The sequence below is a fragment of the Callithrix jacchus genome, chromosome 7 (genome assembly GCF_049354715.1).
Source record: "Callithrix jacchus isolate 240 chromosome 7, calJac240_pri, whole genome shotgun sequence".
Taxonomy (NCBI): domain Eukaryota; kingdom Metazoa; phylum Chordata; class Mammalia; order Primates; family Cebidae; genus Callithrix; species Callithrix jacchus.
In genome coordinates this window covers 116,107,676-116,396,033 of record NC_133508.1, presented here as the reverse complement: position 1 = coordinate 116,396,033, position 288,358 = coordinate 116,107,676, and the positions used below count along the sequence as shown (strand labels likewise).

The 288,358-nt window shown below is 35.4% G+C and overlaps 1 protein-coding gene, 1 long non-coding RNA gene and 1 other non-coding gene across 4 annotated transcripts; all 3 read left to right on the top strand.

Moving 5' to 3' along the window:
- Positions 1–23,867: 23,867 nt before the first annotated feature.
- On the top strand, positions 23,868–23,974 carry LOC118143322 (U6 spliceosomal RNA). Its single transcript, XR_004727549.1, has one exon. It is a non-coding gene; the product is annotated as a U6 spliceosomal RNA (small nuclear RNA).
- An 88,915-nt stretch (positions 23,975–112,889) lies between these two features.
- LOC144577165 (uncharacterized) lies at positions 112,890–120,367 on the top strand. The gene is made up of 3 exons (XR_013520533.1): positions 112,890–113,000; positions 116,926–117,040; positions 119,985–120,367. It is a non-coding gene; the product is annotated as an uncharacterized LOC144577165 (long non-coding RNA).
- A 13,087-nt stretch (positions 120,368–133,454) lies between these two features.
- On the top strand, positions 133,455–255,370 carry ADGRL4 (adhesion G protein-coupled receptor L4). 2 transcript variants are annotated; one of them, XR_013520532.1, is made up of 17 exons: positions 133,455–133,553; positions 134,934–135,083; positions 200,219–200,371; positions 207,267–207,416; positions 207,803–207,873; positions 208,771–208,950; positions 209,060–209,243; positions 210,653–210,769; positions 219,607–219,812; positions 222,602–222,775; positions 224,010–224,213; positions 226,292–226,512; positions 226,642–226,708; positions 247,264–247,524; positions 252,421–252,512; positions 254,262–254,430; positions 254,746–255,370. XR_013520532.1 is itself a non-coding variant. In XM_009001541.5 (16 exons), the coding sequence occupies exons 1-16, from the start codon at positions 133,532–133,534 to the stop codon at positions 254,806–254,808; spliced, it is 2,223 nt and encodes a 740-aa protein (XP_008999789.1). In that variant the 5' UTR covers positions 133,455–133,531; the 3' UTR covers positions 254,809–255,370. The 2 variants fall into 2 exon arrangements, 1 of the variants encoding a protein (XP_008999789.1); XM_009001541.5 differs by lacking the exon at positions 247,264–247,524.
- Positions 255,371–288,358: the final 32,988 nt, after the last annotated feature.

The window sequence follows — 288,358 nt, the reverse complement described above, 5'->3', positions numbered from 1 at the left end:
GTCTACAATGTATCACCATGCAGACTCACTGCGGGCCACCGACTGGCCAGTCAATTGAAGAATGCACATATTTTTAATTTAATTCTTAAAATTATCTACTATAGTCTACGTGTTCACATGATGAAAACATTTCTTCCTATATACATACTACACATGTGCCTTAGAATAAAGTTGCTTCTTGATTACAAACATTTGTGAGCTTTCTGCTGGTGACACTGTTTGTGACATTGGCAGGAACAGAGTTCAAATGAAGAGGTGATGAACTTCATATCCCTCGTAGCTAAATTATATAGAAGAAAACAAGAGAGTCCCTGTGTCATTTTTGAGCACAGTACAAATTGTCCTGAGAATAAGTAATGAATGTTGTTTTTGGTGGCATACTCCCAGTGGGGACATAATATATTTGTGGAATTTCCATTTACTGCTGGCATTCCTAGAAATGCCAGAATTTTAAAAATTGTTATTTCTTCCTAGTTCACAATTTGCACAAAACCTGAGAATCTTAATTTTAAAATGCATTTTTAATGTCTTCAAAACCCTTGGCAGTTTGATTTTTAAATGACTTTTGCTTACAAGGCGACTTTAAGAATGCTGAGTTCATCTGTATCTCCCAGACGTATATGGGGAATGATCCGCAGAAACATTTGCCTGGCCTTCTCACAGCCACGCTGATTGTCCCGGGTGTTTTGCTCTGTATGACAAGGAATGTAATGATAGTAATGTAATTAAGATTTACTGAGCATTTACTACTTACAAAACACTGGATTAAATGTTTTACATTCTTTATCTCACTTAATCCTCACTCTAACTCTGGGAGTTAGATAGCATTATTATCCCCTTTACAAAATAGATGATGAAGCTGTAGTTTGAAGAAGTTAATTAATTTGTCTAAGATTACTCATTCTAGTCACTGGTAGAGCCAGACTTGAATTTAGACCCTTCTGACAACAAAACTATATAAGAAACACCTCTTGATGCAAAATTTACTGACTGTTCTCCAAATTGATCCTTTTAATTTTCATAATTGCTGTGCAGAGTATTAGCCTGCAAGAGCTATCTTAAAAAAAAATAGTAGTAAGCCCACATTGTTTGACTTCACATTGACATGCTTTTGTAGATTCTGGTAAATACCTTCCTCTAGCAGCTTCCTTGACTCCCACAGACGATCAGGATGGTCACTTGGTACTAACTCCTCAGCCCCTAGGTGTTTAACTTCCTGTTTCTTCTTATTAGAGCCTCTTCTCTGGGCAGCCCAATCAGACAAGACCCGAGATGGCCTTGTACACATTCTACTCCTGATTGTCCCCATCTTGTAGACAACTGCCCATTCATCCTTGCATCACTAAAGTCTAGGCTGACAAGAATTCTCATAGAGCAGTACTGGATCGGATCAATTAAAAGGGCCTCCCTTTAGTTAGTCAGCCTCCCTTTATTATAGATATGTGTTGGTGGAAGTTAGAACAGAATTTGCATCCCTTCTTATTGCAGAGGGTCACATATAAAATTTCATTGGAACTCTATAGAAGCATTCCAACAATAGGTTTGATGAAATAGGGCAAGAAATTATGTCACTACTGGGATGCAGAAGAGGATAAGACTCAAAACACAGCTTTTGCAAATATTGAATCCTTATAAGAATTCTCTCTCATCCCCACTATCTTGAAGTCTCAAAGTGACTGAGAAAACCCTGAATCCTTAGACCAGATTCTGAAGAATTCATATTGTAAACATGCATATGATGATTTTGCAAACACTCTAGCATGTTTAGTATCAGTGATTGGTAGAGATTTCAATTATTTTATATCCTGCTATGTCTGCATCTATATTATTACATGTACTTATATATCTTTTTAACTTAAATTTGTATCAGTTCCTTCAGTTTATTATCTTTGAAGAAATGTCTTTTAAATATACTCATTTTATTTGTTTATGCATCATAATTAATGTCTTCTCCATTGTTCATAAAAGTTTTTGCAATATCAGAATAATATACATGCAATCTCAATTTATAAACATCTAACTGAATCACTAATTAAAAACATAGGATAGATCCTTGGAAGTGTAATGATTGATTCTGCATGTATGAATTGTAAGGTTGCAAGTACTTAGGTTGGTTCAAAAGTAATTGTGCTTTTTGCCATTACTTTTGCACCAATATAACAATATAATACATCTTATCAAATTTGTCTTCTAATTGGTGTTACAACCATACCTATATTTTTCTGAACTGATAGGAACATTGAGTATTATCTTTTAAAAATATATTTGACGTTTTGCTAGACTAATTAAAAATAAAGAGGCTATGATGTTTATATGAAATTCTTTTGACATTCTTTTTATAATTTAAGGTTTACAAGATTTAAATTTAACATACAAACAACTTCAAAACAAGAAATATGATAGACTGTATAAAGAAAATTTAGTACATATACACCACGGAATACTATGCAGCCATAAAAAGGAATAAGGTCATGTCTGATATGATTTGGCTGTGTCCCCGCCCAAATCTCATCTTGAATTCCCACAGGTTGTGGGAGGGACCTGGTAGGAAGTAATTGAATCATGGGGGGCAAGTCTTTCCCATGCTGTTTTTATGATATTGAATAAGCCTCATGAGATTTAATGGTTTTAAAAAGAGGAGTTTAAAAAGAGGAGTTCCTCATGAAGTTTGATGGTTTTAAAAAGAGGAATTCAATTTAATGAATTGAATTCAATAAACTTAATATTGAATAAGTAAGGAAAAATAAAATGATAGTAAATATTCATCATTAAAATAATGAGCACAAGCTCATTCTCTCTCTTTGCCTGCTGCTATCCACATAAGATATGACTTGCTCCTCCTTACCTTTTGCCATGATTCTAAGGCCTCCCCAGCCAAATAGAACTGAGTCCAATTAAATCTCTTTATTTTTTAAATTGTCCCAGTCTCAGGTATGTCTTTATCAACAGTGTGAAAATGGACTATTGCAGTTCTTTTCAGGAGCATGAATGAAGATGGAAGCCATTATTCTCAGCAAACTAAAGCAGGAACAGAAACTAAACATGGCATGTTCTCACTTATAAGTGGAAGCTGAAATATGAAAACACATGGACATAGGGAGGGGAACAACACTGGAGCCTGTTTGGGGAGGGAGGTGGGGGAAAGCATTTGGAAAAAGAGCTAATGCATGCTGTGTTAATACCTGTATGATGACTTGATAGGCACAGCAAACCATCATGGCTCAGGTTTACCTATGTAACAAACCTGCACATCCTACACGTGTACCCCAGAACTTAAAAAATAAAATAAAAAAGAAGAAATATGTTAAGTGGCATCAAAATATTGCTTACTTGTTTGAACAGCATTCAAATATTAGAATAATATTGAATAAAGAAAATTAAATAATTTCAATTAATGAATTGAATTCAATAAATTTAATATTGAATAAGGAAAAATAAAATGACAGTAAATATTTGTCATTAAAATGATCATCGTTATATCTTACTGAAAAATTATGGAAAGTAAAAATCTTTATGTAAAACCAAGTATCCTCTTATTTTTATTAAGAAACTTCCTTTTCTTTAGATTGTCATTGTCCATTTTATTTCTTTCTGTATTTTTTCTTGAAGTATATAAAACTCACTCTGCTAGAGTTATTAATATGTCAACATTTTCATCCTTTTTGAGAGGTTTATAAATCAGCCATAAAATATGTGATGATGGTGTAAACTTGGCATATATTCCTAGTGAGAAGCTTATTTTTTTCACATTTTAAAAATAAAATCATTTGGCTGCTGTGAACCTACAAAGGGCAAAATCTAAATGCTTTTCAGCTCTATTTGTGTTATACCCTCTTCCTAAAAAGATCTATTCAACCAAAGGAAAAAGGAAAATCAGAGACAGTTCAGAATAATAGCTTCTGGGAAGTCATTACCAGCTTATTCTGTCAAAGATTTTTGTGTTAATAGCTTCATGTGTACATCAACGTGTACATAATAATAACTTTAGATTTATTGGACTGCCACTTGAGGAACAATCTAAAGAAAGCGTGCAAAACACATTCAGTAGACAACAGGCAGCATACAAACTGAGATATTTATTTAAACATTATTATGATGGAAATTCCTTCTCCTTATCGCCTACATTTTTGTTATCAAAGCTCATTGAATATGGCTAATAAACAAGAAGATAATGTAACAGAGGTGGCAACATGTTACCGAAAAGAAACAATATGCATAGCTCACTCACAGATCTGCTCAACATCTACAGAGAGAAGTCTCTACACAATGGCCCAGTTCCTTGAATGAGACAAAAGAGAAAAGGGATGTGATTGTCACATTGTTTTACATATATTAAACCTAAGAAAAGGTTCAAGTTATATTTCATTTTATCATCCTGAAATACAAAGACATTCTGCAAACAATATATACTGAGAACAGCTTTCTTATATCCACCTTTATCATATTTTCACATGAAAAAATTTTCAATGAAATATTATACATGTAAGTATTAAAAGCAATTATGAAGAATTAAGACATACAGTTGCAATTTACTTTTTTCTACCTGTGGAACAAAAAGCGTCCAAATAGTAATAAATAAGAGAAATGTTATGATGTTACCAGATAGCTGATGATCAAACACTAGGAATAAAAGTAAATCTGCAGAATTTGAAGAAATTCAAATTTGCATCCTCTTTACCTTTTACATTTCAAAGAGAACACAAGAGTGAGTGTATTTTATAATAATTTTCTAAGCAAATTTGCTTATTTTTTTTTAATCTATTATTTTAAGTATGGGGTACATGTGCAAGTTTGTTACATAGGTAAACTTGTGTCAAGGAGGTTTGTTGTACAGATTATTTTATAACCTAAGTCTTTGAAGAATCACCACATTGTTTTCCACAATGATTGAACTAATTTACACTCCCACCAACAGTGTATAAGCATTACTTTTTCTTTGCAAACTTGCCAACATTCATTAGTTTTTGACTTTTTAATAATAGCCATTCTGACTGGTATGAGATGGTATCTCATTGTGGTTTTAATTTGCATTTCTCCAATGATCAGTAATGTTGATATTTTTTTCATATGATTATTGGCCACATGTATGTCTTGTTTTGGGAAGTGTCTGTTCATGGCCTTTGCCCACTTTTTTTTTTTTCTTGAAGCTTTGTTTAGGGATCTTATTCAATAAAGTATTTAGTGTCTGACAGGAAAATTGCCAAAAATTTTTCTGAAATATTTTATTAACTTCACAGAGATTATACTTTACTTCCAAGTAATGCCAGTTTAGTTTACCAAAAATATGCTTTATGAAATACTGGATTTTATATTTCTGCTCTAGAAAAAGGCCTCCCTGTTAAAAGCATAGAAAATAAAAAAGAAATCCTTGATGAAGGGTAACATTATCTAAAGGCAAAAGGAAAGAAGTTTCCTAGTATAAGAAAATATTGCCCAGTTTTTTGTATCTCAGAGGACAGATAAGATATTTCACATCATTTTCCAGATGGTTTTTGACTAGTTCTCATTTCATGGTGAATCAACCATTTCAGAATCACAGGATTCTAGTCCCTGACCAAATATCATTCATCAGTGAAATTCCATAGTCAACTTCATAATATCTGGTGTACTACATATAAATCATTTTTGAGGGTTATATAAAAATATTTCTGGGCCAAGGCGGGTGGATCATGAGGTCAAGAGATTGAGACCATCCTGGTCAACATGGTGAAACCCCGTCTCTACTAAAAATACAAAAACTTAGCTGGGCATGGTGGTGCATGCCTGTAATCCCAGCCACTCAGGAGGCTGAGGCAGGAGAATTGCCTGAACCCAGGAGGCGGAGGTTGCAGTGAGCCGAGATTGCGCCATTGCACTCCAGCCCGGGTAACAAGAGCGAAACTCCATCTCAAAAATAATAATAATAATAATAATAATAATTCTGATGTAATATTTAACTTGTTATGATTTATAAAATTTCTCACAAACAAAAAACTTTAATAATGTATTCATCCTATCAGATTTGCTTTTCTCTCATTTTTTCATAGGAAAAACACTCATAGCATAAAAAATAGTCAACTTGTGTTTTATTTTGTTTTTCTATGGAAGATATGCTATCAAGACTCTTTTCAGGTTACAGAGAGTACCTTAACTTTGTGGGCCTCAAATTTTATAAGTGGGCCTCAAAAATTATAAGTGACTTCCAAAGTAATGTGCATCAACTATACTTGCTTTCTGTCATTGGAACTTCTCTTATAAGTTTATGAAAGAAAGAGAATTCATACATATGCCTATAATATAGAAAGCCTTATACATATCATAGTTAATGTAAAGGAGAGACAAACTAGTATGGCAGGAATGGGGACCCTGAGCATTTGAGCCACTTCACTTTACCTACCTGTGACTTCAGTGCCTGCTAAGGCCAAATCACATATATACCATTTTCATTTGATGATGATGGAGCGTTTCTGTGCACAGTACACTTTATGATTTCCTATGTCAGATTAAACCCAATTAATGATGGACAGCTCTGGTCACATGGGAACTTGGTGGGCCTATGGTTAAGTGTTCAGTCTCTAATAAAGCCCAGTGGTAGGGCAAAACTGCTGTTCTAAAGGAGAGCAATTATCTCCAGAGGAGGGCAGAACCTTGCTTCAATATCCCAAGGGCCTACACTGCAATTAACCCATAAAGGGCCAAAGCCTTGAAACAGCATCCATTGACACCTCAAGCACCATGGACCTGCTGGGTCATATGGTCCAAGAGGCAGAGCAGCTTACACAGCAGCCTGGACCTGTTGCTGAGTCTTTTCTTGATCTGAATTCCACTCAGAACAAGCAGCTTTTTGGGTCACTTAGAAAATGGACTGGAGTAACACACCCAGATAAGGAATATGTTGCTCCCCAAATTCAAAAAGGACCACTAAGCATCACCCCCCTCCCTTTTTTTGTACCTACAAGCATACCTCTAGCAAACAGATACATCTTGTTTTCCTTTTCTTGTTGTTTCTTGAGACAGATTCTTGCTCTGTTGCCCAAGCTGTAGTGCAGCATCATTATCTCAGCTCACTTCAACCTCCACCTCTTGGGTCAAAGTGAATCTCCTGTTTCAGCCTCCAAGGCAACTGGGACCAGAGGTGAGAGCCATGACCCCAGCACATTTTTGTATTTTAGTGGAGATGGGATTTTGCCATCTTGGCCAGGCTGATCTCAAATTCCTGGCCTCAAGTGATCTGTTTGCCTCGGCCTCCCAAAATGCTGGGATTACAGGCATGAGTTGCTGTGATCATCCAGATTACATCTTTCTTTAAGTGGAAACTGAATTTTAGAGAGTGTAAGTAGCTTACTCTGGTTCACATAGATATGAAAGAGTAGAACTAATTGTGAACACAAAATACATTTTGTTCTTTTGAAAGGTTGTATTTTTTCAATTACTCTTTTCCCTCGTACCCTTTAACCTCTCTGACTTTAACAGAAACTAGAGAATTATGATAATACTTCAGGAAATAATAAATATCAGCTTAACACCGTGTGTGTGTGTGTGTGTGTGTAAACTACAAGTAAAATAAGTATATGACTTCAGTATTTTCAAATATTTTATTGATAATTTACAATGTGTTAGGCCTACACTTGGTACTGGGAATAGTAATATTATTAAAAGACCATCGTTTCTACCTTCAAGAAGTTAAGTCTAGTGTATGGGAAAATATGCAAACTAAAATTACATCTTAGCTAATTGGTATTGAATTGGCATTAAAACAGTTTTGGTCATATCTTCAATTGTAACAAAAGAAAGAGGGAGGGATTGTGATATTGGTAATGGTGGTGGTGGTGGTGTGCATGTTCCTGGGTTTATTTGAGCAAAGGGTAGGCTGTATTGAAAGAAATAAGTGAGTAAAAGTTGCTAACATTATAAGAATTATAAGAGGCTCAGTATTACTGGGTGTAGGTATATGGAGGAAAGACCAAAACTGAGCTAGACAGACAAGCAGGGGCCAGATCACAAAGGGCTATATATGCAGTACTGATTAGAAGCCTTGAACTATATTGAGCATAGGGGTGGGAAAATAATTATAGAATTAAAACTAAAAGTAATATGGAAATGAGGAGGTTGGCTCTGAAGACATGTTCTCCTTATAGCAGTTAAAAAGACATGACTGGAAAATTCTTTGAGACTCCTCTATTGTCAGGGTGAGGTCTGTATACGCTCCCTGAATCTGAGAAGCAAAAAGGAAATAAAAGTTGGTAGGTTAATGTAAGCACCCAGTCAAGATTACTGTGTGAGCCATACCTAGTACAGTAGACTTAGAAATAGAAAGAAGATTTTAGATATGAGAAATGTTTAAGATACAAAGCTTAAAACATTCGAGAAACATTTATTTTGGTGGCAATAGACTTGTAGATAACAATCTATATTGAAAAGCAGATTTAATGGAATTATAGAATAGTCACAAACACTGTACCTTGGAGCATAGAGCAAACATTGTTGGTGCATTATCTATGTCCCTTATGTGCTTCACTTTCCATTCTTGCAAATGGTGTTCACTCTCAATTCCTAGCCATAGGACTTTCTCAAATCTCTTCTGCAAAGCAAGCTGGAAATACCCCAAAATTAATGCCACTAACAGCAGCCCTTGGAAAATAACACAAGAGTTTCAGGATACATTCTGCAGCAAACTCATGCTTTCGATATAATAATACTTGGACTTTTTCTATTCAGTCTTCCAAAATCTCCTAGAGAAACTGAGCTCTAACGAACTGCAATGATAACCAACTCATTAACATACATTTTCCTCCTTCTGTAGCCTCCACAAGTGATTTCTGGGCTCACCTGCCAAACTTTCTCTCTAGCCTCAGGGTCATCCTCTGAAAAATAAAATGAACCTATAACAGATACAGATATTAAATTAGTAATTTTAAAACTTTCCCACAAATAAGAGTCCAAGTGTGGACAACTTCATTGGTAAAATCTATTAAACATTTAAAGAAGAACCACTACCAACTTTAATAAACTGTTTCAATAAATATAAGATGAGGGAATCTTTTTCAAATCATTCTATGATACCAAAATCAGACAGACATCACAAGGAAACAAAACTGCTCTATCTTATATGATATGAATATCTCATAAGGAAATATAAATATATATCATATCTCATAGGGGGATAAACTTACACCTCTTTATGAATAACATAAAAGCCCTCAACAAAATATTGTAAACCAAATTCAGTGATATGTAAAAAGCAATATAGACCAAACAAATAGGCTTTATGCCAGGAATGTAAGATTGGCTTATCATCTGAAAATCAATTAAGGTTAATATACCAGGTTAGTATAATGAAAGAAAAAAACTGCATAATCATCTCCATAGACACAGAAAAGCATTTGACATACCTAACATCTTTCATGATAAACAGCCTTAGCAACCTTAGGATTGAAAGAAACTATTTCAATTGTTAAGGACACCTACAAAACAACCCACACTAACATAATATTAATGGTGAAAGACTGGATGCTTTCCCTCTGAGTTCAGGAATAAGATAACGATATGTAGTTTCTTCTATTTATGTGGTACTGGAGGTCCTAGCTGGGGCAGTGAATTCTAATCTCAACAAAACTGTTATTAGAAAGAAATACATTCAGTAAAATTTAACATCCTATTTTTAAATTTTAAAAAGCTCTCAGCAAAGTACACACTAACCCTCTATGATAAAGGCACTCTTGTAAAGTTCAGCTGACACCATAATTGAAATAATCTAAGATTAGGTGGGCAAGAATACCCACTCTCACACTGTTATTCAACAATGCACTTGAAATAAACTCAGTTTATTAACAAATAACCTGACACTATTTTACATATAAAATTGTGAGAAACTGCAATGAAGCTGCTACAAATAAAAAGCAAATTTAGCAGGGCAATAGTCCAAAAACAATTATATTTCCATATACTTTGGCATAAGTTTAAAAACTGAAATTTAAGAAATACTATTTTCAGTAGCATCAAAATCATAAAATATGTAGGAATACATTTATCAAAATACAGGGAAGATATCTGAAATTAAAATTACAAAATGCCATTTAGAAAAATTAGAAACTTAAATTAATAGATATTCCATAGTCATGAACTGGAAAATGCACTGATTAATATTTTGATTTTTTCTAATTTAATCCATATTTTAAAGCAATCCCAATCAATATCCATTACTTTGTAGAAATCGACAAGCTGATTTTAAAATTTATAAAAAATTCAAGTGACCTAGAATAGCAAAAAGTTTTGAAAAGAGAAATATATAGTTGAAAGACAAACACTTTCTGATTTCAAGACTTGCTATAATGCTACAGTGATAAGCCAGTGTGGTATGGGTTTGAGGACAGGCAGCTGGGTCAAAGGCACATGCACATTCTAAAAACAGAGCAACGCACTTGATTTTTTGCAAACGTGACAAAGCAAGTTATCAAGGAAAAAGAACTCTTTCCAGCAAATGTTGCTGGAACGACTGGATAAATGTATAGAAAAAACATAGCAAGATGCCTTCTCACATCATAAAAATCAGTTTTAGAGGGTTCATAAACTTAAACATTAAAGACAAAACTATAAAGCTTTTAGAAAAAAATATTTTGCCACTGATGATCAGCAAAAATTTCTTAGAGGATGACAAAGCAATAATCATGAAAGAAAACAAGAATAAAAATATTTTCATCATTTTAAAAAGAAATTTTAACGAATAACATCACTGAAAAATGGGTAAGCAAGCTACTGGAGACAATGCTTAAAATACATATGAATCTGCAAAAGATTTATATGCAAAATATATATAAGTTCTTACAAATCAATAACAAAATACCTATCAGTGCTACAGACAAACAGCTCAATAGATTTCAGAAGATATTTCACAAAAAAAGAAATAATTAGGAGCCATATGAAAAATTTATGGCAAACTAATCACATAATACTACTTTAACCATTCTAAAATAGCTAAACTTTGGACTCGCAAAACCAATTTGATGAAAATACAGTGCAGCTTGGACATTCTCGTATTGTTGATAATAACATAAAATGATACAAGTACTTTGGAAAATGGGCAATTTCTCATGAAAATTAATGTACAACTACCCTATAGCCCAGCATTTCAATTCCTAAAGCAATGGTAATAATACGTCTGTAAGTCTGGATGTGATGGCTCACACCTCTACTCCCAGCACTTTGGGAGGACATTTTGGGAGGATTCCTTGAGGCCAGGAGTTCAAGCTAACCTGGGCAACATAGAGAGACCTCATCTCTACAACAAATAATTTATAAAACATAAATATATAAAAACACATAAACTAGAATGTTTAGAGTAGCTATATTCATAAAGCCAAATATTGCAAATAACTCCGAATTCCAAGAGAATGGAAAGAATGCTGACATATTCTTGCAATTACAATCAATAGTCTCAATAAAATAGAATGAACTACCAAATCATCTTATGTCACAGTTTAAGTCTGCTAGGAAGCAAATACTAAAGAAGTAGGGCTACAAAAATGTATTGCTATGATCTGAATGTGTCCCCTCAAATTAGTGTGTTGAAAACTATATCCTCAGTGCAGCAGCCTAGGGCAGTGGGACTAATAGGAGATGTTTAGGTGGTGAAGGGAATCTGCCTTCATGATGTCATAATGCCACTATAAAATAGGCTTGCATAAGTGGGCTTTCTTTTACCCTGGTACCTTCTGCCATGGAAAGATGAAGTAAGAAGGCTCACACTGATACCAGTAGCTTGATCATAGATTTCCTTAGCCTAGAAACAAAGTTCTGTTCTTTTTAAATTACCCATTCTTCTATAGAACCTCAAAATAAATTAAAACAGAAAGTAATATCTGAAGAAAGAGAAGAGAGAAAATATAACTGATCAGGACACTCTTGCTGTCTTGCAATCCTAAAGGTCTCCGCCAGTCCAGTGAGGAGATTTAGTCAAAGATTACCTATAAGAGGGGCCTTGCATTGGGTATAAATGTTGAGACTCTTACACCAAAATTTTCCTCAGTTGTTGGCTAGAGGCATCCTGAAAAGCTGTGTAACACAGTCACCACTATTCTTGCAGCTTGGCAGTGAGTTCTTTCTCTAAGGGGAATCAGAGAACAAATTTGTGTCTTATACCCAACAACATGGATGAACCTGAAGATCATTATTCCAGTAAAAGAAATTAGATGTAAAAGAGGCTATATTATATGATTCAAATGACATGCACAATCAGGCATATCTGTATATATACGGAAATGAGAATAGTGCTTGCCTTTGGGAAGTTGAGAATTGACTGGAAGAGGGCATGAGAGAACTTTCTGGAGTGATGAATACTTTCCATATCATGATTGGAGAACCAGATACATGAGTATACTTATCAAAAGTCATCTAAACTATACACTAAAGTGCTACAAATTTACTTTAATAGTTATTGAAAATAGTTATTTTTCAAATAGTTACTGAAAAATAACTAACCACTGCTCCTCCCTACTCTACATACAAAATGTACAAGCACCAGAAACCTAAAATAGCCATCAAAATCACCTTGAAGTCTCTACTCACTTACACTTGCCAACTGATAGTTAATTTTTAGGGTAACTGAGATTGAGCAAAGACTGTTGAATTTTACCTAGCAGTTAACTGAGCAGGATGTGTTCTTGTGTGTACGTTTGTGAGTGTGTGTGTGTGTGTCTTCTAGGCATGTACTTTTATACAATTGTATGTATTAGGTTGGTGTAAACTTAATTGCAGTTTTGCCACTAAAAGTAATGGCGAAAATTGCAATTACTCATGCACCGACCTAATACATAGACATGGCTAAGTGTACATTACTAATGAACTACAAACTTTCAATAAGTTCAAGTATATCTACAAGGAAGATATGGAAAACTTATTTTGAGGCCTTAATAAACACACAGTGAGGAGGTCACACACATGTTCCTGACTCAAATAACTCCATATCCAAATTATTTTTATAACACATGCTTAGGGTTCATGTAAAGGAGCAGCTCTGGCTGTATTCCACCCACTCTTCTGGTCTGCTGTCCAAACAAAACTACTCTGTATTCCTACACTATTATGGTAGATACAGATTTAGCTCCCTCTTTTTTTTTTTTTTTTTTTTTTGAGAGGAGTCTCGTTCTGTCTCCCAAGCTGGAGTACAGTGTCATGATCTTGGCTCACTGTAACCTCTTCCTCCCAGTTCAAGCGATTCTCTTGCCTCAGCCTCCTGAGTAGCTAGGACTACAGGTGTGTGCCATCATGCCCGGCTAAATTTTTGTATTTTTAGTTGAGATGGGGTTTCACCATGTTTGCCAGGCTGGTCTCGAACTCCTGACCTCAAGCAATCCACCCTCCTCTGTCTCCTGATTTACTGGGATTATAGACATGAGCCACTGGGCCTGGCCAGTTTTGTTCTCTTATACCAGTACTCCTGTCCTGGATTTTTCTCCACCTATAATTCTAATGTAATTTTTAGATTAAATAGTTATGTAGTGCTTATACTATTTTAAATATATAAAAATATTACAATGCTTAAGCCAAGTGATTTAATAACATTTTTTCATTAGTAGTCTTTTCTATGTTAAAAATTGCCCTATTTTATATATGTTTACCTATTTACTGCTATAATAATCGGTTCTTCCTAATGAACTAGGAGGTGGAACTCAACTCAGGAGGTGATACTTGACACCAAAAGTAGAGCTCTGAGACTGGACCAAATTGAGGACTAGCTAAAGCAGAGTCAGGGCAAAAGCAGCTTTCCATAAGACATAACCACCAGTGTGTGATGTCAGTTTGCAATTGCCAATTCAACACCCAGAAGTTATGCCTCTTTTCATGGAAATTACTGAACAACTCAGAAGTTTCCACCCTTTTCCTAGAAATTTCTGTATGACTGTGCCTAAATTTTCACATAGTTAAAAGTGGGCATTAATATGACTGTAGCACTGCCTCAGAACTGCTGCTCTGGGCACAATGCCCGTGGGGTAGCTCTGCTCTGCAAGGGATAGTAGCTTTGCTGCTGCTCTGACTTCAATAAAAGTTGCTAACATGACCAGCTTGCCCCTGAATTCTTTCCTGGGAGAAGCCAAGAATCTCTCAGGCTAAGCCCAAAATTTGGAGCTTTCCTGCCTTGCATCGCTGTTACTTCTAGTAGCCTAAATATAATTTTTTATATATTCAGATGTCCTATATAATTTATCACTTAAATATATTTGCAGAACTCTTACTCCTAAAATCTCATATTTTGCTGCTACAATATAAATTGGTTACTCTTTTGCTCTACCACGTAGTTCTTGTCCCAGAATTTTTCTTCTCTGTCAACCTTACCTTTCAAATTTTTGTGTTGGATTCCCAGTTTCTTTGATCTCGTGTCTCGTCGTTTCTTGTTTAACTTTTTCTCAGCTTGGTAGATTCCTGTTCAACTCTGCAAAGACAGTAATTCTTTTTGGAAAAATTGCATATATGATAATGTTTTTTTCACATTTTCACTTTGAATTGATATGCTTTCTCAATTAGGAACTATATGATAAAACTAAATTTCCATCAGAATTTTGAAATTATCACTCTGTCTTCGAGCTGCCAATATTTCTGTTAAGAATCTCCTGACTTTGTAAGAAAATTTTATGAGAAACATCTTATTTTTTTTTTCTTCTCTCTAAAGCTTTAAGGCTTTCACCTTTATGCCTTTTGTTGTTGTTGTTGAGATCGAGTCTTGCTCTACTGCCCAGGATGGAGTGCATTGGCATGATCTCAGCTAACTGCAACTTCCACCTCCCGGGTTCAAGCGATTCTCCTGAATAGTTCAGGAGAATCCCAACTATTCAGCCTCCTGAATAGTTGGGATTACAGGTGTGTGACACTATGCCAAGCTAATTTTTGTGTTTTTATTAGAGACAAGGTTTCACCATGTTGGTCTGGCTGGTCTCGAACTCCTGACCTCATGATCTGCCCACCTCAGCCTCTCAAAGTGCTGGTAGAGGTGTGAGTCACCATACCCGGCCACCTTCATGCCTTTAATTATGAAAATTTAATAATTATTCACTTTAATCATCATTATTTTAACTAACTTATTGAAATGCTTCTTTGTTACCTTTCTCACATCTCTTTTCTCTATTTTCTTTCTGGAATTCATTAGTCAGATGTTTGACCTTCTAAGTATTCTCTTATTGTCTGTCTCTTGTGTATTTTTGTATTGCTCTCTGCAAGATTTTCCTAGCTTTTATTTTTCATTTTCCCCCTGAAATTAGTTTTGTATATTTTATTTCACTGATTTAAATAGAAGTAATCTGATAGGAACATCTATGTGTTTTGATTCGCAATTTCAGTAACTTACATAAATCTGTTTTCATATACCTGCCTTCTCTCCTGTTTTAATAAATTTTCTGTGCTCCCATCTAAGACAAACAGAACTACTTCATTTATTTATTCATTTTTTTCATTCATTTATTTATTTTTTGCCTGACAAATATTTATTGTGCATCTATTACATGCCTGTAACCCAATTCTGTTCTTTATAAGACAACAACTACAAAAAACTCTCTACCCTCATGGATCCTTATTTGAGGGCCTGAGGAAATAATAAACACAAAATGATTACATTAGGAATAAATTAAAGCATTATAACACCAGCTCTTTTTACCTTTTGAATAAATTTGCTCCTAAAACCAATTCCTTTGTCTCTTTCATCATCAGCCTCAATATCTACTGAATAATTTCCATGAGCAAATAAACACTCTATATTTCAGCTTAAAAATCTTATGCTTCATTCCCCTTTATTTGTTGCCACATTTCTCTGTTACCTTTTAGAGCAAAACTCCTAGAATTGGTGGTGTCTATTCACTGTTGTCACTTTCTCACTTTCCCACTTCTTTTTACTCTATCACCTCATGAAACTGCTATTATTCAGGTCCCCTTGTTGCCAAAACTAATGGATGATTCTTAATCCTATTTTCACCTCCGGTTAGCATTGGAAATAGTTGATCACCTCTTCTTTTAGAAATACCTTACTGACTGGGCTTTTGGAATACCATTCTTGTTTTCTCCTATCTCACTAACAGTTCCTTCTTAGTCTCACTTGCTGACTAAGTATCCCTAAATACTGGTATGACCAATGGCTGAGTCCTCAGGCCACATCTCTTCTCTAGGTGAACTCATTTAGTTTAGATGGCATCTGAGTGATAATGAATTCCAGTCCCATTTAACCAACTGCCTATCTGTGACATCTTCACTGCAATAATCAATCATAGTAACTACCAGCAACTGTATATTTCTTATGAGTCAGAAACTGTTCTAGGAACATTTGCAACAGAACGCATTTAGTTTCCCAAGAACTCTTTTTACCCATGATGAAACTGAAGCACTGTGTACTTAATTCAGTTTTTAATATTATATAGCTAATAAGTCATTTACCCAAATTTAAACCAGAACCATCTGGCTCTTCCTGCCTGTGTTCTTACTCATTAAACTATGTTCCTTTTGGCTGGTTAAAGCTGGCATTTCTGACTAAATACAGGGAGACATTTAATTTGAATCAGACTTATTTTTAGTAGAAACCTTGCAGTATGTAGGTATGTTTGTGTGTAAATATACCTGTATCATTTGAAAATTATACATATATATACTCAGGGCAACAATGAGGTAACAGTTGATTTCTCTGACGGTCAACAATTGTACACTCTTCTGAAATATATTTTCCCTATTTTTCTGTTTTCTTTCAGTTGAAAAGTGATCATAATGAACATTAATGTTAAGTAATTGGGAGAGAAGAGGGAAAAACTTAGAGCCAGTGGTGGAGGTAGAAGACATGCTTATAACTATAAAGTTTAAAAACCTGTTATATATGTAAATGAAATGACAATCAAACATAGATTAACGATTTCCATTCAGTTTGATGAATGCAATAGCAGACCACAATAGTAAGGTAAAAGTATTTCTACAAAGTAAATGAACATGATTCTTGCTTCACCTGACATTTGCTATTGAGTTCATATAATGTGGAATGGTATCACAACTGAAATAGTAATAAACTATATCAATAACTGAAAGCAGCACAAATTGAGTACAAATAACATGAAAAGAGAGAGTCGACAGTTCCCTTAGTCAATAAAGATCACAGCTTTCCAGATCATGCTTGAATTGCAGTTATTAATCATACTGCCCACTTAGAGCAGACAATATTGTGCCGCTGATGATAGATAATCATCTTGGGCATGATGTCAGCTCTTCTAAGAACCAGGAAGACTTGGGCCATGTATTTGAGATCTCACAGGTTGTTGGAATCTGCACTTCAATACATGCTCAAATCAGTTACTTTTTTATTATTATTGAATATATTGGGAGAAAACAATTGAAGAACAATTCTTTAGGTTTCTTAGGTCATTTTTGTAATTCAGGTGAATTTATGACACATTGATCATGAACATAAAAGTTATTAGAAGCAATTGTTCTATAATAAAAATTGAGTGCACATAATGTGGTTATAGCAGAAACATCTGTCACTCATGCAGACATCATTCTGTGAACTCATCTAACTAACTCTATTTTCCTTTCTGATTGTGTCAGGGTAGCTTGCGGCATGACAGTGATTTGAGTGACAGGCATCCACCGTGGTGCAGGGTGATGCATACTTAAGTTTTGTTTATGGGAATCATCCCTCCTTGAAAAATGTAAATTTTTAAATTGGTTTTTATTGAAAAGAGGTATATAAAGAAGCAAGGTTGTTGCCTTAAATCCTTAAAAAGTCCAAGTTATTATAGTCTCTAGCTTTCATAAAAATTTTACTAACTTTTTAAATTGACTTTTTGGTTTTGTAATGAAAAAGAACATGAATTATTTAAAAGTTTCACAGAGTTTTTATTTAAAAAATATTAGAATACAGTACAATGCAGAAGACAATGTTCGAGAAAAAGCATAATATTCACTACATTTAAAGAGGTTAACATCCTCACATCTACTTCCACAGAAACAAACAGCCAAAGTCATTTTTAAATTCTAAAGTCATATTGATAGCAAGTTTATAGACATATACAAATATATGTATATTATATATGGAACTATAGTAAAATATCTATTGTGGAATCCTTATAAAAATATTAGCATGTTATATTTGGAGGGGACTTTTGAGGACATCCTACGTCGATGCTGGAAGCAACATGGAAATCCCTCAGTGATATTCCTGTGTAAAGGTCCTACAGCATTTGCTCAACCACTTCATAGAAAATTTCTAACTTCATAAGGCAGTATTCTGCATTAAAACATCTCTCGTTATAGAAAGAGTTTCTCATGTTAGGCCAACATTTATCTTGTCTTCACTTTCAAAGAGACACCCTCCTAAGCTACACGGCATGACAAACTACAACACAGAGTCAAAATTTGCATAATATGTGGAATACTATTTTGATGTTGCAGTGTAACCAGTTAATTCATTCTGTTGTTTATATGAATATAATGAAGAACTATATTAACAAATGTGACTCAGTAGCATTTTTGGTAAAATAATTGCAATGTCTTTATGTACTAAAATGACTTTTATCTGAATAAATCAATTCCTAATTTGGTCAGAACTGTGTGAAAGAAACCAAATGCAAGTGGGAAAAAGATACATGAGAATTAGGATTTCTGCACTTTCCTTTTAGTCCTGTTTGTAACTTCATTCCCTCACCATGTAGCAGATGTAATGGGTCATATATCAAACACTGTAAACAGCTTTCCACCACCAGACCTGCCGCGTAGGCGAAATGTGTTCCCTTGCCAATAAACTCATGCTTTCTCTTCAGTTATACCAATCTGTAAGTTGACTTTATACATTATGTGTTTATTTGTCAAGCTGTGTATTGATTTGTGATGAGAAGAGAGAATTTTTAAAAATGAGAAAACAACACATATAGACTCCAATAGGGTTGGGCCACCATGCTGTGCTACAGAAGAAACAGAGATGTCTTTTGCATTTTTAAAAAAATCCAATATCCTCAAAGACAACTTGGCCCTCATAACTACATTTTTGTCTTTGAGTATCTAGCATTCTTGGGTCAAGTTATTTATCAGGAAAATGGTCCAATGGATCACTTAAACTTTTAGCTCAGAGAGGACAGGAATCTACAATCTCGTCTAACCATGTCATTTTAAGTTTTATAAAACTGAGATAGCATGGGTAGATCTCAGTTCTCCTGACACAGAATTCTATTGCTTAAAGAATAGAAGCAAAAATAACCTGGGGTTTAACTAAAAATGCTACTGAGTCATGTATTTTATAGCTTTCATAGATAAACCCTTGTTTAAGTTTTTTTTTTTTTAAGCAAGTGAAATGCTTTCTTTAATTCGAGTTAGGAGGAGTGGGACTGTAAACAGTGAACAGTTAAGGCCTACCTCTTCTGTCAACTTTAGGTAATGAGAAAAAGAGGCATATTACATATTTTAATAAAATTTACATTGTTTTGACTTGCACTGAGTAAAATTAAAAAACAAACTATCTCAAATATTGCTTTTCCACTCACCACCTTAAAATATGTATAATTGTTTAAGCAAATCTTGAGTTGGCAGTTTTAGCATAATGGATGTTAGGCGCATTGGCTCACGCCTGTAATCCTAGCAATTTGGTAGAACAGGGTGGGAGGATCGCTTGAGTTCAGGAGTTCCAGACTAGCCTGGGCAACTAAGGGAGACCCTGTATCAACAAAAAGTACTAAAAAATTTAGCTAGGTGTGGTGGCATGTACCTGTGGTCCCCCTTAGGAGGTAGAGGTAGGAGGATTGCTTGGGCCCAGGAGGTTGAGGTTGCAGTGAGCTGTGATCACACCATTGCACTCCAGCCTGTATGACAGAGGGAAACACTGTCTCTAAAACAAGTTTGAAAAAAAAAATAGAAGTTTTTTTTTTTTTTAAAAAAAAAGGCAGGTGTTTCTTATGGGAGAATGAAGCAGTTTAAAACATGGAAACTTTTGATAGATTCAGAGATAATATAAATAGAACAAAGACAAAGTAAAAGATAATATGTACAGGATGCCGAAGACTTTCACAGAGAAGCTAGTGGATGAGAACCCTGAAGAGAGAATGAGCAAATTTTCCATTCATGTAGTAGGCAAGAGGGATGAGATGTTGTTATTGCTTTTAAATTTCTCACCATGTTTACCATATAGAAACACCAAGGATATAAGCTACGTAACATTTAGTTTTGTTTCATTTTTGTTTTGTTATACTTCTCACATACTATAAAATATTTAGATAAATAAATCACACATCCTGTGGCAGAAATATATTGCACCTGTCTTGATATATCAAAATGAAAATATGTGAAAAAATACCATTAATTTTATTGTATATGAAAATATTTACTAAGAGCTACATCCTCGTAAACGGGAGACAGATCAGCTTATTGCCTAATTGTCACTTTGAAGTCATTGCAAGTAAAAACAACTTCTACCTCTCTGCAATGGATCTATGTACTTTCCAGTGATTCAGAAAAGTCTATATGTAGAATGTCTATCCTGATTTTCCAGGGACCAAGGAGTTTTTTGGGACACAGAATTTGCAGGTTAAAAACTGAAAAAGACAGCTTATAACCCTAATGAATCCACAATTAGAGGGAACTCTAATTATAACCCCTACGCATCAGTGGCAGAAAAGAAATATGCTATTCCCCTACCTGAAAACCCAGATATTGATGATCCTCTTCTATCTCATAGGCAAAATGGAATAGAGATAATTAACTATTAAAATATGGAAGATATCATAGCAAAAAAATATAAATATATCTATATATGTTATAGTGATATAAAGTTACTGAGTAGTTTTCCAGGTAGTACTTCAATTAAAAACATAATTATTATTCTTCATTATCATGGGGTTTTTTGAAGGAAAATAAATACTGCATTCCTCCATGCAGGGAGTTGAGAGAATTATACAACCAAATTTTTCATTATGGTGCAGTTTGTTAGTTCAGAAACAAAAGCTTCTTGGGATAAAGCATAAAAATAGTGGGGAAAAAGAATACACAATTTGAATGCAGTGAGAAACGGCAGTTCCAGAAACATTGTGTATTGTTTAGAGCACTAAAGACATACGCCAACTGAGAGAATCGTCTTTAAACAGAAATAGAGAGGGAGAGAAGGTGAAAAATCTATAAGAAAGGGGAGGAAGGAATATGGTAGCTACCATAAACCTGGAGAATTCAGGTAAGCAAGAGTGTAGGAAGAAAGGCTGTTTGTAATAATTTCAGGAGAGATAGCAGAGTTAATAAAAATATAAATAACTTGGTACTTAGTCACTATAAATAGAGATCTGTAGTTTCTGATGTCCCTGAAATATATGAAACAAAATATATTAAAAATGTCCGTGGACTAAGGAAAGAGATATAGTTTTTAGGGAGATTTATTTTAGGGAATAGATCTCATCATAGGTGATTTTATCCAGTTTTAAGGCCTGAAATATCATTTCATGCTGATAATGCCCAAATTTATATCTATAGCACAGACTTCTTCCCTGAGCTCCATACCTGGTCAAAACTGAATATTGACCTTAACAACATTGCTGCTCAGTGTTCTTTCTCATTAGCCTGACCTCCTCCCACCATTTTCCATCTTCTTTAAATCTTCACCTATGGAGGACAAGAGCAGAAAGAAGAAAGTCAAAGAGTACCAAATGTAACATGCTCAAAATTTGAGTGCCATCAAACTCATCACCAGTGTATTAATCCATTCTCATCCTGCTAATAAAGACATACCTGAGACTGGGTAATTTATAAGGAAAAGATGCTTTATTGACTCACAGCGCAGCATGGCTGGGGAGGTCTCAAGAAACTTATGATCAGTTCATCAGACGCTTTTGAAAGAATGTTTTCTCTATTTTGGGAGAGGATGCATTGACAGAAATGAAGTTCGAAATGAATCGGTTAGTGACCGATCACATTAGAACCTCTACTCACCTGAGAGAGGTGAGGCAAACATGCATGACCAGGCCCTAAATAAAGGTCATCACACAGCTATCAAATAAAATGGATTGTGAAATACTTCAGACTGGCTAACCTTGTTGCATTTTCAAGTAATATGCAATTCTTCTATATTCCTGTAGAATCTGCTAGACCCATTTTTAGCATGTTCTCTTAATGTTTTTTAATTTTCAGGACACCAGAATGTGAATTTCATAAGAACAGAGAATTTTTCATGTTATGCTCATTGTATATCCCCAGTACCTCCATAGGTACTCTAATTTTTTTAACTAATTGAATAAATGAATATAAATTTTATGTTGTTCTTAGAAGCTAATCTTCCCCCCAAATTTACTGTAGTACAACTCAGGTTATAAGATATCTAGCTATATATTGACACTAACATCAGAGAAGCTCATTTTTTAAAAAATAAGGATGATGTAGCCACAAAACCAATGTGCTTCTCAAAACAGAAATAATATTACCTGATTTTTGCTAGTAGCTATATTCAAAATTCATGATTTTTAAAACCTTCAATAACAATGCTTTATCCACATAGAGGTTACAAAGAAATTTTCATAAGCAGTACCACACTGTAACCCCCTACAGCTGTGTGAATTATAAAAGGGAAGAAAGCTTTGGTTAGAATTTTAGGCAAGAAAACTCTAATGCCTTATGTCTGACTCGCGGCATTGCCGGGATCATAAATTAATTTGTGTGTATTCTATCTCGGATCTTTCCTCTCTTGTTTCAGTATTACCTCACTACAAACACTAAATTCAGTAACCTAGATCCCTGGTGATACATAAATAACTCTAAATGAATTCTTACGCAAGTTCTAGATTAGGATTCACTGATATTAATTAATTAGTTAACAATGGCAATTTGTTACATTCAAAAACCATTACACATGTGTCTGTGCTTTTTTTTATAAAGAATACGGTATCTCTGAAAGCTAATATGCATTTTTGTAAACGATCACAACTTAAATGTTGAAATCAACTCAGTGTCTGTTATTTTACACAAAAAACATTTAAAGAATTACACAATTATGTAAAACTAAGATAATTAGCTGTCACCAGAATTTCTGACTGCTGCTATATGGATTCACATATGTTAAATATCAAATATTTTACTTCAATCTAAGTTCTAGTAATAGTGGGATGGGCAGTAGTTTTGAAGAAAGCTTACTCAAAATCCTTTCTATAGCAAGAGTAGCTTGGTCATATAAAATGAGGTAATACCTATTTCTATCTAAAAATGTGTTATAAAGGAAATAAAATGATTAAGATAAATTTGGAGTTTTTCTACCCCCCATTTTAAATTAATGAACACTTAAACATTGGGTACTATTTTAAACTTACTACTTTATTTTTTATTAAATGTCAATAATGCCCTATTTTGGCAAATTTACTAAAAAGTAAACATGTTAGAATATTTCTGAGGGCAACATAATTTAAAAAATTAACTTTGAAAGCTGATTTCGCAATATTTATTGTAGTTTTATGATGTGTCCCTAGGCTTTGGATTCAGGTGTATCATTTCTGGGAATTTATTCTGGAGAAAAAAAATCCTATGTAAAATAACTACATTTAACCTTTTTTGCCCAGTAACAGAAGAATATGTAAATAAAACATGACACATTTACTCAGTGAAATATCTTATAACAAATATAAATTATCATAGACTACATGGCAGCATGGAAAATGGTTCAACAACAACAACAACAAAAACCAGAAATACACACACAATATGAGCGTAATCCTAAGTAACTAAACACACACATGGAGTTCTGATTTTCAGTGATGTACATGTGGATTACTGGAAAATATAGTGCCTTATACTGTTTTTGAAGTAAATGGATACAATGGCCTAGTCTGAAAATTCAAACTCATAATATTCAGAAAGAAGACAGACACTATTTGAGGCTTGAGATTGAATTCTACATAAAAGGGTAAAAAAGAGTGCTCGCTTTGGCAGCACATATACTAAAATTGGAATGATACAGAGAAGATTAGCATGGCCCCTGCGCAAGGATGACACGCAAATTCGTGAAGCGTTCCATATTTTTTAAAACAAAGAAAAAAGGAAAAAAAATGGTAAAAAAGGAAGAAGAGGAAACACCGGTTCTTGACAAATCATTTATGTATTCAAAAAATACATGTATTTATTGGATTCTTTCTCTAAGCCATATTGTATGCTAACTCAAAAACAAGTATACTACAAGTCCTCAGTGAGCTTAAATTCTAGTGCAAGTTTGTCCAGACGTGGCCCAGGACAGTTTTGTAAACTTTCTTAAAACACTGTGAGTTTTTTTTAAGCTCATCAGCTATTGTTTTTGTTAGTGTATTTTATGTGCAGCCCAAGACAATTCATCCTCCAATGTGGCCCAGGGAAGCCAAAAGATTGGACACCCCCGTTCTAGTAGGAAAAAAAAAAGAACTAACTTGGTAAAGATATGGCAATATGACCTACATTAAATGTATTCATGAGAATATTTTTGCTACTTCATTAACTTATTCAGTAATTCATTCTTTGGCAGAATATTGTGGTAGCAAGCCTGAGCTTTGAAGTCAGAAATCTTTGTAACACTGGGCAGCATACTTAAATTTGTTAAACTTTGGTCTCCTCATCTGCTAAATGGGCTCAGTAATATCATCATCAGATTTGATGTGCTAATTAAATATGAAAATATGCATAGAGCACCCAGATCTGTATACTGCTCCCAAAATGTTAATTTTCCTGCAGCTTTTCTTCTTGTTTCTGAGTCATCCTGAAGAGGGATTAAAGTTTATGTAATAATATACACAACTTAATTTATGTATTTTTCTACATGAAGAATGCTCAAATGTTAAAAATTCTAACAAATATTTTCCTCAGATTAATACAGTATCCATTTCTACTAAGCGAAAATTTTGAAAGGTCTCTTCACATGGTTTAAATATCAAAACTTAACAGTTTTAGGAATTCAGTGTAAATGAATTAGGAGTAGGCATATTAAATTTTCTTTGAAATATACCAAATGTTTATAGCTAACATTAAATATTAAAGACAAAGACAGAGATTTCCAAAATGCATACTAAATATCCAACCGGATACCAAAAAATGATGAGAAGTCTTCATAGACTACGTTTTTGAACATTATGTCATAGAATCAATATATTTAGTTTGCAGGGGCAAGGCTAATCCAAGACATCTCCTGACTTTTAGCCCTGGATCTTATGAATGAGCACTGCATTAACTTCCAGTTTTGATAACAAATATGCTTTAGTTGTCTTTTTCGTGCACAAAAAGGAACAAACCCATACTTTTCTCATTGGATGGCTTTCAACAGAGAGAGAGAGAGAAAGAGAGAAAGGACACAAAGATGACATTAGCCATATCACACAGTTTAAGAGATTTCAATATTACTACAAATATTACATTCTTCTTGAATAAAAGCTTTCGAGAGCATGACACATTATTTCTTCAAAGAAGCTTTCCCTTTTGCCATCAATTGACATGGCTGAGATATTACTCTTATAATCCTTCATAAGAGAATATGTATCCGAATCTGAAAATTCATATAAGGTTATATTTCCCAAAGTGTTTATCTATCTATAACCTGTTTTGGGTATCATCTTTTTCATTGCAAAGCTGCTTGATGAGCATGAATCAGTTGTCAGGTTAAATGTACAAGTAATCAGTAATACATTTCTAAGTTTTCCAACCATTGTTTGCATATGTATAACTAAAGGAAAAAATACTGATGGGAGAAAAGGGCTCTTCTTGGTTCTCAGAGAAGCTAGGAGTCATTTACTCTCACTACTTGTAAAGCCTTACTTATTCCTTCAAAGAGAAGAGGTAAATGAATACATGATTCAAAAGCATGAATAGGCTGGGCACGGTGGCTCATGCCTGTAATCCCAGCACTTTGGAAGGCCGAGGTGGGTGGATCACAAGGTCAAGAGATACAGACCATCCTGGCCAACATGGTGAAACCCCATCTCTACTAAAAATACAAAAATTAGCTGGGCTTGGTGGCGTGTGCCTGTAGTCCTAGCTACTGGAGAGACTGAGGCAGGAGAATTGCTTGAACCCAAGAGGCAGAGGTTGCAGTGAGCCAAGATTGCGCCACTACACGCCAGCCTGGCGCCTGGTGCCTAGCGACAGAACGAGACTCTATCTCAAAAAGAAAAAAAAAGCATGAATAAAAACATGCTGTTGTATTTGGCTTTGCTTTCCTGTCATATAAGCTGCAACCCAAATGGTAAGTACAACTTCAACAGGTTAAAGTGGTGGCTCATGATACAATCTGGAAATAAGGTAATTCAATAAGCTTTGTATGACATACAACAGCAACACTATCTGTGACATTGATAGCTAAATAAAACACATTTTATTCCTGCTTTCATGATAAATTAGAATTATAAGCTAGCTGATTTTTTTTTCAGTGGGATATACATAACCCTGAATTAAGATTTGGAAAATTTCAATTTGGTTCTGGCTATCTCATTAACTCATAAGCTTTGTTTTTATGTATTATAACTATTATTATCTTTCCATATCTCAAGTATTTCATGTGTACAATTCTAGAATGCAGTAAGACATCACTAGGGCACTTTCCAGATTTTAAATACCGTTATTTCTGAAACTCTGACCGGAAGGGGATTGCCTCAGTCAAGGGAAGTGCTGCAGAACACTAACTTGTTTCTGACTAGACACACATTAAGCAATTAGATGTTTCCATACTTATTTCTCTGCCCACTCTTTCCCGGACCACCCCACCACTCAAGAAAAACTGCCTGTTTAAGGACATCAATGACTACCATGTTGATAATCCAGTGGTCAGTTCTTTTTCTTCTAGACTTTTACACAGCATTTGACACAACAAATTGCTTGCTTTTTCTTGAAAAATTACTTTATCTGGTTTCTGGAACATTATTAATATAATTGTCTCTTATATCTCTTCCTACCTCAATACACTGCTACTCCAACACTTTTTCTGAATCCTGTTTTTCTTCACCTTCAATGATTGAAACGTCCGAGGCATCATTTCTCAGATCTCACCACTTTTTCATCTACATTCACTACCTAAGTGATCTTTATCTTTCTTTCTAGTCTTCCCCATCTAAGTAAAGTACAATCACATTTTACCAGTAGTCAAGCCAAATATTTTAGTATCATCCTTAACTCATCTCTGGGACAGAATTCCTGCTCTATAATTTAAAAATCTTATTTAAAAACTGTTATAGAGAATTTCTTAATTCTACTTATTTGTTCATTACATACTCATTTATCCACATAGAAACTTCTTTTTATGTATTTAATCTTCAATTCATTTTTAAAAATAATGTCACAAGCACTCATGAACTTACCATTCAATATAAAAGCTGGTACTCAATGGGTAATCTATATATGCATCCCCCAGCCTTCTACAACAACCCTCTGCCACTCCTAACCAAAGTAATAACCATCAGGATGCTTCATTCACGATTTCCTTTCTATATAGGTTTATATATTTTTAACTCATCTTTATGTATTCCTCTACATTTTATTAAGTTCTTAAAAACACTTTCATGGTGTATGTACGTTTATTTTGTACTTGATATTATATTGCTGAAATTCATCCATGTTGTTGCATGTGGATTAAGTTAATTCATTGTGATTGTTTTACTATTATTTATTAATATTAATATATTAACATTAACAGGAGATATATTCACTTTTGTGTCAATGGACTAAAATTATTGTCTTTAGGTTTTGGTTACTGTGATCAGTGCATCTGTAAACAATCTTGTACATGTAAAAATTTTCCCCCAGATGGTAGCATATGCTTTTAGTGTCTTGCCTAGATTCTCAGTGACTCCTTTACTGGTTTCTCTTGGTGCTGCTACTAAATGCTTTCACATGCAGCTTTCCCTGTGGATAGTAGTTACGAAATTGATCCAATCTTATCCTAGGTTGCTAGGATTGTGCTCTTCCCACCCATTCTTCTGATCTGAGGCAGTTGGGAGTCAATGAAAGTATACAAAAGCCCTATTACCTTGTTTAGCTTTGCTGCTTTCTCTATCCTGCTTCCTAACTCCCTGATAAGTATCTCCTGAGTGCATTGCCTTAACAAATCATTGTCCAAGAATCCCTGTCTCAGGGTCTGCTTCCAGAAAATTTGAGCCAAGACACATGTATCTGTCTAGGGTTGTAGAGTGTGAGAAAAGCACTATTTTACAAGACTTGTCTGTTTTTTAAAGTAATTGTATTACTTTACATTCCCACCAGTAATACATAAATATGTCTATGGATTCATATCTTCTCCATCACTTGACATTTTCAGATAAAAAAATTTTTTTCCAATAGAAGAGGTATGAAATAGGGCCTCATTGTGGTATTATTTATTTATACATGCTAATAAAGCTAAGTATTCATTTGTATGTATTGACCATATATATATTTTTTATGACACGCTGGTTCATGGTTTTTTCTCTCATTTTTAATTAGTTCTTCGAGTTTTTCTAAACAAATTATGAGGTTATTAATACATTATTGATATCATTTGTTATTTTGTAGGCATTGCAAATGCTTCCTAAATTTAATTTGTTAGTTATATTTTCACTAGTGTTTTTAGACCAAAAAAAGAAAAAAAAATTAAGAGTAAAATGTAACATCTTTTACACAGCTAGATATTTTTGTTGATTTAAGAGAGTTTTGCCTACCTCAAGGTCTAAATGTTGATATGAACTGTATTCTTTGTTATTCAGTTCTGGGTAGTTTTTAATCTCATTAGAATTTCCTTTCTACTTATCAGAGTGTGATTATTTGATTTCTAATTATTCATAAAAAAATTTACATATTTTTTGTTATTTTCTTCTAATTATTTTATTATCAGTGAATATGATCTGCATATAGTCTTTGAAATTTTCAGGCTTCGTTTTTGTTTTTTACCTTTTAACATTATCAATATTTATAAATATTCCATGTAGGCCTGAACAATAGAATTTTCTAATTGTTGCATGCAGAAATGGTTTTATATCTCTCTCAGATCAAGCTTATTAATTTTGCTATATTGATTTTATTACCTGCTTTTCTTTGAATTATTTTTGTGTTGAAATTTCATATTATGATGATAATTTTCTAATTTTTTTTGCAGTTCTAATTTTTGCATCATCTAATCCAAGACCATTTCATTAATTACATATGGTTTAGAATTTCTATATCTTCTTACATAATTTGACATTCTATTCTTGTGTTTTGAGCCTTCTTGATGCTTATGATGTTCTATCCCTAATAATATCTCTTACCATCTATTCCCCACATACTGTGGCTAGAGTGATCTTTTAAAAGCTAAGTTAGAGCATGTTACTCATCTGTTGAAATACTGTAATGTTTTTTTCCCTTTTACTCAAGATAAAATTCCGTATTACAATAGGCCCTCCATGCTCATTCTGACAAATGACTGCCTCTTCTAACTCATCGCTCACTGTATATCCTTCCTCCTTTAGTGCAGCTAAAGTAGTTTCTTTGCATTTATCTGACCAGGCCAAAAATGTGCTTAGCTTAGGGCCTTTTGTTTCCTATTGTCTATACCCAGATAGATCCTCCCCCAACACAAGTGTGTGACGTACTTGCTTCCTTCACTCAAATTTCCGTATTGGAATATTCCATATAAAAATGTCACTCCCCAACAAACACATCATCTCTCTCCTGTCTTCACCCTGGACATTTTAAAAGAACTTTTTACCATCATTTGTTTTTCTATTCTTTCCATAAAAGTAGCACTTGTTATTTCACTTACTGACATGTGTGGCAGACTAAATCAATCATTTATTTCCCTAGAGAGCATCCACCCCTCCCATTCTTTTGCTTACTTTGCTGAGAGTTGTAACTCTTCAGCCACTTGTTACAACTTACAACTGGTATATTCCAAGGGTCACAGAATTAAGAGTGTGTGATTGAGTGTTAGCCCTGTGGAGGGAAAAGGATATAAACAGAAAGTATAACAGATACCAAAGGACGGATACATGTATTTTTCAAGACCTCAGAAAACAAAATGGACATATATTCAGAAATCTGAACAGATTAACAACCCTACATTGACTAATTAGATACTTTGACGGACAGACTTCGACAGTCATAGAAGTGTGTCTCTTAAACCTTCTTTCAAGAGAAAACCCATCATGAGGAGTGTACTCAGCTGACAGCACCCACTTGTCACTTCTTTGGAATCTACCACCCTATTTATTTGTAAATTGGTGGCCAATTTACATTCCCCACCATTCCAGGACAGCTCCTATACAATGCCTGACCATGGTGGAGGTAGGTCAGGACTACCTGAATGACTAGCTGTCATTCCTGTCCAGTGCAACTAACTTTCATGAGAAATCATTGTTTTGGGGGTCACCAACAGGCTGGTCAAGGTTTTCTCAGAGCTCTGTGTAGCTCTAGGCTCCTCTTACCGAATCCTTCTTTCTTCCTTCACTCTCTTCATAGGTGTCAGGCCCATATCAACAGTCTGAAGTCTCTCTCGACCTACTCCTGTGTCATCTCCCCTGTATCTTTACAGACATCCTCTAACCCCATTCCACCAAAAAAGTCTCTTTCACTTCTAATTTAAACTGAGTGTCTGCTCCTAGACAACTGAAACTGACAACAACCAGAGACCCTTATTTGAAGGGGGATATTAAAATGTAAAGTGACAATAATTTAACTGGGATAGATTTGAAATGTGTTGACCAATTATCTATTTACTCAGCAAATATTTGTGAATCCGTTATGCGTCAATGTGGTTGTCTTCACAAACTTGATGTTACATTTTTAAGAGGAAACCAAAATATTTTTCTTTCTTGTTCACATTATAGCCTTAGGAATTCAGAGAAAATAATTCTCTGTTCTTCCGTTGTTTGGGTCATGATTGCAGTGTTTCAGAATGTACCTTATCACTTGTGAAATGAAGTAACTTTTATTTAAAATCACTAGGCTTCTTCAACTAGCCACATTTGCCAGATGATAGCAGGCCATAAAAAATAAAGAGAATCAGGTACCTAACTGTCCAATTAAAGAGCAAAACAATGACAAAATCAAAGTAGAAGACTATATTTTTGGAATGCTTGAATTCCCCTAATAATTGGACTGGGAATAAAAACAAAAATCATATATCACACTATTATCAAGGGTTTAGAATAGATTCATTAATAAAATAAAGTTTGCCTTCCTTTTATTCGATAGATATGTCCTGAAAAGATGTATGAAAATTGAATTTGTCTAATCAAATCATATACCAATGCTTTTTACTAAGGAAAATTATGAATCTCTTACCAAAGAATTGTCCAGAGTTTTATATCAGTTTTGCTTAAATCAAGGTGAATTCTCAAGATGGCATATTTCAATATACTAAATATAACAAATAATTGAAGAGGAAATATTAAATAATTAAATTCAAAAGCTATATCTTGGAAGTTGGATTCCTACAAATTGAAATGGGAAATGTCTCTAGTTCAATTCGATTTCTCTAAATTTGTAAAATAATGTTATTTTTTAAATCAATATTTTACTTTTTAAGATATCTTTGCCTCTTTTAAATATATCTTTCCTTTCATGTACTCAGAAAGAAGAAATAAGGGCAATTTTTTTCTACCATACATATTAATAGTCTCCTCTTTCCTTGAGAATACTTTTATTGCAAATATGTAGCTAGATATATGTAAGAATAAAGATATTTGAAATGCTACTTTAAATATTATTAATATAATGTTTTGGCTTATATGAATTCTAAATCAGAGTTCATCTATAATTGATCCCTAAAGACCAAAAGATGGTAAAGGGAAGACAATAAAATTAGCTAGGTTCTATAGAAGAAACATGATGGGCTGAGTTAACTACAAATTCCAAATGTCAAAATATATTCTTACATAAAATAATTTCAAAAGCTTCCATCACCAGGATCAATTTCCATGTTAAACTACCAAATTCCATCAAATAATTTGTTTTCCATGGAATTTTTGTAACAGAAACAGAACATGTTACCATGACAATTTGATGTATTCAATCAATAAAAACCATTACGTGCTAATTTCATGAAAACAAGTTTAATATCTGGATGAAGATGACGATTAGGAAAAAATAGCTCTTGCTCAGAATTTCAGAGCACCAAATGCCAGACAAATGATGTCCAGATAGTAGTTTTTGAAATTTCAGTGTTATAGAGGGTTTCTCAAATGGCTCTTTTTGATTCTGCAAGCAGATTGTTTCAAAGGGACAGCTGTTTCCCCGGAGTTGACTTAAGTATCTGCAAGCATGATCTTGATGGGTCATATATTAGATATCTACTGATTATTCAGTTAGCTTCCCCAGGACACTATAGTTAAGAGGTTACACTGTCGGTCCAGTCAAAAGCAGAGCTAAAGCAGAACACAGAGCAGAGCTACCTTTGAATTTATAGTCACTGTTAGCCTATTTCACATAAAATATCATGTTCTGCAGACTTTGAAGATACAGTAGCTGAATCCACATGCCTACAAGTTTTAAACAACATAAAAATGTAAAATTGTAAAATATCACATTGCTCTCAGTGAGTTGAGATCATGCCACTGCACTCCAGCCTGGGTGACAGAGCGAGATGCTGTCTCAAAAACAAACAAACAAAAAAAGGATACTACCCTAAGATTTTTTTTTTTAATATTGGGAAGATAAAAATATGTTACCAGATTACCTTATATAAATGACCTTTTCTTTCAAGCACTGGCACATGTACTCTTGAAACATGAACTTTAGGAAGAACATAGAAGCCAGTTATTATGATGCTGTGTAACAAGCTCAATAATGGTAAAGTTTTGAAATGTTGGTATCTCTAGGGGAGCACAGAAAAGGAAGCAAGTAACTCCTCCTGGAGAAATATACAAGTAATATTATCCTGGCTGCAGTTAATAGTCCTGTCTCCTCATTTGTATGGGATTCTGTAACCTGTAAACTACAGAAGTAACAGAGTGAGAAATCCAAAAAACCCCAAATCATTTGAAGTATGGTATTAATTTTAGAAGCAGTTAAAGAGTTTAAGTCTAAAGAACTTGAATGTTCTTGCTTTTGGTTATATTGGACATGAATATTTAATGTAATAGAATGTGAATTCAAGTTATGAATATACTCATTTTTTAAATTCAGAGCACCTGAAGAGAATCTACACCTAATGAATTAAGTTCAACTGATTTATGTTAAAGAAAATTGTAGACTTGAGAGCCTCAGGCCAAAATACAATGAAAGGTTAGCTTTTTGTGTACGTGTTTTTTTAAGTGGGGGAAATTTTTTCTCTCTAGGATATGACTCTGTGTTCCTCTATTCTTTCTGTAACATGCAGATGCCCACAATAATATGTTGAGGAATTTTATAATTTCCTTGAGACTTAGTTTTCTTTCCTTATTTAATATTTTAAATATATGTATTTGTTTGAATTGATTGACTTTATCATTTACATTTGGCAGCAGTTACCAATTACTTGCCTCAAAAATTACTTCCAAGTAACTCTAGGTACTCCCAAGTTCCTCTAAGTAACTCTAAACAATTATGTTTTTGATGGATCAGCAATTTAGACAGGGTTCAACTGTGTGATTCTTCTGTTCTTTGTGGTGTCAAATGAAGTTATCTGCTCATGTTCAGCTGGTAGATGGACTTGTCCTTGGGTCCAAAATGGCTTCATTCATATGTCTAGAGCATTTACAAGGATGGCTAAAAGGCCAGGCTTAACAAGATCTGGCCACCAAAACACCTACACATGGCCTCACCTTCATACTCTCTGGGTAGCCCAACTTACATGACTCTAGGCAATTAAGGAACCTATGAGACATAGGCACAGGCTAAAGTGTTTCTATTACCTGGTCTTGAAAGTCCCAGATTGTCACTCCTGTTACATTCTGTTGGGTTGGGAAACTTCACCTCTCATTAGGAGAAATAGCAAAGAATTTGCAGCCATTTTGAGTCTACTACAGTCTGACCTCTGGTCACCAATTACTTATGTTTCCCCCATTTGCAAAATACACTTGATGCCCTCTCAAAGCTCCCCAAAATATCATTCTATTACAACACAGGGCTCAAGTTCAAATACCAGGATTTTGACAGGTAAATTAGTTCCAGATTAAAAATATATATACCTATATTCCGCTCCAATGATACATTTCTGCATCAAATATATCCAAAATCATAATGGCTTAGAATATATTTATTATTTCTCATGATTCTGTGTATTTAGTGGGCTTGCTCATTCCATATCTCTCAGGCTGTTACAATCAGGCAGCACCTGGGACTGCGGATATCAAAAGGCTTCTTTACTCTTCATTTGGTGTCTGGGCTGGAAGACTGAAAACCTGGGATATGCTCACGCATATCTCTTCACACAACCTCTCCAAGTAGCTAACTTGTGTTTCCTCATGGCAGGATAGTTATACTTCTTACATAACGGCTGATATCTCTTACAGACAGGGTCTGAAGATGCTAGCTTTTTAAGACTCAGAAGCAAAAACTACCACAATGTCACATCTACCATATTTTATTGGCCAAAATCTTCCAAAATTCAATGGGAAAATACAAACATCCCACATCCACAGAAGTGTCAAATAATTTGTGGCCACCTCTCATCTGCCACAGTTCCATCTCTGGCCACATTTCTCCAAAAACCAAAATATACTCACACCCTGTGAAGACTTCCCAAAGTCTTATCCAATTATAGTGTCAGCTCACCCCCAAGGTTTAAAATCTTGTCACCTAAATCAGCTCCAGGTATGGGGATCTCTGGGTATAGTTTCTCTGGTACATCTCCTCAAGTAGAGTTCTAGTCTATCTGAGGCATTGTGAACTAATGAGACAAGTTTTATGAACCTCTTTACCACACATGTAACAAACATTGATGAGATAGGCATAGGCTGACTGCAATAGACCTTCCCTTCCATGGAGGGTAGGGGAGAAGAGAAACTGCAAAACAATCACTGTAATTCATGGAAATTCTGAAATACAGCTGGGTACTTGTTAACAATCATTGGTTAGGGACCCTCCATCCTCCTTGGAAGTAATTCCTTGATTCCACTCTCTGTGTTCATTGTTATGATAAACTTATATTCACTGCTTCATTTATAAAAGAAATGGCCAGCATTTGACACTACATAGCCTTTTTTACTACTTCCTATTTGTAGATATTTGGCGTCCTAAAGCTCCTTTTGTTGTTGTACTACCCCTAAATCATTTAGTCTAAGCTGGTGGAGTAATTCTCTTAAAAACTTTGTGGATTTTCTACAAGCCTTTTTGGAATTCTCAAACAAACAACAAAAAAAACCACACCCACCAATTGTGTCAAGACAAGCTCCTTTGGCCACGTGGGAGACTTTTCAGTATAATAACATCATCAAGGTTGTTCTATCATCCATACTCTTGGTTTCTTTACCCAGTGACTTCAGTTTCCTGCCTTGGAATTAGTCTTTTGATTGAGACCATGCCTTACTTTGAGAATATTTTACTAGAAGAGATGGGGAATGAGAGACAGTTTTAATTTCAATTCTAACATGTCCTAACTTTATGCTTCCTCTCAATTCTGCTGGAAGACAAAATTTCCTCTCAATTTTGTTTTATGTTTAAGTTATCTCTCTTTTTGGTATTTTATCCTAAGGACCTATAAGAAGTCAGTTGGCACTTTCTACGTTCTGCCTGGAACTCTCCCCAGTGAGATTGTGAGTTCATTTCTTGTCCTTTCTATTCTCCGTACATCTACAGATAACAGAGCTGCCGAACTTTTTTTCACTATATAAAAAGACTCTTCTTTGCTCTAAACTCTAAATGTTTTACTTAGTGTCCTTCAACTCCTAATAGCTTTTTCAAGGCCCTTCCAGCATTAAAAAAAAAATTCACTCACATTTTTTCCAGATTCTACCTGCCACCTATGTTCAAAGCCAGTGTCATGTGTTCTGGTTTTGAGTGACAGCAGGTCCCCACTTCTTGCCACCAAATTCTGCTCTGATTATCTACTACTGTAAGAAAAATAATATCAGAATTAGCAAATAAAAACAATAATTACCTTATTCTGTCTGATGACTTTCTGGGTCAGAAATTTGATCAGTACTGAGGCATTTCTTTGTTATATTGCTGAGGTTCCCTGGTGGTGCTCATCTGGCAGAAGCTGGTTTGATGGTCAAATGTGGCTACTACCAGAGCTGAAGATTTCACAGGAATGTCTAGAAGTCTGGCTTCTTCTGGGACTATCCACTGAAGTGCTTACATGTGGCCTATTTAGCTTAGCAGTCTCAGCATAAAGGTCTTCTTGCATGTGTCTTAGGGCTCCAAAGCATGTGTTATACCATATCTGGGTGAAAATTGAAGGCTTCTAATAACATAGCCTTTGAAATTTCAGAATGTCACTTCCACTGCTTTCAGTTCATCCAGCAAGTCACTCCAACCTAGATTCAAGGTGAAGAAAATTATACTCTTCCTCTCACTGGGAGAAATAGCAAATAATTTGCAGCCAGTTTTAATGTACCACACATTTCTACTACACATAATCATTTTCATAAAAAAGTGTAATGTGATATGGGATTTGGGGCATCTTCTATATGAAGGCTGTTTTGAAACTAGTGGTTAATTCTACAACAAATAATTTTGTTGTGTTTAGTTTAAGATTCGTATTATTAGTTTTCAGGAAAAAAATTCCTTGAGTCTTAAAATAACAAGTCTGCAAATGCATGCTTCAAAATAGCTTTCTAAATATTTTGTGTGTGCAGTTATGATTCTGTTCTGAAGTGTGGATACATCTTTGGGAAAATAAAGTGTTCTTGAGAAGTAGATAAAATGGTTTTGTTTACAATTAAATTTGGGAAAATGTTTCACATTATGAAAGTATTTTACATAAGGACCTCGTCAGGTCTGTGAAGGTAAATCTATGAACTACTTTGGGTGGTAAGAGTGTCATCTGTGGTAGAAGGCAAAAATGGCCCAAATTTTTAACCTTCTAAATTCTATGCCCTTGCCATGTAACTTCACAGTTACTTCATAATTATTTTTAAATTTCCTCTACTCTGACTCTGGTTCTGGCAAACACAAATAGAAACAGTTTGTCAGTTTTGAAACTGAGTCTCATGAGTCTTTGCATACTGGCACTTCTGTTCCCATAAGAACATGCTCAGCCTAGCTTGCTGGAGAAAAAGTGAAATGTGGAGCCTAGCTGCCTTGCCCAAGTCACTCAGCTACAGTCAGCCTAGCTTAGCCAACAGTCATCAATTCTCAGACATGTGGGTGAGTCTGACACCTAAAGAACTTCAAGCAAGGCCAAGCCTAAACCACCAGCACACAGGATCATCAGCTAAATGAGTACTATTATTTAAAACACTTACTTTTAAGATAATTTCTCACGAAGCATTATTGTAGAAAGATGTAACTGATTCAGAAGTCGGTATGATGAGTAGGGTGATGCCATAAAACATCACTAAAACATGCACCACTGGTTTGGTGACCAAATGGCAGGCAGAGGACTGAGGAGACTTTAAAAGGGAGTTGGACAAATGACAAGGAAGCCACCATAGAGATCTAAGATATGGTAACCATGTTATGGAGTTAAACTTTTGGTAAAACTCTTAACGGCTTTAACTAAAATAAAGCAACTAATGAATGTTTTATTTTGGCACAGAAATTTATAGTAAGAATTGGAAATAGCAGTTGTTTCTTATTAACTATATGTGAAAATGCCACAGTAAAACAATGAGCTCAGAATAGTGCTGAGAGTTTGCAAATACAATTTAGAGGAAAGATAGTGGGACAGGAACCTACTAAATTGGAAGGTAAAACTATTTCTCATTTCTAGTCTCTCATGCTAGATATGGCCTCAGGTATAAGGTCAAATAAAGGGTGTGGCTATGGGACACTTTATGATGACCTCTGAGAGGATTAAGTAATTAACAATGGATTCCCTCACCTGGACAAAAAGTAACCTCTAGGAACTGATTGGAATGGCTCCCTAGCAGCCTGTATAAACTCAAGCACCAGAATCAAGTTGGAGAGAGATAAAATAAGTAAATAAATAAATAGTGTGTCTTTGGAGCTTAATGTGGACTAGATCAAATTTTAAAATAAACTCAACAGGTCAGACATGGTGGCTCTTACCTGTAATCCCTGCTCTTTGGGAGGCTGAGGAAGGCACATGGCTTGAACTCAGGAGTTGGAGACCAGCCTGGGCAACATGGCAAAACCCTGTCTCTACAAAAAATATGTCAGCCAGGCATGGTTGCACATATATGTAGTCCCAGCTACTCAGGAGGCTAAGGTGGGAGGATCACTAGAGCCTGGGGAGGTGGAGGTTGCAGTGAGTTATCATTGGACCACTGCACTCCAGACAGGGTGACACAGCAAGACACTGTCTCAAAAAAAGTAAATAAAATAAAATAAATACATTCATCACTGTGTGTGTGTGTGTGTGTGTGTGTGTGTGTGAATATTTTTGCTCTGTAGCCCAGGCAAAAGTTCAGTGACATGAACACGGTTCACTGCAGCCTCAACCCCCTAGGCTCAAGCAACCCTCCTGCCTCAGCCTCCTGAGTAGCTAGGACCACAGACACATGCCACCATGCCTGGACACACCTATATTTTTGAGCTTTGCATTGGCAAAAGAACCAACAGGCTGGTCTACATGGCTTGAGACTTCAAAATATAGAGTGCCTTCTAGGACCCCATACTTATATGATCAGAAACATACTTTGATCTTTATTGAGCATATTTGCTAATGCTGCCTTTAAAAGTGGCAAAAGAGTTCATGAAAAAGGAAAGATACTCCAGAGGGAGAGCTAAGATGTATAGAGAATAACAGAAGGGGAAACCATTCCTAGCTGTGAGAATTGGAACTAAGAGCATTCTCTATATCCAGAATACTGATTGTAATTTCCCAGTGTAATTTTAGAACACTTAGATGAGTGACTGCCATAGAGCTTCTCATTCTTTGCTTTTTCCAATGATAGTACATTATTGCTTTTAACTTACCACATCCTTCTCAAGTAGACTTCAGAAGGTGGATGATAAGAAACTTCTAGGAGTTAAAAGAACTTGTTCTAACCCAAGGTAAAGAAACTAAGAACTTTGAAAAAAGGTTTGACGAAATGCTAAAAAGAATAGACAATATAGAGAGGAATATAAATGAATTAATGGAGTTGAAAAACACAACACGATAACTTAGCAAAATATGCACAAGTTTTAATAACCGAATTAATCAAGCAGAAGAAAGGATATCAGAGGTCGAAGACCAGCTTAATGAAATAAAACGAGAAGACAAGAATAGAGAATAAAGGATAAAAAGGAATGAGCAAAGTCTCCAAGAAATATGGGACTATGTGAAAAGACCCAATTTATGTTTGATAGGTGTACCTGAATATGATGAAAAGAATGAATCCAAGCTGAAAAATACTCTTCAGGATATTATTCAGGAAAACTTTCCCAACTTAGCAAAGCAGGACAATATTCAACCCCAGGTAATACAGAGAACACCACAAAGATATTCCTCAAGAAGAGCAACCCCAAGGCACATAATCATTAGATTCACCAGCGTTGAAATGAAGGAGAAAATACTAAGGGCAGCCAGAGAGAAAGGTCAGGTTACCCACAAAGGGAAGCCTATCAGACTAACAGCAGAGCTCTCAGCAGAAACCCTACAAGCCAGAAGAGACTGGGGGCCAATATTCAACATCCTTAAAGAACAGAACTTTCAGCCCAGAATTTCATATCCAGCCAAACTAAGCTTCACGACTGAAAGAAAAATAAAATCTTTTATGAACAAGCAAGTACTCAGAGATTTTATTACCACCAGGCCTGCTTTACAAGAGCTTCTGAAAGAAGCATTACACATAGAAAGCAACAACCAGTACTAGCCTTTCTAAAAACACACCAAAAAGTAAAGAGCATCAACATAAAGAAGAATTTACATCAATGAATGGACAAAACAGCCAGTTAACATCAAATGGCAGTAATCCTAAATTTAAATCGACTAAATCCCCCAATCAAAAGATACAGCTAAAACCCAACGGTATGCTACATCCAGACCCATTTCACATGCAAGGATACACAAAGACTCAAAACAAAGGGATAGAGAAACATTTACCAACCAAATGGAGAGCAAAAGTAAATAAAGAAATAAAAAGCAGGAGTTGCAATTCTCGCATCTGATAAAATAGATTTTAAAGCAACAAAGATATAGTGGTAAAAGGATCAATGCAACAATAAGAGCTAACGATCCTAACACCCAGATACATAAGACCTATAAAGAGACTTAGACTCCCTAGACTCCCACACCATAATAGTGGGAGACTTCAACATCAATATTAGGTGGATCAACAAGACAGAAAATTAATAACAATATCCAGGACTTGAACTCAGATCTGGAACAAGTAAACTAATAAACATTTATAGAGCTCCCCACTTTAAATACAAAATATATATTCTTGTCAGTACCACATCACACCTACTCATAGGTTTAAATGAAATATTGATCAGCCATTATTAAGCGCAATTATTGGCAGAAAAGAGGTTTTCAATACCCATTTTTAGAATAAAGCAACATTCCCGTTCTCTCTCCCTCTTTTTTTCTCTTTTTTCCTCTCCTTCACTCCTTTTTTTTTTTCTTTCCTCCTCTCCTTTCTTAAAAAAATAAATCAAAAAGTAAAACATGTTGGTGAGGCTGCAGACAGAAGAAACCCTTTACACTGTTGGTGGGAATGTAAATTAGTTCAGTCACTGTGGAAAATGGTTTGGAGATGTCTCAGATTAGAACTACCATTCAATCCAGTAATTACTGGGCACATACCCAGAGGAATATAAATCATTCTGCCATAAAGACACATGCACATATATGTTCATCACAGCACTATTCCCAATAGTAAAGACATGGAATCAACCTAGATGCCCATCAACAGTGGAAAAACAACAACAACAACAACAACAACAACTTACCACTATTTCACTACTGTAAGTTGGATGTGAATGAGATAGAAAACTTGTCTCCTTTTGGTTTGTAGGTTGCCAGGTCAGGAATAGCTACATTCAAATTGATATAAATCACAAGATCCTAGAGTTGGAGCTTATGTGTGATTGAATGAGAAGGTGAGTGTATTTTATATAAGGGAGATAGATGAATAACTGTTTCCATCAGAACAGACTAGGGTCTTGGAAAGTGTCTTAGATTCTTCATTTCTCTGGATTCAAATTCTTTAACATATAAATTGTTGATGACCGTTCTCTCTGACGTTTAGCTAGGATTGTGAGCCCAGAATTCAAGAAGCCTTTTGAGTTTATGTTTTCTCTCTCTTAATCCTTTGCTATCACCTTGACAACATACCCAGTAAAATGGGATGTATATGAAGGATAGTCAGTGTGCCAAGCCAAGTTAAATCTGTATCAGCTAAAACCCAGCTCATCGCCATATACCTGAATGAGTCTAGCCAAGACCTAAAAATTGCCTACACAAACTTAGTGAAAAGGATCTCCTGCACTAGTCTATTGGGTAGAAACTAATTTTTTTAAGATATTGATATTTAAGCTTATTTAATACTTAGCACTTTTGTGGAAATATATATTTGATAGATTGTCTTAAAAATTTTATATGACATATTTCAGTTAAACATAAAAGTCTTGGTAATCATAAAAGCAGAAACTGGATATCCAGTCAAGTTAAGAAATAAACATTCCAAGTACATTGGAAGTTTCTGCTCTGCACCTTCCATTTCCTCTTCTTTTCTATACTCCAGAGATAATCACAATCTTACAGTTTTTATTAACCTCAAGAATTTTAATATTCTACTATGTAGGTATTTTTCTATAAATGAATATAGTATTGTTTCATATTTAAAAATGTATATAATGATGACATTCATTATAACCTGTGATGGCTTTTCATACTCAACATTAGATATTTTAGCTTTTATAATTTTAAAAACCATTGTTCTGGTTCTACCATTTTCACTATTGCATTGCATTACTTTATATATGTATGCCACAATATGTTAAAACATTTCCTTTATATGAACATTATGTTCTCATTTTAGGTCAGTGAACATCTTTTTTACACTGGTTGGATGTAGAAATTTGTTTTAAATTTTACATCCCACAGGTCTGAGGAACTGAAACAATGAAGAGTCCTTACTCCAGCATATATTTTATTCATGCTTCAGGGTTTGTCTCATATATTCATCTAAAAAACACTAAATGTAATAGTATTCATGTTGGCATATTTCATACCTCATGCAAAACTGATAAAGTTCACATAAACATGGATTGGCTTCAAGCACCAGGAGCATTCAGAAAAATTTTTAAATGATGTATATTTAAACATTTTGTATACACTGAGTCAATGCACTATCACTCCTGGAAAATACAGTAATTTACATTAATTCTTCACAGCTTAAAAGAGACAAAATATTCTTCTTAGTAATTCACTTTTTAGCCTTGGCTGGTGTATTAGCCCATTTTCATATTGCTACAAAGAAACACCCAAGAGTGGGTAATTTGTAAAGAAAAAGAATTTTAATGGACTCACAGTTCCTCGTGGCTGGAGAGGCCTCACAATGATGGTGGAGGGCAAAAGAGAAGGAAAGGCATGTCTTATATCACAGCAGGCAAGAGAGCATGTGCAGGGGAACTGCCCTTTATAAAACCATCAGATCTCCTGAGTCTTATTCACTATCATGAGAACAGCACAGGAAAACCCACCCCCATAACAACATGTGGGGATTATTCGAGCTACAATTCAAGATGAGATTGGGTGGGGACACAGCCAAACCATATTAGGTGGGATCATTGTTCTAGGTGTGAATGAGAATACAGACTATTTTATGTGAGACTGGGTAACACACTGTACTAAGAAGTTGGATTATGATGTAAAGTGTGCAACAAAGGTCTCTTAAATTGATAGTTGTGGAGAACTGTAATAAAAATCACAAACTAAATTTATTACTCAGAATATCTTTTAGTGATTGAATAGGAGGCTTGATTTTCTTAAATAGATACAACTATGTTTTTCTTTCACAGAGCAATTCATGGGTACTAAGTGAGATAAGTCATGATTTCAATAAGCTCAGAAACATGAAAGGCACTGTATTCAAACAAAATTTGTTGACTTCTACTGTCCACGATGGCTGTGCTCGAAAATGTCAGCCTTATCTTTAATACCAAAATACTTAATGTTGAAAATATTTGCACATCACATCGTTCACTATTAAGGGGAGTTTAATTTTTAAGCACATGCAAATCTAAACAGCTAAACAGACTCATATTAAAGAATCATATGGATTATATTTCGTGTCTCAAGATAATGCCCTTAGAAAGGATTGAGACTTGTAATTATTTTTTAACAGACCAAAGATTGACCTAAATGTCCGTATTTTTAATTGTCACATAGTTCCTATTTCCATTGTTATATAATTTATAGGACTTAAGGGTTTATAAGAACTAAAGAAATAGTTCACATTAAGCAATTATCAATTATTTCCTTAGAAATTTTTTTTTTTGAGACAGAGTTTCGCTCTTGTTACCCAGGCTGGAGTGCAATGGCGCGATCTCGGCTCACCGCAACCTCTACCTCCTGGGTTCAGGCAATTCTCCTGCCTCAGCCTCCTGAGTAGCTGGGATTACAGGCACGCGCCACCATGCCCAGATAATTTTTTGTATTTTTAGTAGAGACGGGGTTTCATCATGTTGACCAGGATGGTCTTGATCTCTCGACCTCGTGATCCACCCATCTCGGCCTCCCAAACTGCTGGGATTACATGCTTGGGCCACCGCACCTGGCCAGAAAATATTTTTATAATAAGAATGATTTATTCTTTTTTTGATGAAAATGGTGTATAAACATTTATATTTTACACTATTTGAATGTTGTTTAATTGTTACAACTAGCTACAGTCTCTCTTGACTCAATTTTAGAGCTGTTTGTGTTTTTATATTTAGATTTTGCCTTTACTTCATCTACAAATTTCAATATAATGTGTCAGAATAATTATTGCAAATAATTGAGCATTAAGTAAGTCTGGAAGTTTGCAGGCTTTGCATATTTCTAAGTAATATTTCCCATTTAAAAGCTAAACTTAATGCAACTGTGTATGTTTGTTTTACATCCATAATTAATGATATTAATAAGCAAAACAGATTCTAAAGGTTTAATGTGGTGAACTAGCCTCTCATATTTTTCATGTAAACCTGTGTTTCCTAAGTTACAGATAATCCTACTGTATTTGAAGTTCTTATAATTATTGTTATACAACAAACAACTCCAATATTTAGTAGCTTACCACAATCGTAATTTATTATTTCCCACAATTGTGTGGGTGTCCTGAGTCATTTTTCTGCCAGTTTCAACTAGGCTCACTCATGCAGCTGCATTCAACTTCAGGGTCAACAAGTGCTAAGCTCAGCTGGAATGATTGAGAGAGCTGAATCTATCTCCCGTTTTTCACACTAAAAGAGGCTCTACTGTTTTAAGATCATGATGTCCTCAGGATTTCAGAAGGTCCAAGCCAGCCACGGAATTTGTGGGGGTTCAATTAAAACAAAATGTGAGTCCCCTTGTTTAAAATTATAAGAGTTTAAAGATGGTGATAGCAGAGCATTAAACCAAGTGCAGGTCCTATTCAGTACAGATCACATGTCCAAAAGCCAGCCCTGGAAAAGGGCAACAGTTGAAGTTGTAAAATATCTTAGTGCCTTGGGTCTTAGATCACACTACTTCACATCTGCCACATTTTATGGCTCAATGCAAATCCCAAGAGCAGCACAGAGTTAAAGGGGTAGACCAGGATGGCAAGAATCTGTGATCATATTTTGCATTCTACCACAAAAGATGTTTTAATTCTGCCCCTTCTTACATCATCTAGTAACTCTCAGCATTTTCTCTCTTCCAAAAGAAATCATAAATCAACTTTTAAACTTTAATTAAATTATTTAATAAAATCAAATGCATTCTATCATCTTTAAGCCTGTTTACTTAATTTCCAAATCTTGATTAACAGGGAAGATTAAAAATTAGGAAATAAATAAAATTATAAACACATCTGTAGATTGAAAAGAAAAATGTATTTGGAAGGAAAAGGGAGTCTTAAGGGATCATCAGGTTGTATTATGAGACTATATAGAGAAGGCTATCATATAATTTACTATGAACAAATGCATCTGGGTGAATATGTACGAAGCATTTCCATTTCAATAAAACAGAACAACGTAATCCCCAGATCAAGTATAAGCCTCCGTAAAGCACAGGTATACAGTAGAACTCAAATAAGAATTATACTCTAAGGGTGCAAAATAGACCAGATTGTCAACATGCAGTTTTGGCTTGGTGTTAAAAAGAACCAGTTTGCTTTAAAGAGAACAGAGAGGAAAGGCTTTGTAAACCAGAAATCTAGTCTGAGAAACAGAGACAAGTCCGGGGTGCTGTTATTTTCACTGAGATCAGCCTATATCTTTTTTTTTTTTGAGGCAGGATAGATTGCAGTGGTACTGTCTCAATCTAGCCTATTGTCACCCAGGCTAGACTGTAGTGGTACAATCATGTTACACTGCAGTCTCGAGGTCCTGGGCTCAAGCATCAACCCACCTCAGCCTCCTGATTAGCTAAAAATACAGGCACACACCACAACCTTTGGCTGTATTTAAAAAAAAATTTTTTTGTAGAGACATGGTCTTTCTCTGTTGCTCAGGGTGGTCTTAGACTCCTGGCTTCAAGTAATCCTTCATCCTCAGTCTCCCAAAGTGCTGGGATTATAGATGTGAGCCACTGCCTGGTCTCCCTCATGTCTTTAGAGCAGCTGTGTTGAGGTCACATTGCTATTAGCAATGAAATTCTGTTTTACGATTTTGAAGGCTTTCATACATTTTACTACCCATATTTAGATGTTTTCAGTTTAATTTTAATATTGTCTTTCTGATTTATTAACTTCTTTTTCAAAGTCTCCTTCTAAAAGAAACAGGCCCTAATTCTCTCCAACAATTATAATCTTCCAGTAACATTCTATCACAGCTTCTCTAGGTTCTCATTCTAAATGCCCATTGTCTTCCTTCTCTAATGCCTAAAAACATGTAGGAAGATAATTGTTTTCAACTCTTATAATTGTTACCTGCATCTAATTTGTACAAGATCAAATCAGTTGTTTAATAGAAAAGACATGAGTATAATATATTTTGTTGTAAACTATGAGAATTGTAGAGAACTGTGTATTAATCTGTTTGCTGCTATCAAAGACATATCTGAGACTGAGTAATTTATAAAGGAAAGAGGTTTGATTAACTCACAGTTCAGCATGGCTGGAGAGGCCTCAGGAAACTTACAATCATGGTTGAAGAGCAAGCAAACATGTCCTTCTTCACATGGTGACAGCAAGGAGAAGTGATGAGCAAAAGGGGGAAAAGCCCCTAATAAAACCATCAGATCTCATGAGAACTCACTATCAGGAGAGCAGCACGGGAAAGACCCACCCCTATGATTCAGTTACCTCCCACCAGGTTCCTCCCATAACGCGTAGGAATTATGGAAGTAACAATTCAAGACGAGATTTAGATGGGCACAGAGCCAAACCATGTCACATTGGTTGGACCTGTTACTAGAGGGAGTAAAACAGTGTAGTAACAGAACTGTAAAAGGTTTCCTGATGTCTTCCAATAGGGGCTACTGGTTTTTGTTGTTGTTGCAGTTTTTCCACTTGAGAAAGATGCAATGAAAAAGAGCAAAGGCGAGCAGGGCTGTCTGTTTCCAACTTCAGGGTAATTGAGGGATTGGCTCATTCTGCTGAGAGTGCAACAAAGAAAAGAAAACTCATTACTGGATGGGGGCAAAGAATCCTGGGAGAGGTCGGATTAGCAGAAGTGTGTATCTCACAGCACTGAAGGCAGGCATGAGACAGGGCCCCCCACAGCTTAGGACAGAAGGACTTCTTACTTGCCCTGCATTGATCCTAGGTGAGACTGAGGACATTTAACAGGCTGGGCTTTGTGGGAATTTTCAGCTTTCCAGATGCTGCTTAATACTGCCAGACTGCACTATGTTAATTAAACTCTTCCTACAATGTGGTTATTATGGAAGAGGTCTGCCAATGTCCTGCAAAGTGTGCATTCCCAGGAAGAAAGGACAGGGACTCTGCCAAATGATGAGGGGAAACCCAAACACCAGGACCCAGGTTTTCTAGAAACGTGTTCTCAAAACAGAATTAATGGCATCTTGTGCTTTCAAATAAAACAGCGAATTCAGTTTCTAAAAAGCGCTATCTGTTGTAGATATATTGGAGCCAAATTTATTAATTAGCATTGTTTTAAATAACTCTGAATCTCCTTCCACAAATACCTGTAAAGAGAAGAGTAAATGAATGTGTTCCTCTGTAGGAATATACTGCCTCTACACTGCCCTGCCTTAGATGGTGGTGTTTGGCATGGGAAGTTTCATGCTAGCAAGGGAAGAATACAACTCAGAAGAATTTGTGTAAGACGATCCCATTTTTGTGAAGTAATACCAAAAGTGACTTCTCTAGATGTGTACTACATGTCTGCAGATAGATGATGACAATGATAGATTAGAGACAGATGATTGATAGATGTTTGATATATAGATGGGCAGAGAGATGATAGATAGGTTTGTTTTGTAATTAAATAATGGTATAAGAAAATGAACTACTGAATATGACTTATGACAGTGGATTGGAGGTAATATAGAAAAAGGCAGGAGGCCAGGAACAGTGACTCGTTCCTGTAATCCCAGCTTACTGTGAGGCTGAGAGGAGGATCACTTGAAGCCAGAAATGCAAGCCCAGCCTGAGTAACATAGCAATACCCTGTCTCCACAAAAATATTTAAATACTAAGCAGGGGTGGTGGTATGTGACTGTAGGCCACCACTCGGGAGGCTGAGGTGGGAGAATTGCTTGAGCCCAGGAGTTCAAGGCTGCAGTGAATTTGGATTGTGCCACTGCACTCCAGCCTCAGCGGTAGAGAGATACCTTGGAAAGAAAGAAAGAAGGAAAGAAAAGGAAGGAAGGAAGGAAGGAAGGAAGGAAGGAAGGAAGGAAGGAAGGAAGGAAGGAAGGAAGAGAGAGAGAAAGACAGAAAAAGAAAGAGAAAAATGAGAAAGAGAGACAGAAAAAGAAAGAAAAAAGGAGGGAGGGAGGGAAAGACAAAAAAATTCTTTTCAAAAGTTATCGGCAGATATATTATTCAATTTAAATTCTCTATTTATATAAGATTATGTGTGCATATATATTTGATTACAAAATTTAAATTACCTCTATAGTTTGACACATTTATTGTTAAGGAAATAAAAAGTTACTTCTTCGCTCCTTTCATGTTAATTCCTGAGCAGGATATATCTGGACAGTCATTAATAGTTTGGATACATGTGGACCGGCCCAGTGGCTCAAGCCTATAATCCTAGCACTTTGGTAGGCCAAGACGGGTGAATCACCTGAGGTCAGGAGTTCTAGACCAGCCTGGGCAACATGGTGAAATCCCGTTTCTATTAAAAATACAAAAATTAGCTGGGCATGGGGGTGTATGCCTGTAATCCAGCTACTCGGGAAGATGAGGCAGGAGAATGGCACAAACCCAGGAGGCAGAGGTTGCAGTGAGCTGAGACCACACCACTGCACTCCACCCTAGGCAGCAGAGCAAGACTCTGTCTCAAAAAAAAGATACATGTATTCGGGCCAACTAAATGCCAGGCATTATTCAAAGTGTGTGGCCTAACAGCCTCCTTCCTCATTACTCCTCCAAATGCATCCTAAGAGCAGAGAAATAGTGCTATGCATTGTAGGCTATGAACAAAAGGCTTCTCCTGGTGAAACCAACTCTACCAAATAGTAAACAACAGTAGTGGGGCTGGGGAACACATTCCTGGTAGGGCAGGACAAAGGAGGTATTTATATATCCATGATGTAAATGTGAAAGATGTAAAGTGTCTAACAATGTTCTGTATACAACACAATCTTTTTTTTTAATTAATTAATTATTTTTTTAATTTTTATTGCATTTTAGGTTTTGGGGTACATGTGCAGAACATGCAAGACAGTTGCATAGGTACACACATGGCAGTGTGTTTTGCTTCCTTTCTCCCCTTCACCCACATTTGGCATTTCTCCCCAGGCTGTCCCTCCCCAGCTCCCCCCGCACTGGCCCTCCCCTTTTCCCCCAATAGACCCCAGTGTTTAGTACTCCCCTCCCTGTGTCCATGTGTTCATTTTTCATCACCCGCCTATGAGTGAGAATATGCGGTATTTCATTTTCTGTTCCTGTGTCAGTTTGCTGAGAATGATGTTCTCCAGATTCATCCATGTCCCTACAACGACACGAACTCATCATTTCTGATTGCTGCATAATACAACACAATCTTTATAGACAAATTTGTCTCAAGACACATAATGTTTTCACATATAAAATTTTCAGAGGTGTTTCTTGGTTTCTATAATTTTTCTTTTCTTAATACATTTACTTCTGAGTAAAGTAAAGCAGGATCAATTCTTTGCACAAATAATTACAAAGAAAATCGTTCTTTTCAAATGTGTATACACCTTGTTTCATTCTCTTCTTATTCTCTGCTTTGCAGTGGAAGATGCCATGTGACCTTTGGCCATCTTGTAAGAAATTAGTTTGATGTCAGGAGCCCAATACTACTGCCTTTTCACTGGCAAAGCTCCCAATGAGATCAATCAGAGCTTTCCTCCTAATCTAGGAGACTGCAATTTTGTCCCAGTGCAGGAGAAAACGTGGGCAAACATAGTAACTGTTTGGTCATCATTGAGGGCTCAAACACAGTTAGGAGCATGTGAGTCTGTTTAACTCCCCCACTGGGATGGTGGCCTTAAATTCAGGCAGCAGAGCCTCACAGAGAAAGGCTCATTTTAAAAAATGCCGGGTCCTTTTTCCATCAGCATTTTCACCGATACATTCTGAGTTTTCATGAATTCTGCTAATCCTGGTTTGAAGATTAAATCAGATACTTGGCCGAGTGCAGGAAGGTGAGGACAAGGGCGGCTGGGATTGAGGGAAGACACAGACTGGAGGGGGACACTAAGCATTTGACCAAATGAAAAATTACAAGGGGACATCGCAAATAATTTTCCTGCAAATATTTTTCCATATGATCTATGATTACTATAATGAATAAAATAAACTACAACCTAACCTAGTAAATTATATTTTTATTCCCTAAAGCATTTTTAATATTCTCAAGCATAATTTAGGGAATATGTTATTAAAAACAGATATATTTACTAGAAAACAAACTACTTCAAATGCAGTATCTTATTTATTGCTTGAATCATTTCGCTTTAGTCATATAAAAGCACAAACAGTGACGATCATATTACAAAGTATTCCAGAACGCAAGCTTTGCTTTCTAATTATTATTCTTTTAAACTAATTATCAATAGCTGTTTGTTGTTTTGTTGTTGATGATACTTTATTCAATATGCATAACAGAAATAATTACTTATTGAAAGGATTTTCTGTTTATATTTTCCTCTAAGAATTTGTCTTTGGCCTAAAAAGAATGATTGCACTGGCATTCTTTAGTTTCTATTGAAGTTTGGAGTAGTTAATGGAATCTTTTTGTGTGTGTGTGGTAAAGTCACCTAACATGAGCTCTACCCTCTTAACAGATTTTTGAGTGTATAATAGAGTGTCCTTGTTTATAGACTCAATGTTGTACAGCAGATCTCCATAGCTTTTTAAACAAACCACTGATAAATGGCAACATAAATTAAACTTAAAGGATATGTTCAACAAAAAACTTAGGCAAAGATTGCATATGATGTGATATAATTTATAGGAAATTCAAAAACAGGGCAAAACTAATTTGTGATGATAGAAAACAGCAGAGTAGTTTCTGGAGGGGAGAGTTTGGAGGCTGGCAAAAAGGTGAGGACTAACAGGAAAGGAAATGAAGTTTGGTTATGGATATGTTTCATATCTTGATCTAGGGATGTTCCCATGGATGTATATGTTAAATATCATCATGCAGTACTTAAGCTCTGTGCATCTTACTTTACATTTATTATGTCTCAATAAGCTACCATAAACAAAACACAGGAAGGGGAGGGAGAAAATGAAAATAAAGACTGGGAATAAATTGAAGGAAGGCTCACATCCCCAAGAAGGTAAGAGAGGACAAGGCATCAGAAATGCACTTCCAGGTCTTTACATAGCTCAGCTTGTGAAAAATGTAGAACTACAAACCAGACCTAAGAGGTCCAAGAGGTAAAGTATCCCATTGCAATAGGATTCCTTTCTTGACAATTGTGGGTCAAGTCCTTCTCCATCATTTCCATGATTCCCAATGTCAAAATCCCAAATGTGTTTGCAAGAAATCCTAAAAGGTCATTGAATAAACAAACAAAATCTCTCTTTTTAAAAATCACTATCTGAATCTATAAGAGCATAATGTACAAAAATATCAGAATTTCAAATTCTATTTTAAATCTTTAAAATAGACTGTCTGTATTTTCTATAGAATATACTGACTGGCGTTCTATATTATTTTGTATTTCTAAGTTAAAAAGCCTCAGTCCCCACCCCAACACACACACACACACACACACACACACACACACACACACAAATACAGTGTTGCTGGAAAATACCTTACTGGAGAAAAGACACACCAAATGCAAATACTTGGGAAGATGCAGTTCTGAGATTGAATATAATTATTCATTAATAATAAAAGAAAATTAATCATAGGCATCTAGTTCATCTCCATGCCATTTCAAGATTTTTCTCTCCATTAAGAGACCCACATAGAATTATAAACAAGCAATATTGTATTTTATTAGCTCACATTTTAATATGACATTTGTATTCCATTTTCTATTTCACTAGTTGTCATGTATATTCTTATTGTTTTCATATTTGTCCTTTTACCAATAGTGTTTTTCTTAATAAGGTTTTTCTTATAAAGTAATTCTAAAATGTTTGGATGTTCCATATAATCAATTTTCCACAGTTCTGTAATGATTGCTTCATAACATTCTACGGTTGGTTTTATTGCTTTTGTTTTCACTTGTAAAACTATTATCAGAACTGAAAATATAAATGCAAGTGTAGAGTTTTCTGTATCACTGCAAAGATTGAAATTCAGAAATTTTGAAGAGCAGATTGTGAAAACATGATAATACAATCAGAGTTAAAGGATGATGACTTTTTGATGAAATATTGTTTCTATAAGGCAAACATAAATGCTTTACTGAATGACCTCATATTCATGTTTCCAGTTAATAAGCAGGTTGCTAACTCTCAGCATATCATTGTCCACTGTAATTACTCAATAAACCTAAGTGTCTAGTGGTATACATAAATTATCTAAAAAAATAAAGACAAGTCAATAAATTACCATAATATTTGGTATTTTTAATAGTTTAATTTTTACTAAAGATGACAAATACAAAACAAGTCACGTATGCATTCAATTAAATCATTGAAATTCTGAACTAATTATGTCACTGATAGATCATTATTTGACACTCTCACACACAAACACACACAAATGATAATAATTAAAGATAAGAAAAGCTAGAACCTATTATATTCTGGAAAAAGTACAGGCAGAACTCTCCACAGAAACTGCTAGTATCAAAAACGAATCATCTTCATACAAGGCTCTAAGCCTTGGGTTTTCAGCTTTATCAGACTTACTACATCATCAATCAATCAATCAATCATGTCTTAACAATGATATGAAGGAGAAAAGGAAGAAATTACTTTATCAAAAATTCTATGCATTTAATAAGTAAATGCTTAGACATGACTATGCTAGTAACCATAATGAAATAGGTAGATGCTTGTTCCTTTAGGTGTCATCCTTCCTTGAGAATGCTAAAGGTACAAATGTAAATTGATTCATTTTATTGTATTGATATCTCAAAACTAGAGAAACAGTGCCACTGGTGATGTGATTTTGAGAAATGGTGAACATCTCTTGGTAAAGTTCTTAACAAGACAAAGTAGAATCTTTCCTCAATTTGCACGGTGAGTTGCATTACTGGAAAAATATGTGTATAGTGAAGCAACACAAAAGTGCTTGACTTTGCTAGACTCTTTTATTTATGAACAGGTCTTAAACCTGCATGTATGTTCAGTGGAGCAGTAGAAATTCAGGCCAAACAATATAATTATTCATTGTACAGGAATTTCCCATACAAACACAGAGCTTCTAGCATCTGCAGTTGCTTACTAAATAACAGCAGGGCTTCCCACTTGTCATGACAACCAAATGCCCCAACACCTTTCCCAAAGGACTTCTAGGGGATTGTACATCTAGTTGAAAACCATTGCTCTAAATGAATTACACCACATCTATTTGCTACTATGTCCAAATCATTGATCTAATCAACTACAACAACAAAGTTAAATTAATGTGAAAGAGAATTCCTAGAATTTCTGCACCTGCATGTTTTCCTCTTGATTTCAGCCTAAAAGCCTTTACTGTAATGGGGAGAAGAAGCTTCCACACTCACATTTGACTTCCTTTGACCTCATCAAGTTTAATGCTTGCTATTACTAGGCACACATGCCTTGCCTAGGAAAATCATCATTTACGTTTGCCTTTTCATTTTTTTTCAGAGGTAAACAAATCATGTAAGGGGTTTATGAGTTTATGTGTAATTATAAAATGTGAGCCTAGAGACACTTTTCCTCCCTTAAATGTGATTTTAATAACAAGAGCTAAAATTTAAAAGGGCTGCAGACTATTGTACCAATACAATAGTTACTCTATGCAATGTTACAGATATTAATACGTTTCATTCTCATGACCTTCTGAGGAAGTTATTATTATCATTTCCATTTTATAGGTGAGGAAACTGAGGAATAGCCTAACGTCACACAGCTGGAAAGCAGTAGAGTAAGACTGAAAACCGAACAGTCTGGTGTCAGAGTCCATGTGCTTAACTAATTATGTTGCACTCTTCCTGTATACGTGGGGGAACTGAAATGAAAGGGATAGTTATGAACTGGTTGTTTATCTAAAAGCTTTAGGGTTTTGTTTTGTTTTCATTTTTAAACATCAGATGATGTAATTGCTGCTTTCTTCTCTATCAGATTTCTCCTCAAATTATTGCTTTTGTTTTAAAATAACATCCAGAGCTCCTAACACGTAGAACACATGGAAATTAGCCTCTGCTTGCTGTACTGGGTACGGCTCTGACTTAGACTTATGGAGCCTGACAGCGTATGCTTTGGCACATTGCGTTTCTACTCATAAATCTTGGCCCTCCACTTTCCTGGCCTGAATTAAATTATTCAATGAACATTTTTATTCTCCTGATGCACTCCAGGAAGTGAATTTATAGGTACTTAGGAAATCCAGAATTATTATGAATCAGAGGCTACAGTACTCTAGGTTGTAAGTTCTGTGAGGGTAGATCATGTGTTTGTCTCAGCACTTTGCTACTGCAGTGCCTGAGACCCAATAGATGTTCAATAATATTGTTACTATTATTAAATACATGAATTAATAAATGATATGTAAGATTTGATAAAGTCTACTTGATTTGAGTTTACTCATTCTAACATTATTGCTCTGAATACTCTCTGTTCTAGGTCAAATTCTTTTTACCTTCTATCACTGTTAAGTTTCTAAGCTGATCAACATTCTGCAGTTCTCTGCCAGACATGATCCAACTTACCATGCCTCACACCTTCTTGAATTAATCATAGAATCAACTTTCTGTTGTATTCACCTTTTTATAATTTCAAAGTTTTTTCATTATATTGAATCACTGTTTACTATCTACTTTAAATAGAAACAAAATTATTTAGGAATTGTGCAACTATTTTTAAATGGAGGGGGGATTAAAACTTTGATCACAGATCTGCAAACTGTATTTAACCAGGAAAGTTATAATTATATACTTTTTCAAATTATCTCAAAATTATATTTCTCTGATCTTTCAACAATGCAAACAGTATGAATACAGAAGGCACCTCCTGGGTACAACATTCTGTCCTAAGAAATTAGAAACAAGTGTGTTCTTATATTTTTTGGTTTTCAACTTTATAACCAAGAAACTGTATGAGAAGATAGTCTAAAGTGATACAATGACTGAAAATATGGAGCAGGAGTGACACCAGTTCCATAAGCTTGGAAGAGCCACTGAACTTCTCTTATGACTCTTTATTTTAATATGATGAAACTGATAATACCTAGTTTATAAGCTCAGAGAGAGAACTTAATGAATTTATATGTGTAAAGTGCTTTTTATATTCCATTTCTGGCATACACTAATTGCTATATAAATATTTACTATCCTGAAGATTCCAATAATAATTCTCCAACCCAGAAATATGTGCTGCAATTTCAGAAACTGCTTTAATATGACAAATGTAAATATATATGAACTGCATGCACTTATATAATATATACACATATGTATATAAAATGAACCCTTTTCTAAAGATTTCCTATGAAGACTACAGAACATGTGGCAAATATATGTACCTTTTTTCAGTATAGCAAATATCTCATACTATTTTCTACCTTTACTCCCTATGCTGGATAATCTAAGGACACATCTCTTCAACTTTATCAAGTAGGGTCACCACTGGGAGAGCATTGATAGAGTATATCTGTAAAGATGGCCCCATCTAGCTGAGGGCAGAGTTTCAATGTCTGAACTCATTTCCCCAGGGAGGACTTAGTGGATATGAAGTTTCACTGAAATTCACACCCAATAGCAGAGGGCAGGGAGGGTCACAATTAACCACAATGTGTTCAGTTCTTCAGATGAGCTTTTTATAGAGACAACTATATTTAACCTGTGTGTTCCTTCTATTTACACCAGGGATTCACGTTAGTTAAAAATAGAATCTAGGTAACTTGAATATAGCCTAATAACTGAAGGAATTTCATATTTCTTTGTGTTATTTGAGTATATAGACACAGTTGGAAAAAGATTGCTCACAGGAGTCAAGCCACAAGACACAGTTCCTGGTCACCAGGATACATTTAAAGGTGTGCTTATTCCAGTGGGGGAAAATTTGAGTAAATACCATGTGACTGCTCAGAAGTCCAATCTTGAACAGAGTTAGAAATGATTAAGAAAAATCTATTTTTCCTCATTTAACTATTTGGTGGAATGTTTAAGGATATTTTTCTAAAAACAATAATGTTATTTATGTCAATTTAAAAAGTATTATATTTGTAAATAATCTTCTATACTTTGTTTATGAGTTTTTTTCATTTATTGGAAGGTGAGAACTACATTTTTTGATCAAGTGCATCTGGTGCTATGACAAGTATATTACACACATATTCTTCATTAATGCTTATAACAAATAAGTACTGTTGTATTTTCCAACTTTATAGATGAGGAAACCGAAGGTCTTTAAGTAATGTCCAGTCTAAGTAGTTTCCAGAGCGAGGCAGGATTTTTTACCAATTATGTTCTAGTCTAAAATCTATGTCCTTTACACTACACTATGCAGTTGTTCTACCTGACATGAACATTTTGAGTGAATTATGTTTTTGTTTTTCCCAACTGGTTGTTTTGAAGAAGTGCTAAGTAAGGAGTAGTGCTTTTTCAGCTTCCCTTTAAATGGCTCAGTCACTATATTTTTTTTATTATTCTGCTTCCATTATGTGTCAGCTTTCCTTTAAGTGGCTCAGCCACTATATTTTTTATTTTCTGCTTCTATTATTTCTCTATTTCATCTTTTGGATTCAGGGATGTTATTGCTTAATCAAAGATGCCAACAGAATCGTAAGTACAAGAGATGTGTATGGCCAGATCCCGATCCTTGGTAACTAAGTGCCAATTATTGCATCAAGATATCCTACCATGGTGCTTTTAGGAAATCTAGTTCAAAATGTTTTTTTCCATCCCTATTCAAGAACGCTGTGTTTCTATAGCTGGAAATTTTAGTGAAATAACCAGGAGGCTACGAGGAGCCACTTCAAGAATAATAAGTTCCTCTACCTAAACAGCTATCTCCTGTCAATGGAGGAGTTCCTCCATGAAGTTGAGATAAAACATGCTACTTTCAAAACTCCACAATATAAGCACCAAGAAGACCTCATTCCCACAGGTAAATCTTGAAATACTTAGTATTCAAATAAGAAAAATATAATAATCAGTTCTCATTAGTAAATTGAGTTTTTTAAAGATATAAAAATGCTAAAGCCAATCTTATGGGTTTTCAAAGCCATTAGGTTTAAACACTATCAATGGAAAATAATATAACGTAAGATATTCTTCAGAATCTAAGACTCTGTGGGCAATATTTGTGAACTCTGGAGTTAAGGGTCAAAACAGCACCTATAGAACCATGAAGCTCACTCGATAATCACTCATAATCAGTTTTCAAGTTTCTAGATGAATTGAAACTATAATTACTTTGGAAATAGGAGGGAGACTATTTCAGAGTATTAAAATTAATCTTGTCTTTAATTAATTAATTAAAATTAATCCTGTCTCTGAGTCTATGAAAGCAGGAAACTTGTCTCATTAATCACTCTACCCCTTGTACCTTTTGTTATCTATGACTGATGTGGGTGCTTAAAATATATTGGGAAAAGGAATCAGTGAAATAATAAATGAGTAACTTGATAGTAGCCACAGGCAGAAAACACCACATGATTCTAACACAGGATAAAAGACTGAGAAGAAAGCTGAGTGGAATACAAAATAAATAGCTCTTTTCCCAATTTCTCTTCCACTGTTTCCAATGATCTACAAACCTAAATGAAAGCTTGGGTGTTGATGAAAGTTGTGTTAGTACTTATACCCTATGTTCAAACCCCGGAAAATTTTTATCTCTTTCAAATTGTGGTTTTTCTCTTCTGTCTTTCCCCCATTGGCCATTTTCCCATTCTTCCTAATGTCATACCAAATGCAAAGTATATGTTACAGTATTCCTAAATCTCTGACCTAACAATCTTGTACTAACTTAAAAAAATGGAACATTATAAAAGGTCACACCAAGGCAAAGAACATCATCCATCTTAGGATTTCTCTCCTAAATATGCACTTAAATTTTTTAATCAATAAATTCAAGTCACCAGTTGTCATCAAGTCATCTTATTCTTGAGGGAAAAAGGCTGTAAATTGATCAATTAAATAGTTAATCATCTCCTCCACATGAAGGCCCTAGAACCTTACCTCAATAATTTATTATGTTCTCAGATAAGTTGTGTTCCTGCCAAATCGCATAAACCCCAAATAGTTTTTCTTTATACAAATTATGTAGAAAACTAAATGAATTAGGACACTAAACCTACACATTGTTAACAAAACTTAGTGATGTGATTAGACCAGGGTGTTCTTTTCACTAGTAACCTACAGGGAAACAGAAACTTTAAAACTAGAAGGACAGCTTCAATAAAACCTAGAAATGTGATTAGTACTTTATACAAAACTAACGTTTTCTAGAGTAATATTTAGAATTCAACTCAAAGTAGCTTTACAATTAAGTCCTTGCAATGAATAAGCTTTTGTTTTGAGAATTCAAAAATGTGTAAGAAATCCTTTCCTGATTCTAGAGCTGACTACTTACTTTTGGAAGAAGAATAACATACAAATAGTATTAATATCAAGTGGAAAGCACATTTCAGAAAGGAAGTGTTATAGGAGTAAGAGAAGAAAAGCTTCTATCTAGTTGGGAAGATTATTAGATGTTTTCGGATTATTATTCTATTTTGAACAGACAGGTAGAGATACAGGGTACAAGAGAGTCTAATTCAATCCTGGTGCAAATACTTAGTATGTACTTATAAAATGACAGATAAGCATATTTGGTGCAGTGTATGCTACTTTCTACAGTGATTACTTTGTAATAGGCAGTCTTCTAAGTACTGCACATGCATAGTTTAATCCATACAACAGCAATATGAAGTTAAGTTTTGAGATATTCTATTATTTCAATGACAAAAATGGTTTAGACCCAGGCAGCCTTACTCCATAAAACTTGTTCTTAGATACTTCATCGCCCCAGCATAATGCAATATACCCATGTAAAAAACCTGCACACATATCCCCTAAATCTAAAATTAAAAAAAAAAATACTGCATCACATTCCTCTCACTTGTAAGTGTCTAATAGGGAGAATAGTGTGAAAGCTATGGCCATTAACAAAACATAGATGTCAAGAGGAACTACTCTGGGTAGAGAAAACGAGGAGTTCATATTTCTGTATTTCAGATTACAAGATCTGATATGATACTCATGGAGTTGATTTAAAGAGTTGGAGAAAAATTTCACCTTGATTTGAAAATTAACTTCATAGAGCTGAGTTTGGGATAAATAAGGTCAAAGTAGGGACAAAGTTAGAGAGAGGAGAGGGTAAAGAACACATCGTTCTCTTCACTTAGAAAACAACGAGGAGGCAAAGTTACTACCGTGTCATAACAGCATTCAACTTCTCACATGTCCATCACGCACTGCCAGACTTTGTATCTGGCATGCAGAAAACTTGAAAATATTTGCATTTTAGGTTGGAAATAAAACTAACATAGAACATTTTCTGTATGCATTTAATTCATGCCATGGTTTCACCAACTCTACCTCCTTGACTACTCATAGTTTTATTTTCTCCTTCTTAGAAATGAAGAACCTCACACATCCCAACATCCCATAGATGGGAAAACCAGGAGTCAACTTCAGATTTGTGTAATTACAAATTGGTTTAAATTTTTCAAACTGTGTTAGAGACATCTGCTTTAAAGTAGTTTAGTTTTTATTATTGTGATTGAAATGACTTTGTTTAAAGGAGTGAGAAGACTTTTTAACACGTAGTGGTCTGTCATTCTTACAGTCATACTCATCCTATCATGAAACAGTTTACACAGGGAAAAGTAAAACCCAGCATGATAACTGGAGTTTTGCTTAAACTAATGATTACCCCATTTGAATAAAATGAACCAAGTTGTTGGCAACATATGTAGTTATTGAGGAGATATTTTTGAAATACCAGCATGAGTACTTGTCCTAGGCAATTATCATCTAGCCATCAAAAGATAAAAAGGAGCCAAGTCTAACACACACACATGCACACACATATTCACACAATTTCTGTCTTAGTAATTGGACAAGAGTTTGTTCTGTTTCTTAAGATTTTTGTTTTTATTTTTATTTTTATTGTGTATGAAGAATTTCCTTTTTGTCATATGGGGCTTTGGGATTTATTCTAGGCAAAACTCACCTGATTTGAACCCCGAGGAAACAGATTTAAATATTCCCTTAAGGATAATCAGTGAGGTCAAGAAACATGTTAATTTAGGTACATAAGAAACCATGGTCTAATAGCTGAGCTGTGTATTCCACCCTCCAACTTTCTAAATTCCAGGACATCAGAAGCAGGTCATGTATTTTCAGAGGAAGGGGTGGGGAAGTGGTATTTCCTCTTTTGTAAGAGAAAAAGGATATCTATTCATTTAGGGTGTATGGGTTTGATCTAGATCCTTCTGATGTAGAGTTGTTGTTTGTTTGTTAGATAGGAAAGAAAGGTGTGCACTGACCCAAAGGAAAGCATAACGTCTGAATTACGACCCTGCTCCTCCTACCAGCAGCTGCATCAAAGCACCTTCTGCATTAGTAACTATTCAAGTTGACAGGGAAACTCTGAAGAGGAATGTGATAGAATGCCATAATATCAAAGACGGAAGAAAGAGAAAAAACAGATAGCACTTGATTCTCTATTAAGAGTTCTCACACAGAGGAGGAGAGGTTGAAGAAAGAATCACAATGTAAAAGGTGGTATCAAAGGTGTACTCAGTTCTGACTTTTACTCTAGCCATTCACCCTTTTGGACTGCATTTCATCTCTGAAGCTTTTTTTCTGTAGTTTTCATAATAAATCTGATACATTTTAGAAATCCAGTTTAAAAGGGAAAGAGAGAGTAGAATTGAAGCTTTCTCTTTCCTAACAGTTTTTTGGATGTTAATGCCTCATTATAAATACTACTATTTCCTGTTCAAGTTCAAATGGATTTTGATATTTCATTCTGATGTCTTCAATATTACTGAATCATTATAATGTACAGATAATGTTGATGTGGTATGATTGTAAAACACCAATAGGCAAAGGGCATTAAATAATTTATTTTTAAAATAAAAATGTCATTTTCTATAGTGTGACCTCTGTCTATATGAACTAACCTATCTCCAGTCATGCAACATAGTGAAAATCAATAGAATATGAAAGTACTAGTTATGATACGTAGTATGTTTACAACAAATGTGACATCCCATGTGCTTGAGTGAATTGAGCTGTGATACTTTATTCAAGCTTGGCTAACATGGTAGATTATATATTAGGAGATAAAATACTTTTTAAAAAGCATCCAGCGCTCCAGCCACATTACTCAAATATTTTTTGACAACTCGGCATTTCAATTTTAAAACACTTTTTGCCTTTGTTAAAATTTCAAATCTTTGAAAATATCATGTGACATTACTATTGTTGCAAGGGAATAGGAGGAAACATTAATCTGCATGTCATTATTGCTTGCAGATGTTCATTTTTGTGCTACTTAAATGAATGCAAATGTCATTTTTTCTGAAAAGGCACTTCATTTTATACGTTATATCATAGATGATATGAAAATTTACATTGGATATGCATATATAATAGAAAAATATTCTATCAGATTCTATTAAAATATAACTGAGTGATAAGTCTGAAGCTCAAATTAGGTGTTCGAAAATGTGTTAGAGTAAATAAAAGTTCTTATTTCTATTAGTTAGGAATTTTAGATTTGCAGGTTATAGACATACAATAATATTGATTCAAAGCCCCCAGAAAGGAAGTGGGATTTTTTGACTTCACAAGTCTCTGAAGTCCCAAAATTTACCTTCATGTATGATTGTACCCACTGGTTTAAAAATGTCATGAAAACTCTGTTTTTTTGTTTGTTTGTTTTTGGTTTTGTGTCTACCACCCCCCAACCCTACCTCCATCTCTTTCCCTTGTTTTTCTCCAGGTTAACCTTATTTTCAGGTAGGTCCTTTCCTTCTAGTGATCCTAATAGTGCCCAGCTTTCACCTTTCTATCTAATTCATCAAGGCAGAGAAAAATCTCTCTTTTATAATAGTTACCAAAAATTTCACTAGTTAAATTTGATTATCAGGGCATGGGTCCTGTGGTTACTCTTAGATCTCAAAAGTGAGGTCATCCTACATAAAGCTGTGAATTAAAAGTGAGGAAGAGGTGGTTTCCCAAAGCAAATTACAAGCATTATTTATACAACATGTATACACTATATAAGTTCACCTGAGATAAATATAAGTTTTTAGTATATTTCAGTAATGGACCTTCACTAGTATTAGAATTCTGCAAGGACTGTCTAAACTATTTCTAATGATTACCTATAATTTTGAAGGCTAATATTTTGTCATTTTTATACTTTGACTTTATTTAACTTAACGTAGTAGTCTATGTGAATAAAGTATTATTGACAACATGATTTGAAGAATATTTATTTCATTGCATACCAAAAATCCATCGCAAAAATCAATTTAATTTGCTAACAATCCAGTTCACCTAATAAATGAAGCTGGCGCTAGTAAGTGGTGACAATATGCTGGACCTGTTTTTCTAGGAGAAGAAATTTGTTTGATGTTAGTACCTACATAGAAACTTGTCCATTCTCTCATGAGTAGCTCATATGTGCAAGACACCTGGCTGGTCAAAGTGAGATATGTAGTCTGTGATCACTGTGTCACAAAAAGCCAACCGACCAATATAGAGATCAAACCCCTGACCTCAGCTTCATTATGTGTAGATTCAAATCAACTGTGCCTACTAGCTGCAGACATGCATGAATGTCAGTAAATATCCCAGATTTCCTGACATAGGATCCTTCCCTACCAGGTCACAGCAGAGCTCAGTGAGCCCAAATTGATGACTCATCCAGAAGTAGCCATGCAAATCTTGGCTTCCTGAGGAAGGAACCAGAACAGCAGGCCAAACAATCCTTAGAAACTGATAAGGCTTAAATCAGCACCTTCTCCATTTTCTAGCACTCTCCTCTGACTTCTTTGCCTAGGCATACTGATGTATTATACAACAGTTAAATAATTTCTCCGGAAATAGAACCCAGAGCCAGATACTCTCTGAAGAATTTGCATTATTATCATTTTTGTTGTTATAAACTTGAGTTGTTCTTTAAAAAAAAAACTCTTAGAGAATGATATATTCAACCAAATACATATCTGGTTTCAGTCATAACAGGATTTAAATCTTGACTTTCAGATTCCAAGTTGACATAACTTAAACAAATTTTTATTTTTTTACTGTTTCACACTCTGCAAATCAGGTTCCGAAAGTATATCCGGTACTTCCCTTCAACATCTAATAAACATGTTCTCCTCTCCCTGTTACCTCCATTATCTCAGCTCTTGGTTTCTCCCTAAATGGAGATTCTTTCTAGCCCTTGATGTATGTGATTAAAAAGATAAGTTTTATGCTATATTTCCTACATATTTCATATTTTATACAATTTCATAATGTAGTTGGCAAAGTGTGCTTAGACCATTTACTTATATATAGTTAAAATACTTGAAAAGATTTTTGTGCTAGAGCTTTTCCAGTGTACAGTGCCCATCACTGTATTTGCTTCAGATCATCACTTACTAAATGTCTTTGATGACGAAAATCCTGATTAGAATTTATTGATTGAGCCTATCTTTTTAAAATATACATTTTATTTTACAGCCCTTGACATTAATACTCTATTTTTCTATCTATTATTATATGGTGATAGTAAGGTTCAAATTTTCTGAAGATTTAATCAGAGATTCTGCCATTAAGTAGCTTGATTTAACCTCTAGGTATGTAGATAAATAAACAAAATCTAAAGTTAAGAAGACCCTTAAGCTTAGAAGGAAAGAAAAGGAATGGAGCCTGGACAGAAGAAAAGAAGAAAGGGAGTAATAAAGGCAAAGAGGAAAGGAGGGAGGAAGAAATGCAACAAAGTATTGCTTGTAAATTTTCCATACACTTTTGTATTAGTTTGTTCTCAAACTATTATAAAGAAATACCTGTGACTGGGTAATTTATAAAGAAAAGAGCTTTAATTGGCTCATGGTTCCATAGGCTGTACAAGAAGCATGACTGGGAGGCCTCAAGAAACTCACAATTATGATGGAAAGCAAAGGGGAAACAGGCATGTCTTACATGGCCAGAGAAAGAGGAATAAAAAGAAGAGGGAAGTGCTACACACTTTTAAACAACCAGCTCTCATGAGAACTGACTCATTATCATGAGACTAGCAACGGGGAAATCTGCCCCTGTGATCCAATCACCTTTCACCAGGCCCCTCCTCCAACATTGAGGATTACAATTAAACATGAGATTGGGTGGGGACACAAATCCAAACCATATCAACTTTTAATAATGTATTTTCTGTTTAAAACTCTGTAACAATATAAAATTCAAAAACATATAGCCTGTCAATCCATAATATCAAACAACTTTTAAAGTTAGAGTCAATAAGATATGCATAACCCTATAATCAGTCAATACTGAATGAATATTTTTGTTAAGAAACCCAGATAAGATGGCCAAGACATCTTTAAAATTTATTTTTTGTGTGTTTTTAAAAAATTTCTTTCAAGCCAAAATACACCCGAAAGAAAGCAAAAGTTCATAAAGGATAGAAATGAAATGATCATCTTATTTGAAAAGATTTGGCAAGTTACTTTTTTCACAGTGCATGAGGGCTCTTTCTGTGGCGTCGAAACCTGTGAAAACACTGTATATTGTACAACTGAAAACATTAGAGACATCCTGAAAAATAACAAAAGTGAAATACAATGCTATTTCAGTCACAGAAAGTTAAATATAAAAATTTACAATAACGTAACTTATATGGTTGGTTATAAACATATAATTCTAGACACATATAGAAACAGGTATAAAATACTGTAATTAAAACATTCATTAAAACACATATGGACTTTAGAGTCTCATTGAAATTCCACCATTAACTTTTAAAGGGTCTTAAAGCTGCCAGTTCAGCTGTTTAAGTAATAGGAAGACTTGTAACAGGAGCATACTAGGTCATTGTACTAGAAAAGCCTATATTTTAAACCTCTTTAATGTTAATCTTTCTGGGATAATTTTTTCATATTTTATTAATAGTAGAACGCTTGTGTAGGTGTTATTTCAGCTACAGAAACACTTTCTAGAATGCATATAAATGTACTTGGATGGGTAGACAGTATCAAGGGAAGCATTAAATATCCTTAAGTCTGATTAGTATGAAGTGTTCTTATGAAGGCCATTTTATCTCTCAACCAGAATTCCACAAATGGTCATCATCCCACGATGTCAGCATTAAGAAACTCTATCCAAAGCAATAAGGTTGGGTTGTAGTGAATTTACAGAAAAAGTGAATCCTCAAGGACTCATGACCTACTCAGGATCACTGAAGAGTAGAAAACTAGAAAATCGAGTTAGGCCATTTTACAGTCAGATCCTCTTGGATGGTCCCTTCTCAAAACTATCTCAGAAATTTCAACATTGATCTATGGAGTTATATGGAGGAAAAAAAAAGATATTGTATATGGCACAGAGTACAAGGTAAATGCAAATCCAAACATTTATTTAACATTTCTTTTATACTGACTCCATTTGGCCTCCTGAGTATCCATGTTAATTCCAGTATTCATGACTCCACCCTTATTATTCTTCTGGTCTAAAATATCAGTGTTTTCTCGTTGTCCATTGTCTATCAATTTCTATCCATTATTCAAAGATTCAATTGAAAGATCACTGCCCCCTCAGCTACTCAGTTCAGAACATTTTCCTAACCACTTCTTGCTCCCTACCTTCTTTCGCCGTTTTTTTTCTTCCCTCTTCCTTCTTGTGTTGGGTTGCTAGATTCAGGAGAGGTACTGTAAACTTGTTTTGTTCTTAGGAGTTATACTCTTAGGTTACAGACTTTCCCTTTGGCAATCCTTTAAAAAATGTAAGATGTTGAGTCCGTCCTTAATCTATTGTTTAGCAGCAGTTTGCTCATAGCTCCATGTGAACACTCGGCACAGCATTAACTCTACTCTTTAAAAAAGGAGCCACTCTGAAACTGGAACCAAAAGCTCATCTGTTAAACTCTTTCTAAAGTAAAGATGATGTCAAGCACTTTTACAAGTTATCTCCTCGAAAAATGGCGACAATCTACGTCCCTCCATTCCCACTGGGCCCACATTATGTGGAAGAACGATCATCATGCCAGAAGCCAGATTTTTCTCCTGTTCCTCTTCTCTACCCCCTTTAAACCTTAATATTAAAATGAACTGAAGAAAATAATGACCGAAATTCACACATAGAAAAAGATGTGAACATTTTCTCTACAATTCAAAGTGGTATTTAAGTATCAGGCATTAGAATCTCTCACAAATGTGCACAGAGCACTCTCTTTAATTTTCCACATCATTAACTTTTTAAAACATAAACTAGAGCTACTTGAAACGTGTCCCTTAAACAAGGTCATTATCACGTTTTCAATATACTCTTACATGGGAGAAAAAGGGTTGAGATAGAGATAGAATGATTGGAATTATGCATAGCCTCCATCATCACATACATACTCTGACCATATTCTGTGAGTATCCCCTTCACCTAAATCTGGTCAATATCCTCAAGTTTGCTTCCCTGAAGTTTTTAAAGCCACTGAGAATGAGGCCCTTACTCTGTGTCAGGGACTTGATTAAATGCTTTATATATATATTTCAAAGAGGAAAAGACAAATTTTTGTTGTGAACAAAACTTTAAAACATTGTGGAAATGGTTTCAATATTCCGGGGAAAAGAAAGAAAAACTAAGGGTGAATCCTCCTGTGTCAGAAGGATTTAGGAAACGGGCATTAGGGCAGGTACTAGAAGGTGAGAATGAGAAAGAAGAGCGAAGAGCTCAATTCTATTTTGGGTCAATTTGAATAGCAACTTGGTGACAAGTTCCTGGTTGAGGAATGGCTGAGGAACTTTTGAAAGTGGTATAACTCTAATATATTTATTGAAACAACTGCAAATCTGAAAGTTAGCAAAATCTATTCACCTCTGATACAAACCCTCTTATGATAGTGATACCATAAAGAAGAATATGGATATCAAGATAGCATTATGTTTCTGATAACGTATTATGGAAAAGGAACCAAGAGAGGATGGGGACCAGTGAAAATCAGAAACAAAAGGGGCTTGGAATATGTGCGCATCACTAGGAGGCTTTAGAAACTGGATTGCAACCTGTTATCTTGTGATTACAAGTGGTAAGATATTGGGGAAGTCATTTATTCTTCTAAGACTCATTCGTCAGGTGTAGTTAGGAAAGATGATAATTTCACGTTTAGAGATTCTTGTATAAATTAATGAGAAATACATATATGGCCACTGATGAGTTTTATTGATACACTTAATGTATTCCCTTTCTTAAGACTTTATCTTCCCTGTGAATTAAAGTGAAACTCCACCCCTACCTTTTATATATCTCCCAGTAATAATAAGGAGTATTTTCAGTAATAAATATTAAGGGCACTGCTGTAGAGAGCCAGGTGTCCCTGTGAAGTGAATAACCTTGTCTCCATACTATACTCCTTCCCTGAGTAAGCTCTCCTTGACCTATCTTTGGCAGTGGATTTCACCTAAACATTGAGCTGTGTATGATTACACATGCCAAGCCTTGTGACAGCACAAGAAGAAAATGATGAACATCTCCTCATATTCTTAGCAATACCTACAATTCTGCTTCCTAGCTTCTTTCAAGTTAAGAAGTGGTATGATAAAATAGTTTACATTAAGGCAATATGAAATGACAATGGTCTAATGTGTAAACATCTATGAGGGTTAAAGGTATATTAATAGTAAACATAGGTAACATTTACTGAGCACTTTCTGTGTGACGGTCACTATTGTAAACACCCTTTATTAAACATTTAACTTCATAGCAACTATATATTAACAGTAAAGTTACTGTTAATATCTTCACTTTGAAAATAAAAATAACCACCCAACTTCAATAGGTGAAAGAATTTAGACAATTAACTTGTCAGAGTTAACTAGTAGGATTAAGATTTAAAAACAATTTGCAATATTTAATAAATACTGTCGTTACTATTAATATCTGCTATTATTAATATTCTTCTTTAAAGATTTTACTAATTCATAGCATTACATAACAGGACAAATTAGATAATCATATTACTTTCTGACATAAGAAAGAGAATCTTGCCTTAATCTTTTGGAAATATTTTCTAAAAATTGAATCTTTTCAATATCACCACGACTTACTGTTTCTGAACTCTAGTTCTCTGTATCATGTCACTCTCTATTTAAAAATCTCTCAAAGCTTATAGCTCTTATAGCTCAGAGAATGTAGCCCACTTTTCTCCAAGGCCAGACTGATTAGCGTCTCCAGCTTTATTCTGTAAATATGTTAAAGGTTCTTCCACTTTTCTGCTACCCCTGCTGCATATAATCACCTTGCCAATTTCCACTCAACTCCAGGGCCAAATTAAGTAACACTTTCAGAACAAAGAGACCCTGTGCCCCAAACGAGGTTAAATCTACCTGTTAGAAGCTATCATTACAAGGCCAGGCGCGGTAGCTCACGCCTGTAATCCCAGCACTTTGGGAGGCCGAGGCGGGTGGATCACGAGGTCAAGAGATCAAGACAATCTTGGTCAACATGGTGAAACCCCGTCTCTACTAAAAATACAGAAAAAATTAGCTAGGCATGGTGGCGCGTGCCTGTAATCCCAGCTACTCAGGAGACTGAGGCAGGAGATTGCCTGAACCCAAGAGGTGTAGGTTGCGGTGAGCCAAGATCGCGCCCTTGCACTCCAGCCTGGGTAACGAGCGAAACTCCGTCTCAAAAAAAAAAAAAAAGAAGCTATCATTACATATTATTCCAGCCTCTTCCATGCAATAATAGCACTAATTTAAACCAATTCCTACAACTGTTACTCTTTTCCCATAGATGGAAAAATCCATATGGGCATGAGTATCTCTGTTCTATTTTACTTTTCTTATTTTCACCACTTTACTCCATTTCCTATTATACCATGCCCTGTATTCAGTACTGTGATGGTCAATTTTGGGTTCAACTTGACTGGATTAAGGAATGCCTAGATAGCTAGTGAAGCAAATAGATATCTATTTTCAGAGGAGATTGGTGTATGAGTCAAGGACTGAGTGGGGAAGATTTACCCTCAATGTTGGGGAGGACTATCCAACCAGCTGGGGTCCAGGATAGAACAAAAAGGCAGAAGAAAGGTGAATTTCTTCCCTTTCTCTCCTGGAGCTGGGATACCCTCCTTTTCCTGACCTTGGACATCACAACTTTAGGCTTTCAGGCCTCTGGACTTCAGGACTCACACCAGCCATCCCCCACGGTTTCTCGGGCCTGCTGCCTTAGACTGAATTACAGCATCCACTTCCCCGGTGGTGAGGCTCTTGGATTTGGAATAAACCACACTATCGTATCCCCAACTCTGTTATGGGACTTCTCAGCCTCCATAATCACATAGGCCAATTCTTCTAATACATACTCTGTCATCTATCTGTTTCTCTATACATTCTTTTGGTTTTGTTTCTCTGGAGAACTCTGACTGATACAGGTACCAGCCAGACATGTTCTTTTGTGCACACAAACCTCATACCCAAAATGTCCACAAATTGGCTCCTTATTCTCTCCCCAAATCTTCTTCAGAATTTGTCTTCATCTACACCATGATTGCCTGTCTCCTTATTTATTCAGTCACCTGGGAAATCCTTCTACACTGCTGCTTTCTCTGCCCCTGTTTATCCAGGTAGCAAACATTCTGCTCCTTAAACTCTTCCTCCTCCCTATCTGCATGATTTTAGTTAAAACACTCACCCTATCTTAAAATATTTTCAGAATTTGTCTGTCTGGTCTCTTTGCCTCCAATGTGCCCCTCAAAAAGATCCCGCCCTTTTTTTTCCCTAAAAACACAGCTGGTCAAGTTAACTTTCTGCTGAAAATCCTTCAATGAACTATTAATAATTCAGTGTCTTCAAAATATTGTCTCATACTTTTGCTGATATCCTCCCCCAGAACTCACATTCACTCCAATGTCTAATTCTGCTGCATGTCTCCAATATCTTACCAACGTCTTGAATTTCATGGGCCTTTTTAAATTCTTTTGTTTGGGTTACATTTCCCTCTGTTGGGAATGTAGGTAACACCTATTAATTCTTAAGAATCACCTATCAATTCCTTTAGGAAACTTTTTTTTACTCACTCTTGGCTCTTGTTTCATTCTTCAGGCTTAACCTTCCCACAGTGCCCCATAGTCAGATATATAATTTTCATATTGTATTTGTATTGTCAACTAATACCAAGGTGGAGACATCAGACTTGGTTAGAAAAATTTCAGAATACAAATTGGTTAGAAAGAATCCAATTTTCCATTGTTTGCCATTTTGTATGGCATTCGATATTTCATTCTCGTTCCAATTTCAGTTTCAGAGAAAATCCAGACACCACAAGAACCAACTGAGAGTTGTGGTTTTGTTTTGGTTCCGTAATAAAACATCTGTAATAAAACCTTCCTAATGGTGTGATGAAGCCTACGGGAACTGCAAAAATACACAGCTCCCCAAGGTTTTTAATTTCTTTCTTTTTTTTTTTATTCTGTAGCTTTAAATTGTGGAGTTTTGGGATAAAAGCTTTAAAAGCTTCAAAAATGACTTGAGGTACTTCCTGCTATTTAGAAGTACAAAGACAATATTCCAACCTGAGTAGCATTTTCCTGCATTAAAGGAACCTCAAAGGAATCTCCACAGAAGTAAGCTGTGGCCTGTGAGAGACAACAAACCTGACCTCTCGCTCTTTCACAGAAATCATGTGACAATTTCAAGGAATTGGTCTCCTCTTATTTTCTGTCCTACTCCCCTTGTTAGAGATGGCATTAGAGAGAAAGAGATGCTTTCAACAACCTACATGGTTTTCTGTGTGTCTCTATCATTTTATGATTTATAAAGTTAAATGTTTGAAATATGTAAGGAAGACATCTGACTTTTTTTAGCTTAAGCTCTGTCATTCCAATGTCTTTATAAGCACTGTAATTAAACTTACTATTAAACCTATTATTTTATTTTCTACTTTAGAAGTAATTAAATAGGTTTGAATATATTAAATGTTTTTAAATGAAGAAAATTCATAATCATTATAAAAATTACACAGATACCATTTAAATTGGCTGTATAATGTGTATATTATGCCATAGACTATCTATGTACATGAAGAATTCACAGGAAACTATTGACAAGACAGAAATCTATTGACAGAATAGATAAATTCTGATTTTAAGAGCTCCTTTGAAAATAAAAAAATACTCCGTCTATCCTTATTAACTTGACTGAATTTCCTAACCTATGTTTTTCCAGATTTCATAGTAAATAACAGTATCTACTTCAGATTTCTGTTGATCAAATGAAATAAAATATATAAAGTTCCCAGCATAAACCTAGCATGTGAAAGACCCTCAGTAAATTAAGTATTTTCTCTCAAAATGTTTGAAACTATAATAGATCTAAATATTTAACAATTCTTTTATATGTTCAGCCATTGTAACATAATATTGTAAATTATCAGAAAAGAAAATGTAGCTCTTAAACTGAGGCCATATGCTTATTTTAATACAATATTTTAAATGTCCAGAGCATGTTTTTAAATGTATTCTACCCAGTACTTAGCATGGCAAATGGTAACAGTGAAAAATTGATGTCTTTTAAAAAAATGTAATAGATATTATTGACTTGCGCACAGAGTATGAAAGTTGTGGACAGGAGAGAAAGAAGAGGAGTTCCAGTTTCCTAAATGGGGATTGCCCTTTGTGGACTTTGAAATGTTGATGTGTAATTTTACCTTGAATAACACAGTAATCCAATTTCCTAATCTGTACAATGAAGATAATAGCATGTCATCTATTTGCCTTTTATAAATAACCAAAAATAAAGTGTTTACAGGCATATTTTTGCTCTAAATGGTCTTGAGGTAAATTTGAAACAAATATTAAACTGAATATGCTTCAAGTTATAATCTAACACATTACTACATAAGTGTATTCCTGAGAAACCATCACCATAATCAAGATGGTGAACACATCCACCAATATCATCACTCCCAGGGATTCTTAGTGGCCCTGGATAATCCCTCCTTCTTATCTTCTTTCCCCACCCCATAGTCTCCTGAGCAACCACAGAGCTGCCTTGGTCACTAGAGATTATGTTGCATTTTCTGAAATTTTGTATAAATGGAATCACACAATATGCACTCTTTGTTATCTGTATTCATTCACTCAGTTTAATCATTTTGAGACCAATTTATGTAATTGTGTTAATCTATAGTTGATTATCGTTTAGTGCTGAGCAGTATTCTATTGCATGAGTAGTGGATAATTTGTTTTTATCATTTCACCTACTGAAAAATATCTAGATCGTATTGAGTTTCTGGATGTTACAAATAAAGATTCTATGAACATTCTTGAACAAATGTTCATATGGATATGTGCTTTGACATCTTGACAAAAATCTAGGTATGGAATAGCTACATCATGTGGCAGATGTATGGGTAAATATTTTTAGAAAATGAACATACTGCTTCCAAAATGGTGCATATTTTACCTTCTCATCAGCAGTGTAAGAATTCCAGTTACTCCAAATCATTTCCAGCAGTTGGTATGATCAGTCTTTTTCATTTTAAACAATCTAATAGGGATGTAGTAGAATCTCACTGTAGTTGTGTATATTTAATTTAACTTTTCACTTTGAAATAACTACAAATTCAGAATTCATGATGCAGCTATAATAAATAATAAAGATCCCATTTGCCCTTTGCCCATTTTTCCTCAATGGTAACATCTTGAAAAATGATAGAATAATATCACAATCAGAATAGTGACACTGATACAGTCAAGATGAAAAACAATTCCGTTACCACAGGATCTCTTCTGTTGGCTTTTTAAAATCACATCTACCAAGAGTCTATTGTTTTCTGTGTCCTTTTATTTCTTGTTCTTCTGTTTCTTTTTTCTTAGACTGCTGTGGGCAGTTTGAACATTTTCTAGGATTATATCTTGTTTTACTTATAGTGCATTGGAGTATGTCATTTTATTGGTGGTTTCCTTAGTGGTTTCATTAGGTATTACAATATGAAAACATAATTTGTTGTACTCTATTATTTATCAATGTTTAGGAATTTTGAGTGAGTGAGGTATGAAATCTTAGATCCATTTGGGTTTCTTTACCCTCTCACTTTTGAAATAAAAAGTTGTCTTAAGTATTTCTTCTACATACATAGGGCATCACATCAAAAGGTATTGTAATTTTTGCTTCAGCCATCAATTATGTTTCAAGAAACTTATGAAAAGGAAGATCATCTATTATTTACCTTATTTTTATGAATTCTGATATTCTTTTTCCCTTTTAGAAGTTTCTTCTATTTCTGTTTCTTTTCTGCTTAGAGAACTTCCTTTAGCCATTTGTTAAGGATAAGTTTGCTAGCAACGGATTCTGGTAATTTTTCTTTATCTGAGAATGTATTTATTTCCCATTAATTCCGAAGTATATTTTTGCTGGATATAAAATCTGTGGTTGTTCACTTCTCTCAGTGTTTAAAAAAATGTGTTACTTCCTTTTGGTCTTCATGATTTCAGAGAAGAAATCTGCTGTAATTCAAATCGATGTTAGTACATAATTACTGTGCTGTTTCCCTATGGCTGCTTTCAATATACAGTTTGTTTGTTTGTTTGTTTTTTGCTCCTGGTTTTCAGGAGTTTAATTATGATGTGTACTTACATGGATGTGTCTGTTTATCTTATTTGCAATTGGCTCAGCTTTCTGAAACTGCAAGTTTATGCCTCTCTGCAAACTTGGGAAGTTTTCAGCCATTATTGCTTCAAATACTTTTCAAATGCTTTGAGCACTCTTCTCTCCTTTTGTGACTGCAGTGATATGAATTTAGCCATATGGGACTGTCCGACAGATCATTTTAAGTACTTTTTTTGTTTTTCACATTGTGTAAATTCTCTTGATCTGTCCTCAAGTTCATTGATTTTATCTCCTTTTATCTCCATCTTAATATTGAGTCCATTCTGTAATATTTTTTCAGTTATAAGATCTTTTAGTTCTATAATTTACATCTAGTTCTCTCTAACTCTTATCTATTTGCAGATTTTTATTTTTTCACTTGTTTTAAAAAGAATTTGTAATTTCTTATTGAAGCTGTTTCAAAATTCTTGTCAGATAATATCGACATATGATTCACCTAGATGTTTGCATCTGTTGATTACATTTTCTCACATTGTCATTTTTCTGATTCCTAGAATGAGAAGTGACTTTCAAATGGCACTCTTAACCTATATGTTATTATAAAATGTCACACTCAATTCTACTTAACCATTTTATAGAAAGTCTTCTGTTTAGCTGTAACTCTAAGGACATTTAGCTGTGTATATTCAGCTTCCTACTATACCCTATAGACGCTTTCCTGCAAGGTACTGACTCACCACTTAATAGCCATTTAACTCTTCTGGACCACAATATCCTCAAATGTAAAATGGAAATAATGGAAAGTGAACCATTTACTTCGCAGATTGGAAGTGAGATACAAATTTTTGTGTGCATATGTGTGTGCATGTGCATATGTAGGTATATATTTACACATACATATACATACATATATATATGTATATATGCACATGCACACACACATATTTTGGAGTCTGCAAAGCACTTGCATTTTAAAATGACAGTGCATCATTATTTTCTAGACATAGGCAATCATAAACAATTGCTTCCAGGAAGATTATTTTACTCATCTGTTTGGGATTTACAGACTTCCTGTAATCCGTTTACATAAAAATAGCCTCCAGTGGTAACAATAACACCTAAAGCACAATGACACTCCTCGAGCCAAGTCAATCTTAGGGATTGCAGTGGCCTTTTATTTGTACTTTGTACAATTTCTGCCATGTAATATAGCCATACAGGGTGAAAGCTGTTAATTTTCATTTTGTTGCCTTCACTAACTTCTTAAAGCCCCAGAGCTCTAGAGCTGCCTACAAATTAACCCCAAGTAAAATAAGTCACCCTTAAATGATTAAATTGCCTTTCTGGATACAAGTAATATCATCCATTGATTAATGCACCTGTGAGTACATGGGTAAAGCTAAAGTAATAAATGTTTCAAAAAGAAATAAATTTTCTGTATTTGAATTGTAGAAAACAATAGAATATGATCTTAAAATTATTTATTACCTTTAAAAACTATCATCACATATAATTTTGTCACATTTTGATATTGTTTATGAGAATGAACACAAACATTGGCGTGGTTTACAAGGCTTCTAAAATTAACAGTATTTTTGCGGATGACTTTTGCTTTACAAGTCACCGACTCTACTCAAACTGCCCAAATCCCCAACTCCTCCCTTTTTATGGCTTTATATGGAATAAATCATTCAAAATTTCTTAATGATAAATAAAAATAAAATACCTTTAAATTTTATATTATCCACTAAGCATTTTTTAATTTAGCATATATATGGGGAAAGGATTTTTTTTAAAAGCAAAACTTGTATTTTAGAACAGTTTTCCAGTTTGCAATAAAAGTAACACAGACAGCACCACACATCAGCTGGGTAAAAGGGTGAAGGTTAATGAATAATTCAGAATTGCCATCAGATCCTTAACAGTGTAATGGCTTTCGTACTGTTTGGTTATATCTTGCTGGACTCACTTAACTGGCATAGTACACATTTCCACACAGCTTTATTCAGTGAAGAAAATCTATACTGAGACCCTAAGCCTTAACAAATTGCCAAGGGATGAGTCTCAAGATTAGTGGGGATCTATGCATATGTAAATATTCAGAGCCAAACCTGATAACTAAGGAAGGTAAGGTAGACATGTAAGTGTAATGAAGGGTTCCTGTTTGCATCTCATGTACTTTGCCTGTTCACTGTGATGTTAAGTAAAAACCTTGACTTTAAATATTGACAGATGAAGAATTATTAACCAGTTAATAATCAGGGCTTTGTGTTATACAAGCAATTTTGCTTTAGTTCTGGGGGCATTTGGCATAAGGATCCTTTACTATTATCTGCAGCTTGGGGATGCACAGCTGGAATGGCAATGAATTTGTTATTTGTAAAACATCCATGAATTTCACCACAGGCCTTCTAACAACATGGAAGCATCTGTGAATCAAACTGTTCCCCAGCTGTTCATCCACTCCTTGCAAGTTATCGCAGTATAAAACCCCTATTAATACTGCTGGTTATACTACACCCCTGATGGGTCCATTCAAAATCTTTCCTCTTATGCTACATTTTAGTGCAGAAATCCCCCAAAGATAATCTCTTATGATTCTTAAAAAAAAAATCATATTTTTGGAGGGTTTTGGGGGCAACTCTCCACATTTTTATTTGACCGCTTTTTAGTCTCCTTGGTTTTGCAAAAGGTCCTCCCTTCCAGGTAGATATACCCATGGTGCTTTCCCACACAAAGAATAGAGAAAATTTCCGTGAACGCAGGACTTAAATGCTAAGCAGAGTAAAAACAAATGCCAGAACGAAGTTGTTTCAGCCCTTATCTTCAAAAGCACAATTGCTTCGGGGACCCCTTAACAAATAGTTTTTCTTATTAAGGCTCTGGAAATTTTAATTTATTTAACAGTGACATACATATTTTAGGTTTTAATTAAAAGCTTTGAGTTATAAGAATTTCTATCATTGTACCACTGTACTTTTATTTAAAAACAAATTGCATTTATAAATCACTTGGTAAAGGGTATAAATCATGTGGTAAAGCTTTACTTCAGGAAATGGAAAAAGAGTAGCTTTCATATTAAAAGTAAAACAATAATGTAACATTTAAATTTGCAAGAACATTTATTTTAACTTAAACATCAACTAATAGTTATGGCAAAGGAATAATTTTAAGACTAGGTATTCAACAATTGGAAGTTTTGCAGATGTTAATGGAAAATATACAATGATTTGTTGTTTTAAAATGCATATATCATCAATGATTATATTTTGTTTTATTGCTCCAAAATTTCATTAAGATCATGCTAACTGTGGAAATTCGTGAACTATCTCAGCGGTAACATGCTATTTCTTCCACATCAGCAGGTATAGAATTTCTTAACATCAAATTTGTATTGTTTTCAGTATGCAGCTTGTTTTTCTCTGGATTTATGTTTTTTTGAATCTAAAGAATACAGAGTCAGTTCAATAAGAGTATAGTCACATGAGTATGATGTGTAATAGCTTAAATATAATATTCCATCAATCATTAACAAAGCAGTATCAACAGAGTTTCACTTATGTGTGGATTTTTCATTTTCATTTAGATTTTCATGTTTTTTTGAAATTTCAGGTATCTAATTTTCAGATTGTAGATATTAGTTTTGTTTGTATTCATAAATGAATATAAATATAATGTCCTTTTGAAAATAAAATTTCTGGTATATAGGCCACTTTCAAATAGAGAATAATATATTTGACTCTGTATTTTAAGAAAGAGAATATGTCAAATACCTTCTGCCTGTTCACATTAAAAGAAAGACATTACTAATTCATTAGTAGTAGAGTAATTGGTTATAGGTATTATACATGCAGGTGGTAAGGGCTAGCAAACTAAGTTGTTCTGCAGGCTAAGTTCATCTGGTCTGTGGTCTTGTTACCCACACTAAGCAATATTTCTCCAAAGAAATAACCATTTATTTTTCTCATTTATTATTCCTCTCCATATTTTTGCTTTACCTACCTCCTTCAAAAGTCCAGTCTCCAGTGATACACTTACTGGACAATGTCTTCTATCCACCTATTTATAATCACAGGTAACTTCTCCATAATTCATGACAATTTGGCCACATTGGTCAAGCACATGTCTGATGCATGGTCTCATATTAGGTCTTCTGTCTGTCTAGAATGGTTTTTTCCATATAGTATTTTTTTTATGGTCATGATCACTTCTCGTCATGTTAAAGTATCAGTAAAGCCTTTATTAACTGTCCAGTATATTTGCCATCTACCATCATTTTCTGTAGAAAGTAGGATTCCTATGTGTCTGAAATGTTCATGAAAGAGTAGCTTAAATGAGTTATAACTTTATTTTTCTAATACCTAAGATGTATGCAGGCAATTGGTAAAGTTAACTCAAGGCCTTTGTCCTGTCTTTTTCACATAATCACAGTGTGGCTACCCAGCATCAGACATCATTTCCACATTCCAGCCAGGAGGAAGTAAACAGCAAAGAAGGTGATATACCTGTGAGAGGAATGAAATGGTCCCAGAAATTTCAAGTCTTCTCACATTTTATTATTCAGAACTGCATCATATTTCACAAGAAACACTTAAAAATAGATTTTTGCCACATCAACAGCGATATTCTAGTAGCAATAAAGAATGGATAATGAATAGGCATGTAGCAGCATTTGTCAAATTTTCATACATATCATTTGTTTTATTTCTTTGCAGCCCTTACCTTGTTAATTATTTTATTGTTTATATGTCAATGTATTTAATGTCATCTTACTAAAAGGTGAGCTCTAGAGGATAAGAAGCCCTATCTCTCTTGTGTGTTTCTGAATCTCTAGAATCTAGAAAACTCTCTCTGGTGCATAGTATTTGCTTTATAGATAATTTCACAGTAAAGGAATATTGGGTTAATCGAAGTTCTTAGGTCTAGTAGTATTTGTTTTATAAATCTAGCTGCTCCAGTGTTGGGTAGGTATACAATGTATAGTTAGGTTAGTTTAATCTTCCTGTTGAAGTGAACCCTTTATATAACACCCTTCTGTGTGTGGGTATGTGTGTCTGTGTGTGTGCACATTTTGTTTTTTTTATTGTTGCGAGTTTATAGTCTGTTTTATCTATTACAAGAATTGCAACCTCTGCTCTTTTTTGTTTTTCATTTATATGATGTATACTTCTACACCCCTTTACTTTGAACCTCTGGCTGTCAGTACATGTTAGGTTGCATCTCCTAAAGGCAGCAGATGGTTCAGTCTCATTTTCTCAATCCAATTTGCCAATCTATACCTTTTAAGTAGATAATTTAGGTCATGTATGCTCAAAATTAATATTTACATGTTGTATATAAGGTTTTGTTTGTGTCATGTTTTTAGACAGTTACTTTGTAGTATAACTTATTTAATTGCTTTACGGGATCCGTAAATTTGCACTTACATGTTCTTTTATGGTGGCAAGTATTATCCTTTTGTTTTCATGTTTAGAACTCCTTTAAGCATTTTTTGTAGGTTCAGTCTAGTGGACAAACTTTTCTAGCATCTATCCTCTAGCTTGTCTGGGAAAGGCTGTTTCTTCTTTATTTACAAAGCTCATTTTAGCAACGTATACACTGGCATGTAAAGATTCTGCTGAGAATTCTGCTGTTAGTCTGATAGAATTTCCTTTACAGGAGATTTGGCCTTCTCTAGCTGTCTTTAAGATCTTTTCCTTAACATTGACCTTGGGTAGCTTGATGACTATGAATATGCCTTGGTGATATTCATCTTATGTAGTATCTAGCAGGTGTTCTCTAAATTTCCTGTATCTGGATTTTTACCTCTGTAGCCAGGTTTAAAAAAAATTCAAAATTATTCTCTCAAATATGTCTTGCTTTTATTTTTTTGCTTATCTTAACTCTCAGGAATGCCTATAATTCATAGATTTGGTTGCTTTACATAATCCCATATTTCTTGAAGGCTTTGTTCTTACAAAAAACCTTTTTTGTCTGACCGAGTTAATTTAAAAGACCAATTTTCAAGCTCTGAATTTTTTTCTTCTAGTTGCTCTTGTCTATTTTTAAAACTTTCTATTGTGTTTTGCAATTCTTTCAGTAAATTTTTAATTTCCAGAGTTATGTTAGGTAGATAGTCATCTCATCTCTCATATCCTGAATCATTTTTCTAGTTTTGGTGTGTTGGTTTTCAACTTTCTCTTCTTTCTCATTGAGTTTCCTGGAAACCCATATTTTGAATTCTTTGTCTATTATTTTAGAATTTTCATTCTGGTTAGAATCTATTACTAGAGAGTTATTGTGGTCCTTTAAAGATAGCAAAACACTTACAGCCAGAGATCTTGCACTTCTTGTGTGAAAGAGCTGTTGCTTCTTTTTTTGAATTTGTTATCATTTGTATGAGACTGTTAAATTTTTCATTCTTTTTCCCTTGAGGGTATGACTGTGGTGTATGTTGTATATGATTGTTTGGCTTCATTTCTGGTTGCTTTCAGAGGGCCAAGACTGTGTATGAGTTCCTTCACTGTGGATAGAATTTCAGTGCTGGCTTTCTCAAATATTGCTTATTGTTCAAATACTTTCAGAAAGATGCTATGTTATACAAGTATAACTGGGGATGTTAGCAGCACTTTTAGAATAAATCACATTAGGTAGAATGAGAAAGTTTCTGTATTTCTAACACCTGACATTAAATTTCATCCTTTCTGAGAGTAGGCTGTCTAGAAAATGGTTAATTTTGAATTATCTAACCTTTTTTTATTTTTGAACGCAAAGGAAATCTCTTAGTTGTTTGACTGTTTTTCAGTTTGCCTGAGGCTTGGATCGAGCACCCAATGCCATTTACTGATTCTCATTACTTGGAAAGAAAATTTCAACAGAATAAAGAGCAATTTCCATTGGTTCACAGGGAATTCTCTGGTAGTTTCTTTGAAGAAAAATCATAAAAAAATGGATTCAATTATTATTATATTCCCATTATTACATAATAATTATTGACACATTTTATTTTAAGTTATCCAGCAATTTCTTTCCCAGTGAGAGAATTGAGGAACTGAAAAATATCACTTGGCTGCATTACTCAGAATACCAAAATTGGCTTTAAAAGGTGTTAAAATTACACTCCAATTTACAATTCCAGTTGCCTGACTCCTAAGCTTGTGTTTAGACCACCATTTATTTTACTAAGATGCCTAATAGATGAGCAACTGAATAGGTTCATTAATTTTTTCAGGACAATAGGGCGTCATTTAAATACCCAGAATGAAACAACTTGCCCACTATTAAACTGATTCCCTGGAAGACATAAAAGGTTGAAGAGTTTACAGCTACAAAGTATTCAATAGACTTTGGGTCAGTGCAAATCAGAGTTACCTTTATGTTTTAAAATAAATTTTATTTTACTTAAATATATATATTTGCTCGTTTGTTGTGTGCTTGGAAGACCAGGGCCAGGTGCAGTGGCTCAGTCTTGCAAGCCCCAGCACTTTGGGAGGCCCAGACAGGCGGATCACGGGTTGGGAGATCAACACCATCCTAGCCAACATGGTGAAACCCCATCTCTACTAAAATACAAAAAATTAGCTGGATGTGGTGGTGTGTGCCTAAAGCAGTGAGCCTAGATCCAGCCACTGCACTCCAGCCTAGTGACAGAGTGAGACTCCATCTCAAAAAAAAAAGAAAAAAGACCAGATAAATCATTGTAACTTTGTGTGCTCCACTCACTTACCCACTTAACTGTAAGAATTACCAAGGGTGGAATAAGATGGAAATGATTGCAATCAAAACTAAAGCTGCAGTTGCAGAGATTTGAGTTTTTTCCTTTAGATTACATTGTGTACCTATTAATGAATACCAAGAAGTTTATTTCAGTATTGAAACCGTCTCTATAAATAATAAAATAAGAATGCCTGACAGGATAGCTATCAGGTAGGTAAGTTAGTAGGTAAGGATATTATTATGTCTTTACTTTTAAAAGTCAAAATGAATATCTCAACTCAAGTTTGGTATCAAATGGCTCATTGCAGCCATTTAGATACTTGAAGATAAATTTTACTTGGTGGTGACAAAAATTTTATTCATATTTTGCTGATAGTTAGAAAAAGCAGATTTTTTCTTGCAAATGACAAAAGCAAAAATACAATAAAATATCTTTGCATTTGTTAAAAGGCTGAGAAGAATTTATAATGACAATATTATTAAGAAAAAGAGTCTACAATTACCACTTGCTAGCTCCAAAAATACAAATTTTTCTAGAGTTTTATTTGCAAATTATATTTCTCAGGATTCAACGAATATGCAAGAGAATAGAAAAGGAGAATAAGGGAGAGAAAAGAGAGGGAGGGGGAGAGATTGAAAGAAAAAGAGTGAGGAGGAAGGGGAGTAGGAGGAGTAGGGTGGAGGTAGAGGAGATGATAACCAGGGAGAGCACAATGTCCCCTAATGCTGCATTCTGCTCTGCCTAAAAGATAAGAAAGAATAACCAAAGAATTATTATGTAGTCTTAGAGAATTCATTTCCAATGTGCTTTGCATGTAACACATAACATCTAACTACTGTTAGTTGGAGGCTCCTGTCCCTTCCTCTTCCCCTCCCTCTCTGATATCACTTTCTCTCTTTCTCTTGGTTTTTCTTTTCTGTTCTTAGAATATTTTCATTTCCTTTCTTCTAATAGAATGCAGTCTATTCACCTGAATTACAATGCCATGCTGACTTAAGTCTTTTTGCTTCTTTATCGTTCAGAAAAAAATTCACTGTACTATAGAAAACCCAAATTAGAGTAAGAAATTCATGAGGCATTAGTGATTCTGATTCTTATCACCAATATATAGTGTGCTCTTTTTATGCTGTAGAGGATCTGTTGAAGAACAGTGGGATATTTATCTTGCAGATAGATTGATAGTAGAACTGAAATAGTAATGAGGACAGTTTGTATCAGAACAGATACAATTAAATTTGGTTCTAAAATTTGTAGGTTACATGGGAAATATTTCTTTCTTGTTTAAAGGTATATAGTATTTAAAGAACATTAAAAGTTTCTTATTATGGCATTTCAGATTTGGGAGAAGATTAAAGAATATTGACACATCTAACTTTGAGAATCTAACTTTCATTTTCTTTTCAAATTCTTTCAGTATTGGACCACCCCTATGAAACATTTCTGAAATATCTACTGAGTTTTAAATATTAAGAGATTTTAATATTACAAGAAATGTATGGTATATTCTTACGGTAACTTTAAGAGCTGCTTCTTTTACTAATTATTTGTTACTGTTATTAGTTGTAGATGTTAATCCAAATATTCAAAACCTATATCTTTATGAATAAAATTAATACTTTCTATGTATTTGAAAATTACATTTTAAATTATTCTTATATCGCACATTTACCAAATGTATTTCACTTATTATGTACAGAGTACAATTGAAAGACATTTGGTGTTGTTTTTATTTAGACATGGTAAGTACAGAAAATAAATACCATTCAAACTGGTTCTTCCATTTTAAATTTGGTAAGAAACTGAAGTTGCTTAAAAAATTTTTTTTGACATATTGCAGCTAAAGTTCTTCAACGTATGCCTTTAGTTTGCAAACATTAAAGGAAATTGCCCATAAGTATTCAGGTACCTGAATAAATTAAGACCTAATATACTTGAAGAAAGATGTTTTGAGAGTATACTTTTGGGGTGATATTCTTACCAATTTACTTGCAAGAGTAAATTTATGTAATTTAAACAAAGTTTCAAAATGTTTAACAAAGGCCAGCATTATATTCTGCTCAGAAGCCTTCTCTAAAAGCATTTACATTGTTCATGGAAATCAAGCTGCTGAGTTTTCTTTTGCTCCTTTTAAGGGCTTTTGATCCTTATATGGATATAAGAATCTGTTTTGCATATACCGTTAGACAAAAAACATGAATATTAAGCCATTATTTTTACATTAGCTAGTTTTCCCAAGGTGGGTTTTTAACATTTTAAAGACATTTGTTTTGTGTGTTACTCTCTTTTTGTCTAATCACCTCCAAAATTATGAACACTATAAGAATAATACATACTGAATAACAAAACAGCGTGAAATATTTATAACTAAGAAAGCAACTGTTAAATGTTCATAAACAAAGTTGTTTGGAGACTTCTTTATTAATTTTTAATTTATCTTCAGTCAATTTCTTATTATTTCCAAATTCCTGTAGGGGATTCTGTTAATTAGTCATGTGTAAAATATTCATTAAAACCAGCTTTCTATTTTCTTCTTTTATTGCAAATTTACATTTCTAATCTTATAACCAAAATAAATGCCATTGGGTAGAGGAACCACATTAATTTTGATCAGCCACCTAAAATAGAAGCTCATACAACTAAAGATATGGTAATATAAAATAGACTAATATTAAGTACTGTATTGGTAGATCATCATTTTGCAATAGCAGATGGATATCTAGTTCATGTTTGAAAAAATATCAACACTACATAAAATAGAGCATATTTGAAATCTAGTAAAGTAATCTAAGATGAAGTAATAATGAATTTTTACCTGTAAACTTTTGCACATTAAAAACATTTCAGAAACAACATGTAGTTTAGTAGGGATTCAAAGTTAATCAACAGTAACAATGTTGACATTAAATTTCAATCATCGTGTAGCAAAAGTTTTGCAGAGTTTCTTCAGTCGTTATTTGTAAATATTGTACTTGTCTTTCCTTACTATGCATAATGTAATTTTAATTCTGTGCTACAAATAGCAAAGTACTATACGAAATGGAACATCTATGTGAGTATAGTATTACTAATATAGCTGTCGACTTTTCCCCTAACATGGTGTATGTTAGTAAAACGTTCACCAACATCTCTAAAAGAAATATATGTTGGCATTGCAAGAAAAGTTTGCAATGCCAGGTATAGTATTTTCAGAGTGAAATCCTTCGTTTGGTTGAAACCTCTTAGACTTATAAGAGTTTGGAAACATCTTGGAAGTCTAAGAGTTTGGATATATCTTAGAATTATCTTAACACATCTCTTCTTAAAGACTATGTCCAAATTTAAGTCTTCAGTCATTAATTAAAATATGTAAAATGTCACTATCTGATTAGAAAATTTACTAAGATAAAATAGCATTATTTAATGGGAAAAAGTGGGAAAAATATATTTTATAGGAAGGAAATGTGATTACACTCAAACAAATAGAGCACTTCTTTTGCTTTCTTTTTTTAAATTGTACTTTAAGTTCTGGGGTGCATGTGCAGATCATGCAGGATTGTTGCATAGGTACATACATGGCAAGGTGGTTTGCTGTCTTTATCCCCCAATCACCTATATGTGGCATTTCTCCCCATGTTATCCCTCCCCAACCTCTGCACCCCCGGCTGTCCCTCCCCTAATACCCCCAACAGAACCCAGTGTGTGATGCTCCCCTCCCTGTGTCCATGTGTTCTCACTGTTCAACACTTGCCTATGAATGAGAACATGCAGTGTTTGATTTTCTGTTCTTGTGTCAGTTTGCTGAGAATGATGGTTTCCAGATTCATCCATGTCCCCTACAAAGGACACGAACTCACCGTATTTTATCGTTGCATAGTATTCCATGGTGTATATGTACCACATTTGCCATGTCCAGTCTATCATCGATGGGCATTTGGGTTGGTTCCAGGTCTATGCTATTGTAAACAGTGACGCAATGAAGATTTGTGTGCATGTGTCTTTATAATAGAACAATTTATAATTCTTTGGGTATATACCCAGTAATGGGATTGCTGAGTCAAATGGTTATTTCTAGGTCCTTGAGGAATCGCCACAATGGTCACACTAATTTACACTCACACCAACAGTGTAAAAGTGTTCCTATTTCTCCACATCCTCTCCAGCAACTGTTGTCTCCAGATTTTTAAAGATTGCCATTCTAACTGGTTTGAGATAGTATCTCAATGTGATTTTGATTTGCATTTCCCTAATGACCAGTGACGATGAGCATTTTTTCATGTTTGTTAGCCTCATAGATGTCTTCTTTCACAAAGTGTCTGTTCATATCCTATGCCCGCTTTTGAATGTGGTTTTGTTTTTTCTTGTAAATCTGTTTTAGTTCTTTCTAGATTCTGGAGATTAGCCCTTTGTCAGATGGGCAGATTGCAAAAACTTTTTCCCATTCTGTTAGTTGCCAATTTGCTCTAGTGATTGCTTCCTTTGCTGTACAGAAGCTCTGGAGTTTCATTAGATCCCAATTTGCCCATTTTTGGCTTTTGTTGCCATTGCTTTTGGTGTTTTAGCCATGAAGTCCTTGCCTATGCCTATGTCCTGAATGGTTTTGCCCAGGCTTTCTTCTAGGGTTTTTATGGTGTTAGATCTTATGTTTAGATCTTTAATCCATCTGGAGTTAATTTTAGTGTAACATGTCAGGAAGGGGTCCAGTTCCTGCTTTCTGCACATTGCTGGCCAGTTTTCCCAACTATTTCGCAAACAGGGAATCCTTTCTCCATTGCTTTTTTTTCTCAGGTTTGTCAAAGATCAGATGATTGTAAATGTGTGGTGTTGCTTCTGAGGCCTATGTTCTGTTCCATTGGTCTATGTCTCTATTTTGGTACCAGGACCATGCTGCTGTTTGATTACTGTGGCCTTGTAGTATAGTTAGAAGTCAGGCAGCATGATGCCTCCAGCTTTGTTCTTTTTGCTTGGAATTGTCTTGGCTCTGCAGGCTCTCCTTTGGTTCCATATCAAGTTTGAGGTGTTTTTTTCCAGTTCTGTGAACAAGGTCATTGGTAGCTTGATGGGAATAGCATTAAATCTATAAATTACTTTGGGTAGTATGGCCATTTTCACGATGTTGATTCTTCCCAAGCATGAGCATGGAATATTTTTCCATCCATTTGGACCTCTTTTATTTCACTGAGCAGTGGTTTGTAGTTCTCCTTGAAGAGGTCCTTTATATCCTTTGTTAGTTGTATTTCTAGGTATTTTATTCTCTCTGTAGCAACTGTAAATGAGAGTTCACTTTTGATTTGGCTCTCTGTCTATTATTGGTGTATAGAAATACTTGTGATCTCTGCACATTGGTTTTGTATCCTGACTTTGCTGAAGTTGCATATCAGTTTCAGGAGATTTTGGGCTGAGAGGATAGGGTCTTCTAAATATACAATCATGTCATCTGCAAATAGAGACAATTTGACTTCCTCCTTTCCTAATTGAATACTCTTTATTTCTTTTTCTTGCCTGATTGCTCTGGCTAGAACTTCCAATACTATATTAAGTAGGAGTGATGATAGAGGGCACCCTTGTCTTCTGCCAGATTTCAAAAGGAATGCTTCCAGTTTTTGCCTGTTCAATATGATATTGGCTGTGGGTTTGTCATAAAAAGCTTTTATTATTTTATGATATGTTCCATCGATACCTAGTTTATTCATGGTTTTTCGCATAAAGGGCTGTTGAATTTTGTCAAAGGCCTCTGCATCTATTGAGATAATCATGTGGTTTTTGTCTTTGGTTCTGTTTATGTGATGGTTTATATTTATAGACTTGCATATGTTTCACCAGCCTTGCATCCCCAGGATGAAGCCTACTTGATCATGATTCTGTTTGCCAGTATTTTATTGAAAATTTTTGCATCAATGTTCATCATGGATATTGGTCTGAAGTTTTCTTTTTTAGTTGGGTCTCTGCTGGGTTTTGGTATAAGGATGGTGTTGGTCTCATAAAATCAGTTGGGGAGGATTCCCTCTTTTTGTATTATTTGGTATAGTTTCAGAAGGAACGGTACCAGCTCCTCTTTGTACATCTGGTAGAATTTGGCTGTAAACCCTTCTGGACCTGGTTTTTTTTAGTTAGTAGGCTATTAATTGCTGCCTCAACTTTAGCCCTTGTTATTGGTCTATTCAGTGTTTCAACTTCTTCCTGGTTTAGTCTTGGGAAAGGAATTTATCCATTTCTTCCAGATTTACTGGTTTGTGTGCATAGAGTTGTTTGTAGTAATCTCTGATGATAGTTTGTATTCCTGTGGAATCAGTGGTAATGTCCCCTTTATCATTTTTATTGCATCTATTTGATTATTCTCTCTTTTCTTTTTTATTACTTTGGCTAGTGGTCTACTTTGTTGATCTTTCCAAAAAACCAGCTCCTGGATTTGTTGAGTTTTTGAAGGGTTTTTTGTGTCTCTATCTCCTTCAGTTCTTCTCTGATCTTAGTTATTTCTTGTCTTCTGCTAGCTATTGAGTTTTTTTTTTTTTTTTGATCTTGCTCCTCTAATTCTTTCAAATTTGATGATAGGATGTCAATTTTAGACCTTTCCTTGCTCCTCATGTGGCCATTTATTGCTATGAATTTCCCTCTAGACACTGCTTTAAATGTGTCCCAGAGATTCTGGTATGTTGTGTCTTCGTTCTCATGGGTTTTGAAGAACATCTTTATTTCTGCCTTCATTTCATTGTTAATCCAGTGACATTCAGGAGCCAGTTGTTCATTTTCCATAAAGTTGTGTGTGGTTTTGAGTTAGTTTCTTAATCCTGAGTTCTAATTTGATTGCACAGTGGTCTGAGAGACTGTTTGTTATGATTTCCATTCTTTTGCATTTGCTGAGGAGTGATTTCTTTCCAATTATGTGGTTGATTTTAGAGTAAGTGTGATGTGGTGCTGAGAAGAATGGATATTCTGTGGATTTAGGGCTGAGAGTTCTGTAAATGCCTATCAAGTTCCCTTGTCCAGAGCTGTGTTCAAGTTCTGGATTTCCTTGTTGATTTTCTGTCTCATTGATTTGTCTAATATTGACAGTGGATTGTTAAAGTCTCCCACTATTATTGTGCAGGAGTCTAAGTCTCTTTGTAGGTTGCTAAGGATTTGCTTTATGTATCTGAGTGCTCCTGCATTGGGTGCATATATATTTAGAATAGTTAGCTCTTCTTGTTATATTGATCCTTTTACCTTTATGTAATGCCCTTCTTTGTCTCCTTTGATTTTTGTTGGTTTAAAGTCCATTTTATCAGAGACTAGGATTGCCACCTCTGCTTTTTTTTTGCTCTCCATTTGCTTGGTAAATCTTCTTCCATCCCTTTATTTTGAGACTTTGTGTGTTTGCGCATGAGAAGGGTCTCCTGAATACAGCAGCACACCAATGGTTCTTGGCTTTTTATCCAATTTGCCAGCCTGTGTCTTTTGATTGGAGCATTTAGCTTTTTCACATTTAAGGTTAATATTGGTTACATGTGAATTTGATCCTGTCATTTTATTACTGGTTGGATGTTTTGCCCTTTGGTTGGTGTAATGTCTTCATTGCCTCATTGGTCTTTATCATTTGGTTCTTTTTTGCAGTGGATGGTACTGGTTTTTCCTTTCTGTGTTTAGTGCTTCCTTCAGGAGCTCTTGTAGGGCAGGTCTGGTAATGACAAAATATCTCAGCAATTGCTTGTCTGTAAAAAGATTTTATTTTTCCATTGCTTACGAAGCTTAGTTTGGCTGGATATGAGATTCTGGGTTGAAAGTTCTTTTGTTTAAGGATGTTGCATGTTGGCCCCCACTCTCTTCTGGCTTGTAGTATTTCTGCTGAGAGATCTGCTGTGATTTTGATGTGCTTCCCTTTGTGGGTGACCCAGCCTTTCTCTCTGGCTGCCCTTAGCATTTTTTCCTTTGTTTCAATCCTGGTGAATCTGACAATTATGTGTCTTTGGGTTGCTCTTCTAGAGGAGTATTGTTGTGGTGTTCTCTGTATTTCCTGTATTTCAGTGTTGGCCTGGCTTGCTAGGTTGGGGAAGTTCTCCTGGATAATATCCTGAAGCATGTTTTCCAACTTGGATTCATTTACCCTGTCATCTTCCGGTACACCAAACAAGCATAGATTAGGTCTTTTCACATAATCCCATATTTCTTGAAGTCTTTGTTCCTTTATTTTCACTCTTTGTTCTCTTTTCTTGCCTTCTCATTTTATTTCATTGAGTTGATCTTCAATCTCTGATATCCTTTCTTCTGCTTGATCTATTTGGCTATTGATAATTGTGTATGCTTCACAAAGTTCTTGTGCTGTGTTTTTCAGCTCCAACAAGTCGTTTATGTTTTTCTCTAAGCTGGTTATTCTAGTTTGCATTTTGTCTAACCTTTTTTCAAGGTTTTAGTTTCTTTGCATTGGGATAGAACATGTTCTTTTAACTCAGAGAAGTTTGTTATTACCCACCTTCTGAAGCCTGCTTCTGTCAATTTGTCAAATTCGTTCTCCGGCCAGCTTTGTTTCCTTGCTGGTGAGGAGTTGTGATCTCATGGTAGGGGAGAGGTGTTCTGGTTTTTGATGGTTTCATTCTTCTTGCACTGGTTTCTTCCCATCTTGTTGGATTTATATAGTTTTGATCTCAGGTAGCTGGTTGGGGATGTGGCATTTCCTTTGTCTGCCTGCAGAGGCGCTGCTGGTCTGCCACGGATTCAGTGAAGCTGCTGCAACTTTTATTTACTCAGGAAAATTAGTTACTCAGGAAAATTAGGCTGGCTTCTGCAATGGCGGCTGCCCTCCCCCCTGCAGAGCTGGATCATTCCTGGTTGCTCTCTAATTGATGTGCTGGGTGCGTAACTCTGGAGTGAGAGTTTTTTAGCCTGCTGGGCTTTGTGCAGGGTGGGGCGGGGGGGAACCCATCGTACCCTTTGGGCTGTTTTCCTGTTTTCAGGTCCTCTTCTTTCTGGGGTGCGGGTGGCTCCATCCAGCAGGCTTTCTGGCTTTCACATCAGCCAGTGCTTCCACCTAGATCTATGCTGACAGTGCCGGTGCTGGCTGAAGTTGCTGTTCTGCACTGTTCAGGCAGCTAACTGAGGCTTTTCAGCACAGCAAAGATCTTCTGTTCTGTGGGTTGTAGAGGGCTTGGTTGGAGCGCTGTATCTGACCTGACGTCCCAGAGGGGGAGATCCGGTCTGTTGCATGCACCTTCTGGGTAGGGCAGTGCCCCACCTTGCCTTAACTTGCCCTATTTGATTTATACTCGCTATCCAACCAGACCCACAAAATGAACCTGGTATCTCATTTGGAATTGTGGAGACCACTCGGCTTCTGCATCTCTCTCGCTGGGAGCTGCTTTCCTGAGTTGCCTCTTATTCGGCCATCTTGGGATCCTCTCCATTAATGTCTTTGGGCATTTTGTTTGCTTTTATGCATAGTGGTACATTTATTGCCAAATTAAAGGCATCATGAATGACAACACGTTTACGACATAGAAACATTTAGCAACATTAAGCACGGGTCTCAGAGTTCTAACTCTGTCTTCTGAGATTAAGTCAAAAAGGAGGCAAAGATTTAGGTAACACATACTTCTTCAATAACAAAAACAACTGAACAGGATGTTTAGAATTATACATATCAACATTAAAATTCTTTAATGAACAGATGCCCTAAATGAAGACTGAATTTTGGGAAGATACAATGGCAATATTGAACCAGATCTCTAAGTAATAGAAGGAAATATATTCCAAGAAATATTTACTTGTAGTACCCAATGGCCAATCATTACAGTCCGCATGCCAGGTTAATTTTACCTATCAGTCAACACTCTTTTGAAATAGTTATTCTCTTAAAAACCCACCCAACCTGATTATCTAGTCTGCATTGATTTCTACATCTTGAACACAAAAATATTGTCATTCCACAGTAAAATACACATCTGGACTAATCTACCAGTCTAATATTGTAATAATTTTTTAAATGTTGACTTACCGTGCCTTGCTGGTGAAGAATTTATGCTTGCTCTCTAAGTGTTAGCAGTCATGAGACTGCACAGCTTCATGATTTTTGAGTCTTGGAGCAGCCCAAATACCAAGTATTCCTTGATTTATACAAAGCCCCTTAACATATCCTAGAGTTTCTTCTTTATTTGAGTCTATAATTTCTCTTAATCATGCATGCACTCTGTTTCTAGCTTGAAAATCATCCCCATGTCTTACATGGTCGAATGGGCAGAACGAAAGAAGAATATGGAATTCAATCTTCCCTTTTAAAAGTGAGGACTTTGAGGTCAAGCACAGACATACTTAGTGAGCAGAGGGTCAGCTGGACCTGGTGCCACTTCACATGCTTTCTCTCCATTTAAAAAAAAATTGAATGGGCCGGGCGCGGTGGCTCAAGCCTGTAATCCCAGCACTTTGGGAGGCCGAGGCGGGTGGATCACAAGGTCAACAGATCGAGACCATCTTGGTCAACATGGTGAAACCCCATCTCTACTAAAATTACAAAAAATTAGCTGGGCACGGTGGTGCGTGCCTGTAATCCCAGCTGCTCGGGAGGCTGAGGAAGGAGAATTGCCTGAACCCAGGAGGTGGAGATTGCGGTGAGCCGAAATCGCGCCATTGCACTCCAGCCTGGGTAACAAGAGCGAAACTCCGTCTCAAAAAAAAAAAAAAAAAATTGAATGTAAAAAGGAAACTGGATAGTGTATATGACTGCGTGTACTATGAGAAGAAAAATAAAAACACCTGAGTGTTTCAGTTCTACCCTGACCCTAACCCAGAGTCAAATTATTAAAGGTTCCTCATCTGAAAAAAGCAAAGGAATTTACTGCTTTGTTTCCATAGTGCTGTGAAGACCCAATAATACATACATAAGCATACTCTAGTATATAAGAAGTTATAATAATAGAGTAAATTATACCATCTGCCCCCATTCTATGAGTTTTTCAAAATACTCTCAACTGTTGCTGAAAGTTACTGAAACTCCTCAGATAATTATCTTTCTAAACTCTATTCCAGAAAAAATATAATGAGTTTTTATATAACTACTAATGTTTTGTCCCTAACATGTCTCTGTTTTATGCTCAGTATTTAAAAAGAGCTTTTAAAAAACATGTGTATTTGTGTGTGTGCACAAACACACACATGTGGTTTTGTTTGTTTGTTTTTGTTTTTCTGAGATGGAGTCTTGCTCTGTAGCCCAGGCTGGAGTGCAGTGGCATGATCTTGGCTCACTACAACCCTGCAACCTCTACCTCCCAGGTCCTAGTTCAAGCAATTCCCCAACCTCAGCCTCCCAAGTAGCTGGGATTGTAGGCACAAGCCACCACGCCCAGCTAATTTTTGTACATTTTTAGTAGAGACAGGGTTTCACCAAGTTGGCCAGTCCGGTCTTGAACTTCTGACATCATGATCCACCCAAAGTACTGGGATTACAGGCATGAGCCTCCGCACCCGGCCACACATGTGTGTTTTAAGGAATACTTTGACCAGTTTAGTTTCATGTAGAATTGGGATGGTATGTTTTCCAAAGAACAAGTAACAACACTGTCTCAGAAATGTAATATTTTTTTTTTTTCTGAAAATATCCTCATCTGTATCTGAAAGACGCTTTCAAATTCAAGCTGTGGTTCCTTTGTGGATACATCTTCCCACAACCAGAGAGTTTCCCATTTAAAATACTGCCATATGCAGCAGGCTCTTGCTCACGAAAAGACTGTATCATCATTACAAAAATATACTCTTCATTTCTTTTGAAACAAAGAAACTGTCAGTAAAGGCAGTGTCTTTAATAAAGAACACCTAAATTTTACACTATTCTAAGAACGTTTTCTGTCTCACCTTTCGGTAGCTAATAGAAAGGTGAGCATTTTGAAAACAAAATGAAACAAAACAAAATGGCACAATATAACCTGGGCAAATCATAAAATATATTTTGTTTTACTGCATGCACTGTGAAAATCAAAGCAAACTAGAGTTGTTATTACTATGAACATACTTATTTTTTCCAACAGATTTACTTGGAATAATTACTCATAAAATTATGTCTCAACAGTTTTAAAAGTATCTGCTATTTCAAATATTTTTAAGGAAACAATTAGTGATCAAATGCATGTAAAAATTATTAAAAGGCTGTTATTATTAAGAATACAGTTGATGCCGGGCACTTTGGGATGCCGAGGCGGGTGGATACCAAGGTCAAGAGATTGAGACCATCCTGGCCAACATGCTGAAACCCCGTCTCTACTAAAAACACAAAAATTAGCTGGGTATGATGGCACGCGCCTGTAGTCCCAGCTACTCGGGAGGCTGAGGCAGAAGAATTGCTTGAACCCGGGAGGTGGAGGTTGCAGTGAGCCAAGATTGCACCACTGCACTACAGCCTGGCACCTGGCAATGGAATGAGACTCTGTCTCAAAAAAAAAAAAAAAAAATACAATCGATTTGTTTCTGTTTTTATATTTGTAAATAGTTAAATAAGCAATTATATACATTTCACCAAAACATTCATAAGAGAGAAAAACAATTAAATATTATAACATATCATTTTGTTACATGGCTAGGATTTTATCATAGCAAATGATCTTATCTTTACTTCACTATGCAACAAAAATAAAAAGTTGTTATCCACCACCATTTTAAACACTAACAACAACTTATACACGAAAAATTCACACCTGTAAAAAGTAGTGTAAAACATTTAGAGATATTTTTATTTACATTCAAAAATCTTTGGAAGTTAGGATTCAGGTTGAAAAGGGTGGGATTTAGAACAGAATTAAAGATTAAGAATGCATCATTGCAAAATGACATTTCTTTTGACAGCATAACTCAATTGCTACTCAAAAATAAATCATTTATGATTCAAATGCTGTGAATATTTATTTAGTGTCATACCTGTCATTTCTTTGACTTATTTCCCCAAGGATAGAGAAGAACAACTTTATATCTCTTATTACAGAGCCAAAATTATTTCTGGTAGCAAAACAAAAAAAAAATCACAATGCTATGTACCTTAAAATGGGCAGCAGATTTTTTTGTTGTGCTAATAAATCACAAAAAGAGCCAATAGAATTCTCCTAACACCACTCAATTTGCTCTGAAGCCATCACTTTATAAAATATCATTCAAATGCAACATTAGAAAAATCTATCCAGGCTATTTTACAGGATTATATTTTTATTACATTTAATAAAAAAAAGCAAGAGTCAAATCCCCCAGCTATTTCCAAAATTTAAATCACAGTGGGGTCTTAAATTATATTTTTGTGCCTATGTTGTCATGCCTGTGCCATTATTTTCCTTAGCATCCACTCATAAGGCTGACTTAAGGGTCTAACATGACACGCTGGAACTGATAATAGATAGAAATTGAGAAAAATTCTAGAAAATTAGGTTAAATAGTTAAGATAGCCACTGAAATTAATTGAGTTAGACATCTAAATTAATACAGTACCAATTTTGAGTAGAAATGAGTCATATTTTAATTAGATTACAATGTACCTGTAAGTTAATATGCCAGTATTTTAAAACAGTATTTAAATGAACTTAACTCTGAACAGCTTCAATTTCATTCATGTTGTTGGGGATTAGTAGATTCAATATAAAAAGAATTTTGCCTGCTGAATGATTTTGGGCAAAGCATTAACACTCTCTAAAATCCAATGATAATTTCTATCTTGTACTATTGTTGCCGAGATTGACTAACGCTTTATTTGAAAGTTGCACTGCCACACAAAGCTTTATACTAATGTAATGGATTACTGTGCTAATGGTAGTGATTAATATTTTGGGCCAATTTAACCAGATTACATTTTCATTCAACTTTAATGCAGTCTTTGGTAGTTAATCCACCCTGCATAAACCAAGTAAAATATGTAGATTTATCAGATAATTTAATTTCGTATTGATACATAATAGATGTACATATTTTTGAAGTACATGTGATAATTAGATATATTCATATAATGTATAAAGATCCAATCAGGGTAATTGGGATATTCATCACCATAAATATTTAATTTTTTCTTTATGCTAAGAACATTCAAATTGATAGATTTGAATGTTATTGGAAATCTGCTGGCAAAAATAATGAATTGGCATACAAATCAATGCATCATGGTAAGTGGAGTGTGTACTGCATTTAGGGGTTCTAATCACTTTACACATCCTTCATCTGGTTTTTCTTAATCTGTGAAATATATGGATTGGATTATAGATCCCACAATTTTCTGTTTAGCAATAAATTTTCATACTTATTTCCAAGATAAAAAATCAATGTTGTTTTATAGATCACAAATAACATAACACTGATATTAAATTCTACTTTAAGGAGTCAAACATTATTTCATTGCCATTAACTCAAATGGTCTTCAACATCTTCACCTTCCCCCAAAAAAGCTGTTATGTGAGAAGGGTAAACAGATGTTACTATCCCATTTTACAGAAAAAAAAATATCCCACGAATGCCGATTAAGGTTATAAGGGTCCAGAATAAAACCATAAGATGTTCATCTGAGACTGGAGTCTAGATTATGTTTTAATCTCAAGATAAAATAAAGACTTTCAGAAAACCTTATAATATGAGAGGGCAAAAAAGGGAAGAGCGTGGCCGCTGTAAATGATACAGAAGAAGGGAAGGGAAGTGCCGGGTGGGGAAGGGCATGGTCCCTGGCTCAGGCTGCACCCCCACGGACCTAGGTTAGGACAGGCACTCCAACCATTTTGCCCAAATGTTGCATTTCCCTAGGCCACCGAGGCACACCACATCCCCATCCTGGGCTTATAAAAACCCAAGATCCTAGTAAGGAAGAGAGAGACGCAACTGGACTTCTAGAGAAACCAACTAGGCAGAAGGAGACACAAGCGGCTGGACGTCGAGAGGACGTCAAGGGGATCACACTGGCAGAAGAACACAGGACAAACGAGGGCACACTGGCAGGCCACCAAAGGGTGGAACGTGGTGGAGTTTGGCTGGGGCAGTCAGAGGACAGGAAGGGCTGCCAAGAGGGAAGACCCCATCTTTCTTCTGGTTCCCCTATCTGTGGAGAGCTACTTCCACTCAATAAAACTTTGCACTCTTTCATAAGTAGCTGATAGATGTCAAACTGAGAGAGTGCCCTGTAACACCTGCCCACTGGGGCTTCAGGAGATGTAAACATTCACCCCTAGACAGTGTCATGGGATTGGAGCCCCACAGCCTGCCTGTCTGTATGTTCCCCTAGACGTTTCAGCAGCAGGGCACTGAAGAAGCAACCCACCCGTGTCGCACACCCTGCAGGAGGACAAGCAAACTTTCCCATTTTGTTTCACTTATAAAACATTGTTCTGATAAATGAAAAAAGTCACTGATCATAGAGCATTGTTTATTTCTATTAAAATAAATTTTTTATGAGTTAAAAGATGTATTAGGCCAGGCGTGGTGGCTCATGTCTGTAATCCCAGCACTTTGGGAGGCCGAGGCTGGGAGGTCACGAGATAAGGAGTTCAAGACCAGCCTGGCCAACATGGTGAAACCCCATCTCTACTAAAAATACAAAAATTAGCCAGGCATGGTGGTGGACGCCTGTAATCCCAGCTACTCAGGAGGCTGAGCAGGAGAATTGCTTGACCAGGGGGTGGAGGTTGCAGTGAGCCAAGACCAAGTCATTGCACTCCAGCCTGAGGGACTGAGCAAGACTCCATCTCAAAATACAAAAAATAAAAAAATAAAAAGATAGATTAAAATATACAGGGATTAAAGTGCTTTACTCTACATATTAATATATAAAAGCACGAAAATAGGTGGCTCACACCTGTAATCCCAGCACTTTGGGAGGCCAAGGCAGGTGGATTATAAGGTTGGGAGTTCAAGATTAGCCTGGCCAAGATAGTGATACTCTGTCTCTGCTAAAAATACAAAAATTAGCCAGGCATAGTGGCACGCAGCTGTAATCTCAGCTACTTAAACTCAAAAGGCGGAGGTTGCAGTGAACCAAGATTGTGCCACTGCACTCCAGCCTGGGTGACAGAGTAAGACCCCATCATAAAAATATAATAAAAGCAAGAAAATTAAACGTTTATTTTTCATTAAATACTTTTAACAAATGGTGTTAAAATAAGTATTAGGCACTTCTTCTTAGCAAGTTCTACTTATATTTCAAATAGCACATCAGAACTAAAACTACATGTAATTATTATGATATTTAAAAGTAGTAGTTTTTTTCTTTGCATTTAAACATGAGCAAATAAATCATATATTCATGAAACCTCTCGAGTTGAGAAGAATAAAGTTTAATCACATTCATATTTGAAAGTTGTGAATTCACTTAATAAAAATGTACTCATACCATTAATAGCAATAGCTTTTAGATATAATAATGTCTTTGATTCAAAGTAAACATTCATGAGCCGCATTAAGATATGTAAATAAACATTTTAGGAAAATAATCTGTAGCTATATTTCTGAATGTTCATGTCATATGTTATCAGCTTTGATACAGTTCATGAAATTTGAAATACATTTATATGTCAAAGACTTTTTAATGCTACCTCTTGAAAATGTTCTACTACTGATTTCCTGCTGAAAAATAATACATTTAAATAAATTGCAGGAAGCTGAAAGACTATCACAAATTAGCACACAATAAAACTTATGTACCTCTTTCAATAAGTGATAGAAAGTTCATAAGGAGTTGTAAATTTTCCTTTTTTCATTGAGTGACATCAAATAACTTTGTATCACTGCCACAACATTATTAACACACAGACTGAGGAAAGCCTTTAGATTTGCTAACAAATAAATACACTTTCTAGTACAACTTTAAAACTTAGTCTATAATGCAGTAAAGCTAAGCTGGAGGGAGAAAAAAAAGGGAAAAAAACTTAGTCTAGACTCTATTCCTTATTTTAGGAAATTAAATTCAGATCAGAGTGACCACAGGTACTGCATTTTAACACCTATGTTTGACAAGATTGGTGAAATTAAAATGTCAGAATAATAGTTTTTGAGGGCACTCTAACTTTTAAAACCATGAAGTGACCTAAAAAGAAGAAAGGGAGGGAGAGAAGGAGGGAGAAGGAGAAAGGGAAATGAGAGGGATGCAGAGCAGAGAGCAAGGCAAAAAATTCCTGATGCCTTAATCAACAAACTTGCCTCCCTTTGCCTTGTGTTCAGTCACATGGAGCAATGTGTCAGTTGGCAGAATGAAGAAGTAATTCACAGATTCTGCACATTCCAGTCGTAATCGCAGGAATGGATTCTGGACTTCCTAAGATCCTAAGATCTCACTGAAAAGATGAAACTTGGTATAACCCGTGTGGAAATTCATTTCATCTGTTTTCATTTTATTCTATCTGTCATGTATTTTTGATGACTAAATGGGAAAGAAAAAATGAAATTCTACCATATGAATTTCTATTAAATATCATTTTAGCTATCAGTTGTCACACCTGCTATTTGATGCATTTCAGTCAATTGACACAATTATATATTTTTGCAACCTATATCATTCTCCAAAGCCTTATTTATTTTACGGTAAATCCAATTTATTTTATTCAAACATCTTAACAGATACTAAATATTTGTTTCTCATATATTTAAATATTCTTCAGTATAAATCTGTAAAGTATTGAATAATATGCCTGTTTTTAAGCTAAAATGAGTCACTATTTTTCATAATGCTGTGACAGCTCTGAAGGCTATTTTTAGAAACATCCAGGTCAGCACATGCACTCAGGTTTGCACATGATTTCAGAAAAGTTTTCTAATTTTTATTTTTATTATATGCAAATTATAATTATATATATTTATAGAAGTTGTATTCTGCTTTTTTAATAAAACATGGAAAGTTACTCTTTAATTAAGCGAATTAACATATTCATCACTTCAAATATTTAACATTTGTTGAGGAGCACATTAGAAATTTACTCTCAGCAACATTGAAACATACAAGACTCAATTACTAGCTGTATTCACCATGCTGTGCAATTGATCTAAACATAAAACATACCCCCCTAACTGAGACTTTGTGCCCTTTCACTATAATCCTCCTATTTCCCCACCTCCCAGTTGCTGGTAACCACCATCCTACTTTTTGTTTCTATGAGTTCTATTGTTTCAGATTCCACATAAAAGTGAAAATACGTGGTATTTGTCTTTCTGTATTTGGCTTATTTCACTTAGCACAGTGTTTGCCCATTCCATCCGCATGAAATTCGAGATGTTTTGAGGCTTCTTGTTATGTCTTCACAAGTTTCTCTCAAGTTCTGAAGCTCTATCAATCTTCTATAGTTAGTTCTATATCAGCTACCTCCAAAATTCTATTATTAAACTCATATATATATTTTCATTTTTAGTACCAAATATATGTATATTTATATAATTCATACAGGATTAATCTATCTTAAATACAATATAAACATAAACAAAAGCACATTTTAAAAGATGAAATAAAGATACAATGAACAATATTTTACTGCTTCATTATTGAGATGATTTTTGAGCATCATTATTCATACTTGAGTGTGAGTAATAAATAATGATAGTATATTATGTCAAAATCTTGTTTGCAAAAAGAGATCTTGAAAGTTTAGGTTTTGGGCTAAATTTTTGTTAAATCTGATGAGTCACTGTTTTTACCTCTAAAATGACTCATACTGGAAATAGCTGAAGTATCAGAATCCCAATTTCAAAACTAGCTGTCTACCCCCCCACACACACACAAATACGAAGTTATTAATGTGTACTTTATGAAAATGATTTTTCAATCACACTTCTGACAATTGTACCTAAACAGGAATTTCTCATTTGGATGCTGAAAACAAGAAAACTTCTATGCGTAAATTTCCATTCACATATATTTTAATTTATTTATGATTGGCCTTAAGTAATTAAAAAATATTTTTCTCTCAATTTATTTAAATATTTCCTAAGTTAAATAGTTTAAATGTACAATTTATTAAAAACATTTAAAATGGCCAGGTGTGGTGACTCATCTCCCTAATCCAAGCACTCTGGGAGGAAAAGGTCGGAGAATTGCTTTGAGTTTGAGACCAGCCTAGGGAACAAAGCAAGACCCCATCTCTACAAAAAGTAAAATTACAAAATTATCTGGGCATGGTGGCATGCACTTGTAGTTCTAGCTGCTCAGGCATCTGTTGGGGGATGATCCCTTAAGCCCAGGAGTTCGAGGCTGCAGTGATCTTTGACCACACCACTGCACTTCAGCCTTGGTGACAGCACAAGATTGTACAAATAAATACATATAATGAAGATGGTTTTCTGGACTTCTGTTTCTACACTTGCATTACATCTCATTCAGATCTCTCTCTTTGGCTGCATCATTTGATAAAAGAGCAGAAAGAATAAAAGAGAATGCAATCCCTTAACAGAGATATTCCCTTTTGGATTTTTCCTGCCAAATTTTTTTAATACTATGTCAAAGTTTTATTTAGTAAAAAAAATTTTATGCCATCCATTACTCAACATTCACTTATCAAAAATATATTTGAATGCATAATATTTATGAGCACTATTCTGGATAATGTAGATGTCCTTTCTAAGAGCTGATATCTGCTTCCTTCCTTTACATAATAACTCTCAGTCTTAAATTAACTGAATTGACAGGGTTCCACCCAAATTTCCTCTGCAGCTTTAAAAAAAAAAAATCTGCAAATACAATTTCCCCAAGTCAATAGAAAATAGGTATTCTTATTAACCACAAATAATCACTTAACTGTGATGAATGGGCTCATAAGGGTCAGTCCCCACCCTCAAAATTTTGAGTTTAGAATAAATCCTGGAAATAGTGCTCAGTTTATCAGGAATATGAAAGTTGACATGTCAATAGTTAGCATGCTTTGTCTCTGGTACTGATAGAAAAAAAGAAAAGACTAATTTAGTCATTCCAGTGTTCCAAATTACATCACGGATAGTGACTCTTAAAATAAAAACATACTTCATAGACCTCCTCTGTAAGGTTTATATTTCATGCAGTGACAAGGTATTTAGGGAGTGTAAATGACAGACGTGAAGTACATTAGCAAAATGAATAGTTACTTCTTCCCACCAGATGAAGCACTTTTTTTTTATCACATCAATTTATCATGAATGAGGTGGTGATTTAAGAGGAGACATTGAAACTGTAGTATGTATTGCAAAGGAAGTTAGCAAATTTGAAATTATGACTAAAACACTAGTAAACAGAAGCTTTTTAAAATGCTTTGAAACAGCATTTTCATGACTGATTTTAATATGTTGAAATTAAACTGTATTACTTAAAAGGTGAAGAAGTGAAAAAATGTACAAGTCTCAGAGTACCTCATGTCAAAGGGAAGAAGGAAGCTTAACCCCAACTTAGAAATTACTTGTCTATTTCACTCACTGGCTTTAGTGTATCATTATCTGTATTCTTGAGTGAAATTTGTAATGAATGAAAGTGTATTATTTAAAGCCTTGTTTTACAAAGAGATCTTTAAATTTTTTTTTGGCTAAATTTTTGTTAGATTTGATTAAATTGTCACTATATTTACCTCCTAAGATATACTTGAAATAGAACTATCAGCATTTCACTTTCAAATCCAACAGTCTCTCTCTCTCTCTCTCTCTCTACACACACACACACACACACACACACACACACAAAAACAAAAAAAAACCACTGCATTATTATTGTGTATTCCATGAAGATAGCTTATCAACCAAACTTCTGACTGGACAGAAGTTGCCTAAACAGGAATTTCTCAGTTGGATGGTAAAAGTAAAATACCCATACTTGTATATTTTGGTGTGCATATATTTTTATTTATTTAGTCATAGTTGGCCCTAAATATTTTTTAAATTTAAGTAAATTAAGAATCATTTAACTTTTTTGGGTTATTTGACTGATATTGTGGGAAATACTGATTTTCTACTTTCTAAGTATCTGGTAAATATTTCCCTTCTTTCCATTCAAACATTTTAGAAATAAATACAAGTGTAGTTCAAAATCTAAATACTTAAAAAGCAGATAAATTTGATTAATTCTATTTTTATTTTCTTTGTTTATTAAAAGCTATTAGTGTTTAGAAAATTATTATTTCAAAGCCATGTGTGTTCAAGAAGACCCCTAAAGATACATGTGTGTAATAAATTATTATAAACACCAAAATTACAAAAGGTAAACCTGATTTTGAGTCAGGAGAATAGGATGTGGAGGCAGGGAACCAAAGGCTGTTTCACATGTACTTCACAGAACTAAATCGAAAGGAAAACCCTCACTTTCCACACCTAAGTAACAAAAGAACCAGAGGCTACTTCTTTTATAAACCCCCATTTTTTCTGCATGACAGATGGGAAGTTGTCTGCAACAAATCAGACTGATTGAGGGTCAAGTCTTCATTTGCAACTTTGTAACTTCACTCCAGCCTCTGAATGGTTGCTGACCACAACCAATCAGATTGATAGTGTTGAGTCTGTATTTGCATACAAAGTATAACTTTGTAACTTCACCCTAGCTCCTGATTGGTTGCTTCTTGCAACTAGTCAGATGTTTGCATGAAGTGTGACCTTTGTAACTTCATTTCAGCCACTAGTTGGCTGTTTTCTGCACTCAATCAGACTGATTGTGGGCTACCACTTCATTTACATGAGGTTTGCATGAAGTGACCAATGGGAAACGTCTAGGGGGTGTTTGCGCCCAATAAGATTCTGTGTTTAGATCCTTGAGCTGCTACTCGGTCCTGCTCCAACACTGTGGAGTGTACTTTCATTTTCAAAAAACATCCCTGCTTTTGTTCTTTTGTTGCTTCATTGTCTCTTTGCTTTGCAGGGTGTTATGTCCAATTTTTTGTTCAAAACACCAATAAACTGGACAGAATGCAGTCATGACCCACTACTGGTGACACTTTGGACAGAGGTGTCCAAAGTCAATTTCTCAATCTTTCATCGGCATTACTGCATGTGAAGAACCTCCTCTACAAGGCTCTTAAGACATGGATTGGAAAAAGTACAGCTCAGAAACTTGGGATGTCACTTTAAAAAAAAGTGAGGTAATCAATGCAGAATTTGAATACAACATAGATATGCTGTACTAAAAGTATTTTAAGTATTCTGTGAAAGAAGAAAAAAGTGCCTCAATCTGTGAGAAATTTGTAAGGAAATCAGCTCAGAGAAGGATATCTATAGGCGAGATGTTGGGAGGACATAGAAGTTTCCTAAAGCAGAAACCAACCTTATCCCACCTGAGTTGGAAGGGTGAATACAGCCAGTCAGGATACTTCTATTTTTCTGTTCAGTCGTTGTATTAGGAACAGCTGCATGAAATGATACTGGACAACATTAGAGGAAGTATGTAGACAGAAGAGTCCTGGGAAAATTTAGGAGAAACCTAAAAATGTGCAAAACTTGGGGAGGTGCTCTAATCGAACACAGTGCAAACTTTACTCAGTGTGTGTGTGTGTGTGTGTGTGTGTGTGTTAGTCCGTTCTCACATTGCTATAAAGACTTACCTACTTGAGACTGGTTAAAAAAAAAACTTGTTAAAAAAAATAGAGAGAGATTTAATTGACTCAGTTCCACAGGCTGTACAGGAAGTATGGCTGGGAGTCCTCAGGAAACTTACAATCATGACAGAAGGTGAAAGGGAAACAGTCAAGTCTTACATGGCAGGAGAAGGAGAAAGAGACAGAAAAAGGAGGTGCTACATCTTTAAACAACCAGATCTCATGAGAACTCATTCATTAGCACAAGAATAGCAAAGGGGAAGTCTGCCTCCATGGTCCAATCACCTCTCACCAGGCCCTTCCTCCAACATTGAGAATTATGATTTGACATGAGGTTTGTTCAGGGACACAAATACGAACCATATGATTTTGTCCTTGGCACTTCCCAAATATCATGTCTTTCTCACATTGCAAAATACAGTTATAACTTTTCAATAGTCCCCAATTCTTACCTTATTCCACCATTAACTCTGAAGTCTACAATCCAAAGTCTCATCTGAGACAAGCTAAGTCCCTTCCACCTAGGACCCTGTTAAACCAAAGAGTTAGTGACTTTCAAGATACAATGAGGGTATAGCCATTGGGTACATATTCCCTTTCTAAAAAGGAGAAATCAACCAGAACAAGTGTTATAGGCCCCATGAAAGTTCAAAACCTAGCAAGGCAGTCATTAAATCTTAAAGCTCCAAAACAATCTCCTTTGACTCCATGTTTCAGATCCAGGTCACACTGATGCAGGAGGTGGGAACCCAAGGTCTTGGGCAGCTTTTCTCCTGTGGCTCTGCATGGCTCAGATCCCAAGCTTGCTCTCAAAGCCTGGCGTTGAGTGTTGATAGCTTTTTCAGGCACACAGTGCAAACTCTCAGAGGATCTACCATTCTGGGGTCTGGAAGATGCTGACCCTCTTCTCAAAGTTCCACTAGACAGTGCCCCAGTGGGTACTCTGTGTGTGGGCTCCAATCCCACATTCCCCCTCTTCACTGCCTTTGCAGAGGTTCTCTATGAGGGTTCCATCCCTGTAGCAGATGTATGCCTAGACATCCAAGCATTTTCATACATCCTTTGAACTCTAGGCAGAGGCTCCCAAGCCTAACTCTTGCCCTTTTCACACCTGTAGGTTTAACACCATATGGAAGCCGTGAAGGCTTACGGCTTACACCCTCTGTGGCAGTGGTGTGCCATGTATCCAGGGCCTTTTTAGCCACTGCAGGAGCTGGAACAGCTGGGATGCAGAGAGCAGTGTCCCAAGGTTGTGCAGGGCAGCAGGAGCCTCGGCAGAGTGCATGAAACCACAATTTTTTTCCCAGGCCTCTGGGACTGTGACTGGAGAGGCTGATATAAAGGTCTCTGAAGTGCATTTAAGGCTTTTTCCTCATTGTCTTGGCTATTAGCACTTGGCTTCTCTGCCCTTTGGCAAATTCCTGTGGCCTACTGGAATTCCTCCCCTTGAAAAAGGGTTTTTCTTTTCTACCACATGGCCAGCCTGCAAATTTTCCAAACATTTATCCTCTGCTTCACTTTTAACTATGTTTCGGTTTCAGATCATCTCTTTGCTCACACATAGAAGCTTATTCTGTTAGAAGCAGCCTTACTACATATTGGACACTTTGCTGCTTAAAAACTTTTTCCACTAGATACCCTAAATCATCTCTCTCAAATTCAAAGTTTCACATATCTCTAGGGCAGAAGAACAACGCCTCCAATCTCTTCGCTAATGCATAATAAAAGTGACCTTTGCTTCAGTTTCCAATAAGTTCCTCATCTCTTTCTGAGACCTTCTCAGCCTGGACTTCATTGTCTATATCACTATCAGCATATTGGTCACATCAGCTTAACCAGTCTAGGAAGTTCCAAACTTTCCCTCATCTTCTTATCTTCTTCTGAGCTGTCTACAATCTTCCAATCTCTGCTCGTTACCCAGTTTCAAAGTTGCTTCCACATTTATAGTTACCTTTAGTAATACCTCACTCCTATTGTCTGTATTAGTTTATTCTCACTTTACTATAAAGAACAAGCTGAGACTGGAGAATTTGTAAAGAAAAGAGATTTCATTGGCTCACAATTCCACAGCTGTACAGAAAGCATGACTGGGGAGGCCTCAGGAAACTGACAATCATGTCAGAAGGCAAAGAGGAAGCAGACATGTCTTACATGGATGGAGAAGAAGAAAAAAGGAGGAGTTGCTACATAATTTTAAACAACCAGATCTCATGAAAACACACTTCATATCATGAGAACAGCAATGGGCGGGGCAGGTGGGGTACACGTCCATGATCCAATCACCTCTTACCAGGCCCCTCCTCCAATATTGGATATTTAATTCAACATGCAATTCAGACAGGGACACAAATCCAAACCATATCAATATGTATGTATAACTGTCCTAGTCACCTCACTGTCAACACTATTAAAGTAAGCCAAAAAGGCAAGAGAAAGATTGAACAGGCAGCTCATAGTGATGACATGTCATCTAATGATCTGTTTAGTCATAAAATTTCAACCTAAGTGAGTCACTCTCTTCTGTGTTGATATCAAACTTCAGATATTGTCCAGGTGCGGTGGCTTACACCTCTAAGGCCAGGACTTTGGGAGGCCAAAGCAAGTGGATCACCTGAGTTCAGGAGTTCGAGACCAGCCTGACCAACATGGTGAAACCCCATCTCTACTAAAAATACAAAATTTAGCTGGCATTGTGGCACACACCTGTAATCCCAGCTACCAGGGAGGCTGAGACACAAGAATTACCTGAACCTGAAAGGCAGAGGTTTCGGTGAGCTGAGATTGTGCCACTGCATTCCAGCCTGGGTGACAGAGTGAGACTCCATTTCAAAAAACAAACAAAACAGCAACAATGACAAAAAAACCGAAAGTGTAGATATTTTTGCAAGGGCTTAGTCTTTATTAGCTAATGTAATAATGTACAACGTGAGGCATTAGATGTAAAGAAGACAATTGTGTTTGGGAGACTGCTGGAAACAGGAGACCTAGCAAAAGGTTCAAATCGAATGAAAGAAAGGGTAAAAGTAGAAGTGAAATTAGGATAGGTACTGAATTACTATTTCCTAATTTTGTCTAGCATTAGGCTCAAACACAATCTGTCAGTTAAAGTCTGTTACTTTTCAGAAAGGTAAATTTTTTTATTTAAATTTTCATATTTTAAAATCAAGTCCATCGTAAACATGGGTCTAGGTGGACATATTTCCACATTAGCATTTGTAGGTTTATTATGAAACAATGACTGAAAATTGCTACCATTATTGAAAATTACTACATGCAGGAATTGTGCTTGATATGCATCATCTCATTTAATGCTTATAGCAAAACTATGAGGCAGATAGTCTTTATATTCCCTGATAAAAGCAAAACTCAGTTGCCCAGAATCACAGAACTTGCAAGCAGCAAAAGCAAGATTCAAAACCAAGCTTTCTGAATGCAAAGCCTGTGCTTTAGACGTGGACTATGGCTCCGAGGAAGAAATATGTCAGTAATTAGTCACAGGGTGTGGCATCTCTATACCCTAGAGATAATTATTTTAATGTTTAAGTTTTGAGGGTTGAGATAATCTATTGAGGTGTTTATAATTTTTTATACATTATTAAATTTCCTTGTCAAGAAATGTTGACACTGCTTTTTAACAGACTGAGTGCAGACTAAGTATTTGCAAGGATTAATAATTCATTTACCAAATACTTGAAACCACTCCTATAACAACTTATGCCTAATTTACTTCCAATTAAACACCTGTATAAAAATTAAGATTTTTAGATTTATATTAGGATAGTAATATTAACAACCTCTCTTGAAATTTTATGGGACCCAATGAGTTAATATTCATAAAGTACCTTGTAATTTCTCGTTTAAAGGTGTTTAATTTAAAGAATATATAGATTCTAATAAAAAGGTCAGGTGCGAAATTTATTGAACTGAAAGCAAGTTGTTCTTTATGTGTAATTAATCATGGGACTTACACTGACGTGAACCAAAAAACTCTGGCTTATTACAATTCAGCCTCAGTAGAATAGCTAACTGAGAGAACAAATTGTCCAAGTAACATCAACCTAAAAAACACAGCAGAAATTAACATAAGCATAAATGTCATAATTGCTATCATTTAATATTCATTGGCTGCCTGTTGAGTGGATTTAAATATGATAAATGCTGTAAGAACTTTAAAAAGAAGGAGAGTACCCTGAGTCAACAGTATAGGAAAAATAAGTTATATAGTATAATTTTTTAATAATTCCAGAGTACAGAGCCCCTATAGCAAGAATCATTTACTCACAACTGCATTGTTTATAAAATTTGATAAATTATTTGTATTATAAAACATTTGATACAGATGAAAGATTATGTATAAACACACATTTCAAAGCATAATAATAAACCAGATACCACTATACGTACTATCTAGTCCTCCTGTATGTCTTACTATTAATCTTTCACCCAGAAGTACCAGTACCATAAATTTTCTTGTGTATAATTCCCTTGTTTTTTCTAGATCAAGTGAAAGTTTATATTTTGCTATATTCACTTAGCAAAAAAATAATACCTAACAATCAGCAATTATATTTCTAGATGTATAAGCCAAGAGACAATACAAGAGGTTTATAGCAGCTTTGTTTGTACCATTATAAACAAACAAAAAACAAGAAATTGAAAACAACCTCCCTGAATACATAGAGAACTAAAAAGTAAACTGAAGTCTATTCATATAATGTAATATTTTTTAAATAATGAAAAGATATAAAGGGATAAGTCTTAAAAACAATGAAGAAAGAAAAAGAAATTACAGAAGATAACCTGAAGTATAATAACATTTTTATAAATCTCAAAAGCAAGTAAATTAATTTATTGTTCAGGGAGAGATACATCCACACCACTGCTTGGTCTTGTCAGGCATCTTACTTGTTACCAGCTTCAGGGACATTTTTGTTGTTGCTTTTTCAACTCTATGGAGATTTTGTTTGGAACTTTATTGAATCTAAGGATCAGTTTGTGGAGAAATGGCAGGCTCAAACTAGGTATATCTCACCATTCATTTAAGTTTTATTTAATGACTTCTATTATCTTTCATAATATTTTCTATGCAAGTCTTTCAATTTTTATTATATATTCTAAGTTACTTATAGTTTTTGCTAATGGTACAAGTGGTATTTTTTAACATAGCAAAATGCATTTGATTTTTATATATTGAGGCTGTATCTATCTGCTTTGTCAATCTTATTATTTCAAATAATTCATACGTTGTATACATATAATAATATATACATAATAGCAGCTTTGTTTATTCTTTTCAATCCTAATATGTTGTACTTCTTTTTCTTTCTTTCTTTCTTTTTTTTTTTGAGAAGGAATCTCATCCAGTCACCCAGGCTAGAGTGCAGTGGTGCAATCTCAGTTCATTGCAACATCAACCTCCCATGATCAAGCAGTTCTCCTGTCTCCGCCTCCCTAGTAGCTGGGGTTAAGGGGTGCACCATCACACCCAGCTAATTTTTGTTTTTTGTTTTTACTTGGTGTTCGTTGTTATTGTTGTTTGGCTTTTTTGAGATGGAGTCTCGCTGTTGCCGCCAGGGCTGGAGTACAATGGCATGATTTTGGCTTGCTGCAACCTCTGCCTCATGGGTTCTAGCAATTCTCCTGCCTCAGCTTCCCAAGTAGCTGAGATTACAAGGATATGCAACCATGCTCAGCTAATTTTTGTATTTTTAGTAGAGACGGAGTTTCACCATGTTGGTTACGCTGGTCTCAAACTCCTGACCTCAGGAAATCTACCCGCCTCGGCCTCCCAAAGTGCTGGGATTACAAGTGTGAGCCACCGGGCCTGGCCTAATTATTGTATTTTTAGTAGAGATGGGGTTTCACTATATTGGCCAGGCTGGTCTGGAACTCCCAACCTCAAGTGATCTACCCACCTTGGCCTCCCAAAGTGCTGGGATTACAGGTGTGTGCCACCATGCCCAGCCATACTTCTTTTTCTTACTCTGTTGGCCAGGCTTTCAGTACAATGTTTCAAAGAAGTGAAAGCAAAAGCCATTTTGTCTTTTTCCTGTTTTTATTTATTTATTTATTTATTTGTGGATCGATCAAGACGGAGTCTCCCTCTTTTGCTCAGGTTGGAGTGCAGTGGCACAATCTTGGCTCATTGCAACCTCTGCCTCCTAGATTCAAGCTATTCTTGTGTCTCAGCCTCCCAAATAGCTATGCACCACCACACCTGGCTAATTTTTGTGTTTTCAATAGAGATGAGATTTCACCATGTTGGCCAGTCTGATCTCTAAGTCCTAACCTCAGCCGATCCACCTGCCTCAGCCTCCCAAAGTGCTGGGATTACTGGCATGAGCCACTTCTCCTAGTCTTGTCTTTTTCCTGATTTTAAGGTGCTATGACAGATGTTTTCAGTTAAGGCTGATGGTTTCCATAGATGCTTAAATTTAACACTTCATGATTCTAAAGATGTTTTAAAACATCATACTTTTTTAGAAATTAGAAATGAACATTGAGTTTCATCAAATAATTCTTTTCTGTATCTATTAAGGCAATTGGATTATTTTTTCCTTTTAGCCACTTAGAGTAATAATTTCACTTGAAAGTTTTCTAAAGTTCATAGTTGTCTAAAGTTGAATTATTGAGATAAATTCAAACTTTTTTCTATACATTTATGCATTTTTGTTTTCTTATACACCCGTGAATTTGACATTTATCTTTTTTCCTTAGTTTTGGTTTCTATGTTGTACAAATCTTACAGACTAGGTTGCTTTGCTTCTCCTTATTCTCAATATTCATATACAGTGGATTTAAATGATATGTTCTTTGAAAATTTGATTAAACTCACATGTAAAATTATCTGGGTTTGAAGTTTTGTCCATGGGAAGACTTTTAAGTACTTAAAAATTGTTATAGACCTACTCTAACATAATTTTTTAATCAGTCAAGACAAATTATTTTTGTCTTAAAATGTATCCTTTGGGTAAATATTACAAATTACTTTGAATAGAATGATTTTTAATTCTCTCTTTATTACTTTCTACTGAAAACCCACCTTTCTTGGCAAAAACAAAAAGAATTAACACAAAATGCTTATTGAAAGTTCTAAATGCCCAACGTATCACTCACAATTTTGTAACCATCTTAGGGCAATAAATTATTATTATTCATTTTAAAGACGAAGAAACTGAGACAGAAAAAAGATTGCTCAGCTTATAAGTGACATAGTTGGCCAGACGTGGTGGCTCATGCCTGTAATGCCAACACTTTGTTAGGCCAAGGAGGGTGGATCTCTTGAAGTCAGTAGTTCAAGACCAGCCTGGCCAACATGCCAAAACCCCCATCTCTACTAAAAATACAAAAAATTAGCCAGACATCGTGATACAAGCCTATAATCCCAGCTACTAGGGAGGCTTGAACCCTGGAGGTTTGACGTTGCTTGACCCAAGGGGAATCACTTAAATCCAGGAGGTGGAGGTTGCAGTGAAACAGGATCACATCACTGGACTCCTGCCTGGGAAACAGAGTGAGACTCTGTCTCAAAAAAAAGGAAGAAGAAGAAGAAGAGGAAGAAGAAGAAGAAGAAGGAGAAGAAGAAAGGAGGAGGAGGAGGAGGAGGAGGAGAAGAAGAAGAAGAAGAAGAAGAAGGAGAAGGAGAAGAAGGAGGAGGAGGAGGAGGAAAGAGAGAGAGAAAGAAAACAAAGAGAGATAGAGAAAGAGGGAGAGATAGAAAAAAGAAAGAAGAAAGAGAAAGAAGGAAAGATAAAGAATGGCATAGTCAAAATTTACATCCAGGGTGTTTTGCTTCAGAGCCTGTGTTCACTAGACTTGTCTGTCCACTCAAAGTCCTGTGGTTTCATGTCAGGATGGCAGGATCTATAGAAACATTTCTCCTATTCTCACCATCTGGTTGAAGTGAAATTAGAAGTTCCAAGCATGAAGAGTTTGTATTTATAGAAGATGAACAAGGTTTCAAGCAGACACAGGCATTGGTATGGCAAAAAAAATCTGAATAACAAGAACAATGTTATACTTCAAAGGAATCATCTCCTTTTACTTAAAGATAACCCATAAGGAGCCCATGACAGAGGCCAGACCTCTCTTAGGGTAAGGTTAAATTTTTTTTTAATACATTATTTGTATTTTTAAAAATTTTATTATTTTTCAAATTTATTTAAAATTGTTTTTTTTATTTTTTGTATTTTTGAGACAGAGTCTACTTCTGTGGTCCAGTGCAGTGGCATGATGTTGGCTCACTGCAAACTCTGCCAGTCACAGTGGCTCACACCTGTAATTTCAGCATTTTGGGAGGCCGAGGAAGGTGGCTCACGAGGTCAGGAGTTCAAGACCAGCCTGGCCAAGATGGTGAAACACTGTCTCTACTAAAAATACAAAAAAGAAAAACAAAATTAGTGGGTGACTGTAATCCCGGCTACTTGGGAGGCTGAGACAGAGAATTGCTTGAACCAGGAGGTAGTGTTTACAGTGAGCTGAGATCATGCCACTGCACTCCAGCCTGGACCATAGAGCAGGACTCCGCAAAAAAAATTTTTTTAACCTTACCCAAAGAGAGGTCTGGCTTCTGCCATGGGATCCTTAGAGGTAATCCTTAAACTCTTGGAATGTCCTGCCTGATAAGTGTTTTTTTGTTTTTAACCTGAAGGCCTTGGACTGTATCAAACAGTCAATGCTAACAACGTAATTTGTGTTAGGGAGTTTGAGTTACACATTATCAGCTTGACTTCTGGAGAGTCTGGAGAGTGAGGTCGGCCACATTTAAGGCCAACCAGGTCTATGAAACTGAACTCCAACAAAAACCTCTGGACATCAAGGCTTGAATGAATTTCCCCAGTTGGTAATACTCCATGGATATTTTCACATTGTTGGTAGGAGGAGTTAACACTATCTATTTCTCCACTGAATATGGACAACTAGAAGCTTCATATTTGAACTCTCCTGAACTGATCCTCATGTATTTCTTCCCTTAACTGATTTTAATGTATATACTTTCATAGTAATAAACTATAACCATGAGTTTCATAGCTTTCAGTGAGGTCTGTGACTCCCTTTAGTAAATTACCACAACTGAGAGGAGTCATAAGAACCTCTAAATTCTACAGGTGATGTCAGAATGAGGGTGTACTTGTGGACTCTTCTCCAAATGTATACTTAGTAATGACACACATTTGTTTGCCTGATGGCCTGCTCTCTTAGAATAGGACTTCTTGGGAAATGCTTTCATTTCTAACACTCAAAAAACCTGTGCAGGCAGCCAAATTAAGGCAAGTCACATGTTCAGTGTTCTACAATGGATCTAACTCATGCTACCGTATTTGTATATCTGTATATACTAAAATATATGTGTGTGTATTTATATGTTTGTATATATATATATAAATATATATGTGTGTATACATCTATATATATATATAGAAGTATTATATGTGTGTATGTATATATATACATATAGAAGTATATATACATACATGTATTTATATGTATATATACATACATTTATATGTGTGTATACACATGTGTCTGTATGTATATATATATACTTGTGTGTGTATATATATATATATATATATACGTATATTTATATACACGTCTATATATACACATATACATGATCTCAATTCACTGCAAACACTACCTCCGGTTCAAGCAATTCTCTGTCTCAGCCTCCCAAGTAGCCGGGATTACAGTCCCCCACTAATTTTGTTTTTCTTTTTTATATTTTTAGTAGAGACAGTGTTTCACCATCTTAGCCAGGCTGGTCTTGAACTCCTGACTTCGTGAGCCACCTGCCTTGGCCTCCCAACATGCTGAAATTACAGGTGTGAGCCACTGTGACTGGCCAGGTTAAATTTTTTACTACACACGAAGCTCTACACAAACCCCATCTCTACTAAAAATACAAAAAAAAAAAAAAATTAGCAGGCACCTGTAATCCCAGTTGCTAGGCAGCTTACGCAGAGAATTGCTTGGACCCAGGAGGCAGAGTTTGCAGTGAGCCAACATCATGCCACTGCACTGGACCACAGAAGTAGACTCTGTCTCAAAAATATAAAAAATTTAAAAAAAATTTTAAATAAATTTGAAAAATAAAAAAATTTAAAAAAATATTAAAAAAAAAATTAACCTTACCCAAAGAGAGGTCTGGCCTCTGCCAGGAGCTCCTTGTGGGTTATCTTTAAGTAAAAGGAGAGGATTCCTTTGAAGTATAACATTGTTCTTATTATTTAAATTTTTTTCCCATACCAATGCCTGTGTCTGCTTGAAACCTCGTTCAGCTTCTATATATACACACATATATATAATTATATATATATTTATATACATATACATATACATATAATTGATTCTCTTTCTTTTTAGACTGCTGGCTTCAGAAGGCAATTATCTTGTCTGTCTTACCAGTTTACAGGGTTTTTGTTTATTTACCATTCAAAATTGATAGACTTACTGATTGATTCATTGATTTAATCAGTCAGTGAACAATATTGTTTGCTATATGCCAGGCACTGGTCTACAAGCTGTGTGTCCCACAGTAAAGAGTTCAAATTAGACATAAGTTTCTTTCCTTATAAATCTTACAATCTATCAGGAAAGATACACATATAGAATATGTATCTAATATATATATTAGCTTATATATATGTAGCATATATATACACATATATATGTGCAATGTGTGTGTTTATATAAACACACATTGTTGCCAGGAGGAGTTAACCCTATTTCTCCACTGAAAATAGACAACTAGAATCTTGACGTTTGAACTCTTCTGAACTGGTCTTTGTGTGCCTCTTCCTTTAACTAATTTTAATCTGTATCCTTTGATAGTAATAAATTATAACCACGAGTTTCAGTTTATGAACACATATATACAGAATAAATAATAAAACTACATATTTTCTCAGATGGTAGTAAATTCAGTGGAGAAATAAAGAACTTGGAAAAGGAATGGCAAATTTAGCCCTATAGTTTTGTTAATAGTGTAGTCAGAAAGGGTCCATTTACAAGGTGACATTTGAAGGGATACCTGAAGTGCAAAAGCCATGTGCCAATGCTAAGCTAGTGACTGAGGTAAACATTGTCATGTGAAAATTAGGGTGGAACTTGAAGTCCTCCAGGAGACCAGCACTTGCACTAGTTTGGGGGTGAGGCAAGCAGAATTATAGAAGGTGAAGTTAGACAGACACAGGTGAGTTCAAGTTATGCAGGGATCTGTGGGTCAGTGGCAGAGCTTTGGCTTCAATTTTGAATGAATGTGAATTGTCATTAGACAGTTTCGACCAGAGCAGTGTCATGATACAATTTGCATCTTAAAATGATTACTCTGACTACTGTGTTGAGCATGGACTATATGAGGACAAAATTGGGAGTAGAAAGTCCAGGTAAGAGACTAATGGGAAAATCCAGGAAAGCAATAATGGTGGCTAGGACCAAGGTCAAGGTGATAGTGGCAGTAAAAAGTGAAATGATTTTGAATAGATTGTGAAGATAATTCATGGGCTGGGACGAGTGGCTCATGCCTATAATTCTAGCACTTTGGGAGGCTGAGGTGGAAGAATCATTGAGTGCAGGGGTTAGAGATCAGCCTGGGCAATATAGTGAGACCCTGTCTCTACAAAAAATACAAAAATTAGCTGGGTGTGGTGGTGTGTGCCTGTAGTTCCACCTAGTTGGGAAGCTGAGATGAGAGGATCCCTTGAGCCTAGGAGGAGCAGGCTGCAATGAGCTGTGATGGTGCTACCGCACTACAGCCTGGACAACAGAGTGATACCATGTCTCAACAACAACAAAAAGACGGAGCTCACAGAATTTGCTGATGGTTTACATTGGGTGTGAGAGAGAAGTCAAGGGTAACTGAAAGGACTTTGTCTCAAATAACAGGACAGAATTGCCTCAGTTTCAGATTTCAGTTCATTCTTATACTGAACTGAAAAAATACCTGAAATTGGGTAATTTATAAAGAAAATAGGTTTAATTGGCTCACGGTTTTGCAGGCTGTGTAGGAAGTATAGTGGTTTCTGCTTCTGGGGAGGTCTCAGGAAACTTATAATCAGGTGGAAGGTGAAGGAGAAGCAGGCACATCTGACATGGTCGGGGCAGGAGCAAGAGGGAGAGGAGAGAGGTTCCACACACTTTGAAACAACCCCAGATCTCATGAGAATGCACTATTGCAATGACAGCTCCAAGTGGGATGTTGTTAAACCATGAGAAACCACCCCCACAATCCAGTCACCTTCCACCAGGCCCCACCTTCAACACTGGGGATTAAAATTGAACATGAAATTTGTGAGGGGGACACAAATTCAAACCATATAGGGGATTTTGTTTTGTTTGGAATTTTTTGTTTCATTTTTTTGTTCTGTTTGGAGGAGGAAATAGGGGAGGCTAAGTGGAGAAGCTTAGTTTTGGAAAATGTTTTAGACCTTTAAATAGCAAAGCCATGTAACCAGTTCTAGGTTCTAGGAGTACAGTTGAAACATAACAAATATAAACAAGAAAGTCATAAGCTTTGCAAGGCTCCAACTGTCCTCTTCACCCTGACGTTCCTACAACCTTGCACAGTGCCGTGCTCTTAGGTGTTCAATAAATATTCAAGACATGAAGGAACAAAGAACTGATCATTAAGATTTAAAATCCTGCCAGGATTTTGCCTGTATAGGAGCTATGCAGCAGGTGTAGAGGATAGGGCCTGCAAAATTCCTCATAATGCAACTCCAGATCTGTGCATTTCTGATGTCTACCCATTGAGTAACAAGCTTCCTGCAACGTATTTGATTTTGAACAGTGCTATCCCTGTGAGTGGTTACTCAGCAAACAGAAGAGTTAAATTGAACAACATGCTTTAGTGTTATCTATTAAAATACTGCATGATTTTGTGTAAAACAGTAACTCTGGTTTTTCCATAACTGATAGATATTTTTCCGGCAATAATTGGCGAAGACATTCAGCTAGGTTTCAAGGCCCCTCCTGAAAAGAAGAAGTTTGTTTTCCTGTTGTTCTGACAGGAAGAGGTGGATCTAGTTCATCAACACGCAGTACCAAATTGTTGGGATGCAAGCTAAAAAGGATGAATTAGAATATGGCACTCTCTAGAGTCATGTATCTATACAGCGTCATGTGTGCGCTTATGTGTGTGTGCCCACGTACTGCATTTGAAATGCTAAACACATATCTCGCTATGGGTTGCAGGCAAACCAATTTTAAAATGCCGATGCGACAGTAGAAACCAGGGCTTTCAGATGGGATCCAGCCACCACCTCACTGCCACTCACTAGCAAATGACGTCAGACACACTCTATTCTGGGTAAGCCTCAGATATTCATTTCTTTTCTTTGTTCCCTAGCTTTATTGAGGTATAGTTGATAAAAGTGTACATAGTTAAGGTGTATGACATGATGCTTTGATATAAATACACACTGTGAAATAACAAACACAAACAAATTAATTGACACATTGGTCACGTCCCATGGTTACCTTTGTGTCTGTGTGTGGTGAGCACATTGACTACACTCTTAGCTAATCTCATGTATACAATAATGCAGTAATATTAGACATAGTCACCATGCGATACCCTCGATCTCCATAATTTGTTCATCCCGCACAACTGAAACATCGTACTCGGACCAGCATCTCCCTGTTTCCCAGCTTCTCCATATCCCAGCCTCTGGCAACCACCACTCTACTCTTTGTTTCAATGACTTTGACTATTTTAGATACCACCGCAAGTGAGATCATACAATATTTGCCTCTCTGTACCTGGCTTATTTCACTTAGCATAATGTTTTCCAGGTTCATCTATGTCATCACAAATAGCAGGATTTTCTTCTTATTTATGGCTGAATAATATTTCATCACATGTGTCTATACCACATTTTCTTTAACCATTCATCTGTCCACAGACTCTTAAGTTGTTTCAATATTCAGGTCTTCATTTAAAAAATGGTGAGGCATACTTATTTCATGGAGCTATCTCAAAATGTACATACATTTTCATCCACCATGTAGGGCAAAAAAACTCACACTTTTTCTTCCTCTCTACTCTCATACCACAACAACAATCAAGACAGAAGACTTCTGTGGGGTGGGGGTGGGGGTGTGCTTTGTTTCCGCAGAGCAAGAAAGTAGTCGGTTCTATTGCAGACACTAGCTGGGTGTTCTCCCATTCAATTTTGTTGCTATCTACCTGGAGATAGCAGAGCCTGCTACCTTCCAGGAAACTCCACATGTTCAGGTGTCTGTCCTCTTGGGCTTCTGTGGAGACTTCATGATTGAAGGATGGATAATTGTCCTGATACATGACTGAACAAAAAGGCTATGATCTAATACTAATGGGCTGAATGGAGAAACCCAGAAAAGCCTGTTTGATTAGATTCTTGGCCTCTCCATGCAGCATCCTTCCTTCAGAATGTGGGGCAGGAACTCTTCTGAAGTGGGGATCTTATGACCTACAAGGTAGGTCAGAGAATTTCTTTACAACCAGCTCTAAGACACAAAGGCAAGAGAAGATTTCTGCCTTGGAGAGAAAAAGGAGCAGGTGAAAGGAGGGCAGGAGAAGGTCAGAGAAAGAGAAAGAGAGACGGTTTACCGAGAACTGTTCCTGAGGCCTAAAGCCCTCCAGCATTATAAAAAGGGCCGTGGGAGTTAACGAGCCAGGAACCATGGAAAAAAACATATATTTTATATGTATAAATATATATACATACATATAAAATATCACCACACTTGTGCATAACAAACTTTTACTATATAGTATTTATTATAAATGCCATTGTATATGTAATATGTATCTTTCTGTTCTTAAAATCATACCCTAATAATCCTCCATGTCATTGAATAGTGTTTATAAGAACCATTTAAGTGTTTACAATACTTACTGCAGTCAGTTTTTCCAGTATTCAGGGCTATTTTTTAAAAATCAATACTCTGATACTGTTTTATTAACATTAAGTCAGGCCAGGCCGGTGGCTCACGCCTGTAATCCTAGCACTTTGGATGCTGAGGCAGGTAGATCACGAGGTCAGGAGGTCTAGACCCTCTGGCTAACACATCTCTACTAAAAATACAAAAAATTAGCCGGGTATGGTAGTATGTGCCTGTAGTCCCAGTTACTCGGGAGGCCGAGGCAGGAGAATTGCTTGAACCCAGGAGATGGAGGTTGCAGTGAGCTGAGTTTGCACCACCGCACTCCAGCCTGGGTGACAGACAGAGACTCTGTCTCTAAAAAAAGAAAATTTAGTCATCATGTTGGCATTTTAAAAATCTGATATCAGCATCATTATTTTATTCAGATAAAATCATTGTGTGAAAAGACAAATCACTCATCTAGCCAGTTCTATGCTACTGAGTCTTAATAGGCAGATATATTATGATATTGCAAACCTTCCTTTTCAAGAAAAATTTTGATTCTGTTCCAAAAATATTTCAAAGTGGTGGACTGTGAAGAAATCAGAATTGAAACTGATAAAGGTAAGTCTGCACTAAAGTTTCATTGATGCATGATAAAATTAAAGGACAAAGCAGGAAAATATGCTTTGTAATGAAACAAAATATATAGTTTGCTATCAATGAGAAGTTTGCAAAATCAGAAAAAAAAGCCAAAAATCTTATTTAAAATATCTCAATAAGGTTATCAACTGAGATTTTTATATTCTTTGAAGGTAATTATTTAGAGAAAAGTATTGGGAGTTATTTTATAGCCTGTCTTTGCACCATTTTGTTGACTAATATAGAATCAGAAAAGGCTTCTTCAGCTGCAGGTAATGAACCAAAATACACTCATGACTTAACCTTGACAATATAGACACGTTTCTGAAGATAGTGCTTTTTTTGAAAAAAGATCAAATATAATTTTGCTTTAAACATTTCATAATATATTTTTCGTTTTATTTTGTTCCCTGAAAATACTTCATTATGTTTACATTTCAATGAAAAATGTAAATTTATAATTCTACTGCATGTCTTATTATAAATTTATAATTTATTGTGTTTAAAATGTATCATTCATTTATTTTATTGTATTGTATAAATGTAAAACTTAAAAAAAAAGAATAGCATTGATACAGCATTTTGAAATTGGCCAAAAATACCCAATATTTCCATTTTGCCCTAATATTAGTATCAGCAATTTTTTTATGAACATGTAATGTTGACTCTTCATGGCATAGTTTCCTTAATTATTTCATTTTTGTTTTAAAAATCGTTTCCAGGCTGGGTACTGTGTCTCATACTTGTAATCCTTGCACTTTCAGAGGCCAAGGTGGGAAGCTGGTTGAGCTCAGGAATTCTAGATCAGCTTGGACAACACAGTGAGATCCATGTCTACAAAAAAGAAATTACAAAAATTAGCTATCCCTGGTGGCACACACCAGTAGTCCCAGCTACTCAGGATGCTAAGGTGGGAGGATCACTTCAGGAGGCTGAGGCTGCAGTGAGCCAAGGTTGCACCACTGCACTCCAGCTGAGGGGACAGAGGGACAAACTCTATATAAAACAAACTGTTAATACTATAATTGAAGTGGCTATAAATACCTTGGTGCATACAACTTTATCAAACTCTGATTTTGGGGAGTGTGTGTGTGTGTGCGTGTGTGTGTGTGTGTGTGTGTTTTAGAATATATTTTTAAAATGGGAACTATTGAGACAAAAGGCAAAAATCCTTTTAAGGCTGTGAACAAACACTGAGAAATTGCTCTCTAAATTAGTTAGTTTGTTTGTTTTCATTTGCTTGCTTTACTAATTAGTTAACAACTGCAGAGAATTTTCACTAGAAGCCCTCTTCCAGTGCCAAGGCATTCTTAGGCTGTGTAGCTCTAATAATAGCCACAGGATAGATTTTAACTGTGGGCAGCAATGAGTAAGCAAAGAATCTGACAAAAACTTACATCTCTCTAGCTGAATGAGACAGAATTTGTCCACTGAGGGAACCTACTGTCTTTGCAGAGCATTCTAATTATATATAAGTGGTAACACTGAGGCAGACCACAGTGATGGTCAAAACCAGGAAATAAAGTCAGGGGACAGGGAGAGTGAAGATTTAATTCCATGAACAATCACAAATCACAGAACAAAACGTGTTGCTCATTACGAATGCATGCTCGTAATGTAAAAATAACTTTTAGATTATTCTTTTATTTCTTTGTAGGCCACATTACATTTCTATTTTATTTATAATTCAAAAATGTGCTTCAAATTTTTCTTAACATTTCTCCCCAAATTTGATTTTCAGTGAATCTTATCAATATCAACACTTTTCTAAATAAAATAAATGGTAAAAAAAAAAAATTTTCCTTTCTATGCAAAATAAATTTTAGTCTGCAGCAAAAGATTTAGTGTGCCTCATTAATAAAATCTATCAAGAGTTGACTTTAAATATCAAAATGTTATTCTTTTCCACTTGTAAGAAATTCCACCAATATCTGTAAGCTAACATTATCTAATAATTGCATTTGAAGGGAAAAACCAGAACTGATAATTTTACTGGTAAAGCTATTTGGTATAAGTATTTCACTCAAGATGCCAACTACTTAGAAATCAAGACTATCAATAAGCCACATTTGCTTCACTCAAAGCTCAGGATTGTGTTACGAAAGCACTGTGACAGTTAGAAGTTAATACAGACTCCCATTATTACTTACAGCATGCTGGGATGCTTTTTCATGGCACTTTGATAAATGTGATCTTATTTTTTAATAACCCTCATAATCTATAAAAGCCACCATGTTGACTCTGTAGAAAGGTTTCAGTATCTTTTTGAGCAAAATCTTTATGGATTTCTTTGAGGTCTTGAAGGTTTATCATTTTTAATAGACAAAGCAAAGCACTAGGAGGATAGAGTCTTGCACAGTTAAATCATTTGTATTGAGACTGACACACTGAGGTACTTTCATGTAGCATTTATATTTTAATAAGGAACAACCTCTTTAATTTAGTTCACAACTTAAAGGACTTCTTGTAAGCTTCATATGGGCAAAGAGTTTGGATAAAGAGGTATATGACATATACTTATGTAAATGTATATACTTATATCTGTCTAGACTTGTATGTGTACACATATACAGCACAGTTTCCCATACTGTTGTACATATATATTTACACACACACATATATAATATGCACCTATATACACATAGACATATAAGTGTGTGTATGTGTTTGTGTCTATTCAGTTCCCTGTCGTTGTATGTCATGTGGTTGCCCTGTTTTTTCCTAATGTTCTTGCTTCCTGCCTGAACCTCTGATTTCCCTTGCTGGAAGTCGCTTATTTACAAGAAGCCAAGAACAAATTAGGTCGAGGCCAGGCAGCATTATGTTGGTACAAAGGTAACTGGCTTCTCAGTGAATAAAGACCCTTGTAAAGTATTCTGGTAGCCATGCCTTTGTCCTGGTATGTAACTGTGTCCTCCTCTCTAGCTCTCTCAACTCCAGAGAAACGATGGTTCTGAAAACATTATCAGTTGGGATTAGGTTTAGTCATTCTAAATCCCAAAATAACAGTTCCAGAATAACAATGACTTAAACAAGATGGTAGGTAAATTTTTCTTGCATTAAAGAAGACTGGGGGTAGCCAATTCTGGGAGGCTGTGTTGGCTCTTTAGTCCTTAGGGACAACTACTTTATCACCCCAACATCATAAGGCTGTGACTCTCTCTCCTACTTCAAGAAAACAGAGTTCCAATTTTTACCACTGATGAAGCAACAGAAGGAAGGAAATAGAAAGAAAAAAAAATATATTGCCTATTTTAAGGAGGATTCTAAAACTGAAATCCAAAACTGGTGCTTATACCTCAATGGCCAGAACCTAGTTTCAACAATCCCAGTTGCAAGATAGACTGTAAATTGTGGCTTTGTTTCAGTAGACGATGTTCACAGCTTCAAGTACAAGGTATGTCTACTAAGAAAGATGAAAATAATGTTTGCTAGGGAAGCAACAAGGTTTCTGCCATACCTTCATAACAGACTATATTCCTTCTGCCATGATTAACAATTATTTCTTTGCATTTTTGGTTTATCCTTGCTTGACTTTAATAATATCGAAGCTATGGACATGTCATGTCAACCTTTATGGTGTTAGAATAGGACTGTCTAAAAGTTACTGAGGACTCATTCTAAATACTCTAGCAAGACAGCTTAGATTAAGGATTCTTCTCCTATCAGAAAGTAGCTTCTTCTTCCACCCCACAGAAAGAGTTACAACCTCCCAAGGGCCCTATTGTCTCTGCTCCTAGGCAGCTAGAACCTACAGCTTCTAGTGTCCTATGTGCCTGCTTTTCCCTGAAAAAGTCATTTTCACAGGCTTGCCCTACAACAAAGGAGCAAGAACAGAGGGCACCGTCCCCTTCACAGAAATCCAATCCTACACTCAGAGCATGTACTACAATTACCTGTCTGGGTGAATTTCCAAGCCAAGCATCAACAATACAAGAAAAGCCACAGGTCCTCCAGTCTTCGGATCATCTACTGGAAAGGCTGCTGCTTGCCCAGGCCTCTCCACTGTTCATGAAGCACAAATGTGCTTCCTGGAGGAGAGGGTCCTGCTTCCCCTTTCGATGGGTTGAGTAGGCACTCAATCTCATCAGTTGTGAGAAAGGAATTTATCAATTTGGGTGCCAGAAAGTCTGAATTTTGATGCTGCCTGTTGAAAATAGTTGCCTGAGAATGTACCTGGGCACCTTGGGATCCGTGGAAAGTCAGGCTGGGCACAACCCCTCCTAATGAACAAAGCAGAGGATCTCCAAATTCCAGCTAGCTGACTATCCAGGAAACCCAGTTCATTTCTAGCACCATTTGGGGATGATTCTGTCTGTCACTCTACAGCTTTGAATCTCGAAAGTGTCACACAGAATATACCACACAGAAGACACTCAGTAATGTTGGCTGGAGTCTTTTGTTTCTTTGTGTGTTTGTTTTGAGATAGAGTCTCACTCTGTCACCCTGGCTGGAGTGCAGTGGCACAATCTGGGCTCACTGCAGCCTCCACCTCCCAGGCTCAAGCAATTATCTGCCTCAGCATCTTGAATACCTGGGATTACAGGTGCCCGCCACTATGCCTGTCTAAATTTTGTATTTTTAGTAGAGGTGGGGTTTCACCATCTTTGCCAGGCTATTCTTGAACTCCTGACATCATGATCCACCCACCTTGGCCTCCCAAAGTGCTGAAATTACAGGTGTGAGCCACTGCGGCTGGTCGGCTGGAGTCTTAATGAATAAATATAAAATATCTGCTGTTGGCCAGGAACAGTGGCTCACGCCTGCAATCCCAGCACTTTGGGAAGCTGAGGTGGGCAGATAACAAGGTCAGGAGTTCGAGACCAGCCTGACCAACAAGGTGAAACCCCATCTCTACTAAAAAAATACAAAAGTTAGTTGGGCATGGTGGCACATGCCTGTAGTTCCAGCTACTTAGGAGGCTGAGACAGGAGAATCACTTGAACTCTGGAGGCAGAGGTTGCAATGAGCCAAGACCACACCACTGCACTCCAGTCTGGGCATCAGAGTGAGACTCCATTTCAAAAAAAAAAATTAGCTGGGCATGGTGGCGCACATCTGTAATCCTAGCTACTGGGAAGGCAGAGACAGGAGAATTGATTAAACCCAGGAGACTGATGTTGCAGTGAACACAGATCTCACCACTGTACTCCACCCTGAGTGACAGGGCAAGACTCCATCTCCAAAAAAAAAAAAATCTGCTGTTACATTTGAAACAACATTAAGAAATACTTGAATTATGTGTTCCTTTAGTGAAATTAAAAAAATAATTCCCTTTCTGTAGATTTGCTAACTTGTCAGTGTACGTTTTTTCATGAAAGAGCATCCCTTTCTAAGACTCTACCAAGGAAAATACAGAGAGAGCTTTCAATGAGTAATGCTAAGAACTTTTGTCTTAGAATCATTCATCATAATGGTGCTTGTCCCATGCTGTTCTTTTTAACATACTATAGTTATTTCAGTGATTCCAATCACCTAATTAGAACAGTTTCCCTGAATCATAAAAGAAAACAGTATCTATTATAAAAAAAAAAATTCTCACTGAGGACCAGAGAGATAAATAGGCCTTTGTAACTGGTATGGAGGCACATGGAGTAGCAGGAAGGCCAGAAATGAACACTGTTGTTTCCTCTACTGATGTACATTGTGGACCAGGTAGATGAAGCAATACCTTTGGCTTCAGAAGATAAAGAAGTTTGACATTGCCTTGGGCGTATAAAGTCGCTGGGAGCCAATGAGCTAATGTGATTGTAGCATGAGAAATACGAACTGGGATACAGTTTTCAAGAAAAAGCAGAAAAAATCAGAAATGTTTTAAATTCTATTGTTCTTAAAGCCTTATTTAATTAAGACATCTTTTTAAAAAATTGTACTTTAGGTCCTGGGGTACATGTGCAGATCACGCAGGATTGTTGCATAGGTACATACATGGCAAGGTGGTTTGCTGCCTTCATCCCCCCCATCACCTATATCTGGCATTTCTCCCCATGTTATCCCTCCCCATTCTCCCCACCTCACGCTGTCCCTCCCCTACCCTCCCCAACAGACCCCCAGTGTGTGATGCTTCCCTCCCTGTGTCTATGTGTTCTCATGGTTCAACACCTGCCTATGAGTGAGAACATGCAGTGTTTGATTTTCTGTTCTTGTGTCAGTTTGCTGAGAATGATGGTTTCCAGATTCTCTACAAGGGACATGAGCTCATCATTTTTTATGGCTGAATAGTATTCCATGGTGTATATGTTGCACATTTTCCTTGTCCAGTTTATCATCCATGGGTATTTGGGTTGGTTCCAGGTCTTTGCTATTGTAAACAGTGCCACAATGAACATACGTGTGCATGTGTCTTTATAATAGAATAATTTATAATCCTTTGGGTATATATCCAGTAATGGGATTGCTGGGTCAAATGGAATTTCTATTTCTAGATCCTAGAGGAATCACCACACTGTCTTCCACAATGGTTGAACTAATTTATACTCCCACCAGCAGTGTAAAAGTGTTCCTGTTTCCACATCCTCTGCTGCATCTGTTGTCTCCAGATGTTTTAATAATCGCCATTCTAACTGGTGTGAGATATGAACTATTGCTTTTATTGGATAATCATATTTGCATACTCTAATAACAGATTATCAGTTTAAGAGTTGATTAATATACATTAAAATTTACATCTGGGAAAGTTATTTGACCATACACATACTTCTTTAGTGTTTTGCAACATTCAGCACAAACCATGAAGTTACAACTTAAAGATTCTGATAAGAATAGACTCATTTTTGCCATGTTATCGCTCAATAAAACTTTGCATAGTGAGAGTAAATCCGACCTTGACTCTTTATTAGGATCAAACATTTTATGATGAGAGAAGTACAAAATTAATCCATCCTGTTGACAGTCTCATAAGTCCTTCAGAAAAAAAACAAAACAAAACAAGGACATTCTATTGACTGGAGAATTAGGCATTGTATTGACAAGGACTGCAGGGAAATGGAACAAAATTAGTATACTTACAGGACAACCTTTAAGACCATAATCATATGGTTCCTCTCAAATGCAATGGTAATGGACCACAGAAAATTGTAAACAAGACACATCACTACTTAAATATTGTGTACAGCAACCTTATCAATCTTAGCATCAAAAGTAAGAACAATGCATAAAATTAATTTCAGCCTACAATGAAAGAAAGTCAACAGAGGATGCCTAATTTTAGTGACATGCATTATTATAAAGTTTTCAAAAGTGCTCTTTTCAGGTATGAGTAAAACATTTTATATTCTCAAAAATATGTGGGTGGTGAGGGCAATATTTGGAAGATGTGCTGCTAATGATACAATATTGAAATTATTTAAAATATAACAATGAATAATCATTAAAAATTGGGGCAATAGTAAAAAATAATGTAAAGAAATCAAATAAAAACAACTTCAGAAACTGTTTTGTATATAGGTCTTTTTTTTTTTTTAAGAAGTGCCTAAGTTGATGAAAATGTTAAGTGCCTCCATTAGAATCTTATTTTTATCTTCTAATTTATTGAGCTAAAATGAAAAACACATTGTAAAACAATCTCAACCTCAGGAATAAAGGTCAATTACCTTGATAATAATTCAACTGCAACCTCTGTATTTTACAGCAAAATAATTTCTCAGATAATTCCAATTGTGATTTGGAATTCTTTCCATTTTATATGTATTTTTAAGAAAATTACTTGTAAATTCTTGAATGTCTACTAATAAAAAACTCTTCATTCCTGCATTGTCTGGAGCTCAGTGATCACATTTGGCACCAGAATAAAATAATGTGACTTTTTTTTCCATATCAATATTCTTTGTACCTTAAAGAATTTTATTTACATGTCACCAAGATTCAGTTTTAAAAGATATCATTTTTAAATGTTTGCTCAATCTTTAGAAGTTCCTTATAGAAATATTCTTGAAATCACCAAATTTGATCAGCATTCTAGCTTTCCATAACTCTGCTGTAAGTCAATTAATAAGGCAAATGTGTTTACATTATGTTATAGGACAAAGAAGTCTAAGCTTATTAATAGATTTATAAATGATCTTGTATTATGTACCAGCATAGGAAGTGGAATTATTTAGTATAATTGAAATGTGTAAAATCAATAACTACTGAATAATTTTGGAAGAGAAACTAGTGCAATTGCCTTGTGAATAATTTTTAAGACATATATAAGTACAATATTTAAGGTAAATTCCATGAGATGGATCCTTATTTTAAAATGTTAGTTCACAAGTTATGTGTCAATAATGCATCTACATCATCATGGCTTTTGGAAATTTACCTTTACATATGTGTAATTATTTCAGTGAAAGCAGAATTATGTTTACAATTGGTTGGAGATAGTGCTGTTTATGTTAATTTATATCTATAGATGGAGATATGGGGGAAAACTCAGAGCCTTATGCTTATCTTTAAAAGAACATTTTTAAAAATGTGATAAATCGCAAATGATTATCAGTTAATGTACTTTATTTAGATTTCCAGACAGCTTTTTTTAAAGCCAATTCCTTCTCACAGAAGGCTATTAATAAAACAGTTTAGAATGGAAAAATTAAATCTTGTCTGAGATTAAAGATTTGAGACAAAGTGGAAAGTAAAATGTAAGAATAAAAAGAGAATTCTCAGAGTGATAGGAAGTTGATAATGATGTTCCCTGGAGTTCTAAACCAGAGACTTGTGTCTTCGATATGCATGTTAATAACAATAGATGATAGTGCATAACAAGCAACTGAAATATGCTCTCAGTACGTAATTACAAGATTTAATTTTCCTAATAAAAATTGAGCAGTTGTGGAGAATTGTAAAAAGACAAAATAAATGAGTGATTGAAGAACACAAATGTAGATGAAATGTAATGTAAAGTACAATGTATTGCAAACCTAAAGAAATAATTTAAATTACTTGTACATCCTGAGGGATTCTGTAACCTCTCAGGTTATTATTTTGGACAACTCAATGAAGGAGAGCAATCAGCTATGAATAAATCAATGTTACAAAATGTTGAAAGCATAGCTAAAAAAAAAGAACAGTATTAAGAGGTGATTTTTCACCTGGTTTCTGTTTTAGGAGTGCTGCCCTTTTAGAAAATGAGGTGAGCTTGATAATTTTATAACACAGAAATGTCCAAAGAAAAATAAGTTAATGAAATAATTTACAAGTCAGTTAAAATGCAAACAATTAGCATAGATGCAGGTGTTTTTATTTTTTCCTCTTCACATCAATACCTGCCTCAGAAGAAACTTTGTTCCTAGATGTGGGTACTAGTTTACAAATCTTTATGAAGAGGAACTCTAGGAGAGAAAAACCATACAAAACAGAGACATTTGTAAATGTGTTAAGCAGAATAATGGAAAGATTTAATGATTTTTCTGAAGGTCACAAAACAATTGAATGACCAGGCTGGGAAGGAACTTGGGGCTCCTCCCTTCCAGTCAACACTTTGAAAATTACCAGATGCTTTTTGCACCCCCTTCCACTGAAAAAAATTAGCAGCAGAAAATCTAGTCAAATGTTCCTGTTCATAGTCTTAGAACCCAATTTTTAAAATGCTTTTGGGTACCAACTTGAGTTTCATAATTAGATGATGAACTGATAAAGTGCATAAGTGAAAATGTGTATGAAACCATTATAATCTATTTTTTATAAAAACATAGATTTAATATAGATTAGAAAGACACAAGTTCCTAGATAGCCAGCTTTCCACACTAGCTTCTCTATGCCAACTGGTTAAAATCTCAGTTTAGCACTAGACCAAAAAAAAAAAAAAGAAAAAGGAAAAAAAAGAAACAACTTATTTCTCCTACTGTTTTAGACCTACTAATAATTTTTTAAATAACTATGTTTTGCTGGCTTTTTAAAAAATTAAATGCAAAAAATTGACCTTTGTTATATTCCAATGATGTAAAATACATCTGAAAAATCTAAAAGACCTCTGAGGCAAACAGTTTCCAGATAGTCTCCAAAAATACAAATGTGCATTTTTTTTTTAGACAGTCTCTCACTCTGTCACCAGGCTGGAGTGCAGTGGCATGATCTCGGCTCACTGCAACCTCTGCCCTCCTGGTTCAAGTGATTCGCCTGACTCAGCCTTCCAAGTAGCTAGGACTACAGGCATGCATCACCATGCTCAGCTAATTTTTTTATTTTTAGTTGAGACAGGGTTTCACCATGTTCACCAGGATAGTCTCGATTTCTTGACCTTGTGATCTGCCTGCATCGGCCTCCCAAAGTGCTGGAATTACAGGTATGAGCCACTGTACCCAGCTACAAATGTGCGTTTTTGACAAATTTCATTATGCACTGTTCTAGAAATTCTTAATTTATTCAATCAATCAGCACATTTTAAAATTCCATAGCTATCACATTCAGGACTGAATGAGGTGTCATGGAGCAAAACAAAACAGAAAGCCAAAAAACAGAAACTCTTTTCCTGGCCTTTGAGAGTTCTAAGAGATGAAGTTCAGAACCATTAACAGACAAGTCCACTTTGGAAACTTCAGCCCTTCTCCTTTCGTGGGCATTCCTCTCTACTCTTCCACCTTGCTAAAGCTTTCCTTAATTTCAACATTGAGTATGTTTTAGTCATATTACTCTTTCCTACTTCATATGTAACTTAATTTTCTTTCTTTTTTATTTTTTACCTTTCTATAGCACTTGTGCCAACTGTACATTGTTAATGTTGGTTTTGACTAAAAGAAACTCAATATTTTTAGGTGAGAAACTGCAGTAAATTGTTGTCCTAATGAGGGTACTATGGGAATAAGGAAAATATGTAGTAATGTGGAATTACCTTAATAAACAAATTGGTGGCAAAAGTTCAGTAAGTTGAAAAAGTCAAATGATGGGTAAGTTATGACTAATACTGAGAGATATATTTACAGCATGACAAACACTTGGAGTCTAATAGCATTATTGATGTCTAGATGAGGAACCACACACTGGAACAAAGGCCTCAGAAAGCGAATCCAGAGATGGCATTAGCTTCCTAGTGCCAGTCATCCTGGGCGGAATAAATACACTTTTGGAGAAGGCTTTTATGTCAACTACACACTAATTTCTTATATTTAAATGTGTTTAGTGTTAAAGGTATGGATGTCTGATTATTTTTACATGCATAGGAATGACCTTAGCAGCTCACTATCATGTGGCAGGGCAAATACTGTTACTTTCATTTAACAGTAGGTGAAATGATCCCCAACAGGGTTAAATACTCTACTCAAGATAAAAGCTAGAATTAAACCCAGGTCTTCAGAGTTAAATCTTTCCATTGCAAACTCCAACCTGTCCAAGAACTTTTCAAGGAAATCCTGTTTAATTTGGCACTTACGGACAAACCAAAGATAGTACTAATCATGGATCAGATAAGATCTTACATTGCAAGAGGGGTGTTCACACTAGCATATTCCATCAAAACCACAATCAGCTAGGTGGCTTAAAGTGACTTCACTTCCATGTTATGTTCAGACCAAAATCAAGCTCTAAGTGATGTATATCTTTCAAAGTTAAACATGCTGCAGTGATACCCAAGGGAAAATTGTTAAGAAAAGTTTAGCCTGATAGTTTAATATTCCTTTGAGAATGCTTTTTAAAAATATCCTTTTCTTTCTGGTAATCAAAACGTTTTTTGGATTGAAATTGCTAAATGTTTTTTGTAAGTTGTGCAAGACAATGAATCCAAAATTATACATTGATTTTCTATATTTTCCTTTAAAAATACAGACTCCTTCAAGCAATACATTTTTAAGTGATTTTATTTTTACAAAGAACAATATTAAAACTATAAGCATCATTAAGCACTTTATGCTCACCTTTACACTATCATTTTCTTGATGAGAACTATGAATACACTTTTGCCTTTTAATAAGAACACACATGCAAAAGAAAAAATAGAAAACTTTTGTTTTAGATTGAAGTGTTAATTCACTTTTGCTAATTTTAAAGCATGTCTAGAGAAAAGTGATATTTTTAAAGATTGGCCTGTATTTTATTATCATTAGGATAAAATTGAAGATGAAGCAAGTGTGGCAGATATATGGAGTAAATTATTTTTTAAAAATAAGTGCTGTGTTTCAGTTTATAGCTTATCTCAGAAAATAACCTATTTCTGTATTTATGCCTTTTGGAGTTTGTTTCTATGTATGTTCATTGAAACTCAACTTCATATAACTGGAGAAACTAGCTTCACATAAATAAATTCAGGTTGTTGGAATACTTCCAATTTTATATTACCAAACTGGCCTTACTCATTTTTCCTTTCAAAATTACTCCTCATCCTATCTTTTCTATCCTTGTGAATGGTTCCCACCTTCTCTCATTCATAGAACTAGAAAACTTGGTTCCAGCCATACCTCTCAATTTTACTGGGTCAAGAAGACATAACTTTGTCTTTATCTAATGCTTTCTGCAATCTGTCCCTATCGCTCCATCACAAATATGCCTACCCTTGTTCAGCCATTCATAATCTATTTCCTAAACTCTTCATAGGTTTATGCTTGCTTCCTTTCCTTTGGTATGCCCTTAAAATCCATCATTTGTATTTTTGCCAGTGATTCACTGAATTGCTTTTCAGTTGAAAAAAGAAAACAAACAAAAAATCTTTGAAAAAAAGTTATTAATAAAGTCCATAACTCCTTTTTATGGCATTTAGGATTTTTAAATCACCTTTTCAAACTCCCTAAATAACACTATCTGAAGACTCCTCATTCTTAGAACAGCCTCCTGAGTACAATGTCACTCTAGAATGAATAGAGAAAACATGGACTGTGAGCTTATAGTCTGGGTTTGAATCAAGGCCAGTCACTTAGACTAGATGTCTAAGAGCTGCTGTGGACTGAGCAAGTCACACAACACCTTTGTTCCTCATTTGCCTCATCTATTATGGTGCCACTCTTAGGAACTTTTGCCCACATTCACCTAGAAGGGGTGTGGGAAAATGCTATGGAGAGCCAATAAAATGTGTCAATACGTTAGCACTTGCGACTGCTGTGAATACATAAGTCGCTTTGTGGCATGTGATTGTGAATAGTTTTAGTTGTTGCCCCAGTAGTTCGTAAGCCCGTGGGTGTTCATCTTTCTGAGGTTGCTCTTAACACAACGTAAATTTGCACTAGTCACTTTTTAAACAGAATAGAAATGGAATGTGACAAAGGTGACCTATTGAAAGGTAAAATGGCTTGTGTTGATGGCAAAAATATTAAGATGTTAGTCATTTGCTTTCTTTAAATCAGCTTTATTTAAACTTACATATAATACAATTCATGTAACTTATTTACAATAAAATGTATCAAATTTAAGAATACAGTTGGATAAGTTATGACAAATGCATGCACTCACATAACCATCACCTCAATCAAGATATGGAATATTATCATCACCTCAAATTCCCCTTGTGCCTTTCGGCAGTCAGTTCCCCTTCTGCATCCCAACCTGGGCAACCATCGATCTATTTTCTGTCATGATACATTAGTTTTCCCTGCAGTTATTTTTAATTTTTTAAGCAACAATTGTTTCTATGTTTCAATGTGAACGATCTCTTTCTACATAATTGAGTTCTATATTAACATATACAAAGGGACATGATACACCAGTTGTTCTGCAGACGAAAAAAGGGGTACAGGTGAATTTTACCTGAAATTGAGTTGATAAGGGAAAAGTTGAAAAGTCACAATAGATTACATCCTTGTTTTACATGAGACAACCCTGAGTCCCAGCAAGATGAGGACTGAGCAGTGGTGTGCCACTTTGCATGGATTCAGGTCTCCTGATTGCTGCTTGACCCTTTGTTCTTTACGAAAAATTACTAGCGAGTAATTTTTTAAAATTTTTAAAAAATATGTATATATTTTTTAAAGGCTATGTCTTGAACTTTAGTTGTCAGAGAAAACCCCTACAACCTATTGAGTTTTGGATGCTCTCTCCGGAAGGGCTCTCCATGGGTCGCAGAGACCTTTACTTTTTAAATACTCACTCTTAGGGTGGCCCTCTGGGAGCTGCGCCTGAGTACAAGCGGATCCTCATCGGGGCTGTAACATCAGGGTCGGAGGTCACCAGGCAGGGAACCGAGCCCAAGTGGCGTGGGGAAAGGGGATGGAGGCCGGACGTGGCCAGCGGACTCGGGGCTTGACTCACACACTCACACAAAAGAGGCCGGAAAGTGTCCGGAGGAAGCCGACGCGTCGCGGAGGACGGATCCGGGACCCTGACGCGCCCGCCCCGCGGGGCTGTGTCCCGGGTCCACAGCCGCACTCACCCGCCGCGCTCTCCGCCACCGTCACCACCGCGGCCGCCGCCAATGAAACTCCTCCTGTTCCTAGGTGAGTGCTCAGCGCCCCTGGTCGCCGAGGTCCTCGGAGGGACCGATTCCTCAAAGGGGACGGGAATTTTTTAAGTGGTGGAGCTCATATGGCAAGTGGATTTGGCAAAATCTCTGAGGTGAATTAATTTAGTACTTCTCAGGATGTTTTTCTCCTTGACCTTTCAACTGTAGAGTTGAATATTCAAGGTCTAGGGACTCTTAACCTTTTTACTCCTCTTGAGGAAGTCTCTAACGTCCCCTTTCACCTGTCTTCTGCTCTGCCCCAAAGAAATTTGGGAAATCCAAATCATTAACACTTATGGGCGGCTTCCTGGCATTCTAAGGGAATTGCCGGCCGAGATTTGAGCTTCATTTTGACAATATTGTGCAGAAAGATAGTGAATGACATCTTTCAGCCAAGGTGAAATAACTTCGGCTTAGTCGGTATACATACGCTTATTTGCCACTAGGATTTAGAACTGAATACTTAAGAATCTCTTGGTAACTGGTTAGGACAACTTATGTTAGATGATTATTTTCAGAACAATGACCTCATATTTCATAGCTGTTGGTCCTCAAGACTCTTGAGAAGACCTGGAGAAAAAAAAAAACAATAAAAAAGGAACTTTTGAACTTTTCCTTGTCTTGTCCTATCAGTCTACAACATATGATTTCCAAGTGTATTTCAATAACTCTGATGTATAGTCTTGTTCTATGTTTTGTTTCAGTTTTGTTGGTCACATTTGTGTGTTTTACATTTCTGGAAGATCAATCTTTGACTATAATGCTGAGTTTGTTTTTGTTTTGTTTTTATGTTTCCCCTAATGGAAAAAAAAAGTGAAATACATTTTATTATGAATAAGACAAAATTGAAAACAATCATTAGAACACAGAAAAAAAACGGCAATTACATTTGTTCTCCTAGATAAGATGCCATCTTAAAATAACACAGATTTGAATTTGCAAAAACCCAAATACTCAATTTACCTACCTTTCTACACAGAATTCCTCCCAGAGGAGGGAAATTGCTTTACAATTAGGCAGTTCCCTTTCAAAGTATCTCACCTCAGAATGAAGGGTAACTCTGAATCAACATGCTACACTGATCTAGGAACACAGTTTTTATTATAAAGCTGAGTTGTTTATCACATTTTAGCTTTGTTGAGATTTACCTTATAAAGGTTGAAATTGAAAAAAAAAAGGCTTTATCTTAAAAGTAAGTTTTACTTACTTGCTTTTGTGCTGCTACTTTTAACAAAGTGCTTCCTTGGGAAAAATTTATAATCCACTTACCTAAATAGAAAGAAAGGAGAATTTATGTTTATTTTACTCTAATTCAGCAATAGGAAGATGTGTTTCTTTTACTTTTTGAAAAGGTGTATTTCTCTGTTTTATTTAGTGGTTTTTTCCACTTTGTTGAATTGTTCCCATACTCAAAATTGCGCCAAGACACCTTGTCACCGAAATGCAAAATGTGAAAAATACAATGGAAATGAAGCCTGCTATTGCAACATGGGATTTTCAGGAAACGGCATCACAGTTTGTGAAGGTAAACAAGCTTTATTACCTATTTTGGATTATATTGTAAGATGAAATTCTGACGTAAATGCTTTCTGTCCTCCAGGAACTAACTTGTTTTGTGTTATACTGTTACATTTCATGCTATTAGTAGCTAAACAGTAAATTTGACTTCCCATGTCAAAATTTATACCTGTTAATTGGTTTTAAACGACTTCATGTGGATATTATTGTTGGTGCAAATATTAAAGATTTCCCTTTAGCTCATGCCGGAAACCCAAGTGTAGAGGGCATAGTCAGCAGCTTTGGGAACAAAAGAGTTCATGAAGTTTAGGCTATACTGGTTGCCTTTATATACCGCCTTTACTCCTTGATAGATGATGCCAAGTATATTTGTATATGCCCAAGGTATTTGTATACTGATATGGTATATGATACTCATATAGAGGTGCTTCACTGCTTATATTTGGAGATTATATTAAGAGATTCATGGTTTTCTCATGCATATCGTGGCCTTGGGAAATGAAGAGAAAAAGAGAGGAAAGAGACTTGAAAAGACATCAACGTTTGAAAAAGTAGATTGTATTCATTAAGCTTTATGCTACTGCCCAGAGACAAACTGCCAGAAAGGATCCTTGTAGGGTACAGTTTAGCCCACTGATCAGCAGAACACCATCGGATAATCAAATTTAAAAAATTTCTTGTCTGTAGTTGACACCTTTACCCCTAATCCTCCATTCCCCCTAAGACACTCAATCTTTTAAAATTCATTTTCAGCAAAATCTAGTTTTAAGTGGATCCATAGACCAACATTCTGTGTAGGAGAGAGAGAGAAAAAAAGAAGTAGGTTATACAAATTAGTTTTAAAATATAATTACATGGCAAGTTCAAATTATAGCTGTGTGGTATTATGCACCTAAACGTATTTAAGATAACATGAACTTTTTCTAATTAAGCCAGGATATTGTATATTGTTAATATCGCATGTGTTTGCTTACAGCATAAACGAGTTGTATCTTGTGATTGAATTTGATAGCCTCTTTAAAAAGTTCAATATGCAGTGTATCGTAAAACCAAAACTCATCATAATTAGTTTAATGTTTAAAAAAATGTACAGCAAAGCTACAGTTCATTTAATGGTGCATTAAGTCAGGTGTTTTTGATTACATACACAGCCAAGATTTGTAATATACTATTTTACAAGAATTACAAAATTCTTCTCATAAATAATCTTTAAAATTTATTGTGTGTTTAATTGAATGGCGTTATAGCGAGTGGAAAGTTGAATGACCTTCAAAATACTGCATCTCACAAATTAGTGTGCTTTTTCACTAATCATTAGAAATTGTATGTGAGGACTTCATAATCAGCATTGCCTGTTTGTTATTTAGATACTCTTCAACTGTCATGCTTACCATCAGTAATGTCAATAATTTTTCATAATTTTGACCTTAAGCAACCAAACAGCTTATAGTCATGTTTTTAATGATTAAAAAAAAAAAAGGCAACACATCTTCCATTATCCAATGCAGTTGTTTTTCCCCTGCTGCCTAAGTCAATAACTAGCTAAAGAACAGAAAATATTTTCACTGGGAAAAAAACATTCTTTAAGACCTTTTGGCCTGCAAATTCTTTTCACACAGAACATAATTTATAATGGGAATTTTTCTTCTTAAGTTCATGTTAAACTTAAATTCCCTTTCTGTTTTAAAAAAAATACATATTTACTTATTTTGATGTTTATTATCTAAGATTTGTAATGTCTTCTTAAAACTGTTCAAACAGTGGTTTTTATCTTTTTCACCTTTTATTAATTCACTGACAGGTTTTGAACCTTTTTTTAGTCAGTATAGTTAATATACTCTTTAGAATTAAAGCACTGTATTCCCAACTGCTGAATAGTCTAGGTTATATTTTGAGTTTAAGATTGTTGTTGGCATTTTCATGACTAAAGAGATTCCCCACCTTTCCTGTCTTTCTCTAAGATTGGTATTAGGTGAAGATGAAATGACTGAACAGGAAATTAGCTGCAGAGGATGCCTACTTCTTGAGGAATAGAGATTCTTTTCTTTTTTGTGTCCTCAACATCGCAATTATCATAAAATTTGGCTCTCTCAGAGATACCAAAGGAACATTGATAGTAATTGTCCAACCTAACCAAACATATTAAAAGAGCATGTTTTGAACATGTAATTTATAATTTGTTTTACATGGTCCTAAAAAAATAAACTTTAATAGTAGTGAATGTTTAATTCAATCATTTTAAAATTTAACAGATATTTATTGAGCACTTTGATAATCATTAATATAACCACCACCATCATTAGAATAGCTATTATCTACCCTGTACTGAGTCCAGAAATTAATTAACAGAGACCTGGTTGTCAAACATATTATTAAGAGTATAAGCTGAGGAATCAGACAGACTTGCATTCAGATATTGGCTCCACCACTTGTTTGGTTGGTTGGCCCTTCCTAATTCATTTTCATTCTACCTAACAGTGTCATTTCCTAATACACACAATTTATCATGAAACTCAGCTACTTAATACCTGTCAGTGGCTCTTTTTTATCAACAGAAAAAAGTCTAGACCCTTAACATTTTGACTTAATTCCCACTGACTTCTCAGCAAATATGCCCTCTGATATATATCTGGCATGAAATTCTTGGAACTCCTTAAAAATATCATACATGTTCAACCTCCAGTTTTTTGTTAACTGCTGATCCTTTTTCATGACTTATCTTTGCCCCTTTGTAAATCTTGCTAAATCAAATGTATTCTTCAATCCACAACTTAAAGGTCACTCCCATCTGGAAAATTTTTCTATGTGATGTGTACATGCACATCAGTTAACAGAATGAGCTACACTGTCTAAACCATGTCTTACAAATAACTGCAATTTTAAGTATTTAATGAAGTGATCATTTCCATAATAGAAATGTAAACAGAAAAAAATCATGAACTATTCTTTGCATCACATTTCAGTATCAATATGGATAAAAATAGAAGATGAAGATACATATGTTGTACTGTGGATGATTTTTAAAAATACACCAGAATCAGTGCATTAATGAGTGTTGCCTACTTGTCATTCAATTAAATGTCCCTGTAAGGTTATTTAATTACAATGATGTGTGTGTGTTTATGTGTGTATGTGTGTGTATATATGTATATATATACATATGTGTGTGTACATATACAAACATATATACACACATATGTATATATAATATACATATACACACACATTATACACACACATACATATATATAAAGTGTGTGTATGTGTATTATAGTACACACATATGTGTGTATATATATGTGCATATATATATAATGTATTTTTTCTATCTTTATTGCCATTTTGAGATTTTGAGCATGGATTTAATGTTCAGAAACAGCTAAGAGAAACTTTTAGCCAAATCTGATGGGTAAAGGGAATAAGTAATGGCCAAAATAATATTTTAAAATGGTGTGTGGTTATAAAGTAATATATGGGGAACATTTTTTCATGAGTAACATGGAAACAATTTGAAAACTTTTGAGATGTGTTGAGCAATAGCAAGCTGACTGTAATAAATGTATAGACTTTCAAGTTGTTACTTCTCATTGGGATGCATATGTTTCATTATTGGTTTAAATATAAGTGAATTATTTTCATGCATTCATCTTATAAATATTTTAAGTGGAATTAACATTATGTGATGTTCTTCAGAATTACACTTCCAAAGGAAATTGCTAATGTTTCTAGCTCTAAAATAACAAAGATAAATCTAATATGTTATTGAAATAAATCCTAGAGGTAAACCAGCTTATTTAGAAAATATATTCATAATGCAATTATTAATGCAAACATTTTATAAAATAACCATTACAAAGCAGAAAAAAATCAAAATATGTTAGAGTGAAGAAGAGACAAAGCATTTTCCTCTATGAGAAAATATCATAATTACCTTGAAAAAAGAATAAGGCAAAATCATTTACTTATTTTAGCAATTACAGTATTCATCATATCCCCTTCATACCTGACATTTTCACAAAATGGTAGCCCTAAACAACTAGCATAACAACAGCATAATTTGCTTACCAAAAAAGGTTGTCTATCAGTTTATTTTTACCACATTCTAGTAAGTTAAATAGTCTGCTCATCAAAGTTAGTTTATTTATTCAGAGACAGTGTACTACACAAATAAGCAAAGTTGAACTTTACAATTGCCTTAAAATTGTATAAATAGGTAGCTTATGTAAAGTTACATACCCAGAATATACAGTGTATCAAAACTATCTGCTTCAGGTCCCTCTGGGGAAGCTATTTCTCACAGCAGCTTATAAATATTTTCCTTTTTTTTTGTCTTAAGACTTCAACTGGACATTTAAAAAATATTTGTTTTTAATTTTCATCACACATTATCAGCTCTCTGGTAGTTTATCTAAAACTTTTATTGTCCTTTTATGTTTATTACATGTTCATAGTATTGAAATTTAGGAGTAGCAAGTTGAGTTGAGTAGTACCTGGACCACCATTCTTAATCCATCCATCCTTCCCTTCCTCCCTCCTTTTCTTCCTTTCTTCCTTCCTTGCTTCCTTCCATTTCTTATTTTCTGTTTCCTATCTTCCTTCCACCCCCTCTTCCTTCCTTCTTTTCCTTCTTTCTCCCTTTCTTGTTTTTTTTTTTAATTGCAGTCCTCAGAAGGAGGTGGCTTCTGATTTTCAGGTAATATTTAAGGGCTATTTCAAAAATTGCAAGTATATATCTCACTAATATTATATGTACATTTTGCTTCATATACTAGATATGTTACTAAAAATCTTAGGGAATTTTTATATGTTGCAGAGGAACTTAAATGAATGCTACAGGAAACTTGAAAATGTATCAACTCAGATGTGCTACTGGAGAGTCACGTATCAAATTTCTTTAAAGAGAGGTTTATATTTCCTTGGGGATTCTATATTAAATAAGACATATAACCTCTTTAAGAAATTATAGTCTAAATTAACCCAGGGCTTACCTTTTAGGATTATGATTTCTGTAAACTTCATCCAAATAAATAAAATATCTTGCCAATTTCAGAAATCCTTTTCTTTGTACTAGAAATATGACCTCTTTATTCACAAGAAAGGGTCTACAGTACAGATATCTACCACAATAATTAGGTGGAACTTCCTCAAAAATATCCACTCCACAATATTACACATTCCCTCAATGTATAGAAAGAGGAAAATAAACCAATAAGCCATCACAACACTTTCTTTAGTTTAATATTTACTTTGAAAAGAGAAGGAAAGGGGCATGTGTGGTCTGAGTTTTGATATCAGTTCCACAGTTTTAAAACCAAAGACTTTGCTGATCTGGTTTATTAAGGTCAGTTTTGCAGACTTAAGTTTTAGGAATCATTATTCCACGTCATCTTGTTTCATGTTTATCTCACAGGATAATTACCAAGAATTAATGAGATACAACTAAGAAATTTCTTGAGATCTTAAAATAGGGTTTAATATGAACCTATGATTTGGAGTTTTCCAAGTAACCGATAATGAAACATAATGAAAATTTTTCTTCAAGTAAAAGTCTCATTAATTTTTAATCAGTATTATCTAGATGGATTCATTGAATATTTAGAACCAGAAAAGTAATATCAGTAACTAATAGCATGAAGAATGAAGCTGAAATAATAAAAATGAACACACAGCTTCTGGGTTCTAATTTCAAGAATAAAAAAGTTATGCAAAAAATTAATCTTAAATAAGACTTTGCACAATATATTTTCTACTTATGCACAAAACATACCTTCTGGGTTGGCATTTTAGAATGCTGACTTTTTTTTCCAAATTAAGAATACCATTTTCTGTTTATACTCCAGGCTGTACCATCAGTTTATATAGTAGATAGGTAGATAGATAGGTAGATAGATAGATAGATAAGTAGATAGATGTGCATCATATAGTGTGTGTTAGTGGTAAGGGATCAATGACAATAAAAATGGAATATGATTTTCCTAGAACTCGTGTTCATTTCGCATGCAAAGTGAGCATGGTGGCTGTACTACCTTATATTTCCTGTTCTCTCATATCTTTTGAATCTGCTAGGAATTTAAAACTAAATGAAACTTGTATTCTAAATGTGGATTATCACATATTTTAATTCCTGTTGCTTGCCCATAAAAATTCTGGAAGAAAGGTGAGCAGAGAAATAGTAGAGATAGCACTTCCAATACCCTACCCCCCGCACCAAATTACTGAGGTCCCAATTTCTCACTTTGTTTTTTATAGCTCTACTCTTTTGTCAGTATTTTAAGGTTGCAAACTTTATTTTGCAAAATTGATGACATTTCTGTTATTCTGGAAACATCAGTTGTCTATAGTCCCAATTTTATAGGGCATCAGCACACTTCATAGTAAACTCCTGGTTATTTTAGAAGTAAGTTATCCAGTCTTCTGCTCATCTATGTTCACATTATTTCTCTTCCTTATTTACTCTCTTTAATTATTAAATAAGTTTCAGGTTTTCGGCTTAATAAAAAATTATATAGTGGTGTTGATTTTAGTGACTTCTGTGAGCTAGACACTACTCTAAGCACTTCATATGAATTTTTAAATTTAATTTTCACAGTACTTCTCTGAAGTAAGGGCTAGTATTATCCTCAACTTATAGATTAAGTGATCTGCCAGAGAAAGTATTTACAATCAATTGCCTCATATGATTCTCACACTACTCTGTGATACAGGTCTGCAAATAAAAAAAGTGAATCTCATTGAGATAAAATGAATTATTTTGGTTCTACCCCATTCCCATCTGCCTTTTCCCTGCTACATTATCAAAGCAATCGTGTGTGTGTGTGTGTGTGTGTGTGTGTGTGTGTGTGTATCAGTGCAAGGAGATTAAAGCTATTTACCAGTTTTAATATCTTGATAAAATACATAGGTCAGGTACAAGAGTTTAACTTCTGTTCATCAATCTCCATCAAGACAAGTGAAGTGAAAAAAAATATTAAAAAGCAATTAAATCAGAGGGAGGCCATGAGAAGTCCACAAACTAGAGTGAAATTCTTAAAGCAGTGTCTAATGCCAGAAAAGGGGGCAGTTCAGTGCACATAGAGAACGCTGCAACAAAGAGGAGGACTTTTCCTGTGGTGGCAGTAGCCTGTCCTCTTCCCAAAAGTGGAGATAAATCTAGATGATAGTTTGATATATTATTTTCCTAAGGCTACACAGATTGGGCATTCTATTCCTCATGGTTTGTCTCCAGATAAAGCCAAGAAAATACTCTCAAAGAAAACTTGGTCATCTGCCTGCAGGCAACTCTTGAGAGTGAAAATTGATGCCACCTTTCTGCCTTCTCCTTACTGACGTTACCCAGAATAATGCCTCAAAATTACTGAGCCCACCTGTGTATACAGAGAACTCTCAACTCTCTTTTACTCAAGCAGTTGGAATGCCTAGCTGACAAAATCTGGAGCAAGTTACCTGTGATCATCAACATTGTTTTTTAACTATAAACATGAGAGCCATTTAAAGATAGCCCAGTCATTGAAGAAAAGTGAATATAATATAAACATGTAGATGAATAAATAGAAAAATTGGCCTGGAAAGTCATTCTTTTAGGTTGAAGGAAACAATCTAATTCATATGCTCAAAGAATTCTGGAAAAATTTACATCCAAACAATTACAAAAATTTAGAAGAGGATTCTATGTACAAAAGAACTATCATTCCACACACACAAAAACACTTCTTACTTTGATATAACTTTAACCCTTTGCGTTACCCAGCCTCTTCCACTATCTTTCTCTAATTATTCTCCTTTCATAGGAAGAGGTATCAATCTGCTAAAATTCTCAGCAATGCAAGCCAGTGCCTAAACACCACCAGAAGATTGAGGTTAAAGTCTCCCATTCCTGGGTTTTCTGTATTGCAAGGGTGGTTGCTATATAGAACAGAGAAGCTGCAAATATTCAATTTATTTACGTATCTGTGGAAGATACATCAGGACAGCATTAGTCAAGATATTCTTGAGCGTGTCATCTCAGTACCATTCCTCTTTTTAAATCCCAATTTCACCCCTTTTCATCTTTTTTTTTTTAATCTAGGCCCAGACCTTTTTCATATTCCTCCTGTGCTTTATCTCAGAGGTTAAATAAGGTGATCATCAGTGTGTTTTCTGACTCTAACTGTATGATTTGTCTGTGATTTTTACATTGAAATGTCATTAATGCAGTAATGAAGTCCACACCTGCTAACCATTGTTGTAGAACCTCTAATTCATTTGACTGAACTCAAATTCTTTTTGTGACTCACTTGTAACTTCATTGTTGCAATAGTGCAATCATCTCTTCCCTCCGTTGTGTGTTTTCCCCAAGTGATTTCCTGAATTCACTGGCTAATTTGATTGTTCCTGCCAAACAAGCTTAAAGTATTTTTCATCTCCAATAAAATATATTTATCTTCTGATAATTGATGAGATCATGTACAACAATAGGGCTGGAAAATAATCATCTCAAAATTGTAGCACTAGAAAGTGAAGATGGAAAATAACAGAACAAAACTGGAAGCAGAGGACCAACCATGGAAGGCCTAATATTCATCTAATAGAAGTCTTGAAGAAGGGTTCAGGCAAAATTTAGCAGAGGATAAAATAAAAGACGGAAATTAATTTCCCAAAGCTTAAGAAAATCAGGAGCCTTCAATTAAAAGGAACCACAGATGACCACGTATCTTCTATGGAATACACCTGTGACTTCACTTCTCAGTTCATGTTTAAGGAATATCCATTGATATCCTGCTCTAAAAGAAGAGTATGGTTCACATCACAACCTGTCACCTTTATTTATAAATTCAAGTTGCTTATAAACTTTATGTCCTTAAGTAATAAAGGAATATATTGACTGACTTAACCTCAGGTTGTTCCATTCCTAGAGCCTAGGCTAAAAGCCTACTCAAATTGTGAGAAGAGAGAAAGTGTTTTTCAAAAGGACATTTGGGTGACTGTTAGCAGGAGGATGAATAGATGCCATGCAGCCAGAAGGGCTAGTGACCATTGCAAGAACGTTTCTGTCAGTCCCTTCAGTTCCCATTTCTACATTCATCTGCTTTTATTTAACCACTGCTTTGTCTTTTTCCTGAGACAAATTCTACTTTATAAGAAAGAACATTTATTAAAATCTTGTGATATATCATATTCATAATAAACAATTTCTAGATTAATCTCATCCTCCAAATTCTAATTATTGGACTCCTCTTTTATATGTTATGCTCCAACAACTAAAACCCATCCCTATAAATAGAAACCCTCCTGGTATATATTATCAATCTATCTACACTCCAGTGACTAGATTCTCTAATAATAAATCCTAACGTTTCTGTGTGAAAGTCTCCACATTTGTTGTGTATATTTTATCCCTATTCAACTAAGATTCTCATGGTAAGTCACAAAAAGCATCCAAACCTCAGTTTCCCTAAAATGAGCAGATTGGACTAATATCTTTATTAATGTCCCTGTAAGGTTTTAAATTATTCAATGATATTATTGTAATACATTTATTTGAACTGTAGTCAATTTTTAGTTCAACAAATTCTTGGGTAAATAGCCTTGGTTTTGGACTCAGTTTGAAACATGAAAGTGAAACAGATACAGATTTTAATCTCTCGCCTCTAAGCTCCGTGCGCTTTCCACTTTACTGCACAGTTCTGTTAAACTCCAATCTCTCAAGCCTGCATGACCAACACAGGAGATGCTTTATCTACTCTCTGTACTCCTTTCCTCCCCATTTATGACCTGACACAACATGATGCTCTTTCCTGATGAGCCAGGATGTAAACTCAAAGTTCTTCTCCCAATATTACTACAAATCAACAGAAGGTGGCACATATATGAAACCTTTTTCCATATTTTCTCTGGTGGCTTCCTCCCTCAGAAGGAATGTCTGGATTCATCTTCAGAGAGCCCTCCTGCATTACAGTGCTGAAAAGTAAGGCTTTAAATATCACAAGATCAGTGAGAGAAGTACTATGTTGGAGTCACTTCAACAATTAAAAGCAAGTGGAAGGCTGTACATCCATGAATTTTATATTTGCTCTCATATTGGGAAAGTTTAGTCACTGTGATATGTGACTGAGAGTACTCCTTTGAATAAGATGGTGTACATATCCATTTAAGGGACAGAAGGGTTGTAATTCATGTGATTTTTATAATTGCCATGTAGCTAATAACTAAAGCAAAATGCTACATAGTGGAACTGATCTTGGTGTTGCAATTCCAAAAGATCTTTCTTTAATGAATGTTTATATTCAGGAATGGTAAAAGTAGAAATGATCAGAGAGGCAGTTGTCTCAGCCAGAAAGTAAATCTAAAAGCCACATTTATTCATTCTGAGCGTAATGTATATTGCCAGGCATCAAAAATAATTTTGCACCAGGCTGTACTAATGAGGCAGGATGAGCAAGTGTGTTTGTGCTCAGAGGACAAATTAGACGCTTTCAATATTGGGACTATTATAAACCTGGACTTACTGTCCAAGACCGGCTTCACATGCCATTTTCTTGGCAAGGCTTTTAAAAAAATTTATCTGTCAGTAATAGTTGTTCATTTTTAATCATGCTCTCCAAAGTAATGAATCACAGTAAGGAATAAATAGTTTCATTTTATTTTTACATTGATATGAAATACTGGCATAAGTTTTGATGGAGTCTGCCTGCTTTTCGATAGTGACTAGGGAATCCCAGCAATGACTACTCTTTGAGGAGAATGACTAGTTCTTATTTTTTATTGTAACATTGGAAACTACAAAAATCCAATCTACAAAATGCTACAATTCTGGTTTGTTGGTGCCCCGTTTTTGTTGCTCTTTACCTGTGCTGAATTCCTTGAAAGACCATGAATGGTATTTCGGTTTGCAAAAATCAAGCACTTAGTTCCAACTGAATTTCATATGTCATAAAAGGCTGGAATGAGATTGCTTTCGATGTAATCCCATCCCAAATATTTTGCTGTAAATACAGAGCATCTATTGTAGCCAAATGAAAAATGTGCATAAATGATCAAACTCAGTATCATAGAACTTTACATAGGTTTGTTCCATAATATCTTTGTTTTCCTACGTCATTTTAAGGGATCAACTATGCAAGTCTGAATTTTCATTGACTTATTTATTGCTTTCTTGAACATTTTCATGAATTAGGAAGTAAGATTTCCTAAGACAGATTTAGCTGAAATATTGCCACGAATGCCTTGTAATGATCTTCTTTTTCTTTTTTTTTCTTCTGAGACGGAGTTTCGCTCTTGTTACCCAGGCTGGAGTGCAATGGCGCGATCTCAGCTCACCGCTACCTCCACCTCCTGGGTTCAGGCAATTCTCCTGCCTCAACCTCCCGAGTAGCTGGGATTACGCACGCGCCACCATGCCCAGCTAATTTTTTGTATTTTTAGTAGAGACGGGGTTTCACCATGTTGACCAGGATGGTCTCAATCTCTTGACCTCGTGCACCTGCCTCGGCCTCCCAAAGTGCTGGGATTACAGGCGTGAGCCACCGTGCCCGGCCCGATCTACTGTTTTTGAGGCAGCCTTCAGAGTCGCCAAAATCACTTTGACGGTTACTTCCTTTTGGATCTTAAGTATCAAATATGACTTTTTCACAAAAATTCTGAGAAGTGTAAAATCACTGGCACTTAAAAAATGAAAATTTTACTTAGAATCATATTAGTACTTTCAGGTTTTTAATTACAAAAAAAATTTACTCATTTTACTCCATGTGTTATTTATAATGCTTGTCTCACATTTATCACTCACTTTCAATGAACTAAACTTCATAAATACAACTTTATGTAGAGCTAAACTTATTCTTCAGTAAATTATTTAAGATGACGTATTATAGGTTTTATCTTTTTTACAGTGCAGAGTGAAAGACTTTATGCTGTTACAATTTTACATTTTAAAAATTTTATTTTATTTATTATCATGCCCTAAATTTGATTAAAATGGAATACATAATCATATAAACAAACTGGGAAGAAGTAAAATATTCTTTCCCTCTGCAACTTAAAGTCATTTTATGAGAATTTTTATACTCCAAATATATAAAGATTATAAATAAAATATTGTGCACATCCTCAAAAAAATTTTTTAATTTAAAAAATGTATTTTAACTCTCCTTAAGTGTTACTTTCTTCCTCTAGAAAAGATTCTTTTTCTACTGTTTGACAACGTTAAAATCAACTAAAAATTACATGTTTAGGAGCATGCAGAAAAAATAATTTAAGAAATTTTAAATGCATAGGGGTCGGGGGTAAAATGTATAATCTAGATAATTTTCTGTGTCATTTCTGCTCAAGATATAATTTTATATCCTCTATTTTATCAACCATCAAACATCAATTGATCTGCAGTTACATGGATTTGTGTAATGTTAGTCACCTGTGTGAAAGAACACCACTGTACAGTGTATATTATACAGCATTTGTATAAATGTATCAATCATTTGTATTGTTAACAATGGAACAAATCAAACTTGTCTGGCATAAAAATTGTGATTTTCTGGATATTAAAACATTAAGGCAAGATTATTGGAATATTCTAGTATTTTTAACTGTTCGGTCCATTGCCATTGAGCATAGTTGAAAAGTGCCAGCCTTAAATTACTGTACTTTTATGTGTAGCTGTGAGTAGGATAAGAACGAGAGTATTAGGAGGAAAAAAAATTCCCGTTTTTTCAGGGCATTTGGAATATAGGAAACAAACTCTAACACCTGAATCTAATAGATGATATTTTATATTCAAGTCAAAGAATTTTCATTAAAAATGTGATTATGTTGAGTGTCACTGGTCAGACAAGCTCAATTCCTGAAAAGTCCCTTTGCATGGGATTTACTACAAAGTAATGCTATTTTTCATATTAACATGATTTTTCTGCAATCTTATGTTCAGATACATAATTTATATTACCAAGAAATCCGGATTAGTGTACAGTTTCATAGATTCTCTTTATAATTATTTAAAAGCTTCCAAATAAATTGCTGAGAGACAGAATGTTAAAACTGTTAGAACTTTGTACTTATTTTAAGGAGGAAATTAACACTTTGGTCCTTTATTTGCCATGAAAAGAGATAATGACTTTCTCTACGAGGATTAGAATCTAACCAAACATTGTAGGCTAAATATAGCACACAAAGTCTTGTGCCATTAGTGAAAATGCTATCAGGGAGAAAACCTGAGTTTCTGTGCTGTATTTTTTAGGTACACAGATTTAATTTAGAGATTATGGTTTGAGAATAAAATTTACTGTATGACTGTTTTTGGCTGATAAGAAATTGATTCTGTGACCTTGGTACACATTAATTGAAATATCTGGCAATGTGTCTTAACTAGGTTAAGGGAACCATACATACTTGGAACCATATTATTACTTCACACTGGACTAGCAGGTTAATCCCTTTGTTGCTATTGATGGAAACTACTTTTTGCTACTATGGCAGCAGAAATAATCTTCTTCTATTGAATAATAAATAGGTTTTGTGTAATTAACTTTATACTTAGTTGGTTCACTATATTGAAGGTGAAATCTTTTAATTTATTTAGAAGTTATATTACTCATACAGATTAAATATAGTATATTTTCTCATATTTCAAAGTTATATTTGTTAAGTCATAAATATGAAAATACATGCTGATGAGCATATTGAGACTTAAATAAAATATAGTGAAAGTACTAATTTGTCAGCATTCTCCATATCTTAACTGTTAGCTTATTTAACTAATGTTGACTCTAGTTGTATTTACACAGGTGAAATGAATTGCAGAAAAGAATTAACAAATTGTGAAATTTGTAAATTCTGCACAAAGAACCCCAAAATATGTACTTCCCTTAAGATTTTTGGGGCTTGATTAACCAGATTAGTTATCGATAAAATAATTATCCAGACACATGCACTGAACATCTTCACTTATTTCTACTTTCTGTATATAACTTCAGCACCAAAATGTAGGTCATGCTTCTCTAGCACTTTGTGCTTTTGGCCCTCTACAGGACAAGAATACATCATGAGTCTTAAAGAAGTCAGTATTAAAAATATAATTGAAATTGTGTTTAACATTTACAACTAGCATAGGGAGGGAATGTGCTGCTGCCTTTTATGCATCTTTGATAATTAAAGTTGACATGTACAGCCAACTAAATCAGTTTTCATGAGATTGAACAGAAGCTGAGGTGTTTCTAACACTTGCTTAATAGTTTTGCCTTTGTGTCAAATATTTGATATTTTGAAATAAGAGAGTTGTATATCCTTTGTGTCAGAAAGGTTCTTATGCCAAATTTCCTGGTGCCATAAGGAGAATAAGTTCTGAAGATTATTTCTGGACCTTTATAAACACAGAAACCTATTGAGAATACTAAAAAAAGTACAACAAATCTCTGTTGTATACGCAATGCAGGAAAGCAAGCAGATGCTTGATTATAGTGCTACGCTTCTTCAACTAATGTTATGTTCGCTACAACAGTTTCCAATGGAATACCATGTGGAGAAGAATGGTCTTTTCAATGTGTTTCATCTTTGAATTTCAGTTTATTTGCAGACAAATATATCCACAAATTTTCAGTAGAGGCATTAATTGTTGTTTTTTGCTCAACAATCCCTTTAATACTTCTCCTTCGAAAAATATCAAATGGTTGCTTTAAGAATAAATAAGTATAGAGTTAATCTGACTTTAAGCAAGTCCTTAGACTGCAGTCCATAGTAAAAGTTGCATTATTGTGTTAAGAAAGTAAAACCTAAGTCTTATCAATTATTGGTGATACCTGTTTAACAAAAGATTCCAGTGATTCCTAAACTGTGAACCAGGGACTTATTACTAGTAATGCCTTAATAATTCCAGATCAATTCCTTTCCTAGTGAAAACAAAATTTCTTCTAACAATGCTTAAAATTGAATAGAAATATGACACACTAGAGAGTAATAAAATTCTGAAGTATGACAAGTTGTTCAAAATTAGGATGTAAAGTACAGTTAATAAGTATAGAAGAGAAAACTGGCCTAATTTCAAAACAGTTTTGAGGATGAAGCACTATGATGGAGATCCATTAAGATAAAAAGAAGCCTCAGCTTTTTTGATTCAGAAATGAAATATTAATGATTTCAATCAAGGTTGATCAAAACCTGATGAAAACATCCCTATAATCAGCGGGAAGTAGAATTATAGCTTATTGTGTGAGTTAGGGCCATAGAGGAGGCAGACCTTCTGAAGAAGGCACACCTGGAGTCAAATCCTGGTCCTGGCATCGACCAGTTTCTACATCTCTAGATTGCAAATAATTTTATCAACAACAAAATCATTTTTGAAAACTAAAGAAGAAAATACAAATAAAGCACTTAGTTATAATCCCAGCCATATAGAAAGGCTTCAATAAGTGATAATTGTTACAATGTAAATCTGTCAATCACTTTTTAACACAGCTGTTTTTGATGGATTCATTCTCATTCGACTTTCCCAAACCATTGAGGACACCTGATTAAAAGCATCTAGGCTGCAAGATTCTGATGTTAGTGTTACACATATGCTAATGTGTACACAGATGCTCTTCTGCTTTTCCCAGACTCCACAAACTGCAACACATAATGGGCACTTCAGTATATACCTGGAAGAAGAACATTTTACCCCTTATTCTTTAACAGTTTACTAATCTTTAGCTTATATTTTTAGCTCACTGCGTTCAAAGGAAAAAAGAAAACAAAAACTTATATAATTATTAAAGTAAGAATGTAAACTTTCTTTAATGAGTAAGTTTCTTTACTTTCCTTTGTACAAATCACCTGGTCAGTATAGTGGAAGACTGTATTTGAAGTGGATGCATGTTTACAAAGGCGATCTGGGAACTACCTTTTCCCACATCATATGTATGTCAATACATTCAATTATCTAAAAAAGATGGTTAGCATTGAAAGCATACTATGATATAAAGTACAATAAGAAATAGATTTTAAAAGTGTAAATTCTCAAAATAGTTTACTGTGAATTTGTATAAAAATTGTCAACAAATATGTTAATATCTATCACAAGTCTTCATTGCTTGAAAATAATGAAATTTACACAGAAATTGAACAAGCTTCTATATTATAAAATTCTAAATGTTTTTGTTTGACTTAACAAATTTTTTACCATACTTAGTCGCTTAAAATACGTAAAATAAATAACAGATGACAGATATTACTATATATGAAGTTTTTTAAATTATTATTATGCAATTTGTAAGACTTGCTTAAAACTTTGGCATAAAGCTTATTAGAGTAGAGAAGTACATATATATATTTTTAATTCTGGGAAAACTGAAAGAAAAAATCATTTTGCTGCGGAAGGATTGAATAATTAGCACAATTTTGTTTGTTTCAAAAATGAATTTGTTGTCTTACCTCTCAAGTGATTTATCTAATCTCCAGGTAGATTCTTAAACTTTGAGAAAAACCATAGATCTGGAGACTCGCCTTGTGAGACATCACTTAGGATTTTCAATGCCTAGAAGAAATGATATGTGTTCATTGGCAGGAACTGGTTGAGAAGGATGATTGGAATTACTCTGTCCGGATTCTGCTCTTTCGTGTCTGTGAAGACTTTCATCAGTGTAATGTTTTATCTTGAAAAAAGATAGATTTGAATGGAAATGTATCAAGACGCCTTCATGCAGTTCAGCAACATTTCTGAGTTACAGTTTAATTTATGTTAACTCTAGATAATCTAATATTTACTTATTGCATTTGAACCCTCCATAATTTTTTGGAAACCTTTCCAATAAATGAAGAGTAGAGAGCTAAATATGAATTCTATAAAGGAATCCTTTTGCAAATAATCTCAACTTTATGTTTTCAGAAAGTCAGAACAGCTATCTTAACTGTTGGCCAGAGGGAGAAACTCCTGCTTGGCTCTCCTAATTCTGAATTTATTCCTTTTCTTTTAAACTGTAATTTCAAAATAATTGTCAAAAAGCTGATGATCAATTTGAGTTTTCTAAAGTGCCATGAGATAAAGTGTTTAAAGTCTTGATATCATAACATTTGTTTTGTTTTTCATTATTTTCATTTTGTAATTTTCCAGGAAAACAGTAGGTTATACCTTAAATTGCTTTTCTTTTAAGCATATTATTTTAAATTGTAATACATTTTGCAATTTCCCTAGTAGTTGGTCAGTATTCCTAAATTACAGAAACAAAAAAGATGCAGTGACCATTTAAAAAATTTGAATAATAATGTGATAAATACTGCCTTATTATAAACTTAAAAATCATGGTATGATTGGTACGTTTGTTTGTTTGTTTTAAAAAGACAATAGAGCGGTAAGATTGAATCAGATTGAAAGTTCCTTTGGATAATTTACCTTTCACTAATTCATGCCTTATACTATTTCTAAAGCTTCAGGGGTAAGGACAAAAGAGCAAATAGATGTGACCTGTCTTGGAAAATGATAAGAGTCATGCAATATTGAAAAGGAAAAGACAGCAGCAAAGAAACTATCCACATAAATTAATCAAGTAATACTTGCCAGTGCCTAGAGTAGAATTCTGCATAGTAAGGCTCCAAGCTATTAGTGTTCCAATAACATTTGTTTCTTCTACCAGCTAGATAAACATCATGGTATTCCTCACCAGCACTGGCTAGACATTGCCTTAAATTTTTTCTTAGTACAGTGGATTGGGTTGTAACTTCCAAATTTTTAGAGTTGTATAGGGAATCAATCTTATTTTAATTAATGGTGTTTTGTTTTATCCTGATTCCTGAAAATTATTCAGACTATACATCCAATATATAAGAATTTATTTATTTTATATTTACCCCACTCTATGTTATGAAACACGCCAAAATGGAAATGTATAAAATATAAATGAATGTGGAAATATTACCATTTTTACCTGTATGTCAACAGATGGCTTTGCACACTCTTAGGGGTGCCTTTCCTCATTGTAATTGGAAACAACTGCTGTTGCTGAGTCATTCATTAACAAGTATATCATGATGACCTGTCATTTATATACTGTGTAGCTGTCTTAAATCATGTGTGGAAATTACAATTATTATGCTTTCAATTAGATAGTGATTTAGATATTGAGATTTACAGCTACCTTAACTAATATACTTGGTAAAAAATTATTTGAGACTGAAAATTCATTATTTAAAATAGCACTAATATCTCCTTCCAAACTATTCTGTTTAAATGTTGCCATCATGTCATGATTTATCTACTTTGTTTCATGACACACCATGTCAGTTTCATGACATGCATGCTTTCAAAGCATCTTCTTGCTGCAGAACACCTCCCCTGTGGTAAATTAGTTTTTAGACTCTATCCAATCTTTTATCCAAGATACATTTTTACTATTTTTGATCATTTTTGAGGCTTTGACTTAGATTTTTTATAGTTATTTCAAATAGGACCCCAGCTACTCTTTGGTATGATAAGTGAATAATTGGGAAAACATTTTAATTTTAGTAAAAGCGTAGTTTGCATTCCAAATTGAATGTTATTTTATTATTTGAAAAATTTTCCTTTAACCCAAGTACTTAAAAAATAATGTATATTGCTTTTTAATTTTTAAAATATTAGTTGTTTACTTGTTTATTTATTTATTTATTTATTTTACATAGAGTCTTATTCTGTTGCCCAGGCTGAAGTGCAGTGGCTCATCCATAGCTTACTACACCCTTAAACTCCTTAGTTCAGGTGATTCTCTCTTCTCTCAGCCTCCAGAGTAGCTGTATCTACAGTATGTACCACCATACCCAGTTAATTTTCTTTTCTTTTTTTTTTATTGCATTTTAGGTTTGGGGGTACATGTGAAGAACATACAAGATTGTTACATAGGTACACACATGGCAGTGTGGTTTGCTGCCTTCCTCCCCATCACCTATATCTGGCATTTCTCCCCATACTCTCTCTCCCCAACTCCCCACTGCCTGCTGTCCCTCCCCTATTTCCCTCCAACAGACCCCAGTGTGTGATGCTCCCCTCCCTGTGTCCATGTGTTCTCATTGTTCAACATCCATCTATGAGTGAGAACATGCAGTGTTTGATTTTCTGTTCTTGTGTCAGTTTGCTGAGAATGATGGTTTCCAGGTTGATCCATGTCCCTACAAAGGATACAAACTCATCGTTTGTTATGACTGCATAGTATTCCATGGTGTATATGTGCCATATTTTCCCTGTCCAGTCTATCATCAATGGGCATTTGGGTTGGTTCCAGGTCTTTGCTATTGTAAATAGTGCTGCAGTGAACATTCATATGCATGTGTCCTTATAGTAGAATGATTATAATCCTTTGGATGTATACCCAGTAATGGGATTGCTGGGTCAAATGGAATTTCTGTTTCTAGGTCCTTGAGGAATTGTCACACTGTCTTTAACAATGGTTGAACTAATTTACACTCCCACCAACAGTGTAAAAGTGTTTCTATTTCTCCACATCTTCTCCAGCATCTGTTGTCTCCAGATTTTTTAATGATTGCCATTCTAACTCACATGGTATGGTATTTCAATGTAGTTTTGATTTGCATTTCTCTAATGACCAGTGATGATGAGCATTTTTCCATATATTTGTTGGCCTCATGTATGTCTTCTTTTGTATAGTGTCTGTTCATATCCTTTGCCCACTTTTGAATGGGCTTAGTTGTTTTTTCTTGTAAAACTCTTTTAGTCCTTTCTAGATTCTGGATGTCAGCCCTTTGTCAGATGGGTAAACTGCAAAAATTTTTTCCCATTCTGTTGGTTGCCAATTCACTCTAATGACTGTTTCTTTTGCTGTGGAGAAGCTGTTGAGTTTGATTAGGTCCCATTTGTCTATTTTGGCTTTTATTGCCAATGCTTTTGTTGCTTTGGTCATGAAGTCCTTGCCTATGCCTATGTCCTGAATGGTTTTGCCTAGATTTTCTTCTGGGGTTTTTATGGTGTTAGGTCTTATGTTTAAGTCTTTAATCCATCTGTGGTTAATTTTAGTGTAAGGTGCCAGGAAGGGGTCCAGTTTCTGCTTTCTGCACATGGCCAGCCAGTTTTCCCAACACCATTTATTAAACAGGGAATCCTTTCCCCATTGCTTGTTTTTGCCAGGTTTGTCAAAGATCAGATGGTTGTAGATGTGTGGTGTTGCCTCCAAGGCCTCTGTTCTGTTCCATTGTTCTATATCTCTGTTTTGGTACCAGTACCATGCTGTTTTGATTACTTTAGCCTTGTAGTATAGTTTGAAGTCCAATAGTGTGTTGTCTCTAGCTTTGTTCTTTTTGCTTAGAATTGACTTGGCTATGTAGGCTCTCTTTTGATTCCATATGAAGTTTAAGGTGGTTTTTTCCAATTCTGTGAAGAAGGTCATTGGTAGCTTGATGGGGATAGCATTGAATCTGTAAATTACTTTGGGGAGTATGGCCATTTTCACAATATTGATTCTTCCTAACCATGAGCGTGGAATGTTTCTCCATCTGTTTGTGTCCTCTCTTATTTCGTTGAGCAGTGGTTTGTAGTTCTCCTTAAAGAGGTCTTTTACATTCCTTGTTAGTCATGTTATTACGTATTCTATTCTCTTTGTAGCAACTGTGAATGGCAGTTCATGCTTGATTTGGCTCTCTTTAAGTCTGTTATTTGTGTATAGGAATGCTTGTGATTTTTGCACATTGATTTTGTATCCTGAGACTTTGCCGAAGTTGCTTATCAGTTTCAGGAGATTTTGGGCTGAGACGATGGGGTTTTCTAGATATACTATCATGTCATCTGCAAATAGAGACAATTTGGCTTCCAACTTTCCTATTTGAATACCCTTTATTTCTTTTTCTTGCCTGATTGCTCTGGCTAGAACTTCCAGTACTATATTGAATAGGAGTGGTGAGAGAGTCCTTGTCTAGTGCCTGATTTCAAAGGGAATGCTTCCAGCTTTTGCCCATTATGATATAGGCTGTTGGTTTGTTGTAAATAGCTTTTATTATTTTGAGATACGTTCCATCAGTACCTAGTTTATTGAGGGTTTTTATCATAAAGGGCTGTTGAATTTTGTCAAAGGCCTTCTATGCATCAATTGAGATAATCATGTAGTTTTGGTTCTGTTTATGTGGTGAATTACATTTATAGACTTGAACATGTTGAACCAGCCTTGCATCCCCGGGATGAAGCCTACTTCATCATGGTGGATAAGCTTTTTGATGTGCTGTTGCAATTGATTTGCCCCTCAAATTAATAATTAATATTTTAAAATAGTAGTAATAGTAACAATAGCAATAAGAACCATCATAGGGGTCTTACTTTGTGCCACAAACTGTTCTAGGGTATTTGCTTGTATTAAAATATGTTTTGAATCAGTATACTCCACTGTCTCTTAATGTACTGCTTATGTAGTAATGTTGTTTTAGACTTACCTGGATATTTGTTTGCATCTTCTCACCATTCCTTCATGTTTACCATTCTTTCCTTCTGAGTTCAATATTCTTTGTCCCGAGGTTTACCTGATAAATTTTGTATGTTTATCTGAAGATGGTTATCAGAGTTAACAGATACTTTTTCCTAAAAACTTTGAAGATATGGTACATTTTTTTCTAGTTATTACTATTTAAAGTGTCCTCAAGTATCTTTTCTTGTGTAGACAATCTACCTTTTCTTCATAGCTGTTTATAAAATCATCTCTGCAATTTCACTGTGATGTTTCCATGTTTAGAGTTCTTTTTCCTTATCTTGTCTAAAGCTGCATTCCCTAATTTGAACATTCTAATTTTCAACTCTATAAAAGTTTTAATCTGTTAGCTCTTAAAATAATAACTTTCTCATCTACTGTCCTTGGAATTTCAATTGAATGTTCCGCTTTCTGTTATCCTTGTTTCGTAAAAATCAACATTTTCTATCTCTTTTTGCTTGTGTGTCTTACATGTTAGTATTTCAGATATTTCACTCAAACATTTTTTCTATAGTTATATTTAATCTGTTGTTTAACCAGTTTACTACATTATTTGTTTTTTAATTCTAGAACTTGTTCTACTTGGTTCTCATAAACTCTCGAGTCTTTTTTAATAGAAGCTTGTCACTTTCAAATACTCCATTGCTTATCTATTTAATGTTTTCAACATTGCTACCTTCTATTCCTTTTTTTTTTTTTTTTTTTTGAGTCAGAGTTTCGCTCTTGTTACCCAAGCTGGAGTGCAATGGTGTGATCTTGGCTCACCGCAACCTCCACCTCCTGGGTTCAGGCAATTCTCCTTCCTCAGCCTCCTGAGTAGCTGGGATTACAGGTACGCGCTACTGTGTCCAGCTAATTTTTTGTATTTTTAGTAGAGAGGGGGTTTCACCATGTTGACCAGGATGGTCTCGATCTCTTGACCTCGTGATCTATCCGCCTTGGCCTCCAAACCTTCTATTCTATATGTAATAAGTCTATTTGTAAAGTATCCTAAATCTGCTATTTGCTGTTTCTGCTGATCCTCACTGATACTGTTTTGGGTGTTTTTCTGTGTGTGTAGTTTAATTGTAAAATTTATTTTGGCACTCCTTAGGTGTGGGAATCCTCTGATGCCACTGCACAGGATCTTTCTATGCAGGAAGAATATTCATTGCTTCTCTCAGCCACCACACCTTCTTCACCCCCACCTCAGGGTCACTTTCTGCTATTTGTAAGCTTGGAGTTTCTATGATTATAGGCATGAAGTCATTCATTCTAATGACTCCCACTCTCCCTCTGTCCCCATAGCCTAGGCAAAGACCAATAATTTTATTTTATTTTTCCTGGTGAGGACCTTTTTAAGGTCCATCCTATCACTGAATATGTGACACTTTGAAGTCCTGACTTTAGGCAGTTTTTTCAGTCTTAGCTTGACCTTACACAGGTGCAGTCCATACCTCTTTTCCTATAGAAACCCTTAAAAAACTATAACCCCCAAAAAGTATTTTTGAAGTTTTACCCCTAACTTTTATCTTTCCATTTATGTTTGTCCCCAAGGATTTCTCTTATATTCCAGTATGCTCAGTTTTATCTTCTAAGAGTACATTTATTTCCTTTGTCATATTTTATCTAGCATTTCTAGATGTGTTGTTGAGGAAGGATATTGACATTATCTAGTCATCATATTATAAGAATTGATTTTCAAAACTTATAAATCATCTTTTCAGCATAAAGAAAGCTAGCTCAAGGAAAACAGTTTCAATTCTTTGGATGAAAGAGCAGAAAGAGGATGGCATGGTTGTGCTACTAAATTAATTAGCCCTGAAGCCAACCTACTGCTGTATTTTTCCTCTTTTGTGAGATAATTAATTGCCTATGTCTTAAGCCACTTTGAAAGGGGTTTCTTGTACTTACAGTAAAAAGCATCTTACCTGATCTATTATCAACTAATTTCCTTAGGTTTCTGACTCTTCATCAGTACCTTGAATATAAACCCATATTGGTGTAAGCTGCTGTCCCACCTTTCATAGGAAAACATTAAAGCATGAAATTGGGAACAAAATAGCATGTATTTTAGTAGAGGGTGTTTGCAAATACAAGAAATATAGGTAAGATTTTCAAGTTTAAAAGCTGTTTTAGTGAGTAAGATTAAACTTAAATTTGGAATTCTATAATAAATCAGCAAAATTAAAAAATAATATTAATATTTAAAGCATATGAATGCAACATTTGTGTAATATTCAAAGAAGCAAATACTACCAACATATATGTTGGAAGATCCTAAAGGTTGAGTTCTAGTTAAAAGTGAAAAAGATGAGGCAGATTACAAAGAAGACTGAAAGTAGAGGTAAAAGGTGAAGTTGAAAATGAATTACTATGTATTGAACATAAAGTGAAAAGAGTAAATTGTGTTGTAATTACATGAAGGACATTAAAAAACATAAATAACTTAAATAGTTAAATTTCTATTTATTGTTGTTTTCTTAATAATTATTTCCACTTAACTCATAACACAATACAGATATATTTTAATTATTCATAACACCCACTTTTATAAAACTGAGGTAAACCAAGATATAAAAATAGACCTTTATTTCTTTAAGACCATATTTGTAGTCAGTTCAGGGCTTTTTTTAAAATTAAAATCATACAGTATGGTTAATATATTTAAATAAGGTAAAATAATCATCAATGCTACTACAAATACTACGAATTATACCAACTAATATTTACTACCTACTGAATGCTATGGCTTTTAAAATTCCTATAATATTCATCAAACCTATGATGTACATGCTCTTATTGTAAGCATTTTATGAGTGAAAAAAATAGCTGCAGTGTAACTCAATATAACATCATACCTGAATCAGTTGTGGAATAAAATGACACAGAATCATTTGAAATATTATGAAAGTAATGGGGATGATAAAATCATGGTTTCCTAACAACCAATATTTTTCTATGTTGTTCCTTGTCTGCCTGAGAGAAACACTTCACATTTGTTCATCTTTTTTTAAATATTGAATTTTTGATTGTTTTATGATCTACTGATTTTCATTTTATTGATCTGTTGATATTTTTCTTCTGTCTCCTTTGGAGTTTGCATAATTTTTTGACTGCTTTAAAGGGAAGAGATTGTTGAGGGGCCAGAGTCGTAATTAGAAGGCTGTTCTACGGAAAGGCTGATGACTTTCCCAAGAATTTTGAGAGGTGTCACTGCGATTTCTGAGAGGTGTCACAAAGATTAACACTATTTTGGAAAACGCCCATTTAACCTTTGACAAAAGAAGTACTTGGGCGTCCAGGAATAGACTACACTGCACAAATGTATGGTAGTTTCTAACATAAGGGAGACTAACCTGCTAGTTTCAGGCTTCAACGGTGATCATGCAAGAGCAGACAAGTTTACACTCTAGCATTAGAAATTTAGGTTTCATTTAAGGAAAGATTTTCAGGGTGAAAGGTGTAAAGTGCTGGAATCAGTTACAAAGATAAGTTGTCATATCTACTTTCTGGAATTTTTTATAAATAGTGTAGTTTCTCATCTCTGTGGGATGATTTAAACATGAGAGATGAACTACGTGACCTTCCTGGTTCATTTCTAGCCTTGTGATTCTGTGAGGAAATAAAGTATTTCTTCAGAACTGCTCATAAATTCCATTAGACTACAGCTAGTACTCTCAGTGGTAAGCTAGTGGCTAAAGGTTTCTTCTAAATTTTCTGACCGTACTACATAAATAAAGCTTTAACTCCTCAGTGGCTGTAAAATTGTGTTTTGACAATATTAAGTAAGTCTTTTAATTGTAGAAGTCAACTGTTTTATACTGAAACACTCCAGTGGATTCTGTTTATAGGCCTCTGTTGGTGACAATGATATGTTGTAAGAAGCAGTATTTTCAATTTTGTTTTTACTAAATATTTATTATATGTTTGTACTTAGCTGACAACGTATTAGACACTAGAAAGAAACAAAGTCATCACTCTTCATATAAAAAGCCTAGTGAATATGTCAAAATGTAAATAAAAAGAATTAGGACTCAGTAGGAATAAGTACACTGAGAAGAGGTAGCACAGGGAATAGGGAATACCACCCAAATTGTGTGTGTGCGTGTGTGTGTACACTCACGGACATGCAGGCACGCGTGAATGCATGCGCATGAGTCTTATCAGCATGTGAATGCAGCACACAGATAAGAAATTAGAAATGCTGCTGGAAAAAAAGGAAACCTGAGCTACATACTAAAGCATTCGTATTCATTTTTTGTTTAAATTTTATTTTAATAGTTTTGGTGGATACTGGTGGGTTTTGTTTCCATGGATGTGTTCTTAAGTGGTGACTTCTGAGATTTTGGTGCACCTGCGACTTGTACAATGTATTCTGTACCCAATATGTAATCTTTATCTTCTCCCTCTCCCACCCTTACCCCCCAAGTTCTCAAAGTCCATTATATCATTCTTAAGCCTTTGCATCCTCATAGCTTATCTTTCACTTATAAAGGGGAACATGATATTTGCTTTTCCATTCCTAAGTTACTTCACTTAGAATAATGGCCTCCAGCTTCATCCAAGTCACTGCAAAAGACATTATTTCATTCCTTTTTATGGCGGAGTAGTATTTCACGGTGTATATATTCCACATTTTCTTTATCCACTCATTGCTTGATGGGCTCTTAGGTTGGTTCTATATCTTTGCAGTTTCAAATTGTGCTGCTATAAACGTGTGTGTGTGTGTGTGTGTGTGTGTGTGTGTGTGTGGTCTTTTACATATAACGACATCTTTTCCTTTGGACAGATACCCAGTCATGGGATTGCTGAATGAAATGGTAGTTCTGTTTTTAGCTTAAACATTAGTATTCTTTATTAAAGCAAGGTGAAGACAGAATATGTCAGAAACAATACATTTAATGGTTTGGAAAATGGAAGCCATAAGATGTTTGAAAATCTTCAAGTACTTCATAGGTTTGAAATATTGACTACAAGGTGGGGAGAGAAGAAGGATGTAGTCACATGCTGGATCAGGTAGAGATTTCAACACCTAGCTAAAGGAAATTGACTTACAAATCAAGCTATGGGATTTGAAATTAGTTTAGAAAACAAAGATGTTTTAAGTAGTGAAAGTACACAATGACATTTTCATTTTAAGATATAGATCTCTGACTGTAAGAACAATGCTTAGTTTTGAAGGTTAGGTTCAGTGTTTCCAAGTAATGATAAAATCTTTTAGGAAGGCCAGCCATGTTAGGGAGAGAATCGTGCAGGGTTTAGAAAAGGCTGTGATGTTTTCCTGATATAATGTAGACACATTTAGAGATGTGTTCTCAAATTTAACTCATAATTAATTCAAAAATTGGTGCTGCTAGTGTTAAATACTAAATATTCACAATCAAAAAATGTTAAAATGTGAAATACCTACATTAGATAATCAGTTTATTTACAGGATAATGTTAGAACAAAGAAGAAAAAAAAGATCTTTACCATTAGATTAACTTGTGTTTTAGTCCTGACTCCAAACTTGCCATCTCTGTAAAGTTTGAAAAGTTAACCTCCTTGACTCCAATCTTCTAACTGGTGAAACAGAACTAATAAAATCTAACCCACAGGAATTTTTGTGAGGATCAATTGAAGCAGCACATGTAAAACACTTACAGATTTCAGCAACTGGAAAGTACTCAGTAAGTGTTAGTCTGCTCTTGTGCATATTTGTGAAATATAGTAAGGCTTCTTGGGAAATCCTGCTCAAAGGAAAACACATATCATTTTGTTGAAGAATATGGATATGAGAAAAAGATGATGATAAAAACAGGAAAACCTGGCAAAAATAGCCTGGGGAATTACACAATAAGAATTGAAACAATGATTATTGCAAACTATTTTCTACCTGGAAATTGTGGCTTTTCATCTTTCATGTTCTTGCAGACAGGGGTAATGCCTTTCACTTCTACAGTGTCAGCTATATGGTAGACAATACATTTATAAACCAAAATAGCTGTGTGAGTGAAAGTTCAATAATGACAGTAGATGATCCATGTTGATTCTTCACAGAGGGCAAGGAAATTTCCCAAGAGTCCCTCAAGCTGCAGAAATCTGGGACCTGACAATAGGCACATAGATTACCTGGGCAGGAATATAGGTTACTTTTAATGGAAAGATAACTGGAATACTAATGCTTTGATATGTGACTTAGGGTGAGAAAGCTAAGTGGAAGTCCTGTTATATTAGATGCCAAAGAATCTGATCCCCAAAATCTTTCCCACATGGCCAAGATAAATGAGGTGATAGAGCAGAGTGGGGAATTCTTACGGATATTTATATAATTGCAAAAATTTTTTGAGAGATACTATTAATTCTAACATCAATTTAGATACACGTATTTATTTGTTAATTTCTTATTTACTTAATAGATGTATTTTCTGGTATACTAGCCTATAGTTCTTCGCTAGTATTTCTACCACACATCCATAATGAGGGTGGCTATCAGCTGTTTTCATTATGTTAGCCCTTTCCAATTAATTCCAGGTAATACTTATACCTGTATTTTAAAATGTATTTGCTATGAGAAATAGTTTATAGCCAGGTTCTGGTAGTACCAGATGGAAAAAAAGCACTTATTCTCCAAACTACTCAAGAAAACACATACGTACAACTCCTATAACTACTACTACTACACATACACAATTTGCACGTGGATCTCTTTCTGTTCTGTTTCATTGGTCTCTTTGTATCTCCTTGCAACAGCTTCACATAGTCTTACCTAATGTAATTTTATATTAAGTCTCTGCTGATAAAGTCGTTCTACTTTGTTTTTCTTTCTTCAAGAGTATCTTGGATATATTTAGTCCTTTACCTTAAAAAAAAAAAATCAGCTTCAGTGGGGCGCGGTGGCTCACGCCTGAAATCCCAGCACTTTGGGAGGCCGAGGCAGGTGGATCACGAGGTGAAGATCGAGACCATCCTGGTCAACATGGTGAAACCCCGTCTCTACTAAAAATACAAAAAAATTAGCTGGGCACGGTAGCGCCTGCCTGTAATCCCAGCTCCTCAGGAGGCTAGAACAGGAGAATTGCCTGAACCCAGGAGGCGGAGGTTGCGGTGAGCCGAGATCGCGTCATTGCACTCCAGCCTGGGTAACAAGAGCGAAACTCCGTCTCAAAAAAAAAAAAAAAAAAAAAAAAAAAGAAGTCAGCTTCATTGTGGAATAATTAGCATTTGATAATATTGACCCATTTTAGATGTATACTTTGAGTTTTATAAATTTGTAAAGCCATTTAACCAACACCACAATTAATATACAGAACATTTCCATTACCGATAGTTCCCATACAATTCAACAGATTCAATTTTCACTATTACATATGATTTTAAATGATTTTTTGATTGATGTCCTTCGGTAAAGTTTCCTTCTATTCCCAGTTTGCTGAGAGTTATTTAATCATGAATGGATATTGGAGTTTTTTCAAATGCTTTTTCTGCATTGATAGAGATAATATATTCTCTTTCTCATTTAATCAATATAGTGAATTATATTGTGTTTATATCAAGAGTATAAGCATAAAAGTTAAATTATCCTTCACTCTTGAGATAAACTCAACTGAGCCACGATGCTTTGCATGTATATTTGGATTAAGTGTTACAATTATCTTTAGGATTCTTCCCTCTGTGTTTGTGAGGCATATTGGTCTGTAGATTTTGTATTAGCTTCATCTGATTTTGGTACCAGCATTAAAGATGGCCTCATAGAATAAATTGGAAAGGATTTCCTTCTCTTCAATATTTTGGAAGAGTTTATGTAGAATTAGTATTTTTTTCTTAAGTGTTTGGAAAAATTCACCATTGAAGTCATTTGGATCTGGAGGTTTTTTTTTTTTTTTTCTGGGAAGACTTTAAATTATAAATTCTTTTTTTTTTTTTTTCCAAAAAATATAGCACTATTCACATTATTTATTTCTTCTTGGGTGAGCTTTGATAGTTTGTTTTTTTTTATGGAATTTGTCCGTTTGTCTAAGTCAAGGGTTGGCAAACATTTGTTTTAAAGACTCAGAAAGTAAATATTTTAAGTGTTGCAATACAAAATCAAAGTTCTTATGTATATATAATTGTTTAATATGTACTCATTAAAAATATAAAAACCATGTGTAGTTCAAGAGCATAAAAGCTAAACTAATGAAAAACTAAAACAGACATTTAGGGTATTTTTCACCTAAGATGTTGAAGGTATTTTGTTTTGTTTTCTTAATATTTCTTGTCTGTATTCAATTTTTAACAAGTGGGAAAAAAACTGAAGCCCAATCCCATAAACGTTCTACCCAAAGTCCTATTTCCCATCTGGTTTGTGAGAACAGAAGCTGTTGCTACATGAGCAAGGGATACGGCTCTCTGTTATCCTTTCAGATGGTTCTTTTCTCACATGCAGCACGCAGCACTTATTTACTGTACTTTGCTGAATCAAAAAAGGGACCTCTGCAGTTCTCTAGATTCTTTCTCTTATGTTTTTGCTTGTTTGTTTGTTTGTTCTTCTGGGACTGTTAGTAGCTCCATCTGCTTAGCACAGGGAATCTGTCAGCCTCTCTCTAAGTCATAGTCTCCTGAACTTTTTCAAAGCAGTAAGCGAGGGCAGTCATATATTAATAGTTTATCTCATTTTTAAAACTTATCTCTCAGGGGTTACTATTTTTTGATGACTGTTGTCCAGTGCCTTGAAAATCACCCTTTCATGTATTTTTCTCTGGCAGTGGTTGTTGTTGATGCTAATGATGTTTGTTTCTGTTAAGAGGGTAAATCTGATCTCTGTACTAAAAAGTTTCAAAACTTTGTGTCTCTTGTTACCGTAAGTATAGTCCTTTCATACCTAAACACTAGGTTGCTCTAAGTTTCATTATCTATAAAATATATATAATAATAATTATAATACATTGCCCAGCACAAAATAGTGACTCTACAGTGTTTTTGACAAATGCATACTATTGAAATATGAGTTTAAAAGTTTATATATAATAATTCATGTAAATATCAAGATAACCCCTGAGTTAGATTTTAGTCTTCATTTTAGAGTTTAAGAAATTACAGTAGTGGTAAAGTCAGAGGTCAACCTGGGCCTACATAATTGTAAAAGGTCAACTGAACAGTTCATGTAAGACCATTTAAGACAGTCTTTAAGTGAATGATAGGGAGTTGGGATAGAGAGATAATTGTTTAAGTGACAAAGAGATCTGAATATCAAGGCATCTCTCACTATCCATCTGGGTGACATATATGCATCATATTTCTCCTTTGCTTTTTAACTACATGTTTTTACCATCATTGTTCTTATGTTCTAATCAATTAGTAATATGAGATATTTATTCTAGACAGTAATTAATATTTTCTTCATCAAAGTTTCAACTCAGACATCATTTTGGTCCCACTCATTATATCCAGCAACAAATGGTGGTCAAGAGTGAGGATTGCCCAATAATCACCAAAGAAACTGCCAATTCTAATTTTCTACTAGAAAGGAAAATGAATTTATCCATATTTTTCTATGCTTGTAATAGGAATCAGAAGAAAATTTTTTTACCTGTCCACTGCAGTCTATTTGTTAGTTTTGTTCATATTTATTAACCATATTAAATAGGTAACTATTATAGGCAGAATAATGGCCCCCTAAATATGCCCATGCCTTAATTCTCAAAAACTACAAATATGTTACATGGCAAGAGGGAAATAACATTCTAGAAGGAATTAAGGTTGCTAACCCATGTGACCTTAAAGTAGTGCAATCACCCTGAATTATCTAAGTGGGCCCAATGTAAAACAAGTGTCCTAAAATGTGGAAGAGGAGGCAGAAGAGTGGTGCGAGATTGAGGTGATATGAGAAAGATTTAATCAGCCATTTTTGGCTTTGAAGATGGAAATGGGCCATGAGCCAAGGAACACTGGCAGCCTCCAGAAGACAGAAAAGTCAAGAAAATAGATTATCTTCTAGAATTTTCTGAAAATAACTCAACCCAGCTTACACATTTTAGCCCAATGAAACACATTTCAGTCTCCAACCTCTAAATCTGTATGATAATACATCTGTGTTTTAATAGACATGAAATCTTTGGTAATTCATTATAGTAGCAATAGGAAATTAATATGATAACTGAGGATGTTTCCTTGGGTATAATGTATAAAAGTAAAAAGTATCACTGTATACATTTCCATTCTTTTCTTTTTCAGCCTCTTAGGATTTTGGAGCCACATTTTTGAAAAAGATATAAAAATAATGCTTAAATCAAAATGAGACAATTGATTTGTCGATAAATAACTGAAACTGTAGAAGAAAATAGACCATAGTACTATTGACCTAAAATTCACAAGGATCCACCGGCTGATATACATATAATCAAGCGACTTCTCCTCCCATCTTTGTAGGCAATTACTAAATGATTTAAAATCAGAGTAGTCACTCCAAGCATAGAAATTAGTTAAAATATCTTTTTTTTTATTCTAGCACTTTGGGGGGCCAAGGTGGAAGGATCCCTTGAGGCCAGGAGTTTAAGATCAGCCTGGTAAATGCAGTGAGACCCCATCTCTATTAAAAAAAAAAGATACCGCAGTCCAGATATTTGTTTTGCGAACTTGGTGAAGTCATATAACCTCAGCTTTTCTTTGTCTCTTGCCTGGGATGAGCAACTGAAACCATCTTCCCAGAAACTATCCCCACCTCCCTCCCCCAAGCCCAGCCTGAGCCACCTAGACCCAGGAATGAGGCCAGAGCCTGCGGGACCTTTCGGCAAGCATCCCTCTCAAAGCAGGCAGTGATGACAGGGCTCCCCAGGGGAAGGAAAAATGATCGATTGCTCCACCTCACTTTCTCAAGCTCCTAAAAGACGCCCATCATTTCAGGATGTTTCAGAAATTAGTTAAAATATCTTGCAGTGAAGATGAACTGGAAAATAACATTTATATATGTATTTGAGGGAGGAACAAGAAGACGGCATGACATAAAGTGGACAGCTGTGGCTATACAGGCTTGCATGGGGTACAAGGGGGAGAGTGTGTGTGTGTGTGTGTGTGTGTGTTCCTGCACACCTGCAGTGTATTGAATCAAGCAACGAAAGAAATGATATTTTCACCAAAGATTGCTATAAATATATTCTCAATAATTAAATAATAAAATACAAGTAAAGCTCATAACTACTAAAGGATTCTGTCAGTTTTTAGATCCTTAATGTATTTATTAAAATAGTAAAATGTCTTCCTGGCATTATTGGAAAGGGGAATTACAGAATATAAATGTATATAAAAAAAGAAACATAAAAACACTTTAGGACCAGTGAATATTTTAGCAGTTTTTACAAGTGAAGAAAGATAATAAACAAGCAGGTCAATTTATTATCAATATTTTAAGTGTCAAAATTTGATGAAAAGTTGTATATTGTATGTTCAGGCTAATATATATATCTATATATATAATTATCTTATTTAAAATAAGGTATGATAATTATATTATTTAAGATAATATATATTACTAATTTCCTTATTCCTATTGACAAAATTATTTGCCTATATGATACATCATATTTCACTTAGGAGAGATATGCATGTGTTGCTTTTATTTTGAGACAGTTTCACTCTTGTTGCTCAGGTTGGAGTGCAATGGTGCAGTCTTGGCCCCCTGCAACCTCTGACTCCTAGGTTCAGGCTATTTTCCTGCCTCAGCCTGCCTAGTAGCTGGGATTACAGGCACCTACCACCATGCCCAGCTAGTTTTTGTATTTTTAATAGAGACAAGGTTTCATCATTTTGGTCAGGCTGGTCTCAAACTCCTGACCTCAGGTGATCTGCCTGCCTCACCCTCCCAAAGTGCTGGGATTACAGGCATGAGCCACCACACCTGACTGCATTTTATTTAAATTTTATTTTCAATATTTCATACTTGCTCATAAAGTATTCCTTATTTGACACTTTTTTTTTTTATTTTTTATTGGATTTTAGGTTTTGGGGTACATGAGCAGAGCATGCAAGACAGTTGCGTAGGTACACACATGGCAGTGTGCTTTGATTCCCTTCTCCCCTTCACCCACATTTGGCATTTCTCCCCAGGCTATCCCTCCCCACCTCCCCCTCCCACTGGCCCTCCCCTTTCCCCCCCAATAGACCCCAGTGTTTAGTACTCCCCTTTCTGTGTCCATGTGTTCTCATTTTTCATCACCCGCCTATGAGTGAGAATATGCAGTGTTTCATTTTTTGTTCTTGTGTCAGTTTGCTGAGGATGATGTTCTCCAGATTCATCCATGGCCCTACAAACAACACAAACTCATCATTTCTGATTGCTGCATAATATTCCATGGTGTATATGTGCCACATTTTTCCAATCCAGTCTATTATCAATGGGCATTTGGGTTGATTCCAGGTCTTTGCTATTGTAAACAGTGCTGCAATGAACATTCGTGTACATGTGTCCTTATAGTAGAACGATTTATAGTCCTTTGGATATATACCCAGTAATGGGATTGCTGGGTCAAATGGAATTTCTATTTCTAAGGCCTTGAGGAATCGCCACACTGTCTTCCACAATGGTTGAACTAATTTACACTCCCACCAACAGTGTAAAAGTGTTCCTTTTTCTCCACATCCTCTCCAGCATCTGTTGTTTCCAGATTTTTTAATGATCTCCATTCTAAATGGCATGAGATGGTATCTCAATGTGGTTTTGATTTGCATCTCTCTGATGACCAGTGACGATGAGCATTTTTTCATATGATTGTTGGCCTCATATATGTCTTCTTTCGTAAAGTGTCTGTTCATATCCTTTGCCCACTTTTGAATGGGCTTGTTTGTTTTTTTCCTGTAAATCTGTTTGAGTTCTTTGTAAATTCTGGATATCAGCCCTTTGTCAGATGGGTAAACTACAAAAATTTTTTCCCATTCTGTTGGTTGCCAATTCACTCTAGTGACTGTTTCTTTTGCTGTGCAGAAGCTGTGGAGTTTCATTAGGTCCCATTTGTCTATTTTGGCTTTTGTTGCCAATGCTTTTGGTGTTTTGTTCATGAAGTCCTTGCCTGCTCCTATGTCCTGGATAGTTTTGCCTAGATTTCCTTCTAGGGTTTTTATGGTGCCAGGTCTTATGTTTAAGTCTTTAATCCATCTGGAGTTAATTTTAGTGTAAGGTGTCAGGAAGGGGTCCAGTTTCTGCTTTCTGCACATGGCTAGCCAGTTTTCCCAACACCATTTGTTAAACAGGGAATCCTTTCCCCATTGCTTGTTTTTGTCAGGTTTATCAAAGATTATATAGTTATAGATATGTTGTGTTGCCTCCAGTGCCTCTGTTTTGTTCCATTGGTCTATATCTCTGTTTAGGTACCAGTACCATGCTGTTTTGATTACTGTAGCCTTGTAGTATAGTTTGAAATCCGGTAGTGTGATGCCCCCCTGCTGTGTTCTTTTTGCTTAGAATTGACTTGGCTATGCGGGCTCTCTTTTGGTTCCATATGAAGTTCATGGTGGTTTTTTCCAGTTCTGTGAAGAAAGTCGATGGTAGCTTGATGGGGATAGCATTGATTCTGTAAATTCCTTTGGGCGGTATAGCCATTTTCACAATATTAATTCTTCCTAACCATGAACATGGAATGTTTCTCCATCTGTTTGTGTCCTCTCGTTGAGCAGTGGTTTGTAGTTCTCCTTGAAGAGGTCCCTTACGTTCCTTGTGAGTTGTATTCCAAGGTATTTTATTCTTTTTGTAGCAATTGCGAATGGCAGTTCGTTCTTGATTTGGCTTTCTTTAAGTCTGTTACTGGTGTAGACGAATGCTTGTGATTTTTGCACATTGATTTTATATCCTGAGAGTTTGCTGAAGTTGCTTATCAGTTTCAGGAGTTTTTGGGCTGAGGCGATGGGGTCTTCTAGGTATACTATCACGTCATCTGCAAATAGAGACAATTTGGCTTCCACCTTTCCTATTTGAATACCCTTTATTTCTTTTTCTTGCCTGATTGCTCTGGCTAGAACTTCCAGTACTATATTGAATAGGAGTGGTGAGAGAGGGCATTCTTGTCTAGTGCCAGATTTCAAAGGGAATGCTTCCAGTTTTTGCCCATTCAGTGTGATATTGGCTGTTGGTTTGTCATAAATAGCTTTTATTACGTTGAGATACGTTCCATCGATACCGACTTTATTGAGGGTTTTTAGCATAAAGCGCTGTTGAATTTTGTCAAATGCCTTCTCTGCGTCAATTGAGATAATCATGTGTTTTTGTTTTTGGTTCTCTTTATGTGGTGAATTACATTGATAGACTTGCGTAGGTTGAACCAGCCTTGCATCACCGGGATGAATCCTACTTGATCATGATGAATAAGTTTTTTGATTTGCTGTTGCAATCGGCTTGCCAATATTTTATTGAAGATTTTTGCATCTATGTTCATCATGGATATTGGCCTGAAGTTTTCTTTTCTTGTTGGGTCTCTGCCGGGTTTTGGTATCAGAATGATGTTGGTCTCGTAAAATGATTTGGGAAGGATTCCCTCTTTATGGATTGTTTGGAATAGTTTTAGAAAGAATGGTACCAGCTCCTCTTTGTGTGTCTGGTAGAATTCAGCTGTGAACCCGTCTGGACCTGGGCTTTTTTTGTGTGGTAGGCTCTTAATTGTTGCCTCGACTTCTGACCTTGTTATTAGTCTATTCATAGTTTCAGCTTCCTCCTGGTTTAGGCTTGGGAGGACACAGGAGTCCAGGAATTTATCCATTTCTTCCAGGTTTACTAGTTTATGTGCATAGAGTTGTTTGTAATATTCTCTGATGATGGTTTGAATTTCTGTGGAATCTGTGGTGATTTCCCCTTTATCATTTTTTATTGCATCTATTTGGTTGTTCTCTCTTTTATTTTTAATCAATCTGGCTAGTGGTCTATTTTGTTGATCTTTTCAAAAAACCAGCTCTTGGATTTATTGATTTTTTGAAGGGTTTTTTGTGTCTCAATCTCCTTCAGTTCAGCTCTGATCTTAGTTATTTCTTGTCTTCTGCTGGGTTTTGAGTTTTTTTGATCTTGCTCCTCTAGCTCTTTCAATTTTTGATGATAGGTGTCAATTTTGGATCTCTCCATTCTCCTCATATGGGCACTTATTGCTATATACTTTCCTCTAGAGACTGCTTTAAATGTGTCCCAGAGGTTCTGGCATGTTGTGTCTTTGTTCTCATTGGTTTCGAAGAACTTCTTTATTTCTGTCCTCATTTCATTGTTTACCCAGTCAACATTCAAGAGCCAGTTGTTCAGTTTCCATGAAGCTGTGCGGTTCTGGGTTGGTTTCTGTATTCTGAGTTCTAACTTGATTGCACTATGGTCTGAGAGGCTGTTTGTTATGATTTCAGTTGTTTTGCATTTGTTGAGCAGTGCTTTACTTCCAATTATGTGGTCAATTTTAGAGTAGGTGTGATGTGGTGCTGAGAAGAATGTACATTCTGTGGATTTGGGGTGGAGAGTTCTGTAAATGTCTATCAGGTTTGCTTGCTCCAGGTCTGAGTTCAAGCCCTGGATATCCTTGTTGATTTTCTGTCTGGTTGATCTGTCTAATATTGACAGTGGTGTGTTAAAGTCTCCCACTATTATTGTTTGGGAGTCTAAGTCTCTTTGTAAGTCATTAAGAACTTGCCTTATGTATCTGGGTGCTCCTGCATTGGGTCCATATATGTTCAGGATCGTTATCTCTTCTTGTTGTATCGATCCTTTTACCATTATGTAATGGCCTTCTTTGTCTCTTTTGATCTTTGTTGCTTTGAAGTCTATTTTATCAGAGATGAGAATTGCAACTCCTGCTTTTTTTTGCTCTCCATTTGCTGGTAAATCTTCCTCCATCCCTTTATTTTGAGCCTTTGTGTATCCTTGCATGTGAGATGGGTTTACTGGATACAGCACACTGATGGGTTTTGGATTTTTATCCAATTTGCCAGTCTGTGTATTTTGATTGGTGCATTTAGTCCATTTCCATTTAGGGTTAATATTGTTATGTGTGAATTTGATACTGCCATTTTGATGCTAAGTGGCTGTTTTGCCTGTTAGTTGTTATAGATTCTTCATTATGTTGATGCTCTTTAGCATTTAGTGTGATTTTGGAATGGCTGGTACTGGTTGTTCCTTTCTATGTGTAGTGCCTCTTTCAGGAGCTCTTGTAAAGCAGGCCTGGTGGTGACAAAATCTCTGAGTACTTGCTTGTTCGCAAAGGATTTTATTTTTCCTTCACTTATGATGCTCAGTTTGGCTGGATATGAAATTCTGGGTTGAAAGTTCTTTTCTTTAAGAATGTTGAATATTGGCCCCCACTCTCTTCTGGCTTGTAGTGTTTCTGCCGAGAGATCTGCTGTGAGTCTGATGGGCTTCCCTTTGTGGGTGACCCAACCTTTCTCTCAGGCTGCCCTTAGTATTTTCTCCTTTATTTCAACCTTGTTGAATCTGATGATTATGTGCCTTGGGGTTGCTCTTCTTGCGGAATATCTTTGTGGTGTTCTCTGTATTTCCTGCATTTGAGCGTTGGCCTGTCTTGCTAGGTGGGGGAAATTTTCCTGGATGATGTCCTGAAGAGTATTTTCCAGCTTGGATTCATTCTCTTCGTTCCCTTCTGGTACACCTATCAAACGTAGGTTAGGTCTTTTCACATAGTCCCACATTTCTTGGAGACTTTGTTCATTCCTTTTTGCGCTTTTTTTCTCTAATCTTGGTTTCTTGTTTTATTTCATTGAGTTGGTCTTCGACTTCAGATATTCTTTCTTCTGCTTGGTCAATTCGGCTATTGAAACTTGTGCATGCTTCGCGAAGTTCTTGTATTGTGTTTTTCAGCTCCTTTAATTCATTCATATTCCTCTCTAAGTTATCCATTCTTGTTATCATTTCCTCATATCTTTTTTCAAGTTCCTTAGTTTCTTTGCATTGATTTAAAACATGTTCTTTTAGCTCACAAAATTTCTCATTATCCACCTCCTGAAGTCTAATTCCGTCATTTCGTCACAGTCATTCTCCGTCCAGCTTTGTTCCCTTGCTGGTGAGGAGTTTTGGTCCTTTCTAGGAGGCGAGGTGTTCTGGTTTCAGGTGTTTTCCTCCTTTTTTTGCTGGTTTCTTCCCATCTTTGTGGATTTATCCACTTGTCGTCTGCATAGTTACTGACTTTTCGATTGGGTCTCTGAGTGGACACCCAGATTGTTGATGATGAAGTATTCCTGTTGCTTGATTTTCCTTCTACCAGTCTAGCCCCTTCGCTGTATGACTGCTGAGGTCCACTCCAGGCCCTGCTTGTCTGGGGTGCACCTATAGCAGCTGTGGCACAGTGAGGGATGCTACCAGTTTCTTTTTCTGCTATCTTTGTCCCAGGATGATGCCTGCCAAATGTCAGTCTTTTGGATATAGAGGGGTCAGGGAGCTGCTTGAGGAGACAGTCTGTACTTTATAGGAGCTTAATTGCTGAGCTGTGAGCTCTGTTGTTCATTCAGGGCTGTTAGGCTGCTATGTTTGATTCTGCTGCAACAGAGCTCATTAAAAAAACCCTTTTTTTCTCAAATGCTCTGTGTTGGGGGGTTTGGGCTTTATTTTTGGATGTCCGTTGAGGTGTCCTGCCTAGCTAGGAGGCAGACTAACCGCTGTTTGCCTGCCGAGGCTCCGCCCTGCTGTTGTGTGGTTTGCCCTGTTGCTGCAGGCTCTGCTGTTCTGCTGTGGTCTCCGCAACTGGCTCTGCCCTGCGGCAGAGTCTCTCTGTTGTAGCGGGTTGCCTCGGTAATGGCAGCCTGCGTCAGCAGTGGGCGTGTATCTCAGTAGGGACGGGTTGTCTCGGTAATGGCTGGCTGCATCAGCAGTGGGCGTGTATCTCAGTTGGGGAGGGTTGCCTCAGTAATGGTGGATGCCCCTCCCCCACAGAGTGTCTCGGACCATCTGCACGGGGAGCGTTTGAAATCGCGGTTTTGTTCGTCCCACTGGGCTACCCCAAACGCTCTGTCCCTGCAATCCCCTGGGCTGGCCCACTGCCCAAGTCTCGTTCAGTCTCAAATCCAGCCCTCTCAAGTCTCAGGTTGCCAGTTAAACAGGGCACCCGGACAGGCGCGCCCTGTGGGGAGCGCTGGGTAGGGCCGGCCGCCGTCACCCCAGCTGCCTGCTTCACCAGGCAGAGGTACTGCCTGGTGTCCCGCGTCTCCTTTATACTTGGGAATTTCCCCGTTCTGTGGGCAACAAAGATCAGTCTGGAAATGCAGCTCTGACTCACCTCTTCGTGGATTCAACGAGATCTCCAATCCTGGGTTGTTCTCACAGCGCCATCTTGAGTTCTCCCTATTTGAAACTTTAAGTGCAGTCATAACAATATCTTTTAAAACCACGTATACTCATGTAAAAAGTTTTTAAAAAATATTTTAAATTATAACTAGAACGTTCATGAATAATTCAATTATTTTGAACTGAAGGCAGTCTCTCTTTATATACTGTATAGTTTATATATAATGCTTATACATATATATGAAGGGAATCACTAAACATTTGCTCTGTTATATGGAGTAAAAATAAACTCATTTAAGAAAAAAACACACAAATCAGAAAGTAAGAGTAGTTCTTGGTTTAATTCTAAAATATGAACCAAATTAAGATTCTATCTTTAAAAGTGCCTTGAAACTAGTTCCTAAGGAAAAAAGACTAAATCAGGAAGGAAAACAAAAGAGTGAAGAAAAGGAAATGATATTTAAGAGAAAATGCAAATGCTCACAGCCTCAGGGTACCACCTGTCTGGCTTCCTTTAAAATTACAGAAATACGTGCTTTGCAAGAGAAATCAGTCTGATGTTCATAGCTGAGAGGCCTGCACCTGGTAAGATCAGGGTCCATTGGCAGCCTTATTCCTCAACCAAACCTCCCACACTTTTGGTGCACACTCGGGTAGGCAGCAACAACAGATGGAACACCACTGTGAAACAAAAGACATTTGGTGGGAACCATATGCAAATGCATGTTGGCCATGAAATTATGTGAAAGGTCTTATGATATGAGAAACTAATTGAAAAACAGAACTACTGCAGAACCAGAAAACAGAAAATTGAATAGATTTTGAGAAAGATTTGGCAATAAGCAGATTACATTTATGAAACCAAATAGCCAAAACTGTCCTCTACAATTTAAAAATAATAGTAAATTGTATTTCCCAATATATTCCCTTTCTAATTCAACAAATTCATATCAGTGTTCTAGTGGTAAACGTATATAGTACTTAAATTATAAAAAGTTGTTATAGAACTGAAACCATTGTCTCTGATATTTTATGGAAGGTCCTCATGTTTTGGATTTTATTATTTTTAACATCTTTGTAATTTCCATTTGTTATAAAATACTAGAAATCTTATAAATCTATAATATTTATGAGACCTATTAATTACAATGTTAGAATTATACAATTCTGAGTTTCTAACGTTGCTTTACTGAAGATTCCTCCATAAATATTAGAGCTAAATATTCATACTGACATAAAATACAGTCAGACTTTTTCATCTTGGTGATATGTGATGGAGATAAATACAGGTTTTACATAAATAGAGGTAGAATTCTCTAACATAAGCAGTAAGCTAAAGATGATTATTTCCCACAGTTATTCAAAAGTTAGCATGATTTTTAATGCATACTATTTTTATGGCAACTACATGTACTACCTTAGGAATTTTAAGTTTTTTTTAATCCTTAAAGTAATCCTAGCTGGGTATGGTGCATGCCTATAATACCAGCACTTTAGGAGGCCGAGGCAGGTGGATCATTTGAGGTCAGGAGTTCTAGATCAGCCTGACATGGTGAAACCCTGCTCTACTAAATACAAGAAATTAGCTCGGCATGGTGGTGCATACCTGTAATCCCAGCTACTTGGGAGGCTGAGGCAGGAGAATGACTTGAACCTAGGAGGTAAAGGTTGAAGTGACCGGAAAGCAGAGGTTGCAGTGAGCTGAGAGCTGAGACGGCACCATTGCATTCCAGACTGGGCAACAAGGACAAAACTCTGTCTCAAAAAAAAAAAAAAAGAGTCCTTCAGTGAACATTATTAATTCCATCTTGAAAATGAAGAAATTAAATTTGAATAAGTCACATAATGTTGTAGGACTTTATCCTTAGTTCAGCTAAGAGCTGGGTCCTTGGCACATGGCCATGAGATGTAAGGCTCACAGATACTTTAAAGGGTGAGAATAATGGAATTTATTGGGCAAAAAGGAGAAAAAAGAAACAGGGACACTTACCAAAACCAGAGTCCTGCTGATGTGCTTCCCGCCTTGCAGACTGAATCCCAGGTACTACACTCCAGAACAGGAGAGAGAGGCCAGGCTTTTCCCCACTGCAAAGGGTGTGAACTTCCCATGGCTCCACCCCAGTGTGCAGGTCATCAGAGGTTCTTCCAGGGAGCCCTTACCACCTGGCTGCCTCATTGCCCTCTCTAAAGAAGTACATCTAACTGTTGTCGGAATAAGGATAAGGATAAGGTGGAAGACTGATCTTATCTGCTTCCTGCTGACAGGGGCCGCTGCTTGGGGAAAATGGCAGTCAGAGTTCTCTCAGAGGCCTATCTAAGGGTTCCCAGCAGAAGGGGCCATTGTCTGAGGCTCCAGTCATATGATTGCATGACCATTTGGAGTTTGACGACCTGAGGGCAAGAAAAGACAAACAGGGTTATTAGAAAACATGTACCAAAATGGAACAAGGGGAAGCATAAGAATGGCTCAAAAATCCTGAGGCCTTTTACCAGTTTGCACAGAGAGAGAGAGACCAAAAGCCTGACTGGGAAAAAAACTACCCTTTGTCAACATGTTGGGCTTCTGGATTCCCTTCCCCTGAGTCTAATCCTAAGCTAACCAGTTTACAGCTTGGCAAGTTAACTTTTCCCAGTTTGGAGGATGTATTCTAGAGCAGTGCCCCATAGTACTGAGACAGAACTATCTATCTGTGAAGAGAGAATAGAGGAGGAAAAAGCAAAAAACAAAGGCATTTTTTCAAAGGAGTCTCAGGGTTTCAGGATGTATTCAAAAGGGGTATGGACTCAAGATGAATGCCTACCCATCTAGAAAGGGTATCCCTGGTTTCCTTCCCTTCCTAACAGATACCTGGAGTACATGAGGGAGAGAGAAAGAAGAGTGTCCTTTCCCCCTCTTCTGTTTTTGCATCCCTGAGTCCTGGTGACCTTGGCAGGTGTTGGCATAGGTGCCAAAGTGGTTTGCACCCATGAAGCAGGTGAGGCTAGAGAACAGGAATTACCCACTCTCATCTATGTCTCTATCCCACCTACTATAGTAGCCTTGGAATTCCCTAGTCCTCATTTATGCTATGGATACTAGCATGACCTTGATCCATGAAATGGGAGGCTTGGCTTAATTGGCAGGAATTAGCCATAGTTACCTGCACTCTGCCTTTTAACCTCTATTGTCATCTGCCTCTGGATCCCTTAGATCCAGTTTTCCTTCCTGGGGTTTTGACCAGAAGCTTGAAATTGAGTTTGCGACAAAAATGTGTCTTCAAGGAAGAGTTGCGTGGATTCCTTAACATAAGCCAACTGCTAAGGTGAAAATGTGGAACTGAGTCCTCCTCCAACAAGGGAAAGGAAAGCCTATCTTGTGACACACCAGATGACTGGTGGCTCTAGTTATGCTTGCTAGGATTTGGGTGTTTGGTGCTTGGCTTTGGTTAGCTTCCTTGGTTTTACTTTCCAAAAAAGGAAATCTCCAAATGATGAGCATCCTGTTTTTCCTATCACCTGGCAGGATTTGCAGGATAATGGCTTAGAACTAGAGTAGTGATTCAGATTTTTACATTACCCATTCCTCTTGTTCTTTCTGAACTGTAGCTGGAGATTGCTGGTTGGTTCACAGGAACAAGCAGGGTTGCTTGGTAGGTGAAAACTTAAAAACAATTAATGACAAATTTATGATAAGTTTTGAAACATAATTTCTCTCTCCAGTCCTCATTTTTGTGACCAACAAAAAAAAAAACAAATTATCACAGGACTGAGTGTTTTGCAAAACAGACTTTAGTCTTATACTTGGCTTGATTATTTGAATAAAGTAAAGCAGGAATGACTATTTATACTCAGGGCTTTTGGATTGGCTTTGATGGAACTCTGTTCCACAAGGAATCTCAAATAAGATCTTTTAAAGCTGAACTGAGCCATAGGTTTGTATCCTCAAATATCTGTGAGATGAGTGATCCTCTTAAGGTCCCAAGATAAACTTGGAGCTCCTGGACCTTTCGAAAGTGACAATCTTTACTAACCACCAGTCAGGAACCCCGTACGGGGACTGTGTAGGCAAGAGATTGAGGCCAGTTTCTCCACAAGGGGCTTTTATTAGCTCTGCAAGTTGAGCTTGATACCTTAAACGGAAGCATACCCTCCAGTGAAAGTCTTGGCAAAACAATGTGTTTCTACAATTGCATCCTATTGCAAAAGAAAAATTGATTCTTTTCCTTGTAAATGGATTCTTATTGTACTGATGAAAACAACAATATTGCCATAAGTTAAGAATACTCACATATAGTTTCCAAATTCTAGAGAGCCAGGAGAGAGAGAGAGAGAGAGAGAGACAAATATGCTCCAAATTTAGTTCATAGGAGTATACTTAACTCAATTATTAAAGGCTGTGAACAGCTCAAAATAAACTCCTTTGAATCTGAAAAACAAAACAAAGATCAGCAATATTCCAATCAAAAGTCCAAAAGATTACTTCAGCTTTCTGAGTTCCGTTGATTTAGTTCTTGATTTGTTTGATACTCTTGAACATTTCAGCTCCTCATGAGTCCTGTACATTTTTCCTTTATTCTAATATTACAGTCTCCAAAATTATCAGAAACCTGTATTTGAGAGCATCTGTCAAAGTTCTATAGTTCATTATAAATCATCTTATGAAAAGGGTTAAAAACAGATAACAGTTTTCTGTGAATAAAAAAAAGTCCCTAGGAGTTACAGTAGAAAACACAATTGTCAAAAAAAGTTTGATTATCTCTGTGGCTTACGATAACTTAACATAACAACCTTAATTATGATTGATAGTATATACTCAAACATTAGAGTTTTAGAAATCCCATATAATTTTAAAACATATGTTAGCTTTATTCACAAAAATATAACCTAAAGAAGATTGAACATCATTTTAGCAATCCCATGTACCTAAACATGTCAAATAATCCTGTTTACCTTTCTCTTCTGGACACTTCATGGGCCGTCTGGAGCCTCGGAAAAGCCAGGAAAGACAATTTTGAAACTGAAGTTTGATTTTGGGAAGCCTGTTAAATATGGTAGCAGTTTAAAACACTTGATGCTATGAACTAGAATTCCAGCTTATCATAAGTTAGTTATTTTTCCAAAATGATGACTCAAAAATTTTAAAGAAGCAAAACCTGCTATAACCTTTTACAAATTTTGCCAAAGAGCAGATTAGCGCCTTAAGAAATCCTTGTTGTGCTTTTATTTCAATGTTGGATTTACAGATAAACTGTAATACCCTTTTGAATTCAGTCAATATGTTCACACAGAGAACCTCTTCCACAAGATTAATTTCCACAATCTTTCCACAACTTGTTTGAAACTTCAGCTTCATCTTATGTAATTGAAAACAATCCTTTAACCCTAAGTAAAAATATACATTTCTATGCCTTCTTATAACCTTTTACTAAAAACACATTTTACTGTTCTTGCATACTTGGCATGTAAACCTATTTTCAGTAGTTTTAATTACATCATATAATGGTAACTCCTAGCAATTTTAACTTTGATGTAAAACCTGGTAAGTTGTATTAATTGTGTGCTAGGTGCAGCCAAACACACAATTGGTTTGTGTTTGATGCCTTCTAGCATAATTAAGGGTGTGGTTAATTCCATTTGTCCCCAGGTTTCACTAATTTTGAAACCGCAAATCAGATAGTTCTCAAAATCCCCAAAGCAGTTTATAACCTTAAAACATTTAGGAAGCCTAGCACCCAACCTGCATAATTTACTTCACCTGTTCTCATTTTGATGACATCTTCTTCTTTCCAATAATCTTTAAGGCTTTTTTTATTTCTCAAAGATTAGAGTCACATGAACTGAAAGGTACCAGAGCTTTTATCTTCTCTTTAAAAATATTTCATCCAAGCATTTGTCTTCTTTAGGCCAATTAATTTGACCTCTTATTACAGAATCATGTATACAACACATATATAGCTACACAGAGGCAGGAGAAAAGTCAATCTCCAAGAGATCCTTTTCACAACCAAAACTTTACAGAGAATATAGACAGGGATTCTTATCATTCCTGGCCTAGTAAAATGTCTTCTAAAAGGGGGGAAAAAAACCAAAAACTGGCTTACAAGTTAACTGCTGACTGATGGGGTGGAGAAGAAGAAAAGAGGCCTGGGGGAAGAACCTCTTATTCTTATGCAAATGTTCCTTCACCAGGGAGAGAAGCCTAATTACTCTCCCCTGGAGTAATCTCTTGGCCTGGGAAGTGGAAGATGGAGTGACTGCATGGCATTCCCCAGGACCAGCCAGGAGGGGAGAGGGAATGAGGAGCCCCTGCTCATCTGTCCATCCCACAAAAGGAAGGAAAAGACCATGGAAAGGCCCCTGACCCCGGAAAACAATGGGGGTGGGGACACAGTTTCCCCTACACTCAAAAGACCAAGGATGAAAAGGCTTAGAAGTGATAGTGAGAGGTTTTGAGTCCCCGTTTTACTCACCCCTTTTCAAGATCTATGTTGGATGCCCAGGCTGCTGTAGGATTTTCTCCTTAGTTCAGCTAAGAGCTGGGTCCTTGTCATGTGGTCATGAGATATTAGGCTCACAGACACTTTGAAGGGTGAGAATAATGGAATTTATTAGGAAAAAAAAAAAGGAAAAAGGGAAACAAGGACTTTCCGCAAACCCAGAGTCCTACTACTGTGCTTCCCACCTCACAGACCAAATCCCAGGTGCCACACCCCAGAACGGTAGAGAGGGACCAGGGTGTTCCCCATTGCAAAGGGCATGAACTTCTGTGGCTCCACCACAGTGTACAGGCTGTCACAGTGACAGGGAACACTTCCCACCTGTCTGTCTCAATAAGATTCAGACTTTAATATTTATGAATCTGTAGCTTATGTGTTTTTCCAATCTCATGATGGGTTTTCCCAACCGAAATTTCAAACTGCTTTTTTTGGGGGGGTTCTGTACTATCATCACTGTCAAAATGAAACAAATCCTACTTTTTCATTGAAGAATAGTTCTTTTGACATAACATTTGTTTGAGATAATATAAAACTTGCTTAGTATTTTAGAGTGTAAGCTCAGTAGTCAGATTTAAAGCTAGCTCTGACGTTATCTAATGCTTTGTCCTTCAGTGAGTGACTTAAAATGTCTGTTCTTTCAGTATTTTCATCTATCAGGTGGGGCAATGGCATTTTAAAGGTTTCTTTTAATATTTAAAAGACAGAGTTAATTTACCTGCCTAGAACATAATAAGTGCCTAATCAATGTTAGCAATTGAATTGTTTTTATAAAAAATTGGTGGAAATGGTTACAGTAGAGTTCAACACTTACACTCTCTTGTCCAATTATTGGTTTTTGGTGTAGGTTATTTAAAAGAAGATTCTAGTTATACTTTTTGTTGGTAAATTATTTTATTGCTTGCTACAAAATTTTTGGGTTGCAAATAGGAAAATTTTTTTTTTCTTAAATTAACATTTGATTGCTTGGGTAACTCCCAGGAAATAACTGCAATGTTAGCATGTTGTTCTACGTGATTTATCTTTCTGTTAGTCTGCAAAGTTGTATACTATAAACAAGCAAGTAGCAAAAGTTCATGCTTCAAGTATTTCCTTTCCTAGTATAGTTAAAATTGAATGATCAGATAATTTTTTGCTTAAATTTTATTCTTATAACAAAGTATCATACAAATTAGTTTTATTGGGTTACATTTATGTTATTGCTTTCAAGATTTAACAGTTAAATGACTTTAGCTTGTTAATTTAAAAAACTCTCAATATATATTTGCATTTTACTAGAACTCTGGACTAGAAAATTATAAGCATCAAAAGGATTTCTATATTTTGAATCAGGTAAATTTCTGTTTTTAATGATTAAAATCCAAGGATAGTTTAGCTTCACAGTTTTATTTATTAAAGTGGATTTACAGTCACTTTCTTTTTTTTGTCAAAAACAATTCTAAAGAACATTGAAAAGCTGCAGTATTAATATAATCACTTTGTAGGTGAGAAAACAAGGGACACAAAATAGAACTGAGTGACTTACTCCCTCTAAAAATAAAATAATATTATTATATAAATCCAGGATCAGGATTTATCTTTCCAATTTAAAATCTTCTTACTTTTCAGTTGTACCAATAAGCAGAGTTGCATTCTGGTTACATACTTCTTTTCTCTTCCAAAATATCTAGTATGAGTCATTTAGCCAGAACCAAGAAGTTCTCATTTTCAGTAAATGTGCACAGAAAAGTCATCAGACATAACTAACTGCTATTGCAGTCATTTTTAAATGGATGTTTGAAAGAAACAATTTTGATACCATAACAGAAAACATTACAGAAGCAGAAAACAGTATTTTATTTGATGAGTTTAACAATATCTTAACTAATAAATTGGTTGTCATCCTTGCCCAGTGTGAAGATAAGGTGGATAAGGACATGTAGATGCCCTCCTTGGTATGTCAATTTGCAACTACCCCATGATAGAGCACACAGTTTTACTATGATTGATGAAACATTTTAGAAAGAAAGAACTTAAATGGGAAAATTTTATTAGGTTTTGAAATGACATTGCTAGCAGTAGTGCTAAGGGAAAAAGAAGCATTAAAACATTTTAAGAGATAGTAGGAACACAGCCTAATCCTAACTGCCTACAATGCCCTTGCTGTTTTCACTTACTTTTGCATCATATATGGGGATGTAAACAACTTAATCCTAAGGTTAGTGTGCAACCTTTTCTGCTCTGTGCTTTGATCAGAAATAGCGTCTGAAATAAAAATGAGATACCTCTAAGACTTCAGTGCTTGTCATAAAAGGCTATTATTAAACATAAACACAGTAACTGCATACTCGGAGCTAGAAAAACACTACAGTGATAAAGAAATGTACTTTTTACAGTAATATCAGGATCACTCTGATCTCCAACATTCATTGAACATTCATTCTCCTTTGCTCTTAAGTATTCATATCTTAAGTTATATATCAATTTTACCATCCCATATTGGGTCATATAGCTGGTCCAGAACATAAGGCATCATGTATTTTTCCAGGTTCTGTACTTAGTTAAATCATCTTCACACAGTTCGGTGTACCTAACCCGTGGTATAAAACTGCAAACCTGATGGTGGAAAGCAGCTTCCAACCTTTTAGGCAATTATTGTAGGACTGGAAGCCTGATATTTGGTTACACTCAGTGTCATTTTAAATTTAAATAGCTATAAATTCCTCACATTTTTTGAATAGCAACAATTTTTAAATCAATGAACTCATCTAAGAATTGAAGAAATGTCCAGGTGTTTATTAAATGCCTAAATAATACTGTTTCTTTACATGCTTTAATTCTTTCCTGGGGCCTTGATTTTTGCGATGTATACATTTATTTTCATCTCATTTTATGAAGCAATCATGTAAGATTGTCACAAGACTGATGATTTGAGAATAAGCAGACATAATTGATAAGATAATATTTCTGGACAATGTTGACAGCATGATGGGCATGAGAATACTCCAATCTAGGCAGGGTCTCTTCAGCTCTTTTCTGGGCTCAGAGAAGTTTGGGATCAGGTCGGCAAAGAAGACAGGTATCAAAGAAGCAAAGAGGTGCCAAGGCAAAGGAATATGGATTTTGGATTACTAATTATGCATGCACAGCTTCTGTATTGCAATTTGAACACCAGGATAATTCGTACTTATAAAAGATCCCATGCCAGCCCTTAACCAACTTGTCAATAACAGATGTTTGACATATTCTTACCTTTCTCTTGAGGTGACTTCACTACACAAGAATTTATTGTTCATCTTCTATGTACCAGGTAATTTCCAGAAATTTCTGAAAATACAAATCCTAGTAATTCATGATCTTTTTTCCTTGAGAATCTCATAGATTAAAACTGAGGGCAGATTTGTAGAGAGTTCCTCAGCTTATAAGAAAATATAAAAAGATTTTATATATATAATAGCTTTGCATATTAAGTTTTCTTAAAAAAAGATGAATTTCCATCGCCTTTTTTCTCAAGTAGATTGGCACCATATTTTATACTAATCCATTTGTTACTTGCTTAGTTTTGTGTAGCCATAGACTTTATAGTCTCACTACTAGTGTATTTTATTTTCCACATTGTGAGATAGCTGTCAGATTTGAAAGAATGTTACCTGAAGATGAAAAAAACATCAAGGAAGTTAAATTCTGTGTTCTTTTCTCTGAGCAAATAAAAACAATTTTCATATATATATATATATAAATAAACCAAAATGCGTGAATGACATTTCACTATACTTTTGAAGAATAGTTGATGACTTACGGAAAATATCAAAAGAAAAAGATGTTATTCTAATGTCATCAAGATAAAGTTTCGCCTTGAATGGAGAAGACAGGGGAGAGAGGAAATGAGAGATGACTTCAACCTAGGCTGGCAGGAAGAAGGGTGAAATCATGGTGTGGATAGAAAGAACACAAGAGCCAAAATGGCTGCCATCTTTGCAGATAAAGGCATATATAGGTAAACTAAAACTTAACCACATTTTGTAGGAGAATATTTGGAGAGGTAAATGGAAATATCAAGTAGCGATTGAGTTAGACTGTGGAGAGAAATCAAGGGTGGAGGAAAAAGATGTAGTCATGTCCCCAGTGGCAATAGTTGAACACAGAAGAATGAATGTGATCACTATGGAGCAGGCCAAAAGACTGCAAACTGAGACATATTAGTAGCAAATTAAATGTTGATTGAGTTATAGCCTGGAATGCTGGGCTGGTGGCTCATGTCTGTAGTACCAACATTGGGAGATCGAGGTGGGTAGACCACTTGAGGTCAGGTGGATCACTTGAGGTCAGCCTGACCAACATGGTGAAACCCCATCTCTACTAAAAAATAAAAAATTAGCCAGGCGTGATGGTACATGCCTGTAATCCCATCTACTTGAGAGGCTGAGGCTCCTAACTCCATGTCTTACTCACAGTTAGCTTAGTCATGCATATGATTTGAGACAAAGGATAATTACATTAGGTCACTCAATAAGGGTATTGGGGCTATAATTATTGTTTCAAGAGCAAGGTAATCATATTCATTGTCAAATTTATGGTATATCCTAAAGGCCTACGGTTATCAGAAATCTAATTTAAATGTTTATTATTTGTGCAATAATTTCAGATACTAGATATTTACAGCATATATAAAATCATAAAGTGCCATGAATACAGGTATGGTTTAAATAGTTTTTGAAAAATTTAATAGTTTTAGAAAAACCATGATGTAAGCAGATTTTTTAAAAGCCAAATTTTTATTTCTGTAAAATGCTTAATAAAAGGATATGCCTCTAAGTAAGCATTTTTCTTAAAAGATGCAAGAGATATTTTAAGTCATCAATAAGCAGTTGGGGATGGGATTCATCTTTGTGTTTTTTGGGATCTTTCACTTCTTAAACTGCAGATATTATCTATTGTTAATGAGTATTCTTCAAAATCTTATTTGGAATGGTTGTACACTTCTAGTTTATTCAAAATATTTATATTGGGCTTTTAGGCTTTAGCTTATTCTTTATATTACTTATGTGAATATTCTTGTATATAACTTTTGACAGATCTCTAAACCTTAGAATTAATACTTATCAAGAAGGTTCATGGGAAAAGATATGGCTACCTTGGGAATCTTAACGTAAAAGTGTCGATCCTTTTGTGAGCAGGATATGTGAGTACTCTATACTGACTATGTGTCAGTATACTTATACTTTATGAACAGTTACGAGAAAGTAAATTGTTCAGATAAATGAGTCCATACAAATAAAATAAAAGGAAATACAAATTGAATTTCATTACACTTTAAGGTACTTGCTATTAAAAAAGAAAGAGAGATTATGAGATCAGGCAGTCAACTGGGCAATGCAATGCGCTGACACTTTGCCTAGCAGGTAAACACATACCAAGTTCAGACTAGAGACATGACTGGCAGAAAATGTTAAGGATGATATGAATGTGTTTTTGCTATTTCCACCCAATGACTGGGTCTGGTTTAAAAACTATTCTCTTGGCAAATGGTAGTATTAAGTGTGGGATGGTGCCATAACCAATTTGACTACTTATTAATCACAGCTTAAAAAACTGAGCTGATAATTGGACTTTCATTTGTTATTTTAATTTCAGTTTCTTTGATTATTAGTAAAGTTAAATATTTATGTCAAACAATTAGCTATTTCTGTTTTCTTCTATGAATTATATAAAAGCATAGCTCGGAAGTACTGTAGATTTGGTTCTGACCCATGCCATAAAGTGAGTGTCACAATAAAGCAAGTCACACAATATTTTTAGTTTCCCAATGCACATAAGTTGTGTTTACATTATATAATATTCAATGTGCAGTAGCATTATGTCTAAAGAAAGCAGTATATTTTAATTTGAAATACATTTTTGCTGAAAAATGCCACCAATTATCTGAATCTTTAGCAAGTCACAAACATGTTGCTGGTGGAAGGTCTTGCCTTGACGTTGGCTGCTGACTGATCAGGGTGGTGGCTGCCAAAGGTTGTGGTAACTGTGATAATGGATTGACTGTCACAAAAGATTTCCCTGTAGCATGCAATGGTATTAGATAGCATTTTATCCATAGAATGTCTTTCAAAATTGAAGTCAGTCCTCTTGTAACTGGGTGTCCCAGGTTCTTGGCCTCCCCTGCTCCAATGATGGGGGAAGAGGCCCTGGAGGTGGGGTGTGCTTACCGTTCGTATACATATCACGGACCCAAAGAGTTTTGCAGAAAGTGATTTATTAGGCAGAGTGAGAGAGAGAGAGAGGTAGAGGGAACTCCCATGGTGTTGCAGGAGGGGATCCCAGAGAGGGAAATCTGCACAGGAAGAGAGGGTAAGACAGCTCCAACATTGCCGTGAGAGGGGATCCGGAGAAGGAGTCTACACAGGTAAGGGGCTGTGGAGTTTTAACTTTGAAGTTATTCCTGCCCCGTTCATGTTCTTGTCCAATGAGAGGAGTTCTTTTAAACTTCCTCTGGAGTGATTGATCTTTGACTCCCATCCCAGATTGATTGCTTTGGCCCACGACAGAGCCCCTCTTTCCAGAGCTTTTGGTGGGCTTTCTGAATAAAGGAAACTCACCTGGATTTTTGCCTCGCCTGCTGGAGGGAAAGTTAGACAAAGAACTCTAGGTTCCCGGATGGGGAGGTGGACACGGTGCTGAGAAGTTCTTGCCTTTGAAACCACACCCCTTGTGGACCCGGAAAGAGAAATTACATAGTCCCTCATGCTCAAACCCTGCTGCTGCTTTATCAACTAAGTTTATAAAATATTCTAAATCCTTATGTGTCATTTCAACAGTGTTCACCGCATTTTCATGAGAAATAGATTTCATTTCAGGAAAAAAAAAAAACTTTCTTTGCTTATCCGTAGGAAACAACTTCTCATCCATTAAAGTTCTATCACAAGGTTGCAGCAATTCAGTCACATCTTCAGTCTGCACTTCTAGTTCTTGGTACTTCCACCACATCAGCAGTTACTTCCTCCACTGAAGTCTTGAACCCCTCCAAGTCATCTATGAGGGTTGGAATCAACATCTTCCAAACTACTGTTAATGTTGATATTTTCACCTCCTCCCATGATTACAAATGTTCTCAATGGCATCTAGAATGGTGAATCATTTCCAGAATTTCAATTTAATTGTCCAGATCCATCAGAAGAATCACTCTCTATGGCAGCTATAACCTTATAAATGTGTATTTCTTAAATCATACAACTTGAACTTAAAAATTATTCCCTGATCCTTAAGGGGCAGAGTGGATGTTATTTGCAGGCATGAAAACAACCTTCGTTTTCTAGGACCTCTCCATCAGAGCTCTAGGATGATCAGATGGATTGACAATGAGCAGTAAAGTTTTGAAAGAAATCTTGTTTTCTGAGCAGTAGACCCACTGTTTATTTTATTTTTTAACAATGGGCTTAAAATATTCAGTAAACTATACTGTAAACAGATGTGCTGTCATATAGGCATTGTTCATTTATAGAGCACAAACAGAGTAGATTTAGCATAATTTTAAAGGCTCCAGGATATTTGGAATGGCAAATGAGCATTGGCTTCAACTTAAAGTCAACAGCTGCATCAGCCCCTAAAAAGAGTCAGCCTTTGCTTTGAAGCTTTGGAGCCGGGCATTGACTTCTCTCTAGCTGTGAAAGTCTTACAGGAAATCTTCCAATAGACGTCTGTTTCATCTACACTGAAAAGATATTGTTTTATGTAGCCACTTTTATCAGTTACCTTAGCTAGATTTCTGGATAACTTGCTACAGCTTCTACATCAGCACTTTTATCAGCTTTCTACATCTTGCACTTTTATATTATGGAGACAGCTTCTTTCCTCAAACCTCATGAAGCAACCTCGGCAAGCTTTCAAAATTTCTTCTGTAGCTTCCTCACCTCCTTCAGTCTTTATAGAACTGAAGGGAGTTACAACCTTATTCTCATTAGGCTTTTTCTTAAGGAAATGTCATGGGTGGTTTGATCTTCTATGTAGACTACTAAAACTTACACCATATCAACAATACAGCTATTTCGCTTTCTTACCATTTGTGTGTTCACTGGAGAAGAACTTTTAATGTCCTTCAAGAGCTTTTCCTCTGCATTCACAATTTGGCTGTTTGATGCAAGAGGCCTAGGCTTTGGGCTGTCTCAGCTTTTGACATGCCTTTCTCACTATGCTTAATCATCTCTAATTTTTTATTTAAAGTGACATAAATGCAACTCTTCCTTTAAATTGAGTTCTTACTTACAGACCATTGTAGGGTTATTAACTGGCCTAATTTCAATATTATTGTGTCTCTGAAAATAGGAAGGCCTGAGGAGATGGAGAGAGACTGAGAAACAGCCAGTAGGTTCCACAGTCAGAACACACAACATTTATCAATTAAGTTTTCCATCTATTATGGGCATGGTTCATGGCACTTCCAAACAATCACCATAATAAGATCAAAGAACAGTAATCACATACTGTAATAACTAGTAAAGTGATCATAAAAAAGTCTGAAGTATTGTGAGAATTGCCAAAATATGACACAGACATGAAGTGAGCACATGCTCTTGGAAAAATGATGCCAATGGACTTGATTGACACAGGGCTGCAACAAACCATGAATTTGCAATATCTGCAAACTGCAAGAAGATAAGGTATGCCTGTACCTTTTCTATTTTCTGAAGGACACAACACTTCCATTTTGACTTATTTTTCTTCATGAAAATGAACTATACAATAGTGTTCAAGTCTATTTTAGCTTTTAATTTTTGATAAGGCAAGAGCCTAATACTCATTTTGCAAATCTATCTGTTCATTTTCATCCCCATTTTAAAAATCTGTTATGCAAAATCGGGTTGCCAAAATAGTATTTGTCACAATGCATAATATAATACTGTTTTTTACATAGTAATTAGTCTGATAGCAAGATGAACTTGTTGACTTATAGAGGAAGAAGCTGTGAGTTAGTTGCCATTTCTTGCTTAGATGTAATCGGAGACAAATCTCTATGAATGACTAATAAAATGTGCAAGGCTAGGTGAAGTTGACATAACCAATGTAGGCTTACAGAAGGGATATCATCTAAGTATGAGACACATATCTGACAGAGCTTAAACTGAATTCTGGGAAAGTATGTAAGTTTTCAGTGCTATACCATGAAACAAAGGGGAAAGAAGTGATTCTAGTTTATATTTCTAAAAATGAAGACGAAATATCTAAATACAATAACTAATATCATTCTTTAATGTAATAAATACAGAGGCCAAAGTTATAAGCACAAATTATGGAAGGAGACCTCATGATACTATATACTGTTGGATAACAAAGGTAATACAAAGTCGTATTAGAATATAATCTAGAAACAGACTAGAGTCAATTTTATTATATAGTTAAGAGAGTACAATGTATTTGTGTAAATAAATGCATACACTTTTAGTAAATGTAGATTTGACGGGGTTTTTTTGAAAATATTTTATTGCATTGATGATGTATGTTAAAGTTTATGGCATCTTAAAATCAAGGAAACAAGGTCTTATTAATAAGTAAACCTGGATGACAGTGATGAAGGTGTGGAAAAACTCATCAACATAAGAGAGACTTCAGAAACTGTTCTAAGTAAATTAGCGTATTTTGAATATGAAAAAGATATTTTAAATCAGGAAAGAAATGAATGATTATGCAAAAATAATGATGAAACTACTTACTCATTTCAGGAAAATAGTTAGATTTCAACTTCACATTTTACACTGAAGTAAATTGCATATGATTTAGAGATTTTATTGTAGAAAAAAACCAAAGGCGATACAAAAGTATTAGTAAACATTTTTATAATGTTAAGAGTGTGAATGGTTTATAAATGTGATTCAGGATCATAAGCAAGAAAGGGAAAGAATGCAAGACATGATTACAAAAAAGATCTCTGCAGCTTAGAAAGCAAACAAATAAACGAAACACACTCTACCACAAATGAAGTTAAAAACAATTTTAAGTTTAACATTTATATCATGTCAAGGAGAGGCAATAGTTGATAACTGTGAAAAGGCTCTTGCAAATCTACAAGAAAATTAATAATGCCCAAGGAAAAGATATGAAGAGCCAGTTAGCAAAAGCAAACATACAAAATAAATGCAGGTAAATATACAAGAAGGTCTGTCCTCAGCAATATTAAAACCATAATCTCATCATGATTATAAAAATGAGATCTTACATTTTATCTATCAAGTTGAGATTGTATGCAAAGAAATTCAGAAATGTGCACATCTCATACACTAGTAAATATCTACAAGTTTCCTGAGGAGTGGTTTGGTGATGCTTCTGAAGGTTTCATCATTTAGAAAAATATTTATGTTGTTTTTGCTAAGTAGCCATTACTACACTCAAGGAACTTTTCTCCTCTCTGATGTATTTTATTAATTACATTTTTGGTATCTATTGACATAAGCACAAACTTTTTAGTAATGATAAAAAGGAAAATTAAAATATTCAACTATTATTGTACCTTTGTTTAGTTCCCTTTCAATGTCATATAGTCTTTTTATAGTTTTTAGGCTAAAATGTTGTGTTTACATTCTATGTTTCTAACTATTATAATTTTTTAATAAACTGAATATTTTGTGATATCATGTGCTTTTATCTCATTTAATAACTTTAATCTTAAATTCTACTTTAATATGGCTTGTCATCCCTATTTTCTTGTTCTGTTGAAATTTGCAAGGTAGCTTCCATTTAAAATTTAAGTATGTTTATTGTTAAAAAATGTAATTAGATTTTGTTTGCAATCGAATCTGACATGCTGTGGGGACGTATATGGGGAAATATATATCTTCCTCATTTGGTGTAAGAGTTGACATACTTGACTGCTATTCTTATTTCATCAAAATTATTTAATGATAGCTAATTTGTTTTGACTTAGAGTTTTAGTTTTTTCTTAATATGAGACTTTGTAAGGTTACTTTATCTCTTTTTCCCTGTTTATTTTTAATTCAGTTGTGAATTTTCAGTACATTTCTCATTCCAGATACTTATAATAAATTCCTTATTTTTGTCCTTTACTAAAATTAGATAAATAATCTTCTCTTTCCCAATGTCTTTTACTTGCCCATTGCACTCAATCCTTACCCTAACTGAAGTTATATGAACCCTACTAGGTGCAGATATTTATTTTTTTACTTTTATTTTTATTTTTTTTTCTGAAACAGTTTCACTCTTGTTGCCCAAATTGGAATGCAGTGGTACGACCTCAGCTCGCTGCAACCTCTGCCTCCCGGGTTCGAGTGATTATCTTACCTCAGCCTCCCAAGTAGCTGGTATTACAGGCATGTGCCCCCACGCCCAACTAATTTTGTATTTTTAGTAGAGACAAGGTTTCTACTAAATGTTGGCCATGTAATACCAGCTACTGACCTCAGTGATCAGCCCACCTTGGCCTCTCAGCATGCTGGGATACCGGTGTGAGCCCCTCGCCTGTTTATCCTTTCAACATGTATCCTATGAGAGTCCTAATTAGAGAGTCCAATTATGGTGTGTGTTCATGATCACACAGTCATCATTCATTTGAATTTATGTATGGCAGGGCTTGTTGTCCACCAATTCTACCCCTCTGTCTAATCTTCCCCTATATACAGTTCTGTCTCCTGAATTCATTAGTGTTTGGTTAGAATACCGTCTTGAATATTTTCTTCACACACAGTGTATGAGTGATCTACTCTCTGAATCCATGTATTTCTAAAAATGTCTTCCATCCTGTTCAAAGAAAGGTTTCTTTAGCAGGTTAGAGAATTACAAAGGCATACTCATTTTATCTCAGTGACATACATGTTACTCTATTGTCTTTCAGTGATGTTAGCAAGAATCTGATACTATTCTAATAGTTTTTCTTTATGAACTAGCAACATTTTTTGCAACTGACAGCTTGTAAGATTTTTCTCCCAATGATTTAATTTTCCCCATTGAACATGCATTACTTCAATGAATAAAAACGAAATTCAATAAAACTAGCTTCTCAAAAACAACTTCATAACTATCATGTAAGTCCCAAAGAGACTGTGAACATTACTCATCTTTACTATAGCGTTGATTGATAGATACAATGGAATGACAAACTTTTAGAGACTTTGATAGCTTGAAATAAATGTGTCAGAATTTTGTCCTGGCATCCAATGAGCAAGACAAATGGTTTCCAGTGCCTACAAAAATAAGATTTTTTCTTTTCATTTCATTTACCTTCTCTACTTATACTTTGTTTTGTTTGGTTTTCTAATATGTTTATATTAATAGTTCTGACAAGGAGAATCAAAAAGTGATAGTAATATAAAATGGGAACATTTTCTTAAGTGCTACACTTCCCTCAGAAAATAAGTGAGTGTAAACAGAAACAGAGACAATTCTATACAGACATTATTTTTTTTTCTTGGCTTATACATACTTTTCAAGGCCTGAGTCATAGTCAAAGGGACATTTTTTTTTTTTTCAAAAATATCCTGACATGAACCTGAAGTTTCAAACACTTTAAAAATTCATTTCCACTGAAGATGTGGAAAAAGAATAATAGATACCCAGGACAAACATTTTATTCTTGTGTAATTCTGCTTTATTTACCTTGATAATTGTAACATTTTTCCTTTGATGAATTTTACATTTCCTTTAATAAGTTGAACTTAATGGTCAAGGAAATGTGAATTTACACTATTTGCTTTATAATCAACAAGGCCAATATGAGAGTATGTCTTCAGTATTGGATTTTTATCTGTCTTGTTAATGATAACTCTGCACATGTGAGTGTGTATGTGTGGAAGGATAGGTTATATATACACATGTAACTTATCCCTACACACATATTCTGTCCTACACCTAAAGATTCAGGCACAAAAGCAATTTCCTGGGGGGAAGAAAGATGTAATTCTGTATCTTCCTTTTGGTACCTTTCCTTGTCTTGAAAAGAGCATGATAGTGCATCAGTTCCAGTGTAGAAACAGAAACTCTATTACTTGTCTTGACTGATTGAATCCATTCTAGATTCATTATAGTTCTTTTTCTCTTTCCCTTCTGCTGATCTTCCCCCTTATCTCCTTATCTCTGTATTTACCTTGTTATTCACAAAATAAACCGTAGAAAGTCCATAATTGAGAAGGCTAATGATGATTTTTTATAGTTCCTGATAGTACTGATATAGAAAGAGAATTCCCAGTGCTGCTGAAAACAAATGGGTGCAGCAGGCTGCAATGGAGAAAAAGAGGAAAAAAAAAAAGCTGTTTGTGTTGCTCCACCTTTGACACAGAGGGCCTGCTTTACAAGGAATCACATAATGGTTATAGTCATTTTAGTGTTCAAATTTACGGAGCAATACTGGCAACCACGTCCAGAGGGAAAATGTGTACAGGAGTGATGTTGCTGTGAAAGTTCCGTAGCTTTCAAGTTGTTACAATCAATTTGAGCCCAGCCAGTAATATCTCAAGTGATATAAAAAGACAGAGATAATTATTTTTTTTATTTAGTTTTTTTTTCTCCATCTTTGGTCAATAGATGAAAAATGAAATATAAACTAAAATTGTGTTAAGATTCTGGAATACCAGTGTCTTATGAAGGAAATAAACTTCTGTCCCAGGTAACATAATCATATGGTTTATAGTCCAAAATGTTTCATTACCAGGGGCTCAATATCACTCTTGACTTTGGAGAATTATATGCTCACTATTTATGTCTTATTAAGAAGCATACTTTATGATGAAGTACACTTCACTCTACAATGCTAAAAAATAACTTGGCCTTTGGAGTCAGACAGTCTTAAGTATAAAAACTGTGTCTGACAGATTCTTTTTCTATGCTAGCATGATTTAACCCATCTGAGTTTTAGTTTCCTCCTAAGTAAAATGAAGACAATGTAAATAATTGCATTGCTGCAACAATTAAGTAAAATAAAATGTGCCATTTAACCGAGTGCTTGAAATATATGTTTTTCCCGAAATAATTCTTTCAGACTATTGGATACAAATCTTGCTAATCCACTTGTTGATGTAACTCCAAAATAACTAAATGAGTAGCTAACCATAAACAAAAGAAACAAACTGCCCACAAATATTTTGAGAATATATTTTGGACATATGTATCTGTTTATTATTTTAACTGCCCCCTGCCCCCCACCGTAGTTTACTGTCAAGTTGGGCTGAATCACGTGGAACCCCAAAGGCTTTTTCTGGTCAATGCTGAAAGCAAAAATAGATGGAGAGGCTTCCTTTGTCATTTTTCTCTACCTTCACATTCCTACCCTCAATCCTCTGGACTTTATCACTTGATTGGTAAGAAGAAGCAAACTCAAGGAAGAAGATGCAAAGGACGACAAAAACTGGATGGGTGGGGAGGCAAAGCCAGAGTGCAGTAATGCTCACAGCCATGCTCTGTAAGGTGAGATGGAACCTGAGGAGTTAGAAGGGGAGCAAAGGGGTCCATCCAGAGATGAAGTGCAAAAAAACAAAAACAAAAAAAAACAAGAAACAGCAGGGTTGCCCCTTTTCTCAGGAGCTGAGAAATACCATGCTCTAGAATCTGACTCATCCTCTGGAAGAGAAGGGAGTCATGAGCCTTCTCCCACAAATAGACAATTCATGACTGTATGGTTGACTATGAAACTATTGACACACCTATCTGAAATGTCCTCAGTTAATTAAGGCACATCAACTTTTTATGTCCTAAAGTGAACGCACCGTCTTACCCTGCAAGAAAGCTCCCCTAAGTGGATCAATTTATCCACCACATCCCTCCAAGTCAGAACCGGGATTTTATTTTTGCTGCTCCCCACTTTTCAGCCAACTCAAATATCTATTCAATCTCCAAGCCCACTGATATTTTAAGTATTATTTTATTATGAAAAATTTAAAATACAGACAAGCAAAATGTGATATAAAAATTTGCATGTGGCCATCACCTGTTTAATCCTACCTGCCGTTCTTTATCTTTCCCAAACTCCTGACTTGTAACATATAAATATTTCTGAAATATTTCCTACCTCTTTCTCCTAGATTCTGCTTTGCTTAGTGCCTCAAGTCTTGTAGTGGTGTTCTACCAGAGCTACTTGGGTCTTAGTTAGTTTTCTTTATATTTCGAAACATGTTTTGAAACTCAAATCCAATCATATTTCTCTACTACATAAAATCTGTTGATGGACATTCTTTACCTGCTGAATATAATTCCAGATTCTTGGCAAGCGTTTTCTCAGTCTCAGCCATGACTACCTACACGGAGTGTTGGCCTGAAGCCTCTACCCTCATGCCCACTGTCCACCAGTACAATTCTCTTGTAAAATATGCTGCTCCTGCAGGCCTCCAGGCATTTAGGTAAACGTTTTCCTTTGCCTGGTTGGATTGTGGGGAATCCTTTGTCTAAACTGTTGCTTATACTTCAATATCTGACTCAAACATCACTTCCTTTTCTAATGCTTCTCTGTCAATAATCTTCACCCCTTTATCTTGCAAATGACCTAAGGAAGCCATTCCCTTTGAGTTGCCACTGTACTGATAAATACCTCTTTTATTTGTGACACACACTACAGTCTAATAATTTGGGTGTCAGTACATCTTCTCCATTAGCTATGGATCCCCTTAAGCTAGGAGCTGTGTGCCTGCCTGTGTTCTTGCCATGCTTAGCTCAGTGTACCAGAGGTGAACCAGGAAGAGTTTTTGGTCAGAGTAGGGCAAATATTCCTCCTTATTAAGAATTTTTAATAACATTTTAAAATGTATCTCCAATATAACTGTATCTCAAAGAATTTTTCATGGGACATCTTAATCTAAATACTTATTTTACAATCCACCAAGGAAGATTATAGAGTTAGTTACAGGGATTAGGTAGTATTGACTGGTGAATTGATTTGAACATTAGAAATAAGAGTGCCCAAGAAGCAGACTTTTACTTTTCTGTATTATACCCAACCAAAGAAACTTTCTCCTTGAAGATTAATTATTATGAAGTTGGACACTGGAAAGTTTAAATAATTCACATTTTTTTATTACTCACAAAGATAATTTCTTGCCTACCTCCACTATCTTGAGGGAAGGGGGGGTTACTTTCAGATAAGTGGTATTTTACCGAACAAGATTTGAGTTGGACCATAAGGGAATTTGTCCACATCATATATCCAGCCCAGAAGATAGGGAGATAGATAAGAAAATATTTTTCTTTCCAAATTCTTGATAAGAAAGCGAAGAGGTCAAGCACTCAAAACCATACAGCAGGAAGAGACACAAAAATTAATGTCAACTTTTGTTTATTTCTACCTATTAATATATTACCTAAGACCAGTAACAATATTTTAGAGTTAAGCAACATATTCGCAACTTAATGTATTTTTAGAAATAGTCAGTTAGGTGATATAAAGTAGTTCATTTTCTTGGACTCCAACCAATACGTCAGACCTCATGAGTTTTTTTCCTCTATATTTTTGCATATCATTTTTGCAGCTATAGCCCACAAGGGATACAATCCTCATCGTCCTCTCTATTACCAATAACTGATCTGAGAGCCAATTTCTTTTAAAGTTTAATATAAACTTCTCCCAGAATGCCATGAAGGGAGTCAAATTTAAAGATAAAAATGAAAACTTTTATTTTAATAAAAACTCAATTATATGCTTCTATGTTAACTTGCTTTTATAATGTGAACTCTGACAGCAGGGCACAGATCCTGACTTTTTGATTAATTTTTACTTATTTCCCAGTATAGACATATTCACATTTGGGAACTGGGAAAGTCCATAAATATTTGAGTAACTGAATGATTGAATCAAACCTAATATGGTTGAACTATTTTGCTTATGTTCAATTTGTGAGACACTCTCACTTAATTTTAAGAAACTAATTTAATTTGTATTTTATGCATACATAGACATATATATCTACTTTCTGAGTATATATCGCCATACAGAGTTGCATAATATATTTATTTATATAAAATAGGTAAATTAATCAAATACATGCATGTTAATAAAGTATTAACTCTTCAGCATTTTATAGAAGACCATTCACAATTTATCTTACTTTATTGTCATATTTCAGCAAATTTCCTTACGTACTCCATCTTCCATATGCTGTGCTTTAGGGGCATTTGACTGCTGCCTGGCCAAATGCTAAATGTGAACAAAGTGTCTTAAACATGCTTTTAAAATTTCTAAAATTTTCAATCTTTTAGGTGACTTTGTACATACTGGTACCACAGGCTACACGATACCACCTTCTACTGTCTGACTCTGATGGAATCAAACTTTTACATTACCTGCCTGGCCTATACAAGGTTTTAAGAACTTAACCTTCTTTGTTGTTTCATATCTCAAAATTGTTGGTCTCCAGGAGAAGCTCAAAACTCTTCCCTTGCTGCTCTGCTCTTCTGTTTTGCCAACAATAAATCAGGTCAAATGCTAGGGATTAAAATTTTCATGGGAATTTGGAATTTCCACTCAACCTGCCAGGAAGGTATCTACAGTAAAGTGAAAAGCCATCTGACACCACAAAGAAAAAAAAATCTTAGGTGTGATGCCTGGGCTCGCTCTGCTCTATTTTTCTCATCAGTTACAGATAATAATACCTAACACCTAGAGTTTCTATAAAGCATTAAGCAAACTAATATTTATAAGGCATTTGGAATAAATCTTCAACTTTTAGTAATTACTGTATGTGAGCAATAGCCAGTATATTAATTAAATGTTACACAACTCACCCTTTAAAAAGAAGTTAAGCCTGGTTTGAATAAAATGAAGAATAATGATTCAAGACATTTTTCAAACCTGACTTGTGTGTATGATTCCCCTATGATTTCTCTCTGTGCTCCCCTATTAGGCTTCTTCCAATCTTCAGAATATCCCAGTCACTTTTCTGCCTGCACTTTTGTCCAAAATTTTTTACTCCTTTAGTGTCCTTTCTTTTTCTCTTTCTCTCTGATACTTATCTATCCAATATTCTCCAGTTTGAGTCTATCAGTTTTCTAGAGCTGCCATAAAAAATTATGACCAAATTAGTGGCTTAAAATATCAGAAATTTATTCTCACAGCTCTGGAAGCTGAAAGTCTGAAATCAAGGTGTAAGCAGAACCATGCTCCTTAAAAGGGTCTAGGGAAGAATGCTTCCTTGCCTCCTCTAGCTTTTGTGGTTGCCAGCTATCCTTGTCATTCTTTGGCTTGCAGTTACATCTTTCAATCTCTGCCTCTGTCTTCACAAAACCGTCTTTTCTGTGTCTCTGTGTCCAAATTTTCCTCCTTTTATAAGGATGTAAGTTATTGAGTTAGCGCCCATCCTAATCGAGTATGACCTTGTTTTTGTTTAATTACATATGCAAAGGCCTATTTCAAACTATGTCCCATTCATAGACACCGTGGGGTTAGGACTTGAACTGTGCTTTTTAACCCACAACAGGATTTCATGTCACTGGAAAATATTCTTCTCCACCAGACCATCATAATCATCTCTGAGAAACACTTATTTTCTAATCAAATTTTTAACAGATAATATAAACCCGCTTTCTGATGTTTAAAAAGGGTTTATGAACCTTTATCTTCTCTGATAAATTATGTTGTAAGAGTTTAAAGGTAAAGACTATATTATTTACTTTTTTATTGTTCACATTGTATACTCTTCCATGGAACAATAGCATGCATATAGTTGTAAATAACTGCATTAATGAATACATGAAAAGATTACAGGCCTACTAATGCAGAATTTTTCTATGGAACAATAGGTGAAAATAAAGAGTACATGATAAGAACATGTCAATTTGTAATCTCTGACTGTTCATTTTTAATTTATGTTGTCCTTTTGACGGATTATGTAGATTATTATAAATTCAAACAGCATATATTTATTGACATGGTTATAATTTACACATAGAAATTTGAAATACCTTACTTAATTATATCTAGTGCTTTTGAAGTAAGAGATCCTATTTTGCTTTGCAAGTACAATAAAGGTCTCATATTATAAACAAGAATAAGACAAGTGTGGAATATGGGTACTTTAGTACTAAGGAATTGAGATATAAACATTGTATACCTTAAAGTGTTTAACAGTCAACATTCCAAAATACTGTTGGAAAATAGTAGAAATGTATGTCAATTATGTAAAAATAATATTTTAAATTGATATGCCCACAGATGATAATGAATGTGAAATTTTTGCTCAGACCTGTGGCGAAAATGCTAATTGCACTAACACAGAAGGAAGTTATTATTGTATGTGTGTACCTGGTTTTAGATCCAGCAGTAACGAAGAAAAGTTTATCACTAACGATGGAACCTTCTGTATAGGTAAGTTTGGTTATCTAAGTTAAAATTTGTATATATCTCTCATCGTTTATTACTTCCAGGGATTAAATATATGCAAACCAAGTTCTGCCAGACCTAGGTGCTGGGTAATTTAATTTCAGAGCTTTCATAAATGTCTTTATTTCTCCATTGTTTTATAGTTTATGGGCCATTTACCCAAGAATATAATAATTTTTGTTTTAATTTTTGAGAAAATTAGTTTGCAAAAAGTAAAAAGAGAGAGAAATCTTCATCAAGCCATGAGATCTAGCATAGTGGCAAACAACAGAATAAATATTTACAGTTTAGAATAATATACTACTTCGAGAAAAATGTCATTTGCATTAAAAGATATTCGTGACTTTGTAAATATGCACTCTGTGATGGGTTCTACATTTTTTTCAGACAATCATTTATAAAATGACTGTTCTAGTGGTTTTACTTCTGCTTTGATAAAAGTTAGTCACACTTCAGATGTGCATTAAGTTCTTCTATACACTAGAGTCAGCAAATTATTTATAAAATAATGTCAGGGTCACTAAAAAAGTCCTTTGCAGGGAAAATAATTTCCATGTAATTTTTAAGTGATTGTTCACTTTTGTGGGTCTGAAGGGAGTACCCAGACGACTTTAAAAAATATCCTTCTATTGTAATTTGATCATGTATGTGATTTATCAGATCCAAGAGAATTGGATTACAGCCTGAGAAAAAATAGTTATTTAGAAACTTCAATAGGTGAATAATTTTCAGAAGCAAATTCTCTGGAGCCAAAGACTTTAACTTTGAAAATAAACTTTAGATCATCTTAATCATGGTTTCTAAAAAATATTCAGCTTAGCAATAACTCTTATAATTATGATTGGTCATCTACAAAATAAATAGGTACACTGAGGCCCTGAGAATGAAATCATGTAGCCAAAGTTAGACATGGGACTAGAATTCAGGAACCTACATGCAACATAGACAAGGGTAATGTGCCACTTCTAAGTGATATTGATAGATAAGAGAGATATTCAAGTTAATCAAGATTACACTAAAGACTTTGATTAGTGCCCTAGTGAGATTAAAAAAATATATATTTTTTTTGAGATGAAATCTCACTCTGTCATCCAGGCTGGAGTGCAGTGGCACAATCCCAGCTCACTGCAACCTCCGCCTTCCAGGTTCAAGCAATTCTCCTGCCTCAGCCTCCGGAGTAGCTGGGACTACAGGTGATCATCACCATGTCCAGTTAACTTTTTGTATTTTAGTAGAGATGGGGTCTCACCGTGTTGTCCAGTCTGGTCTCAAACTCCTGAGCTTAGGCAGTCTACTTGCCTCAGGCTCCCAAAGTGCTAGGATGGTAAGCTACGAGACAGTGTTCAAAAAATCTATCTGTGATATGTCTGTATTAAAGAAATCATCCAGTCTTGGGTGCCTGTGCTTCACAACATTTACTCTGCTATGTAAAAAAGGAAAATTTTATTCTCCTCACTTTATTGCCAAGGAAAGTAAAGGGCTAGTCTAAATTCATACATTTTGGGTAAAGGTAAGACTAGATTCACAGTCTTGCATCTAAAAACCCTTTGTTATTTCCACAGGATACTTAAATGTCTAGACCATTTAAATATCACTTTGATCTGAATAATGCAAATATAGTGGATCGAGTTTTGCAACAGTAAAAAATATTTAAAATACGAGAAAATAATGCTATTAGTGTTGAATGGTAATTTTACCTTTAGTGTTTGCAGAAAAAAAGTTTTATTGCAATATAGCATAACAATATACTCAGGAAATAGGAATCAATGAGATTCTGCCCAGAAGACTTACAGTACTTCCCTGTTTGTTCTTCTCAAGCCTATATTCTTGTTACTAGTCTTAGAATGTCATATAATGTGCTTTTTACCTTTAGCAGGTCAGGTCTAGTATGTAGCCCTGCAAGCTTTAGGGGAGATGTTCCAGTCAGTGAAGAAGCCTAACTCGTAACATCTTAATCACTGTAATTTAATACAATTTTAACTGTGCTTTCCATTCCCTAATGTCTCTTGTCGGCAGAAGACATCTGTCTTTTTATCTGATCATGTTTACTTTTAATATCCCTAAATTCACAAAGGGCTATATCTCTCTGTTTATGTTCCTTGAAGTAGAGAATTTCTACATTAGGAAACACTGAATAGTAGATACAGAGAAAACACAAACATACAAAGATGACTCAATGGCAAAATTTTATGGGGGTAGTAGATTTGTAATTGAATGCTCTTTCTCTTTTGATAGTCAATTTCTATTGAGATAAGGTGGAATGAGCCTAAGTTTGTGCTAATTCACTTTTTAGCTATTTTAAGTAGTCAGTAAACACACTAACCGTACTGAAGCCTAATATCGAATTTTGAGTCCTTCTGTTTCTACCTGTTTAGTTTGATGGGTTTTTCAGTGAAAAACTCATTCTCTAGAAAAATGCTATTTCTCATCAATTTTTGTTGCCCTTAAAGTTTACGCTTTTTTGAAAAACAGTGTAGCTATTTGTTTTTAGTCCAGTCCTGCGGTACTTTTTGTTGCACAATATTGCAATCCTCAGGGAATTTGAACAGAGAAACATAAATCTACTCCCTTTTGCATTAGCGTAATACCTTACAGTATATTGCTCCTGATTTGAAATTTTAACTTATCCTTAAATTTGACATTTCTGGTAATTATACTCATTAAAATCCCTATGAATAAAAAAAATGGAAGACTTGATATAGGGCAAGAAATGACCCAAGCAAATTTTTTTTACCTTTAGTCCATATTCAAATACTATTTTTTACACATAAGGTCATCTTGGTGCAGAAGACGCTGGGTAAGATTTGGCACTACACTGAGATTTTCCACTACCCCCTGGATACAGTAAAACAGAACTTCAGAAGTCCAGCTCCTGGAAACCTAGTTACACACCAGAATTTCACAAATGGAGAAGCTGAGGCATCCAATACTAAAGTATACAGTTAATCTCCCAAAATTAGTAGAATCCAGGAATTCCTTCAATTTTCCCATGTGTTTTAGAGCATTGTTTACTGCTTGTAATGTCCTACTGCCTTGAGTACTTGGTGATAATTGTAGATTATTTTTCTAGCTTTGAATAATATTAAATTTTGTCTCTGAAAATCATTTACTATAATTGAGCATTTTATCTTTGGTAGTCTGTGAGTTACACATTAGAAAACTCTATTATTTATAATAATTATAAGAATAATAATTATTATAAGAATAATTATAACCGTCAGATGATCATGTTTTGAAAGAAGATTATGACAAAATCTTGGTGAATTGGCTAATTATACACATGAAAAACAAGCATAATGTTGTTGTTATTATTATTATTGAGTGGAGGTCTCATTCTGTTACCCAGGCTGGAGTGCAGTGGTGCAGTTATGGCTTACTGCAGCCTGCAACTCCTGGGCTCAAGCGATCTTTGTGTCTTAGCTTCCCAAATGGCTGGGACTACACTGCACCTCACCTTGTCTGGCTAATTTTTAAATTTTCTTTGTAGAGACAGGTCTGGCTATGTAGCCCAGCCTGGTCTCAAATTCCTGGAATCAAGTGATTCTGCTGCCTCAGCCTCCCAAAGTGTTAGGATTACAGGTGTGAACCATCATGCCTAGCCAAGCATCACCTATTAATAAAAAAGTAGCAAATGAGTTAAGATCGTTAATGATGTGCTTGCATTTAGTGACATGAAATTATTAATTTAAAATCAAATGATAAGTTTGTAGTGAGGAAAGTGGGTCAATCAGTAAATCTGGTCTGTCAAATCTAGCCTGACTTAAATAATTACCTAACAGCAATTTAGCTTTCATTAAGATAGGAAAGAGGTTCTTTTTTTTATATATATAGATTTGGAGATTACCAAGACACGGTAACCTAGAAAAACACCCTTTGTTTATCTGTATCTTCAAACCTACTTAGTCACAAGGCTCCTGCCATTAGGAAAACATGCAATATGAGTAGAGTCACCAGTCCTGATTTTCGAGTTACCATATCAGGTGGCAACTGTATCCTAGGCACTACTCCAACCACCTTCCCATATATTTTCTTATTTGTTCATGAGGTAGAACTCTTTTGAGTTAGAAGGTGTCTTTTTAAGATATTACCCAAGGTCATCACACAGCTAATGGGACTTTTCCTGCAGGAAAAGGAAACGGTAGGTTTTAGCCATTGGACCTGTAAGAGATTGCAAGAGAAATTAATGCGGATCTTGCTGCAGAACGACAGGCACATTCATTGTAGCCAAGCCAGTTTCACTGGACGTTTAAGTGCAAAGTGCAAGAAGGAGGATAGAAATTGAGTTCGTGGAGCTAAGATTTTTATGTTGGTCAAAGATTGGGTTTGGGATGAAGTTTCAAAGAATGCTGCACATTTAAATGGTTTGAAATAGGAGAAATCACCACCTTGTTTGCTGTTACCCATAGAAGGCATCTAAACTACAAAACAAGGGTATTTTTCTGGCTCATGAAATAAATTTTTTTTGTTTGTGGTATTTCACGGGTCTGTTCACACTTTCATTGGGGTGTTTTCCAAGTTGGAGTATAACATTTGGTACTTCAACAGTTCTTGAAAAGACTCATCTTTGCTTTAGTCCTACGTATTTTCCTCACTTTCATTGATTTCATGAAAAGTGACAACCCTAGTCTGCACTACAGCCTGAGTGCTTCTGTCTTTAGCCCAGCCTAGAATACTTTCTTTGATGGTTCGTCATATCCCAAGGTTGACCTGCCACTACTTGTCCCCTACTTTATTTTCTGTTCATTCATTTTTGTGGAGTGGTAGTTCCTGAATACAAATAGAAATGAAAGGATGAGGGGTGAGGGTGCTACAGGAGCATTTCTGCGTCTTTAGAAGTAGTGTTCTCAGATTGCTGGGTAGTACAGATTATGAATATATAGGCTTGTCAGAAGAACAAGAGTTTTCTAACCTTTCAGGCCTGGGCCATTAACTGCCCTCTTAACTCTAGTACCATCACCTTTCTGGTGAATGGAACTTTCTTTAAGACTCTAGCAAGAAGCTCACTTTTAATTTTTGATTTTGGTGGTGTGAATTTGGATGTGCTTTCTAGATCTTTGTTGGATTTTTGAGTGAGAAATTAGAAACAGCTGCATTTAAGATAACTAGGTATATTATATTTTAAATTAGACTTATTACTCACTCTTCTTCTTTTTTCTTTTTTTTTTTTTGAGACGGAGTTTTGCTCTTGTTACCCAGGCTGGAGTGCAATGGCGCGATCTCAGCTCACCGCAATCTCTGCATCCTGGGTTCAGGCAATTCTCCTGCCTCAGCCTCCCGAGTAGCTGGGATTACAGGCACGTGCCACCATGCCCAGCTAATTTTTTGTATTTTTAGTAGAGACGGGGTTTCACCATGTTAACCAGGATGGTCTCGATCTCTTGACCTCGTGATCCACCTGCCTTGGCCTCCCAAAGTGCTGGGATTACAGGCTTGAGCCACCGCGCCCGGCTACTCACCCTTTTTCTACAGCACACAGTATTATGTCACCATATTAGTTTTAAATAAATCTAATGTTCATTTATTAATTTAACAGAAAGTATCTTTAAGATGTCAGAGCTGGGGTAGAAACAAAAATATTTGCGTTAATTCAAGGTAATGATCTAGACTCTTCAGTTTTTCTTAGAATCTTTTTTTTATAGTGGTAGGTTACTTATACTGTACTTATAATGTAAAGCATATTTCACTGTAGTAAGTAAAGTTTTAATTAAGAATATATATTATATAGACTTAAAGCCCATCACCTTTATTACAGCCTCAATACATAGCTTTTGAGAATGTAAGACTTAATTCTGTCTAATGTATTACTTTATCTATGACATATGTATTAAGAACAACAGTGAAATAAAACTTGAACAAAAGTAATAAGTTCTAATAAAATTTAAAGGAAATTCAAGCACACATTCTGCTACATCTTAGTTTTTTAGGTTAACTTACATGTAAAAATGAAGCTTTGGAAAGAAATTAGGTCATTCTTTTATCCTCCAGATTACACTGTGTTGTTGAAATCATTTTCATTTAATAATAGAAAACAAATAAGTTTAAATGTGTTTCTTAAATTGGGTCTTTGTCAAATTAGGACTAAATGTTCTATCATCCATAGTGGAAATTACTGTAATGAATTTGTTGATTAATCATGCAATTCAGAAAGCAGTTTGAGAGTTTGGCCCATGAGTAATATTTTAAATACTCTATTGAAAATTGATTGGCGGTCCTAAAGTTAAAAAATATATGCAGCAGCTGGGCGCAGTGTCTCACGCCTGTAATCCCAGCACTTTGGGAGGCTGAGGCGGGCATAACGAGGTCAGGAGATCGAGACCATCCTGGCCAACATGATGAAACCCCGTCTCTACTAAAAATACAAAAACTTAGCTGGGTATAGTGGTGCGTGCCTGTAATCCCAGCTACTCAGGTGGCTGAGGCAGGAGAATTGCCTGAACCCAGGAGGCGGAGGTTGCGGTGAGCTGAGATCGCGCCATTGCACTCCAGCCTGGGTAAAGAGCGAAACTTCGCCTCAAAACAAAACAAAACAAAAACAAAAATTAGCTGGGCATGGTGGCCAGTGCCTGTAGTCCCAGCTGCTCAGGAAGCTGAGGCAGGAGAATTGCTTGAACCTAGGAAGTAGAGGTTGCAGTGAGCTGAGGTCGTGCCACTGCACTCCAGCCTGGCACCCAGCGATAGAGCGAGAATCTGTCTCAGAAAAGAAAAAAAAAAAAAAAGTATATGCAGCTAAGTTTGTTCTGCCATTGTCTAAATGATAGTATTTCTCTTGCTGTCTTGTAAAATTTGACATGAAACTGCTAACTATAAGTAACACTATTTTCAATAAAGTAGCAAGCATATGAGCACTAACAAAATTTTTTGAAAATATTAATATTTCCAGATATAGATGAGTGCAGTGAATCACTTGTCTGTGGTGATCACGCCGTATGTGAAAATGTCAATGGTGGATATAACTGCTCCTGCAAAGAAGGTTATCATACATCCACAGGAAAATCACAGTTCACACCTAACGATGGCACATACTGCCAAGGTAAATTACATTATCAAATTTTACGTATGATCGAAGAACTACTTAAAATATGTAGTACACAGTTGGGAAGTGTCATAGAGCTACATCTTCCGAGAAATGTGCCTGTATTTTTTATCTTTTATGGAATAAAGAAATAAAAGCCTATTTTTTATTTAATCAAAATTGTAGATAACATATTTTATGTAACTAGCATCCCTGGTCCTTAAAACTCCTTTATTGCATTTTCTGTAAAATATCGTACATTCTAAAACTGAAGAGGGAATTCGGGTGTTAGAGAATGTTCTTTTAATATTTAAATAAGTGAGCAAGATCATTGGGATTGATATAATCTGCTTAGGAAAAAACTTTTTTAAACTTACTGTATAATCTATTTTCCTTTTCTACAGAAAATGTGAATGCAAACTGCCATTTAGATAATGTCTGTATTACTGCAAATATTAATAAAACTTTAACAAAGGTAAGTAGAACAGTTAACAATTTATTTTATTTTGACATTTTGGTTTCAGTTACAATGCTTTCAGTGTCACACATTTCAAGAAGAGTAAACAGTAGTCAAACGTTAAGGAGTTGAAAACATTTACATATAGAGATCTAAGCAACATGTTTGCATCAAAGATAGGGTAAATATGAAACTCCCCAAATTATTCAAGAATTTTACGTATTTAATATGCTACATTTTCATTACTCCATATGTTAGACATTTCTTTTTACACAAAAAAATTGATTAGAAAATAGTAAAGAAATTATTTCACTCTAGACACATCCCACATTCTAAATAGACATAACTGAATGCACCTAGATTAGGTATCTCAAAGTGAACATTTCAAAGAGCAAATGAAGTAGGTCATTTATGAAATTATTATCATATGATTTAAAATGTGATTCTTAACATGAGTAATCAACTATCAGTTTAAACCAAATTTTTGTTTAATCACATTGTAAATACTTTTTCTGGTTGATTAAAATCTAATTTAAAATATTATCATTTATTGCTTAGGATATCAATATTTATAAGTACTAAGGAGTTTATTAAGGTAGATTCATTGGCTATGGTATAATTCTATATTGAAGAATAGTAAGTTATTTTGAAAGCTCATCTTTAAAAATTATTAATTCGAACATGCTCTGTTTCTTTTCTAAAGTAACGTCAATGCTTTTAAGGTATTTGCTAATCTCTTGTAAATAAATTCAGGTTTCAGCGATGCATGTGATGGTTTAGGTTTATTAGTCTGATATTATTTATGTGTACAGCAAGAAAATTAACCTCAGAATAAATTTAATGTATGTTTTATTCTTGTAAAACTCCAGTAGAACTGTTGTAGTTTACTTTATGTGGACTCATTTTTTTTCTCAGATCAGACCTATAAAAGAACCCATGGCTTTGCTGCAAGAAGTCTATAGAAATTCTGTGACAGATCTTTCACCAACAGATATAATTACGTATATAGATATATTAGCTGAATCATCTTCATTGCTAGGTTACATGAACAACACTCTCTCAACCAATGACACTCTTTCTAATTCAACTCTAACTGTAAGTATGTTCAGCTTTAACTCAATATCATTGAGCTTTGAATTTTTCCTTTCATCTGTGATTAGTGTAGGATTCAACACTTCTAAAAGACATACTTTTTTTTCAATAGGAATTTGTAAAAACCGTGAATAATTTTGTTCAAAGGGATACATTTGTAGTTTGGGACAAGTTATCTGTGAATCATAGGAGAACTCATCTTACAAAACTCATGCACACTGTTGAACAAGCTACCTTAGGGATATCCCAAAGCTTCCAAAAGACCACTCAGTTTGATACCAATTCAACGGATATAGGTAAGAAACAAGGGTTCATTTCAAAGTAATAGTGTTTTCCATATAAGCCATTTTCAAAGGTTGGGGTGAGGGTTAGGAGGCATGATGTTGAAACTAGTATTGATAAAATTAAAAGCCATGTTATCAGTGTAGAAATGAATGGGGATGCATATTGCAAAGCAATGTGAATAAAGTACTAGTATAAAGGATAAATACAAAAGCGTTGTCTCCTTCCTGTCATGTCCTCCACCTCTTCTGATTCCCAAACTGCTCAGCAATTAAATGGACAGAGTACCTTACTTCTTGTCATTTTGAGTCCGACATCTCATGACTTATTAGGGTCTATCTTGACCAATGATCTTTTGGATATAGTTTATTTATTTATTTATTTATTTACTGAGACAAAGTCTGGCTCTGTCACCCAGGCTGGAGTGCAGTGGTATGATCTCGGCTCACTGCAACCTCCACCTCCTGGGTTCAAGCAATTCTCCTGCCTCAGCCTCCTGAGTTGCTGGGATTACAGACGTGTGGCACCACACCTGGCAAATTTTTGTTCTATTGGTAGAGACGGAGTTTCACCATGTTGCTCAGACTGGTCCCAAAACCCTGGCTATCCACCTGCTTTGGCTTCCCAAAGTGTTGGGATTACAGGCATGAGCCACCATGCTGCCAGATGTTACATATTTAAACTTCTATTTAGGAATCCTTTGCATGTTGATAATACAAAGCAATCAACATAGCAAATTAAAATGTTTCTTGCTTTATGCAAATTTATGCTTAAAATATTAAGAACCTTATATCAAATTGAAGATGCCTATAAAGTTTTTCTGAGGAAGCAAGATAAGTTTGCTAAAATAATAATTGCATATATCTTTATTGCATTTTCTTGGTAGCATTCTGCTGTGCAACAGTAGATTTACAAAAATCTGATCGGGATTCATCATGTACTCTAAATCAAGGTTTCAAGCATTATGACTAATATATAAGTGCTCTACATTTTTATAATGTTTCTGCATGAAAATGGTGATAATACAGCAGGACAAAGGAATTATTACTCAAATGTTTAATTAAGTCACTCATTAGTAAGTTATAGACACTATACTATAAGACATTGTAGTTGCTTGTCTTTGCTTTAGTAATCACAATTTTATAGCTTCCTTGGTTATATACACGTATTATATTTTATTTAATTCAACCAAGGTTAAATTAAACCATGAGTGCCATAGTGAAATTAGAAAATTGAAACTTGAGTCAGATTTTTAACATATATATTATATTGTCCAAACATGTTAAGAATGTGTTCATTCTACTGGCTATAAATAAGTTAAAACACGATAATAATGGATGAAATTGTCTCCCAGCTAATATATTTATGGATGTACATTGATGAAACTAATCTCAGTTTTTTTATTTTAATGATTTTGTTTCAGCTCTCAAAGTTTTCTTTTTTGATTCATATAACATGAAACATATTCATCCTCATATGAATATGGATGGAGATTATATAAATATACTTCCAAAGAGAAAAGCTGCATATGATTCAAATGGTAGGACTTTAACAATTGAATAGAAAATATATCATTGAATTTGCAATAAATACTTATCATGCATTTGATTATATCATACATACATGTAACGTGTGATTTCCTGTAAAAATATTTGATGTCTGTACAGTATACAGAATATTCGTATACTTACTTGAGATTCCCATTCTGATATAAATACCTGGGGAGAATTTTAGCTGACAATATCTGGGTCCTTGTCTTACCTCCAACTTTTGTTACTGTCTGATATTTTTGAGATTCTAATAAAAATATACAAAAGAACTCTGATTTTACTACTCCTTATACAACAAAGAGACTATATTTGCAGTTCCTTTAATATTTTTCTTCAGTATCCATCATATTCTTCATCATGAGACAAAATTTGTGATTATGTGAGGAAGAAGAGTAGGTTTTTTTCAAGTAGTTTTTTTTTTTTAATTTCTGCTTTAAGTTCTGGTAAACATGCATAGAATGTGCAGGTTTGTTATATAGGTATACATGTGCCATGGTGGTTTGCTGCAGCTACTGACCTGTCCTCTAAGTTCCCTCCCCTTGCCCCCTACCTGCCAACAGGCCCTAGTGTGTGATGGTCCCCTTCCTGTGTTCACATGTTTACATTGTTCAATCCCCACTTATGAGTGAGAAAATGCACTGTTTAGCTTTCTGTTCCTGTGTTAGTTTGTTGAGGATGATAGCGTCCAGCTTCATCCATGTCTCTGCAAAGACATTGAGTTGGTTCCACAGCTTTGCTATTGTAAATAGTGCTATGATAAACATATGTATGCCATGTCTCTCTATAGTAGAATGATTTATAATCCTTTGGGTACATACCCAGTAATAGGATTGCTGGGTCAAATGATATCTCTGGTTCTAAATCCTTGAGGAATCATCACACTGGCTTCCACAGTGGTTGAACTAATTTACACTCCCACCAACAGTGTAAAGGGTTCCTATTTCTCCCTTGCCAGCATCTATTGTTTCTTGACTTTTTAATAATCTCCCTTCTGACTGGCATGAGATGGTATCTCCTTGTGGTTTGGATTTGCATTTCTCTAATGATCAGTAATGTCGAGCGTTTTTTCATGTTTGTTGCCTGCATAAATGCATTCTTTTAAGAAGTGTCTCTTCATATCCTTTGCCAACTTTTTGATGGGGTTGTTTGATTTTTTTCTTGTCAATTTGTTTAAGTTCCTTGTAGATTTTGGATATTAGACCTTTGTCAGATGGGTAGATTGCAAACGTTTTCTCCCATTATATAGGTTGTCTGTTCATTCCAATGATAGTTTCTTTTGCTGTGCAGAAGCTCTTTAGTTTAATCAGATCTCATTTGTCAACTTCAGCTTTTTTGCAACTGCTTTTGGTGTTTTCGTCATGAAGTTTTTGCCCATGCCTATGTCCTGAATGGTATTAGCTAGAATTTCTTCTAGGGTTTTTATGGTTTTGGGTTTTACATTTAAGTCTTTAATCAATCTTGAGTTAGTTTTCATATATGGTGTAAGAAAGGGGTCCAGTTTCAGTTTTCTGCCTGTGGCTAGTCAGTTCTCCCAGAACCATTTGTTGAATAGGAGATCCATTCCCCTTTGCTTTTTTTTTGGTCAGGTTTATCAAAGATCAGATTGTTGTAGATGTGTGGTGTTATTTCTGAAGTCTCTGTTCTTTTTGGTACCAGTACTATGCTGTTTTGATTACTGCAGCTTTGTAGTATAGTTTGAAGTCAGGCAGTATGATGCCTCTAGCTTTGTTCTTTTTGCGTAGGATTGTCTTGGCTATATGGGATCTTCTTTTATTCCATATGAAATTTATAGTAGTTTTTTTTTCCTAATTCCATGAAGAATCTCAATGGTAGTTTGATGGGAATAGCATTGAATTTATAAATTACTTTGGGCAATATGGCCATTTTCACAATATTGATTCTTCCTCTGCATGAGCATGGAATTTTTTTCCATTTGTTTGTGTCCTCTCTTACTTCCTTGAGCAGTGATTTGTAGTTCTCCTTGAAGAGGTCCTTAACATCCCATCTTAGCTATATTCCTAGGTATTTTATTCTCTTTGTAGCAATTGCAAATGACTACCCAGTAGTCATTCAGGAGCAGGTTGTTCAACTTCCATATAATTGTGCAATTTTGAGTGAGTTTCTTAATCCTAAGTTCTAATTTGATTGCACTGAAGTATGAGAGACTGTTATGATTTCATTTCTTTTGGATTTGCTGAGGAGTGTTTTACTTCCAATTATGTAGTCAATTTTAGAATAAGTGCCGTTTGGCACTGAGAAGAACGCATATTCTGTTGTTTTGGGGAGAAGAGTTCTGTAAATGTCTATTAGGTCCACTTGATCCAGAACTGAGTTCTAGTCCTAAATATCCTTGTTTATTTTCTGTCTTGTTGATCATGGACAGTGGGGTGTTAAGGTCTTGTCAACATGGACAGTGGGGTGTTAAGGTCTCCCACTATTATTGGATGGGAGTCTAAGTCTCTTCGTAGTTCCCTAAGAACTTGTTTTATGAATATGGGTGCTCCTGTATTGGGTGCAAGTATATTTAGGATAGTTAGCTCTTCTGGTTGAATTGATCCCTTTACCATTATGTAATGTCCTTCTTTGTCTTTTTGATCTTTGTTGATTTAAAGTCTGTTTTTTCAGAGAATGGGATTGCAACTCCTGCTTTTTTTTCTTCACATTTGCTTGGTTAATTTTCTTCCATCCCTTTATTTTGAGAATATGTGTATCTTTGCATATGAGATGGGTTTCCCAAATACAGCACACCAATGGGTCTTGATTATTGATACAATTTGCCAGTCTATGCCTTTTAATTAGGGCATTTAGCCTATTTACATTTAAGGTTAGTGTTGTTATGTGTGAATTTAATCTTGTCATGATGATGCTGTCTGGTTATTTTGCACTCTAATTGATGCAGTCTCTTCATAGTGTCTTTGGTCTTTATATTTTGGTGTGTTTTGCAGTGTCTGGGTCTGGTTTTTCCTTTCCATATTTAGTGCTTCTTTCAGGAGTTCTTACAAGGAAGGCCTGGTGGTGACAAAATCCTTGAGCATTTGTTTATAAGAAAGGTTTTTTTTTCTTCTTCGCTTATGAAGCTTAGAAGCTTAGATTGGCTAGATGTGAAATTCTGGGTTAAAAATTCTTTTCTTTAAGAATGTTGAATATTGGCCCCCCAATCTCTTCTGACTTGTAGGGTATCTGCTGAGAGGTCCATTCTTATTCTGATGGGCTTCCCTTTGGAGGTAACCTGGCCTCTCTCTTTGGCTGACCTTAACATTTTCTCCTTCACTATGACCTTGAAGAATCTGATGATTATGTTTCTTGGGGTTGATCTTCTCATGGAATATTTTAGAGGTGTTTTCTGTGTTTCCTGAATTTGCCTGTTGGCCTGTCTTGCTAGGTTGGGGATAAAGTAAATTTTTTAAGCTTAGATTTCTCTTTCAGTTTGTCATTTCTCAGTCTTTATATAGTAAACTCTTCAACTAAACATTTTTTTAAAATTGTATCAAAGTTCACGTTTGATTTAGTTCTGGTACTAATGAGGGAATATGGAATGTGTTCTTTCCAGGTCCACAGGGGGCGGAGTTTTAAAGGCAAGAACTTCCTAGTGCCATACCCCACCTCCCATCTCTCTCCATCTGGGAGAGTTAACGGTTTATATTTAAATTTCGCACATGTGGGAAGAAACTAAGAGTCAATTACTCCAGCGGAAGTTCTAAGGAACTCCTTTCATTGGCCTGGGGTCTTAGAGAAGGTGGGGGTTCCTCCCAGGTTAAAGTCCCCTTCTTCCACACCCCTTCGGACTCCATGTTTGGGTCACCTTCCAAGAACACTCCCTTTGTGGAAGCCATATTTCTCTCTCCTGGATATCCCCTCTGGTGTCCCCTTCTACACTGTCTCATGGAAGCCTGTCTTCCCCTCCTAAACTCCATCTCTCTCTCTATTCCCTAATACTCTCATAGAAGCTGCTTTTCACTCCTGGATTCCATCTTTCTGCATTCTCTCACTCAGTGTGAGAGTTAACTGGTTCTTGCTCTCTCCTTCTCCTGTTTCTCTCTCTGTTTAAATAAGTCACTTTCTACAAACACTTTTGAGTCCGGCATTTACTGCGCACTGCATTGTGGTCCCCTCTCTCATTCTTGAGAGGGCAGGAGACCAAGAATCTGTAGAAATGTCCTCTCAGGGGAGCTGAGAGCACCCTGAACCCCAATATTACACTAACAGGCAAATTAATGATTAAATAACTGAATATCCTTCCTATATGAATGATGTAACTAACATGTAAAATTAATGGATTTGTTCCATGCTCATTAGCAGACACTACAGAACCACAAAAAGCTGAATCTTTAAAAATAAATCAGCCTTTCTTTTGTACCTAACTAGCAAATAAGTAGCTACTATTTCAATTTAATCATTTATCTGTTATTTTAGTGCAATGCATTAGAATAACACTCTGCTGATAGTAGAATTTTGTTGTTGTTCCCATATAGGTAAAAATATATTACCTAGAGAAAATACAAATTATAAAATATTTTCAAAGAATGTTTGGATGGTCATAAATACGAATGAAAAACATATACAGCCACATACATATGGTCTCACGGAAAGACACTATTTTATAAAAAGATGTGTTTTTATCATGTTATTTTCTCTATTCTTTCTTATCATGTTCTACACAAAAGTGGGAAATAGCCATAAATAAAACAAAAATAACTAAGCCATACTGCCATTGAACCTTGGTTTTTACTCCATTATATCATATTCTAATTAACTAAGCATACATTTTATATTTAGGAACAAATCCAAAGAATGTGTTAAATAGTTGAAATTTCAAAGACAATTTGACTACTGTTTGGAAGTTTGGAAAAAGACACTGAAAATATCTATTATAGTGACAGACAATGAAATTGTCATGGAATTAATACCTTGAAGAAATTTTGTCTGATTGTATGGTAGCTTTGTTATATTTAATGATCCCACATACAAAGTGACATTTGAAAGGGACAATAATATTAGCTCTCAATAAAGGAGAGTGAAAAGATGTGTTTTTCTCAAGGTTGTATCTTAAAAATAAGGACAAATCTAACACATTGAACAAACCCTCTCAATGTTATGCATGTATTTATTAATGTATTGAAAAACTTAGTTAATAAAACACATGCATTTTTTTAAAACATAAATAGTACCATTGGTAGGAAGAAAGGAGGTCTATGTAGCACAAGTGGATTTTTTTGATTTTTGAGACAAGGTCTCACCCTGTTGCTGAGGCTAATGTACAGTGGCATGATCATGGCTCACTGCAGTCTCAACCTCCCAGGGCTCCAGTGATCCTCCCACCTGAACCTCCCAAGTAGCTGGGACCAAAGACACATGCCACCATGCCCGGCTAATTTTACTATTTTTTATAGAGACATGGTTTTGCCGTATTGCCCAGGCTGGTCTCGAACTACTGCCTCAAGCAATCCTCCCACCTCAGCCTCCCAAAGTGTTGGGATTATGGACCTGAGCCACTGTGCCTCGCCCTTGGATTTTTAAATATTTTTTTATACACTGAATTTTAGAAGAGTAAGGAGGAAAAGTTTGAGAATGAACAGAACAAGATTCTATGCTCTGATCTATGGCTTTATGATAAAAAGATAATAGACTTTTGTTAAGAGCTATCATATATTTATTTTCAAATTACTTATGACATAACATTTAGGTGAAAAAATAGGGCAGCATATGAAGCTCTATTGAGAATGTGTTTTTAGTTATTCTCAAGTTAAAGTAGCAATAAAGCAGTTTGAGAACACTGATTCTCTAAGGAGTTCATTGCATCGTGTATGTGGGAAAAACTGATTTGGGGATTTAACATAAGAAAAATCATGACTCCTGCCACCCCAGTAGTTTTCATTTAATATCTTGGAAGGCAACTTATACTTGTACCACAGTAATAAAAACTATTAATGTCATTCAAAAGAATTAGAAGCGACAAAACAAAATAGGAAGAATGAAGAAGACCTATTGAATGGGAATCTTTAAACAAATATATATAGGTATTAATTCAAAAGTAAAGTCTCCAGAACTTAGCCTAGTTAATTGCACTGTGTAAATGCTCAAAAGTGTGTTCTATCAACTGAACTGAAGGCTATGTCTGGTTCCAGGTAAACATGTGGTAATGTTAACAGATACAGAAAAGATCTTAGGGCAAAAAGACTAAAATAAGCATTGTAAAGAATAAAAATTAGGAAGGATGGATGACAACTTATTAGGAAATGATCTAATCTTTTCAAATTATTCCAGGTTTTTCTATCCTTTATTAGTGAATGAATCCCTAATTTTTTATAAAAGATATGGATTTGGTAAGAAAATTCAAAGCTAGATCAAGCCTCAGATTAGTGAGAAATCACAGGAATTGAAATTGAAAAACCTGGGAATGGACAAATATATACTGAGACAATATGTTTTTAAAGGAGGTGAGAAGATATTTTGGAAGATTTTCTGTGGCACCCTTTACCAAAAGTCAAAAATTGGTTTTAAATAAATATTTTTCTTCACAAAGGAAAGCAGTTAACTAGTAGATTTTAAAAATCTATCTTATATTTTTGATTCTTCATTAGATTTTGAACCATCTCTATTACAACTCCTGAGATGCAACTGTCCCACGACATGGTTCATCAACTGGACCTGGTCATGTTGACCTAACAGGTATCCAAGTCCTACCTCAGGCCCTGGTCTGTTTGTAGCAAAGTCTGGGATAGTTGTCATCTTTTGGAGTCATAATTTCACTAGTCCAACAATGCCATAATTTCTCTAATATAAGTTTTCTAATATGGCACTTGAGGAAAATCCTTTATGTAATATATCTGGGTTTAGCTAGACTCTTTTTTAAAAAAAGATTTCATCTCATATATTGAATGCTCATATACTTTAAATAACCAAATATGGCCAATTACAGTGAACCGACTTTTTCATTAATAAAGCCCAACAACAACAAGAGCAACATGAAAACTAGAGATCACAGAGCCAGATTCACCTTTAATCACTTTTTAAATGATTTAATTTCAATAATTTGAATGTCAGTGCTGTTTTCAATTGATATAACATTTTCTTACTCAGAAGGTTTCTAGATTATCTAATTGTAAGCTTTTATCTTTACTATCAGACTATTAAACTAATTACTTTAAGTATTTTGGTTCCTAACTGGTTATCACAGTAATATCCCACCATGAAGTTTTTGAAGCTTCCTATTAGGATTCCTCAAGGATCTTTTGTTTTTTGTTTTTTGTTTTTTCAATTATACTTTAACTTCTGGGGTACCTGTGAAGAACATGCAGGTTTTGTTACATAGGTATACATGTGCCATGGTGGTTTGCTGCACCCATCAACCCGTCATCTGCATTAGGTATTTGTCTTAATGCTATCCTTCCTCTAGCCTCCCCACCCCCTGACAGGCCCTGGTGTGTGATATTCCCCTCCATGTATCCATGTGTTCTCATTGTTCAACTCCCACTTATGAGTGAGAACATGCAGTGTTTGGTTTTCTGTTCTTGTGTTAGTTTGCAGAGAATGATGGTTTCCAGCTTAATTCGTGTCCCTGCAAAGGACATGAACTCGTCCTTTTTTATGGCTGCTTAGTATTCTCTGGTGTACATGTGCCACATTTTCTTTATCCAGTCTATCATCGATGTGCATTTCGGTTGATTCCAAGTCTTGGCTATTGTGAACAGTGCCGCAATAAATGTGCGTGAATGTGTCTTTATAGTAGAATGATTTATAATCCTTTAGGTATATACCCAGTAATGGGATTGCCGGGTCAAATAGATCCTTGAGGAATTGCCTCACTGTCTTCCACAACGGTTGAACTAATTTACACTATCACCAACAGTGTAAATTAGTTCTATTTCTTCACATCCTCTCCAGCATCTGTTGTTTCTGGACTTTTTAATGATTGCCATTCTAATTGGCATAAGGTGGTATCTCATTATGGTTTTTATTTGCATTCTCTAATGACCAGTGATTTTCTTCATAAGTTTGTTGGCTGCATAAATGTCTTCTTTTGAGAAGTATCTCTACATATCCTTTGCCCACTTTTTAATGGGGCTGTTTTTTTCTTGTAAATTTGTTTAAATTATTTGTAGATTTTGGATATTAGCCCTTTTGTCAGATAGGTAGATTGCAAAAATTTTCTCCCATTCTGTAGGTTGCCTAGTCACTCTGATGAGAGTTTCTTTTGCTGTGCAGAAACTCTTTAACAATATCTCTTGAGGTGCCTTTTTAGATTAAGATGGAAAACATAAATAGTAATACACATTGGCAACTTCTAGCTCACACAATCATATCCAAAGAATTCTGCTTACTCCTGTGATATGGAGGTTTCCAGTTTTGTTATTACAGTTCTTTTTTTGGATGATATTAATACTTGTATTTTTGATTTTGGGCTGTTTGGTTATATGCCAATGCACTGCATTTGGGGATTTTTAGGGGACATGGATAAATGGCTGCCTCTCAAGGAAATAAATTTCTTCCCTGACACTGTATAATTATGTTATCAATATTAAATAGAAACCATTTTAGTGGGCATAAGCTTGAACTTCAGTGACATGTTACAACTCCTTCAACTCTAAATTTTCTTGACTCAGCCTGTGATAATTCATGATTACCTTCAAATCCTAGAGGTCAGAGAATATGTCTTAATAAGGATTAATAATGCAGGCATGGGCTTATTGTGGTTCATGTTTCAGTATCTCGGTATTTGTCTAACTCCCTAATGTAAAATGTCTGTTCAATTTTTATGTTTATCTTCAGAGTCTAAATACACTTTGTTTTATAAGAATTTCACTAAATATTCTTATTTGATTGATAGGCAATGTTGCAGTTGCATTTTTATATTATAAGAGTATTGGTCGTTTGTTTTCGTCATCTGACAACTTCTCATCGAAACCTCAAAATCATAATAATTCTGAAGAGGAGGAAAAAGTCATCTCTTCAGTAATTTCAGTCTCAATGAGCTCAAACCCACCTACATTATATGAACTTGAAAAAATAACATTTACATTAAGTCACCAAAAGGTAAGTTGTTTTTCTGGTAGTTATTGGCTATGATTGTGACTTAAAGAAGTGAACTGTTTTTCGTTGTGTCCCTTAAATTATCTGAATTCGTGAGTTTGAAAATACAGATTTGAAATTAAAAGAATGAAGTAGCTTTAACTAATTTTTCCATAAAATATTTTTTACTTTCAGGGCTCTTTAAACATTCCAATTAATACCGAGAAAATTATTAATTTGATTCTCTGGAATTAAGCAATATTTTAGTTTTATTTTTAAGTACACTGTCTATTTTCAAAGTATCCATAGTTTCAAAGAATGACTTATTAAAAAGTATCACAATCAGAGAAATAAATGTCACTTGTATAATAAGTGAGGTGTTTCCTTAATACTTGTCATTTTAAATAGTATTTGAAGGGATTCGGGATTAAGGGATTGATTAAAAGAAAATCATAGCAAAATTTACAATATTCGTAGAGAAATTAGTGGAGACCATTGTACTCTTTTATTTGTATTCTAAATCATTTTTCAGATTCATATATAATTAAAGATATACAATAAAAAGCATGAGTAGAACTAACCAACTATTTAACTATTTTAGTTAAAAATGAATGGGGACAACTCAAAATCACGGGTGATTTGCTACCATTTAAAAACTGATGTTATCTTAAACTGTCAACAGAATTTCAGTTCTAGTACATGATGCAAGTACTTCTGAAGCTCCATTTGAAGTACCTTGAAGTTGAGCAGTGATATTTGCATTATTATGGGAGGAGAAGGAGCTTTGTAAACAAAAAGAATATATTGGCTTACACACAATACAAACATGTCACTGCTAAATAAAAAAATCTAAGGAAGAGAAAAACTAAATGTATAGAAAATATAAGCATTATATTGAGGGAAAAAGAAGGTATGAAATTGTTTAATAATGGAAGCTACACTTAGACTTCTTTAGATGCTAAGTGCAAAAGACACTTTTAAAACTAAACACCAAACACTGTTCCTTGACATGATCTGATGGTTTTTCTGGTTTTTATCAGTGGAATGTTTTGGCAGCTAGAGAGTTGCCAAGAAAAACCCACTTTACCAGTTTCATAATGAGACACGGTGTGCTCTCATGGCCTTGTGGCAGTGGTGCACTTCACTGGAGTTTTCATCAGGCAGGCTTCTGGTCGGTCATGGCATTGGAAGATCCTGGATGTCAGTATCCAAAAGCAGTTTATTTCTGACCAATCAGTTTCCCAGGAAGAAACTTTTTTCTTTCCTATCTAGTCCAGACAGAAGTCTGGTTGAAAGTATTAGGAAAATTAAGAAAATGTGGTAGGAGATGGTGGGAAATCAGCGTGTAAACAGAACCTTACTTAACTGTGTTTTTGAATGATGCCGACAATCACAACTCAGTCTGGTTCCTCAATTCTAGAGTCACTTGCTTTCCTAGAATTAGGCACTTCTCAGGGTCTTTTTGAGAAATTAAAAGAATTTCAATTTTCTTAGTATAGCTTGACCTCCTTGAAAAACTTCTAGTAATCTCTCAAATTTTAACTCAGCTATCTTTCCAGACTCATTGCAGGCAAATTCACACTGTTTTTGTCAGAGCTCCAACTGTTGACCTAAGGGTTATATTTAGTATCTATCCCATCAAAACAATTATCTTATTGTATCTAAAATCATCTGAGTTTCTCTGATCCTTGAAGAGCTGATGGTCTTCTTAACTGATAATCCCCACTCCTTGAACAGTATACATGGTACATTTGACACTCAAGACATGTTTTCTTTAACAAATAGTTGTCTGAAATTTTGAGTTTGATTCTATATTAATCTATTTATCAATATTTAGTCTTAAATACATCTTAAAATCACATCTCTTGGCCTCTTAACATAGTATTTCTCTCAGAGGATGCTTATGAGAGTCAAACTAAGCAAAAGAAGCAAGCAAGTACATAGTTAACTGTAACCTGTTATATAACTGTAAATAGCTTTTATTTCTGCAAGTTCAACATTTTGTTTATGAATTATTAAATCATACAGTAGGTATAATCCTATGATTAATTAATATAAAAGTATCGTGAGGAGAACTCCACTGTTTATTGAGTAACTATCACACAGCCTGTCTGTGATATGATCTGTCCCATGTCTTTTATCTGATCTTGTCTTCACTATTCTTTACCTCATTCACTGTGCTGTAACTTAACTGGCTTCTAGAAGATTCTGGAATACCTCTGGTCAGTCTGACTTCAGAGCTTGTCCATTTGCAATTCCAACTGTTTGGAGTCCTCTATTCCCAAGTCTGTTGGACCTACCCTTCACTTCATTGAAATACCTACTTAGACATAATCTCCCAGGAGAAGCCTCTTTGAACAACTCTCCCTCTCACTTTCTAGTTATTTTTCTCATGGAATAATGTTTCATCTCTGACTAGAATGTAATGTCAACAATGTAAACGTTTTCTTCTGTTTTGTTCGGTGTTGTATTTTTAATACCTGGATTAATGACAAATATCTAGTAAATACTCAACAAATATTTACTGAATAAAGATGTATATGATAATTATGCACTGTGGTAAATGACATATGAATGATTTCCTTTAATAAAAATTTTCACAGGTTTGTAAGACAAGACTGATAAAATATAGCATTGTTGCAATTTAAATTTCCATTCTTCATGTAGCAGCCTTTATTTATTAGAATTTATTCTGTGTTTCACTGTTAAGGCATTGTTTCAATCACATTAAAGGTATCTTAAATATGACAGAAGCAATACTATATATGTAACTTTTCTCTCTTTTTTTCATTAGTAAAATGTCTTTTTTTCAGACGACAGATAGGTATAGGAGTCTATGTGCCTTTTGGGATTACTCACCTGATACCATGAATGGCAGCTGGTCTTCAGAGGGCTGTGAGCTGACATACTCAAATGAGACCCACACCTCATGCCACTGTAATCACCTGACACATTTTGCAATTTTGATGTCTTCTGGCTCTTCCATTGTAAGAGAATTTTCCCCTTCATAGTTATAAATCTGCCTATCTATGTTCCTTTTTCTGTTTTTTATCCATGTCATTCAAGACAATACTTAATTTTTTAATATATTTTTCTTGGGTTTAAATAGCACATTTAGTATAAGAGATAAAACCCCAACTGGATCTCTCTTTCTGTCTGTTTTCCTACCTATCTTCTAGAACATGTCTAGTATGCATTTAAGATTATTCCTAGCCTAAGAGTTATCTAGTCTGTAATATCTGGTAGATTACATGTTAAATTCAATTGTAATGCTGCTTTCAAGAGTCATTTGTCCATTTTAAAGTATCATGGAATTTATACTCCTTTTTCTGTGATTACAGTTTATTTTTACTCATGACAAAGCTCCTGAAAATATTTGACAGTTGGTCAATAAGTGTTAGCACACTCATAGCTAACATCATGATTTTAGCAATGTAGATCCCCACAAGATTTTTAAACATGAAGAATCTCTCTAAGGTGACTAGTTTCATAATACGTATTTTACTTTTGTAATATCTTGTTTACGTTATATATTGATTACATCATTTCTTATTTTATAGCTCTGTGCCATAATCTCCATTAGATTTATTTATAATCTTTCATTAAATATATCAAGTAACCAAACAAATCTGCCTAAACATAATGTCAGTCCTAAAGATGATTCTTTTCCTGAGCTTAAGCAAGTAAACATCTATTCTGTTTATAAACATAAGTATTCATCCAGTTAGAATAAAACCAACATTTTATATTTCAAAATTTCTGAACAATATTACTTGAGAATTCTTATGTTCAACACTGCTAACACCTTTGTTTCATGTGTTTTAGATGAATCACTGCATAGACATGAGACTTAGTCTTACCACTGATAAATCTGTTTTAATTAACCATTTTCACATTACAATAATAAATTGGCTTTCTAATGTAATGAAATTAATGATGATAACATTGTTAAACCATATACTAATACTAATACTATGCCTAGAAAAAAATCACCAATTACAGAACTGTTAAAGTGCTACATGATTTACATTAGATTTATGTGGATATTAAGGATTTTCAGAGGTACAAAATTTTTCTCATCTAAATGCACATTTATATTTTTACATTTTATGAATATTTTGATTAATGTTTCACCAAAAACGGAAGTTCATTATATGTTGTAGCTCCTTTGACAAATTACTGAGTTATTCTTTTAACAGCTTTATTATTATTTTCCCTTAGGGTACTAAGGATCATAATATTCTTACAAGGATCACTCAACTAGGAATAATTATTTCACTGATTTGCCTTTCCATATGCATTTTTACCTTCTGGTTCTTCAGTGAAATTCAAAGCACCAGGACAACAATTCACAAAAATCTTTGCTGTAGCCTATTTCTTGCTGAACTTGTTTTTCTTGTTGGGATAAATACAAGTACTAATAAGGTATGTAGGCACCCTAATCTCTATTTTTGTCCCATGCTATTTGTACTTTCTTAAATATATATGTCATAGAAACATTAATTGTAATTTAGGGTTTAATGGGGCAAGCATACTCATTTGTTCTTCGGCTATCCTTTCTAAGTTTGATAATACTGACATAGCTAAGCAAACTACTTATCAAGTCCCTTCAGCAAAAATGTCCCTCATTATGATGAATTATTGGGACAAATTAAAACTTTGCAACAAACTGAATAAATACTTTTTTTCTGTTTTGTTTTTAAATGAATGTTAAACAAAGACCAAGGAGAGGGAGAATTAAAAATAAAGTTTATCTTAGAATAGGGACTGAACATAATGCAGTGAGGATTTATAGGTGAAATGTGATAAACTGTTTCTACCAAGTACCTTTTCTAACTTCCCATTTCCCAAGATTATTGATTTTGAACCTTCCCAAATGGTTTCATATTGTGGTGGTCTGGGTCCTCCTAGAAGCAGGTGTTCAGATAGGGTTAAACATGAAATAGATTTATTCACGCGATTGCTGGTGAGAGCAAATGGGAAGAGAGAGTCTTGGAGAGCTATCAGACCAAGATTCAGGTATGACCCTGAGGGGGAGAAAAGGAGAGTGGGCAAAAGCATTCCCCACAGTAGTGCAGTTTTAAGGAAAGGTCAGCACAAGTGTCAAGAAGTCCTCTGGGAAGTTCTCAAACCAAAGTTACTTGTCAAAGGAATCCTTTGTCTCAGGAGCAGGAGTCCTTTGTAAGAGGAATCCTTTGTCTCTTACAGCAGTAACCCTACTGTGCTCACTCATGGGCTAGCAGCAGCCTATGGGAAGTGAGAGCAGCAGTGGATTTCCTATGGCTGAAGCTGTAGCCTAGGCCAGTTGCATTCCTTACAGTTGGAGATTGGGGAAGTCCATACTTGTGACCACAAAAAGTGAAATTGCCTCCATATTTCCACACTTAGTGTGGAAGCCTGAAACCAACAATCACTTAGTAAGGTTTTCTTCAGAAGTAGATGGCAAAAAAGTGTCTACTTTAAACAGTATACACTAGCCTATAAACTCTTACCTGTTTTTATGTTTTGCAGTGGTATTCGTAACACTTTTCAATTTTATGTATCTTCCACTATTCTCCAATGCCAAGTTTCTCTTTTAGTTACCTCCCACCATTATCTTCACTCAAAACTACTCCTTCTAGTGTTTACTTTCAACTCTTTCACCTACTAAATGTTTTCCATTTTTCCAGTCATATCTCAAATCTCACTTCCTTGCTAAAGTGATTTCCAAATTTTAATTACCAATGATCTTTCTGTTCCCCAGCCTTATAGAATACTCTCTAACATATTTTAGTATGTCATCTCATTAATTTTGAATTATATTCTTTTTTTTAATGGGATAGGTATGTAAGTATATATGTTCTATTAGTATGTGAACGTGTAACTACTTCATTTTCTGTTATTTCTTATAGGTCTAACTTCAGTTCTAGTTGTGAAATAAACACTGAAAAGAATGTTTAAATGAAAGTCATCTCAAATTTACATGAGAATCTTAACAATTTGAAGTAATTCTATAATGGATATTCTGATGAAATACATTATTAGTCTCTTTTGTCAATTTTATCTTTGTCACCTAAGATATTAATTTTATTTGGTTTAGCAGAGTATCGTAAGTAATTTTTATTCTTCGAGAATGAATAAAATAAAGGAAAACAGAGGTATCTCCAAAACAGAAATCAACTTAAATCCTAACATATTCACCAAGATACCATGGTTTACATGTGAATAATCCAGTTTATCACATTACATAAATATATAAAAGTTATAAACCTCTGGACAAAAACAACAACTTAGTTCTATCACAAGATTGGTTGATATTTCTTGTTGCTGAAGCACAGTTTTTGCTTTTCTAAATCAGCTAAAACTAGTTCTTTAAGAACTGACATGACAGGAATATTTTAATAAGATCAATCATCATATAAAGTGGCATACTTTATAGTATAATGAAAGTTGAGATTGTATGTTATGATAATTTTAAAACAAACACTGCCAATGGCTTTTTTTTTTCATTGATTTCTATCTAGCTCTTCTGTTCAATCATCGCTGGACTGCTACATTACTTCTTTTTAGCTGCTTTTGCATGGATGTGCATTGAAGGCATATATCTCTATCTCATTGTTGCGGGAGTCATCTACAACAAGGGATTTTTGCACAAGAATTTTTATATCTTTGGCTACCTAAGCCCAGCCGTGGTAGTCGGATTTTCAGCAGCACTAGGATACAGATATTATGGCACAACCAAAGTGTAAGTTAAAATGATTTAATGAGCATTTCAAATACAATATTGAATGTGCTTCTCATATCTTTGATAATTTTGCTTTGTTAAAGTACATACAAACGTATTTATAGGTTTTATCTTTTATTTACTTTTCAGATGTTGGCTTAGCACCGAAAACAACTTTATTTGGAGTTTTATAGGACCAGCATGCCTAATCATTCTTGTATGTATATACAAAATTGTCATTACAATTCCAAAACGTGGTGATTATAGGGTGCTTAAAATTTGTAGCAATAAGGTGTTATTCTAAAAAAAAAAGAAGTATTTTACAGTATATCACTTATCAGCATTTTACATATATTGTAATCGAAAAATATATGTGTATCTTGTAAATTCAAAGCTATTACAATTCATTTGCTCCTCTTGATGGAGGATAGATTTCTGCATAACATAGAGGAAAAAGCATTTTTCACTTATCAGTAATACCCTGGCATACTACAATACAGAGAATGTGCCAAACAGCTGATAATCTGGCATTTTAGATGTTTATGTTATTTAATCTTTTATCGATGATCGGTCATCTTTGAAGATTAGACTGTCATCTTTATAGTTTTATCATCTTTATGTACCCTGTCATCATAAAGTGATTTTAAACTAAATTACAACATCAGAGACAAGAACCCACTATTTCTCATGAACAGACAACTCATATATTGATAGTCCTATTTCAGCAAGGAAGAGGGCCTTTTAATTCTTATTGGAAGTGGTTTCAAACCTACAAATTTGGCAGGCATTATATGTTCCATTCTAAATAAAGACATATATATATATATATATATATATATATCTCAAGAGCATTTCTAAGTGCTGAAAGTTTTCAACAGTCTTTCTGAATATAATAGTCTGTCAATGAATCTGGGAGGCCTGACAAGACTCTAGAGTGGAATGAATTATCAGTAGAGAAGTTATGGCGATATTTTGGACAATTTTGTTCCATATGTTTTGACCATAAGCTAGCCATCTTTTTGAATTTCTTTTTCTCTTTTCCTTTCTCCTTTGAGTTTTTTATGGTTATGAGGGTACTGCTAAGTAGAAAAGGACTTGAAATACAAAGCAGATAATTTTCATCAAGCTGTATTTTGCAATGGTGTGAGTGAAACCAAGTGCATTCACAAACTACACTTTCTACTCATCACAAAAATGCATTTGTAATTCTCACAATAAGTCAAACAATATTTTATATAAGAAAATCCATGAGCCAGATTTAAGCTAAAACAATTTGAGTTAACTTATTCTAACTCCAAAGTTTTTAATCCACATAAGAATATAAAATGGTGTCCCACTCACATATTTTTATGGGTTACTCTGATATGAGTATTTCATGTGAAGACATATTCTACATATCCTAATTTTACTGATTTTCTCACCGTAGAAAAATCCATCTTTGACATTGTTTTGTACACCAGTGAAAGGTCTGTGGAACAATGACTCTTACTGTTTAGAAGAAAAGTAGCATGATAGGAATTATACTGAAACAACTAAATCTGGAGCATACTTCTCTAAAATAAGAAAGGGGAAGAATTCTTTGAAATAGTTTTTAATAGTTGCCCATGTAAAGCTAATTTGGATTATTTTATAGTAAGATATAGAGAATTTAGATGAGCTTATTTAAAAATGAGTGCTGCAAACTTTTCTAGAAGTCTAAATGAACAGTGTCACGTTGTTCTAGTCTGGAGTTAATGAACCAATTTATCTTCTATACAGCCTCGGTATAATCATTTCCAGGTTAACCAAAGGGTCAGCCTACTTAAAAAAATGAGTGACGCCCCTCAGTTTTACTCTAAAATTAAATATTTTTTATCTTTTATAGTATCCTTTTTAAATACTAAAAAATTCTTAAGTATTAAATCAAAGTGAATTAATTTACTCCAGTTATCTTTGTTCTCCTGTGCTAATGCATGCATATTTCTGTTGTTATTCAGTTGCATAACACAATGTTAAATGACATTTTTCCTGTTGCCCAAGAATAGTATCTAGTTCAAAGATAAAGTCAAAGAGATATTGAACACCAAACATTTAAAAAAGAGCCATCAACAGATTAGACCTGACTCTTCCTATGGGTCTTACATTGAAAAAGAAAGACTGGCTATAGCCCCTTGAGAGGACTAGAGAAGGCAGCTCAATGGGTGACAGCCCAGAATTAGGAGGGCTTGGCCTTTAGGGGAGGACAGTGTTCTCTGTTGGAAGGGTTTTGTTTTTGTTTTTGTTTTTTTTCCCTATGAATGAGAAAAAGTGATAGTGTTTTCTTCTACCCTGAAAACAGGATGTGAAGGACTCCTCAAAAAAGTTTGCAGGGCATGGAATCAAAATAGTAAGAGTAAAATTATCACCCTGATCTCACATTGCTAGAATGACTGTAGAGTTTTCATTTATCCCTGGTATATAAGAATATTAGATTATGGTGAACACTTTTTATGACAGTTTGGCATATATCCCCTGATTTGGAGCCAAATGTGAACCTAGAGACTAGCACCTGCTTTTGTTTGGAGTTTCCTGCAGGCTATGTGCTTACTGGAATATTCTTCAATAGCAGGGACAGAAAAGATTATTATATAGTGTGCCTAGTAATAAAATGATGGAGCAGTACACAATGACTTGAGCTATTCTATAAGCACAGATAAGTTGGAGAAATGGAAAGAAGCCTCAGGGCTGCCTAAATCAAGTGAAGACATATACAATGAAGAGAATGGATTGAATGGACATATGGATATCCATCTTTGAAGAATAGAAAGACAGAGGTGGAAATGAAATGCCACAAACATCAAGTAAATTATACACACCATCAAAGCAAAGACTGTCTCTTAAGCCAAGACTGGCAATGGTGATAAGAACTAAAGCAAGACGATATCATGAAGCTCCCCCATAACAACAGGTGGTCGGGCCCTTCTACCCAAGTGCAGAGTTGTGGAGCCTTAGCAGTAGAAGACCAGTATCTCAGAACAAACTACGCTGCCCCTATGCAAACACATATGCTTCAAGTATCTGGAAAAGAAAAAGAAGTAAACACCAGATTTTTTAAAATCTAAAATTACTAAAAGCTATGGCATGTAAATTTAAGTCAGCCCCTGACATTAAAAACAAAAAAGTAACTTTTATGTCACCAAAAAAATCTCTACTTTATGAAGTAGAGATTTCTTTTTTCTTTTTCTTTTTTTCTTTTTTTTTTTTTTTTAAAGGCGGAGTCTCGCTCTGTTACCCAGGCTGGGGTGTAGTGCAGTGGCATGATCTCGGCTCACTGGCTCACTGCAATCTCTGCCTCCTGGATTCAAGCAATTCTCTTGCCTCAGCCTCCTGAGTAGTTGGGACTACAGGTGCACACTACCACGCCCAGCTAATTTTTGTATTTTTAGTAGAGACAGGGTTTCACCTTATTGGCCAGGCTGGTCTCGAATGCCTGACCTTATGATCTGCCCACCTCAGCTTCCCAAAGTGTTGTGATTACAGGCATAAGCCATCACGCCCAGACAAGATTCCTGTTTAAATTGAGTTCAGATGTTCAAAATCTATCACCACTTGCCATTTTTGGGATGGCAATGAGCTACTGATTAGGAATTTGTCATTCTATGCTTTAGAATATTCTGCTAGGTAAGGACCCAAACCATACGATTAAGTTCACCATGTTAGTTGGGTGATCTGGACAGAATAGAAAGACAAAGAAAATGTAAGAAATATTTTCTGCCCACTACAATAGGAATGAGGGGAAAAAACACAACACATATGATAAATAATAGTACATAATTAAATATAAGTGATACTGGTGAGATATGGAGAGATCACTATGACTTTCACAGTCATTCAAAAGTCTTCATTAAGATGGAGGACCTTGTTTGTGGATGTGACAAGAAGCAGATTCTGCTACATATGATTGTGAATGTGCAGAGGATTCCAAGTGTAAACTAAAGCAAGCAGCCCTTTTAAGCATACCAGGTTCCTTTTGAGGGAGAACAAAGGACAAAGCAAGAAGTAGTTAGCATTGTAAACCAGGCAATACTGGACATCAACTGAAGTATCATCATTATTCACAGTATTCAAGAATCAACTTTTTAAAATAGATTAATCACTTGTTAGTCTAGATTGTCCTTAACTACTAAACAATGTTTTACCTCCATAAATAAACTCATCTATTTCTTCTCCTCCACTATTATAGTAAGCCCCTTGCTATCCCTACTAAGATGTGAGTATTAAGAACAATAGTAAGAGGTTTTATTTTAATTTATAATGTGTTTGTTCTTATTTTATTTAACTTTTATTTTAAGTTCAGGGGTACATGTGCAGGTTTGTTATATAAGTAAACTTGTGTCATGCGGTTTTTTTGTACAGATTATTTCTTCACCCAGATAATAAGCTTAGTACCCATTGGTGATTTTTCCTAATCCTCTCCCTCCTCTCACCCCCCACCCTCAAGTAGCTCCCAGTGTGTGTTGTTCCCCTCTTTGTGTCCATTTGTTCTCATCATTTAGCTCCCACTTATAGGTGAGATCATATGGCATTTGGTTTTCTGTTCCTGCATTAGTTTGCTAAGGATAATGGTCTCCAGCTCCATCCATGTCCCTGCAAAAGACAAGAGCCCATTCTCTTTATGGCTGCATAGTATTCCATGATGTATATGTGCCACATTTTCTTCATTCAGCCTACCACTGATGGACATTTAGGTGGATACTCTGTCTTTGCTATTGTGAGTAGTGCTGCAATGAACATGTTTTTTTAAGATAGAACAATTTATATTCCTTTGCATAAATACTTAGTAATAGAATTGCTGGGTTAAATGGTAGTTCTGTTTTTAGGTCTTTGAGGAATCACCCCCTGTCTTCCACAATGGTTAAACTAATTTACACTCCCACCAAGAGTGCATAACCATTCCTTTTTCTCCCCTACCTCACCAGCATCTGTTATTTTTTCACATTAAAACAAATATATATGGCACTTTAGGTTCTGGAGTACATGTGCAGAACATGCAGGATTGTTGCATAAGTACCAACATGGCAATGTGGTTTGCTGCCTCCATCCTCCCATCACCTATATCTGGCATTACTCCCCATGTTGTCCCTCCCCAACCTCCCTACCCTCTGCTGTCCCTCTGCTAGTCCCACACAATACACCCCAGTGTGTGATGCTCCCCTCCCTGTGTCCATATGTTCTCATTGTTCAATACCCACCTATGAGTGAGAAAATGCAGTGTTTGATTTTTCTGTTCTTGTGTCAGTTTGTTGAGAATGATGGTTTCCAGATTCATCCATGACCCCACAAAGGACACAAACTCATCATTTTTTATGGCTGCACAGTATTCTGTGGTGTATATGTACCACATTTTCCTTCTGTGGTCTATCATCAATGGGCATTTGGGTTGGTTCCAGGTCTTTGCTAAAGTAAACAGTGCCACAGTGAAAATACGTGTGCATGTGTCTTTATAATAGAATGATTTATAATCCTTTGGATATATATGCAGTAATGGGATTTCTGGGTCAAATGGAATTTCTATTTCTAGGTCCTTAAGGAATCTCCACACAGTTTTCCACAATGGTTGAACTAATTTACACTCCCACCAACAGTGTGAAAGTGTTGCTATTTCTCCACATCCTCTCCAGCATCTGTTGTCTCCAGATTTTTTAATGATCACTATTCCAACTGGTGTGAGATGGTATCTCAATGTGGTTTTGATTTGCATTTCTCTAATGAGTGATGATGAGCATTTTTTCAAATGTTTATTGGCCTTATATATGTCTTCTTTTGAGAAGTGTCTGTTCATATCCTTTGTCCACTTTTGGATGGGTTTGTTTGTTTTTTCTTGTAAATCTGTTTCAGTTCTTTGTTGATTCTGGATATTAGCCCTTTGTCAGATGGTTAGATTGCAAAAACTTTTTCCCATTCTGTTGGTTGCTTGTTCACACTAATGATTGTTTCTTTTGCTGTACAGAAGCTCTGGAGTTTAATTAGGTTCAATTTGTCTATTTTAGCTTTTGTTGCCAATGCTTTTGGTGTTTTAGTCATGAAGTCCTTGCCTATACCTATGACCTGAATGATTTTGTCTAGGTTTTCTTCTAGGGATTTTATGGTGTTAGGTCTTATGTTTAAGTCTTTAATCCATCTGGAGTTAACTTTAGTGTAAGGTATCAGGAAGGGGTCCAGTTTCTGCTTTCTGCACATGGCTAGCCAGTTTGCCCAACACCATTTATTAAACAGAGAATCCTTTCACCATTGCTTGTTTTTCTCAGATTTGTCAAAGATCAGATGATTGTAGATGTGGCATTGAGGCCTCTGTTCTGTTCCATTGGTCTATATCTCTGTTTTGGTACCAGTACCAAGCTGTTTTGGTTACTGTAGCCTTGTAGTATAGTTTGAAGTCAGGTAGCATGATGCCTTTCTATGCTTAGTGCTTCTTTCAGGAGCTCTTATAAGGCAGGCCTGGTGGTGATGAAATCTCTGAGCAATTGCTTGTTCATAAAGAATTTTATTTCTCCTTCACTTATGAAGTTTAGTTTGGCTGGATATGAAATTCTAGGTTGAAAGTTCTTTTCTTTAAGGATGTTGAATATTGGCCCCCACTCTCTTCTGGCTTGTAGGGTTTCTGCAGAGAGATCTGCTGTGAGTCTGATGTGCTTCCTTTTGTGGGCAACCCACCCTTTCTCTCTGGCTGCCCTTAGCATTTTTCCCTTCGTTTCAACCCTGTGCATCTGATGATTATGTGCCTTGGGGTTGCTCCTCTTGAGGAATATCTTTGTGGTGTTGTTCTCTGTATTTCCTGGACTTGAATATTGGCCTGCCTTGCTAGGTTGGGGAAGTTCTCCTGGAAAATATCCTGAAGAGTGTTTTCCAGTTTGGACTCATTCTCTTAGTCACATTCAGGTACACCTATCAAACGTAGATTAGGTATTTTCACATAATCCCTTATTTCTTGGAGGCTTTGTTCATTTCTTTTCACTCTTTTTTCTCTAATCTTGCCTTCGTATTTTATTTCATTGAGTTGATCTTCAATCTCTGATATTGTTTCTTCTCCTTGGTCGATTTGGCTGTTGAAACTTGTGTATGCTTCACAAAGTTCTTGTATTGTGTTTTTCAGCTTCATCAGGTCATTTATGTTCTTCTCTAAGTTGTTTGTTCTGATTAGCATTTCATCAAACCTTTTTTCAAGGTTATTATTTTGTTTGCATTGGGTTAGAGCGTGTTCTTTTAGCTCAGAGAAGTTTGCTATTACCCGCTTCTGAAGCCTGTTTCTGTGAATTCATCAGACTTATTCTCCATCCAGCTTTGTTCCCTTGCTGGTGAGGAGTTGTGATCCCTTGGCAGAAGAGAGGCATTCTGGTTTTTGGTGTTTTTATCCTTTTTGCTCTGGTTTCTTCCCATCTTAGTGGCTTTATCTACCTGTGGTCTTTGTAGTTGGTGACTTTCAGATGGGGTCTCTGAGTGGACATACTTTTTGTTGATGATGAAGTAATTTCTTTCCTTTTCTTAAGTTTTCCTTCTAACAGTCAGGCCTCTGTGCTGTAGGAGTGCTGCAGGTCCACTCCAGACCCTGCCTGCCTGGGGAATCACCCATGGGGACTGCAGAACACTAAGGGTTGATGCTGGTTTCTTCTTCTATTATCTTCATCCCAGAAGGATACCCACCAGATGTCAGCCTGAGCTCTCCATTATGAGGTGTCTCTGTGGATATACAAGGATCAGGGAGCTGCTTGAGGAGACAGTCTGACCCTTATAGGAGCTCAGGTGCTGAGCTGTGAGCTCTGTTGTTTTGTTGAGAGCTGCTGGGCAGGTATGTTTAAGTCTGCTGTAGCAGAACTCATAACTGCCTTTTTTTCCAGGTACTCTGTCCTGGGAAGGTAGATCTTTATTTATAAGTTCCTGACACGCTGCTGCCTTTTTTCAGAGATGCCCTGCTCAGCTAGGTGGTAGCCTAGTCACAGTCTGCCAACAGAGCTGATGTGGACTCTGCCCAGCTGCTGTGTGAACTTCCTTGTGGTTTTGTTTATAGAGATATAGTTAGAACTGCCTTGGTAATGGCAGACTGCCTCTGTAATGGCAGACTGCCTCAGTAATGGCAGAATGCCTCGGTAATGGTGGACTGCCTAGGTAATGGTGGACTATTTTGGTAATGGCAAACACCCTTCCCCCAACAGAGCTGGACTGCCCCAGATCCAGCTGTGCTTGATGTGATACTCTAAATCCAGAGTGTTTCAGATTGCTGGTCTTTGTGCAGGTGGGACCTGCTGAGTTAGATCACCTGGCTCCCTGTTTCAGCCCACTTTTTTCAGTTGAATGGGCGGCTCTGTCTCCCAGGCATTCCAGGCACCAGTTGAAATGGCTGCCCAGATTTGTGTGAGTTTTTGTGCAGAGACCCTCTGTGCCAGTTGAAACAGCCATGCTGGAAACTCATGGTGCTTTTCAGCCTGGGAATCTTTTGGTCTTTGGGCACTAATAATTTGTTTGGAAATGCGGTGATCACTCACCTTCTGTGTTGTTCTCGCTGGAACTGCACTCCAGAGCTGTTCCTATTCGGTCATCTTGGATCCACCCCTTTTTTACTTTTTAGTAATGACCATTCTGACTGGTGTGAGATGGTATCTCACTGTGGTTTTGATTTGCATTGCTCTGATAATTAGTAACATTGAGCATTTTTTCATACATTTGTTGGACGCATGTATGTCTTCTTTTGAAAAGTGTCTTTTGATGTCCCTTGCCCACATTTTAATGAAGCTGTTTGTCTTTTCTTCTTGTAAATTTGTTTCAGTTCCTTATAGGTTCTGGAATTAAACTTTTGTCAGATACATAATTTGCAAATATTTTCTTCCATTCCATAGGTTGTGTGTTTACTCTGTTGATAGTTTCTTTTGCTGTGCAGAAGCTCTTTAATTTAGTGAGTTCCCATTTGTCAATTTTTTTTAATGTATAGGGGTGCATGTCCTGTTTATAATTTGTTATCATATTGCCACAAAGAGTCTGTTCTGGCAGTTTTTATGACCGCTATTTTAACATTAATGCTGGTCAGCTCTTGTTTTTAAACCATCAATCTCCAACCTTTTTGGCACCAGGGACCAGTTTTGTGGAAGACAATTTTCCACAGATTGTTGGGGAGGGGTAATTGGTATTAGATTCTCATAAGGAGCATGTAACCTAGATCCCTTGCATGCCCATCTCGCAATAGGGTTTGCCCTCCTATTAGAAGCTAATGCTGCTGATGATTTGACAGGAGGCAGAGCTTGGGAAGTACCGGTTCATGGCCTGGGGTTTGGGGACCTCTAGTCTAAACCATAAAAGAGAGAGAGTATAACAAGGTATTTTTGACCTCCCAACCCGTCATGACCAGGAACTCAGTTTTCAAGTTTTTCTGGGGTCTCCTTGGCACAACAGAGTCTATTCAGTTGATGAAGGGCTTCAAATTTTATTTTTAGTTTACAGCTCAGTTGTAGAGCTAGGAGTTTCTTGATTTATTTACTGCATCTTATTCAATAATCATCGTGCTCAATCATCAGTGTCACTGTGTTGCACAACCTTAGGAGCCACAGTTCAAATGCAACGTGGTCTTTAGGGAGCTGCATTCACATTGCAATCTCTGTGAGTGATGGATCCAAGAACTGTGAAACAATGTGACCTTCTTTTTGGTCACCCTGCAATATAGAAGTGCCTAGTAAGTGTTCAGTAATTATCTGTGTATTTTAATTGAGCCACTAAAAATATCCATGGTAATAAATGAGGAAGCAAGATTAAGTGATCTTTCTGAAGCTATTTTTCTACCCTTAGCCTTGGGTTCCTAATATGCAAGTGAAGTTAATGATGCCAGCCCTATACAACACAGCTATGGTTTAAAAAAATAATAAAAAGTAACAATTTTAACTTATTCTTTAACAATTAAAAAAGGAAAATGCACAACAGTCTGGAGGATAATCTTATGGCATTCCCCTACTTACATTTTTCTGTTAAAATTAAATAAAAAGACTAATTTTAAAACCATGATTCTTCACAGCAAAAATTATATGCAAGGGAATGTATGTGTAGCCAACTATAGTGTGTGTGTATTTAGATCCTGATTTTTTAAATATTAGTGAATAAGTAACAGTATTTACTTATAACAAGACATAATTATAATACATGTGTCTGTTATGATATAGAATTTGTTAGAAGTCTCTAGTACACTGTACCAGAAAAAGTTGAGCTGAAACAAAGTAAATATGAAATATTAGAAAGAAAACCAATAGAAACTTAATAGAATAAATAATACTTATTTTCCAGCATAAAGACAAAATATAAGTGAAGCTTCAAATTTAAATAGATAATTAGGGGCACATTTTTAGGGCCTCATATGAGGGATACGATTGCCTTCACCGTTTCTCTGAACAAATCTAGAAAGACATCTGCTCCAGAAAAGAAATTTCTATAGAGCAATCTTTAACCCCTTTCATTCTTACCTGGAATGTTTGCAGTTCATCTATAAAGTAAGGACTATTAGAGTAAGAACTATAGACTAATACCTTAAATGGCATTTACTTATTTTTATGAATGGAGCCCCGGGATATGCCTGGTTTGGGAATATGATGCAAAATGCCTTTGAGGTAATATATAAATGAGTAAGAACAGAATTCATTCAACATGAGTGGCTTTTTCTAACCCTGTGTATGTGGTTTCAAACAAATATTTAAGCTTTTAATCTGTTCTGATAAGTGTTAACTATGTAGGTATTTGAACAGTAACATGTTCTGCAGTGATCATACTAAAGTACTTCTTCAGGTGTTTGGCTCATTCATATTAAGGATCTCTTAGAATTCTGAAATGTGAACCAGTGACCCCACTGATTCTATCTATGAATCACTACATTTAAAATGTTAAATTGTGACTGTACTTAAAAAGGCCTAGCCTTGCTTTTGAAAGCTGTATAAAAAAGAGGTTTCCAAATCTCTGTAAAGCAAGCTGCAAACTGAAGATAATTTCCATAATTTATTTCTTTATTCAATATTTTTAATCTTCAATGCTGAATTCTTTCAACTAAAACTATGTAAGTGATTAGATTCAAGTACACAAATATAAAGAAGAGTTTGTAAAAATAATTGACTTTTATATAGAAACTGAAGTTTCCCGTAGACACGTTCAGTATTGAAGAATAGCATTTGCTTGATTGAGGCAAATACTAATTAAGCTATGTCCAAATAAGGCATTTTATTTAAAAACCATGAGCTTTCATTTGAATTTAAATCAAAACTCTCATAATTGCGTGTTGCTGTTCCACTACTCTTACCTCTTTTCAAATCTGCCCAGAACTCCTCTCATTTTTTGTTGTAACCTCTAATTGTCCTTATATGTCTACACTCTAATTACCTTTCACCAGGAAATACTTACTAAAACCTAATCAAAATGAATTTTGTATATAACCCTTACAAGATGGGCCACATGTAGACATATCTGTTATTATGTGAGACATTCCTATTACATTTTTAATAGCATAAATTGCCAAATATGGGGGAAAATGCAATTACAAGACTGAGCAAAGTAAAAATACTAACATTCCATCCTACATTCATTCTCTCCATAACTAGGTTTTTCTTAATAGTTACTCTATGTCCTTCTAGACCTCAGCTGTGTGTTTATTTGATTATTAACTCAAAAAACTGAACTATTATCAATATATTTATTTTCCTTGTTAGAATATGCAGTTCTACCATCTTTTAATCATGCATGTTATGACTATGTGCTAATATGTTTAACAACTTTCCTATTGATGAATATTTAATGTATTTCCAAATTTTACTTTTAACAAATACTACTGCACAGAGAACCTTTACTCCCATATAATTGCATATATCTATTACATAAAATTATTAGGAACTGCTTCTTAGATGCAGAAATCAAGTATATACAGATTTTTAAATTTATGACTCGTACTTCAAAACAATTACTTCAATCGATAGGTTCACCAATGATATATGAGAGTGTTCTCTTTCTGAGACTTTTGCCAACACTAGATATTATTATCAGCAGAGGTAAATAATAACAATAAATGATTCAATTGGAATATATAAATGAAAAAGCATTGTGAAAGACCAGGATTCCACAGTAATGGCACAGTTGATACTTTGGACCAAATCTTTGTTGTGGAGGCTGTCCTGTCTGTGCCAATGTACGTTTAGAAACATATCTGGACTCTACTCACTAGATGTCAGTAGCACCACCACCACTTAAGTATGTCAACCAAAAATGTCTCTCCACATAGCCAAATGTCCTCTGGGGGATGATATTCCCAGTTTTCTTCACTGGGAATCACCAGCCCAGACATGGATGTTAAGTCTCTTGAATACAAGTGTATTTTGCAGTCCTCTATAAATAGCATACATATGACAAAAATAATTAAAATCATGTTTTGGGCACTGCACTTTAGATGTCCACATTAAAGCCATATTAGAAACACTACTCATTGTAATTTAAAATGTTATAGATAATGGCATCAACATTTTAATTATGTGTTTTAATTTAATGTCATCATATTTGTTGGGTGCATCTTTCAGTGACCTCTGTGGTTCAAGACACTTTAATATTCTAACCTTTATCCATGTTATATATTAATAAGCATTTCAGTGCCTGTAACATATTTCCACTTTTTTCATATTATTTTGACCTTCTTGAAACAATAGATAGCTGGAATTCAAAATAAGAAAAAGTGGAATTTAAAAAAACACTAATAATGCATTGGTAGTTTCAATATGTTCCTATATATGAGAGATCTATTCTTACTGGAAATACCTTCAAAGATAATGTCCTTAAGACACATACTAAAAAATTTCTTAAAAATTGAATAAACCCACAGAAATTAGAAATCCAAAAATATTTTTTAAAAGTCTTAGGTTTCTAAAGCCCAGTTGGAAATAACTGGTTAAGACAAGATTCATCACTAGTATTTCCTTATAAATGTAGCTTTACAGTGAGGGCCGTTATATAATGATATGATGAAAGGGAAAAAGCATGGATGCTAATAATACAAGATAGTCATTAAAATTATTATTCACTTTAAATTCCCATAGTCTTTTAATCTTTACAAAACACTTTTAATATAACTCAGTTCATCCTAATGGAAGCTTCTGTAATACATGGAAACAAAAATAGTAACAGCATTTTATAAAAGATGTTTTACTAGATTTTTACACTATAGTACTCTAATCTTGACTTATCTACTTAGAAGTACCTGAGGGGTTCTGCTATTTATAACTTTTTAAAGCTGTAGATCAATTATTTGAAAAGAACTGAATGCACTAAGGCAAATTATGTGCATTCTTTTGTAGCTAACAGACAAAACCTTCAGGCTTCTATTCACTAAGCATCCATAAAATCCGTAAACTTGGCCAAGAGCACAGAATAGGTCCTGATTGTCTTTGGACTTCTGATCATCCTCTGAAAGTAACAGAATTTCCTTGCCCAAGCTGATCTGCTACAAGAGGCAATCCTTCTTCAATCAGTCTTTATCAGCCTTTGCAGAGCTCTTGTTTAAACTTCTCCATAAGTGAAGGTATTTAAGCTTCTCTGTAAGTGTTTGTCATATCCCTCTGTTCCCTTTAATATGCCCTGCAAAATACGAATGCCAAATTCTGAGAGAATGGACTGCCTGCATGGCTTAGTCATGATTTCTTTCTCTTGTATGGAAATATTGCCCTGTCTAGTTTCAGGGCTTCCCAAGGAATAAATATTTAAGATTCTTTTTGATGCAAAAATCATTCCTCCTGATAGCATCTGACCAAAATGACAACCAGCCCAGGCAAACAGGACATGTGGACACTTTCCCTAGAAACACATGTTCTGGACCTTGTCTGCTGCTCAGCTTCTTTTGGCATGAGCTCTCCATATTCAGTCACACTGGCTGCTTGATGCTTTCTGAGAGGTTCTTTGCAACTTCTTATCTCAGCACCTCTCCACTGAAACACTCTCTATCACATCCTTCTGTTCATACCTCCATCTAGTTACCTCCCATTTGTCTTTCAGATATCAATTCCAACAATAGTTTCCAAGGACAGTCCTGCTTGACTCGTTAGTCCATAATAAATCTCCTTGCCAAATGCCTTCATAGAAGCCCTTTTTTTTTTCTTTTGGAAAACTTTGATCATTTTATAATTACACATGTGTTATTGTGAATAACCTAATAACATCTGTCTTCTCCAGGAGTACTGTGAGGTCTGTGAAAACAAAACCTTATGGATTTCTCCCAGTATATTATCCTTAAGGGTTAGCATGTAGAATTCACTCATGTTTCTTATATTCAAGGTACTCTATAAGTCATCCTTATAGACCATGCAAAATAGTTATTCTTTTGTTTTAATAGACTTCTTGAAGATAGACAGGTTTATGACCTGTAAATTACAATTCTAACCAAGAGAAGTTTCAACAAAAATGAGGAGTTGTTTACACAAATGATAAATGCTAAACTTACTCTTGAATTATATCCATTTTGGTACTTATTTTTGCTGATGTTACTTTAGAAGAAAGTCCTGAAAGTGGAAAATATTTTCCTCCTCTATATTAACAACATATTGTCCCAAAATAAAGACTGTCAAATATAAGTTCCGGTATTTTAAGGTGCTATTTACAGGTCCAATGAAATCATATCACAAAATAATAATTACCCAATTATTCAATTGTTGAATAAATACACATTAAATGTATTTTTGGTTACTACAAATTTTTTAAGACAATTTGGAAGAACCATAACTCCATATGAGTGTTATAACCAATACTGATAATAATTGATGTTTGTTGAGAACTTAAATATTGAGCACTCTTTTGATTCCTTTACATTAACTATATAATTTAATACACAAAAAAAACCTGTGAGAAAAGTACTAACACTAATCCACATTTTACACACAAAGAAGGCAAAGACACAAATAATTAAATAAATCTTGTAAGTATAAGAACTGGAATGTGAACCTATGAGTGTTGCTCTAAAGTCCAGTTAGTCCATTTATTTTGAAGGTGCAGTTGTTGCTTTCTTAAAACTGTCATATCATATAAGAAAGTAGTCTTCAAACGTTTTTGACTAAAGACCCACCGGTAAAAACTATATAACTCAATAAATGTATGTTTATATTTTGAGAATTTGTATCATTTATTAGTTTACTAATATGTTATGTAAATTATCTTATATAACATATAATGTACATTGTAATACATGCTTTAAAATATGTATTTAAAGAATGAAAGATGAAATAACAATATTTAAAATACATCAATATGATTCTCACAAAATATTAGCATTTCATTTTTTTAAATGAAATATTGATTATACTTTAAATACAGCAATTCAGATATAGATCTAAGTTCAGTTTAATACTTGGTTTTAATGACTGTTAGGGAGCTGCAACTTCAAAAATACATTAAATCTGTATTTTCACCTTAGGTGTAGCAGGTCTACCACTCTGGGTACTCTGTTCTAATACTTTTTTTTTCAAACCTTCAGTAATGTTTTCTCATTGCACTTTCCAGAAGATTTTGCTGAAGGATTACATTGAAATTTGGTGCCATTATTTTATTTGTCTTCCATGTATTACTTTATGGGTTATTATGTTATGTTCCATGTATTATTTTAGTTAATTTTATCATAAGGAATAGAGATTTTCTTCAATATTACATGACTTTTAACTTCCACTATTAAGTAGAAACATTAACAGAGACTTCTAAATGTGTCATGGATATATATAACTTAAAATATGACTGAAAACTGAAGGTCTAAATCCATGCTTCAAATTGTCTTCCTAATACTTTGAGTTTTTTAATACCATTTTATCAAATCTGATTAGATCCTCACAGATTTTGACCATGATTGGCTTATATGGGCTTGTTACATGGGCTTGCAGCCTGGCTGGCAAATAGCGTACTTTAGAAGTAGGAAAAATGTAAGTTTTGTCATTTTCTTGTTTGTGTTTTCCTTATCAGTATTAATTTTAACCCACAGTGCACTTGGAGATATCTTAAGTCTTGTTTGCCCATTTCACTAGGATCACTTTATTAAAACTACATAGTGTGAGCTGACAGGTGTGCATACAATATGATGCAGTAGGCTGAAACTAAAGAGGGCAGACTTCTCCACCTTGAAGAAGAAATACATCCTTGAGAATGACTCAGAACTGGCATGGGACTCCACTCTATAGAACATGGAAAAAGTGGCATTCATATTTTAAATATTAAAGTATAATTCTTCCTTGGGAAAATATAAGTTGGAATTCTAATGTGTTCTTTGTGTACCCCAATTGATAATTTTTTACAATCCACTATCATGAAATGGTTATACAGTTCTATTTGGACTCTAAAGGATAGAAAGCTTTGTTGTTCATCAGAACAGGAAGTATTACCACATTCTTTAATCTCTTGACCACAGAGAACAATGAAGACAGGTGTCTACAGTAAAGGATTATTAGCGCCGTGCACTAAATTCTGTTGGCTGTTAACAAGGGCTTCATCACCGGTATCATGACTAATTTGAATGAACACTAATGCCAAATAGCTAACCATATTCATACTTATTAATATTTTGTTCTTCACTTTTTAACTGTTTCTCAAATGAAGTAACTGTTAGCTACATATATAAATAAATGTCTGTACAATTAAATTTTTAAATTCGTAGATGTCAGTTTAGCTTCACTTTATTGTTCCTTCATCTGCAGTTTGGTAGTTTTGTGAAGTGCTCAGGAGCATAAACTCTGTAACCTGCCTACTAGGTATGAACGTTGCCTCTGTTGCCCCCTAATTGTGTTGGGTTATTTGACCTCTCTCTGCCTCTGTTGCCATAAATGTGAAACAAATATAAAAATAATAGCAACAACAGAAGTAATAATGGTAATGGTGGTAATATTAAGGAGAACAATACTTATCCCCTAAAGTTGGTGAGAAGGTTAAATAGATGAAGAAATATAACAGACTTGGAACAATGTTTGGCAGATAGAAAGCACTCAATATGAGCACTCAAAAATTTAATTTTTGTGGGTGTAGAGTTGGTCATTCACTTGAGTTTCAATATAACAGTAGTTTTTAAGTATGTGCAGAGTCCCACATTATCCCAGAGCAATCATTCATCTAATTGTGTTCCTCTGTAGTCGATGACTGGTAGGAGAACATTGCTGTTTTCTAAAGTATAAATCTCAACAGTTTAGCGTGTTTTTGTGATACTGTTACTATCCCAGGGTGATCTATTAAAATTTTTCTCCTTTTGTGATATAAAGAGCCTACTTTAATATGTTTATTATGTTTACAGATTGTTTCAGATGTTTCAATGTGTTTCAGATTACTCAAATTTTTTTCATATAATTGTAGACTGCACTCCCATTTCTCTGAGGTCTGCTTTCTGCTGAGTTGAGTATTGGTAACCTCAGCAGAAAAATATCTTTTAGCTCTGTAGATATTCCCAAATCTGTTATATCCTGACTCCAGTGAGTCCTGAACATGATGAGACTCATGGTATTAGCAGAGACATTTGCTAGCAGTGTCATGTATGTGTGGAGGAGCTCAGGGGAAGCTATTCTATCTTTTTCACAAATCTGACAAGAGGTGACCAAACACTGTGGTATCATACTTGCTGTGAATTTTCACAAATGTACTAATACCGTTTTATACCCGTGCTTTATACATTTTATTTCTAACCATTACTTTACTAACAAAACCTGTTTAACAGACACTGGCTCAATTCCCCACTTCCAGACACAACTATACCATGTATACCAAGGAGTTTCTAAGGAGAAGGAGTTCTGCCAAGCCCAAATGTATGATAGTGTGATGCTGTTACTGAGTGCAATCCTTTTATGTGTCCTTTCATTTTAGGACATTTTATCAGTGTTAGTACATACACATATATTCAGTTTCCACAATGTTGGAACATCTAAAAATTTAGCCCCTCTTCCTTTGAGGTCTCTTTCAAACAATTATAGATCAGCCTGTGTGTAGAGGGTGACATCCTTGGGGTTTTCCACTAAGAAGCCAATATCCTTAGATTGTGAAAAGATCAGACGTGAACAAAATTTGAAAGCTATCAAGTTAGGGTTGACATGCAGGATGCCAAGTGCAGTTAAATTTTAGATAAACACTGAATTAATTTTTAAGTACAAATATGCCCCCAAATATCACATGGAATTAATATTAATATTTAGAAGCAAGATACTGGTATCCTATATTTTTATTTACTGCATCTGTCAATCCTATGTGAAAGACCTATAAAAGAAAGAATTTTACAGAAGAAATATGATAGGTTCTAGAAATTAGCATTTATTTTAAACTGGATTTAATATCTCATAAAATTTAATTTTAAGTTTAACCTTTTAAGATTTAAAATCCAGTTTAAAATAAATACAAATTTAAAGATAAAAACTATAATTATAGGATCTTTCATTATATACATATACACATTGTATTTAGTCCGTTGTCACATTGCTACAAAGAACTGCCTGAGACTGGATAATTTATGAAGAAAAGGAGTTTAGTTGACTCACAGTTCCACAGGCTGTACAGGAAGCATGGCGGGGGGAAACTTTGAATCATGGGGAAGTGAAGGGGAAGCCAGTACATCTTCACATGGTGATCAGAGAGAGAGAAATAGTGAAGGAGGAGGTACTACACACTTTCAAACAACCAAATCTCATGAGAACTCTATGACAAGAACACCAAAGGGGTAGTCTATTCCCATAATTCAATTACCTCCCACCAGGCGCCTCCTCCAACACTGAAGATTACAATTCAACATGAGATTCGAGTGGGGACGCAGAGCCAAATCATATCATATATATACACACATATCTGTAAATGTGTGTGTTTTTATCCCTATATTAGTTTTCTATTGCTGCTATAACAAATTACCACAATTCAGTGGCCTAAGACAACACAAATGTATTATCGTACAGTTCTGTAGGTTAGAGGTCTGGGTATAGGATGTGACAGCTGGTTTTTCTACTTAGAGTCTCACTGGGCTAAAATCAAGATATCAGTGTGGAGGGACTGGGGAAGAATTTGTTTCCATATTTATTCAGGTTGTTGACCAAACTGAGTTCCACGCAGCTGTGGGACTAAGGCCCCATTTCCTTGCTGGCTGTGAGACAGGGCTCCTACCCAGCCTGTAGAGGCCTCCCACTTTCCCTGACTCATGATCTCATTCATCTTCAAAGCCAGCACCAGCTGGTGGTATCTTTTCCTGCTTAAATTTCTCTGCCTCCACTTGATTTTTGTCTTATCTCTCACACCAAATCTCCTCTGCCTTAAAGGCTCACGTGATTATATTGGGCCCAACCAGGTAATTCAGGATCACCTCCCTATCTTAAAGTTTACAACATTAATTCTATCTGCAGTCTCCCTTTGGCCATATTCGCAGGTTCCAGGAATCAGGGTGTGGACACTTTTTTGGAGTGGGGGGACGTTTTTCTGGTTTACACACATCCAATTTTCTGATACTCTGTGATAAGCATTGTAACTAAGGCATTTAATATGGTAATCTCAATTGAGAAATGATTAAAAAAAGAAAATCAGACAGAAGACAAAACTTGTACTACTTTGATTCCAGTTTAACTCACGGACAATTATAGCATAATTTTAAATTTTCATCCTTAAGTTAATAACTACATAGGATCAGGCATTGTGGCTCATGCCTGTAATCCCAGTACCTTGGGAAGCCTAGTGGACAGATCACTTGAGCCCAGAAGTTTGAGACAAGCTTGGGAAACATGGCGAAATCCCATCTGTACTGGTGGGGAGTTGGGGAGAGATAGCATAGGGAGAAATGTCAGATATAGGTGAAGGGGAGGAAGGCAGCAAATCACACTGCCACGTGTGTACTTATGCAACTATCTTGCATGTTCTTCACATGTACCCCAAAATCTAAAATGCAATTTAAAAAAAATAGCCGGGTATGGTGGTGTGCACCTGTGATCCCAGCTACTCAAGAGGCTGAGGTGGGAGGATCGCTTGTGCCCAGGAGGTGGAGGCTGCAGTGGACTGTGATTGTACCACTGCATTCCAGCCTGGGCAACAGAGCAAGACCCTGTCTCAAAATAAATACATATGTAGCCATTTATAGTATGTATATATATAGCCATTTCTGCAGTGGCATAAGGATTGAGAATGATCAGCTATTGTCTATGGCTACTCAGTAGGCCAGTCAGTAGAAATCTATCCATTGTTCATGGCAAATGCAGGTCTGTCCTAAGCCAGTTAATTTAAAGGTAATAAAACTATTTGAAAGAGCAAAGAAATTGTGATTATGACACATTCTTAAATGAACCAGATTCCATTTGATATATATGAAAAATTTAAGCATGGGTCTAAAAGTGCTGTAAGAGAAATCTTTTCATTTTTTTTGGTGAGGTCTAACATCAGCATATAGATGGCTTCATCAATTATTGTAAAAAAGACTAAGAAAAGAAAAGTGACTGATTGGGATGCTTCATTTTGAAGTCTGATTTTGAAGCCTTTGGGTTGAATGTACCTGCAGCTCTAAATCCTTCTGAATTTATTGTTGTTCTTTCACCAACTCATCTACTTAAATTTCTTGTTTTTTGTAAAGACACTTAAAAAATTTTCACACACTGTCTAATAAAATGTATGTGCTAAGTTTTGAAATACATGAAGTACATGAAATGCATATATCTGAGGTTAAGAAACAGGTCTCTTTTTGGATAAATATCACTTAAGTTGAAACCCAAAAAAATGACTTTAAAATATTGCTTTATCTCAAGGGTTAAGTGTTCATGACTTTGAGTGATTGTTTTTTCTTCACAGCTATTTTTATTCTCTTCTGTATTCTGAAGTGCAGCATTGAATTTCAAAGTTCTTATAATTGCCATCTAAGGTCCTTGCCCTGTTTATTTCTATCAAACTATCATGGAATCCAAGTTGACAATCTAAAACCATTTTAAAACGAGACAAAAGTGACAATGAAGGAATGTTCATTTACAATCGTTAGTTATCCCTGGTGGCTTTGTGGCACTAACATTTAGAGACTAATAAAGGGACCACAGTGGATTAAATAAGCACACACAGGTAAGCACTAAGGAGCAATAGTACATCTCATTTTGAAAACACTATTTTCTTAATTAAGATGAACCAATGATTTTTCTTCCATTTTAAAGAATTACTGAAGTCTGCCATATTATATAAGACACTGCCATGTAAACATAGGGCTGATAGTATCTTTCTGGCTGCTCCACCCAAAATACAGACTTTTAAAAAATCTATCCTGAAAGTCATTATCACTGGGTTAGCTGAAAACTGTTTTTTATTATTAGAAATGCTTTCTAATTCTTTATCATCTTTTTTAAAGTATTCTTATTTTAACCTCATCTCAAATACTTCATACTTATTTCATAAAACTCCCCAAAGATACTTTTTCATACTGTGTAAACTGGTATTTCCACCTCTTAAGTACATAAACTCGCGTGCCTTTAGATGCTGTTAGGTGATGCTGATTCTTTATTTGCAGATTTGACGCTGTTAGAAAAAGGATTTAAAGTAGATTTTATATTTATGGATAAAGAGGGGATGCAGACAATATAAAGGAGTAAATGTAAGTTTTGCCTGTTACCCCAAATTTGCTGAATATTTTAATATGACATTGTACTTTACGATCCAGCAAACTGAGGTAACTGGAAAAACCTATATATTTTTTATTTACCTCAACTCTGTTGAATATTGTAATATGACTTTGGATCATGTAATTCAGCAAATTTTGAGTAATAAAAAGTTATTCTAAATAATTTTAGATAATTATTTTTCTGGTAAAAGTTATTCTGATACAAAGTTAAAGAAAAAATTATCTGACACTTGTTTAATGATATGGGAACTTTATTCAGGACTATTGTGATGGGTGTCAAAACTATGGCAGAGGGGAGGCAGATTGGCCCAACTCTGAAATCAGGAGATTTATAGCCAAGGTGCAAGCTAAGGGTAACAGAATAATTACTAAGAAGAGACATCATAGGTGAGGGAAATTCTTGCTAAACTCACCTAACAGGATTCCTAGTGAAGGGCAGCCAGGGTCACCAAATATCAAGGATGGGGGTTGAATAATTTGATTAGGTATTGAGAATGATCAGGTATCATAAGTGAGGGGATTCTCTCTAAACTGACTTTACCAGAATTTTACTGAAACAGGACTCCACAAGATCAGACACTGAAGCCCAAGGTCAAGACTTAACTAGTTGTGAAGAGGACTCACAGGAACCTGGCTAAAGTTTTGTCAAGGAGAGTTTCAGTCTTCTAACGACTAAGGCAAGGAAGAACATCTTGGCATACAAAGTTTGCATTGTGCAAAACAGTAAATACTCATCATTCTCTACATTTCCATGAAATTGAACTCAGGCCTGATTTTATTATTTGAGTTTCAGTTTTTTTTAATGTAAGTACACAGCAGGGAGTATGTAGTCAAGATCGCATTTAAACTGAGTGGTGAGGGAATGAAGCCACGGGAATATCTTAGTGGCCAAATTCAGGTGCCCTATGGAATGGTGCATGGGGTACTGGAGAAGGTATGTAGAACCCACTGTGAGTGGAGTGAAGTGGGCAAAGGATAGAGAAGTAATGCTTTGGGGAAGAAGTAGAAGTATATCAGAGATCAAATCATATGGGACCTTAAAGCCCATCGTATGATCTTTTACTTTAACTGTGAATGACAAAGGAAACCATTGGAGGATTCTGAAGAGGGAAAAGATCTGGTTTACATTTTTTTTCTTTTTTTTAATTTTTTATTGCATTTTAGGTTTTGGGGTACATGTGCAGAACATGCAAGACAGTTGCATAGGTTCACACGTGGCAGTGTGTTTTGCTTCCTTTCTCCCCTTCGCCCACATTTGGCATTTCTCCCCAGGCTATCATTTTAAAGAGATCAGTTTGACTGCTGTGGTGAGATAGATTACAGGAAGGTAAGGATGGCAGAAGAGAGATCAATAAAAAGGTTTCTGAAGTAGCCTGGAGGGACCATCATGGTGGCCCATTTCAGGATAGTGTCTGTGGAAATGATAAGTAGTTAATGGTCATATTCTGAATATGTTTTGAAGGCAGAGATAAAGAGTTCACTGACTGATAGATAACTTAGAAGATTAAGGTAACATTTTTTTCGAAATGGGGAAGAGTACAGAAAAAAAACAGGTTCTTTTTGGGAAGAACAGCAGTTTGGGTTTTTTTGACTGTTTTTTATCTCACAATGCCTATTAGACTTCCAAATGGAGGAGTTAGATTGGGCCTAAGGACAGACAGTAATTTGAACCCTTGGCTCTGATCACCCAGGAATTGAGAGTACACAGATGGGTCCAGTGACTGATTTGCACAGGAATCATTTATTTCTCTGTGTTGTCCTTTGCCTCCACTGGTTATTCAAGACTGGCTTAGAAGTCCCTATTAAGGATGCAGTCATCTGTGTTCTTTCATGACACTATGTAAACAACTGCCCTGTACATTCTGAATCCTGTTGCGCTGGCCTGTTTTCTGGTCATCTTCTCCATCATACTATAAGTTCTTTAAGGAGAAGGCCTATAGTACATAAATAATTATTGAACAAAAGAGTAAATAAAACTTTGTACTTCAAATAAAACCTAAGTAGTAATTGTCCCTGTCTTTCTCACCCAACTCACGTCATGCCATTCTTCGCTTTGTTCACTATACTGCAGCCTCCTTTATCAATTGTTTATAGGAATATCACTTTCTCAGCTCCTCAAGCCTTGAGGATTTTCCCATGCTGTTTTTCTTCATAGAATACTTTTTCTCCCTTCATTATTTGATCTACTAATGCACTGCAATTGATTAAATCCTGGTTTAAATGCTAAGTCCCAAGACAGGTACTTCCAAACCTGCATTCTAGTCTTACATGTCAATTTTGTCTCTCCTAACAGTTCAAATTTGTGAATTGATAGCCTTTATCACAGTTTGTGGATTTATAAGGATTTGTGTGATTATTTGTTTATTATCTGTTTCTCAATAGACTCCATGAGAACAAAAGACCAAGTCTGTTTTACTCATTAATAGGTACCTCACCCTTGCCACCAGTCACTTAATAGGCCCTTTAAAAAATTCTTAGAATAAATGAAAATAAAAAATTTCACATATTTGTATCATTATCAATGAATATGGTTACTATAATCAGTATATTTGTGATTTTTGGATAATATGAAACTGTAATACCTTTGGATAAACATGTTTTAATCTGTTTTCTCTTACATTTGGGAAAACATGAGCTAGTGGAATAAGAATTAGTCTCCCACTTGCCCAGCAGCACCTGGGTTTTATAAGTATGTAAACATTTTCCATTTTCGACAGAAAAAGTGTACTTTCAAGATTTGGATCACCCTAGGGAACGTTCCATTTCCTGTCTTCACTAGTTCAGCATGTGATATAGAAGAGCATATCCAGAATGAATGCGAACTTCTCAGAAACCATTAGCAGTACAAGTGACTGTTTTTCAAACAGAAGTTGAAAACTTCTTTATTGAAAACAGAAGTTGAAGAAACTTAAATAAATTACTATTTATGTGGAAAATTTGTGTATCTAGAGAATGGTTTTTTGATCATTTGCTTTATCTTCTCTTTGTTAAGATAACAAGCTCAATATAAATACCTCATAAATGTTACTTAAAGATTTTCAAACCAACAATGGATAGGTATATATTATTTAGACTAACCAAATTTCACAACTGTTATTATTTATAAATATATATATATTTATAAAATTAACTATAGTTATTTCCAAATTTATAGAAAGAAGCAACGTCTATTGAAACCTAGAAAATAGTAGGTATTACAGTTTCATGAGTATGAAAGACTACTTATAAAATTAAATATTACTTACTCGTCATTTCAGTTAATTATTTGAGCATACAAAGAGGATGAAACTATCACCTAAATCAATTTAAATATCCTTTATCTCACCTTTGCAATTGCTAAAGTATTGAAGCATTACTATAGTTAGGATTAATTAATCATGTAATTAGAAATGATGGACATTTGGAAACAGGAAGAAGAGACTAGACCCCTTATTCCTCAGAGATTTCCTCTCAAGGACCTCTCCATATAAAACTGACAACATGAAATTCTCAGACCCGTTATTTTATACTGCTTTTTGTAATACTAAACTATACTAAATTTCATTTTGAGAGGCTACATAAAACTCATTAGAATATAGAAAAAAGAAATGTGTGATAACTGTAAGCTTCTGAATTACTAGAAGAATTAGCTGAAAATTATAATACTGCACTTTGCTATTGTCATTTCAAAGTGGCTTTGGAAAAATCTGGTTGAATTAATAAAATATGTCTAATAAGGGATTAGCCTTCCAGCTATTTCTATAATATTTAATATTTTAAATTATTGCTATGCTCATATTAGAATACATAGACATTTAACATATACCCCTCATTTAACCTTCTAACACTGCAAATATGACTTGGAGATCTTAAAAACTATAGAAGAAAGGAAAATAGAAGGAAACATTTCATAATGCAGTCACAATAAAAAGGGTGAAAACTCGCCAATTCTATTTAGCCCATATTACAATATATAAATAATAGAATGTGTTTATTAACATTTATTTGCCTGACAACAAACATTTAATTCATTGACTAACATTTTGAAACCATCCAAGGTTAAATCAAGGAAAAAGAAAGATTTTCAAACCAAAATTTACCTTAATGTATATATTATTAATCAAATCAGTGGCAGCAGATGATACTCATCAATCTTTAGATACGATGATAACATCTGAATAAGTTTCATGAACATGTTGCTTTCACTACCACTTGTACTGATAATTTTCAGTGATATTGTAAAGAACTATATAAATGCCATGATTTTTGGTTTCTATCTTATTGAAATATTTACTATTTATTTTCTTTATATGTATCTAATTTAAGGTGAAAACAATCTCTTTTTTGAAATAAATTTTTTTTTCCAGGTGAATCTCTTGGCTTTTGGAGTTATCATATACAAAGTTTTCCGTCACACTGCAGGGTTGAAACCAGAAGTTAGTTGCCTTGAGAACATAAGGTAAATGTGTCTTTTTAAGTTCACTATTTTTTAGTAATTAAAATCTTTAGTAACTTAAAGTACAATAAGTTTGGGAATTATTTTTAAGTGATTTTTTCATGCTTTACTATATTTAAAAGACATTGGAAAATAGCATTTAGTATGTTTATTAAGACTACAGTTACCACAGATTAAATGGTCAGAAGCAATTTTTTCGAACATAAAAAGATGATGACGGTGTTTTAAGGCAAGAAGGCCTTAGTGATTTTCTTTTGCAAAATGTTTTCAGAACTTAGTAACTGTTTCTTTCTTGTTATTTCTAGTTTGCATGTTGTCATGATTTTTCCTTCACATGCCCCTCCCCCTTTAAAACTGATTTATTGAAACCTTGAAAATGATTTGTTCAGGAAGAGCTGAATTATGCTATAGGGAACACCGGGAACAACTGACTGTTTGTGGAGCTTGGGAACACTCCTGTAGTTTCAATACCTTGCATAAGATTTATAGTTGGGATTTAGTAAACGTTTGATTGATTACTTTCTTTTCGTCCTCACCGTCGTGGTTTCATGTAGGGTACTGGTTTTAATAAAGTTGAAAATGACTCATTTTCTGAGGTATACTACTGAAACAGCTACTGCAACAAAGAATGATTGGACTACAAATGAATGAGAGAAAAATCATTAGTTGCGTTATTTCCAAGGCAATGTCCTTTGTGAGCAGGATTGAATATTGTTTTACCAAAAGTCACAGGCAATCTGTTGAAAAGATGTAAGAGTCAGTATGTGTGCGTATTTTTTCTTTAATTTTTAAGAGAACAGTATTCTGTAATGAATTTATTTTGACATAACTCTATGGCAAAAGCCAAACAAAATAAAACAAAACCCTATTTTTATATCCTGCACTTTCTTTTCTTCTAACCTGAAAGGAAAGCAGAGCTTCCTTTGATGTCATGGATATGTACTGACCCCAGTCCACATGGTATACTTTTCAGGGTTTCTTAGGGAAAATACTTCCTGACTGATATATGTCTTACCGTCAGGAATTCCCTCAACACTACATTTGAAATCAAAGTGTACACACTACAGTATACCAGACAAAAATATTTTAGGATTAAGGAAATTCCTTAATCTTAAAAATAATTCCGTGTTTCAGTAATAGTAATTTGCCTTTGGAAGCAGACTCCTGCTACGGTGCAGTAGCATACCCTAAAGGCTGTCCCACTTAACTGCAGCACAACTTCCCAGTTTCAAAATCCTACCGGGTCTTTGTAAAAGGTTTATTTTCTTTTATTTATTTTTTATTGTACTTTAAGTTCTGGGGTACACGTGCAGAACATGCAGGTTTGTTACATAGGTATACACGTGCCATGGTGGTTTGCTGCCCATCCCCCATCATCTACATTAGTTATTTCTCCTAATGTTAGCCCTCCCCAAACCACCCCCCAGCTATCCCTCCCCTAGCCCCTCTCCCCACAACAAGCCCCAGTGTGTGATGTTCCCCTCCCTGTTTCTGTCTGTTCTCATTGTTCAACACCCACTTATGAGTGAGAACATGTGGTATTTGGTTTTCTTTTCTTGTGTCAGTTTGCTGAGAATGATGGTTTCCAGCTTCATCCATGTTCCTGAAAAGGACATGAACGTATCCTTTTTTGTGGCTGCATAGTATTCCGTGGTGTATATAAAAACTCACCTCCCACGTAATTTGAGTAATTTGAGATATGTGTTGAATATACATAGCTTTCTTCACTGATGCATTTCTAGTATGTGATAGGTCTTGTGCAAGAGGAGCCCTGGCTCTCCTGTTCCTTCTCGGCACCACCTGGATCTTTGGGGTTCTCCATGTTGTGCACCCATCAGTGGTTACAGCTTACCTCTTCACAATCAGCAATGCTTTCCAGGGGATGTTCATTTTCTTATTCCTGTGTGTTTTATCTAGAAAGGTAAACAATTTCTTGTTTTGGTCAATCCTAATATATTCATGTAGCATCAGTTGCCAAACTGATAGAAAATTCTTATTCTTATATATCTATGACTTATGCCTCTATTGCGTAAATCACCTGTTCATAGGAACATATGCTTTTAAAAATACATTGACATTAGGGATATAAATATAGCTTAAATGAACATATTCTGATAATCAGAAAGCCATACATAATACATTAGAAAACCACATATGACAATTTATTGTGATTTGATTTGAAAAAAATGTGATTGTTTTGATTAACATTTCTTCCTTTGCTTTTCTTAATTTTTAGATTCAAGAAGAATATTGCAGATTGTTCAAAAATGTACCCTGTTGTTTTGGATGTTTAAAGTAAACATAGAGAATGATGGATAATTACAGCTTCACAAAAGTAAAAAATCCAAGCAGTGAGTGACCAATGTATAAAAATGACTCTATCAAATTGTGCAATTATTACTAGACAAAAAGTATTTTAAATCAGTTTTTCTGTTTACACTATAGGAACTGTAGATAATGAGGTAAAATTATGTATCATATAGATATGGCATGCTTTTCTACATGAAATAGTTCTGTCAAAAATTGTATTGCAGATATTTGGGAAGTAATTGGTTTCTCAGGAGTGGTATCACTGCGCCCAAGGAAAGATTTTCTTTCTAACACAAGAAATATATGAATGTCCTGAAGGAAACCACTGGCTTGATATTTTTGTGACTCATGTTGCCTTTGAAACTAGTCCCCTACCACCTTGGTAATGAGCTCTGCTACAGAAAGTGTGACATAAGAGAATGAAGGGGCAGAATATCAAACAGCGAAAAGGGAATGGTTGTTATCATAATGAGATGTATTTTGAATAAACTTGTTTTTCTGTAGACTACCTGAGAAATTGTTGAGATAAAATAAAGAATTGAAGAAACGCAGCTTACTATTTTGTGAATTGTTCTGAACTTAAATGTCTACTAAAACAACTTAGACTTCTGTTTGCTATATCCATTTCCTTTTTTAAATTCCAAAAAAAGGTTGCCTCCAGAAATTGAAGAAAAAGCAAAAAATATGAGTTTCTAAGGCTAGACTGAGACATATGTTATTTCTATACTTATTTCACGGATTGTGGCTTTGGATGTTTGATCAGCAAAATATAAGTTTGTCAAAATATAGTATTGTTTATACCTATCAATGTAAACAGAGCGTAATAAAGCTGAAGTATTCTATTACCTTTCAGTGAAAACTATACTATCTCAGTATATTTCAATCCATTATTATTTTTAATTTTAGAAATACTGTAGTTCGCATTGCAATATTCCCTTTTAATTTAGTATTTTTAAAGGGGTATTATAAATATGAAAGTATTGATAAAGTGAATTGCTATTTTTCAGTTCAGAAAAGTACACATTTGAAATTGTTATTTATAACAAAGAAATCATGGAGAACTATAGAGGTTTCCAGTGGATCTATTTTCTGACAGTTTCTACTATCTATTAAAGCATATCTGCTTAAAATATATAGCTTCTATCTACCTTTAAGTCTTTGCATTGAAATGTAGAAGCAGTGGCTTTGATTTCAAAAATACGTAATTTTTCCTCTCCTACCTGTAAAAGTGGGCCAGTACACTAAATTTGTGATTTTAATTTCTCCAGCTTTTGAAATGAAGTCTGCCAAATCTTGCTCTAACAAATAAAATGTTGTCTAAATGAGGCAATTGTGCTACAGCTTTGCTGAATTCCTGTTCTCAAGAAAGATGAGCTACCTGCCAAAGGGTCTTTCACATTTTTAGAGAATCCATATAATAACTTCTCATTGTCTTCTCATTTCTTACATGGTAGGTCTGTGACCCATTACTATCAGTGCCATTGCAGGATAGTGTTATAGAAATATGATATTGAAAGTACTCATCTGTTCAATAGATATATACAAAAATTTATGTGGTAGACAAAATAATGCCCCCTCCCAAAAAAATGTCCTTGCCTCTTAATATGGTAGATTACGTGGTGTGGAGAATTAAAGTTGCAGATGAAATTAAGGCTGTTAATCAGCTGACCTTCAGATGGGAGATGATCCTAGATTTTCCAGGTGGGCCTAGTATAATCACAGCATCCTTATAAGTGAAGGAGAGATTCAGAAGGAGGGCGGGTGTCACAGGGATGCAGTGTGGTACAGATTCTACCAGCCATTGCTGGCATTGAAACGGACTTCATGAAGCAAGGAATGAGGACAGCCTCTAGAAGCAGTAAAAGACAAGGAAATGTTTTCTTCCCTAGCACCTTCAGAAGGAAGTCAGCCCTGCTGATACCTTTATTTTAGCTCAGAGAGACCCATTTCAGACTTCTAAACTCCAGGCCTGTAAGAGAGTAAGTTTGTAGTGTCTTAAGCCAAGTTTGTGAATAATTTGCTACTGCAGCAGTTGGGAACCAATATGATGGACATATTTATGTAATAAGATCTTTGGAGATTAACTACTGTTCAAATCATTAGGGCAAGTGTTGACCCAACCATCTTCTTTTTATACACCTTTCTATAGATATCACTGGATGAAGCTTATATTTGTTAGTATGACAGTTAAGAGCTTCTCATATCTACTTACCTCCCCAGTTTTCATTTTTGTCCGACAAGTTTCTTCAATTATACCAAACTTTTTACCTTTCCCCAAATTTACCATGGCTTATCAAATTCCTCTTTTCTGGAATTTCCTCCTTGTGCCAATCATTACTCTGACAAATATCACTTGTCCCTAATGCGTCTTTCTTGAGGAAGCCTTCTCTGACTCTCACAGGAATTAACCACTTCTACCTTTGTCTCACCACTCTATCCAGTACTTACCTATTCAGCATTTATAGCACTGTATTGCATTTACTTACCCAGCTCAGAACATTTTTTGGATGGTATTTCGTTGTTCTTTAAAGGCAGGTTTACCCTTTTTATTTTGTTTCCTGAATCAATGTTGCTTATCTTCTGTTGCTTCCTGACCACATGATTGATGTCATAACAGGGATGGACCCTCTGAACAATCTGGCCTCTGGTCTTTTGCTTTACCAATTCCATTCTGAAAGTCTGCTTAAGCCTTTCATTCTTGTCTCACACACATCATGCAATTAGGTAGAAAGGGATGACCGGCAACTTCAAATTAGTAACATAGAGAAGGCAGAGGAATTAGACCACCAATATAACCTTGAGCATTCAGCTTCTCAGAAAAGAAATTTTTAGGGGATTTGTAAGGAGCTTACCAAAATACAAAGTCATGCTCTGTTATCCATTTGGTTGTGAGTCCTTCTGTTATTCCTTATTCCACTTCCTCATCTGATAGTGAGTTAGGTAAATATTAAGATTCAACCACCTTAACCTATAAAACATATCGCAAGTTCATCAGTAAATACTAGATTACAAACTCTTCTTTTCTTCATAAACAAACAAAGGTGAGGTTATGCAATCTCAGAAGACTAAATCAAGTAACTCAATACTTTAAGCTTGGCTTAAGGCAACGAGATGGACAGACACCAGAGACATCTAAGGTAAATCCTCCTTGTGAAAACTTGCTATTAAAAAAGTTGGTTGACTGATTACACTGTAATTGGGAAAAATTTATTTACATGCAATTTAACAATTAGAAATAATATGAGGGTCTATAAACAAATAATCTGCAATCTTCATACTAGGCATAACCAACAAACCTTTCATAATTTGATGATGACATCATTTCTTCAGTCCTTTTCAATATAATGCCAGTCTCGTAAAATTAAAAGTTGACTGTGCATTCATTAATTTTATTTTTTATAAAAAAGACAGGGTTTCACCATGCTGGTCAGGCTGGTTTTGAACTCCTGACCTCAGGTGATCCACCCGCCTTGGCTTCCAAAGGGCTTGGATTACAGGCATGAGCCACCACACCCTACCTAATTTTCTGTATATTCTATCTAACTTACTCTTCACATCTTCACTGCCCTATGAAATAAGGCCCGTTCATATGTGTCATATTATTGTCTAATTTCTCCAACTTGAAATTTTTTAGGAAAACATGAATTATGAATTCGGTATGAATCCAGAAACAGTACTCCATTGTTCAAGTGTTCCTGCTACCTGGAATGTCTTCTCACATGCAAATTTCACCCACCATTCAAGACTTCACACTATGAAGCTCTCTGATCAATTTGGTCCTTATTAATTTCCACAATCACTACCACTATAGCACTTACTGGTTATACATGATAATCTATCACTTAATAAGAATCATTGTAAAGTCATCATTCAGTGCTCAATCATCAAACTCCTGGGTTTTAGATTATAGATAGGAGTTAAATAACTTAGTAAAGACATTTAAAGAAAATATTTCTTTCTTGAACATTGACACAGTTTTGAATAGTTAAATTGAGCTATCTCATTTAATTCTGACACTAACATATACAATTCTATCCTCGTCTTTTCAGTGTGAAAAGTGCCTAATCCCACACAGGTAGGAAATTGCAAAGTTAGTTTTCAAACTCAAAGCTACAGCTCCTGCTGCTCCCCCACGGGAGCTCTCACAAACTTGCTCAGACTCAGATAGGGATTGAAGATGGCTGGATTCATATCCAAGCTTTCTGCCTCTGTAGGTTACATTCCACAGCTATCCATTTGTATAGTATATGGCTAATATTGCAGTTCACAATTATGTTCTCTCGAGGCTAGAGGAAGCATGACATACTCTTTTATCGTGGGACTTCAGTGTCTTTTCTACATGCATCTGTGATTTGAAATAAGTGCATAGCATAAGTTTTAAGGTAAAGTGTTATTATTCTTTTTCTCTCTGTGTTCCATTGCCCTTTCCCTGTACATTTATTCCCACCCCCCGTTCCTACTCACATCCTCAACCAGGCAATTCATGTTAACCAACTGGCCTATATTCTTCCATACTGTTCTTCCTGTTCCTAACATCATATTGAGAACATAAATATGATATCACATTATAAAAATGTCTACATTGCCTGCTTTTCTCACTTGGTAAATTAACAAGTATAGCCCATTCATTCATTTAGTGGCTGAAAGATATTTCATATTAAGGATGTACCATAATTGCACAGCTGATATACAATCTGAGCTAATGCAACAATATGTTGAAAGAGCTTGGTGCCTTTCAGAAATAATGTTCCCTGTGCCATATAGCTTGGTTTCCCTGTGGAAAATACCAACTGCTAATGTTATTTTTTTTCTTAAGATGAATGTGGACTCACATTGATGAACCAAAACATCATAACCCTCCCATTGATGTAAGGGTTGTTTGTTGTTTCTAGTATGTATTCAGTGAAAATCATATTATGGATTTGAGATCCACAAAGCTCCTTGAGCAACTTTATTTAAGAGAAAAGAAACTGAATTATTTACCCTACATTGATGGCTTGAGCAAGCCTAAGACTGATAAGCAGTCTGAAAGTACAGAACATTTTACCTGGTATTTCATTCAGACATTGCATATCACAGGTTTGGATGATAGTTATGATTAACATAAAATGAGATGGTTAGTTTAACTGCAAAGTTTAACTGCAAAGGGTCCCTTCTGGTGCCAATGTACTATGTTTCTAATTCCAACCCACCATTTGGAAGCAACGTAAATAATAAGGTGTATAAAGCATATTACAATTTTATGCACTCAACAATAAGGGAAAAAAATAATAGGTTTCTTTCAAAATTGTCCTTAGGAAATGTGGTTTTATTTCCTATCAGTCTGCAATTTTTGCCATATATCAACATCCAAGGGCACATAGCTCAACCTGAAAATGATTATTTTCTTTCTTTTCCTTAATGTATCAGAAAGTGATTCTAAAAGAACTTCAGTATGCAGGGGGGTTAATTATCTTGGCAGTCAGTTAAGCTTTGGAAGTTTTAGGTGATAAGAACAGAGCCCTAAAAAAAGACTCCCTGCCACTGCTGCCTGCTGTGAAGAAACAGCCGTGTGTTGCCACCACTGCAGATATTGCTCAAATTACCCTAAAATTCTCCTGCTTTTCTGTGCATCCTCGCTCCTGGAGAGCAGCACTGTGCCGGTGAGGTCATTTATTCTGTCACATCAGCCCACATGGCAATCATGACAACTACATCTTTCACTCAATCTAATGCAGGAAGCTTTTCTGTAAGACCTAAGATGACCCCAGTGAGGAAAGTAATTATTCAAAAAAACAGTACTTCTTGTTCCTCAAGTGCTGCCAGCTTCTCTGCAGAGCCACCTAAAGGCTCCCCAATTTTATCTTCCCACTCAGATCAATTTCTCAGATTCTTCTAAAGGAATGTGTAAATAAACAATCACCTCTCCCTTAGAACTTTACTGTCAGAGAGGCAGTGCAGTGGTGTGGATGCAAGCTCAGATTCTGCAGTCAGACTGCCTTGGCTAGAATTCCCTTCCTAAGAGAGTTAGTTGTATAACCCTGTGCAAGTTACAACCCAAACCTCAGTTTATCATCAAGGAAACAGAGATAACAATGACATAATGTTGTCTTCATAATTAAATCACTTAATATATGGAAGATAATTAATACAATGACTAGCACATGGCAAGTGACATCTAAGTATTAGTTATTGTGAACTAATACTTAGATGAACAACCACTGATCATGTGCGTTCCAGGTTCTAGTGACTGTTCTCAGTATGTGGTGGAGTTAATCAGCAAAAATCATGAAAATAGAGAAAAAGTAAACACAAATATCTTGTTCAAAGTGAAGATCTCCACATTATTGATTTATCAGCGAGTTATTTCTGAAACAAGTAAGGAAACAGTAAAAACAAAAATGAGTAACAATAAAGTCAAATGGTAGATATACTTTATTTTCTGTCACCTCCCAGTCTACTTTCCCCAACCTTCCATTTCAGCCCACCCAAAAACTCCAACTGCAAGTTTCATTTCCCTCTGTTTTGGAGAGAGAAGTTTAAAGGTCCAACACTGTTGATGTGTTCTCGGGAGTCGGGTTGTAGCCAAGGTCTCTATACACATAGAAACTCTGCCCCTGCAGGGGGAGTTCAGTGATTTTAATTGAAGCTAATGTCCTTCAGTTAAAATTAAAATGGTTTTTCTGTATGAATTTTTAATCAATGTGTTTTTATTTAAATATAAATATTATTAGAATTTACATGAATTTAAATTTATTTTCTCTTCTTTAAACATAGTGTATATAAGCAAAGACATTTTGGTTTTCTCAGCTTTCCACGTACTCCCATAAATAAGGGAGAAATTGACACTGGCATTATTTGGGTCCTTTTTTCAGTGTATACACACAAACACACACACACACACACACACACACAAAATTTTATGCACTCAAAAAATAGGAGAAAGATAACATTTCTTTTGAAATTGTAAGAAATGTGTTTTCAGTATGCATATTACTGTATTTATAGATATAAATGTGTGTGTATATACATATACATATATATACACATATATACTCTTAGTTTAGGTCACTTTGCAGTCATTTCATTTGCTCTTGCTTAATTTAAGACTATAGAAAGTATGCTCCTTTAAAACACAATTCTGATACTGTTGGGGAAACAGCAAATGAGCTATTTTAATACTTGAGAAAAACTAATAAAGGAATTGTCAACAGAAAAGAAGAAATATTCTTTAATAAATACCAATTACTTTTTTGTAAAACGCATTTGGTTTTACCTATTATTTATGCTGTTTAAATGTTTAGTATTGTTTCCTGAACAAGAGATTTCTTTGTTGTTACATAAAGGTAATTTCTAGCTTTCATATTTAGTAAACCGGATATTGCAAATTTTTGAGATAAAAATTAACTAGGAATTTTATTAGTTGCTAATTTGAGAATTCAGACACTTTGTTCTATCTGCCACCCTCATCGTTTTGATGAAGAATGCCTCAGAGATTAGAAGCATAGTTCTTTATTCTTCTATGAACTAAAGTTAAGACATATTTAGTATTGTGTTATTTTTTCCAAGCAGATTTGCACTCATAGATGGAATAAGCTGAATAAGTCTACATAGGCAAACTTTTTTTCTACTTTCTCCAATAACACTAACAAATGGGAAGCTCTCGCTTACTCCCCAAAGCTTCATTTCCTTGAATGTAGAAGTAGAACATTACTTCTTAGTATCCTTCTGTTTTTTTCTTTTGTGAGACTCAGAAAAGGTAAATGGATTTACATATATATATATATATATACTCATATATTTTTTGACTTAGGCATTATATGAATTTCATACATAAAGAATTATGTACATATGGTCATTTTACAAAATTAATTTAAGGTGGTTTACAAAGATGGATAAAATATAAGCTGGATAATATGAATATGAAACACATAAGAGAGTTGAGTCAAAGGAAAAGCAAGGGTACTGTCATCAAACAGAGGTAAAATCTTTAGTAAAATGTGAGTGCTTTATTCAGTTAAGTTCTGTCCTATTACCTGTTGCTGTGTAACAAAGCCACTCCCAAATCAAGTGCCTTAAAGCAGTGATTTGTTATTGTTTCTCTCATTTCTGTTGGCTGACTGGCCTCAGCAAGGCTGTTATTACCCAGAGTTTCTCATGCAGCTATGGTCAGATATTAACTAGGACTACGGTGATCTGACATGGCTGTCCACTATAATCTCAAAAGGAGCTGCCAAACACCCACGTGTGGTCTCTCCACATTATTTGGATTTCACACAGCATAGATTCTGGGATCCTTGAGGGAGCATCTTGAAAGCTAGCATTACAAGAGGTTCTAGTAGAGACTGAAAATCTTATTACCCAACCTCTGAAGTCATATCACTTACTTCTGTGAAAGCAATCAGTCTCAAAGCCCACCCAGACTTAGGGGGAAGGAGAAATAGATCCAGCTGTTAGTGGAGTACTAACTAGGTCACATTTCATCAGAGCACGTAGGAATGGAAAATATTATTGAGGTCCTTTTTAGAAAATATCATCTGCCATAAGTTTTTGGCTCTTGCTCATATTTATATATCACAATAATGTCCTTACACTAGACAAAGCAATGCATTTTATAGGACTGTTGCCTGTAGTGTCCTTGAGTGTAGACCAATGAAATTGTACCAAAGAACAATTTAGTCAAAGCAATAAAAGCCATAAAAATCCCAAATTATATGGCCTAGGTAACTATTTTATGCTATAATAGCTTTATTCAGGGTGTATTTTTAAGGTTAGTATCAGTATTCTCCATATTATATTCTAGTATTTTGAACACAAGTATTCTGATTGCTGGTAATAGGGCCCTATTTGAAAAACAAAATTAATAAAGATGTTCTATGAGTAGAATTCTTTTTAGAAATCCTACATAATTTATTCATACTCACTTCCAACTACACCACAGACTTGAGTCAGCCAATTATTTTAATATATAAAAGTTTTGAGAATTACTGGCATTTTAAAAACACAAAGCCAAAATATTGAATTAGTCTAACATAGTTTTGCTGCAACTTTTAAAACTCAGAACACTTTTTTCCCCCTTAGCATGTGAATTAAGATATGAGAGACCTCACAGAACATAGATCAGGAAGTATTAATATGATACAATACAGAATTTTCACATCCTTTTACCATCATCCATCCATAAATATTCACTCTCTGATACGGTTTAGATGTGTTTCCCCTCCAAACCTCATGTTGCAATGTAATCTCCAATGTTAGAGGTGGGTTCTGGTGGGAGGTAATTAGGTCACAGGGGTGGATTCCTCATGAATGGCTTAGTGGCATCCTCTTGATAATGAGTGAGCTCAGATAGTTCATGTGAGATCTGGTTGTCTAAAAGAATGTGAAACCCACACCATCACCCACCCCACCTCCACCCCTGGCTGCTTTCCTCCCCTCCACAGGCCGCTCCTCTCCCCCACCCCGCACCGCTCCCCTCCCCCCGCAGCTGCTCCCCTCCTCCCACCCACCCCCGCCGTTCCCCTCCCTCCCCGCCCCTAGCCCTTGCTTCTCCTCTCACTATGTGATGTGCCTGTCTCTCCTTCACCTTCCATCATGATCAGTAGCTTCCCAAAGCCCTCACCAACAGTAGATGCCAGCACCATGCTTGTTGTATAGCCTGCGGAACCATGAACCAAAATAAACCATTTTTCTTTATAAATTATGTATTTCTTTACAGCAACACATAAACAGATTAACACAGAAAATTAATACTGAGGAGTGGGGGCATTTCTATAAAGATATCTGAAAATGTGTAAGCAGATTTGGAACTGGGTAATGAGCAGAGGATAGAAGAATTTGGAGGTTTCAAAAGAATACAAGGAAGATGAAGGAAAGTTTAGAACTTCTTAGAGACTCTTCTATTTCAAAATGCTAATAGAAATATTGACAGTAAAGACCAGGCTGACAGGGTCTCAGAAGGAAGTGAGAACTTTATTGGAAACTATAATAAAGGTCACCTGTGTTATGCTGTAGCAAAGAACTTGGCTTCATTGTGTCCATGTTCTAGGATTCTGTAGAAGTCTGGACTTAAGAGTGATAATTTAGGGAATCTGGTGGAAGAAGTTTCTTAGCAGCAAAGCATTCAAGATGTGGCCTGGCTACTTATAGAGGCCTATGATCAGATACTGAAGCAAAGAAATGACTTACAGTTGGAAGGGTAGCAGAGGGTAAATGTTTGGAGGATTTGCAGCTTGGCTATGTGGCAAAGAAAGAAACAGCATTTTCAGGACGGCAGTACAAGCAGGTTATGGAACAACCACTAGCTGGAGAGATTAATGTGTTAAAAGGGAGCCAAGCACTAATATCCAAGACAATAGAAAAGGGCTAAAAGGCATTTCAGAGATGTTGGAGACATCCCCGCCTATCACAGGCCCAGAGGCCTAAAAGGAAAGAATAATTTCAGGAGCCAGGTCCAGGGCCCTGTTGTCCTGATCATCCTTAGGACACTGTTTCCTGCACCTTGGCTGCTCTAGCTCCAGCCACAGCTCAAAGGGCCTCAGAGACAGCTCAGGCCACTACTCCAGAGGGCACAGGCCCTAAGCCTTCGCAGCTTTCTCATGGCATGAAGTTTGTAGGTACATAGGATGCAAACATGAAGGAGGCTTGTCAGCTTTCATGTAGTTTTCAGTGAATGTATGAGAAAGTCTGGGTGCCCAGGTAGAAGCCTGCCACAGGGGCACAGCCCTCACAGAGAGCCTCTACTAGAGCAATACAGAGAAAAAATGTAGCACTGGAGCCCTCACGCAGAGTCCCCACCAAGACACTGCTGGAAATGGCAGAAATGGCAGTGCTGGAGCTGCAGGAAATGGGCTGCAATCCTCAGACCCAAGAGAAGCAGAAACACCAGTAGCTTGCACCCTCAGCCTTAGAAAGTCTCAGGCACCATACTCCAACCTATGAAAGCAGCCATGGGGGCTGCACCCTGCAAAATCACAGGGACAGAGCTGGGCTTTGGGAACTTACCCCTTGCATCAGTGGGTCTTGGATGGAGGACATGGAGTGAAAGGATGGTGGAGATTTAAGATTGAATGATTACTCTGCCTGGCTTCAGGTTTGTTTGAGGCCTATTGACCTTTATTTGACCTATTTCTCCCTTTTGGAATGTGAATGTCTAGTCAATGCCTATACCACCATTATATCTTGGCAGTAAATAACATGGTTTTAATTTTACAGGCTCATCTGTGGAAGGAGCCTCATGGAGCACACAGGCACATGTGTGCTCAGATGAAAATTAGGACTTTGGACTTTTGAATGATGCAGGAATGAGTTAAGGTTTGGGGAAACTAGTGAGAAGGGATGATTGTTCTCACAATGTAAGAAGAGTATGAGATTTGAGGAGTGAGCCTGAAATGGAGTTATATGGTTTGGATGTCTTTAGCCTCCAAAACTCATGTTGAAATGTAACCCCCAATGTTGGAGGAGGGTCTTGTGGGAGGTGATTGGCTCATGGAGGTAGATCCTCCATGAATGGCTTAGCATCCCCTTGGTGGTAAGTGAGTTCTTACTCGGTTAACTCATATGATACCCAGTTTTGAAAAGGGTATGGGACCTCCCCCAACCTCCATCTCTTGCTCCTACTTTCATTATGAGATATGTCTGCTTCTCCTTCATCTTCTGTCATCATTGGAAGCTTCCCGAGGCCATACAGCCCGCCAAAACATGAGCCAAAATAAACCACTTTTTCTTATAAATTATCCAGTCTCAGGTATTCTTTTGTAGCAATACAAGAACCAAGAATGGACTAATATACTCCAAAAGTTGGGTTGTTGAGAAACAGTGAGTAGTACTTGACTTGAGAATAAACTGCAAACCAAGTATCTTTTGGATGTGAAATAATATACCTTTGAATTCAATTAAATGTATATAGCTGATACCCCTTTGTAACGACAGCAAAAGATGACTTAGTAGCTTTTTGAGGAATCCTTAACAAAAGAACATAGCAAATAATTGTGTGATTGAGAGCTGAGAGTTCTGTTCCGTATATATAGCACAGTAGGAAAAATTCAGTTAAAATCTTGCCCTGCTCAATATACAGACAAACATCAAGCTTGATGAACTTTTACAAATAAACTGATCTTAATATCATATTCAAGGTTGTAAATCTAGTCAGTGTTAAAACCTACAAATGTCTTTCTTTCATTTACTTAATAACTTTAAAAATAGTTTCAAGCATAGAACATAAATATTTAGTTCTCCAAAAAACTATATCATTCTAAACTTTAAATTAACACATTCTTGTTACAAAATGGCAAATAAATTATTTTTGTGTTATTTTAAATTATATTTACTATTCTCACTCTAATCATTGTGCAATCTAGGTAATAGTATAATGTTTTCTAAACTCATGTGAATTAACTAATGTTCAGTAAAGTAAATGAATATATAGTCAAATACTATTAAAGTTATGCACTTGCATACAATTCTGGTACTGCTGTAGGCAGCTGATGTTATTTAAAGAATAATATTTCAACCTAATAATCTGATTAGAAATAAGACAATTATTTAGTATCAGAAAAATTAGGAAGAAAAGTTTATAAATATAAGAAATCTATTTTTAAATTTGATGTATTTTGTAAAACTAAAAGTAGATCTGTCACATAAACTATGTCATACTTTCTCTTTCCGTGACAAGTAAGTCAAAGGCTATGACCCAAAACAGGTTATACACTAAGACTAGATTTCATGTAGCTAAGATTTAGTTGCAGAATGTTTTAACACAAAATGACTGACAAAATCTGCATGCAACTCCTGACATTAAAGAACTCTTGTGTCTCTGTTTCACTGTGACAGTGTACAAAGAAAAAAGGGAAATGATGTTTAAGAGAAAATAGATTTATGAATTAGGAAATAAGAGAACCTTTAAATAAAGACACTTTGCAAGGATGCCTCCCCTGAAGTGACACAAAATTGAAAAGGCATCTACCAAATCTTAAAGCTGCATTCAATGATACCTTTTAGTCTATTCTTTTAATGGATGATTTGTATGCAACACTTCCAAGTGAGAAAAGAGTATTACAGATGACTGAAACAGACAGAATCACCCTGCCAACCCAGCAGGAGCAGCTTGAGAATAGGGGAAGAATGGAAAAACCTGTTTTTCTCTGAGACCACCTGAGCAATACAGCCTATGAGCATTGCACACATCATCATGTAGCCTCAGCCATAGCTTATGCCTCTCATTTTTAAAGGGAAAATAACCACCATCAAAAAATTACCCTGCCTCCTTTAGATTAACAAGGCTAACCATTTCTGTTAAATGCTAACTCTTAAAGTAAGTGGTGCTTGCCTTTTGGCTGCACTACAGGTGCTAAAAGGCTTGCCATGAAGACAGAATTATTTTGGTTTTAGTTTAACTTGTTTTCAAATGGTGACATTCAAAAAGCATTAAAAGCTAATGGAAACCATGAGGAGGCTGCAGTCATTTAAAAATATACACACACAAAAATATCATTTTATAAGCAAGGAATAATAGCTAACTTTATACACCTGCCACCCTTATTAGAAGAACACACCTGTGAGGTAGGACTATGTGTGAGGGTGTTCATCTTCCTACAATATGAGAGATAAACAACATCCTATAAAGATACACATACAAAAATAGAGAAAGTCTTCAACAACTAACATGCCTAATTAAAAAAATTGAGCAATTTTAATAGTTTTTTATTGAAAACTTTGTTACAAAATATTTAAACATATTGTAATTTATTTTCTGATAGAAAAAGAGAAAGTATAATTTTTTTAAATCTCAAAGTGTATTTTTGTTTGTTTGTTTTTTTGAGACACAGTCTCGCTCTGTCACCCAGGCTACGTTCAGTGGCAGTCATCTGTGCTCACTGCAACCTCTACCTTTCAGGTGCACACCACCATGCCAAGATATTTTTTGTATTTTTAGTAGAGATGCAGTTTCACTATTTTGGCCAGGCTGGTCTCAAACTTCTGGCCTCAAGCGATCTGCCTTCCATAGCCTCCCAAAGTGCTGGGCTTATAGCCATGAGCCACTGTGCCCTGCCAAAGTGTGTATTTTCCAACCCCAGTATATAATTATCACTCATATTTAAATTCAATTTTATCATATTTAAAATTCACACAATTTTTCTCTTATATTATGTGTTGTCTAGTAAAGAATTAACCTTGCCCAAAGAAAAGTCACAACTTTGCTCTCAATTAATGGGATCTATACATCCCTGGAATGTCTCATCTGGCAAGAGAGACCTTATTGACTTGGGTGTTTTGGCCATGGGACAATGTAACAATGTAAATTATGATGGAAGACTTGAGTCATGCTAAATTAGTTCTGTCATTAAACAGAACTAGGGACTAAGGGTACCAGCTTGATTTCTGAAGGTCAAGGGAGGCGCTGAATACTAAAGTATACAATCAAGTCCCAATCAAAACTGTGAACACCAAAGGCTCAGCTGAGCTTCTTTGGTTGGCAATATTCAGTGCTTATTGTCACAGCTTGTGGTTGAGAAGTAATGCTGCTTATGACTCCACAGGAAGAGGACAACCAGGGTCTCAAGATGGAGCCCCTTCTGGACTCTGCCCTATGTATCACTTCCCTTGGCTGATTTTAATTTGTGTACTTTTGTCATAGTAAAAGAAATTATAGGTACAATGTGGTCCTGAGTTCTAGTTGCTCTAGCCAATTATCAAACCTGTGACTGGTATTGGGGGGTCTTAGAATTTGTGGCTATATATGTCAGAGATCTCAAGAATAATAGATTTTTATATGTATGGTATGACATACATTTTATATATAATTATAGTCTATATAGACTATAAGCATATCATATATGTAATCAGACATATTTATATGTGTATGTAATCATGTATATATGATTGTGTGTGTATGTATATGTGTATATATATGTATATGTATATATGTATATGTGTGTATATATATATATATATATACGTATATATATGTATATATACATATATATATACATATGACATTTACTCAAGGCCAGTGCTCATGCAATGTGGTAGCTGGCAAGTACAAAATTTATAGGTCACATCAGCAGGCTAGGAACTCAGGCAGGGATTAATGCCACTGTCTTGAGTTCAAAATTTGTAGGACATGTCAGCCGGCTGAAAACTCGGCATGGGCAGTCTTAAAGTAAAATATTTTTCTTCTCTGAGAAACCAGTGTTTACTCTTGAGGCCTTCAGCATATTGGATGTGTCCCATCTACATTATTGAGGGTAACCTCATTTTCTTATATTACTTTGATTGTAGATGTTAATCAAATTTACTAAATATCCTCAAATCAACATCAATATTAGTATTTGATTAAGTATCTGGGTATTATTATAGCCTAGCCAACTTGAAACATAAAACAAGCATGGCAGCCAACTGGTCTGAAGTGAAGGTGGTCCAGAGGACACCTGAAACTTGTGGCTGGTGACTTAAATGAGAGAAGTTTTGTGAGAACTGTGTCTTCTTACTCTATAGTTGGCTAAACTCCACAAATAGACCCACACAATTATATTCAACTGATTTTGATAAAGTCACAAAGGCAAATCAATGGCGAAAACACTGTATTTTCAATAAATGGTACTGGAATAACTGGATGTTTACATAAAAATGTGAACCTAGAAAAGAACTTACATCTTACACAAAAAATAACTGACAATGGATCTGGCTGGGCATGGTGGCTCATGTCTAGAGTCCCAGCACTTTGGGAGGCTGAGGTGGGTGGATCACTTGAGGTCATGAGTTCAAGACCAGCCTGGCCAACATGGTGAAACCCCGTCTCAGATAGAAATACAAAAAAGTTAGCTGGGCATGGTAGTGGGTCCCTCTAATCCCAGCTATGTGGGAGGCTGATGCAGGAGAATCACTTGAACCTGGGAGGCAGAGGTTGCAGTGAGCTGAGATTGCACCATAGTACTCCAGCCTGAGTAAGAAGAGTAAAATTCTGTCTCGAAAGAAAAGAAAGGAAGAAAGAAAGAAAGAAGAGAGAGAGAGAGAGAGAGAGAGAGAGAGAGAGAGAGAGAGAGAGAGAGAGAGAAAGAAAGAAAAAGAAAGAAAGAAAGAAAGAAAGAAAGAAAGAAAGAAAGAAAGAAAGAAAGAAAGAAAGAAAGAAGGAAAGAAAGAAAGAAAGAAAAATTAGCTGGGTGTGGTGTCAGGTGCCTCTAATCCCAGCTACTTGGGAGCCTAAGGCAGGCAAGTCACTTGAGCCTGGGAGGTGGAGGTTGCAGTCAGCCAAGATCACACCATTGCACTCCAGCCTAGGTGACAAGAGCGAAACTCTGTCTCAAAAAAAAAAAAAAAAATTCATAGACCTAAATATAAAATGCTAAACTATAATATTTCCTAGAGAAAACAGGAGAAAAAGCTGCATAACCTTCAGTTTGGTGATGAGTTTTTAAATATAACAAGAAAAACACAATCCATGAAAGAAAAACTGGCAAGTTGGACCTTATTAAAATTGAAAACTTCTGCTCTCCTTAGCATACTTTCAGGAGAATAAAAAGAAAGCACACAATTGGAGAAAATATTTGCAATCACCTGATAAAGGACTTGTATCCAAAATATACAAATAACTCTAGTATTCAACAATAATAACCAAAGATTTCAATTTAAAATGTGCAACAGATTTGGACACCTCACCAAAAAAGTTATGGCAAATAAGCATATGAAAATATGCTCAAAATCATTTGTTATCAGGGAAACAACGAGGTAGCACTAAACTCTAATTACAATGGCTAAAATCCAAAAATCTGCCAATACCAACTACTGTTAGGAACGCAGAGCAATAGGAACTCTCATTCATTGCTGGTGGAATGCGGTGCTACCACCCTAGAAACATTTGGCAGTTTCTTACAAAGCTAAACACAGTTTTGCCATATGATCTAGCAATTGTGCTCCTAGGTATTTGCCCAACTGATTTGAAAATTCATGTCTACATGAACCTGCACGTGAATGTTTATTGAAACTGATTCATAATCACCAAAAAGGTAAATAAACAATATGTCCTTTAATGAGTAAATGAATAAATAAACTGTGGGACATTCATACAAATGCTCTTTGGCTATTAAAAGTAATTCACTATGAAGCAACACAAAGACATTGATGAATCTTAAGAGTATATTGCTAAGGGAAAAAAGCCAACCAGAAAAGACTATATACTGTATAATTCCATGTATATGATATTCTGGAAGAGGCAAAACTTCGAGGACAGATCAGTGGTTGCCATGTGATGACGGGGAGATAGGGCTATGAAAAGGTAAAACAACAAGGGATTTTTTTCAGTGCATTGAAACTATTCTGTCCGATAATCTAATAACAGATATACAACACTATGTATTTGTCAAAAACCTACAGAAATTAACAGCACAAAGACTAAACCTTAATGTACATAAGCTTTTTAAAAAGCATTTAGGGAATTGAGGAATCCCAGGATATAATGCAGAGTGTGACAAAAGAATATAATTTTATTACAAGCATATAAAACAATCTCATTGAAATGGGATGAAAAGAAAAGGTACTGAGCTAAGTAACTGTGGAAATAAGTAGTTTGTAAGACGAAAGGAAAAAAGAAATGTACGTAAGCACTGTATTCTGTTTGATGAGAGTGCTTCCTACAGGAGATGGGTTAACAATTCTGAAGCTACTATACATGTATACAGAAATTAAACAAAGAATGGTGGATTGTAGTAGCCAAATTTCTCACAGTAGTTTAACTAGGGGTACTGTTCAATAAGGAGAGAAGGCAAGAATGACATACATGTGTAGTAAATTGTTATAATTTTATGTTGCCTCAGGAATTATTTTGAATGTAAGTTGGCCTTTCTCATATCAGAAGCAGGGTCTAGTCACCTTTGACTAAACTTTCCAGTTCTCTGCTTATTCGCAATATTTCAGTGGGTGGATCAAAATATTTGCCTTACATACCCTGCTGGTGACCACCTTCTTATGAATGAAACAGCTAGATAACAACCTACTTGACTCACCCTGCTGATCCCCACACCCCACATGGACCATGATGATATGCTGTAGTGGTCCCCTCTTAGTCACAGTGTGACTCTGTGAAACCCTTGCCTGCTTATATAAACCCACCCATTAGACTCCCTACAGAAAACCTGCCTGGGTAATGCCCTGGATTCCAATAAAGCCCTTAGTCCACAGGTTCCCCTCTCATCTGCTCTTCATCCACTGGTTGAGAATGTGTGTCCTGGACAGCTCCTCCCTTCCAGTTGGCCCTGCGAGGTATGCTGCCTTCTTCTCTCTGGGATCTGTAAGTATAAACTGCTTCTATTGTTTCATGAGTTTTGTTGAGTTTTCTACCATTCCTCACCTGACCAACATTCCCAAATCTAACTTCTTTCATAGTCAGGGATCTTCTAGAGAATGTCTATCTTGGTAGGAGTAAGTTGAACACAGGTCAGCAAGAGTCATAAGGGCATCTGCCAAATTTCCTGTGAGAAAGACAACTGGTCACGTGTTGGACATCTAGACATTAGACCATCCATGAGAATAAAGAAAAAAATCTGTGAAATACACATTGTGAACGTCCATGTGGCCCCATCAAGCAGGATTAGTTTAGCATTCTCATAAAGACAAAAATAAGAATATTTCAAATGTGACACAGAAGTAAACTGAAACAGCGCCCAATGGCCAAAGCTGGACAAATTTGAGCAACAAAATAAGGAGACAAAATATAGGTAACTGATATTCGACAAAGGAGCAAAGGCAGTGCAATAAAGAAAATATAATGTTTTGGCAAAATGGTGCTGGAACAACTGAACATCATAGGCAAAAAAAGAATATACGCATACTCCTTACATCCTTCACAAAAATCAACTCAAAATGGATCATAGACATAAATGTAAAGTGTAAAACTATTAAACTCTCAGAAGATAACAGAGAAGAAAATCTAAATAACCGTAGCTATGGTGATGAATATTTAGACACAACACCAAAAATATGATCCATGGGAAAAAATTCATAAACTGGACTTCACTAAGTTTAAAAACTTCTGCTCTTTGGAAGACACTGTTGGATAAGAAGACAAGCCACAGATTGGAAGAAAATTATTGTAAAAGACATATCTGATAAAGGACTGTTATCCAAAGTATAGGATTCAAGACACTTAAAACTCAACAACCAACTTTAAAAATGTGCAAAGATCTATACAAACTCTTTACCAAAGAAGCTATATATATGGCAAATAAACATATATGAAAAGATGCTCAACATCTTATGTCATTAGAGAATTGCAAAATAAAAAGATTTACCACTCTACACTATTAGAATGGTCCAAATACAAAGCAATGACAACACCTAACACTGACATGAATGTGGAGAAACAAGAACTTCACTCATTGCTAGTAGGAATGCAAGATAGTACAGCCACTTTGAAACAGTTTGCCAGTTTTTTGTTTTACAAAACTAGACATACTTTTACCATGCAATCCAACAATTGTACTTCTTGGTTTTTACCTAAAAGGTTGAAAGTTTACATTGGTACCTGTAATCACAGCTACTCAGGAGGCTGAGGCAGGAGAATCATTTGAGCCCGGGAGCAGAGGTTGCGGTGAGCTGAGATCATGCCATTGCACTTCAGCCTAGGCACCAACAGAGAAACTCAATCTCAAAAAAAAACAATAAATGTTCACATCCACATAAAAACCCATATATAAATGTTTACAGAAGTTTTCTTTATAATTGTCAAAACTTAGAAGCAACCAAGATGTTCTTTTGGTGTGTGAATGGATAAATAAACTGTGTTACATCCAAACACTGAAATATTATTCAGTGCTGAACAGAAATGAGGTATCAAGCCATGGAAAAACATAGAGAAATAGCAAATGCATTTTACTAAATGAAAAAGGTGAATCTTAAAAGGCTACATACTGTATGATACAACTATATAACATTCTGGAAAAAGACAAAACAATGGCAACAGTAAAGAGATCAGTGGTTGCCGGAGTTAGTGGAGAAGGAAAGATGAATAATTGGAGCACAGAGTAATTTTAGGGAAGTGAAAATAGTCTATGTGATACCATAATATTGGATATTTATCATTATTCATTTGTCAAAATCATGGAATGTATAACACGAAGAGAGACTCCTAATGTAAAATATGGACTTTGGGTGATAATTATATCAATGTAGGTTCATCGTTTCCAATAAATGCATCCCTCAAGTTAGTGAAATTGACAGTGAAAGAAGCTGTGCATGTGCCAGGGAAGTGGGTATATGGGAACTCTATAATTTCCTCTCGATTCTACTGTGAACCTAAAACTTCTCTAAAAATTAAACGTACTTTTTAAATAAGTAAATAAAGTAGCATTGGAATATAACTCTGTATATAATCAAAATTCCTGAGTTCATACTGATATAAACGATCGACTAAATAATTAACAAATAGAAGAGAGTAAACAAACCTTCCATGCACAAGAATTACAAATAATGTTTGAAAATATTACCATTCAAAGAGGTAGAGTTTATCTCTCCACTCCTTCACTGTAGACAGTTGCTGTAACTTCCATCTGTGAAAAGGAAGAGGAGAGAGTAACTTCACAGTGGAGAAACCTGTAAACACTACCTCAGTCAGGTGATCCAGGTCATCAGCAGTGATAGGTCATGTTGGTAGTCTATAATCTTGATATGAGAAGACTGTCACTTTATGATATACCTATGAAAAACCCATAATACTAAACTAATAATGAAAAAAATCAGACATATCCCAATTGTACATTTTATATAACCCTTGACTGGCACTACTCAAAACTGTTACAAAGTCATCAAAAACAAGAAAAACAGAGAAATTGTCACAGCCAAACAAAGCCTAAGGAGACATACTGATGAAATGGAATGTGGTGTACTGGATAGAATCCTGGCAAAGAAAAAGGACACTAGGTAAAATGTAAGGAAACATGAAAACATTATGGACTTTAGGTAATAGTAATGTATCAATACTCATCCATTGATGATGAAAAAGGTGCCATACTAATGTTGAAAAGTGAATAAATGTTTGTAAGTTGAAAAGATTTTTTTATTCATGAGCTGTATTCACTATCTAATGTTTACTTTCCAGTACACAGCATTAGCAGGTAATGATAAAGTTCTGATTCATCACTCAAATAATACATGAAAATAAGAGATGACCTCAATGCTGGACCTCAGATGTAACTGACCACATTAACAACCACCTAACAGTATATGTAATTTCCATAGCTGACTAACCCCTTTAAGATTCTGGCCCTGACAGTGAGAACCAAATTAGAATGTTTGAATAGAGTAATGATGGCATATGGCTGTGGAGTATGGAATCAAAAAACCTTGAAAAGTCGTTGTCTGTGTCAAAAAAAGAGTGAGGAACCAAACTGATAGAATGAACAATCCTAAGAAGACAAGCAAGGTGGTGGAACCACTTTTATGGCAATAGGAATTCAAAAGGGGGAAATGAAACTATAGTTAGTAGTTGCATTTGGGGTTTGGGATACAAATTAGAAGCTTGACATGTGGTGCCTACAGTGTCACCTGTCTCTTGTTGAGAAGGTGCTGTCAGTAATGCCACGTAGGCCAGTGAGCCAACTAGAACAATAGCTATTCTATGTACGTAGCTCTTGGAGTCTAAGCTTAGACATGAACAGAAATTCTCTTAGTCAAAGTATTATGTACAACAATTTCGAGACTTGCAAAAATGAAGATGTAGCTCTGAATAGCTAAGTAATCACTTCTAAAAATGTCCCATTAAACCCTTAGGGTGGAAGCTCCATGTCAAGAGGACCACAGATAAAGCAAACTGATCATGCTACTGTCTCTGACTCTACTGCTGAACCCAATGATATCTTTCTGATTTCATTCCTTTAATCTATATAAATCTGTTTCTCTGATTGATCTTCACAGACTCCTCATTTCTCACCTTTGGACTAAGCACAGTCTCGATCTATAATTTGCTGTCTTCACTTTTGTTTCTAGCTCCTTTATCTATAAAATGGATCTATTCTGATCCAACATCCATCTATTCTGGTCCAGCATCAAATTGTGTTCCCAGTATTGCATCTGAGCTGAACCACCCTACTCCTGATAGCCCCAATAAGATCCAGATACCAGCTCAGGTTATACACAACCCAGGGCTTTACCCTAATACTCTTCTGATACAATTGAAAATCTCCAAACTATTTTTTTGAGTCCTCCAAAACTGACGATGTAGTTTTATATTAACAATCTTTTATCTGTATAAAAGATATTTGTACAATGTGCTGATTTGTACATTTTACAGTATGTAAAACATGTATTCATCAGATTCTTCCATAAACTCAATAAAATAGTCAATTCATAGTTTCCCAATGTTAAAACTAATTTCCAGGAATGTTACCTGCTCTAGATCCCATAGCTAGTAACTTGGATTTTGGAGTCCTAAGACAAGAGTCCACCTTGTCAAGGACAGCACATTCCCTTAGTCTGATTTGAAAGCCATGATAAACAGACAGGTGCAGAAAAATCTAAGATCACACGTATGCCGTGAGAAAGTATCTTTGTTTTCATTGCTGCTTTACAAAATGATATCTCTAACTACTAACACTTCAAATTCTCTCAAAATAAGCTTCTTTTCCCAATTATTCCTTACCATCAATGACAGTCATCCTCTGAAATGATTATGGATATTTAGCATCTAAAAGAAGCAGGAGGTTATAATTAATCCCTAATGACAATTGGCCACAAATTTTTTGTTTTTCTTCCACCTTTGCTAAATGTACCCAAGGCTTGCCATGTTTTCTGCCAGACGTTCTAGTCACTGCATTATGGGATGGTTACTTTTGCTGTTTCTCTGACCTCCTCACTCTTAGTCATTTTAAATATGGTTAAAATGATGATCTTTCTTGTCATATTTGATATATAACTTTCAAAAAGACTAAAACTTAGCACCCTCCTATTAGTACTTATCTAAATTGAAACTTATTAGCAGAGAATCAAGGGCCCAATAAAGTGCCATTTTTGAAACTTATCTCTACTCTCTTTCATATATTTCAATAATGTCAGTTTCTTATTGTCCTCCTAAATAGGTTCTGATTACTAAACGCTATTCCTGGGTTTTATTTTTATGATCCTCTCCATGAATTAATATTCTTCACTGACTTTAAGACTTCATGATTCATTCTTTTAAAAGAAATTGTTTGATTTCCTCCACTGTTACCCATTAAACATCTCTCTGATAATGTTGTTTTCAGGCTATGTTTCTCATCTGGAGTAATTATGTTTCAAATGTCAAGGGGAAAATACATTTTATGTCCTGTGCAAAACTCATGCTGAGCACTAAGGGTGTGGAGCATGTCCCAGTTATCCATTGCTGCATAACAAACCAACCCAAACTTAGTAGTATAAAACAACCACTATTTTAGTATGCACATCAATTTTCAGGGCCAGAAATTCCTTTCTCCTTTATGTATGGAGTCTCAGCTGGCAGTGATACACATGGCCAAATGCAGAATGGCTGGGGCTGCGAAATGCACTTTCAAGATAACTAGTTCACTTACATGGCTGGTGCCTGAGGTGGGATGATTAGAAGGCTGTGCTCAGCTAGGACTGTCAGACAGAATGTCTGCTTGGGGAGCAAGCAACATGGCTATGGCTTCTCACAATGTGGTTTCTGGGTTTCTAGAAGGACCATTCTGAGCACAAGCATTGCAAGATACCATGGCGGTAACTGAAAGATGACTTCTAACCCAGCTTCAGAAGTTCTGCAGCACCACCTCTGCCTTATTCTTTTGGGGAATGGGGAAGCAGCCTGGGAGAAGTTACCTCTTGATGGGAAAATTCTTGATGGGAAAATGGTAAGATCATATTGAAAAAAATACATGGAATAGAAGATTTATTACAGTAATCATCACAAAATAGAAGCTTACAAAATGCCACAGGGCAAAAAATAAATCTTGTTAGGATGACATTCCATGTCAGGCTGTGTGCTGCTTACCTCATTGTTCCCAATCTAGGAAACATAATATTTATTATTAGATCATAGTTGTAGACATATATGGAATATCCAGCTTCATTTTTTAAGAATTATCCCTTTAATATGTCATCTTGCAGTGTTGTTACGTGTAGTGTCCACCATACGCTGGCCATGGGGCTGAAAAGGTCAGCAAGGGAAGGGACACAACAAAGATGGGACTTATCCTAAAACTACAAGTCTTATAGTGCCAATCAGAGCCTTTTCTGAAGGAAGAGGTTGGAGAGAAAGTCTATTCCCTTTGATGTTACTAAGCCAAGAACATAGAGAACTGTATGCCAGCTGGTACCCTTTTTAAGCCGACCACATGCAAAAAGTTTATTGAGAGTAGATGGAATTTAAGCTGATACACAGAAAGAAGTAGAATCAAGGGATGAAGAGAAAGGCTAATGGCATCAGTACAACCCCAAATTCTAATGTGCGTGAAACTACATCCCACCTTGATTTCCAGGTTACACAAGCCAATAAGATCACTTTTTTGGCTTATGCTCATTTAAACTGAGTTTCCAGTAGCTGTGCTGAACAACTCTTCTGACCTGAGTGAGACCCATCCAGTTCTGTTACCTACACATAAAAATACTGGAAAGAAAAATCTTATAATAAGGGATAGCAATCAATGAAAAAAACTTTATGACAAAGAACATAATGTTCTCTCTTGAATGAGAGAAACTTTATACCAGTAACCCAGGCACAAGTTAATAAAGCAACTTTGAATTCAACAGCATGAGTTGTGATGTTAGTTTGCTCACTTCATAAGAAACCTTAGCGAGGAAGGTCATAAGAAAATTTTCAAATGTACACATTTTCTTTGATATAAATTTATTTCTGTGGGTCTTTTGCATTCTTTCAGTAAGCTATGAAGAATGTTTTCTCTTCATTAAAAAAAAAATCTTGTTCATTCTAACTTGACCCATGCTTCCACAAATATGTAGTGAGGACATAAAATATGCTATCCACTGTAGAAGATAGTTGTATGAGACAGATGAATTCTTGTCCTCATGGACCTTACCATCCAGTTTAGAGGTGGGAGCAGCCAACATGGGTAAAATCTCTGCTTCTATGAAACGGAACTCCAGGTCACATCCTGAATGTTCTTGTTTCCACACTTTTGTTTAAACCATTTCTCTGCTGTAAATGCCCTTCCTTTCCCTTAGCTAAATTCTCTACTTCATTCAAGAAATTTTCTTTCTCTCTTTTGTGCTTTATCCAGACTAACATGTACTTTTTTGAGATGCATTGATGAGGCAGGATAAAAAGTCGACTGTCTTTGGTTAAAAAGAATTACTCATTGATAGGGGTTTGCATACAGAAAACAAGTTTCCTATTGACTTTCTGAGTAGGATCACTGATCATCACCCTGTAGCAACAATTCAAGAGCTTTTCTGTTTAACAATGGTTCATCCTCTTCTACACTGTTTATACCGCAATTATCTGAGCACTGATTATATGTCCAGAAATGAGCTGGGCGCTATGCCACACAGTACAATAATGTATGGTTCTAATACACAAAGAGCACAGGGCTAAGCAAATGCTGACACACAGAATCCAATTAGAGGACAAAGAATTATGTGAAAACATACTAAATAAAGAGCATAAAAATAAGACAGTTAATAAGATAGTGCTTATATGTTCCAAAATAAGGGGTAAATGTGGGACGAAATTCTTGGAGCATCTGTATGAAGGTAATAGTAGCTGATTCTTGTAAAATGGGCAAGTTGTGGCTAGTTGCATAAGTTGTCAATAGATGGAAGTGAGTGAGATGCATGGCTTTGGTGGAATAGGGATGAGAGTATAGGGGTGGGAACGTGAACAGTGAATGGAAACAACTGAAATAAAAGTGGCCTGATGATGGCAGTGAATACACATTTGACATTAGCAATAAAATAGAAAATTTAGGGAAGGGTCGTGTCATCAGAAAATTAAATCCAGGGAGTGAAAGCAAATATTTTTGTGGCCTTAACAGAATGTCATTTTTGAAAGTTTTAATTACCTCACCCAGAGCCTCGTGTTCAGAAAGCAAAGATAGTTCTTTGCGCTGGGCTGACAACTAACTGGATCAGGGTGGGTACCCAGCCCAGGATAAACAAAGCAGTTCTCCCAATATAAGGGAAGACTATTAGTTAAGCCAATCAAACTGACTGCATAAAAAGGGGAGTACTAAACACTGGGGTCTATTGGTGGGAAAAGGGGAGGGCCAGTGGGAGGGGGAGGTGGGGAGGGATAGCCTGGGGAGAAATGCCAAATGTGGGTGAAGGGGAGAGGAAAAGCAAAGCACACTGCCATGTGTGTACCTACGCAACTGTCTTGCATGCTCTGCTCATGTACCCCAAAACCTATAATCCAATAAAAAATTAAAAAAAAAAAACTGTTCAGGTATAAGAGTCAAAAAGAGGAAACTTGTAGATAGAATCACATCATGAAACCACATGGGCTGCAAAGGAGACTAAGAGAAGAGAAAATTCCTCCCAGTAATCCCCTTGTACTTAGCATAGTCAATGCAAAACTCTGTTCTTTGGCTCAATAAGCCTAACTAAACACATTGGCATTATGAAAGAGATACTTTAAGAATCTTTATCAGGCAACACTGTGGAAGGCAAAGGGAATTACTAGGAATCTATTGAAGCAAGCTAGATTTGAGAGCATGAGGGCTACAGACCATGGTAATGGCAAAGACCATGAGAAAAAGGCAAAGGCACAAATGTGTGACCCTGAAAAACAAGACTCAAAAAGTCCTGATGACCGAAATGACCATCATCAGAGCCCATTTCCTAACTGAATTTCACACATCAGTATCTTGTAGGGTGAAATTAGAAAGACCTATGACCAAAAATTTAAGAAGAGAGAGAGAAAGAGGTTTTTTCTTTTTATGTGAAGAACAAATTGTTTGAACCACCAACCACCTATCAGGCAATCAGGTCAACTGGGATAACTAAGTCTACTTGACCCAGAGGGAAACTACAGTTGGCATATCGGTGGTCAAAGAATGACTTTCTCAAAAGCCTAGTGTTTTCCAAAATAATTAAGTCACAATGGACGATAAAAAAATAATGAAACATATCACCCACAGTAATATTTAGGTTTCTAAACACAGGAGATCACAGCATTGGCTTAAAATCTGAAGAGTAGCTTGAGGGCCAGTGCTGTTCTATTTTCAGTTCTGAATTTTCAGACCTGTGCACCTTGTGTCAGAGAGACTATCATCCGAATTCCCTGGCCACTCTGCTGAGCTGTAAATCAGCTCATTGCAGCTGGTTTTATGCTCGGTGCTATTACCAGACAATATTAGAAAAAAGACAATGGGGCAGTAGTTCTCATTTTCAATGTGGGTAAGAATCATTAGGTGTCTTTTTATAAAAGCTGATACCTAAGCCCTATCCATAGAGATTCTGATTACAGTAGGTTTGGAATGGATCCCAGAAATCTGTATTTTAATAAACACTCCCAGGAAATTCTGATACAGGTGATCCATGGACAATGCTTTGTGAAACCCTGATTCATGAAAATGAGCTAAGTGCTCCATTCAGCATGTCCCCAGAGCAGGCAGTGCGTCATTAGTCCATTAGGTCAAGGAGCATGTCGTATTAATGTGATTTGTTTGTATTTTCTCTTGCTAGACTGTGAGCTTCTTGAGGGCATGTCTTGGTCAATTAATTTTATGTCCCCAATTCCTGGAACAGTGAGTTTAATAAAAGATAATCTAAAGTTGATGCCACAAGAGCAAACAAAATGTTTCCCAATGTCTAAAGGAGGTAAAAGAGCATTATAATTTAATTAAAATTTACTGTTTGCCAAGCTATTCCCCTGGAATCTAATTTTGACCTTTAGGAAACTATTCCTTCTTTCCCAACCTAAGTAAATATTACCAAACTAAAAAACTACAAACCAGCTTCTTATACACACTGAATTGATTTGTTGTTGTTGTTGTCTTTCTGAGAAAGGGGTAACTGACCAAACTTGAGCTACTCTTGTTACCTAGGTTTCAGGTCATGGTCATGGGATTTGCTCAGGAATTCATTCTCAAGATTTAAAAATAAAACTGGAGCTATAATGATATATCTATATTTTCTTTTTAAATGATCATTCATTCTTTTCTTCCTTCAGCCAAATCATGTCACTTCTTTGTTCAGATACTTGTGAGTCTCAAGGCTCTTGGTGAACAATCCTCCCTTTCTCCCTTGCCTCTGATCCTCTTCACCTCAACTCCTACCACTAATTTCCTCCTCATTGCACTCAGTCACAGCAGAAACAGCTTCAGTCAAGCTCCAGCCTTCAGCCTTTGCACTGGCTGTGTGCTCTGCCCAAAATACTCTGCATCCTCCACCCTCCATATTTACATAATTCACTGTCTCAAATGTTTTCCTCTACAGAATTTCTGGTACCTTTCCCTCCCCTGACTCTACTCTCTTCTTGTTTCATAGAATTTATCAAATTAAAGCACACAAATATACTTTAAAATTATAATTACTGCTTGCTTGCTTCCCCCCAGATCCTCACCTAAAGTGAATTACACAAAATCAAAGATCTTTGATGTGTGCCAAGCATCTAGAATTGTGCTTGGCACATAGTAAGTACACGATAATTTAGTAATTCAATACATCCAGTCAAGATTTGAATGTTACCATGTGCCACATAGTTAAATGAACAGATCAAGTCTCTGTTCACACAGAACTTACATACTAGTGTAGAATACAGACAACCATCAATAAATATATAATAGAATACCAAGTTGTGATAAATGCTTAGAAGAAAAAAGAACATCAAAAACGAGTAGAATGCCAGGGTTATTATTTTACATAGAATGGTCAGGTCATCCAAGTGGTGGTATTTAAGCAGAGTCTTGAAGAAAGTGAAAAATGAAGATGTGAAGGCATGAAGCCAGGTTGTTAGGGTTCTAATCTGGCTATGCTACTGATCAACTGTGTGATGCTGAGTAAGACCCCTTTTCATGAATTAGTTTCCCTCATCTGTATAATGACAATAAGGACAGTATCCTCCTCAGAGGTTTGGTGCTGAGTATTAAATGAGTTAATTTATACAGAAAGTTCACAGAACATTGTCTGAACATAATAGGTGCTCTATGATTTGCTATTCTTATTATTGTTATCTTGGGGTAGAGAATTTCAGTAGAAGACTTTCAATGTTAGCATGCTCGGAAGGTTCAAGGAACAGCAAAGAGACCAGTATGGCTGGCTGGAGGAGCCAAAGAGTGGAAAAAATAATAATATTTGAGAAATATCAATGGGCTAGCCAAATCATGAGCTTGTACTCATGAAGGTGGTAGAAAACAGCTCAAGACATCCAAAATATCGCTTTCCCTACTGAGTTGAGGGAGATCTTCTTCTGTAGGAGAGGCCAAATGTTACATCCTGATAGAAGCTGGGATGAGAGACCAGCAGAAATAATTTTGATGTTTGAATTGCTGGCATCCCCAAAGATGTTTTGGTTTCTTCCCTTCTCAAGAATTCTTTGCCCTCTTTCTATGTTGAGAACCCCAGACACATCCAATAAGTCCATCTTTTCTATTTTAGTGGGATTAGAGGGTGGTTTAAGCTGTTCTGAGTTGGGTGTCTGTTATCTGCAACCAGACAGGGTCAGTACACCTCATACTGACCATAAGAAATAGGTACTACTGTTCATAGACTTACTTTAAAAACAAGAAAAAGAAAGTTCAAAAAGGATAAAAATTGTCCAAATCTGTACATCTGTTAAGTGGATTAACAGGAAATTAAATTCATAATGGCATTATTGTTTTGCATTTCTCACAAATGTTAATCTGCATTGGGCTTAGGAGTGTAGATTGTGATTTTTACCTTAGCTCTCACATAAAATTCTTCTTTTTCTCAAATAGTTTCCTTACTTACAAACCTAAGTTAATAATAGTACATACCTTATTGGTTTGTTGTAATGTTGAAAAATATGAATACATGTAAAGCTCTTAGAACATAACCCAGCACATGGTAATCTATTAATAAAGTATTGGATATTATTATTATTACTGAGCTTGTTGGCTCAGAGCTCTACATCAGTGTGTTCTGTTTTTATTAGGTTTTTATTCTTGTGATTGGTCTACAGATCAAGTTCACTACTCCTTCCAGAATGAGTAACACCAAGTCCACAGCAGATCTATGCCTACCCCAATCCTAGCTCTCCCCTTAAAAAGTTGCCCACTAACTCTCTCCCCATTGCCTGTGCCCTCTTCCTTTGCCTTGCTCTTGAAGACAATTTATAATTGTCTTAAGATCAGTCTTTAGCCCTTCCCATTTCACTTTACGTTTCCTCTCTGGACAATCTCACCAGCTCTCTAGCATCAATTATAGAATCTCTTTAAATGATTTCCCAAATCTATTATTATGGCTGTGTTAGTTTCCGCCACTACTATAATAAATTACCTCAAGCTCAATGGCTTAAAACAATAAAGATTTATTATCTTATGGTTCTTAAGTTCAGAAGTCAAAAATCGGTTAACTGAGCTGTGTTCCTTCTGCAGATTGTGTTTCCTTGCCTTTTCAGCTTCTGGAGGCCACTTGCTTTCCTTGGCTCTTGGCCCCTTCCTCATCTTCAAAGCCAACAGTATAAAAGCTTCAAATTTCTCCCTGTCTCTCAAACCTCTGCTTGCCACCACCATCACATTTCCTTCTTTCTTTCCCTTATAAGGACCCTTGTGATTACTCTGAGCACACTCAGAAAATCCAGGATAATCTCTCATCTCAAGATATTTACTTAATCACATCTGCGAAATCCTTGTGATATAAGGCAGCATATTCACAGATCTGGGGATTAACATGTGGATGTTTTTGATGAGCAATTATTCTGTTTATCACACTAGCTTTGACTTTTTTCCTGAATGTTAAATTTATATAATATTGCCTAATGTTACACTCCTGAAAGTTCCAATTTTACTTAAAATTATTCAAAAATGTAGTCACCTCTTAACACACATTCTAGAATCCTACTCTCTCTCTCTCTCTTTCAACTAATCTTGCATAACTATTGTCCCTGACATCCCGACCAGAAAACATGATGAAAGAGTAACACGATGAGGAAGAATGTGGGCACTAGGGTAAAACCGCCTACATTCAAGTCCTGTCTGGAGTACTTGGCCAATCCTTAGTGAAGCTCTATTAACAACAACCTACCTAGTATCTTCATCTAAGTATAAAGACGATAATGGTATCCACTTAATAGATTTCTTCTAAGAACTAAGAAAGACAATTCAGAAAAGTGCATGCCACAGTATAAGTGCCCAATAAATGTTAGCTAGCTCCCTCATCACTTCTGCATCAGTCAATACAGGCTAAGTTTTTTGCAGTCAAAAATAAAATTAAAATATCAGTGGTTTACAGCAACAGAGGGTCCTTTGTTATAAGTGTCTTGTGGGTCCACAGGCCCTCTGTTCCTCATAGCCACTAATATTTCAGCCTAGGACCAGGCTGAAAGAGCAGTCACCCTCTCAAATATTGCCAATAATAGTGATAGAGAAAAAGAGAGTGCTCTGAAAGTCACGCAGTAGCAATTAAATACACAGGCAAGAAATAACACATTTTACTTCTCCGTACAATTATTGTCACAAATGAATCACATGACTAAACCTAACCATAGGAGCGCAGAGAGCATGTCCAATGTGTCCGGAAAGAAAAAACAGGAATTATTTGGCTAACAGCACTATTTAACAGCTGCGTCTTCAAATTGAAACTATTTGCTATTGGTTTGCCTTTGGCATGGCCTTTATATTCAGGTCTTATTTTCACTTCCACTGCAATTCCTATAGCTATGACTTAAATGATATTTTTCTTGGACCATTGCAATAAGCTCACTGGCTTCATTATTTCTATCCTTCCCTGTTTTAATGCATCTTTCAAGCTGATATGGTGCTAATCATATCAGTTGCTCCTCTAAAAGCTATTGATAATAAGGCCATTTAGTTTATTAGCTAACAGCCTTGGATCAGGAGTCAGACAGATGGAGACTGAAACAGATTTGCTAAACCAGATATGTGATCTCGAGAATATTACTTCACCTTTCTAGACCTCAGCATGGTTTTGAGGATTAGTGTTTGTAAATTGCACATTTATTCACTATAAAACTTGTATTACCATAGTTCAATAAATGTTATTTCTCATTTTCTCCACTGCCTAAAGAATAAAGTACAGAGTTCTTAAGGTTCCATTCAAGCCTTTCATAGCCTGAGATTAACTTAATTTCCAGTCTTGTTTTCTCTATGTTTCACTTCCACCCATGAACTTTAGATTGAAGCTTTACCCTCCTGCATGCCATAAATGCAGCATAAATTCTCTTACTCTTATACTTTTCACTGACTAAACCTATAGCCAGAAATGTCCACTTTCTCTTTACCTTACAGAAAGTGCTCCCAGAGTCAAGCCTATCTCAAACATCAGGCTTACTCATAAGGACTCTGGCGATAAACTAGTCAGAATGAATCCTTTTCTTCTGTTCTTCTTTGTGCATTTATTATATCATTTATCTCCTGTTCCTTGCATTGCAGTCCTTCTTTTATTTTTGCATCCTTACTAGATTCTAAGGCCTTTGAGTCAATTCATCAAGTATGGACTGAGGTGCTATTATATACCCAGTCCTGGGCTAAGAACTGTGGACATAATAACGAATTAAACAGATGTGGGCCCAGCCCTTTGGGGCTATGCCTTTTCCTGTAGTACCTTAAATAGGAGCGGTTGTTGAATTGAATTCTTTTCTAGGAATCTTTATATTCATCCTGCCTCTGTCCTCTGGATTCTTTCCAGGTTCCATGTATCTTGTTTAAATTGCTTCAGCCAGTTGTAAACATGAGGCTCTAATAAAAGCTTTGCAAATGCTGAGGACTGTGAGAGGATTAACTCATGTCTCCTGTAGTTACACTCCTGTTTATACGTCCCAGAATCAAGCTTTGCTTTGTGAACAGCAGGACTGTATTGTGGCTATGTTTTACTATATGTTAAAATATGTGTTGGGGAAGGACCAGATTCTCAGCCTGTACAACTATAAACATTTTCTCCAAATTGCCTACAATGTGATCCACCCCACAAAAAAACATATACAAAAACAAAGCTTTGAAGCTATTTTCCCAACTTGAAATGGAATAAAATATAAACTACCTAGCAACACTCCAGCACTTCTTTTTTTAATTAGCCAATGAAATGTGCCTGGAAAATTTATTCCTCAGTACCAAGAGGTTTCTTCTTTGTGAAGTCTTACCTGTTCACCTCTGTGTTCCAGGAAGAAGCGTTTACTTGATCATTTGCATTCCCAAGAGAAAGAAATAGCAAGGTGTGGAGAAAGGGCTCTGTCTCAGGAATCTGAGAACCTTGTGTTGAAATGGTGTCTCTATCACTAAATAAGATATGCCTTAGCCATGTAACGTAACCTCTCTGAGCCTCAATTGTTTCACTTGTAAAGTGGAGTTAATAATGTATATTTCATAAGGGCGTTGTGAAGATTAGCAAGATGGTGCATTTTAGGCACTTAGCAGATATATGACATTTAGAATCACTCAGTTGATGGCAGTTATTAGCTCCTGTAGTTCTCTCTATATCAACAT

What these genes read in the sequence shown, in the direction of transcription:
- ADGRL4 (XM_009001541.5), top strand. Translation starts at nt 133,532, where the DNA reads ATGAAACTCCTCCTGTTCCTAG. An exon ending in GAAACTCCTCCTGTTCCTAG is followed by an intron (nt 133,554 to 134,933) that starts GTGAGTGCTCAG and finishes TGTTTTATTTAG; the next exon opens with TGGTTTTTTCCACTTTGTTG. An exon ending in CGATGGAACCTTCTGTATAG is followed by an intron (nt 200,372 to 207,266) that starts GTAAGTTTGGTT and finishes TAATATTTCCAG; the next exon opens with ATATAGATGAGTGCAGTGAA.